At 46.7% G+C, this 288,358-nt stretch overlaps 1 protein-coding gene, 1 long non-coding RNA gene and 2 pseudogenes across 4 annotated transcripts; 1 reads left to right on the forward strand and 3 right to left on the reverse strand.

The window, feature by feature from the left end:
- Positions 1-2,227: 2,227 nt before the first annotated feature.
- LOC120844834 lies at positions 2,228-9,377 on the reverse strand. The gene is made up of 2 exons (XR_005716491.3): positions 9,288-9,377; positions 2,228-5,769 (listed from the first exon to the last, which is right to left on the reverse strand). It is a non-coding gene; the product is annotated as an uncharacterized LOC120844834 (long non-coding RNA).
- Positions 9,378-11,485: 2,108 nt separating this feature from the next.
- LOC8053054 (protein vein) lies at positions 11,486-166,763 on the reverse strand. Of its 3 annotated transcripts, none has more exons than XM_029981785.4 (8): positions 166,140-166,763; positions 23,678-23,846; positions 22,973-23,160; positions 19,865-19,946; positions 15,527-15,585; positions 13,959-14,123; positions 13,009-13,047; positions 11,486-11,581 (listed from the first exon to the last, which is right to left on the reverse strand). In XM_029981785.4, exons 1-6 carry the CDS (start codon positions 166,699-166,701, stop codon positions 14,065-14,067), a joined length of 1,119 nt encoding a protein of 372 aa, XP_029837645.2. In that variant the 5' UTR covers positions 166,702-166,763; the 3' UTR covers positions 11,486-11,581; positions 13,009-13,047; positions 13,959-14,064. The 3 variants fall into 3 exon arrangements, with proteins under 3 accessions (XP_029837645.2, XP_029837642.2, XP_029837644.2); XM_029981782.4 differs by having other exon boundaries at positions 19,865-19,970; positions 166,140-166,760; XM_029981784.4 differs by having other exon boundaries at positions 13,959-14,120; positions 19,865-19,970; positions 166,140-166,759.
- A 19,581-nt stretch (positions 166,764-186,344) lies between these two features.
- On the forward strand, positions 186,345-190,674 carry LOC120844819 (annotated as a pseudogene).
- A 1,364-nt stretch (positions 190,675-192,038) lies between these two features.
- LOC120844829 lies at positions 192,039-193,528 on the reverse strand (annotated as a pseudogene).
- Between the last annotated feature and the right edge of the window lie 94,830 nt (positions 193,529-288,358).

The following is a 288,358-nucleotide window of genomic DNA, read 5'->3' on the forward strand; positions in this document are numbered from 1 at the left end:
GTCTTTTTTCAATACATCTGCTGTATGGTGTTTTGTTCAGCGGTTGTGAACATCTTGGCAATTCTGTTTGTTTGTTCTTTTTTTTCATTTCCCCCCTACTTAACAGCGGCACGAGCCGCCAGTCTGTGCCACCAGATGACGCATGGTTTCTCCAGGTGCACTTCTATTTAATACTAGTTGAACGCACTGTTCATTGTAACTAGAGCCACCAAATAAGGAACGTTAGTAATGTCGCAAATTCCATATTGTTGTGCAGGACCAGTGTTGCCTGCAGGCATTGGCTTTCCTTGACCACAGCGGGACTGGATAAGCGCTCGCTGTCTTACGGCCTATTCAGTGAGGCTTTATAACACCTATGTTTCTAGAGCAGCACTGGCACATAATAGGCTCTAAGCGCCACTGGGCAGCCGGGAGCGTCGCCCAGGCACGTAGCCAGGATTTTGATTCGGGGAGGAGGGGGGGGGGGTGCCCGCTAATGACAAAATGCTGTATGAGGGGAGGGGGAGAGGTGGCCCCAGCAAAATGGAAGATTTTTTGGGGGTAAAGGGCGAGCCCCATGCCCCCCTCCCCCCTCCCTTGCTACCTGCCTGACTGTGCCACAGTGCGACTGCAATTTAAGGTACTACGGGAGTGCGCTTTGAGTGCTGATCAAAGCTGTGGATGTGTGCTCTCTTCCCCTCTTTGGAAGTGCCACAGAAAAATATCCACGAGTATAAGCTCAGGTCAAAGCAAACTGGAGAAGCCGACAAAGAAGAAGCAAACACATAGATTGTTTGGAAACTATCGCGGAGCCTGCTATGCCCTATTTCTTACATTGTGCTGGAAATGCGACATGCACATAAGGTACTGCTAGATTCTCGGTGACTGGCGAAGAACTCTAATTTTGAGTGTGAACTCCGAGGATCGCTGGAAAAAGGATAATTACAGCGCTGCTCAAAGACCCGAATGCTGACTGTCCTTGAATTAATGCCCCGGCTCAAAAATCGTAGTGTATGAGCATTCTCTCGTTTATTCGTTTGATTGCCAATTAAAGCAGTCATCTGCTAAATGCTCTCCTACGGGAATGGAGGACCTTATGCACACACCATAGATGGGTACTTGTTGACAACAAGGTTCTTCCTTGGTATCTTCTTTTTTCACGTTGTGCTTAGGGATTCATCGCTGGGCAGCTGGTGGAAAGACTTTCCAGAAGTCTTCCCCGATGTTGACGTGCAATTTGGGACACAGCAATACACCATTGGGCCACGAGAAACAGGCACCTCTGAGCAGCAGGGTTAGCAGGGTGGAGCTGCAAGAATAGTAGGGTACCTGCACCCCCATGCAGAGATATGCACATGCTTTCTCTTGTGACAGAAAAGGCTGTATTTAAAAAAAAAAAAAAAAAAAGTGTGCGAATCCAGTTTAGCTGTGCCTTGATTTGCTGCAAAGTATATGAGGCACTTTCTGTCCCGCTTGGTAGAACAGCCTGCAGCAAACATGCAACATCACCAGGAAGGTCGAAAACCCTAAGCGTTATTTCAGAACTAAGCTTAGTAGTAAGAATAAATTGACTTCCCCCTGAAATGGAGTGCAACTCACGCACTCTAGGCGACTGGCGGCTGCTGAAAAAATCCACCTAGTCCAGGATTTGATCCCGGCACCTCTTCAAGACTGGCAGAACACTCTACTGACCGAGCCAACCAGGAGCTTGCAGCCAGTATTGCAAACGGATGTTAACAATTGCCATCAGCCTTGATCACAACCACCGCAAGGGTGATGTCAGCATCAGTTAGTGATTTGATTACAGATTTTTTCAGGCTAAGTCCCCAAGGCGGAAAATATTTACGTAGCAAGCGTTCTCTCCTGAGCATTTCACCTTACAATCATTATATCAAAGTTTAATAGTGCCAGTGAAAGTAGAACGTAATAGACCGATCTCACTAAGCATTCCACGCACATGTGACGCCGCCATACCTTTAGTCCACACAAGGCAGGCGGCAGTGCACAAAACAGCTTGTGCCGTCTCGTGCTGCTCACATAGACCCGAAGCGAGGTTGCCATGTGTGCACAAAGTGTAAAGTTCTCTCGGTGCGTTGCGCCAACGGTGGCATAACAGAACTGGCTGGCAAGTTCGGTCTATTAGCAAATGGGCACCTTGGCATTATGAGGCAATGGTTAAAGGTGTAAATAATTCAAGCACAGTTCTTGGGCGACTTCAGATGTGATCATCCAGACTGAAGAAAGTGGGTCTTCTCGACGTAACCGGCTTTTATTTAATAAATAAAATGCATCAGAATGTGCTATGAAACATATGGCACACAGTTCAAGTGAATGAGACTTTGTTTCATCGTAACAAGTGCACAAATGAACAACAGGCAACTTCAATGTAAAAAGAAAAAAAAAACCACTGCGGAGCCACTTTTTAGGCAAATTATTAATGTTTTACTTTCTGTGTGTAAGACTGAGTTTGCGACACAAGCACATCGAAGCATCACAAACTGCGCTCGCATCAAACATGTCATGCGATCTTGTACATCGTGGATTAGATCACTACATGAGAGGTTGGAACCAATAGAAAAATGTTGTAGCACCAGCGATGCAGTCTAAACTTAAGACTGCACTGTGCCATATTTTAGTGATCTTGTGGCATTCTAAACATTTTGGCATGCCTCTCACCTAGAATAGGCAGTGTGTGGTTCGCATCTGCTCCCTGAGTGCACAAGTACAGCCTTAAATGTCGCCGCTGCCCACCAGAAAAATTTTTTTTTTTTAATTTGTCGCGCACTAAACATGCAACTTTAGTTCAAATAGAAAAACGGATATACTGTCACACTCGCTTGGCGATCTTCAGTGCATCGTTTATAAATCGTGGCAAGACGTGGGATATTTGGGGTGAGGATACCCATTCTCACGTATCAAAGCCACCCTGGCAGAATTGCAACATACTTTAGATTGTCGTTAAAACCTTACAAAAGTGTGTAGATCAAAGCACAAAACCTGTTTCTGAAGGCAGTGAAATGCTTAGCTGGCAAGTTGACAATTGCTCAGATTTGTGCCCAGCATGTGTTAACTATACTGTAGTAATTTAAAGGCCTGTTGTTAACAGTACTCAAGCTTTGTAAATGTTTGTCCACAATGGTTGTGTGGGCTGCCCTAACAGGTATAGTACAATTAAAAAAGCAAGTTCTAGGGTTTAAAAGAAAAAAATGGCATGCAGCACAGATTGATGTGTGCAACCGGCTGCCTGGCACCTTGTCATGCTTTGCAGCCCTCCTGAAAATACTCCTGGTAGCTATCTTTGTCCCTGACAGTGCACACGTTTCTCAGTCACCTTTTTCACTTCTAGCGCGACAACAACACAAATCTGATGGGAAAAAGAAATATATATATACACAGAAACAAATTGTTGTCAACCTATATATACATCCTCTTGAAATTCGCACTGGCAGCGGCCTGTTGTTAATTACAAGAAAAATGTGCTTTCTGAATTTTGTTTTCACCCTTCATTACAGATCCACACAGATGCAATGAATCACACAAAAATTGAAAGGGAAAAAAACATTGAAGGCAGTAGAAGAACCTAGTATATTAAACACGACTCTCATGAAAACTCCCATGTTAAGTGTGGCTTTTTCCACGCACATTATTAGTGCGAGACATGGAAAGAAATACTGCCTGCCTGAACGCACGTCTTGAGAAGGTGAAGCGGCTGCGATGCAGTTACGAAGACTCGCAAGGCAGGACTGTGAAGCGTGACTTTAACACAAACACCGCAAGCTCTGCACATGAAAGGCTGGCCAGCTGTGGAGCTTTTTGCAGAAGTATGCGGACATAGACATCGAGAGGAACGTGAGATCAAGGTCGAGTTGCGATTATGCTATGAATTGCGACTACCTGTTGTGTTACTTGGGCACTTATTTCCTTGGCCCATTTCCAGTTATATCTGTTGTTTTTCAGCATTAACTGCACATAGCTTTTTCCTCTCGATGATTTTAGGCTTTTCTGAAAGAAACGAAGCCTGTTATGGGCCTTAGTACATCCACGCTAACGTATCAGAAGGTGAACATGCTGTCTATCTGATTTGGTTGGAGGAATAGCTTACTGCTTGATATATGTCCAATGATCTTCATATAGTGCCTTTTATAAAACTTGTCCAAATAGCTGTGATTTAGCCCAGTTCTCAAAATGTTTGCCAGGATTTATACTTTCCATTGAACATTTTATAGGCAAAAACTATGTAAGATTCCAAGAAATTGTTTTGGGGTAATCCTCTGCCAATAACCAACTTGAGATGATATTACACGTCACTACCAGAAGACCGCAAACATCTTGTAGCCAGTTTGGCAGAAGCTCTCGGCACACACCCTTTCGAGTACCAGCTATGAATGTGCCATTTTCCAATAATTGTGATTTTTCCTCATGCCTTGAGTACAATCATGGTTGCTAAGACATCACTGCAAAGCTGCTCCATGCAACTATTGGTACTCTTAAACGTTCAGATGAAATTGGGAGTTTTAATATTTTGTTACAATTACTACGCGAAGATGCCGATGTGCTGGCCGATTGCCAGAGTGTGAAACTGCCAAGAGCTTGTCACAGTACTTGGTTGAATATCAGCTAACCTCTAAGACAAAACAGAAGGTTGATGCATGGTGGTCGTCAGTGGGTGCTACAAGGCCACCTAGTAATAAATAAGACTCGTAACAGCGTTCACATGGCAGGCGGGTAGTACTTGCAGCACTGTTGTGCATGCCGCACTCATAAATTAACGAGAAAAATCACAACACAGCTGGAGCAGACAACATGTGGTATGGCACAGGTCTGCGCCCACCATAGCAGAAGCTAAAATATGTGACTCGTTGTTCCACTTTTCCAGACGTCGCACCTGATCGTATGGTCGCTGAGGTAAAGACTATGCAGAATAGAATGTGGCATGGTTCCAAATCGTTTGACATTCTACGTCGTCTACGTCGTCTCCTTCGTTTTCCCGGACACGTTTTATCTAAAATAAATTACCCTCGCCGTCATCCACATCACCTAACAGTTTGTGGGGCGACGCAGTGTCGGCACCGTCCCAGAATAAACTACAACTCCTGCACGATGTGCAGAAAAGCACCACCAGGGCCAATCTCGTTCGCAGCTTCCAAACCTTCGAGTTGCCCATCGTCACATGCATGCACGCACAAAAACACATACAAACACGCACGATCAACAATAATAAATGCAGGAATGGCATGAATCGACAAAAAAATCCACTGAAGCACTTTTTGTTTTTGTCTAGAGTTGTTATTGTGGTGTGGCCATCTCTGGGGTCTCCCTGGAAACTATGCACATTTCGAAGAGCAGGACTCGGGGTTTCGTCAACGATGTCTGGTCGGGAAACAACACGACGACGAGACGTAGTGACGTGCGAGACGCACTGCACAGTTATTTCTTTGGTACCGGGCGACGAAAGGCGTCCCAAACGTCGGCGACGACGTCACGCACGCGCCGTTCTAGCTCCCTGTCGAAAGTGCCATCTGCGTCGCTGTCACCGAAGAGGTTGGGGTCCCGTTTTCTGGATTGCCGCAACGTTGCTGCACTGGAATGCTCTGCTGATGGCCGTGTTGATTTTAGCAGCGACTGCGTGAGTGCCTCTTGGCCCTTGCAGGCTTCCTCTGCACTTCCTCTGCTCAATCTCACATCACGTTTGTTGCTCGAGCGAGGACACACTTTGTCGAGCTGCACGAGAGCGCTCAGATTTTCTCCCTGATGGGCTCCGTTACTCCCTGCAGCTGATGCAGGTCCAGTCTGTAATGGGGAAGATGTGAATGTCACTGTCATTATTAAAATAGTAAAATATTTTTTCCAGTGAGTTGCGAATGGTAATGGTGCAACAAAGAGGTTTTGGACTTCCTTTTATTAGGGCTCTAGAGGCTGGTTCACACATTTGCGAGCGAGCATGCCTGAGTGCATTGCATTACCCGGTAGCCGCTTACGATGAGGGAAGACACTTGCAAGCTGGCTTTACCTACCAGGCAGCTCTGGAATTATTCTCATCCTCCAGGGTGGCCAGGTGCGGCCGAGCGAATAAGCAAATAGTCGTCCCCAACCAAGCCCAAAAAAAAAAAGCAACGTGACCTTCGTGAAGAAGCCCAAAACAAGCGGAAGTTCAATAAATGTACACACTCTTGAAAAAAGTTTATTAATAATAAAATGATAACGAGAACTGGCTCAAATAGGAAGGCGAACTCATTTAAACACGAAGTCGCACGAAGTCAGCGTGCCATGTTCGTTTCCGCCGTATAGTGCCATGGCACGCTGAGTAACATGCTTTTGAGCCTCCATATAACATGCCAGCTGGAGCTCCAGTTCTGGTATCGTTCTTGGAGGCAACGACTTGGTGAAGCCCATGGTACTCAAACGTGCACTGTAAAGTAGCCAAGAGTTCCTCGTGTTTTTTTGTTTTTTTTTTTGCCAAGTGCTGAACGAAATTGGCATGATGAGCGCTGATCTCGCACGTTCACGCTGCTTCTTTATCGTCTCCGGTGACTGGTCGCAGCCAGTCCTCAAGCAGTGTTTTCTTTTACCACTCTTTAAAATATCTTTTGCCATACTTCGACAACTTCGAAGCCATTTTGCGCAAAATACAATGGCAAATAGGCACGACGACCGCGACTGCCGACTGGCAAGATGGGCAAGGCGCCAAAACATTTGTGAATAGATAGTAAATGTTTTGTCCTTTGTGACGGACAGTAGTTTGCGCCACCTAACCGCGGCACCAAACGGTCATGCGGTTTATCGCGTTTTTACGACAAACGCGCTGTCAATGAGCGTGAAGAGCAATAAAATACCAAAATTTTCGGGAAAAACGCGAATAAGCCCAAAAAACGCGACAAGCGACTGGAAAACTCTACCAGCGACTTGGTGAAAAAAGAAGCCCAAATCCTCTTATAATGAGCAGAACTGGCCACCCTGTCATCCTCATATATATTTTTATAGTTTTCTATGTATCATTTTTTTTACCCTGGGCTTGAATCAATTCTGACAATGTTATAAGTGATTTTTTCCTCATTGACAAGGCATATATTTGATTTCGCAAATACTACAACTCCTTCAGTGAAGCAATACACAAAACAGAAGTGTGCCAGCTTGCAAGATGGCGTCAGTGTCCCAGTGTGTTCTCTCGTAAGTTGTTACAAGGAAACCCAACACTCCTGGGCAAACTCGAATGCAAATGTTTGAATCAGCCAGCCTTAACTAATATGTATTCTTCACAGATTCTGGTAGTACTCCACAAATTATTTGCTTGAGTACTCCACTTCTACATAAGAAGGGCAGTGACCCTTACTCCCTCCCACTTGAAGTAAAGGTGTGTTTCCTCCACAAAAGAGGCTGAGAAGGACAGAAAAACAAGGGCACTGGTCCATGCTAAGCAGCCATAAACCAATCGTGAAGGCGCTTGACGTGCTGGAGCGAATGCTCGGCATGGCCTTCACTGATTTTGCCTTTCCTTTGGAGCCAAATGATTCACCGGTGGCTGGACGAATGTTGTGTCAAGCAAAGGGTTTGCATTGAGTCAGACACTAATCCCTTTCTTTCCAGCCTCTTCCACTCCTCTTTTGCAGGGAAATGGTTCTTTTATAGGAATTGTTGAATCCCAGCTCCATCATTCACTTTTCTTTTAACCGTGACCATTCACATTCTGAATCCTGGATAACATGTCCTTGTTTGTCAATAGACTACTTTCATAAATCCCTGCATGCAACACGGCGCGCGTTGCACTCTGGGAACTAGTTGGCCAGGGAGGAGAGTGGCATGGTTTCGGTTTTGATCGACACGTCGACAAGAGATTATACACAGAGCGTGGACTATAAACGGCCGTTATCTCATGTTTTCTGTCCCCAAAGGCGTCATTTGTGGTCTCTAAACTAACCTAAATGGCCAGACCTCGAAGCTTTAGCACAAGCCCGAGACGTATAGCTTGTCTTAACGCATGCTTGTTGTCATTTTGTACTTGAGCATTTCTGTTGGCGTTTCGAGGTATGCGGATGAGCCAGTGCTGGGAATCTCGACGCTGCGAAGCTCGGGGATCTTGCTTGTGTACGAATCAACAAGCTGTAGCAAGCAATAAGTATGCATACATCGAGCTCCCGTCTTTACATTAGTGTTGTTGATCAGGAAGTTTGTTTGATTTGTGCGTCCATAGACAAAATATAACTTTTTGCAATTACTTTTTTTTTAATACGCCTGAGTACGCGAGGTAAAACTCGGAGTACACTTCTCATCTCTTATCCGTACTGCCCTGCAGCACTGCACGAACTGAAGTCCCCACCCGCTTGCATTCCACTACTATTCAACACCGCGTATGCGCATAAAGTTATCCTGCAGTCACATAGGCACATTTGCACATACAAACCGTTTAAAGAGAGCAAAAGTCGAGCACTTGTGTGAAGAATGCCGCACCGTTTGGCGGAAGTGCGCCGGACGGGTGCGCCAAACGAACAAATTCAAAGCGCGTTTGACGGTTGCTAATGGCCATCATATGTATTATGTGTTTGTTTTCTTCCTGACTGAGTATGCCGAGATAATTTCAGACACACCGTTCAGGCACAGATCTTGGGCGTCAGTAAAAGCTCGTCCAAAAAGGCGAGGAGTAGGGGTCGCTTGTTAGGGCCTCCGTCGTAGCTAGCTGATCTCAGCGTTTGCGAAAACTTAATCTTCTATCAGCATAAAATTTGAGTGGGAGATATATGATGACATGAGGAAGACATCACAGTAACTTTTGTGCAGTAGTGAAGTCGAATTTATTGCGTTCCTGTAAAAGTTCATGCGCCAACGCTGGGCTCAGCTTTGAGACCCCTGTGAGAATGTGGCTTGCTTTTCTCCCAATGAAGTAACAAGTAGCGGACGTTTGGCAAACAAAATACGTGTAGGCCTCAAGGTGACTAAATTTCAGTTGTAGTTGACTGGTACTAGATGGGATTACTGACATTCAGCTCAAAGATGCACTCGTGGGGTGAGGTGACTAAGCCACGTCTTACTACATTTGCATACGCATGCAGAATAGCCGGAGTTTCGGGAACCAAGGAAAGTGACCCGGTCTTCGTTTTGTATTGCTCGAGAATGAGTGTAGTGTACATTCACCAAAAGTCAGATAATTGAAAACGCAAGCAGCGCGTTCGGTCGCGGCGTGATAGCATGATATGAAGCTGCTCAGTCGAAACCGAAACTGAGTGGCCAACTAGTTCCCAGAGTGCACTGCGTGGTATTTCGCCGCGATGGGGCGCGTCGGTTTTGGAACAGGTCTATTGTTCTATCCACCTTACCAATGCTAAATCCACACCAGTCTTGTGTGCGCGGCCAGAATTCTGCGCAGACGTTGCCCGCTGTCTGGCATTTTTCGGTTCCCTATTGATGCGCCTGCAAAAAACAAACATAAATGGGAAAATAAGCTTTTAGCCATTTTTAACAGCTCATGTAACAGAAGTGGGAATGTGAATCGAATTGTCAATTGCAGCATTCTGCAAGTTATCAAGATTCCATGAAGTGTTACTAACTAAAGGCCTCTATCAGAGGTCTGCAGGCAGCAGATGAATAGAAACAAGATTCAGGTATACTGAAGCTCTGCTGTCTTGTACCGCAACACAACGGAAGTATTGAATTTAAAGTGACAAGCTAGGCAGGCTATATAGGTTCACTGTACAAAACCAAAGACTGAGGAAAAGATAGGAAACAGACAATATAAATGCCTCACGAGATTTTCATTTTGTACATCTATTTCATTTTTCTCAATCAAAGGACGCTGTCAAGAACAACCAAGCTTGAATAATTATTTAAAAGCTACAGTGATGGAAGTGCTGCACCACTTGTGCCACGAACACAAGTTTGCTACATCTTTTACCGAAGTGCCATTTTTTCTAAGAATTGCGCCAAACTTGCGTTAAAATGTGCTTGAACAAAGCAAAAAAATAAAAATATTTTATTATTGATAGATTCTAATATTCAGAGAATTGGGAGGAAAGGAAAATGGTTCAAATATCTATTTCGCAGCATCTACTCCTCGTATAGTTTGTTTCATTTTAGGTCACAGTCGAAAGCTTGAACACATCTACCACAAACATACTAAAAGCACAAGTCACAAGATATCATATTCGCCGCCCTTGACTGGTTCTGCCGATGAAAGAACATGTACAGGCAAGTGGCGAACGCCATGGTGTCGGGATTTGATGCTGTTCATTGGTCCCATTAAGGTGAAACGAAGTACAGAGATTGCTCATTAACTGTGCTGACCGATTAATTCCCAACACCATCTAAATTTCTGGACGATGTTGGCAATGTCAGGAGCTTAAAGTTGCATGCAAACTTTGCAAAATAGTAGGATGACGGCTAGGCCTTTGCAATATGACAGAACCTGCAGGGTCTTGCAGTTCTGGCGAGATCCCTTGATTACCATGTCTGCCTCATGCCTCTGTGCTGCGGTTGCAGTGTATTGGCATAACATTTACGCCGCTCACGTCAACCTTTTCCGCCTCTCACCAGCGCATGCGCGTTGAGCGTCACCGCTTTGCACCGGAGTGCTAAGAGCAGCAGCTGACATTGGGGAACTTTTTGGTTAGCATGATAAGCAAGGAAATGATGCCTAGTATTATTACAGGTCGACCTTCTTTGATCTTGATTGTAACTTAATCTCCCATTTGAAAAAAAAAAAAAAAAGCTGCACCGAAAAATACATGGGTCTATATTCTAATAAATACGGTAGTCAATGCAGTTTGCATGCAGCTGTCGATTGTGAGAGCAGCAAACTTTGACTAAACTCTAGCATTGCTAAGGAGCCTTTAAACCTTTAAACTTGTGATTTAAACACCTTTAAAGCAAAAGTGTCGGCTTTTATAATATTTGTAGGTGGTTGTTTATATGGTTTATGATCTAAGGGTTGAGTTTGGTAGGTTCATAAAACTTAGGAGCTTTGTTGAAAAGATGCATGCTAGCAGACATGCTGTTTTTGCTGGCATTTAACAGAAATTATATTCACAAGCTAAATGAACTACCGAGTGTAAAGTAGAGGGGAGAGGCTTCCTTCCAACTGAAGTGTTGTGCTATGATTCATTTTCAATCGTATTTTTTCATTCCCATTGTAAATAGAACCTACTCTGACCAGAGCCTTACTTCAAGAAAGAAGGCTCTCTGTTTCTTTTGTGCCTTATATATTCTTATTACAAAAGATTATGAGTAATATGCTCTAGTACCAAAGAGAAAACCTCAATCACTATCATAGATGAACTGATTTAGCAATGCAATTGCTTCTTTATATTAAAGTGATATTCGATCAGATGTCAGCATCTTCTCCAAAAGCGACAGTGGCTGCTCCAAATCAATATTTTGTCTGCTACAGAACCTGCTGCAAAATGTCAAATGCCGCTTCCATCACTGAAGCTATTTAATTACAATGCAAACCAATTGAAAAACCAGACATGTCCTGGAAACTATCTGATTAGGGCACCAGAAAGGATGTCTACTTGCCTTTTGGCAATCCAGGAAACTAGGAGGCAGTTTTCCAGGAGGAACAGCATCCCCAGGATGGCCACAAATACTATGTAAGCATGACTCTCCATCCTCGAAGCTGCAAAGAGAGTGCCAAATGGAAGGTCCAAAGACAGTCCCTTGGGAAACACTTTAAACCGATGCAGTGTTCAACTTCACAACCTTTGTGAGAAGGATGATTTCTTGGATTGCTTTTTACAACAAGGCTGTTAGCAGGGCAAGTTGTCAGGGTCTCCAAGAGAAACCATTGTCAAGATTGGCAGTGTTGACTCGTGTGCTGCTTGTTTCCAAAACTACACTGGCACGCATGGAACATTATTCCTTCAAATTCCAGCATTCATATCTTCCATCTTTTTATGCTGGGACATGGGAAGAGGTGGGTAGTGGGTGTCATATTGCCTCTTCAAATTTGTTAATACATTGTTTGCATTCTACTGCTAGCTGCTGCAGGGAGTTTCTTGAAATGTGAGCCAAATCTTTCCATCATAAAATATGCACTGTACAAAATAAAAGGTTGATGCCTTTAGTGGTTTCTGCCGAAGGGCCTATCAACAAATATTATTAGCGTTCAGTATAGGTTCCTTGCACTGACGTCGCATCGCATACTTTTGACCACCATGTAAAAGGAGGAGAGGGAAGCTGCTTTTGTAAGAATTTTGAGTGACGAGTTAATCTTCTATAATCTTCTGGGAGGAGAACAGTGACGTCTGTGCGAATCCGGGAGGCACAAAGAAGGATCCTGATAAGAGTGGAGCTCCTTCTTCCCCTTTTCTTTGGAGGTCATGTGCAAGCCACGTATAACTAAGGTAATTAATTACTTTGCAGTAATTAAAATTTTAATTATTGATCTTAAAGGTGTGGTTTCAATTAGAAATTTGATGTGAATCATAGAAAACTACTAAATCCACCCACATTACAATCTAGTCACGTAGAAGAGGCTACTTAAGAAGGCCTTTGGATTGCCACATGAGGTTTGACTTTTTGTCGTCGGTGCCAGTGTGAAGACCCATCTCCACATGCGATGCGTGGCGTTGCATGCATGTTGTGCATTTTGGTCACAGGGAGCGTGATTGCTGCCAGGAGATGTGCTCCAATAAGAAATCAAAATCTAGAAACGCATTGAAATTGACCATTTCTTCAGAATGGCGTAAAATGCTGCGCATGCTTTACATCTTTCTAATGCAAGGGAATTTAGTATTTTTTGAATATTCGTGTCAATTTTTAGCTGAAACCATACCCTTAAAATTAATAATTAAAACTTGAATTACTGAAAAGTAATTAATGACCTGATAATACCAAACACTAATTTTTTTTAATGTGTCCTTTGGCAGAAACTGTAATCGCATCAACCCATTTTCGTTCCGATTCTTATTTTTCGCACGACAATTAGATTCAAGTTTAGAGAAACACCGTGCACAAGGCAACCAGGCAACGCCCAGACTAAATTCTGGAACATGTACTGAGGCATTGTAACTCATGCAGCTGTGAATCCAATTTGAGACTTACACGGCATTCACAGTTCAATCAGCGCTTCCGTGTCTGTTCCTTTGCAGAGCGACAGAGTGGGGGACAGAACAAGAAAGCACAATTAGCGTTGTACGCTCACAAACAAAGCCACAATCACATGTTTACTCAAGCTCACTTCTAGACATACGACACATCAACACGACATTGCATAAGGGGCAGTGCTCTGCTGGTTGAAGTGACAATTCTTGTAGGCTCAAGAGGTATGTTTGAAACTGCTGGACAGGATTTATTTTCGGCACAAACAATTACTAATTCCCTGGAAGCTGTAGACTCAAGCCTGCTAAGCCATTAATAGAATAAGTACAAAATTCAGAGAAACGTGGCCATCTTTAGTTTAATGGTCATTTTTTCTAGACTCAAGTCAACTATTATAACATCAACAGTAGCGGTTCCATAAAGTGCTGCTAAGGCATTGACCAGTTCTTTTGGGTATGTCTGGATCTCTAATCTTGTTTATGCCCTGCTTAATGTACCTTGAAATTCTAGATAATTCAAGGTATGGGCGCAAGGTGGGTATATCCCCAAAGTCCTAAAATTTAGGTTTATATATATCAATTTGAAATTATCATTAACAATGTGCACCCCTGCCTATGATATCAAACACACCCGGAAATGAATATAAACTCAGTTTTTAACTGGTGCATATACTAGTTTATCTTGCCAACTAATGCAAAGTGGTCTCTGCTCGAAATTGTTTTTTTCTTTTAAGGGAGATGCCCACCTTGTATTTAGTCCTTCAGATATGCAGCTTTATTAAACCCTGAATTTCATCATCAGTGCTGCAGTTGCATTTGGTCAGAAGGAGCGTAGCGCAAGTGGAAAAATTTTAAACAAAATAGTAAAGTAAGAGATCTAAGCAAAGAAAAAGGAACATAGCAAAAGAAGAAAAGCAAGGCAAAGGCAATGCAACAAAACAAAAAGCAACATACGTTTCGAAGCGTTTTGATTTTTCGTTGGCTGTCGTTCTCCAGTGTCTTTTAAATAGGCTATGTACACATATCGTCTCCTATAAATAGTCTCTAGAGCTGTTGACGCCTATCGGATCCAGTAGGACTGCATCATTTGGATCGTCGTATCGAATTCAGGGGGCGCTGCTGGGGAAAAGGTGACCACAGTCAGGCACACAGGGAACTCTGACACACTACAACGGCAAAGTCTATCCTTAACAGAGTACCCAAATAACAGAAGCAAGGCACCAGCTACTGCAGTGGTCCTGACTTGCAGGGCATCTTTAATGCCAATCTGGTCTTGAAGCAATTTGCATAAATCAGCTGCATAAATCAGAGGAAAGGACAGTCTTGCCTGAAGGCATCTTCCAGATTTGCTAGTTCTTCTAAAATCTTGTGAGTTTTTGTGGCCCAAATATAAGTTTTACCAGAAGGTAGTTTTATCCCTTGTGGTGTATGCCCTTCATAAATTGCACTGTTGACAACAGAACTCATAAAGGGTATTGCAAGTTTTCCTTAATTGTTGTTTTGACAGTTTTTTCTTAATATTTTTTATTTTGACTACAACTGGTGAAATTCTACGAGTCGCTTAAAGGGACCTTTGCGTTTTTTAATCCTCCTTTGATGGGTTTGCTGATTTAAGCACTTTATTTTATTTTTATATAATCTATAGATGCCCTACAGAAATTTAGATGTTCAAGAAAACATCTCTGCATTATTTGTTTTGATTGCAACCTTGATCAAGAGATTTTGTTCTCATGAATATTAAAGGTTCTGATAAGCTAAAGGGTTTAGTAATGTTAAACTCAGTGTGTTTCAAGTTGCCCACAAATGAGACAACACAATCCCCGCTATTTCATCATCTAAAAACTAACAAGGTTCTTAAAATTTTCTTTATTAATATATGTTACATTTTATAGTCACTGGTAGCCTTGCTTCTGCCCATCGTCTTTAAGATGGAGCGTCTATGCTAGATCCAAATGAAGAATGCAAATGAAGTAATAAGCAACACAAAATGACTACAGCATTTAAAGCCTAGATGTGTTTCTGGGTCATTCTACATCAGCCATCACCAAAACAATTGCTCACCTTCAGAGCCTGCTTTTTTGTTTTTGTTTTCGTGAAGCGATGGAAAAGACAACAACAAGAAAAAGGCGGCAGTTACTCAACGCTGTTCGGATTTCATAACCTTACATCCTCAGCTGCACTCGCTTAATGTATTGTTAGCAAATTTTTATCACTGCTATCATAAAACTCTGCCAGGTAACTCGGACAGTGTAATGTTTTCTCATCTTTTCAAACTTTGTGAATGTGAAAACCTCAAGGGGCAGCAGAAATAATAGCTACGGTCAATGATGCTTCAAAGAGTGTTATAGGGTAAGACAAAGCTTGGGGGCTGCCTTGACCTGTCTGCTTACACTTTTGCAGTGTCTTGCTTTTTATTGTTTACATACTGATCAAGTAACAACATGAACTGTCATCAACAATTATAAATGTGAGCATTTGTGCACTACTGCAAGTCGTAGAAGCCAAGAGGAATATGAACTCACTTTTCAATGACGCCGTATCCTTGTTTTCACAACGCTGCCCAATAAACCCTTCTGCACATCTGGAAAGGAAAGGCATGGCAGGACAATAATCAGTCTTTTTTTCATGAATATCAACAAAATAATGCTTGCAAAGGGCAGCATTGTACAAAGTTCTGCTTTTTACCAGAACTATTAAGTGTCAGATAACAATATAATAATACTTTGATATGACAGTACCAGAACAGAACAGTGCAAATTTTTTTTTTGTTACAACGGTTAAGTATTTGTGTGCGTTATATCAATGTTTAGTGCTGCAAATGCAGAAAAGGTTTTGTTCATTACTGTTTTCCCCCTGCAATCATGCCATAGAGGTACACCAAATTGCCAGATACTGGCAATGGTCATGACAATGTTATACAATATGTTTAGAATATGTGCTTTGTCTTTTATGCTTTCATATAATGTATGAACTGAAACAGCCTGAAGTTGACTCAGACAGAAATAATCGAGAATATATTTTTTTCCTTGGGGTCGTTTCTCTGATTCACGGGAAGCTTTAAACCCGTAAGTTGCATGAGACGCGTGTGCTCCACAGCTTAAAGTAATTTTCTAATGTTATGTAGGGAATGTGAGGACTGCAATATTTAATTTGTAATTGTATAAGGGCAGGTTAGTTCCTACAAAAATTGTTTTGATTGTGGTTTTGACATCTACTACATTGCAGCCAAAGCATTACTTTAATATCAATATTCTTTAGACACCCGAGACTGGTTGAAGAACGCGAAGAATCCAAAGTGGAAGGAAGAGGAAAAGGGCATTAGAAGGCATCCTTCTGTCATCCTTATCCTGTTTCTTCCACTTTGGTTTCTTCATGTTCGTAACCCAGGCTGAGGAGTTTAAAGCAACTTGTGAAGTTACGCCAGCTCACCTCCACCTGCTCTAACTTTAATATTGTGGGAGACCGTGTAGGCATATAAGTTCGCCAAATGGCTAGCAAAATGCCGTTAGAAGGACAGTTAGCCCGAATGATCAATTGCCTGCAGAGGAGTGAAAACGAGCAACATTATTTAGGCTGCCAACGTTTGGGGTTTAGTGGTAGCTTGATCAAACAAAAAACAAGCAAACCATGCATTTGAGCCAAATGTGCCATACACAACCCTTCAAGATACTATGAAAAAGTAAGGGTGCATATATTTTTTTTAACTTGAAACACAGCTAAACATAAAACTTCTGCTTTGGTTGAGATAAAACATGTCCTTTAGTCGATAAAAACACCAGTGTAGAAGGAATTTCTTTGTACAAGCAGCAGATACCAACCTTGAATGAAAACTATCTGAAGGTTCCTCTTTACAAAATCATTCACAATTTAATCTGTCCACATACCTGAATTAGGGCTTTTTGGGATAAAATATTATATACATTGAATAGCCATTAGAGCTGGAGAAACTTTTAACGCAATTAATTTTTCTTCCAAGGTTTAGTGGTCTCAAGCTCATTTGAGCGTGGGGGCCAGATAGCCCTCTCTGAAAAGGACGAGGGCCAACGTAAGATGTGTTTGGGGGGGACGGAGGGAGGGAGGGAGGGAGTGAGGATAAGGAGGGCTTTTCGAAAGGTTTTAAAGAGAGGAGATCTCGTTTTCTATGCTTTTTGTAAGCTCACAGTTTTTCTAGCGACGTCTTTAGATTTAAATGGTTTATATGACTACTTTATGCCCTGCCCTGATGTGATGACAAGAAATAAAATGACACCGCCCCGCCAAGGTGCTGGCATTTTTAATGGAATAAGGGAGCAAGTACGCTGTCGTTCCCGTTGCTCAATTCGCTCAGGAGTTACCCAAACTCAACATGTCCCATAAAACAATAAGTTAATTTGACAGTTCTTGCTTTCCTGACTATTTTTATTACGACACACCGAATCAATATTTATTTTTAATGGTGATACATTTTTTAAAAGCGAGAATCTTGAGCTACTAGCTTTATCTTTGGCAGCTGTTCTTGCTGATCGAGATTTCGCGCTGCCGAGATGCATCCTTCAAGAAAGAGCTCGCGCTTGCAGCCTATAGTTGGTGACAGGTCTCGAACGAAGTGGAAGCTCCTCCCACCTCTTTCCACTTTAGCAGAGCGAACGTGGAGAAGAGGCGACCTCTCCAGCGTTCGCTCTGCTGAAATGGAGAGAGGTGGGAGGAGCTCCCACTTCGTCCTTGACCTGTCACCAATTATAGTAGCGGAATCGTTGTACATGACAAAAACTGGGAAGCAGAAAAAAGAAAAATAATAATGCGAAACAAAGGGCAAATTAACACAGATAAATAAAAACTACGTGAATACGTTAAATTGAGCAGAGCTTTTCCAGCAAAATGCATTGGCGAGATTAGATCACTAGCGCTCGTGACATGGGAACCGGGACTCGTAGCCGGTAGCCTGCGGGCCGCGTCCCAGTGAGTGGCGGGCCGCACGTTTGAGACCCTTGGTTTAAGTCGTCACTCCTAATTAAATTCAAAAACGTTTTCCTCGCTTAAAGGTAAGTGTCAAATGTATTATGCACGTAGGCAATCTTGTAAGTTGCTACATGAAGCAGCTAGTATAAGGGGCAACATGGGAAACAAAAACAGGACTAAAGGACTATTTAGTTTACTTTTCCAAGTAATGAATGCAGTGATATCATTAATGAAGAAAATCATCCTTTAATAAACGGCAAATTCTAGATGTTAATACCTAAAGCTAGTCAATTAGTTCTAAGCCTCTATAATTTATTACAGCTATTTAAGAGTTAGTCACCAAATGAGAAGCCATTGCACAGTTATTAAGAAAGCCTTCATGAATCAAACTTCGACATAACCAAATTTGGTTTGAATAACTGCTGTGAAAAAAAAAAGTTGTCGAGCAAGGTAATTTGCACCCGTTACATTTTTAGAATAGCTGCTGTGTCAGGTTTTATTAATTTCCATGCATGCAAATGAGTCCAGAAGAAATTTTTGTTTCATTTTTCTTGTTACAGATGAGGCTGCGCTAGGGTTCCGTCATATGCGCTTTGCTTGGGGTGATGGCATCAAGCCACTTTGTTCCTTTTTTTTTTTTTGTGAAGAACGTTTAAGAGCGTTTTCCTGCACACGCTCTAAGCGTTGACTGTTCTATGGCGGCATTTTGTTTTTGGCGATTTCTTTGTATTTCCTCTGTGATTGCGTGCTGTCGGCATCGGGTAGTATATTCCGTTCATCACTAAGCTCAGACTAGAAGCTCCTCCGCCTTCAGCGCGAGTTTTCTGTCCTTCCTAACACGTGTGAACCCGCAGGCACGTACAACCAAAGCACTGCGGAAGACAGCGAGCTTGCGCTGAAAGCGAAGCTTCTAGTCTCAGTTTAAGGGTGAACGGAGTATACAAACGATGTAATCACCGTAAACAGAAATGTATTGAGGCACCTTAGGCTGTACCACAGGCACCACAAACCCGGGAAACCGATGCCACAGCTAGGTCTGGCTTTGCCACGGTACTTTCAAGCAGCGTGGGAAGTGCACTTGACTGGCAAACATTGCATATGGTTGAGCAAATACCCTCAATCAGTTCTTCCCAAACTTTAAGGTTTCGCGCTCCACCAGAAACCATTTAAGAAAGTTCTGGGCAAAACCTATCTTGCTAGCTCCCTCCATCGGAGTGTAGATATCACTTGATAATTTGTGTTAGTTATGATGCCCAATGCCGTGCGAGTGTCACATGATCTTCGGAGGCAATCCAATGACGTGTGAGTGTCACGTAAGTCACAACGTTGGATATGGCCGAGATGGCTCGTAGTGCCCGTTACGCTTCATCGTAAGGTGAAACTTACAGTTAAATTCTTCCAGGGCTAGTACGGTGCCTGAAAGCGACTGGTGTGTCTACCGCATCTAAAAAAGTGGTCCCTCGATTTCCGCCTGATGATGTCATAAGAAGTGCCATGTTCTCGCCGGTTGCGATCCTGACGGTGTAACAACAGCGCTGGTAGATATACTGTGGGATGTGGCAGGCACCTAATTTGCTGCAGGTCGCTCTCCGGTTTTACAGTCCACGCAACCTTAGGCAGCCAGGAGTTGAGATGCCGGGACGGCAGCTACACTCGCGTTCTCTGGTAATATTTTTTCTTATTTTTTTCCAGAACTTTTACGATTTAGCTCAAGGATTGCCACATCCGACAGTTTGACACTCCAAAATTTGTGACGTCGTTTGTTGCAACTTCGGGACCACTTTCGATGCAGGGGTAGAAAAGGACGCTAAACACACCAGTCGGAAACGTGTTCCAGGGACCATGCATGGTAGAAGGTACTGTCATAATTCTCCACACGCGAACCACTCCGGGAATTCCAAATAAGGCGTGCATCAACTCACTGGCAGACGGGTTCCTTGACGGCCTCGTAAAAGATGCAGGTCCCTCCGTTGAGGCAGTAGGAGACCAGCGGACAGGGCCGTCCTTTCAAGGGCCATAGTGTAGAGTCTATTACGTCACGAACAACAGCAAAAGGGGGCGCACTTTTGAATCAACGTCAGTGGTCACACGCGCTGCGTCGCCACAGACAAAGGACGCCCTTGCTCTCTCGATGCAGTGTTTCCTCGTCGCAAGCAAGACCGTACGTGCACGCAGGCAAGGGCTGCAACGCAGCCTCTCCATGCTTTGGTGGATTGCGATCGTGCGTGGCTTCACAGAAAACCTTCGTGTACCACTTCCCTCGTTAAGACTAATGTCCTACCATCGCCTGGCCAATTTACTCATTCCTACGCGTCTGACCCTTACATTGCAAGTTGTGACTCTTTTTTAAGTAAGCGCAACATTGCTTCATATCCTCACTTTTATTTTTGGTCACGCAAACTTTCATAATTGCCGATTTATGAAAGTTTAGTTGGCTAACGTGGTAGAGTTGTTTATATAAGCTCCACTCCTTTTGTAAGGCAGATGAGTGTACAAGTTGTTGAGGTAGTCAAATTCTAGTGCACTTTGGAGAATCTGCATGGCATAATGGCAATTGAGCATTTGTTTACAAGTTGCACAATCCAATACTTCTTAGGAAACTGCCTGTTAATAGTTTCCCGTGGCATATGACTTTGTGGAGGACATTTAACTAGATACTGCCTAGAATTCAGTCCAGAGCAGCCTTATTGACTATGATATTCTACAACATCTGCATATGTGTGACAATATTTCTTAATGCTTCAATTATGTGAATATTTTGATTCAACACAAAAATTACGGCTTTAGGTGACTCTAGCGATGTTTTGGCAATATGTTCGAGCTACTTAGAGATCTTCACACAAATTTTTATTTAGGCGTAACAATTTCAATGTCATGTTTCATGATGGGAAAGCTGAAAGAAGAAGCTCGACCTCTTGCAACTCTTTTATTAAACTACCCATCGTGCTAGGGCGGGACGTGGTAATGATAAAACCCTTGTGTACACTTATGATACACAGTAAGTGCTTAGGTATTGTAGCCATTTCTGTGTGTATTACTAACTTTGCAAGGGTGCACTGTTTATTTATAAGCTTGTTGGTGCAGATTGAATATTCAGGTTTACAATCTATGACAACATGACAAGGAAGGTTGTTTAGATGATATTCCTTTCCAATAAATACTCTGTCATTTCTTTCTCATTCTTGGTTTGTTTGTGTTCTAGATCATCAAATTTATTTTACACAATCCACCAGGCTCTAAATTCTTCCGCTTTTCTTGTTTTTTCAGGCAAGCTATTTCTACACTGTATTCTTGATGATTATAGAAACATGCTTCATAGTGTTCAATGTCTAATACATTCCACTCTTTCAGGCTACCATGCTATTTGGAAATATTCATGCAATATGCGCACATATCACAGGGTGTAGCAAAAGACTATGGCATGGTTTTTGGCTTTTTATAAAAACCACTGAATGTTGGTAATCAAGAATTTGAAAACTGAATATTCATTAAGTTTATACACCTCATTCTGCAAATTAGTTTAGAATAGTTTTCAACCCAACATAGAATTACTGTTGTGATACTTTTTATAAAGTGGATCTTGTGGCAATGTTCATAAAGGGTGCATTTTTTTTTTCATTTAAACAAAAATTGGGCCGTGAAATAAAGAACTGCTTTCTTTGGGATAGCATTATCGGCTTTGCGAGATCTCTGGGATGCTCTCTAGCAACAAAGGTCTTTCGCAACTACGTACGTCACACACTGTTGTCTTTTTGGTGATGGGGCTTTTGCCACACTTTACAAAGAGTTTTGTTATTGCGTGTCATGACAGCCTAAACTCCACACTACTAGCGCAAAACACTGGACCTTGTTTGTTAAAATCTAAGAACTTCGATGAGTTATTCTGAAAACAGGCTACACGTATCTAATTGGGATGTTCTGACTAAAATTAATATTTTAGAAAGTAATGGGTCAATTTTAGGTCATTAGTCGGTCAATTATCACATTACAAATGTTTCCTTATCTGTCCCCAGCTGTGGCCGACAACATTAATTCGAAAAGTAGTTCTTTATCTCAAGAGCCTTTTTTTATGATGCTTCCAGTCTAAAAATACAAACAATTTGTAACGAGGAAATAAAATATGCTCTTTTTGTAATTCACCTAAAGAAGAAACTTTTTATAATGCTTTCTTTTGCTCTACCCTGTAACATTTTTTAAATAAAAATAGTGTACGTAAAAATCAGATGCAACAATAGACATGCACAACTTATTTAGAGACTAGAATATGATCTTGATAGGATCAATTAATATCCTAAAAATAAATTGAAAGTATACATACAATGGCCTTTGTAAAATGAATTCATACAATGAATTCAGTGCATAATAGGTACATAAACTAAGATATATGACTATATCCTTCAAAATAAAACAAACTAAAGAGGTGCATCTTTATATTTTGAGTCCGAACGAGCAACAATCAAACAACTTTGCATTGGTCATTTAACTTAAATGATATTTATAAAAAGTGACAAAATTGAACGAAATACCAAGTCAATGTTCAGATTTACCACATTTAATCTATTATAGGACTTCTTTCAAACCTATTGCATTTTTTAAATCTTAAGTATTGTCTGGAATTTTCTAGCGTTCTAGGTACATTTGAATAAAGTTTAGGAAGTCTCTAAGCGAGTCTCGATACACTAAGAAACATACTGATCACAGAACGCCTTTGGACATTCACTACGACAAGCAGATAAGTATTCTTTGGGGGTATGTTGAAGTGACCACAGATAAACGACAAATGAAGATTTCTACAGATAGTCCTGTAGATGGACGAGTCTCAAGAAAAGAACTTTACAAGACAGGAGTCCTCATAGGTTTCAAAAAGGAGTTTGATGACAAATGGTATATAAAATCTTCAAAATCCGTGATGTGCCGTCACTGTCTATCTTTACGCTGCCCTACTGTTAGTACCGTTATCCTCAGTCGGTCACCCTTCACGTCACTCAGAGGGCATTCGAAGAGCATGCCTCGAAGCATGTGACACGTACCATTGGTGGTTGTGGAAGCCGTCGACCTCGTGGGCTCCGGCGGCGTCGGGGGCGGCGGGATTCGGTCCCGCACCGTGACGTTGACGGCGACTACGGAGGGCTCCTTGCGAAGCACATTCCAGGCCCGGCACTCGTACAGGCCGGAGTCCTGCCTTCGCGCGCTCTTGATCTCCAGCCGAGACCGCCGCCTGGGGACCCAGATTGGTCAAGGAGCGAGAAAGTCACTCACTGCGTGCCCTTGAAGCTGTTTGTTGAGTCCTCGTAAAGATCGAGGTATACTTTATTCCAGGCGTGTCACATATAAGGAATTTAAGTCTCCAGACCTTGCATTCAAACGGAACATTAGACGTTTTAGGTTTCCGGCAATAGAAAGCCGTTAGATGGGAGAAAATAAAACTTTACTAAAGTAGCTGCAGAGGTTTTCTAATAGAATGGATTCTGGTTCCAACAAAAAGAGAACGAATCCAAAATTTCAAAGTGTAGCAAATACGACGATATTGGTGTAGTATTCCTGCACAACTTTAGCAATTGAAAAATTATTTCTAATTGCTTTCTTCGCTACTTAGCTACTTAGTTCGCATTATTCGCAATCACACTCCTCCTGGGAGGAACCAGGCTAAAACTACCATTATTTGCAATCCAGATCAGGTTTTTTTTTTTTTTTTTTTTTTTGTGAAAGGTAAGAAAAAAGAACAAAGCACTGACCATTTGGTGATGATGTGCACCCTGGCATTAGATGCGATGGGCTTGCCCATGAAGTACCACTGGACCCAGGGAATCGGATTCCCGTTGAGCTTGCAGCGTAGCTGGAGTCGTCGGTACGCGTCCGCGCGGGACGTGGACCGCAACCACTTGGCCTGCGCAGGCTTCAACACTGCGGGCAAAGACAGAGGAAAATTCTCAACACACTGCTGTAAAAGCAGCATCTTCGCAGATGATTGGGATTCGGTATATCTTATATAACACGTAAAAGCAAACAAGACTTTTCATTTCAAAAATGCAAGTTGAGACAAAAAGGACTGCCATAACTCTGGCTTGTAGTCGAAACAAGCAGAAGCGGTGGAAGTCATAGAGTGAAAATGCGACCATACTGACAAAGTGAAAACGGAAAGGTAGGTCTTTTGGACTCTCGACCGCCAGCACGCGCTCCATGCCTTCTCTGGGGCCATAGCCATATATATATTAACAAAGCCTGGCAGATCGCCACGAGAAGCGGCCGCCGAAATGGAAAAGGTGAAGCGGCTGACAACTGATCAGAGGAGAGCCACGTGACTGGCGCCCCACTGCGTTGAGACGCCGAAACACACTTCTCCCGAGCGAACAATTGTGTTTTGGGTCCTCGCCGCTGCAAAAGTTGCGCGCTGATGTCCAGGTTCCCCGAGAAATGGCTCTTTGATGCTCTGTGCTACCAGATCCTCGCGCTCCAAATCTGCGACCGGGAACTCTATGGCTCCGTCGTCGAACTGCCAGGCTTTGTGATTATAAAGGAGGCTATGGTTGGGCTTTGGCTGCACGAGACGCCAAAGCTTTGCCGAAGGTCGAAAGCTCTCGCTAGGGGCGGGACAACTGAAGCGTCTTCCTGCCGTTCTCACCTTGCAGGGACTACGGAGATGATTTGTGTTAAGCTCGAGCCATTGCATACAGGTGTAATGATGGTCACTCCTTTGGGTAAAACACTACACACGAAAAAAGAAAAAAGTTAAGAATACGAAGGGTTTAGTTTAAAGGATTCCGTGTTTTCGGTTAAATTAGAAGAAAAATATGCGATAAACACTCGCCGGGAAATGTTTTGTCAATTTGGATTTATTCGAAAAAGTCAAAATTTCGAAATCACAACGAAAAAGAAAAAAAAGAAGAAAAAAAAGAAGGCCCTTTATAATCAAACTTTACAAGAGCACAGGCTCAGTGGTCCTGAAGAGATGCCACTTCAGTTTCTTTTGAAATCTAGAGCTACTGACAAAAGAGACATTCCGTTGTCCAGAAGGAACCTTGACGAGCTTTTTAGCTCGTCAAGGTTCCTTCAGGTCAACAGGCCATGGCATCCGGACTTTTTTTTTTTGTTATGTTTAAAAATAGGGAACACATTAAATTATGCTCGGAATTTCAGAAAATTTGGGATAACAAGAATAAACTCCAATAAACCCTTAATTTTTAGCGAAAAATAGAGTCCGATAAACGCTCTGCTGATTTCGAGAAAAACAAACTCTGAAAACAAAAAACCCTACTTATGTTGAATATGAGAGAGAACACTAGCAGTTCGCAAAGCTGGAATAATAATAAAAGAAGAAACAACGAAATATATAAAGAAAACGGTCTTTGTATGCAGGGTGTTCGGCGTAATTTTAGCCAAGCTTTAAAAATATTTTGTTGTAATTTGGGAAGACGAAACCAAAGGAGTAAGCTTGTTCATTGCTTGGATCAAGTCAGGCTATTTTTCCCGAATGAACTAATTGTTTAAGATGAATTAACTTTTGAAATATTCAATTTAGAGCAAACGTTCCAATGGCAAAGTTATAGAGCGTCTTCAGAAACATCCAATTCTCTGGTTTTTATCAACAAACTTAACAGTTCTTTTTTTTTTTTGAGTTAAAACAAGAAAAAGAAAACGCGCTACATATTAAAAAAAGCACCCAAAAACGAGAATCTGTCAGCAGCGCCCAGTCAACAGTGCTCTATTCAGCATGCGGGCCTAGTCTATTCAAGCCACGGCTAAAAGCACTGCAATACAAGGCGCGCGCGCGCAAAGTCGTTTTTTTTTGCCTTTTTTTTTAATTCGCGTTTTTTTTTTTAGGTCTAGAAAAAAGAACCGTGTTAAGGTATCTTGTTAAAAACCACTGAATTGGATAATTCTGAGGACGCTTTACAACTTTGTCGTTTAAACATTTGCTCTAGATTGAATATGTCAAAAGTTCATTAATTGATCCTAACTTGTTGATTGGACAAAATACAAGAAAAAACAGTCCGACTTGCCCCAAACAATGAATGCACTTATTCCTTTGGTTCCGTCTTCCTAAGATACATCAAAATAGTTTTAAATCTTGGCTGAAGTTACGTGGAACTTCAGCCAGGGTACATTCTTTGAAATTGATTTTGTCTATGAGTTAAACAATACCACGAGCAAAAAAATGCCGGAAGTTCGGGGTATGTAGCTACGCCGTAGAATACTCGACAGGCGGGGAAAAAAAGCATGGCGGAGCTTGGGGAAATTAAACAGCGGAGTTCTTTTCGTTGCTATCAAAAACCGCCCCCCTACCTCCCGGGAGCTTAACGCAAACAGATTTAGCAAGAAATTAGCTACGGTTTAAATTTAAGTGGGCCTCCTCGAAGGAAAGAACGGAGGACTTGAGTAGCGAATCGCCTTCCGGGACGGTGCTGCGGCTCGTTTTGGTCTAAGCGAGAATAACGAGAATAAAAAACAACAAAAACAGCGGGGGGTATATGTACACCAACACAAGCAAAAACAAAAAAAATCAGTCTGAGTGCTTCAAGTTCGACCGAGTCGCGGCGTTTCCCGAATTGGCGCATTTTTTTTTCCTCTGTGTTTTTCTTTTCCGCAAGCGCCGTCACTCTGACTCGCAGTGATCTGTCATGGTCGCGAGAGCCAGACGTAAAAATGACTACGAGCTACGCAGACGACAGGAAGGGCTGGAAAGGGAATGGGGGAGGTTCGTGCGTTTATGACATTAAGACACACCAGCGGACCGAATAGATGAAACTTTCTAGGTAAGAGATACAAGATTAGCTAAAAGTGCCTAGTTGATTTGTTCTGTAGTTTCTCTTTCCTATCTTTTTCTAAAGGACTAACTTCCTGAACTTAGCGGCGTCGGCTAATAGGCTAGAAAAATCAAGAGCTTCACAGGATTAGTTGTGCGTGAAGGAAACAAAAGACAAGATGATGAACAGAGAAGATAGAGGGAGAAAGCCAGGGGGAGGACGGGGGCGGGGGTACCTTTTTTGCGGCATCGAATATGGTATTTTCTTTTACATATTCCATATATCAACGATGAATGAATCACAAGCATCGGGTAGCATGCACACTTGCTTCTTTTTTGGCACTAAGTTTTACTGTTTAGTGTACTACATCTACAAAGTGGAATTGGCGAGTTTTTCTTTTCCTTCGAAAATTCAGGAAAGGCTCGTGTTAATTAGAAAAAAAAAATTGGGTTGTGTGTGTTTTTATACAGCCTAGAACTTGGTCTGCCTCACAGGGGCGACGAGTCTCCCAGCTGTAGATGAGAAATTTAGCCAGTGCGGTACAGCCGCTAGCCTGGGGTCTTTAACGTGCATCACGCAGTAGTGACACACGACCGCACGCCGGTACGATGCTCATCCAGATCGAAACGGGCAGGGGTGGGGCTCGAACCCAGGATCCCTGGGTTCTGCAGCGCGAGCTTTCGCTCCACGTGCTCCGAGCTGGTGTGCGCTAGACCACTCGGCCACCGATCCCCCCGTGTTAATTAGAAAGTACTACGAAGACCATCTTATCCGCTCCTCACAAAAGGTTTAACAAATAAAGTATGTCTGGATTAATCCGAACACGAATTTGTGGAGTCTTTCCAACACTTCCTGAAATACGACACTAAATTTTTCGCTACAAAAAGAAAAAAAAAAAAAAAAAAACAAGAAAAAGAAAAAAAAAAAAAAAAAAAAAAAACCGCAGCCTCGCTCGAAGGTGTGTTTGGACATTAATTTTCCTAAGTAGCATTTCAACACACTTTCTTCGCACATTTTCCTGGTTGTTAAGTGTAGACAACGTTGTGTAACAATAAATTCTTTGACGGTAAAGTTTTTTTAGCACGCCTGTCGCAACGTTCATGTTCCTGGTTCCATTTTTTTTTATTTGTTCTTGGTTACGCGTCTCTTCAAAATAGGAGCAGCAACCTCCTTTGCGCGCTTTGGCTTTTTTTTTTTTTTACACTTTTTGTATTGCGTTTAGTTTTTGAGCTGGTATTTTTTAGGTCCCAATCGCGAAGTATTTCCGTCTCGGCGTTAGCACGAACGAGGAGGATAAAAGTAGCAAGTTATGCGCATCGGCGAAAAGAAAATATAGTTTGGAGGAAAAGAGCGGTGATTAATGAAACACCACGAAAAACGTCGCCTCTCCGTGAACATTAAGAGTCGCGAAACATAGCCACGTGCATCCAGAGAACCTGCAGGCTGCTCTGCAAAGCGTGCTTCTCCTTGCGCAGCCGCGTATTGCGGCGAAGTTGCACTCATTTTGCACGGGGAGGAAAACTGGACACTGAGTTTGTCAGTCCTACAGCAAGAACACCAAAAGAAAATAATAAAGGCGCTGTGAAACTTCGTTTACACATTTTACACGTTGCATGCCGTGTTTTCTGTGCCATGTACCTCGAACAACTTGCACTGTAGGACTTTAATAGTTTTGGTGTAAGATGACATGGTTGCCGAAGGGCGCCCAGAATGATTCTTGTCTTTCACCTCCAAAACGCAAATGAAGGAATGATGGTTTCAGTGTGGTTTGCGTCTAGGGTCTATTAACACCAGCTGTAGATTAGTAAGAACGCTTAATACCGCAGTCCCCAATACGTCACTGTAGTTGACCGAATGTCCGAATCATGGTTTGGTATTTGATTGGGCTCTATTATTAATATCGGGTTATAGTCAGTGGCCTGGTATTGATATTTGTAGCATAATATAAGAAGTGTACATGGGCCCCCGCATCCTTAAAAATTTGTAGTTTGTTTTGATCTCTTTTGAAAGAAGCTTGTAGTTTTCGTCGATTTACTCTTTTAAGCAAATGCTGGTAGCTTCACCTGAAACAAGGCAGTTGAACGTTGTTTACCCGATTTCTGAGGCGTGCGCTTATGTTAGGACATGACATAAATAAGGCGTTAAATTTATCGCCAACATTAGTTTCTATAGTTTAGCAACATCCAGATTTCGTGGAAACGGCCACACAGTGGAAATACCCGCTACTGCTGTTGTTTTATAGCTTACAGAAATCCAGGTTCTTCGGGAGCATTCGTTTTCGAGACAAAGAATATTTCAGTCGCGTTACTCACGAGCTACGATGGTTACCAAACAGCGCAAGACTGACATCATTCTGAACAAACATTCAGTGCGAATCATTCTTACAACTGTCCGAAGAAACTCGTTGGTAAGGAAGAAAGATAAACGTCTAAGAAAACAGAAGAAAAAAAGAAAACTACGTGGGGGGAGGGGAGGGAGGATTTTGAAAGAGGGAGAGGGAAGGCGGAAGAAGCTGAGCAGACGTTGGGCGAAGAGACGCTCTGAGGGGCCTGGCCTCCCGCGGAAGCCCTTGGTCGAGCGCCAAGTGGAAAGAGACGGGACGCTGGCAACACGCGTGCGCGCTCATTGCGAAATGGGCATTCTTTTTACTCGCCAACAAAAATAAAATAAATAAGGAAAAAAAAAAACACACACACACGGAGGGTTAACAGTACGTCGTGAAGTAACAAACGATTAGAGCTCTCGCTCTCTTTCTCTTTCTCTCTCTGTCGAGAGAGAGAGAACAACCCAGTTTGTACGTATAATGACTTTTTTTTAAATTTTTTAGAAAAATGGCACGCGAATTACGCCAAGAAATAAGTAGTGCCGGTCATCGCGTTCTGAATGGTCCTTGCCATATGTCCGCCGTCACGACACTGTTTATACGTCATAGATGACACGCGGTGTTTGTTGCAGACCCAATGAGAGAATTATCCTAGGACAGGCCTCAATCAGATAATTCATACACACGTATGCTTCCAAGATGTCTGCATACATAATTTTATTTCGAATGTGCGAGGACCGTCATACAAGGAAGCAGTACGCCCCAGACAGTCTCTACAGACTTCCATTTGTATCATGGAGGAGCAGCAAGACCGCGGCGTTAGGTCTGACCCAAGTTGGGGCCATAGGCACGGCACTCTTTAGTCTCAAGAGTTCTTCTTGGGTGAAAGGATTATTAGTACTCTCCGAAACGGTTGTTTAAACATCGTCCCTTTTGAGCACTTATAGTCGCCGAAACCCTAACCAACGTAGAGAGCGGCCAGTTCGTCTAGTTTTTTTGTGTTTTTTTTTTAATGTTAGCTAAGTTTTACTCGTAAATGGAGTCAACACCTGATTAAAATCAGCGCTCTGTGTTGTTCGTTTCTTTTACTTGTCCGTTGTTTTAACGCTTTGTCTTTGGAAATATGGATCACCAACTAGCCCAAGTGCATACCCTAGTACGGTAAAGACTGCATTGTCCTTTCTGTCTGTCGTGCCAGAGCGATACTTTGTGTCAGTTTTAGCGCCAGTATAAGTGGCGAAAGGACAGAAGAAAACAGACTTCTGATAAAAAGAAGTTTGGCGGACCCAACTTTGCCAGTTTGACAGTAGCGACAAACAAAGTTAAGGGTTCCTTCCTAAAAACACAAATTAATCTATTTGCCTTCTACACCCCCCCCCCCCCCCAAAAAAAAAAAGAAAAAGAGCTTGTTTTGTTAACGTAGACGTATAGTGCATTGACCGGCAACAAACTAGTGGTCAGTCGAGCGAGATAAAGACAAGCACTGTTGAAAAAAGAAAAAAAAAAAAAAAAGGGCTGGACTGCGGAGGCAGACGCGACGGCCGTCTCGAGTGATTGCCCCGTCTCGGGGACTAGACGTCTTGAACCGTGGCTTAAAGGCCCGCGTCTCCGTCTGACCTTCCGTCTTGACCCGAGTCTGAGGCCCAAGGGCGACAACCTCGGCTGACCCTGCGTCTCTCCTTGTCAAGAGGAACGCCTCGTTGACCGATCGCCGGACACTGGGGCTCAACCAGCGCAGTCTCGGAGAAAGCCGAAACGCGTTTTTGTCTGCAAGGTTTGTCTTCTGTTTTCAGACATGACGTCCTGCATCTCAATTTAAGGGGGGTGCGCAATAGCTTATACTTAGGACTTCGTATTTTCGGAGTCAATTTCTCGTGAAATTCGGAGGGTGTTTTTTCGGAGTTAATTTTTTGGCCAAAAATGTCGGAGTTTATCGGAGTTTATTTTTGTTAGATTCCCAACTTTTTTAATATTAAAAATAAATCTATATGTTAGCCGGTGGGTATAACCCTAACCTAGATTTATAAGAACTCACGTGCGCCACGTTTATCGGAGTTCGTTTTTGTTAGATTCCCAACTTTTTCAATATTGAAAATAAATGCATATGTTAACCGGTGGGTATAACCCTGCCCTAGAACTCACGTGCACTACATTACATTGGTGCCATTGCCATTGGTAACACTAACTGTCCCACGACAAAACTTGACAGACACGTTAAGATCACTGAACTCGTTGAAGTAATCGGTGGAATGAAAGCTTGTTTTCTTTTCATCCTATGATATACCGCTTCTTTCTGCGGCTGCGCTGGGTAGAGTGGTGATAAAGAAGCGTCAGCTGTCCCCCTCCCTCCTATAAAATCTAAGAGTACATAGCTTTCACAGTTATCAAATCACACCCTAGCTTCCTCTAAGAAGTTCAATTTGAAAATCAAAACAGTGACGTTTGTTGTGACGCAGAATTACAAATCCCCGTTTTCCTGTACGAACGTTGACGGGACAAAGAGTAAACCTTTTTGTCTCAATACTGCGAGACTTTGAAGGAATCTAAAAAAGCTTCTCCGCCTGTTGACCGCTGAACCTGTTGCTCTGAGTACACTTGCTTGTAGAAAACTGTCTTTTTCTTTGTTCTTGTTTTGCTATCGTAACCTTTAAATTTAGCCTCTAGTTACACGGCACCAACTCGCCCAACCATCGGCATTGATCAGTATTGTCCATCATATGTTCGACCGCAGTCAAAGGCACGAACACGTTCAACCACGAACATGCACGCTGAGAGCGCCAGCTTCTTCTGGGCCTTCCCTCCCCATGACTGCATTGATTGGTTTAGCGATGATAGACAACGTATGGAAAGATGACCATGAAGTAGCGCTTTTGATGCTGTTTGATTGGTCCCATCGGCGCGTAGCGTCGGCTGCGCCCCGGTCCTGAGGTGCAACCAGACTCTGGGGAAACGAAGCGCAGTGTAGTACGACTGTTCCACGGCGGTCTTTAACGCGCACTGTATTGTAGCGATCAGGAAACGTACAGGCCGGTACAACCGAAACCGAAAGAACCCGGAGCTAAGTCTCGAGTATGCGGACGGATGTTTTGCACCACGTGTTGTGGAGCTGCGCTGCGTCATGTCAACACCCGTGGACACGGGTTCTAACTCGTGCGGCGCCTGACCTGCCGCGGGGATTTTAATCTATAGAGGAAAAAGGTTCTTACTTCTACAAACCAACCACCACGTTTAAGACAAACCCTAGAGTTACCTGACGGCGACGCATGGGCGGTTTAGGGTACTGTACAAACTCCAATCGAAAACGCGTTTTAAGCGCGGGAGTAAAAGTACGTAGCTTCAGCGAGAACTGTAAAGCCTATGCTTGATATTCGAGTAGTGAACAATTTAGAAGAACGTACAATTCGGAATCAACTGTTTTGTATTACGTTGCCGAGGCCAGAGTACGTTCTATCACGCACTGCTGCGAGAGCGGTAGCTTCGTGTGAGTCTTATACGCATGCGCAGCTACCTTTGTCAGAGTTGATGCCCTGAGCACGCTGCGCTAGTCATGCCAACGTGGGACATAAGAGTTGACGCGGAGCGTGGGTAACTTACCGCCCAGAAAATGCATTTCTCCTGAGGGTATAATTTGTATGGCGAGGTGATGCAGCGGTCTTGTCAGTCCATCAGCGCCATCGTACAACTTAGAGTATAAACTAGCAGCATGGCGGCGTAAACGCTGGTGACGCGTGTAGCTCATATTAGAAATGCATTTTATTTTGTTTTTACGAACAAAAATAATAATAAACACGACAAAAATACACAAAGAAATTGGCATCTTGAAATTGACAGTCGTCATAACCGCGAGGGTTAATGCCCTTTCTCTCTCTCTCTCTCACATACACACGCACAGCTCAACTCATTCCGACCACGTACAAACAGGATGAAAAAAAAAAAAGAATAGAACAAACACCGAGTCCCAGCACAGCACAGAGATTCAGGTTCAAACTCCTCGGGTTGCCGGTCGCCGTCCCAACGGACGATGTTCCGGTCGTAAATACACCCCCCGCTAGTCGTGCTCGCATCGTGGTACGCTCTTTCAATCCATCCAAGCGTTCAGGAGATGTCGCTGCGATGACGACCGCACATTTGCTTCGTCTACGAGCCAAACGGATTGGAGGGATGGAACGGGACACAGTTGGGATACGAGCGACAGAGACGCCACAACTGTATTACGAAGCAATAACAGTACGGGAGAGAGGAGAAGGAAAGAGAGCGAGAGAAAGAAAAGAAAGGACGAAAGCCGAAAGAAGCATCGCGCGGCAACGCCATTTAGACAAATGGATTATACGCAAACAGTGTCGGGCCAAGTTTGTTGACTCGGGAGAAAGTGCGGCACGTTTCTTTTTCTTCTTTTTTTTTTTTCTCTTTTTCTTCTTTTTTTTTCTTTTTTATTTTTTTTTTCATGTAACTGTTCTTCCCTGCTCTCCCGCCCCCCCCCCCCCTTTCCTTCATCCCCCTTCTCCCCCTTTTTTTTTCTGGTTTTCGGTTTTGCGTCGCGTGAAGGAGGATTGCTAGAGGCTGGAGATTGAACACGTCGTCATGTTTATATCGTCTTCGTGACTTTTTATTTTCTTTTTACGTAACCGATCACATTGAGGATGCATTATTCGTGTGCACAGAAAAATAACCGACTCTGTTTAAGCTGCTGCTGTGGAGTGCGAGTAATTTATTTGGCGCTAGAACTGTCTTTACTCTTACGCTATAGAGCAGTAACATGTAATGTCATATTCAGTCTGACGCACGACTGGTTGAAGTACGAACACCCATATAGCAATGTTGGCCTTTTTTTGTGTGTTAGCGAGTGACATACAGTGACGTTTAACCTGAATATTTAAGGTGGGATATTCCAGTGCTATCGCGATTGTAGAAAGGGTTTAAAGGAGGCGCTATGTACCGGGTAACAGCGCTCACGACAACGTTCGTTGATTGCTAGAACAAGCCCTCCTCAAACCAGAAGTTGTTTCCTCGCAATTAGTACTTAATTACCGCATTAGGTGGAGACGTGTATTAGCGAGAACCAATATTTATTATCCGCTCTATATTTTTACAAACAGGCTTTTTGCCATGCGGCGTACCGAATGACTGATGCCACGCCAACACACACACCATGGGCGAACGTTGAAATATTTGAACGGAAAGAATTGAATATATATATATATTCCGGAACAAAGGCTGGTTCACAGACTTACGGTTGAATGTGATCACCTGCCTTTCAAACAGCCTGTGACTGCTCACGACGAAATAAGACACTGGCACCATCTATTTGGTTGCCCCGAAACAGTCGCGACCTGCAGTATATTTTACGGATTATACTTTCACCACTTGCTCGAAATAGTTCTGACAATGTTATAACTTATAAGCGACCATTTCTCATAGATAGCGGCGAATTTCATCTCCCACATTGAAAAAAAAAAAAACACTCTGGTTATACGCAGATCGGAGGTGTGCCCGGTGCCACCTGGCAGATGGCGCCAGTGTGTTCATCCGGTCGCAAGCGGTTACGAGCGCATGCAACGCAATCAACCACACTCGCTAAAATGAAAAAAAAAAAAAAAAAATCTGTAAACCGGTTTTAAACGATTTGTTTTTTGTTTGTTTACGCGTAGATGAAGAAGCCAGCCTTATTTTGGCTGGCAAGTTTGCGGGCTATGCGGAACGCAAGTTCGTCTGCTTCTGGCGCAGGGGTTGCAGTGACTTCAAAACGGCGAGCTCTGATTGGCTCCGATCGGAAAGATAGTGGGTAGACCTCAGTGCTAGCTGCGTGGCTAGCAGCCTTGGGGCCTACCCACTATCCTCCCGATCGGAGCCAATCAGAGCTCGCCGTTTTGACGTCACCGCAACTCCTGCGCAAAAAGCAGACGAACTTGCGTTCCGCATAGAAATGCCGTTGGGTGTAGTCGTCTACCCAACGGCATTTCTATCAAGGCAGCCCAATGTTCGGCCGCTGCAGACGATAGGCGTCTCTGCGTAGCCGTTTGGCAACGGTCAGAGCATATTTCGAAAGATAAATAGCGCGCATACACTAACAACGCATGGTCTTTCTCCCAATCCGGAAGCGCCCGTGTACCCCCCCTTAGTGTTCGAGAAATTTCGCTAAGCCTAGTGAGCGTTAACCGAAGAAATGGGTGCTAACTATACTCAATCTACTCTACACCTAAGCCGAGAGTAGGATGTAAGCCCCGCGCTCTGTGGATCATTCGTATACGTCTGTTTTTGACCGCGTGATCAACAATCGTACGTCTATCTTTTCGCCACGTGTAAATATAGGGGGCCGAGGACCCGCCCAGCTGTAATACAGCTTTTTATTTATTTATTTTTGGTACCCCTCAATGCTTAATGCACCCCCAACAACGTTGCCCCCCACTCTATGTTGTCCTTATTACCACGCTCGGTAATTCGATTGCAGAGTTGGCCGTGCGAGGAGCGCGAGCTGCGGGAAAGCGGGCAAAAAGGCCTCGTACGATCTGGAAGATCAGCGGCGCCCAGAGACGTTTAGCGAACAGTTGCGTCATGCCATGGGAGAGGGGGATCGAGGTCTTGACCCAGGTCTCGGAGACCCCCGGCGGCGACCTTGGGCGTCGCCTGTAGCACGAGCAGCGTGGTCTGCGACGGCGGCTTGATCAAGCATCGGCCTCGGCTGTAAACGGGCGCCCTTCATAAACAAGCTTTGCCCAGCCACTGGCGCCGCAACCTCAGAGAGAACCCAGAAAAGGCAACACTCATCGTTGACTCCTCTTCTCTTTTCCTGGCTTTTTTTCGCTGTGTTCGTATTTGACGCTCCTTTCTTACTTTGCAGGGATGTGTTTTCTTCTTTTTTTTTTCACCTCCGAGTATTTTCTATTTTGCTTTTCTTTTATATCCCGCGCACATGTTGCCTCGGCATACATGTGGGGAAGAGCGCAGCGTCACCGATTGTTTTCCGCGCTTTCTAAAGCAAGGAAAAAAAGAAAGAAAGAAAAAAGAACAATTTGGGTAATTGTTGGATTCCAGGGCGTACGTGTTTACGAATCGCTTTCTGCACGTCACAGCGGTTTTAACCGGCACTCTGCGTAAATATTTGCGGCAATGGCATTAAAGAGGCGATTGAACCTTCAGTCTTGCTGTGCCCCAACCAACGCGTGTGCTTCATCTCGCAAATCGCTAGCAGCACTATCAAGGGCGCGATATAAATGTCGTTGCCTCGAAAGGAACACCCAATCGGCACGCACTCACATTGGCCACACACACCATCCAAGAGACAATCTGAGGAGGGATTGGAAGCATACGCATGTACATGAATCAAACATGTTCGAACATGCACGAGGCATGTCCGCAGATAATTATGGCGTCATGTTTACAGAAAACATCGTGTTTTTTTGTGTCATGTATTGAGCACTTTGACTGCGGCTTTCTACTCCAACGACGTTTCTCGTATGCGTATCTGCTTAAAAAACCGTTGCAGTACCGCGTTTTTTGTTGTTTTTTTCTTTTGCAGGCACCCGTATTTTTTTTAGAAGCTCAACTCAATTCTAGGATTTTTTGTTTGTTTTCTGTTTTGCTTACACGGCGCGGTAACTGACCAAATCCATCCCTTGTTTGTCAGTAGCCTGCATACGAATAATAACGCGCAAAGAATGAACCAAGGGAAAAAATATTAACCGCGCTGCGTAACCCCGTGATTGTCATCACGGGATAGCCCCGTGATGGCGATATTCAAATGCAGGTCATAAATTGAATACGAGCAGTGCGTGGAAGCTCACCTTGGGTTCGTGACAATCGAGGACTCGACGAGCATTCGAGTAATGTGTTTCGAGTGAAATCGCCGCAGAAACGGGTACGACCGAACCCGAACAATGTTTCTCGCTCAGATGGGTGGGCGTAGTGGCATGGGCTTAGACAAAACTACGAAAGTTCAGAGAACCACAGAAAAAAAAAAAAAAGGGGGGGGGGGGGGGGTTTCGCTGTTTGTAGCTCAGCACGTGCCATGAGCTTTGCAAACTTCAGCACGTGGGTACGTTCAACATTGGCGGGATATAATCGTCACCAGTTCATGCGGCCGCTTATCCTGGCAGCGAGGCGGGGGGGGGGGGGGGGGGGGGGGGGGCTGAACTCTGCTTGTTTTTTGAGCATTTTGTTTGTTCTTGTTCTGCGACTGCCAACGCACGGAGAAACAACTAACGCGTGTTTCGTAGGTTACGAACGTAAAGGATTTGTTCTATCCGGTATTTGGTGAAAGTGCAAACATGTCTGCACCACGCCTTTAAAGGAGCCATGAAACGATTCTTCTACTTTCGTTAAATACTACTTAGAATCCCGAATAAACTTGCCTTAGTTTTTCTTTCTAAGCAATGGCAGTCTGCAAATAACTTCGAGAAATATGAGCCTCGTTCACCCCTTCAACTGGTAGGCAGAACAAGCTGCCACGTGGCCTGGTAAGTAGAAAACGCGTGCTGAGCTCTAGGTATTTTGGAGTTCGGTTATTCCAATCACCGCGGTGGATGGACACGAGCCACTACCCGAGTGTCCGCCGAGGCATTGACTGTTACGAGCCTAAGTCGAAAGCTCACGCAGGTCTTGTATCCATGAGCCGCGCTCGACTGTCTTCAGGTGAGTTGTTTCGATCCCCCAATGACGTCATCAGGCATTGCGAAGGCGAGACTGAAAGAAATCGTCCTCTTTAATCCTCGCAATTTCATCGCGACAAAAAAGCTTTTCAATCAGTGTCGATCTGTGCAAGTACACTCGGGCCAGACTAAGACCAGTACGCCTCTGCAAAATCATGAACGTTCCAACCCGAAATCGTTTCATGGCCCCTTTAAAGACCGAGCGTTTCTTCAATTCAAGCGTTTCGCGACGTGTGATGGTCACCCTTAACGCAGCAGTGGTATATGAACCCTGGACACACGCTATCGTGCATTGTTTTACATATTTCTTACGTTAATTAAAGGCGTCATGAAACGATATCAGGATGGAATGTTCATGACTTTGCAGAGGCGTACTAGTCCTAGTCTGGTCCTAGAAGGGTATGGACGATGCTCATACTTCTAGATTTTTTGGCGACTGGCACTGCATAGAAAGAAAACCTAAGGCAAGTTTATTCAGTTATTAACGTTAGGGAGTGATTCTACAGAGTATTTGGCGAAAGTGGCAAAATCCTTTCATGGCTCTAAGTTTGTTTTTGTAAACCTTCAGGATTTCTCCCTGCCGAGAGGTACTCTTTTTCAGGTTTCCCGTTCACTATTTTAAGGTTTGTGAAACAGCTAAAAGCAACAGCAATAAAAACAATGGCACGTTTACAACGCCCTGTAACGCCGAATTAGAGCGCAACTCTTGAGGAGGAGGAGGAGGAGGAGGAGGGAAGGGTACTGAGGGGAGAGTATACCCCTCCTCCCTCCTCATCTTCCCTGCTACTCCTCCCCTTCTCCCTTCTCCTCCTCCTCCTCCTCCCCTCCTCCTCCTCCTCCTCCTCCTCCTCCTCCTGCCCTCTCCTCCTCCTCCTCCTTCTGCCCCCCCCTCCCACCTCCGTACGCGGTGCATTATGGGACGTTTCCCACGATGTACCGCGCGGTTACGCGGACGGCGACGCCGACGCGTTGTCGTCACGCCGGCGGCGACGGCGACGCCGACGCGTTACGACAACGCGCTACGGTTACGCCGATGGCGAAGGTGACGCCGACGCCGCTCAAGCAGGAAACGGGCGCCTAAAAGCTGCGCTCTAAGACTAAATTACGCGAGAAATTTCTAATTCAAAGAGTGTCTTGTGCGGACTTAAAATAGATAACAGTTTGTATACGAACAATTCTATCTCGCGAAAATAATGAGAAAAAAAAATAAAGAGCTCTAGGGACAGGGAATAAAAAACAAATATAGAAATGACGTCACACGGGTTCAAAAGTCTCGTCAAATTTGAACCATCCAAGCCTTCATTCGAGTTAGTTCTGACTGCCGGAAAGTTGTCGAGCATCCGTGAACCGATAACTTTACCCGGAACTCCGAAGCCAATTGCAGGAACGAGCAGAAGGGCCCATACCCTTCCCAACTCTATATAGCTTCCGTAAAGCGTATCAAACTGGCTTGCACTCTGTTTTGTGACTCGATACAGACAACATTGAAACTCACACGAGTGCACACCCGACTGCACGAACAACCACATGCGCGCCCACACACAGACAATGTTTCAAAAGCAGACGCGCAAGTGTTCTCCACTGCGCGACGTAAACAACATTCTATCCCCTTTCCCCACGACCATTTTATCAAACTCACGCGCCGCCGCCCGTCCTTCCCCATGCGAACAAAACAGGAAGAGGTCGTCTCCAGCCGTAAATCTATACAGGCGCTCCTTTTGCGAGAAAGTTTCTGTCCACGGATGTCGTTTTGGCCGGCCGGGTCTCCCTTGCCTCGGCCTTCTCGGTGGTCGTCTTCGTCGTCGTCCACTTGGGGAGATCACTTCCCCAAACTCGTCAAGAAGGGACGGAGGGGGAAGGGGTTTCCGCTGAGGGCGTCGACCCCAGCGTCTGACGGACGGACGGTCAACCTACAGGGTCCAGACTCCAGACCGGCGGGGAATATGCAGAGAAAAGGGGCTCCGGTTTGAGATCGATACCGACTCGAGGACAGTTGTGCACTGGCTGCGCTGCATGGTATGTACACAAAGCACGTCCGCGGGACAGCGCGTTTGCATACTCCGTTCTTCCCTAAGCTGACAGTGCAGTGGAAGCACCGGGCTCCTTTGGAACGGGCGTACGTCTCTCTTTCGCCAGGTTACCACGCTTCCTACCGCATTCCCACGCGCGGAGAGCAGAGGCGGGTGATGAAAGGCAGGCGGTTAATTAGTACGGAGAACGCGTAGCTCCGGCCACACTGTCGGTGTAAGGCTAAAAGGAGTAGAGCCGTCTTGAGGTTCGGCGACGCGGTACAGCACCGCCCCGTCGATTGTGACACTTTGAAGATGAGTAAGAGAGACCGAAACAGTTTTGCAGCTTAACACGTCCGTCATCTCAAATAGTCACGGCATGGCGTATAAGCTGTAGCGTGCGGGCGGTTTATTCTCGTTTCGCCCGCGATTCTGAGTAGGATAACTGATTTCGTTATTCTGCTAGATTAACCAGTACCAAAACGGTTTCTTTTTTTATCGCAAAATCTGTTTTATCAACCGATTTCTACGGAGTTCTATGACGTTTTACTGTAATGGCAGACTAGCAGCCGACTGTAACGAAAAACCTACCGAAAAACGTTACGCCCACAGAGAACCAGATAAAAGAACTTCAGTCCCCAGGAGGATTTGAACTCACCAGCTTCAAATTGCGAGACAATAGACCCTTTTTGGAAATTCCGAAATGATGCATAGACCATGTGCGGCAGCCATTAGTTGGTTGCTTAATATTCGCTGCATAAGGTGTCATGTAACACCTGAGACTGTGGTGGAAGAAATCGGAAACTCCATAGTAGAACGCACAGACACAGAAAGGGACGTCTCAAAGTTGAGATGTCCCTTTCTGTGTATGTTCCTTCTATTAAGGAGTTTTCGATTTCTTCCACCACAGTCTCAGGTGTTATATGACATAATTAGCCGTCACCAGCTCGCCTCCACACTCACTGTCTTTTCACTTATTGCATAAGGCACACGCCTAGTGGATTGAAGCACCTAAGGCTGCTTTGAAATATAAAGTTACCAGGGATATTCACGAACCCAAACGTCGCACTTCCCAGTTAATCAAACAAAAACTCTCAACAAGTACTAAAAAAAAGCTTTCGGGCAAATTTTTTTTTTTGCACAATAGTTTTTAACACAAACTCATTATCAGCCTTGTGGACAACCTTCCGTGGCTAGCTATGCAGTCAAGGCTATGGGCACACGGTCGCTCAAGCACATTGAACGCCAAGCAAAGCTATGCACACGATCCTTCTTCACTTCTGAAATGCCATCGAAAGTTGTAGATGTTTCGGTGGCTCCATCTTATGGTTCCCATCCGTGATGTCATGGCCAGGATTATCGATCGCCGCAGCGATGATTCCGATGGTGCTTGTAGAAAGCACGGCGGAAGCTCGTAGTCGTCGCGTCCTTAAACCAACACCGTCAAATTTAACAGTCTGGCGTTTATCTTATTTCAATTAATGAAAAATGACTTTATCAAGAGATCGTGATGTACCCCTTCCTTCAATATATGTTTTCTCACTCACTCACTCAGAATTCATCATACTCAAGACGTCATAGTGAATGGTTGGATGAATCGCGGAACACCGACGTTAAATGTGCATGATCGAGTGGGCACCTTACAGTTTCGACTCTGCTTTGAACTGACAGGCAGATCAGGCCGGCCACGCCCAACCTTACGACAAGCACTGACTCGGAAAAACCACAAACGGTAGTTTCGAGTAATGATTCTCATGCTGTTGCCGTTTTGTTGTGCTTCCTGTATGAAGCGCTAAAAAAGCACAAGACGGGAAAGAGCATCATTCTCTGTCAAGCGTTTGTGAGCGAGTACCCCAAGACCCGTTCGCTCGTTTAAAAAAAGGACTCCTGTCCCTGAAGCGGATATGTCAGAGCTTGTAACACTCATTGGAGGCGACATTCATTGCGGCTTTTTGGCGGGAAAAAAAATCGTCTCAGCCGCCAACTTTTTTAGTTTCGTCTGCTACAGAAGTAAACAAAAGATACGTAGGAAGTGTTGCAGACGACGCACAAGCAGCAACAAAGGTTTTTTGACTGATGCAACTAAGCGAAAGTCCAATTTTTCCCGTAAAACTTCCTGCTTTTGTTAATTCTATTTTTTTCATAAGTTACAGACTGTGGAGGAATCGCATAAGCCAAGATGGTGTTCAGTATCAGGCAACAAATCTGATGAAACTGTTCAATCGGGAAAATGGAACTCGGTATTTTGGCCCGCATAAATACACTACGCATTGCAGAAAGGTGAAGCTCCGTCAGAATATATGACCCTAGCAGTGTAAGTTGTAGATAGGATGCGGAAGTCCAAACAAGAAATAACATTGTCGAGTTCTGTGAAACTTATTCCAGTAAAAACAAATTTGTCAGTAGGGAAGCAAACAATATGGTCTTCCTTGCTCACAAGTTTGTTTTACTGAAATAAATGCCACAGGAGCTCGCAATGTTATTTCTTGTTCTTGGCGAAGTTAGGCATAGGCGGATATCGTCTCAAAGAAATTTCGACTCTCTCTTTTATCCTTTGATCTAGGTAACGTCATGTTCTCACACAATTGCATTCTATATCTCACCGCTAGTGTCATATATTGACAGAGTTTCCACTTTCTGCAATTCGTATTTTTATTATGCGAACCGAAAAACAGGGCTTACTTTTCTCGGTCGAACCCTGTACATCGTCCGGAACATCTCGGCGGTTGTATATTTATTCATTAATTTTATTTATTTAAAAAAAGAGACAAGTAAATAATAAATAGACAGCTTGGATTCAAGTATTTTTCTCATCTCGGGAAGCACAACATCAATAAAAGTATTTATTTTTTTCATTTTTACGAGAAATGTAAACGTAAAGCAAACTGTTTGTATTCGTCTAAAGGGTGCGTGGATAAAGCCGCAAGCAGGAACTGACCATTGGTTTCCTGCCCATTCAGATGTGGCTTGCCCGGCGGGCTTTCTTTTGTACCGTGCCCCCCAGACCCTTTGAAAATATCGATGAAAAGAGTTAGAATTTCCGAAGAGACGAATCCACGCGTGCGGCTCGTGGATAGGCGGGCTACATTGTAAAGTAGTGGACAGCTTAGAGACACACATACACGAACACACAAAAAAACAAATAAAGGCCGCACAAACACGCACTTTCCCTCTTCCAAAACGGAGGCGCATAAAAAAGGATAAAAAGATAGTGGACGCCTGACGCGTGCCTCCATTCGCGAGCAGATGACACGCCGTCGTCGCCGTCGTCTGCTGCTGCTATACGGTCCAGTAGCAGACGACGGAAACACCAGGTGCAGGCATCAAACTGGCGGCTCGCAAAGAGAGAGAGAGAAAAAAAGACACTTTTCTGAATTGACAAGATCGTTTCTCGGGGAAAAAAGTAGAAATAATTACAAAAACGCAAAAAGAAGCGTTCGCGTGTGCCCTGGCTGCCATCTTGAAAAGCTGAAAAGCGACCAGTGCCCCTTTTATGGGGGCCATTACTTATTTTGGAGAAAAGAAGTCAGAAACCCTCGTGATGCTACTATCTCCACTCTCTGACGTCACGGCACTGCGGTGGCGCTGCTGGCGGCATTGCGCATGCGCAGCCACTTCAGCTCACGCGAGTCTGATTTCTGCGCACGCGTTTGCCCTCACCTGGCGTAAGCGACTTCGGGCTTGTTTAGTAAGCAGCGTGTTGGTGAATAGAAGAATTTAAGAGGAGCGTATACAGAACGCTCCAGAATGTATCGGACGTTTGGGATTCGAGCGTGTGTTGCCCTGTGTGATGAACTATACAGGCTGTCCCCCCAAAAAATTTAGTGCTTTTTTTTATTGAAAAAAAAAAAAAAATATGCATCGCCGAACGCTCATTTTCCACCCAAATGTAACACCGAACCAGACGTGAACGTTTCAGCACAAACCGATCTTTCATTCAAAACTTATAAGTGATTTTCTGAAAATTTAAATGGGTCAGACTTTTGCCCGCTTTCGGTTTCTGGCGCCATAGAGCTCCGTGATTTCGACAGCTCCGTCGGTCGCCATTTTTAAATATAAATTTTCAGAAAATCACTTCTAGCTTTTGAATAACATAACGGTTAGTGCTGAAACTTTGGCATCTAGTTCTAACCTCTTGCACTGCATTTGCGTGGTGAAGAATGAGCTTTCGGCGATGAGTAAAAAAAAAAAAAAAACATAATTTGTTAAAGTTGTTTTTTTAAATAACAAAAAAAAAAAAAAAAAAAAAAAAAAAGTCACGAACATTTTTGGTACACCCGGTGTCACCATTCATAAAATAACCGAGATACCAAACTTCATGCTCGCGATTCGAAATCATAGCTAAGCAATGATTAATATCGAAAATAAAATATTCCTGACACTTTTTTTTTTCTTGTTCAGGTTTGGTCATAGTAAGGTAGGTGTCAGGCTCGCTATGTTTCTACAAACATTTGAGAATAGCAGAATCGCGTCAAGCGAACAACCTCCACGTGTACGCGGGCCATCGGGTAATGTCGAAACGAATACAATTTTGTAACGCTCATTATTTGCGAAATTACGCAACGCATTAACTTTCTTATATTAACACTACTCTGGTTACTAAGCAAAACACTGGACAAAAAGAAGAAAAAAAATACAAATAATGTTCGTGTTTTCTGCCATTGCCTTCGTTACGTAAATGAACAATATTTCCCTCCAGTTATTTTAATTCGTCTTGCTTACATGATTCGTCAAAGGGGACGCACACCTCGAACTACTTGCCAGACTTCAGATAGCACAAATCAAATATTATAAATTGAAAACTCTAGCGATCGTGTTTTTTTTTTCAAGCGCTTCATATAGAAATTGAAGGCCTCACTGATGAATTTGTATATATTTTTTTAACAAGTAGGAGCAGATGCAATGACAAACAAATCTACTTCCTCTCAGAAAAAGAAAAAAAAAGAATGCAATGATTAGTTTTACAAACATCTAAATTATGCATGTTTGGTCAAAATTTTCGTGACTCCGCACTCCTGACGTCCCTATAGTTGCTGAAAAGGAATTCATAAGGAAAACTAGAAACGGTTTATGAGGTATTCTCAAAGTTCGAACCCCATGTTTGGCGCCATTTTCCCGTGAGTCGAGAAACGAACCGATGTTGGGGCCCACTGGTCTTCCTTTTTTTTTTTGTGTGTGTGTGTAGCGTTTTTTTGACACAGTACCCAAACGCGGAAATCGCCACAATATCCCGTTTCTCTTACGAAATGTCCAGCGCTGCCTCGAGTAGAATCCTGGTTCCCTCGACCTTCGCTTCGCATCCTGCTTGTCCAAGAAGCAGGCGCGCTAAAAGCCACTTGTCCGTGCCTCGGCGTTCGAGGAGGCGGCGATGAGCGGGGTTTCTAGCCCCATTATTTTTAAACCGGCTGGCTTTTTCGTAATGAGCGGAGGGCGAGAGGGGTTCTGGCGTGGCGGTGCAAGGAGGAAGATCAGTTGCCCGCCACCCAAGACAGATGGCGCAAGTGACAGGTCGCGGGGGCCTTCCCCGCTACGTGATGCATTCTTCGCAGTCGCAGACGGCGCAGCTTGGCTCGCTTTTTGGAAGGTCGTCAACGATTTGTCAAAGCCCGTGGCTCCCGAAAGAAAGCAGGCAACATCCCAAGGGCGTGTTAAGCCTTTTCGCAGCCTCCTCTTCTTTTTTCTCCAGGTGCAATGACCTGCCCGAGACCGACGTGTTGGAGGAGACCGCGTGTTGAGACTGCCGCTAGCGTTTTTTGGGCACTTCGCTTTCCTTCGAGACTTCCCCCCTTCCTTTTTATTTTTTTTAACCTTTTCTCTCTAAACTTCGAGCTACCGCTAGTTGCTTCGTTATGGGTTTTCGGTGGTTCGTGCACTTTTCATTCTCTCCTTCTCCAGAAATGCAGACAGCTAACAAAAAAAGCCAAATCTTCATCCCACTTGGCCTATGACGAGTGCTCGTGTGGCGTCTTCTCCTAGTTAGAACTTTCCACATGTCTTCTTTTTTTTTAATATAGCGATTGTTAAAAGCGGCTAGAGATTAAACGAGTTCAATATTATCTTTCTTTCTTATTTCTTTCTGAAACCATACCGTCTGGAAAAACTGCTAAAATGCACCGCTAAATCTCGCAAAAAAAAAAAAAAAGAAACGTTAGCAAGTTTAACGGCCCGTTTTTCGTTGTGAAATAGAGCTAACTCTACACTAACGGTTTTAGCCGCCCTTCCGCCGTTGTTGGGAAAGAGAACTAAGTCTGCTGCAGTTGCTTAATGAAGTTTACTCAGTTTCTCTCTCTCTCTCTCTCTCTCTCGTTTTCTCTCGCCGAGTTTGCGCTAACTCAAGATATACCCGAATTTAGAACAAACAGATCGTGTAGTAAAGCTCCGACGAATTATCGTAGTAAACGTATACGACTCGAAAGGGGAGGTTGCAAGCTAGAGTATAAACAAGTAGATGACGAAGCACGAGAAGCGTGCTTCGCCACATCAAAGCAGTGTGTTCGGGCAAAGCAAACCTCGCGAAAATCGACGCGGGATTGGCAGTGTCGAATGGGCCGGCGGTCGATTAAACACTTCCGTCTAAAGAAATATAGTCTTCGGCTTGTAACAATCGTTTAAGAAAGTTGCATATTTTTAAATTATGGTCAGTAAATAATAAAAAAAAAAAACTATTTCCGACATGCTTGAAATAAAGATGCAGCATATTCATGTTTATACTCTCGTATTCGTTTCGTTATTTAATTGAAAAAAAAACCTGAGATGTCAAAACATTTAATGAGCCGTAGATATAACCTCTGTATATACTTGGTTTTATCTTCGCGTCATAGCAAAGCTGGCGCTACGAGCCGAGCAGGCAAATGGAGCAGCGCGGAGATCGCATTGTCGCGGCGTACGTCGTCCTTCGGTGCCTGTATTACCACCGGCGTATCCAACCAAGCGCCGAGAGCGCGCCGTGACCCTACGCTTTAGGTATGTAAGCCGCCTTTAATTGCCACGTCGAATGGCATTTTTATATCGCCAGAGAGGGTACGCGAATAAGCGCCAAAGACAGATGCCGGGCAAATGCGTCTTAAACCGCTTCTCGAGAGACGGCTTCTACGGTCTGGCAGGGCATATGGTTTCTTCTCACGAGGGTCTCCCGCGATCGCAACCCAACAAAGTTTGACGACGAGCTCCGAAAGAACGGCGCAAAGAGGTGCCAAGCACCCGGGGCGCGCCCCAGATTCTCCATAGGGCCGCTGCAGTGTTTTGCGCCGAGCGAAGCGGCTGCCTCGCGAGGAGCTACAGTATGTCGCCGAATCAACGGAGGCCTTCTGAAGAGTGGCGCGAAACGCGGCCTGCTCTACTGTCTCGAATAAGTTCCAACACTGATGATCTCCAAAAACTAGGCTAGATAGCGGACGCCAAAAACAACGAGAACTAGAATAAAAAGAAAACTGTGAAACCTCAAGTCGTCACGTTCGTCCCGTCACGGAATTAGCAACGCTATCACATCGCAGAGTTGAGTCTGCAGACACTATAGGGAGTTTTAGGGAACCGCATTTGCCCATCCGATACGGTACCACGGGCGAACTGCGCTACCGCAAAAGACTTGCGCATGCGCAGTTCGTACCGGAAGGCCCATCGTACTCTATTGGATGGGCAAAAACGGTTCCCTAAAACTCTCTATTGTCTGAGGCGTGTTTGCTGCTTGTATGGTGATCACATTTAATCGTACAAAAACTGTCTGCCGACACGTTTGAAGCATGTAGTATGAAGCAAACACGTTTCGAGTACGCTTGCGGCGTGTCCGCACATAACTCTGTCTCTTGTGTGATGTAGAAGAGGTGTGAAGGCGGCTTTACGTTAATCGTTACAAACTGCTTGTTCCGCGACGACGGAATTTTTGAAACGGAGTACGAAAAGGTGACACCATTTGCATTTCTAGTATATGTTTTTCCATTTGGTTTCCATTTCACAGTTTGAATTAACGTGGTGACCAAAAACATGAATCATGCACAAATGATAGTTTGTGCGGCTGTGTAGCCGAATCTGAATTTGGCCTCCGGGAACTTAGAAATGTCTTGGAACTCGTTCTGCATACTTCGGTCTGATTAATACTTCCCGAAACGTGCATCTTAAAAGTCTTATACAGTACCGAAAGGAATATGCAGTCTGTCAGTGACAATATCCGCTGTCTCTGTTTTAATACTGAGTGGGGAAAAGTCCCGCAAAGTTCTCCTCTCCTCTGGCATGTTGAGCTCTGAAGTCGACTGCCGTTGCGACGTTGCGAGAATAGAAAATGTTTCAGTTCATTACAGTCTTTTTATTTTTTTTATTATTCTTCTGTTTGACAGCTTTATTCACTCGGGGCTCTTCGCATTGCTTGTGAGCCTCCCCGGCCTGAACGCCTCTGGGGCCGCATATATTGCCTCAGCCTGTACATTACGCGACACTTTTAGCGCAAACAAGGCATCGCCTTTTTTTTTTTTTTCAGGATTTAACAATTGTTTTTAAAACTACTACAGTGGTGGAAAGTGCTCAATGAGGATACTAAGCTAAGTGATAAATGCTTATGCTCACTACTACCCTTCCGAAGTAAAATGCGAAAAAACAAAACGTTCAGCCTTTTCACTCTGGTGAAGAAGGAAGAGCAGCGGAGCTGTGTACTATGTGCCACCATCTATAAGCGACGGCGAAAACCAGACAACCGGCAAGTCGATTGTATGGTTGCCGCCGTCGCTCATATATCGCGGTAGCAGTCCAGAGTTCTGTGTCATCAGGTCATTTGAGGACGGACACTATCCTGGAGAAACTAGCCCTTAACAGCTCTGCTGCAAAAGCCCAAGTCGTGTGCGCGCTAACAGTGTCACGTCGTGTACATAGCAGAACAAGGAATGATGAACATTTCTTTCGTCGAATTTTGACGTTCTGTAGATTGAGTCAAAACACAGTTTTAGGTGTACGGTGGGATCACAACAGGGAGATCTCGTCCAGTGGCGAACCAGCGAGCACAGCATCTCCTGGCCTACTTACCCCCTCGACGCTCTCTGCCGCGCCGGTCTCTTTCCCCGAGCGCCCTTTCCCGTGAGAACTCGAGCGCATGAACTTGGTCACGTTCGCTCAACGTCACCGTGACAGCCGGTGACGGCACAACTGCGCGCCCTGTGCCGTTATCGCGCGCAGGGCGCCAAAGGGGGAAGCCCCGACCCCATTTCTAAACGCGACACGCGACAAACTTGTCGTCAGCGTCTCGCCGCGGTATAACAGCAGGAGGGAAAGTGGGGAACGATAAGAGAGGCAGCACTGGCGGTTGGTTCACTCTAGCGGAGCCTGTCTCTAACCACTACCGCGCCTTCAAGAGTTGAGCAGGGTGCATTCGCACGAAACATTTCTTTACAAACTTCGACGAGCAATCAGAAATACGTTTGTGCTGACATACTGCGCCGTGTGACTTTCGAAATAGAGCGGACATTTATTTCGCTTATGCATTGGACTCGGGATTAAAGTCTACAATGCACAGTGAGCTCGTGAGAGCACGCCGGAGCAACGCGCTTCTTAGCCGGCGCCGCGTTTTACTGTTTGTAACAGAAATGATAATGTTCTGCCCGCAAACCAACGGTAGGTGAGCGGAAACCGAGAGCTCTTACTCTTCAGCAAGTGCTCACCATTGACACACTTCGAACATTGCCCTCTTGTGATAGCGGCTACTGGGATACCAAGACGCAGTACGAACTCGTACATTTACTCGATAATTAACCCCACTTATAATTTATTAATTTCTACACTCTTCTCTTCATCCTTTAGTCTTTATGGTCTATCTGCGACTCACTCACTCATGTACCGACTCGATCGGTCATGCATGTTCACTAATCTACACGCTAACTTTCTCCATGTCACATACAGTCACTTTAAAATCCACTAGTTCATAAAACACGCTCTCTTAGTCACAATAATTACGACACTTACTCGCACATAACCCCGTGCACAAATTCGCGCACCCGCACGTACATTTACAGACAAGTACTGGAACTAGGGTGCCTTCATGTGCGCTTTGCTTCGGGTGATGGCATCTGGCCATTTTGTTTCGAGCGCTTTTTTGCGTGCTGTCGGCATCGGGTACTACAAACGATGGCATCACCCTAAACAGAAGGACATTGAGGCACTCTAACTGGAACTATAAGCGCGCTCGCACGGCCAGACGCACATACTGACAAGCAAAAAAACACACGCACATGCGCAAGCAGACGCAAAGAAAAAACACACCACCACGCACGCGCACACACAAAACACACCAGTGGCACTATTTTTATCTCCGGTAAAATTAAGATTTGTGGGGACATCGAGATTGCCCTAGGGTGATAGACCTCTCGCAAAATCGAAGCGTTACTAGTACCGTTTTGTCGTGCAAACCATCTCTCTTTGGAACCAATCGGGCACCAAGTCTCGATTTCGATTTGACAACCTCACTGCACGACATCCCGTCACGACCGATACAGGGCTTGCATTTTCGAGTATATGACTTTCCTTACATTTATAATACTGTAGGTGTTGCATACCAATGCGTAAAAAAAATGGTCATAGCTTTTTTTTCCTTTTTTTTTGGAGGGAGGGGGGGAGGAGGGGGGCCTTTTGACGTACCAGAATTTGTGCGCAGGTTAACAGGACTACGATGCACCTGAAATAAAAAAAAAAAATAGACTGGGCCGGTCATTCTATTCTATTCTCTCGTCAATGTCGTAAGTTTCTTAAATTATTCGTCAGCCGGAAGGGTCATCCAGCACACTGGAGTGCTGCCAGGGTGCTAGAAAAATATGGGACGCGGCCGGCCATACTCCTACTCCTCGCCAAGACTAGGCAGGCCCTTACGCCCGTTAGAGGACCGTGTTTTAACGGGGGCTCTCACGAATATGAATGGGTGCGATATAAGCGAGCGCGGACGTCATTTTCATGCAGTGCTGAGGTGCACTACGTCGTCAACGGGCAATTGAAATCGAAACCATGCCACTCCTCTTCATGGCCAAACGGGTCCCATAATGCAAAGCGCGCAGTGTTTCATGCAGGGATTTTTGGAACGGCTATATTCTAAACTTCTAGGGTGTCTTCATGTGCGCTTTGCTTAGAGTGATGACATCTGACTATTTTGTTCCGAACGCTTTTGTTTCTTTTTTGTTCGGTAGCGCACGGAAGCGCATCACCTGCGCTTGGCATTGACATCGCAGCGGCGGCATTTCGGCACATGCTATTTCGTACTATTTCTTTGTTCCCCGAGTGCACGTGCTGTGTGCATCACGTACTACACGGGATGGCATCGCCCTAAACAGAAGGACATATAGGCACCATATACTTCGTTCACTCTTAAGGCCGATTCTCACATGCAGCGAAGCGCTGATGTAGCGCTGCTCACGTGTCGTCAGCTGCTTACCGTCTGCCATGAGAAACAGTTTCGACGTTGTGATACAAAGCTGGTGAACGCTCCCATTAGCACGCACTTAGCGCGAGGTCAGCGCTATGCTTGTAGCGCTCTGCTGCATGTGTGAACAGGCCGTTTAGCTGAGACTGAAGCCAAAGCTACAAAAACGGGAACCCGTGCTTCTATACTTCGAGACGTGCATTTGAGTCGCTTTGTGGAAGAACTTTTTAGAGTAGCGATCTCGTACTCTGGCGCCCCTGGCATCGGCAGCAGTCTCAGCTTAAGGGTGAACGGAGTACAGACGCTTTACACACGCGCCAGATCACAGCCCCCATTGCCGACCCTCTTTTCTCTTACAGAGGTGCCGAGCGACGGAATCGAGCGATGACGAGCCTTCCAAAGGCCTATGCTGGGGAGATGTACGCAGTAAAATCTACAATGACAATAACCCGTCCTGCTGTGGTGATGCGTAAGTAAATGGAATGAGAGGAAACAAAAACTGAAGGTCGGTTACGGCGGTGCCTACGCACAGCTGTATACAAAGCGTCCATAGACAGTTGCAAGCAGGGAAAGCATCTGGCCGCCGCCATGTCTCTGCTCGTGCTGGCAAGTGCGTGGATTTACAAGCTTGCCGGTGCTTCGTTCACGCATACAGTGCACATGCTTGCACGAATGAGGCATCAGTGAAGCATCATGCTTACGGACCGATCTCACCAGCCCTTTTTGTTGCGACACCGCTGCCGCAATGCATCGAGGGAACTTTTGTCTAAGAGCACGTGGGGCAACCTCACCGAAGCTCTGCGTGAGCGGAGTACGAGAGGGCACGAACCGCCTCGTACACTGCCGCCTGCCTCGTCTGAACTAAAGTTATGGTGGCGTGACGCATGCGGTGGAACGCTCAATGAAATCGGTCTATAGACGCTTTGCAGCAGCTGTGCATGGGCGCCGCCATAACTGACCTTCAGTTTTTGTTCCCTCTTATTCCGTTCGCTTCACTTCATCATTACTACAGCAGGACAGGTTATTGCCATTTTAGATGCTACTGTGTTCTTGTGCCCAGCATAGGCCCTTGTGAAGACCCGTGAACGCCCGCTTCAGTGGCTCGGCATCTCGGTAAGACAAGAGAAGGGCGGCTATGGCGGCTCAATCTGGCGCGTGTGTAAAGCGTCTATTGTCTATAGCCCATTCGCTTGGTGGATTTGAAGAGATCTAAAAGCGTCCTATGCTCGCGCCTTTAGTGCGGTAAATGCGAAAGCGTGCTTTTGCACGCGCAAGTAGATGCCATAGAAGAACAAAAGCGCTCCAAGACAAAGAAATGTTCTCATTACTCTACTCCATTAGAAGCTACGCAACATACTTTAGAAGCACTAAAGTTGTACATATACACGCGCAGTGCATACGCGTAGAATAAGATATAAAAAAAAAATCCGATAATTTTCCTAGAGGAACGTTTTTGAGATCCATAATTTACAACCCACTTAGAGACCCTTAAACCATGCAAGCATACCCGGAAGGAAAAAAACAAAACTTGGAATTCTGCGTCCAAGACACGACGTGGAGTCCCACCGACCGTAAACAATGTAACCCTACACCGGCGACTCGCGCTCCGCCTTTCATCATCGCTAGACGTAAGTAAAACAAGCCTACGCGCTCCGAAAGCCTCGAACGTCACCGTCGTCCACGTCGAACCTCATAAAAACTTAAATAACGAAATACATAGAGCAGATTCGATGTCCCCGATCACCAAGGGCAGAGGGATCACTCGTCGTGCGGCGGCGGCGGCGTCAGAGCTGCGCCAAGGAAACATACAGATGCGGCAGCGCGGTACGGCTCACTCGCGATGCTCCGTGCGGATCGAGACCCCGAGCAATACCACCTAGAGGACAAGGCCTGCGAATGACGTCATCACTAGTGGACCCACGCAGCGCCACCTAGCGGGTGCTTCAGGATCGCCGCCAGGGCGTCTTGCAGCGCCTCACAACGGGCGCGGCGACGCCAAGACGGGTGCGTCCGCCGTGTTTGCAGCGTCCCTCGTCGAGCCTGAAGGTGCTTGCCGCTTTGGTCGGAAAGCCACGACCGATGACGTCATGCGCGGGCCTTGTCTTTTAGGAGGTACGACCTCGAGCCCAGCGTCCACGCCCGGGGACCGCGTGTAGTAGACGAGCGAGTGGCGGAACGGCGGCGGCCCTTTTGTGCCTCGGAAAAGAAGAGCAGAAAGGAAAAACGCGTGCCGCGATAAACGCACTCAGCGGGCGGCATATAAAACGAAGTCCAAGGTGTCGGCATCGCCGCACAGCCTCCGGCACGTACGAGGAGCCCTCGATGCCTTCCTCCTCCTACCCTCGAAGATGCACGCCGATGCGGCCCCGAGAGCAGATCTGGCTGTCGTCTGTCGCCACCTCGGGGGAGGCCGGAGAGGTATCCACGTCGACGGAAAGAGCGCACGGGAGGAGAGATAGGGGGGACGATAGAAGCGCGGACACCAACAGAGGGGGCCACGGCACGCCTATATCGCCCGTGTTCGATTCGCTGTGCGGCGAGATGCGTTTCTCAGTCATCAGTGGAACCGACCGCGGTGTCCTTCCGACCAGTACTCGTGGGGGTGTTCACTGGACGCCATACTTGAGGACGCCGTGTAGAGGGCATGCTCGGAACGAGCTCCGATTAATAGACTGCTAAGACCGGCAATCTTAGTGGTGCGGAATGCAGGTTGCAAAGGAACTGGGGAATCTCACCGTCAGTATACGCGCTCAGCCGTCGCGCACAGAGCTATGGCCGCGTGGATCCAAAAAGAAGCACTGGCTGGGTGGCACAAGTCGCCGCCCGATTCAAAGGGTATCAGCCGCATCCATCCAGTGGCGACGTTTGTGGGGTGAACGGCGCAGTCAGCAAAAAGGTTTGCTAAAACTCAGTTCACGACAGGAGTCGCAGCATTTAAACCGCGCGTAGCGATCGAGTCACGTATTGCGTGTATACCCCTGCTCGGATTGATGCACGGGCGAGAGACGACGCACTAAAGGTGTTCGACGAGAGTACGAGACGTGCCAAGAGGCAGCTGGAGTTTGGCGTACTACAGAAGCCAGTAATCGAGGCAACGCGATGTGGTACAGCGACGGCCGTGACACACACGGCACCTCTTTTCTAGGTCGCGTGTATCGTACTGAAAGTTCATTTTTACTGACTCGATTTCGCCTGCTTTCTAGGGCTTTGTGGCCAAGCTCCGTATTGTATCCTTCCGTGCCAGCTGTCTTTCCCACAATACCGCCGCAGACTCCCTTTTTTGTTCGCTCTTCCGTCTTCTCCCTTTTTGTCCTCGTCAATAGATCGAACTGTGCCCGTCCCACCTTGGAGACCGGTAGCCTCCGACTCTACATTCGTCCCGAAGTTTTCGCCCTCCTTTTAGAATCAGCAAATAATAAATAACGTGTTTGTTGTCAGACGACACAGTAGACTGCGTGACACCGTTGGCGCGAACAAGACATCCGCGCTTCCCCGCGTTTTACTTCGAAAGGATATTGACGGACACCCAACTTTACCGTTAAGGTCAGTGCGCCAAAGGGGCCCTTTCCATCACACTACTCCGCTCACTCCTAAGCTCACAGTGCGTTGGAAGCTAAGTGCTCGTTGGACTAATCGTACGTCTATCTTTCGCCACGTGACCACGCTTCCACTCACCCACGCATAGAGAAAGAGAGAGAGAGCGGGGTCAGGTGATGAAAGCGAGGCTCTTCATTTGTCCGGCGAGAACGTAGCTCTCACCACACTGTCAGCTTAGAGGCGGATTGTAGTCCTGATAACAGGCTTTAGATCATATAACCCAAGTAGTAATAACAGGCGACTGTTTGTTTGCGCTAATACCGTCGAGCAGAGTATCAGACGCCCGAAGAAAAAGAAAATTGCGGCATTCCCGCAGAGTTCGCGCCGATTGCCTCATCCGCACGAAGAGATGGTCGTCTGAAGGAGTGCGCGAGCCGCCACTTTGCTTTGTTTCCAAAGCCTGCGCCCACCGTGCACCACCGTCGCGGCCACGCGTCTCGTGGCTTCGACTGGAGGCCAAGCTCGCCGGAAAACAAGAAGGCAACCAAAGCGAGACAAAACAAAGGAGGGAGGGAGATGCTCGGCGGCTGCGTGGCGCGATGCAAAAGCAAAAACAAAAGGAGAAAAGGAACAGTTTAAGAAGAACCTTGTTTAGTCTTGGCCGTGCCGAGGTTTTTAAATATAGCCCCAGTGCCCCTGGCTCGTGGTAGTTGCCGTTCCCGCCGCCATCGGCGCTAGCACCACGGGAGGAGCAGGAGACAGCGGGCATTTCGCCCCCCCCCCCCCCCCCCCCCCCCAATCGCATCTCGAGCTACCTTGCTCTGCCACGCGCATTGCATGTATGCTCGCTGGTTTTGCCGAAGACGACCCCGCTCCTTGTACAACTCCGTTGCTCGTCCTCAGCTGATCGAAAGCTCGAGCGCGAAATCAAATTTGTTTCAGGTGCTCGTTTACGCCAGCACATGTGCGGTGCAGAGTTCAACAGGCGGCATGGGGGTCTTCCACTAAAGCGACAAACAAAAAACAACCGACACTGTCGAGCTCCAAGCACGTGCAGCACGCGCACGAAGGTACCTTTGGCAGGCATGCAGCCTCTCGGTGATCGGGAAGTAAGCACGAATGATCGCAACCCAGCCAAAGTTACCTTCGCGTGCATGGCTGCACGTGCTCGGGGCTTGTCGGTTGTTTTTGTTTGTTGGGCACGCGGTGGCATGTTCAGCATCATATCTTAATTTTTGTATAATAGATATCAAAATATTTTTTTTTTGTTTTAGGAACACGTAAGGGGTAAATATACCGTATTTATCAACATATCTTTATTTGCGGATAAAATAGTTTTAAGAAACAGCTCAAAGAGAATCGATGGAAGGCGATCTGGTTGATCGGAGCCGGCTCAATAATATTAGCTTAAGACAAAAGAAAAATACTGATACAAATGCGTGTTTTTGTCAATCTCGCCTGTGTTTCTCGTGTTTCGAGGTAATATAGTTTCCGACACAGGTTTTGTTTAGCGACGTTTCACCTTTAGATCATTAAATCTTTATTTCCCTCGTTTGGTTTATAAGCGGCAGTATAGTAAAAGCTGTGGGCGCCAGATCACTCAAGCACCGAGAGCACCGATCGAAACTGCGTACTCTTTTCCTTAGAAACCGAAAACAGTCGCCTTTACTTCATTTCATGCAGCGCCGACATCTTTTGGGGGCACCCGGCCTCCCATCCGTGATGTCACAACCAGGATTTACGTAAGAATAAATTGGCTTCCACCCGTAAACGGAGCGCAGCTCGCGTCATCTAGTCGAGCTGGTAACCACTACAAACTCCGCCTGGTCTGGGACCTCCCTGGGATAATGAGGATTTTTTCAGTGGCCACCAGTCACGTTGCGAGCTGAGCTCCATTTTAGGTTGAAGCCATTTTATTCTTACGAAAAGCTTCTCCGCTTTGGGGACTTCCCGATGATCTCATTATATCAAATCATTAATGACTGACCTCGCTTTGCGGTGGCTATATTCAAAACTGGTAGCTTGCCCTACTCACTTCCAGCTCCCGGTTAGCGTCGAGAAATACCGCGATCGAATCCCGGAGCAGGCGCTCCATTTTCAGGTTGTAGGGGACTTCTAAATCCGATTATCTAAAAACACAAGTTAACTCGCCGTGAAGTCGCGAGTTGTGATCCTGGCTATGTGTCATCACTATCGCGTCGACAAGTTTGATGGTACGTGTAAAAAGCACGACGGAAGCTAGAAGCCATCGCGTTCTGAAGGCAACACCGTCGAAGTTGGCAGTCTAATAATGCTCTTATGCCCGTCGTTTGGCCAGTCATGGAATTTCTACCACAGCGACGTTTTTGGTCGAGCATATCTTCAATAGCCGATAACCTGTTACTAATGCAGGTGTCACGCCTCCAGCGAGACCTTCCTACCATCGAGAGCGTTTCGGCGTCTCGTGCTCCTCGGAAGCGTGCGCGCAGCCAAAGCACTACTGAAGGCATTGTGCGCGTGCTGAAGGCCGGGCGTTCGAAAAGACACGTCCTGCTGCACGCATTCTATCCGTGATCTAGAAAATGAGGGAAAGAAGGAAATGAGAACCCGCGGGGACGTCGGAGCGCCCAGCTCTGATTGGAAGGATGGGCGGAGACAAAGGCAGCTAGCCTCCGCGTCTACCCACTATTGTCGTTCCAACAAGAGCTCGGCGCTCCGACCTCTCCGCCCGCTCTCTTCTCCTCCTCTTCCTCAGTTCGCCCGATATTCATCGCGTGTTTTTGAACTGCTTCTTTAGACCGCCAGGCGCCGTGAAAACCCAATTCGCTCAAAAAAGCTGATAGCTTTCTAATGTAGCCGCTAGGTGCCGTCGGTTTTGTAGAAATCGCCAATACCCGTGAAAGATGTTCGTTGATATTCTCTGGCAAGAGCGGCCTCCTTTGATTGTTCATAGTATAGTCTCTGGTGCGCTAAACGGACACTGAAATGGTGTTTAAGTGATCGGGACACGTGTAACCTTCTGCCATTGTCTGGAGTTACACACTTCGCCCCTACAGTTTACTTCAGGCTAAATTTCGCCTCAAGTTTTCTCTTCGTACAGCTGTACTCGTCCACGTCTATGTGGTGAAAGCATTGATTTTTTTTTCGTTTGTCTCGTCAAAATCCTATGGACTAACCGGTTTAAACATTAATCGCCATTAAAGCATTTATCGATACGTTAATGGATCAACTGCCCAGCCCTAGCTATTTTTGATGAGAGGAGGAGTTTGTGCATCCGGGACTGCCCATCAGAAAGTTGTCCACAAGTGCAAATGAAGTCATGCGCTCGCGCCAGTATCGCTTCGACAGCGTTGTACACTAAGTACCGAACGGAAAGGGGACTCCCTTTCGCCGTCACCTAGTTAACGCGATCCCACATCAGCCATTGCGGCGCACGTAAGTTGCGACAATGGAGGGGCCGTCTACCGGGGACTTTTCATCATTCCCCGAACCGGATCCGCGTCTCGGCGGCCCGTAACGGCGCTCGGCAGGAGCCCTGGGAGCCCTCGGCCGCATGGCCCACGGCAGACCGCTTAGTCATCCTCGCCGCCGCGCGTACGACCAGGGACCCGGCCAGCGGGGGGCTCTGCGCAGAAGACGGCAGGCCCGGTGTGCAAAAGGGGTCTTCGCGCCGCCTAATTTAAGGCCTAGTTTGCCGCTCGACATCTGTCTGTGCGGCCGACCCCGTAGCGATGTAGACCGGTCTGTTTATGCTCTGCCGCCGCAACCTCGCAACCAGAGGTCTCTCGGCTGACGGACGTGGTTGCCGGTCCCTTTGGCGAACAACCGTCAATCGCAAGCACGCCCCCGCTCGCCGCCACATCCATGTGCTACTGCCGCAGCAACCCCCTCTCCCTGGCGTACTGACCTCCGTCTGGATCTTTGACCCCCGGTTACACTGCACTTTGCGCGTCATTTTTGCATAACGCAATTCTGCGAGAGTCCCTTGGAGATAAGCATTTTAGAATTTAACCCTCCACAAACGTGCAAATCAATAAAGTGAAAAAAAAAGAAAAAAAAAAAAACTTTTATGTTTGGTGAATTTTTGAAGCCTCAGCCGGCCCGAGATCTTTTAAGCAAGAACGGGATGAGTTTGCCGATAAGCTTGTGCGTATTGATTCAAGGAAAACAAGCATTCGAAGAACACACGTTTTGTGAACCTGCAGAAGTGTTGTGTGTTTGTGTGCGTGGAGAGTTAAAGTGACAATGCTTGAACCAACCCGCACGTTTTCTCATGGAAGATATCATTTGCCTAACTTATTTCCAGTCAATAACAGTAGCTGTGATAGTGTAAAACGAAAATAGTAATGGCGTTTCATTAAGCGTTGAGCAGCAGCGCCCAACCGTTTTCAAAAGCTAAAGCTACCTAATAAATGCTGGACAGCGCCGCTGGATGAAACTCTTAAAAATGTTTCTTATTTCATAGGTTTCATAGAGACATAATCTTTAAATAATTTTTAGTTTGTCGTTCTTGCGCATCGCAAAGACACGCTTAAGAGGCCTATCCAGGAGGAGTGTGCCCATAGCGTGGTCGCCTCAAGGTCAAGGGAAAAGAGTTTGTTTGTGCATGCTCCCACCAAGGGCGCTATACTCAATATTGACTGCGTAGACGAAGACATCGTTGAGACAAAAGAACACACAAAGAAACCAAAAGCAGTTAGTCACGGAACGTTGTTAGGGCTTGACTAAATTATTCGGCGACGACGAGCAAAGAAGACGACGAACGCCGCTATGTATGGTGATTTCGCCGTTGATTGTTTGAACTCATCGACTCGTAGCGCCGGCTGCGCTCTGACTTGTGGTCAAACGAGTTGTAAGAACAGCTTTTGCTGAGAACTGGTAAAAGAAAAAAACTGGCATGGCAAATTCTCGAAAGAAACACCAGGTCTGTAAAAAAAAAATGTCCCTGAGGCGGAAAACCAGCAGAGGCCTGCATGGGTCTCAGTTGCAGGGCCACAATTTTAGCGTGGCTACATCTTAGCTCCTGGGCAGTTTGACTTAAAAACCGCCAAGAGCAAACAACCCCCCCCCCCTCCACACACACACACACAAAAAAAAAAGTGTGAGGTTTTTTGCTAAGATGCGCTTCTTATCTCAACCACAATAAATACGAAAAAAGAAGAAAACAAGAGATCGTTTTTGAGAAGTGTATGGGAGTTTGCATACGTCGAACTCGCGTCGTGCTTGTTTAACCGCACATCACAGTCACTGGAAACAAACGTAAGCGACCATTTTCAAGAATAGGTGCCATCTGGCAGCATGCTGCACCAATCATCGGAGGTCACCATTGTTCGGACACGTACTCCGAGCGTGTGATGGAGACGAGGGCTAAGTCAGCGTTCGGCGAGGGCTCGGATCCAGTCAGACTGCTAAAGCGCTGTTTGATATTCATGATTACATATTGCAACACAACCTCGGAAACTTCAAACTCATATTCACGGTTGATTTTAATGCTCCTGACGTAAATTGACAAAACTGTGTGTATAATGCCCTTATTGGCATTGCTATGGCATTTGATTTGGACCAACTAGTTAATCAATGTACTAGACATAATTCAATTCTTGACCTTGTTTTTCTTAGTAACCAGACGAAACATTACCTTGTCTGGCTACCAATGTTCCGTAATAGGGGGTGTACCAGATCACAGAGATGTTCTTACAACGCTGAATATTCGTATTTTACAGGCGAACCCTGAAGTTTTCAGTGCATGTTGGACTTTGATAGAGCTGGTGACGTGTCCATTCTTGATGTGCTTAGTCTTTATTTTGATGATTTTGTTACCCCAAGTTATGACTGTGATGTCTGACGTGCTACTCAACAAATTTTGTGGATTAGTTAGTGACCGCGTTAACAAATTTGCTCCTGTTATTACCAAAAAGAAAAATCCTACTCGCCCATGGATTACTATAGTGGTGTTGCAATTATCAGGTCGTGTTAAGAGGAGTTCGAAAATTGAGACAGAGTGCTAATCTTGTAGACGTAAACCGGTTTGAATATTTGAGGAAAAGTTTAGAACAAAAAATGGCTACTGCAAAGTATAAATATTTTGACGTTACTTTCTCTTGATTTATGACGTCTAATTCTGCGAAGTTTTGGAGATCTAGTCTTTTCAGAAATGACACTCCTTGTAGTTTTATTATTTAGGATAAATGTGTTAGTAAACCTGTGGTTATTTCTACAAGCTTTATATTTAATATTTTTACTCAGTTTTTATTTTCGACCCCGGCAGTGAACCTAGTTTTTTTTTCTTTCAAATGTTGTTCCAGGTTATTGTTTCCCTTGTAAACAATTCGCTCTTAAACCTCCACTGCAAAAAGTGTTCTGGCCCGGATGATATTTTGTATTATTTTTTGCAACGTTATTCAAACTGGACAACAAGATACTTGGCTATTTTTTCCCCCAGAAATCTGCTTCCTCTGGAAAGGTACCTCGACTTTAGAAATCAGCCAAGAATGGTTCATATACACAGACAGGGTAAAAAACAGAGCCTTAATATTCATAGACCAATTTCTCTTACGTCCTCATGCAGTAAACTTCTTGAACATATAGTATATAAAAACATTTTCGAGAATCTTCAAAGTCATTCAGTTATATCTGTCTTCAACACCATGGTTTTCGGCGACACTTTTCAACCGCTTTTCAACCTGTGGAATTCACTGAAGACATCGCTTCATCCTTGGATGGAAAAGGAGAAGTTAACGCCATTTTCATTGATTATATGAAGGCTTTTGATAAAGTATCGCACACCAAGTTACTTAGAAGTTAATAGCCATCCTTAAGAATACCATTTTACTAGGCTGGATTTCTAATTAACTGAAATTCAGGCCGCAGTTCGTTTCATTTGCGGATGCCATCTCTTCGGAGGTTTTGGTTACTTCAGGTGGGCCCGCAAGCATCGGTGTTAGGTCCTCTTTTATTTATTTTGTATATTAGTGATGTTGTCGAAAGCATATCGGTTAAAATTCGCCTATATGATGATTACTGCGTTCTTGTACAATGGCATCACGTCCATTAATGATAATCTGACACTTAACGTATCTTTCGTGCGCTTTTTTAGTTGGAAGAGGGAGTGTCAAATAGACTTAAAATTTTGTTAAGACAGTATTTATGAAATTTACAAATAAAAAATCGCCCTTGTTTTTAGTTATGGCATTGATAATGTACTTTTAAGCGAAGTTAGCGAGTTTAGACACTTAGATGGGATAAACATGTTGACTTTATTTGCTCGCGAACCTGTTGGGATACGTCAAGCGGACTCTCAAATGCTCCAACAGGGGAGTCAAACTAAACGCCTACAGAACCCTTGTTAGGCTTATTATAGGGTATAAATCTGTTGTGTAAAAACCTTACTTAAAAAAAAAAAAGATTCAAATCTACTTGAATCTATCCAGCCCAAGGCTGTAAGATTTACTTTTAAAGGGTATGACCACAGTTTCTCCTTCATTAGCTGTTTGTCATATCTTGGGCTGTTGGAGGCGAAAAATAGATCGATTCAAAATGTTTCACAGAATTGTCCAAGAAGACTACGGCATCGAGCGAACTAAATACTTTGCACTTTCTACTAGCACGCGCACCAGACATTCTCACCCATTAAATGTTGTTCCCTTTCAATGTCATAAATTGTTCTAAAAACTCGTTTTTCCCGATAACTGTCGAGAACTGGAACGAAATTGGCGGGCAGATACGTATTTTTTCTAGTGCTGATTTTATTAGCGCAAATAACAATCTGTCTTTCCCTTAATGCTCGTCGTTTGCAGTAATCATCTTCAAGGGCATCTTGTTTTTCTGTGTTTTGTTCATGTATTTGTATTTTGCACTATGACCTCATATGAGGTAGCAGTATGTATAAATAAATAAATAAATAAATAAATAAATAAATAAATAAATAAATAAATAAAGACGCTTCGTGCTCCATAAATGGCGACAGCCAGCAACAATTATGACTTGTGTGTGCGCACACCGATCTGAGGCCGTGAAAGTAACGCCGAAAGCGTATACAACACGGAGAGAAGTTGATATACGGAAGTTTGGTCGGGACGTTCTGTTTGCAGCCTTCTCCACTTCCGTGAACATTAAGGGGCCCATAACGACGTCGTAAAACAAACGCCACCACGCGCAACGCCAACGCCAAAAATAGTTTCAATAACACATTCATTGAAAAAGTCACTCCAAAGACCGAGTGTTAGACGAATAAACTGAACGCGCGATCATATTGTTTGTTCCAGTACGGCTATGAAGATTTCCGGAGAAACCGCTTGCAAACTTGTGCGGAACCCTGGCCAAAATTATGGTACATTCCGTAGAATAACAAGCTTTAAAGGAAATATCAACATTATAATTGAATTGCGTTTTATGATCTCCGGTGAATTACGGACCTGGGGAAAACTGCGAAATTTTGTCGAGAAAAGCAGAAATTTACAATTTTGTGAATGTGGCCTATAGCATTCAATGCAAAACAATTTGTAGAGTCGTGGAGTAAAAACTATAAGCGGCCAAAAGTTTAAATACTGCTTAGTGATATTTTATGACGCCAAATAAAAGAATTTCGGAGAACATACGGAGGTTTGTTGTTGTTCAGTTGAAATTCTCATCTCACTGCGTGCGCCGAGGCGTTGATGTCCAAAACAGTTAGGGGTCACAGATAGGATAAAGCATACTGCGTGTGAGAAAGTCACAACTGTCATCTCCAAAAACTGTCATCCCCAAATGAATATATACATAAATAATATTTCTAGTCCATTAATTTAGAAGCGTTACGATTGGCGTGTGGGCCAGTCATTAGATATTCAACGATGAATTGTTTTAAATTAGAATTAACCGACGGACTTTTGCTTTTGGGGTTTTGTTTTCTGCGTCATGTAAACGTCACCTGTCAAGCACTATCATGCCCCCTGCAACTTTTTACCGCTATTTTCGTATCTTGGATTGATTGCTGTTTCTGCGTCCTGCACAATGCCTACATAATCCCCTCTTCATGAACCTTATGACGATCGGTCAAATTGTCAATCGAAGTCCAAGAAAGTTCGAGTACGTCCTACATGCTTGTACCTGGAATGATAGTGCAATCAAATATGACCCACTATTCGCCAATAAAAAACAAGGTCGCGTATAGAGTACTTAAATTCTTGCTATCCACATAACTTAATTTTCATATGTATAACGATTCTTATTTTAGTGTAAATCGTTCTGGCCCCCCTATTTGCAGCTTTGCACAATGCCTCTGGCGTCCCGTGTGGCTCAACCTTAGTTGAGGAAAGCAACTTTCGGTCGAAGACCCGCATTAAATCAACAGCCTCGACTGAATAGCGCTAAAAAGGCATATTACGAGAATGTATTCTCAAGTACTCAGAGTGAAGTGGTGTGGCGCGAAATCCACAAACTTTTAAACTGTGGTTCTCACCATAATGAAGTACTACGCTTAACAGTAAATAATAAAACAGTAGTGGGCAATGAGCTTGCAGATGCGTTTAACAAATATTTTACGAATTTAGTCTCAGTGGTGTCTGGAACTGATAGCAGTGGAGTAAAACGATTTCTAGGAACGCCTAACTCAAATACGGCATTTTTTGCGCCGACAACTTGTGAGGAAATCTGCTCTACTTTTATGACACTCAAAAATAGCAAGGCCCGTGACATTGATGATTTAGAAATTAAACCTATAAAGTTTGTATTAGACATCTTAGCGCCTGTGCTTTGTTATATTTTCAACACTTGTTTACTCACGGGGACTTTTCCGGAAAGCATGCAGCGCGCTAGAGTGAGTGTCTTGTTTAAATCTGGCGACAAAAATGACTTTTCGAATTATCGTCCGGTTTCAGTACTGCCTGTTATTTCGAAGGGTTTAGAAAAGATTATATGCAAAAGAGTATCTTCCTTCTGCGACAAGCACTCAATACTTACGGAGCGGCAATTCGGTTTCCGTCGAGGCATGTCGACTGAATTAGCTTTACTGACACAAAAAGAATTCATACTAAACGGATTTGAGAACAATAAATTGACATTAGGTATTTTTATTGATTTCTCAAAAGCATTTGATAGAGTTAATCACGTAATACTATCCACTAAACTAGATCATTACGGTTTCCGAGGAATCCCTGGCGACCTTCTAAAATCATACTTAACCCATAGAAAACAATGTGTTGTAATTAACGAAAAACGCTCTCCTCTTCTAAGTGCCCATTCGGGAGTCCCACAAGGAAGTGTATTGGGACCAGTGTTGTTTAATATTTACATCAACGATATAATAAATTCCATTGAGTGCACAAATTGCTTAATTTACGCAGATGATACCAGTCTTTTTTTCCAGTCAAATAACACTAATGATCTCGTTAGTTTGGCAAATGTTACTCTGAATAAACTGCTTGAGTGGACAAGGGTAAACGTCTTAGAAATTAATGTTTCAAAAACAAAAGCCGTACTATTTGCGCCTGTGCAAAAATTAATAACTCGCGATATTAATATACAGCTTGGATCAGAAATGATAAAAGTTACAAATGAAGCCAAAACACTGGGAATAACTTTTAATCAACATTTAAGCTGGAATGCACACGTGGACCGTGTTGCTGGGACCTTGGCAAAGGCTTGCGGTATACTTTGTAGATTCAGACAAATACTAACAACTAAAAAAGTCAAGCTAATGCTCTACAACTCTCTTTTTGCATCCCATATAAACTACTGCAACCTTGTCTGGGGAGTGACGTCGCAAGCTAACAAAACTAAGTTGCATTTATTACAAAAAAAAGCTATTCGTCATATAGTAAATGCCCCATACGATGCCCACACAAAAGAATTATTTGCTTCACTCAATGTGCTTCCCTTCCAGCACTTACACAATTTTAATCTAATAATGAAATATAAACTTAGCATTAAAAAAAAACAATTCCACTTTTATCAAGTTGTGTAACCTTAAAAGGCCTCATGATGCATCGTATAATATTAGAAAAAAGGATTCCTGGCTGGTACCCTTTTCCCGTACTAATCATGGGTTAGACAGGCTGCAACACCGCATGCCTAGTTGTCTAAACTCTTTAGAGAAAAGGAACCTTGATATACACACCATTTGTAAAAAAACATTGAAAGAACACTTTTTCACACAGTGAATAATTGTGCAAAAATTTTGTTGTATTTGCTTTATATTTTTCCTGTATAGTATGAACCGTCGGCATACATGTTCTAATGTGCACGATGTCAGTATTAGTTTATATTTGATGTAAATTGATTACATGTACATTTTTCATGGTTTGAATTTCTGTGTATATGTCTTGTCAATTTTAAACTGTCGGTTTGGTTGTTTCTTATGCCAAGGTAGGGGCAGGAACCCCGTCAAGCTACTGTATTGTAGCTTTTTGTTCCTGCCCTGGCATTTTTTGTTCGACAAGGAATGTCAAATAAAGGATTTGAATTTGAAAAATCATTTACCAGTGCCGACTTCCCTTCCCTTGGCAGCCTTCTTTATAGCTGCACGTTGTCGAGCTGCAAGTTTTTCATCCGTCTCAAGGTAATTCTTCAACGTTTACGGTCGAGAACTTCGTGAAATTTGCATGAAAACACTCGCATCGTCGCTTCACCATTCCAACGAAGCCAACACGCGAAAGGCAAGCCCTAATTTTAGTTCGACTTTACATTCTCCCTTACAGAGGCCGCGAGGTGCCCACAGTATTCATTTACACTGGATCCTGCTCCGCCACTGAAGGCATTATGGCCGGGAGAGGGGAACATAGAGAGTGGAAAAATGGACACGGTGAATACGACACAGGAAAGAGTGAGGATTGAAGCGTGTTCCAGTCTCCTGCGGTACGATGGTAATGCAGTTAATGCTAAGGTCCAGCTCGCTTGTACCTTTGCATTCATTGCATTATCTTCATAACCCTAAAATGCAGGCAGTTCGCCCTTGTTGGTGTTAGACTGGTGTCAGCGGATGAAACTCGTTAGCTCTATTGATGTCTAACACCTTGTTAGCTCAGTTGGAAATGTCGAGCACTCCAATGATAATGGAGAGGTCCCTGGTTCGATATTAGGACCGGGCGGATTTTTTCGGCCGCGCACCAGTCACCGTAGCTTTTTTTTTTTTAAGATTTGTGTTTGTCCTTTGTTTCCCTTGTTCCTTTCTCCAAGGATTATTATCCTGATAACGCTATTAATGCAAAGGTGCAAGCGAACTGGAGAAGACTAAAGGCCGGTTCTCACATGCAGCGAAGCGCTGATGTAGCGCTCCTCACGTGCCGTCAGCTACTTATCGTCTGCCATGAGCAACAGTTTTGACGGTGCGATACAAAGCTGGTGAACGCTCCCATCAGCACGCGCTTAGCGCGAGGTAAGCGCTATGCTTGTAGCGCTCCGCTGCATGTGGGAACAGGCCTTAACTTTGTCCCTTTTGTTCCCCCTGGGGAAGGGAGCAATGGAACAAAGGACAAACACAAATATCCATACACAGCTAGGTGACTAGTGCGCGACTGAAAAATCTGCCTGGTCTTGGCATCGAACCAGGGACCTTTCAATTTCCAGTGGAGCGCTCTACCAGCTGAGCTAGCCAGGAGTTAGACGTCAGCAGAGCAAACAGGTTTTAACAGCGGCCCCCAGTCTAATACCAACAAGGTGAACGGCCTACATTTTAAGGTTATGATGATAATGCAATTGAAGCAAAAGTGCAGGACCAGGCAGATTTCCTTTAATATTATCCTCATTCATGCGGTGACAACGAACAATGTTGAGTGACAGAATTATACAGTTTCAACTTTGACCGGCTGCTCTAGCCCCAAGCCAAATAGTGCGATGTCCTCGGGTACTTTTCCTTCTAGCTTGTCGTTTGATCGAGGAAAAAAGCACCAACAAAATGTTAGTCTGACTTTTTTTTTTTTTTCGTCGGGTAGCTAGAAGTTTGTCTTTCATCTTCAAAACACTTTGGCGCGGATGATAGTTATTTAAATGGAATCTAGCACTTCGATTTTGTATTGCTTCTACTTTGTCAATAATTTTGTAAGAAGGTCACATAGAATACAAGCATATTCCAGAATTGATCGAAGAAATGTAATATACAGAGTAGCTGCTCTTTAGAGCCAGTATCTTTTTTGACAAATATCGGCGCGCCTTAACAGGGCGTTTTCGAAATTATGGAGACTTTTAGCAAACCGTTACCGTGTGCCGCGTGCCGCACCGCCGAGGCCTTTGAAGCATGCTCTGAAGCGCGCGCCTGAGTGATACCGTGACCGCGGGGCACGCGCTTAAATTAAAAGTATGTTGCTTCAAAGGCCCCGGTAGTGCGGTACGCAAAACACGGGAACGCTTTGCTAAAGTCCGCATTATGTATCCCTTAAACAGGCCCGCACTGCATGCATAGATATTCCTCAGCAAAGCGGAACCGTCGGAGCCTGCCGCACTTCCTCGTTGGATCGCGACTGAAGAAAGCGTTTGGGAGGCGTGTTTCGCCGCGTGACTGACTGCTTCAAGAGAGTGGTGCCCGTCGACAGGCGGTCGGGAGCCTCTTCCAGCGTCCAAAATTGACGTGTGTTTGTAAACAGGCATCGAGTCGGTCTATATATAAAGACCGGTAAGTGGAGCTTCCTCCCGCAGCTATTGCGGCGACTGCCCGGGAAATTGTGCCAAGGATGCCCTCTCCCGTGACCAGGGTCGCGTTTGATGGCCCGCTGCGCCATCGGCGGCCATCTTGGTACGACCACCACCTGCCAGTTGGAAACGTAGGAGGCAACGAAACGAGTAAATGTTCGCAGGAAAGTGTGTGGGCCTATGTTTTAAAGCGGATTGAGAGTCCCTATGTTAATCCACGTCATTATAAATTACCCTATATAATTGAAGAAAAATTTATTTGAAGTGCATAGTGAAATAAAAACAAAATGCAGTAAGCAAATACAAAAAATTACGTCACTATTCGCGATACTATTCGCAACTCCAACGCCTTATTCGCCCCTTTTTTTGATTGGCGACAAACTCAGTGGCGCCATCTATTGGGTAGCCCCAGCACACTTCCGGTTCACGCATATTTTCTCTTTTTTTTTTCTCATATCTTTTCTAAATATAAGAGTAAATTAAAGGGGTCATGAAACGATTTTCTTACTTCTCCCTCCTTAGCTTTAATCCTCAACTCAAATGCGAATTGTGAAATCACGTCGGCGTGAAATTCTTCGGCACCGGTGGGATGACCCCTAGCTTCCACCGTGCTCTTTATGCACACCATAGAACTTGTCATTCCCCAGTGACAATAAGTTCCGTCAGGGCGCTCATTGGCCACGAACGCAAATTCGAATATTCGTCGACGGACTGATTGTTGACGAGCGCATACGTCCTAGTGACGCAGTTCTCGCGTCCAATGCGTGAGCTGGGCTCGGCTGACGTCAGGCTGCACCGCTGACGCGCTTTGGGAACCGCGGATGCATCATAGTGAAAAGGCGGAGAGCTTTCGAAGGAAAGAAGGTACGAAATAGTCCGCTATGTTTTCAATGTTCGTACCGAAAAGCGGGCTTTTGACTTTCTACCCTCTTCCTTTTGGCCAACTAAACGATATGCGATTAGTAAAGTCCCAATTTTAAATCCTTTATCCCAGCCCGAAATTCGTTTCATGGCCCCTTTAAATGTGACAGTGCTATAAGTGGATATTTGCAGAAGATAGCGTGTGTACTTGATTTCGCCAGTGACTGCGAAACCCGACGCGTCTATACTTCGTCTCACCTTAGCATGAACTATTTGTAGCCGCGCATGCTAAAAGCGCGAACTATTAATTTGCTCTGGATGAAGCCTCGGCAGCTTCACGAGTGCTCGTGCAGCGATTGCTCCAGTCAAGGCAGTCAAGGTTAACCGCTCGCGCTTTCACAGCCTGCACGAGTGCTCGTGCAGCGAGTGCTCCAGTCAAGGCAGTCAAGGCTAACCACTCGCACTTGCACAGCCTTCGCATTTAGCCCATGCCAAGGTCAAACGAAGTTAATTCTTATGTGAGACTTCAGAACTGGAAGTGGTTGGGGGCTATTTGCACACTGGTGCCACCACGTTTCAACTCATGCGAGAATGAGCGAATAGATGGCGGTATAGTCGTAAGATGGCGGAGGAGACAGGGATAAATTCTCCAGGATTTCACGTGCGCCTGCTCGCTGACGCTGGTCAGTGTGCTAAAATTAATCTATTTAGCTACAAATATGAGGCGGCCAGGGCAGGAGCATATATCACAAGTTACGGAGATGTTGACGTGTGTCAAGAACATTATGACTTTTAAAAGTCGCGGAGCGGGACAAAACTGCCTATTTTAACGCGCTCGCTCTTTTTTCCTTAAAACTGCATGATGCACGACCAGAACCACGTAACAGCAGCACCAAGGTCGAAAATCCCTGCCACCGTGTCCTTTGCCGTCCCCCTTTTTCTTGTTCTTTGTTTCATGCGCGAGAGGGCCAGCAACGGGCTGGAGTTGAGAACACAAATGCACCTTTTCTCGATGGGCAGCGGAAATGGTTGTTCCAATTTACCCCGTAAGTGACTATGTCACAACATGGCGTCTGTGTCCAAACAAAGCGTCGCTAGGGACGTTGCTATGGACTAATGCATGGCGGCTCCACATGAGGCTAGATGTTTGCTTACAAGTAAGTAAATAATTTTTTGTAAGCAACCTAACTTCTTGGTATCTAATTATGAAGATCTTCTTGTCGTATCAGTGTCGTATTGCAACGATGAAAGTAATTTCTGAAGTATTACACTCCTCTTTGCTTTGGTAGCAGACGACACGATAGATTTGCTTGCCTCTGTTGCAGCGGGCGTCTTCATTGAATTGCGTCGGTAAACTAGCGACGAAAACAAGTGCATTGCCATGGCCGTAGAGGCCTCCGCAATGTGCGTTTTTTTTCTGTGAAGAACCCAACTTAGTTCCAAGGGCTGAAAATGCCGTAAAATCAAACCACGTCATGCAGTTATTATAATGCAATTAAATGCAAAGATGCAAGCGAAGCTGGACAAGATTGATGAAAATAATCCCTAAAGAAGGGGAACAAGGGGGACAAAGGACAAACATAAACAAACATAAACAAAGGGGGACAAAGGACAAACATTGGAGATTTATGTTTGTCCTTTGTCCCCCTTGTTCCCCTTCTCCAGGGATTATTTTCATCACGTCATGCAGGTCAGTTACGACGACGACCCGAAGTGCATTACCGGCGTAGTGCAGGCCAGCATGAGAAACAAATCATACGCCGTCGAGGTAAGTCGTTTGTTATTGTTATCATTGAGGTTGTCAGGTCACTAAAGAATTGCATGTCTCTCGAGATTTCGCAGTATTTTGCTTTTTCTTCTCTCTTGGTATGCATCAAATTCCGTGAATGTGCTCTTTTGGTCCATCGAACTCGCGATGTGAGTACAATTTGTAATGAACTCACGTTATGTTGTTTTTTTTATCCAATTCTTTCGCGCTTTTGGGTTTTTCGGAAATCTGAAGAAACTGCAAGAATCTTTCTCCGCGCTATTGGCACAACCAGGTAGTCTGCAAACAAAATTTTGGATCTCCACCGATCGCCTGAAGTGCTTTTCTCATGGTGCATTGCGATCTTTTAGCAGACGATCATCTCGATCGACGCCCGGACTTTCGATAAACCATAGTTTGCTTCGCAACCCACTATGAATTCTTATAAGTGTCTGAAACTCATAATAGTTCAAACAAATGCAATATCAGAATATCGTCTTTACTCCCAGGATTCAAACGACGGCGCCGGCTTGGCCGGCCGGCCTGTGGCAGACGGCATACTTCTTGAATTCGTCGTCTGCGGCAGGCACATTGACGACCGGATGTCGCAGTCGTAAATATTTCAGGAACAAGCGATTACCGCACACTTCTGTCAAAAGATATATATGGCACTTAAGCTTTCTTTATCTGTGATTTTTAGAAGTTCAAATCCTAATCCTGATTTTTGAATGGTCGGGTTTTCGTAGCGAAACCTAGCCGCATGTATTGCATGCCCATCACAACAATCCTAGCAAAGGTTTGTTTGGACTCATGACGTCACACTTACGGAGTCAATTCAGTTCAGGTTAACTGTAGGCTAAGTATTTATTATTCTCGGTGTATATCATTCCGCGTGTCAGCGTGTCATTCGTCGGGCTCGAGACATCTCGTGCGTGCCGGCGACGCTTAGCTGCCTCCACTCTCTCCGTCGGGCGACGTTGGCGGTGCGGAACCGACGCCATTGTGTGCGCGTACATACATCTCCAACCGAGCGCACAGAGGTGGGACTGTCGTTGGGCGGACGCGCATCCAAAGCCGCAGTCGACACATCGCCTAGTAAGATAGAACGGCTGCATCTACAGGGAACTAAACACGCTCTCGAAGCTTAAACATTCCACTGGTCGGATAGTTATAGTCAGTATATACCTATACACGGTTGGAAACAGGGCATCTGGCCGCCATCGTGGATTTGCTCGTGATGGCAGACCCTTTTCAAAAGTGCACCGAGCAACATTGGCAGTGGCCACTTCTTGAGCTCGAGGCGTGCGTGAATGGTTACGACTAGTACCACTAAATAAGCTACGCAACTCATTTAGTGGCTGTAGTTCCGAGTGCTCGCCGAGTGCTCGCCGAGTGCTCGCGGAACGCTGATGCACCGTTCGTGTCCAATGGCATGCTCAGACTACGTCATCAAACTGTGATGAACTTGGATGACCGCCGCAGCCACTACCGGATGGCAGGCACTTAAAAGGGCCTAATGCAAGCCTGCCAAACTTATCCTTCTACGCTCATACGTGCCCCGACTCGCACGCATGGGCTCACCGAGGGGAACCAGAGCGCACGCCATATGCATTCAATTGTGCGTACACACGCGCCAGATTACAGCCGCCACTACCGACCTTCCCTCGTCTTACCGAAATACCGAGCCACTGAAGCGGGCGTTGACAAGCCTCCACAAAGGCCAATGCTGAGGAGAAGGACGCAATAAAATCCAAAATGGCAATGACCTGGCCCGCAACGGTAATGATGAAGTGAAGTAAACGGAACAACAGGAAACAATACCTGAAGGTCGGCTAGGGCGGTGCCCATGCACAGCCTCTGCAAAGCGTCTATAGCTTTAGAAGAACCCGGGGGCCTTTCGTGCACTAGAATCTTGCATGCACTTTTGAAAAACTCCGTTTTTAGAATATATGTGCGGTACGCGCATATTCCAAAAACGCACGCGTGACACGCATGTAGCATCTTAGGAAGGTGTGCCTTCAAATTTTTTTCCGCGAAACACACCATGCGTGGAGAGATAGTTCCCATAATTTACGAAAGAAGACCATTATTCCGTTATTATTATACGATCCGTCTCGCAATCACTGTGACCGCAGTAACACGTTATTTCCCGCACGTCGTCGATGGAGCAAAAATAGTAGCGCCTGCATGTACTCCGTTTCACAATAAGTCCGACCGCGCAGCTGATAATACCATGATCCGTTGGAGGCAATCCGGCAGTGCCAAAAAGTGCATCGTCACCACGCGTCCCTCGTCGTCTTTCGTGCGCACCGGCTAGACGAATCACGAGCAGATAAAAGCGCAGGACCGTAGGGCATCTATAGACCTATTCAACTCACTGACGTCAGGCTACTCCGGTGGCGCTGCTGTCGGTACTGCGCACGCGCAAACGCATCAGTCCTTCCGAAATTGGTTTCTGCGCACGCGCAATGCCCATACCTGGTGTGGGCAAAGCGGGCTCGTTTCGAAACATTGCGTTGGTGTATACTGCGCGCCATTGGTTTAGCCGGGCATTGCAAACCCACAAAGTCGACAAGTGCCGCGGCGGTACACACACCTCGGGCACTGTTCGACTGGCTTTGTTGGATCGCGGCGCGGTAGCGGACTTGGAAGCGAAACGATATATATAGCGCCTTTTCAAGCTGGCGGTTCGTTCGGTTCCTCGACACTGGACGAGCCGGCCGTGTCGGCGGCGGCCTCATCGGTCTCCACGCGGGCTATACACAGCGCGCTGATCGGGGCCGCGTCGCTGCGCTGCCCTCTAATTATCTCGGGGCTCGAGCAGACGTGTCTTCACCGACTGGCTGAAATATGGAGCCGCCGTCGGTCCGCCGAGCAAGGGCGGCCAACCAATAGCGCCTAGAAGACAAGGCCTAAGGACGACGTCATTATTAGTGGATTCCCGACCCCGCCCCGAGCGGCAGACACACGAACACTGCGCCACAGTACGTAGTAAAAGCGGCAGACGCGTGCGTCTGACGTCGAAGCTCATGCTATAGCGTCGCGCTCTTTTGTGAGACGCTGCAAGATGCGTTGGCGACGCTGCGCGGATCAACTAATGATGACGCTTAAAGGAGGGGGGAAAGGCTGCAGGCCTTGATCTTCGAAGTGGTATTGGGCCAACTGGCTCCGCGGCCGTGGCATGCGACGACCTGCCCCGCCGGTGGTCACCCGGGGACCCGGCCGTTCCCGCAATATCGATGGAGCGCTCGGTCGGTCAGGCCGCCAGACCCGAGACCGGGGGAAGAAAAACGGTGTTACCATTACTCCTTCTGCCTGCCACATATTTCAGGGGCCTTAATTGAGTGCGCGAATTCCGAGCAGCAGCCGCTTTGAGCGTTAACAAGATGGCTCCCCCGACGACGGTCGGTCGACCGTTCCCCGCACCGCCTCACTAACTTGATTTCACTTCTAGGCTCCACGGCCTCGGCGAAGGATAGAAGCGACGCGCGGCGCACGCGCCGAGGCGGACAATTCGTCAACTCCGGTTCACACATTTGCGTTTGTCTGCGACCGACTGCGTTCCGACCGCTTGTGACTGCTTGCGATGAGATAACACACTGGCGCCGCCTATCGCCTCGCCCTGAAACACTTCCAATCTTCGTGTGGCCATGTGCTGGCCGTACGCGGGGACGCCGGAACGCCGAGCTCTGACTGGGATGATTAGGAGCGTTCGAACACCAAACGCCGGCGTCCAGCGTTCGCGTTCAAAGGCGTTCCAAGAGTCAAGTAAAGATAAAGACAGCTAGCTCTGCGTCTCCTACTCTCCCCCTCATTTTGAACACGTATAAAGTCACTTTAGTGTACCCCTTGGGACTTTAGTGCAGCCTAGACAGATTACGAAGGTTGAACCCGTCTCAGCCTTCTAACTTGCACAGCTTTTGAATTACAGGCCCGCCATGCGCATTGGAAGCTATACTCATTGGCTTATTTCTCTCCATGGAATCATCGGGCTTTGCTCCATGAGCCAAGGCCGGGACTTTTAGTTACACACTGAAGGGTCGGGTCGGGGTGCAGGCTTGAAGATGCAATACGGCAGTTGAAACCATTTTGCCCGACTTTGTCATGCTAAATGCTTTCCAGTACAAAATTAACGCACGATTGGCGCCAGCTTTCTCGCTCATGACAGGAACACATGATTTCAAACTAACTGCAGTCACTGGCAGGATGAGAAGGCAGGAAAGTGCGCTTTCACTACCTTCGATAACGATTGTGCGTGCCAAAAGAGACGCCCTGACGTTCTCACCTTGTTAGTGATTAAACCATTCCCAGAATGACAATAAAAGTTCGTCCGTAATGAAGTAAAAAAAATATGAATAGTGGCACAGTTCGGTCCAGAAATTGGGTTGACCTGGATAAGCATAACTGCGAGTAGTAAGGCGAGGGAGACATTCATTTTACGTTTATATAAGTTGGCAGCGGGTTTATTGCCTCGTACTCGATATCTCCTTAAACGCGTAAAAAGTTGCAAAGATTTGATCAAGATTTGTGATAATAAGTGAAAACTGACGAGAGAAAAATAGCTCCGCATACTTTTGGCAGCCGTGAGCTGCCCGAACTGAAGCTTGAAAGAGAAAAGATGGATAGAGAGATTAAACGCGTAATATTAATGATCTTTCTAGTGAGCGATGGCAGTAAGCTGTACAAGCTCACAGCACGTATTAATTACATGTTTGCTTCCATCCCCCCCCCCCCCTTTTTTTTTTCCTCCTCGCGGTGGAGGGAAATTTCGAAAAGAAGATAGCTGCCCCTTCAGCCAGTTTCTGCGTAGATGACGTCGCGAGTCTTTCTCACACTGCGAAAAATTTAAAATTCTCTCGTGGCGAAGACATCTTTATAAATTCGCTTGGCGCACGCTCTTGGTCTTTTTTCGTTTTGCTCGTTCTGCGGAGATTAAGATGTTTTTCACAGCTTGGCGTGTGTGTATATTCGCTTGACGGCGTTTCTGGCGCGAGCTCATATCATGCTTGAAAAGGTTTCTGAAACACTGAAAAATAACTCTCTCTCTCTTTTCTTTTTTTTTTTTTTGCACGGTTCTAGGATATGTTGTCAAAACACCACTCAATTGCTGTGAAACATAAACAGTCATGCAAAAACTAGAGTAAAGCCGAGGCCACACTGCTTATACGTCATACAAAGTACAGTCTGCACACAGATTCGAACGCGAGTCAGTGCGAGATCTGAGCTTCGAATGCCGCATGGCATTGAGTTCAAGTATGAAACTTGGCAGGCAGCATTCGAACCACGGATATTGCGGTGACATATGTCTGTCAGACTGTCTCTTGTATGTAGTACTGGTCACGCGTTCCTTTTCCTTTCCCGCAGCTACATATTAAAGTTTCCTGCGTGTGTGTGTGTGTGTGTGTTTTTCATGAACGCAGTTTGGTGTTGTGACGGTCATAATGAATTTTGTGAATTAAATATTTTTTATTTAGGATATGTTAGCGTCTTTAGGTATTCCTATTGTTATAGATTGTCCAAGTGCATGGTCGACGAAAAGAGAAGGCGAATTCCTTGAGCAGCCGGTTATCAATCGACGGTTTTTCGCGAGAAAAACAGCCAGTTTTTAGGCAGTAGGCACACGTACTTTTTCAGGGGTTCAGTAATGCAACTTTTCGTCAAGAATGCAGACATTCTTAAAGGATAACGCGTGCACCAAACGTCCGTGCACCGAAACGTCCGTGCACCGAAACGTCCGTGCACCGAAGCGTCCGTGCACCGAAGCGTCCGTGCACCGAAGCGTCCGTGCACCGAAGCGTCCGTGCACCGAAGCGTCCGTGCACCGAAACGCACATCCACCGAAACGCACATCCACCGAAACGCACATCCACCGAAACGCACATCCACCGAAACGCACATCCACCGAAACGCACATCCACCGAAACGTCCGTGCACCGAAACGTCCGTGCACCGAAATGTCTGTGCACCGAAATGTCTGTGCACCGAAATGTCTGTGCACCGAAATGTCTGTGCACCGAAATGTCTGTGCACCGAAGCGTCTGTGCACCGAAGCGTCCATCCACCGAAGCGTCCATCCACCGAAGCGTCCATCCACCGAAGCGTCCATCCACCGAAGCGTCCATCCATCGAAGCGTCCATCTACCGAAGCGTCCATCTATCGAAGCGTCCATCTACCGAAACGTCCGTGCACCGAAACGTCCGTGCACCGAAACGTCCGTGCACCGAAACGTCCGTGCACCGAAACGTCTGTGCATCGAAAAATTAGTGCACTAAAATGTATGGTTTCCGCTGCAAATAGCCGCTTCATTTGTGCGAAGCCAATGCAGCAGCTGAACACTCCATGACTAGCTAGGAATCGCAATGATAAAGGCGGCTGTTTCCGCAATGCTGGTCATCTACACAATTAGTTCGTGCACTTCGAGCGGCACTGTTAACCACGAACACATAGCCAGGTATCGAACAGATCCTCCGCCAACAAAAAGGAGAGCCTCCCAATGTCTTGAAAACACGCGGAACGCACACAGCGCACACAGTGCGCAACAAGACAAAAACAAACAGCGCGTCATCCCCAATGGTGGAGGGGGCGAGAGTCAACACTAGGCGGAGAGGGAGGGAGCTCTCCCGAGAGGAAAGGTAGCGGGTTAAAATCCGTGAAACGAGGGGGGCTGGCTCGGGCGGTCGGTCAAGCCAGTCGTCCGATAGAGACGTCTCTTGGTGGCCGAGGAGGTCGTCCGTGCCTGGACGGCGGGGTGGCGGGAAGGGAAGAGGCGGCGGCTGGTTTTTCGGGGGGCCTGTCAGCGGTCCCGTGATTTGTGGCCGACCACCCAAGGGCCCCCGTGAGTCGGCGGCACCCCGGGGCTTCGGCGGCCAGTTCTCGCCGTACCCACGGGGGTTCATGGGAACGCGCCCGCCAACGAAAGCCAGGTCGACCGCTCTGCTCGCCGCCACCGGGGGTGGCTCTTCTCGGCCGTCAGTGCCGCAACGGGCGACGCCGGAGCAGGCTGGCTGACATTGAGGTAGAAGCGACGTGCTGCTTCGGACCAATCGCATGCCGATCTTTCGCCACGTGATCACGCTCTCACTCCATAACCAGGCGCGGAGAGCGGAAATCGGGTGAGGAAGGGGAGGAGGTTGACCGTGCGGCGAGAGGTAGCTCCCACCGCACTGTTAGTTTAGTCTCTCCTTGTGCGAGACCGCGGCCGAAGGGTTCCGATAACTAGCGGCTTTGACGGCTCGTCAGATACGTCACGTCACTCTGCTCGTAATGAACTAGCACCCCGTTGGTCCGATTATTATGTTATCGGGAACAGGGAAGAGAGATCGGCCTCTATTGGCATTGCATATCGAGCGGATCTCGAATTAGTCTCCGCTTCTAGTTACGAACGTCGAACCAGGAAGCGGCTATCGCGCAGTTGAAAGGAGCAAGATTTTTGTGCGTTACACACGCTAAAATAAAGTTTCTGCCGCCTGAGCTGCATAGCAAGGCGCCCCCTTCGCACCTTTCCTACCCAAGTAAATTTCGCGAGGATGCGTAAAAAACATCTCGTCCTTAAAAAGACACTGAACACAGAAAATAATAACAATTAGAAAGAGCCAACACCCAGGGGACGACACAGACTGATGATGATGAGAGCGTTTATACCCAACTAGTGTGCGCTCGAGTGTCCAGCGAACTCATCATCATCCCACAGGGGTACAGTTTCGGTTTCGCCGGGAAATCGAAAAATCCGTTATTATGCAATTAATTCAAAGGTGCAAGTGAGCTGTACAAGAATGACGATCATCCTGGAGAAGAGGAACAAGGGGGACAAAGGACAAGCACAAATCTCTGAAAAGATCGGAGGTCCGTCCCCCCTTTCTATGTATCTTTTTCATGGTTAATTACTCTTACCAACACGCTCGTTTTGTACTTAATGTGTTTGCCCTTTGTCCCCCTTGTTCCCCTTCTCCAGGGAATATTATCGAAAAATTCGGATTGTAATATAAATATTTGGCAAACATTTTTTTTCGACGAACATTTATATTGAAAAATGCCTATCCTAATTAGGTAGAACAAAATTGTTTTCCCCCTATAGGTTTAGTGTTTTTCTTACTCGCATGAACAATAGAAAATAAGAATCATTTCTTCTATACCAGTGTTAAACGCAGTCTCGAGTTTCCAACAAGAAAGGAGTGCTTTCGCTGACGTCTTATTTGTTGAACGAGCTTGCCTCCTTTGATCGAGCCTCGGGACGTCCGAACACATGCTCGTCGTTCCTAAGGTACAAGTTACGGTGGATACGAGTCGTGTTGAATAATTAGTCGGCATGCGCAATCTGACACGTGAATATTCCTTGTCCAGCGCACAGGTACACGTGTGCTTGCGCCTTCGTCTGTCCTCGCCTATGTGTATATTTATTTATTGATTCAAACAACTATAACGCCATGAGTTATTACGGTTGGAGGAAAGAGATTTGGGACTGAGGTAGATATAGTACCTAGAAACATAAAAAAATTACAATAGACTAAATAACAAACTGTTCTAATGCAAAAATAAAAAAAAAATTACGAGGTTAATGGTGAATAATACCTATCGCCACCTACAGTGCTAACCACAGCAACGTGCGCCTTAGCACCCTTCCCGGTGCTACTTGCCGTTTTCTAACACGGGTAATTATTATCCGAACTATAAGTAAACAATAACCCCCCCCCCCCAAAAAAAAAAAAAAAAAATCTTATTCCAAGCATTAAAAAAGAAAATCAGGCGGATATGAAACTTTTTTTAACATCAAAGCTTGCAGGCTTCTACCCACCCACCTATGTAACGTCTCCATTACACCGTAAAACATCTGATAGAAGATTAAACAAAAAAGAACGAAAAAAAAATGATTCGTTCAAGTCCGAGAAGCGTGGACACTAGGCGAGCAATATACCGCCTCGTTCCCCGGCTTCCAGTGCGGAATCGCCAGTAGCGCACGCTGACCATTCGTCCCCCTCGTCCGTCGACCACTTACTCCGGCGCTCGCGTGCCGACTGGTCTCGACGCAGACGAGGCAGGAGCAGATCCTTCTTTCTTTTTCTCCCGAAAGCACCGTAACCGCCAGGGCCCCTCCTCCGGCACTCTCATCTTCTACCACTTTCGATGGAGAACAGACGCCAACAAAGCGAACAAGCCGAGCGCGCTGCTCCTTCTTGCACTCAAACGCAAGTGTATATCCATCCAGACGGACACTGCCTCCGGAAAGCCTCTCAAAAAGCGTGCACGGAGGGAAGCCCCCCATGACGAATCTAAACAAACAAAAAACGAAAAAACAAAACAGTGAGCAGTAAAAAATAAGAAAAGTGGCAAAAGTCTCTGAATTCCGGAATCGGGCCACCGAAAGAGAAGAGAACTTCTACTGTCCGACGCGCAAGTGGTCAGTGATTGATGGAAGAAACGAAAACTGGACGGGCAGTCAGTGTTACATCCCCGGGACGATCGCTCCCTGAGGAGCCGCGCGTCAAGGACGAAGGCGAAAAGAGCCAAGCCAAGCCCGTAAGTTCAAACGAAAACTTGCCCCGAGGGCCCGAAGGAACTATCCAACAAAAAGCAGTCGAGGAGGGAGGAAGAGGACAACGAGGTACGTAGACCATTTTTTCCGGGAACTTGTTCCGTTGGCTGTGATCTTGTGCCGATTTTCCTCGCGAGCCACGTCGCCTTGAGCCGAGCCGCCTCCGGTACGGCCCGCGCGCTGTGCGATCCGGCATAATAAACCAATTCTTAAAATTATCCCCGCCTTTTTAGAGCAAATACTTTGACTCGGGCTGCCTTGTGTGTGGTCCCCTCCAGCGCCGTAAAATCCACACTGCTCTTCGACCACCCGACCCGGCATAGCGTGTGACCCAGAGTGACTATAGTATTTGTACTTTAGGTATCGCGCCTCTCTAACCTGACACTTGGCTCCGAAATTGAGGTGGAAAGAGTCTGAAACTACGTTTTTGTTTTATTACCTTTAGCGTCACGAAACATTTGTAGGCCTGCACTATAGTGTAACGGCACGTTGGAGGGAACTTTTTTTTTTTTCTGTTTGGATTCGCCTAGCTATTATTGACTCTTACGGGCAGATGCGCACGGGTGCCACCATAACCAACCTGCAGTTTTTCGTTCCTCTTATTCCGTAGGCTTCACTTCATCATGGGCACAGCGGGACAGGTTGTTGCCATTTTAGATGTATAGCTGTGTCCTTCTACCCAGCATGGGCCTTTGTGGAGGCTGGTCAACGCCCGCTTCAATGGCCCGGCATCTCGGTAAGACAACAGAAGGTCGGTAGAGGCGGCTCAATCTGGGGCGTGTTTAAAGCGTCGATACCTATAGGCACAGTAGACCGATCTCACCAGTCAGTTTTGGCCACGCCGCCGCTGTCGTGCACGTGCATGGAGAGAACGTTTCTCTTCGTGCACGCGCGAGAACCCCGCTGTCGCACTGCGCTTGCAGAGCATGGCACAAGCAGTCTCGGGCCTGCCGCCGGCCTCTTGCGAATCTAAGCTATGGCGGCGTCAGACAAGCGTCGAACGCTTGGTGCAATCGGGCTATTGTCAAGCACCAAACTTTAGGCGCGCAAACATGCACGGAAACCTTCTACCGTGCGCGTATGTTTGCTCTGTTGAACCGAGTGTTTTTGTCTTCTTTCGTAGATGTCAACGCTCTGAAGTCGACGTCCAAATCAAGCTGTACTTGTTCTTCAAAACCGACCCAATACGTAAACTCAGATGTTCATGTCGACTGACCTGAAATTTTTATAGGGTAATATTTACGTACATGAGAAGTTTGCTTCCAATAGGACATTCGTGAAGATCATATTGAAAGTGCGCGTGCGAAATCATAGGAACTTTTAGGAAACCGTTAGCGTGTTCCGCCTACCGCACTACCGGAGCCTTTGAAGCATGGTTTTAGTCGCGCGCACCGCAGTCATGGTTATCACTCGAGCGCGCACTTGAAAGCAGATGGTTCAAGGGCCCTGGTAGTGCAGTACGCGGAACACGCTAACGGTTTGCTGTATGTCCATAATAAGTCCTTTAATCGTCGCCACGAAAAAAAAAAATCAAGCGCAATGATATTTTTTATTATTTTATCAAATACGCGCCCGGTTTCAATGTGTATGAAGTCACGGCCTTTGCCAAAGATATCGTCTCACGCGCATACTGCATGGGCATTAGCCCATGCAGCATGCGCGCGATAGACCTTTTGCTAAATTACCGAAGCACCTACGAGCACGCTGCGAGTGTAGTTACACGCTCTTCACGTGCTGGCGCCTGCAACAGTAACTGGTCTAAAGCAAATGCCTAAAACAAATGGCATCTTGCACGCGCGTTCGTCAACGCTTTATTTTGAATATTTATTGCGAATATTTTATACAGGGTGCAGGTGAGCGCGTGTACATACATTCCCAGCATTCTCCTTTATGCTTGGCTAATTTAGCAGCACGTCTATCGCAAGCCTGGCCCCCCAGCTGGTGCGCCACACATGAAAGCACGTGCATCATGCGTGTGAAGGTAACCTTGACAGGCTTGAGTTCGCACACGCCTGTCCGCACGAGCGGATAGATATATGGCGGTGGCCAGACGCCCAGTTTGAAATCGTGTACAGTGTGTGTATATCAACATTACTAGATTACCTCAGTTGTGGAAATCCCGCCGGATCGGCGGGACTTCCACCTAGATTTTCGTTTCAAAACTGTGCGTTTTATGGAGTACGGTAAAACGCCATCTATAGACGCATGTGGGGAGAGGGGGGCATTGCTCGTTCAAGCAGCGTCTATGAGGAGTTCCGTAACTGAGCTAATCTAGTTACGTTGGTCTATAGAGACCAATAGGTGGTTGTGACGTCATGTCGCTGCGGCGGCGTTGCTGTAGGCAGGACGCACGGGCAGACGCTTCACCTCACGCGAACCCGGGCTCTGCGCACAGTGCCCACACCTGGTTCTAGGACAAGCGCAGACTTGTTTGGAAACAGTGTGTCGGCCTCTAGCCAGAGAGGACAAAGGATGCGTCTTTTTGGGATGCACAGCCTTGAACTCGCGCTGGTTGCCTTCCGTCGTGCTACTGTGGCTGCGTGAGTGCGCTCCAAATTCGCAAGACGCCGCTATCGAAGGTGGTAAGTTTGCACTGGAGGTGGCACAACTAAAAGACTATACATCACCGCCGTTCTTAGCGCATCAATGACTATTGTTGATGGCAAGTTAATAATGCGGTGGAAGCTAGCTTCCACCGCATTATTCGATAACACTTAGGCGGCTGGTGCGCACACGTAGCCAAAACACGAAGGAAGGCGATAAACGCGCCCTGGTGGCGGGGCTCTTATCCTACGTTCTTACACTGACGTCAAACCAAAGGCTGCACGAATTTCGCATCGTAGCATTTAATTTTTCTAGGTCAGTACAAACGGCAAGGACCACCAGTCTTATGGCGTCACGCGCAACCAAAGTACAGCGCGCTCGCACGAGCGTTTGTGGGAGTCTTCCAAGAGCATGCGCTCCCTCGCCTGTGATAACCACAACACTGCGTGCACAGTCGCCTCTGCGAACACCCCTCGGATCCAGCCCGGTGGCGCACGAAGTGTGCCGCACTGATACGCCTTTACCACGTCTGGTAATCGCTTTGCAACGCGTCTTTCGATTTCTTCTTCAAACATCGCGTCAGGCTTCCTACTCCCTCAATCTCGGCCTTTCCACACCGATGCGAACGCCGGAATTAATAACGGCCACGACGCGGCAGCGCCCCTATTCACCCCTCCTCAGCGCACGCCAAAAGAATCCGCCGAGAAAGCAGCGGCGAGTATACAGACACAAAAAACACACCCACACACGTCGGCACGGCTTATGTTCTGCAGCAGGCTTGGGCGGTCGAGAGAGAGCTTCTCGGCCGGCGCTGTTGCGCGAAGCATTCTCACGCACTTCGTGCGCGGTCTCGAGCCCGTGCGTGCGCGAGGGAGGGAGGGGAGGACTCCCGTCTAACGGAGCCGGCCAAAGCACCGCCACCAGGACCGTCGCCGCCGCCCTCCTCGCCGGCCTCCTTTCCGCCACCCGCCGCCGATGGGCGATAGCCGAGCAATAAAGACATCTTCTCGGATGGCCTCCGCGAGCAGAGAACCAGTTTCCCGAGAGAACGACAGCGGTCCGGGGCCCGACCGGGCAGGCAACGCACGCCCGGAGCGAACCCGAAGCCGGCCCACAAGTGAGGCCGAAGTCGAGGCCTGGAGACGGGCCGCGACGGCCGTCCCGTTTAGACAAACAGAGACACGCACGCCGCCCTAGAGAAGCACGGGAAAGGTACGGGGGAGAAGGAGGCAAGGAACCAACAAACGCAGTGCGAGGAGAGCGAAGACGAGCCGCAGCAAGACGACGAAGAGGATCTCCCGCGGGACGTGCTCGCACGCGAAGTACAAAGCAGCCGAAACCGGGCGCGCATGTCAGCTCGGCCGTCGGATAAAAAGGCCCGATGGGGATGGGGCGGGAGAGGAGGCCAGCGCAGAGAGGGGATCCCCTGCCTGCTGCCCGGTATGCGGCCTATCATAATTTCCTGACCACCAGAGTCGCGCATTTAATGAGCCGAGATCCTGTTGCTCGAACCGACTCGCGTGCTGGAAGCGAGGCAGCAGCGGCGGCGACTCGTCCAAATAAAAGGGCCAGCCCGACCCCCCCTCCTTTTTTTTTCGGGGCGAGGAGGAGGGGATGCTCGTTGTTGTGTTGTTCCTATGAGTGGGGAAAGGGGGACCCAAGAGGCCCGGAATACTTTGTATCCGCCGTCGGCGCGCGGTTTCAAAAAAAGTCCCCATTCCTCGACGACGGCCACCGAAGCTCTCCTCCGCGTGCTCCTAGCTCCGTGCTGAGAGTGTTTTTGAACGAGGGGGAGGACGTCTTGATAGGCAAATGGCCGCTGTATATAACCAGCGGCTCGGCAAGGTTTCTTTTTATTTTTTTCTGACGGGAGGTAGACTTGTCTCATCTTAATTCCCAGGCTGGCCGGTTTTCTCGGAAGTGTGCATATAAGCCTCCGCTGGTGGCGAATCTGTTGCGTGCGTGCGTGCGCCCTGGAATGTGGACTTTATTCGTATTCGCGGGCTCCTCCCTTTGTGTCGGCGGCGGCGGCAGGCTGCGTCGTGACACGTGCTTGCGGGCGAGGGCGCGCTCAGAGTCTGTTCAAGAAAACTTTCGCCGCCAGCTTGTTCTCGTTTCTGCTATATTTTCTCCCGTTGTCTGGATATTTCCTCGCTCCCCTGCATTGCTTTTTGGTGCATCTTCCGCAGGCTTCCTCTTCACTTTTGCCTATTGTCTTTTGGTGTTTTTTTTTTATACCTTCGTGCGTGTGCGTTAGAGTTTTTTTCTTTTTAGTTTTCAGGGGAAGGGTCGTCGTTTGTTTTTCGGTGATGATCACAGCCCCTCCGGTGGGCCTGGGATGGACGCTCCTACATCAAACGTCTCGGAAGGCCCAAAAAGGATTCCTTGAAAGAAAGGGAACGCATGTTCCATGCCACTCAGCTCTGGTCCTGTTATCGCGCTTCCTTTATCAGTCTACTGGCGACCGCACCCAGCTCTCTTCTTTTTCATTTTCTCTACGTAGCTTCGATAGAGAGTTTTTGAATAGGCGTCCCCAAAGCCCCATTCTCAGGGAAAACGCGAATCTCAGGAAAAATGCGCATGACGTTAACTTGCTCGTTGTCTTCGCGACCACTGCATTTTTCAGATTTAATCTACGATAAACACAAATCCCAATCACCTTTTTTTTTTTTTTTTTTTGCCGTGTTTGGGTGTTTTTGCGTTCTGAGGGAAAGTGAAATCACAGAACCTTTCAGAGTGAAGCCACCAAAACGAACGTAGTGAGCCGAAAGGTACCTGAACACTCTGATATACAGCATGTTCTAGATCAAAGAGACACTGTTGCGGCGTACTTAATTATTATTACCGCTTGTTGCATATGAGAGGTGTCGTTGGCAGGACACATAATAGCAGCCGCGCCAAGGCACTGGTCGAGTGATCCATATCACCGCTCCGACACGTCGCCTCGTGTCTAAAGGCATTCACGCCCCCCTCTTCAGCATTGCCTCGAATTCGTCGTCACTTTCCCTTCGTACGCAAACCGAAAATATACTCCTCGCAGGTGCATCAAAATAAATATTACGCAACTTGAGACACGCTCTGCAGCGCGCACTCGAGCATACGAAGATGTGTGCGAGCCGTAGGCACACCGCTCATACATCATGTCAGCCGACACGATGACTGAGGTACCTACGGAAACGCCTCGGGCATCTTCCAAGTATGTCTGCTTCATACAAGTCTATTCTTGCAACTTGTCTGCAGACTGTCTGTTGTACGGTGCACTGGGTGTGAGACCAGCGGCTTTAGAGGCTCGATCAAGAAGCAGGAACTATACGTTGACGAAATTTTCACATAGGATGACGTCCACATCTATAGTAGCTTCGTTCGATTTACTTGCACCTCCTGCACCGGTGCAGAAGATTGTAGGGCAGTCTACTTCCGGTATGTGTATTGAGATAAGACCGGAAGTACACCTCCCCACACTTTTCTGCACCGGTGGAAGAGGTACAGGTAAATCGAACGAAGCTACTGTTGTCATCACAAGGTTAAGAGCCAGATCAACTCCCCAGAACCAGTTCATGGCCTTGAAGATGAGTATTAGCGGTGAGATGTTTTGGTGGCGCCCTCCTATGGTTCCCTCTCGTGACGTCATTACCCCGCTACCAGCAAGTTCGATGGTGTTTGTAAGGAGCATGGCGGAAGCTTGAAATCGTAGCGCTCTAAAACCAACACTGCCAACACCGCTGAAATTGAAGTTATTACATTACTCTTATTTCCGTCAGTGAGATATCCTTTGCTGATGTCATGGTCAGCATTTGGCCAATCGCGGAAGACCGACCACAGCGATGCTTTCGATGTCGCATGACACCAATACCCTGGCAAAATATCACTATCCTTCTTTTCAAAATGCATTACCCAGAAAAAAAAAGAAAAGCGTGAAGAGTCACGGGGCTGTGGGCGAATGCAACACGTTTCATATTCTGCGGATGAGAGCTACTGGGCACGCTCAGAACGTCTCGCACAGCCCAGTATACAAAGATGGCGGCGCGCAGAAAGCAGCGATCATCGGAACGCTCTATTCGTCGCAAAAAACATTGTTGCGAAGGAATACGGCCTTGGGCGCCGGTATCATCAAACTTCGCCGTGGCCCGCGGGGCGAAGCGTCCAGCTTAGCCGACGAGAGAAGTTGATCGGCCAACGCCAGCCGAGCCGAAGCCAGGTCGCATCGAAGCCAGGTCGCGCCGTGATATCGGCACGCAATCTGGATTCTCTCCATAATTGAGCGGCGTCACACTGTCTGCCAGATCCGGAAAAAGCCACCAGCCCGCTCCCTCACCCCTTCTCCACCCCCCGGGTCACTGGATGACCGGCTAAGGGGCAAGGGTGGAGCATTCGGAGGAGAGGATGAAGAAGGAGGGGAGAGGTCAGGGAGGCAAAGACGCTTGTGTACGGAGACCGCCGACGAAGAGCTGCGAGAGGCAGTGGCCACGGAAGCGATGAAATTGCTTTGAGCTATTGGCCTCGAACGCCGCGGTCTGTGTCGGTGATGAAGAGCACGCTGGTGGTTCTTCAGCCGTAGACTTTCGAAATTCTTTGGCCTCTTTAGCCTCTTGTGCTGGGCCCTGTTTCCAGGTGCTTTCAATAGGGAATTTTAGTGAACCGTTACCGTGTTCCGCGTATCACACTACTGGAGCCTATAGAGTTACTGAATGTTCCCAGAGTACCGACACCCCCAAGCTTCGCTTCAGAACCGAGTCGCGGCGCAGCAGTCGCGATCCCCAACATGGCTCTGACCTGCGCGGTCGACCCGAAGCGCATAGTGTAGCGTTCGTTATCGTGTGAGCTCTTCAATTCACGTTCCTGGCCTATGGCGACACTGGTTTGTTTTTATTAGAGTTCTTTTCTACGTTTTGAACGGTGCGTGACTTGCTCCTCACTGTCTCGTCTCTCTCTCTCTTCCTCGAAACACATCGAAGTCGAGTGTTAGGCTTAACATCTGAGGCGCAGAGTTTCAACGAAGAACCAGCGCAACCGGAGCGGGCAAATGAACCGGCAATCTTCTTTAGTGAACTAGATGAGTGGCTACTTGATAGAAAAAAAAAATCTAGAGAAATCAACCCACCTTTCCGTTCGGTCCTAACTCATCGATGCCCAGAGCTCCCAGCCGTGCGTACCCGCCGTAGCCGTGGTAACGCGGAAACATTTTGTATACATGTTTTGCTGTTTTGGGCCAATCTCGAAAACGGCCGACTGATAACTTTTGCCGCGGCCAATCGGAACTGGATTCTGCGGGGATTAACTTCCGGTAAGCGGACTGAATGGAATTCGATACTCTGGGAACATTCAGCGACCCTAGTACGAACTACACGGATAGAAGCTGAGGGAGAGGAGGAGACGAGAGCGCGCGAGGATATCAGAGCAACGTGCACTGGTTGGAAAAATTACTGTCACTGAGAGAATGAGACGGACAGGGCCTGTCTTTCGAACACCCGGCCACCAGCACGCCTTCCGTCGTGCTTTGGCCGCGCGCTCTCGAGGTGCACAAACGCCGAAGCGTTGTCGAAGGTAGAAGGCTCGCATTGGACACAGGACAACTGAAGGCCCTCCCCTCATCCTGCTCGCAGTGGCCGATGTCTCTATCTTACTTTTGAGATTCGCCGGTCGAAGCCATGCTTCGGCAATGGCCACTTGTAATCTGGTGCTTGTGTAGCAGATCACTTCCAAGGTTTCCATGCAGCCATCTCTGCGGTATATTGGTCTCATACAGAAACAATGCGGAGCACGAGTTCGTCTGCTTCTTTTTGCAGGGATTGCGGTGACGTCAGAACGCCGAGCTCTTATTGGCTTCGATTGGAAGGATAGTGGGTAGACCTCGAGGCAGCTTATTTGAGGTCTACCCACTATCCTTCAACCAGAGCCAATCAGAGCTCGACGTTCTGACGTCACCACAAGTGCTGCAAAAGAAGCAGACGAACTTGCGCACCACATAGCGGCACTGAACCCATGTGACACCGACCTCGTGAGGTCGAGTTGCGTAAAAATATTCACAGTCTCACCTCAATCAACAGTTATTTGGCTAATTATGCACCGAGTTCAAACTCGACCTATTTTTTTTTGTTCACTCATTGTGTCGCTCGATCAATCAAGGAGCTCTCCAATAACTAGCTTGTGTTTTTATGCTATTCAAAACTGATTAATACTTAATCTCGATAACGAGCATGGGTTCTCATCCCTGTACAGCTGCGGCAAAATTTATGAACTGTTTCGTACGATTAACTTTCCCAATGGCAATTCGCGTTTTGACGTTTGATATAAAGGCAAATGTTCCTGTAATGATGTTCCTTCAGCAGCGAAGAAAGAAATGAGAAGGGTGAAACGTTTAGGCAAAGTGAGAGAGAAAGAGAACGAAAGAAATTCAGAAACGAATAAAAAATACAAAAGGAAGAATAAGACAACGAGATAAAAAAAAAAACACGATTAAGACAACATGAGGAGGCTATGACAGAAGGAAGCCGGGAGGAGCGATCGAGCGATAAACACCCGCAAAAGCAAAAGAAGAGCAATTGCGATAGACAAGCGCCTCGGCGCGGCCAGAAGGGGAAACGAAGAGATCCCAGCAGACTTTTCCTGGTCGTCCTTTGCGCGCTCACCGCCGCGTTAAATGTCAACACTGTGGCGACCGGCGAATGATTCACGCCCAGGCTCAGAAACATCCAGGGGTTTGTTTTGAAGACCCACTAAGCGGCAGACCGGTTTCCTCGAGGAAGACCAAAGAAGGGCGAAAGTTCCCACGCAGCGAGACCCATCGACGCCGGTCGAGACGCCGTTTGCGAAAGCTCAAGAGTGGTGTGGCCAACTATTGGCAACGTGCGCGACCAAAAGCGTCGCTCTGGTCGCCATTCCTGGATTGGACGAACGCTCACTATGGCGTCATAAAGGGACACTAAACTCTCTGAGATAGTCTGTTTATAGTCATAATTTATTCTATGGGCTCTAATCATCTTTAAAAAGAAAAAGAAGTTACATTAATGCATGGCCGATTTCTCTACTGAAATAGGTAACAAAGACTGATGACCCCGGAATTATCGCTGACGCCAGAGGGCGCCGTCGGACAAAGGGAAGGGCTTCTTATCTACTTCTCTCTGCTTCTCGTCTGACGGCTCCTTCTGCTGTCAGCGATAGCTCTCAAATAATTAATATTTGATACCCATATCGATAGAAAAATCGCCCACGCATATGTGTTATGTTTTTTTGCTTTTTTTTTAAAGGATGCTTGGAGCCCATGATTGAGTTATGACTATCGCAGAAAATGGTTTCGTGTGCGTTTAAATAAAATTAATTCTGCTTTCATCGACGGTGTCTGTTTAAGAACGTGACGACTCCAAGCTTCCCACGTTTGGTTCGCAACTGATGATAGGAAGTAACCAAGACCACAATGCATGACCTCACGGCGAGGCAAATCCTGGTTTTGTCTTCACAAACGGGAACCAAAGATAGTGCTATCGAAACATCTTGGCACTATTAGTACACCACAACCTAGAGCGTTGTTGTGGTCTGCTTTCCCCGATCGGCCCAACCATCACTATGGCATGATTAATTCTGCTTTTATTGACGATAGTAAGGGTGAGTTTAGAATCGCAACTTCTGACGGTGTTGGTTTGCGAACGTGATGACTCCAAGCTTCCACCGTGCTTCTGGCACACAACGTGGAACTATCGCAGCTGACGAGAAGTAGCCAGGGTCCCCATTCGTGACCTCACGGTGACACAACTGCTGCTAGTGACTTCACGGAAAGGAACCGTAAGAGGGAACCACAGAAACAACTCGGCGCAGATAGAAGGATAGTGTGCATCGGAGAAATTCGTGTACAGTGTCGCTCGCATCGAGGGCCGGCTCCATTTAATGAAACTCGATCAACTCCGGTTAGTGTCGATTTTGAGCGCTTGTGGAATTTTCTTGAGCCCTGTTAATGATGGGTGTAAAGTTTACTGAACAGGTCAAACGAAACAGCAATGAGCTAAAGTAGACTAGGAGTAAAAATAGAATAAAGATAAATCATACTCGAGTAGGAGTTAAGACCTCTACATGTTCACCACCAAACGTCGCTCACTTTTGCCAGCGATGGACCACATGCCGGAGGCCATTGTTTTAGAACTCCTCGTTTTGAGTGTTCGGGAATTGCTTCACTTCAGCAATCACTTGGTCGTCGTCCTTGAAATGCTTTCATCTTGTTTGGCCACACTGGAAGCGTCAGCCAATTAACCATAGTTTCATAAACTTGGGCGTTGTGAAAGAACATTGCTCCCAGATTTTAATGATAATCCTTGGCATTATTTCTATTCAAATGGAAAAAAACGGATCACTGCATGTTCTTGGCACCGGCGGATTGGTGCCATTTTGGTTTCGACTCTCTTGCGGCGTTCCGCGCTAAAAAAAAAAATTGGGTTGTGTGTATGTTTATACAGCCCAGAACTTGGTCTGCCTCACAGGGGCGACGAGTCTCCCAGCTGTAGATGAGCAATTTAGCCAGTGCAGTACAACTGCTAGCCTGGAGTCTTTAACGTGCACCACGCAGTAGTGATACACGACCGCACGCCGGTACGATGCTCATCCAGATCGAAACGGGCCGGGGTGGGGATTGAACCCAGGATCCTGGGTTCTGCAGCGCGAGCTTTCGCCCCACGTGCTCCGAGCTGGTGTGCGCTAGCCCACTCGGCCACCGATCCCCCCGTTCCGCGCTACTATAGCACGCAATGTGTACACTGTGCGGAAACGGGACGAGCGCTCATGTTGATGCCGTTTTGTTCCGCTTTTTAAACTTTTTTGTGCCGATAATACGAACTTTATTAACGCCCCTCGTATACGCTCTCGGACATTCTCAACTGAACGGAGCGGTAATTTGGAAGTCCTGATGGCGTTACACGAAACTTAGTGTTATCATACAGCAGCGAGCATTGATTGGTGCTCTTTCCTTTTTTTCTTGTATTTTCTGGAAGCGCCACTGGTTTGCATTTTGATCAGATATCCTCTTCAGCCAAGGCATGGGGCGTATGGAGATTTTGTGTATCGTGGAGTGCTTCTATTTTCTGCACATATTTAGGGGCGATGCGCCAGAGTAGAAGCACCTCTCGGAATAACTCCACGCTGAAGATAAGTCTCACAACTTAATTGTTTTTCCGGCGTCTCCAACTTTAAAGCAGGCTTCTGTTTTGGCTCGACGTGCCGAAAAAGCAAAATCGTTCCCTATTTGAAATATTCCTCGGGACGTAAATATTGCACTAAAACTTTTTTTGGTTAATTTTATAACACGTTTCCTACTAAACAAAATACTCGACAAAAACATTTCTTGGGGGAGAAATTCAGTGTCTTTGTAACCGACCCTTTCTAACAGCGTATTCGTCTTACATTTTATGAACTTTTGACCCCGAAGCTGGAAACCGGGAGGCGGGGATAAGTTTTATTTAGTTCCATAACGAGGCTGAAGCGAATATGTACGCACGCGCATTTCAATATTTACAAGCCCTCAGCACACCGTGCTTAGTCCTCAGCCCAGCACGCGCATGTTTGTCGCTTCGGAAGCGAGCAAATCACGCGCCATACGAACGAAGTTCAACGAACACTGAAAATGGAGCCTGCGAGGAACCCTTTTTACAGCGCAGCTTTAAGGGCTAGTTTTCCCAGCATCGTGTCCGTGGGCAAACAAATCTCGACACAAAACTCTGGACAGCTACCGCCATCTATAAGTGTCGGTGGCAACCAGACAACCAGCTTGCCGGTTGTCTGGTTGCCGTATCGCTCATAGAAGGCGGCAACCTTTCCAGCCTTTCCACTCTGGCTTGCCGACTTGCGGCCGGCCGTTACTTCATTCCCATTATAGTACGGCTTCGCTGGTCTTCCTTCTTCACCAAAGTAGAAAGGCTGAAAGGTTTTTGGGAAGGTCTATACTTCGATTCACCTTACGTCCGAACTCAGTCGACGCTACGATCTGATGGGACCAATCAAACAGTGTCAGAAGCGCAAGTCATTGGGCATGATTGGTTCAGCGAGTGCCAGCAGTAACAGTTTTGTATAGGAAGTAATAAATGTGTGACCCGATAAGCGCGTGCTCAACCACACAAAAAGGGCAAAAAGGATAAAATGAGGGCAATACATATGTTGTTAAATTAAAGAAAGAACGATCGAGGACGAATGGGCCTCTATAGCTTTTCCACACGAAAGAAAACCAACAAACAAACATAAGAGCAAAAAGAACGCCAGCGCTTGCGTGCGAAACAATTGGGTAGGAGTAGGATCAGCCAAAACGAACCGGCAGCCTTGGTAAGACTGGAAACTGGGACACACAATTGTGTCTCGCTGAAGCCTTTTCGACGGCCGGATATTCTTAGTCGTTTTTTTGCTTCGATGGCTCGAAGGAGAAGAGAGAGCAGTGGCACCCATCTTGTCCCACGCCTCATTTCGGCTCTCTCTCCCACTCCCCTCTTTTCTTCCTCCTTCTTCAAGCAAATTAGTCGTCCGCCTTCTTTCAGGGGAACGTCGATACAAGAAACCCGACGCGAGTTTGACGCTTCGTTCAGCGACAACAAAAGGCGGCGCCCGAAGAAACAAAGAAAAATCACAATGCAAAATGGGGATGAGAAGGAAGGAGAGATGTGACGAAAAGGAAGAGGAAAGCATCAGTTAGGACTGTGAGAGAAAGAACAGAGAGAGGGAGAAGGAAAAAGAAAAGATCGAGGGGGGGGGTGCTGCCTAAAAGCTGACAATGCTATAAACGGCATCAAAGACGTTTCTCACGTGAGGCTGGCATGGGGGAGGTAAAATAAAAAAGGAAGGATCGCGCCACCAAGGGTTGTCTGGAAGATGGCCAGTAGTTCGTCCCTGCTTAATAGCCTCCAGTTATAGCTCGAGACCTTATAACCAAAGAGAACGGATACTACGGGCAGCAAGCAGTTACGGGCTGACAAATGATGAAGGTCTGCCATCAACGAATGCCAAGGTGAGACTCGGCGCCTTTCATAGGGAACAAAGCGTTTCAGGTCATGTTCAGAGGGATAATAGAGTGAATTTTGGCGCACGCATAAGGTCGTTGCAAGATACAATGTAATTATTAGTTTATTTTTTAAAGAAAAAACAACAAAAAACAACTTGACCCCTTTGAGAGCGTGCGCCATCTGGTATATGATGCGCCAGCTATCCGAGTCGGCCATTGCTCGTGCACGTGCTCCGAGTAGGACACGAGGACTCCATCAGCGGCCGGCGTAAACTCTTCTCGGCTCGCATCAAGAACGAGTACTGGGTCAGGGCTTGGCGAGGACTCGGGTCGAATAACACGCCTCGTGCGGCAGAAATGGCGACCGCCGATATTGCTTGGGGTTTCGAAAATCGTCCATTGCATGTTACGAAAACTTTTAACTGGAATTCCCAGATGACAGTTGCAGCTTCTCCGAATTGCCTTACATACCGCCGCCTCGTCTTGTGTAAGAAAACACCGTTACTCCAACGAGCACCGAACAGTCTGCAAATATTGTCATGGATGGAAAAGGCTAGACCAGCGTAAAACTGAACACACAGGTTCCTGTTAGCAATATGAAGTCATTAAAGATATATTGGCTCATAAGCGGCAATAATACCATTGGCAGGGCTTGGAAAGTCGAAAGTTTGTTCTTTGAGATAGTCGATGTTTGAACGTGGCATATATCGAACCAAAGTTCCAGTATTACTCTGGCCGCTGGAGTATTTATGCGACAATCGCAAACAAATTATGAAAGGAGTCAAAAACAACCACAACAAAGCAATTTTATCGTGAAAAGAGTAGGCGGTCCTTGCAAGGACGAAGCAGTGTACAGAAGAGGAGGCGGCACGAGAAACCACAGTGGTATGCCCCATCCTTCGAGAAAAGAGAATTGTGCGCGTACCACAATCCCTGAATAGATCGCGAGAGCTCACTGTAGCTCGCAACGGGGAAACGCGAACGAATGGAACGGCCCTCGAAAAGCCTTTCGTCCTTCGTATATTGCTCTTGCCAACAGACCGACCAGGCATCCGACACCTAGGCCCTGTTGTCCACGCCGACTGTCAACAGCGCGAGCACAAAGCCGTAACTGCTTCGGCTCGGAAAGCTCCCGGTGATGCTTCACAAAGAGGCGCACACAAGGCACCGTTGGATGCTCAGACGCCCTGTCTATTAGCGAACAGCCTTATTAGACCCCCGCCGAGCGTATCGGCATCCCCGGCTTCATGGTTCTTCATCTCTTACCCGATTCCGAGAAAAGGTCTCGGGGAGAACTTGGGGAGAAAATAGCCGAACAAAAAGCCGGCGTCCTCTGGCGAAGCGCTTTCACAAAACAGGTCCCTCTCTCGAGCATCGACCACCGGGAGACCTTAGTGCGGCGCATTCCGAAAGGCGAAGGGGGGTCCCTTGGGGGTCCGAGTGTCACGAGGGGGACACACACACTTCGCAAAGAGATTTCGGCGTGTGAAAACCACTTTCAAGTGGGCTCGCGCATATTTAGCAACCTTATATACATACATCCGCTTTACACAGTTCACGAAAACGTTTATAAGGTCGCAATATGCAGACGAAGTCCCGTACTACCATGACCTATAATTAAGGAAGCTCTAGACATAATCATGGTGACAGAGTCTCTTGTATCGGAGAACTGAACCCACTAATCAATTTAATCAGAGCTCGGCGTTCTCACATCCCCGCACGCCTCTCCTATCCTCCTCTCTCTCTCAGTTTCTCGGCATACAGAGTCAGTTCATTACAACTCCATTCACAGGTTTTAATAATTTGTTTCTTTTACAACGTCCCTAGGCGCAGCCATAGTTTTACCCCGGAGAGTGGGGAAACAGAATGAGAGGACGACACGAATCTCCAAAATTGGAGATTCGGGTCGTCTTCTCCTTCTGCTTCTCAAACCTCTGCAGGGTTAAAATATGTCAGTTCTTAACCAGCTTGTTTGCATCCTTGCATTCACTCAGGGACATAATTAAAAAAGGGTGCAGGCGTCGATTACAATGGTGATAGGTGCTTCGCGAACACTGATGGAATCCTCGATGGTTACGATTTCTTCAGGAAGGTCAATCCAGTTCACAATTGCGTCGGGAAAAGGAACACGGTGTTGTGACGCAACCCCCCCCCCCCCCCCCCCCCCCCCAAATGTGTTGCAACGCCAAGACAGAGAAGAAAAGGTGAACGTACGGAGAGACAAGGAACCGATTTAGTAATGGCAAGTGAACACTTTGTGGAAATGTGCAGGCAATGTTCTGTGCGTTGAAAAGTACTTTAAGAGAAACGTTGCATTTCATTAGATAAACACTGGAGAAAGCTAAGCAATTATATATTTAATTCTATGAATAAAGTAAAGTAAGCAACTTAAGACCATACTAAAGTAACTATTTTATTAATAAAGCTTCATTAAAACAATGAGTTCTAGCTCCGAGTCCCCAAAAAGGTATTCGGAATAACTGAAGAAAAACTGCAAGCTCAATTTAACTGATCTGCTTGATCTGTCGAAGATTTAACTTCCACCTACTTTCAAATAAAAACAACAACGACAACGATATGTTCGTTACATGTTTTTTTCGCTCCACATCTCGAGAAACTAGGAAGCTATAGGGTACTGGGGCAAGGTCGAAACCAATAAAGCCTCTCGCGGTCCGACTTCATCCTTCGTTTAATGGGCAATTTACAGGGCGGAACGAGACACGCATTAAGAACTCGTTAACGCCTCAAGTCGTATCCAATTGCACAAAGCGGCGCGCGTCCAAATCAACTGTTCGCCGCGTCGCCAACAAAGTCGAGGCATCAACAAGAAGCGGCTCTAGTCGTCGACAGCCTAAAAAACCTCGGGGCGTGCAAATATTATGTTAACGTTTCTTGCTCAAGGATTTGCTTATTGGCGTTCTTATCGACTGATGCCGCAATGTGGCCAACCGCGGCGCGTTATTGAGATGCCCAAAAGTCGCCCCCGCCCCGCGTTTTTTTAAGTTGTTTGAAAGCGTGGTTTGTCGCGTTCCTTTGAACAGCGAGTTCGTCGGTGTTCTTTTCAGGTCGACATTCGATTTAGAAAGCCATAAAACGCTGGCGAAGCGCTTTTAAAGCTGTAGTGTCGCTATGGAGCAGAAGCGTGCGCCTTACGTAAGCCATCTCTTTTCTCCCGATAACGAGGTGGAAGATGGGCACGGGAATGGGAGCCGCAATGCAAAACTGCTTCTTAGCTAAGAGAGAGCTCGAAGCTAGGGGTTTAAAAGTGAAGGAGAGAAAAGAAAACGGTTAGAGACCTTTGCCGCCCGACTATTCTTTAGGGCTACCTGCCTCGAGAAGGACCCCTTCCGAGACCCATTCTTCGGCGGGACTTGGCATCGGCGGACGCTATTCAGCTCTTCGCGCACGGGCGGCCTCTTTACGCTCTTATTCCCAAATAGCCCCGTTTCGCGTCTTTACCTCCCCCCTTTCTCTTCTTCTTCCTCCTCATCTTCGTGACCAAGTAAAGCTCCCGAAAAGAGCGCTCCGCGCAGAGGGCCCCCAAGTGACAGCGAAAGATCCCCCGCAAACCCACCCCCAACCGAAGACACTTTCTCTTCCATTCAGAGCCAGGGGACAGAGCCCGACGATTTGGACGACAGCAGTGGCAGAAGCAACACAACATCAACAACCGGGAGGACACACTCTGAACTCTTTCTTTCCTTCTTCTAAACCCCTTCCCCTCTTCCTCATCTCTTCCTCTTCCCCAACATGCGTGGTCCCCTTTTTCGCACCTCGTCGAGGAGGACGACGGCACGCACGTCCACAGTTTCGCCGTCGGCGTGCGTTGCGAAAAAGAAGGCGGCCACAATGACAAAGCGAAATCGCCGCTGGTGGGCGTCTATTGTCGCCTCGCCCGAGGCTCCTCCGGGGAGTTTGGAGCCTTGATGGATGCCGCACCGCAGCACAACTGCGGCGCAGCACGCCACCCAGGGCACCGCTCGCTCCTGGAGCACGGTCCTTCTCGGAACTACCGAAAAATCGTCCGTCTTTCTTCCTTTTTTGCGAGTTTATTTCATTTACAGTTTCTTTTTTCCTGGCCTTTTCCAAAATATATTATTTTATTTCAGCGTTTGGGTCGGCTCTACGTTTGTGTCGTGGTCCTGCAGGTTGACATACCTGTGGCATTCCAGGTCCGTGGCAGAACCAGACTGGGCACGTCTTTGATGGTGGCGGCGTTTCGCCACGGATGACCGTGGGGAACTCGGCGTGTAAACAGGGCCATGGTGCGCGAACAATGACGCGCCGGCCATTTACGGACAACCGTTCGAGGAAAAAGAAAAATGTCGAACGAAGGTGAGCTACGGGCCGGCGCTGTGAGGCGGCGACCACAGAGAAGAACATCGTGGGGTTTCGGGTAGCACTAGCGAGACCTGAATTGGGAAAACCATGCTTTCATTCGTGAATGTACGAAAAAAATGTCTTTCTTTATTATTTTTAGATTCCAGCGACTAAATGCAATCGTTTGACTTAACTAGTTTACGCGGTACGCTTGACAGCAGCATTAGACTCCCAAAACTCGTAACGAACATAATGTGTAAGTTCGCTAGCAGAACGAAGATAACAGTCACAGGATACTGAAAATGCAAATACTCTGGAAAAGTTTTTCAGATTCAAAGGCAAGCAGACTATTAAAGACAAATCCCAACTGTTTAGTTCTGCGAAGTTAATAAACCAGTCATCGGCCTTAAACATCACATGAATATAAAATGGTAAGACCTATGGTGGCATTAAGCCGAGACTGGAGCATAAAAAAAGCATACAGTAAGGGAAGCAGAAAATCGGGAACAGATGAAGTCTCAAGCTATTGTCTGTACCCTAGATTATTTTTCTACCATAGCAAACTTTTCTATTCTTCACGCTCCAGACTCATGTTCATATTACGATGCCTAATTGCCTCCAGCTCGCCTGCGCACCGACTGTATTTTGGACCTACTGGGCAAGGCTCATGTACAACGTACTTTAATTTCATACTGAAATTGCTACACAATTTAGACAACTTTTTTTTTCTGTTTTACATCCACCCAAGACTTTCGTGATCGCATCGAAGGCTGGTGAAAACCCCTTCGTGAATTTCACAAGGATTCTGAAGCGAAACAAAATTCATGAGGTCATGTCTGGACGAGCAGGTGTCGTTGAGGCCACGAACGGCTTTTTCTGTTCGCATCCCCACTCCTCTTCCGGGGAATGACGTCACAGTTGTGTGACGCCGCAGGAGGTCTCCAGTTTCGAAGGCGCCAACCGGGAACAATGCCAGCAGCGAGCAACCAAGATCACTGAGCAGTTTCCGTCAGAACAAACAACACCGCCTCGTAACGCGACCGTTTGTTTGCTTTGGAAACAAACGCGGTCGTCTTCATCCACGGCGATGGCGTCAGCGGGCGAGAAATCTCCGAAGCTCGCGTCAATTTGCTCGCGGTGGTGTACGAGCAATGGCAAGTCGCGGAGCTTGCGGAACGCGTCATCGCGCTTTGCAGTGGGCGGCGTCTACTTCGGGCTACAAAACGCCGAGGGAATTTTCTAAGGTTGCCAGCGCTTCCGGAAACACGCGAAGGCACTAAAGGGGGCCGAGCAACTGAGCCGGGGAAGTCGCTGAGCAACGAAGCAGACACCGGATACAACCGTCTGGATGCATGACGAATCTTTCCGAATCGGTCGCGAAGATGAGAGGAGACGGAGAGCGCGTTGGGACGTGAGAGCGCGAGCTCTGATTGGAACGATTAGAGGGTAGACGGAAAGGCTAGCCGCCTTTGTCTCTATCCTCCGCCTTCCTCCAATCAGAGCGAACAAGAGCGTCGTCTGCTCGTCGCGCAGTGTCTCGGGTTCGAACGTCGGACGCCGGCGTTTGAACGCGTCTTAACAGTGAGCAGACACATAGGGAGCTGGTCTTTGCGTCCCCACGGACCAAACCGCGGTCTCTTCTTTCGTCACCAGACCCCGTCTCCTCGGCGCTGGGGTGTGGGAGAGAGAGTTTGGACGTGGCGAAAGTTAAGACGTGTCACGTATGACTGTTCCAACGAGCTCCTAGCGGCACTGTCAGCTTAGGGTCGAATGCGGAGTAGGTTTTACTTTGTTCGAGTCCAGCAAGGTTGCATTCGCTTGCTTGCTGTTTGTGTCCGTGACTCTTAAGACAAACAAGTGAGCATCGCCCGTGCCACTAAAATAGCCGTTTCTGCCAGCTTGCATACTATAAATTCGGCAGTGACGTCACTGCCGAGTTCAGAACAACTCCCCGAAAAGTTACGAAGGTTGCTTTTGTTGGCTATAGCCGAGAACGAGCCGCCGTGAAGCCTAAGCGTGGGAGCTGCCATTCTGAGACGCTGCTGTACAACTTGTTTGCTCGGCGCTTCATGCTCATATTCCGGCCCTTTGCTCAGCTTCCGCGCCTTGTTTTGGGCTAGCCAGGACTTGATCGAGAGGGAAGGAATGCTTTCGAGACATTTGAATGGGCACTCACTGCGCATGTGACACTATTCTTCGGTGTTTTGTTGGCGTAAAGTAACTAGACAAATATTTTTGTCACTTCGAAATCCTTAGACGTAGACTCAGCTCTCGCAAATCTACGACATGTTGTTTTTTACCGTTTTTTTTATAGTGGGAGCTATTGTTTTAACTCACGCATTTTTTTCTGAATGTATCTATTGTTTTAACAAAACACGTGATAACTTCCTAGGTTTGGCGAAAGGGGCTGAGCGTATATGTCTCGACGTTTTTTTCCACGATCCTGATATTCTTTTTAATTTAAGACGTCTGTTCGTCAATTTGGTGTCGTTATGTGATTGCATAGAGTTCGATTTGAAGTCCGGGCTTGGCTGTGAGTTACGTATCGTCACATATAGAAGAAGCGTTTATGGAAAAGTAGCAAAGTACGCAGCCTCAAGCCGGTGTTTTGTTTTCATGGGTAAAGTTGAGAGAGAGTCCCGGCGGATGGATGGATTATAACGGCTGTACCCTTTATCACGGGCGTTAGCTTGCGCCACTTAACCTAAAACCAGAAAAAACAAAAAAACGTATTCTCGGCTTCCCTTTCTCCCCTTTTAAGCCTATGCATATCTGTAACTATCACCAGGCCTTTAGAAGGGGGAGGGGGGGGGGGGGGACCGCCAAGAAGAACATTTTCGGGGGATGGACAAAAAAAACTAAAATGGACACTTTCCGCCTTCTCCCCCCGTCCAGGGAGTTGCCAATTTTCCTCTGGTCGAACCTTGTCGGCGTCACCTCAACACAAGACCCACGGGAGACAGGGTTGAGACTTTGGGTCGGAGCCACGGGTTAGGGAGTCCCAATTTTCCTCCGTCCCGCCTGATCACCAGCAGTGTACTTCGTCCAATTTTCCCTAAATAATTTTCACCAGCACATTATAACCTCCTCTTTGTTTTCTCCACTTTCCTTCTCCCCTTCCATTCTCTCCAGCGGAACCGTGTTTGGCGCTGCTCCTGGTTACCAACTGACGGAGACACTCAATATTGTTACTTTTTCCCCAATGAGATAGATGTCTGCTAAGAGGCGGATTCAATGCGCCGCCAAACACGAGCCCTGGCGTACCTACTTCGTTAAAATTCAAACATTTCTCCAACTGGCCTATCGAAATATTCAAAACTCAGCAGTTGATGCTACAAACAAAAATAAAATGTGTATATATAAAAAAGATAACACCAACAGCGTGAGGGGGCACTAATCTATTACGGCGCAAATGTCGGCAGAAGTGCTCATCGATCAGAGCAAGCGACACTAGACACTTTTTGTATTCCCATCAGTGACGTCATGTGGCTCAATTCCAAACTTCATCGCAAAGACTATATAGACACGCGTCTTATCGTACCCACAATAAAAAAGACAAAAAGAAAACGGAGCTTATAGCGTTATTGAGTGTCCTTTCCAAGTGACACAACAAGCGGTCGTTTCAAACACCCGCAAGGTTCCCGCAATCCCAAACCGGCATCGCAAACAAAAGTGCCCGATCATATCTGTCGACGTTCGCCCTTGAAGCGACCACCCGACGCGGCGCATGCCACGGGCGGCGCGGGTAGGCTTCTCGACATTGATCTCTAAACACCCCGAGCTCACATCCCTTATGTCAGATCAGAATCTCGGGCTCGATGACAGACGGGCAGACGTTAATCCGCCCGAAAGATAGATCTGCTCTTATAGTCAATTAGCATTTCAGATGAGCGTTGCGTGCGCTTTAAAAAAGATAAGATCAGCCGAGGGATAGCGAACACGGTTTCTCGCGCAGCTATAAACGCGGCTACTCCACTTCACGAGTTAGCATGAATACAAAATTATGTGGTCGTGCTAGCAGTGGTGCAACACAAAAACTGAACTAGAGCCTATGCTATTGATAGCCACGTATACACTGCGCAAAACGGTTAGCTCAAACAAGCAATCGCCCCCCCCCCCCCCCCCCCCCGTTTTTCTACTTTTTGTTTTGTCTTGCTTTCTTAGAATTAAAAAAAACTCATCAAAAGTACTACAGTGGTGGAAAGTGCTCACTCTGAGCACTACCCACAGTGGGAATGTTTGGTACCCGACAGTAATATTTCGAAGCGCGAAAAAGCGATGATGTCGTGTTCGTGAAAAATTGTGTCGCGCGGTTTACTTGCATTCGTGCGTTTTCAAAGGAGCCCCTGCCTATAAGGCACATAAAGCGAGTATTGGGGCTTCACATTCGTGCGACGAAATTAAACTTGCCGGTATTTTAAAATGAAGTATTCGTATCGTCAGCTGTGCATGAGAGCAATTAAAGGGGTCATGAAACGATTTTCCTACTTCTTCCTCCTTAGCTTTAATCCTCAACTCAAATGCGAATTGTGAAATCACGTGGTCGTGACATTCCTTCGGCACCGGTGCGATGACTCCTAGCTTCCACCGTGCTTTTTATGCACACCATAGAACTTGTCATTCCCCAGTGACGATAAGTTCCGTCTGGGCACTCATTGGCCACGAACACGAATCCAAATATTCGTTCACGGATTGATTGTTGACGAGCGGATACGTCCGAGTGACGCAGTTCTCGTGTCCAATGCGTGAGCTGGGCTCTGCTGACGTCAGTTTGGCGCCGGTGACGCGCTTTTGGAACAGCGGATGCATCATAGTGAAAAGGCAGAGAGATTTCGAAGGCAAGAAGGTACAAAATAGTCCGCTATATTTTCAAATGTTCGTACCGAAAAACTGGCTTTTGACTTTCTAGCCTCTTTCTTTTGGCCAACTAAACGATATGAAATTAATAAAGTCCCAATTTAAAATCATTCATCCCAACCCAAAATTCTTTTCATTGGCCTTTTAAGGTGGTGCTGCGCTTCGTGTTTTGTCCTTGAATAATCTGTGACGCCATATTTCGAAGCAGAACGACTGCATAAAAAATGAGCGAGATAAACAATTTTAATTCATGTAGCGAATCGCATGTTGAAGACACACGCAATGCCGAAAGGGAAGCAGATAACGAAGGTTGTTCGACGTTCCAGCCATCAGCAAAACAACACACGACCTCGGTGATGTGGTGCTGTCGGAAGATAACGGTGGCATTTCGGCAGCAGAAAGGGTCCGCGAATTGAGATGTGCAAAGTTAACTTTGGTTAAGAGGAAACACAAAACAAAACAAATTACAGTTTTAACAATATAATGAACTAAAAAAATTAGATCGTGTGATTTTTCTATTCAAACTGGTTGCACGCACGCGAGACAATTAACGCATATGTTACGAAGAATGCCAAAACACTGAATCGTTGAGTTGCAAAAAAATACAATATAAGATGTACTGAAATGATCTTAAAATATGCACGAATATTTCCGAGTGAGTCTAGCGAATTTTGATTGTGGAAAAAACTGCAAGAATTTCTGAGTTTGTCCAAATAAAATCGGCTGAAATTCGTGCTCTAAACGCGAAAAAAAAAAAAAAAGAAAAACGGTTACGCTCAACAGCCCTCTACATGAAAAAAAAAAAAAAAAAAATAGCGATAAATTTATCTTCATGTGACAGATAGGGCGAGTCGTGATCTTTGAACACGTTTTAACAGGAAAATAAGTCGCACATAGTCGTAATTCTGGGGATTTTAGGAGATTGAGTTACCGCTTGACGACGAACTCAAAAGACTCCTTTAAGAAAACGTTGATATCGGTATATCTCCTTAAACTATTGGTGAGGATATTAAACTAGTAGAGGCGCTTCGTCCAACTTGTTCCCCGCAGAGCTCGGTGTTTACCCGACACAAGGCCTGCCACATGACTCACAAGTGCCGTGACAGCGTTCGGCTGCGACTCGTGCCACAGTGTGCTTCTCCAATTGAACACGATCGAGTGACAAGCCGAGAGCTCACGCAGCGTTCGGCTCGTCAGCCGAGCTCTGCGTCAGAAACACGCGCGAATAATTTGTCGTTGTTGTCCCCGTGGGTTCAGTTCTTGTGGTTAGCGCCGGGGGCGCGACAGTTGAATATCGCGTATCCAACCGTTGCTCGATTAAAAACGATTAAAAGGTGCAGACGTAAATATACCGTTGAATTGCAGAATATTACTGTCTCTTTTTAACGGGATATTGGTAAATTTTTGAAAGTAAAACCTTTGGCCAGATGGCGCAAGTCGTCGTCCGATTAAAGGGTTCAGCCATATCTATCCATCCCCATAATACTTCATCACCAAACCATGATTTCAGTGTACATGTGTTTCCTTTGTTGATAAAATGCATCGACGTAATCACGTTTCGTTATTCTGTTAGATGAGTGTATTCACAGATATTTATAGAACGAGGGGCGAGACGCTAGGCCAAACGATTAAGGGGCAGTCTGCGTATCAGAAGTAAAACGCAGACTCCTGGATCGGAGCTGAGGTGTCCGGAGCCCGTGGCCCCGACTCCGGAAGAGGATCCGCGGACGGCGTGCAGGCGGCGGCCGAGCCGTCGCCGCGTCGTCCTTCGCTTCGCTGCCAACGGAGTCAGGCACGCGTGCCGGAGACGTCCGCTGCAACACGTTGCGTCAGTGCCAAGGCTGGCTTCTCAAGAGTTCTCCAACTTCCCTCGGGCGCGCAGAGCCTTCGCCCGGTTCGGAAGACGACCTTCGCAGTGCACTCTGGGGCCTCTTTCCTTTCATATATCAGACAACACGGCAAGAAACTGAGGGAAAGGAGGAGCACCTATCTCCCTAGTCTCCCCCCTCTCCTCTTCCAATCGTAGCACCCAGCTCCGATTGGAAGGATAGTGGGTAAACGCAAAGGCTAGCGTTTTTTGTCTCTATATTCTCACAGTTCGAGCGCCGAATCTTCGCGTCCGGCGTTCCAACGCGTGACACTGCGCGTGGAGCAGACGACGCTCTTGGTCGCTCTTACTGAATTGGAGGTAGACAGTGGGTAGAGAACAACTCGCAGCCAAAACAAGCGGCCACTTGATTTGGAGACGACTATATGCCGCCAGTGTTGATCATAGCCACCTGCTGGGGTCGGCAAAGCACAGAGCACGCGCTGAGTTCCAAACATTAAAAAGGCAGCTAGCCTCCGTGTCTACCCCCTAATCTTTCCAGTCTGAGCTCGGCACTCACACGTCCCCCACGCGCTTTCATCTCCTCCTCTACCTCAATTTCCTTCCGTATACACTGGTCTGCATTGACTTCGTATTAGCTGTCATTTGTGGTGGCCTTGCAACTGAGCGTGTACCTATCCGACTGCATCATAAATTTCGCATCACCGAGTTTTTTTTTTTTTGTTCTCGGCAAGAACAATTGCCAATGAGCAGCAGCATTGTGTAATGACGTCACGTGCAAGCCCTATATCTAACCGTCGCATCATGCTCTCGTCATTGTTGCTGCCCGGGCAGATGAACGTCTTGTGTTTCTTTGTGTAACCCCTTTCTACCAACTAGTGCTAATGATGATTTGCATTATTATGATAGATTAAGATTCTCTACTCTAACGCGTAGTTTTCGGCTAATCTCGTGTTCCCGACTAAACGTGTCTCCGGCCTTTCCATCCGCAAGTTACTTGCATACCCTCGGTGGAGGTAGACGTCTGTCTCGACTCTTCTTTTGTCTCCACTTCATTGCAAAAAAAGACTGGGTTCCGACATTTCGTCGAACGCCGTTTCATCGAACGCCGTTTCATCGAAGCCGTTTCATCGAACACCGTTTCATCGAAGACCGTTTCATCGAACACCGTTTCATCGAAGCCGTTTCATCGAAGCCGTTTCATCGAAGCCGTTTCATCGAAGCCGTTTCATCGAACGCCTTTTCATCGAACGCCTTTTCATCGAACGCCTTTTCATCGAACGCCGTTACAGCCTGTAATATTTTTGTAATTTATTTCAATTTTTATACACAACGTCATCTAATTCTCCTTTTTTCAAATCATAGGGTGCAGTGACGAGATAAGTTCCATCGTGAACATATTCAGCTTCGAGAAGAAAGCCTCCATGAAAAAATGACCCCTCTCCATGTCACATGAAACAACAAAAAATGAAAAAAAAAAAAAAAAAAAAAACAGAAAGCACTTTGTGCTTTCTGGGAAGCGAGTAGTGTTTTTATTGTCTGACAGGCGTGTACGTGTAACCTTGGGGTATGTGAGGATCCGAAAGGGTTCTGCCTTCTTGGGTGACAGAGTACACCCAACACTTTACTATTGTCTGGTGCGGGTTGGCCTTCCTAAGAAAGCGTCCTGAAGATCATTCATAGGCAAGAGGGTGGGTGATAAAGTTGACAGTGAAAGGGAGGTGGTTCCAGTCCAGGTGTAGCCCGAAACCATGTTGGCTGACACTTTGTGCAGCTTTTGTCTCTGTAGAGTTTGAAAACTAAAATAATAAAATAAAGCAGAAACGTTTAATCTGAGCATAAAGCTGATAATCAGATATCGTTATATTTTATTTCGTGTGCTCTCCTGGCAGTGTATCGTTATATTATAAGCGTGCTGCCCTGGCAGTTGAATGCTTTTTCGTGAATAAATCTTTAACTAAGCGTAAGTGTGCGAACGAGCTGGTGTGAATTACACATTACTGAAACCCCCTGACAGCCGGTAGAAAAACGACAAAGACATTCAAAAGTGTTTTAGGTGTCGATCCTTTATCTCCAGTGTCATGTTTTTTGTCATGTATATGAGTAAAACTTTTCAGTAAGTCGTATACCCGTTTGTTTTTATACCAACGGTTTTATTTCTAGTAATTTGGCTCCACCCTAAGAACACTTTTACAAGTGTCTACCTTAGTCTCAACAGATGTAACGTAAAACATCTATAAAGTACTGTTATGCCCCAAAACTCGATACAGAGAAATTCGATGAAACGGCGTTCGATGAAACGGCGTTCGATGAAATGGCGTTCGATGAAATGGCGTTCGATGAAATGTCCATTCATTCGATGAAACGGCGTTCGATGAAATGTCCGCTACCCGGGACGAAAAAGACATCGACGACGACACAAAGGAGCGGACCCCGCACGTGGGCCAGTCGTGGTAGTCGCACCATGATTAATAAATTCCCACACTTTCACGATCGCGAGGGTAGTTCTTAGGCCGCAAACGGTCAGGCGCAGTTTACAATCCAACAAGTGATGAACCAATTATCACCGCGGCAGTCCCAGTCAACCTTACTCCAGTCCGGGGAACTCGTGTCAGGGCCACTCGTGCTCGTGTGCACGCGATTATCGCCGTTTAACATCAGTCAAAATTCACTCGAGCGCGTTTTTATCTCTCCCACACAACCCTTTACTCTAAACGATTTTCCAAGAAACAATCGAAGCGACAAATTACAATCAATAGCAAACAACCCCCCCCCCCCCCCCCCCCGAACGTTTCGTGGAAAAGACAATTGCGCGAGAAGCCTATAAGCACACGTGCCTTCCGTAGTCCGCGTTGACATCCGTGAAAAATGATTAGTCACGCGTATTATTTTCATTCAAATACGTACAAACAGTTATCACCACCGAACGTCACGGAGAGCCACTCTCACCGGCAAACTTTAAGCCGCCACTAAAACCCGTCGTTTTCGTGCTCCCCCTTTCAAACCAAACAACGAGCTAAACACCATACAGATCGCGATACGAACTCCTTTGAGAACACCCCGTCCAATGCGCGTTCGCCCCAACTCCGTCTATTCAAACTCGCAACGGAACCTCTCTCATAAAGCGTGGAGATGAGACACCTACTAGACTCCGTTCACCTTTAAGTTGACAGTGCTGTGGGAGCTACGCGCTCTCCCAACCAATGAACTGCCTTCCCCTTATCAGGTGAACCCGCTCTTTCCACGTAGGTATGGGCGAGAGCGTGATCACGTGGCGAAAGACGGCTGGTACAACAAGCACGTAGCATCCGCCGGCACCGTGAGCTTGTAGGATGAACGTAGTATAAGTAGACGTGTGCGACACGGATGAAATTGGTGGTCGAGACCAGAGTGGGATTATCCCCAATTTACCCCTTTTTCCTCCAGAATGAAAGGGCAAACTAGCACTTTCGGGGAGGAGGATAAAGGAGGGAAAAAAGGGGGGAGGGGGGCTTCAGCTTATACAGCGGCGATAATATGGGTGTATCGTTTCTTTTTTTTTTTTTTTTTTAGCGTGTTTTTGGGGAAGCTAGCAAGATACGACACAAAAAGACCCCCCAAAGTGCCGATTTTCGGAAAACGGGATTACAAAGAGGGCATTATGCGGCTGCGGATTTGCCAGCTCTACTTTTCACGGTGGGCGTCGACGAAGCGACGATTACGGACAGATGGGGGTGGAAGGCTGAACCGGACAATGGCCGAGTCGCGAGTCAGGGCCGAATGGACCTTTTAGTGCTTAGAGAAATCTTTGGGGATACTCTTTTTTTATCTTTCTTTTTTTAATATCTTTTACATAGCCAATAACGGTTATAGATTAAGCTACGTGAAGCTAAAATAAAATTGTTTAGAGTTCCTTTTGACCCATGTTACTTGCCTATGTTCAGCCTAATTAACTTGTTAGTAGACATAGGGAAAGAGATGTGCTAGAGGAAAGGAGGTTAACGACGTTTGGTCAGACTGGAGTTGCGTTAGATCGGCTCCGATGGTGAATTCTTTTAGTATTCCGATGGCGTGGGCGTCGTAAAAGTGACGAGGGTCTTCGCTCCGCCCAGAAAGACGAACTAAAGTCGGTGACAGGTCAAGAATGCAGTGGAAACTCCTCCCACCCCTTTCCACTTTTAGCAAAGTGAACGCTAGAGAGGAGGTCGCCTCCTCTCCAACGTTTTTTCTGCTAAAGTGGGAAAGGGTAAGAGGAGCTTGCCATAATATCTTCACCTGTCACCGACTATATATATGTAGGTGCGATATCATTGCAGTTTCCCCCAGTCAGGAATGCACTGCGTATTTTGAAGTCAGCCTTCGCAAGTATAGGCGAGTTCATTCTCCTCGTGCAGCCTAGGTGGCAGATTTAGGTAATAAAATTTACATCGACAAAGAAACCTGAAAAGTAAAGTCGTGTCGATAAACTTTGTTCCATAAATTGCCAAGAGTGAAAAAAAAAAAAAAAACAACAACGATGGAAAATAGCTTTATATATCACCTCTGGTCAGTCGACTAATCACAACATTGATTGATACTTCAATGCAAATGTACCCACTGCATCTTCCTCAGTGGAGAGTTTTTGCGTACTGTTTTGGAGTTTGCTGTAGGGAATTTTAATCAAGATCGGGCTAAAAGACAGCAATGACCGGCATATGCGCCATATATCGCTTTGGCTGAAACTCTGCGTTACTGTGAACGTGACACCAGCCATCGAATTCCGGTTCAAACACCATATGTTGCAGGTTTAGAGTAGTAGGACATGGCGGTTCGCCCCCCGACTCTCTCTCTCTCTCCCTCCCCCCCCCCCCCCCCTTCCCCGAGCATCCGCCAGAAGACTTTCGCGCCATGTTGTTCATGGCGCAGAACTGTTGCGTTCATCCGAACTGTTGTTCAAGTTGCCGGCTGTCGCATGCGAATCTCATCTCGCGCGTATGTATGCCGACGGCGTGTGTATATCCTGGACGCCCGCAGTGGGTTCGCAGAGTGCCTCCGACAGCAGACGCGGTTCGAACGTGGTCGGAAGATGGACGCCCGCCGCCACCCCGTCTCAGCTGCCGTCTCGGCGGGATATATCCGCCGCGACACAGGGAGCGTCCCAGGGCCCGGGCGGGGACTCGGGCTCCAAATTGGACGGGGGAGAGCTCGGGGTTGAGGTCGGTCCGAAATACACGGCGCGTCGGGCGACGACGACGGTCGTCTCGGCGGCGCCGAGCGTCCCGCCTCGGGAAGCACCTAACGACGGACACGGGCTCCCTCCCTCCGATCTGCCGCCCCCACGCTCTCTCGCCCTTTGTCGAAGATGTGGAGCGTGGGGAGAGTGGCAGCGCCTTTTCCATCACAGTTTGGCGAGGCAGCGAAGCGAGCGAATCAAGGTCCGAGAGCAGGAGCTTGGTGGCCCCATAAAGACAGACCCTAAAGCCGCGCTCAGATCACAAAAGAGAAAAGGACAGTCTGCAGATACTGTCTGAGGCATGTTTTCTCCTCGTATGACGTTATGCATTGGTAATACAAATAGCCTCTGCAGACACGTTCCACGCTTCGAAATGTGTGACGCAAACATGATTCGGATAAGCCTTAAGGCCTGTCCGTATATAATTCTTTCGTGTCTGTAGCAAACACCACGCGTCTTTTGTACTTTCGCACTACAGTCTCCAGAAAGGGGGGGGGGGGGGGGGTTAGTCAGACGAGGTGTTGGTCGGACTCAACCTGGCGATGTGTATAGAGATGTGTCGAAGGAGGGGCGGGGGGACATAAACTACTGCATATGGCACACACGCGGAGCCACGGGCCTAGCCTTAGATTCCTTGTCGACATTTCTTTAGTAATTAATTGTTTGATGAACAAAAGACGGCCGAAGTCAGATTGGAAAAAAGGGAAAAAAAACAACAAAGATTAAACATAATCTTGGCCTCTTCAAATTTTTTTTATCAGTTTGCTTAGTATTTTGGCAACACAAAATAACCACTGCGTCACCTGTCACTATTGTTTCAGTGTTAGGCCAGATATTATAAAAAACAAATAGTAAAAAAAAAAAAAAACAACAACTGACTTTTGGGTGTTTACCAGGTTCGATTCCTGGCTATCTCACGCGTTATCTCTCGAGGGAACCCAATATAGAAAGTAATCCGCAGAAGATTCATGGGGAGTGCCAGAAGTCCTTCCCTCGTTCGGTCGCGAGATTATATTAGGGTTATAAACCATGGCAGTCACTTCAATAATACAAGGTTGAGGAGCGCAGAGTTCACAATATTTGCAGGAAAAAAAAATAAATGCAGGAAGCAGGATAAAAATATGACATAACCAAATACCATAGCTGATGATGCAAATAAACAATGCAGTGGAACAATAAAAAAGTGTCTGAACGACAGCTGCTAATAAACGACAACTAAACAATAAATAAACAAAACACGGTGGATCGATGGCAGCGAACACGTCACAGCTGGTGCTTACGCCGACACTGTCAATGACATAACAGCCACGAAGGCTTCCGTCATCCTCGGCGTGTTCATTCACAACACCGACACGCACTTCAAACGACCCAGATAAAAATAAATAAAAAAAAAAAAAGCGAGAAAGCGAACGCCATCAGGAAGGAAAGGAGCAACAAGGCGGAACGAAAGCAAGGCACGTGACCCCAATGCCGGTCCGCGATTGGCTGACCCCATTTGGCGGCTGCCAAGCGCAAAGCACAGCCGCCCCTAGGCCTGGACCGCGTTCCGAGCTCTTCGCTGGGTCAAGCAGCCCCGAAATGTCTTCCCTGGAAATCTCCCGCCTCGCGCGAGGCGCCCACGCGACGTTCGGTCACCAACACACGACCTCGGCGCTGATCGCCGGCCCAGAAACGTTCCGCCTCATTTACAAACTAGAGAGTTTTATGGTCGCTCACTACTTACAGGGGCCACCAAACGATTTTTTTTTTAAGCTTCTTTAACCTGAGCTTTCCTCCTCAACTCAAAAGCAAAATGAAAAATCACGTGGTCGTGACGCAGTATTTCACCAAATTCGAGAGCTCCAGGCTTCCACCATGTTTTTCTTGAGCACACCATGGAACTTGTCAACTGCAAGCGACAGTAAGTGCCGTCACGCGGGAGCGGATTGATGGGTCCGGCTTAAGAAGAGGGGAAGGGGGGGGGGGGGGGAGGGAGTCGGTCTGCACGGACATGATGCCACCGGAGAACGTTGTCCATATCTATTTTACTGACCAAATAACTGCTATGCCACAAAAAAAAAAAAAGAAAGAAAAACACATTTCTTTCTGAAAGAAGGTGATGTAGGAAATATATTTTGTTAAAAAATATTAATGACCTTGGGGGCATTCACGCTCCTTGCTTCGCGGTTCGTTTTTCGGCGTCCCTATCGGGTAGTGCAGCGGTCTCAAATGTCCGAATAAGAATTTTAGGGAAAAATGGGGAGGACATTTGCGCGGGCCAACCTATAGAGCAGCATTTATTCTCTTACATCAGACACCACTTCACGTTAAATAAAGGCTCGCAACATTGTAAAAAGAAACGCAGTTGGGTAGAGAGTTAGCACGGGGCTCTTTCTTTTTTTCGCAGAATTATGACATCGCTAGAAATTAAGATATCAAAAGAAAATAAATAAAAAAAGCAAAAACGGTAGAGGTGAAGCAAGGAACAGGGTCGGGGGGTGTCGAGGTATTTGCGGAAATATATGCCGATGGCTGAGATACCTCGTGCGAAGTAGTCCGCGGTCCCACCCGCCTGCTCTTCTTTCTTGTTGTTGGCCCGGAAATCTCGGCCGCCCCTGCCAACCTTTCCACCCCCCTCGGGCTGTCATCCATCATGCTCTCGTCACCGGTTTCATGTCTCCTTCACCCAGCGCTCGTTTACATCTGGGCATTTTCTTCCTTTCTTTCGGAGTGGCGTAGTGGCGATATTTACGCGTCCACGCCGCTTACCCAACTTATTGGGACCCTTGTCCTCTTAGTTGAGGACCGGCATCAAGAATGGCTTCTTTTCTGATTATGGAGCTACGCTTCATACAGTCTATGTTTATCTTGGGATGTCCACCAACAACATCATGCCTTTCCGGTGGTGCATCGCAACACAGACGAAGAACACACACACACACACAAAGATCTAACATTGTGCACGCAGAAATAACGAACCTAAAAAAAAAGCAAACAAACCGCATATTTTATTATGCTTCTGAGCCTACTAAGATTATATATTCTTTTAATAGCTTAACGCCATGAGCGTGTTAATTCAAGGTGACAAAGTATTAAACAAGGCTTCCCTTCGGCTGACATGCGAACGCTGAGAGCCCGCCCACCAACATAAAACCGTTCTATTCGTACCCAACTCTTTGGACATCAACGCCGCAGCGCATGCGCTAAAATGAGAATTTCAATTGAACAAAACCACCGTAATTTTCCCCGAAAATATTTTAAAAGGACCAGGAAATAAATTTTCGGTTGGGATAAATTGGGATTTTACTATTTGCATATTGTTTAGTGCACCAAAATAAAACTAGTGCACTAGCGTAGAAAGCTTAAAGCCTGCTTTTCTGTACGAAACTTTGAAAACATGGCGGACTATTTCGTACCCACTTTCCTTCGAAAGCTCTCCGCCTTTTCACCGTGATGCATCCGCGGTGTAGCTCACACACTGGACACGAGCCCTGCGTAACTCGGACGTATACGCTAGTCAACAATTAATTCATCGACGAATATTTAAATTCGCGTTCGTGGCTAATAAATAACGTGATGCCACTTATCGTTACTTGAGGACGAGAAGTTCCCTGGTGTGCTTCAAAAAGCACGGTGGAAGCTTGGAGTCGTCGCCACCGGTGCATAAGCACGTCACCGACCACGTGATTTCTCATTTAAATTTTGTGTTGAAGAATACAGCTAAGAAAGAAGAAGTATAAAAATAATTTCATGGTCCCTTTAGATGAGTAGCAATATATCAATAAGCAGTAATCAAACTTTTGGACACGTATGGTTTTTAATACCTGGCTCTAAATTTTTTGTTTGCATTGACTTTTATTTGTTACATTCGCAAAATTACCAAATACTGCTTTTCTTGGCGAAGGATCGTAATGTAATTAATGGCGAGGGTTGGGCTAGTTGGTATTCGTTGGTCATAATGTAAAAACAGCGCCAACAAACACGGACGAAGCAGAAGAAACACGCAGGCGGGACAAGCGCTTGTCCCGTCTGCGTGTTTCTTCTCCTTCGTCCGTGTTTGTTTGCGCTGTTTTTACATTATGATCGTAATGTACCCAAGGACTGTAATTACCTGTGTATGATACAACGCGGAATGTCCCAAAAATTGACCAGTAACAAAAATAAAGAAAAAAATTTACGGTGGATAATAAACTTACGCATGACATTTTGTCGTCTAAAAGTTTGAGCAAAAAATGAAAGACGTTCACAACACCCTGTAACGCCGAATTAGAGCGCAGCTCTTGAGGAGGAGGAGCGAAGGGCGCTGAGGGAACGGTATACCTTTCCTCCCTCCTCCTTCACCTCCTCCTCCCCTAACTCCTTCAATCTTCTCCCCTCTTCTCCTTCTCCTCCCTCCTCCCTCTATAGGGTAAAGGCCGGGAAGTCAGAAAATATAGTTAATTGAGGTAGCTCAAAAAAACCTGTGGAGTACCCCATTAAGTGAACACTCGTGCTTAGTTCGCGAGCAGCGAAGGACTGGAAGCCTGCCAAAGGTACCATCGCGTGCAGGCTGCGCGTGTTTGAGGCTTTTTGGTGTCGGTCGTTTTTGCTCCACAGTCGGACTCGGGCGTTACGCTGTATCTCACAAACATTTACGGTGCAGACAAAGGCGTGGGTACGACGCGTGGCTTTGAAAAGTGCTCCTATGCGCGAGTTCTCATACGAAGCACTGCTGAGCTAGACTCAGGCGCCTGTGCATTTGTCTCTGCTGCAGACGTTTGTGAGACTGACTATAGACGTTTTCTGTTTCCTGTCGTTCTCAGTCACATGGGTTCCGTGTCTGGTATGCGGGACGAAAAAATAATAAAACATTTCAACCTGGAATATCCGAGAAAACATAGGTGAGGCAAACAGAGAATGTGCGGCAATCACACATTTCTCGTAAGCACCTTACAGTGGCGTGGAGAAATCAAAACGATGTTTTACCGCATACCTGAAGTGACGACATTCAAGATGGCTGCGCCCTTGTAAAAAACGTGTATAGAGAAAACGCACTCGGGGGCATTCAGCGCCGATCAGAGCTGCGGACGCGCACCCTTCACTTCTCAAATACCACACAAACTTGTCCCCGAGTATGGGGGCTTATGGTGCAGGATTTTACATCTGAGAGGGGGTTATAACTTGTACATGATTGTTTGTGTACTTTTGTGTACAAAATTTTTGGGAGTGTTGAACTCAGCCCGGGTGTGTGTTACGGGGTGCTTGGGTGAGGTCTTTGTTTTTATAAACCACCCCACGAGTCTAGATCTTCGCACAAACATCCAATTCTCACATCAACTATGGATTCACCATAAAGCGCATTCTACCATAAAAAATCGGGTTTCCATCGTGACAACGACGCGGGCCCAAACACAACAAGAGGTTGGGGCGCCCTCCGCGAGGCGCAGATGCAGGCCCCAGGCCAGGCTCGACACGGCAACAGCAGCGAGCCTCCTCAGCGAACTGCGACTGTCCCGTTCCGACTCGCGTGCCGTTCTCGCGTGGCTCGTGCAGGCTTGCCTTCGCCCTTCTTCCTCTCCAGCCCCTTCAGGAGAGAGAAGGCAACGTTTACAAACGCCCTCCCCCTCCCGCACCCACAACAATGGCGGCGGCGTGGGGGGGAGTGTTGCGTGCCCCGATGGCCTCTTCTCCCGTCGGCCGAGGCGGCCTGGAAAAGCCCGCGAGCGCGGTAACCCGATCCCAGACTCCGGCCCGAGTGTTGGGCTCCGTCCTGCCGCCGGGGGAGAACGCCGAGACGACGCTATTTCGGAGCCGCCGCCGGAGTTCCCTTCCCCTCCTCTTCGCTCCTAGGCCGCATCCTCCCCCTCCTCCCCCCCCCCCCCTCCTCTCGGCGGCCTCCCTCGTTGGGAACGGGAGGGGGGGGGGGGGGGGGGAGCCCGGCTAGAGTCGCGAGGGAGTGTGCGGCGCGTGGCGCGGGTGGCGCGTGCACCCCGCGCGCGACACGCGAGGTGCGAAGGGAACGGAACCAACGCCACCTGGAATAATTAGAGCCCGTGCACTAGCATTTCGACGTCGTCCCAGTGAGATCGAGCTCAGATTGGCCACGAGCGATGTGTCAGCGACCAATTAGACCGTCCGAGGACGCTCGGCGTCGTTCTCGGGGCCAATCGCGAAGCTGGTGCCAGCCGAGTATGATGATGTTACTAGGGGCAAAGAAGGCAGTTTACAGCTTCAATTATTCTAGGGGTTCGTCGAGCCCGACCCCCGGTTCTTTCAAACTCAATGTGCCAAAGGGACGTGTAAACTTTCTCGCGCAAAAAAAAAAAAAAAAAGACTTTTATTTGGATTGTTGCCTCGGACAATATCGAAAACTGGCGTGCACGAGGCGGTCATAGCTTATCGCACCGAACGTGCTCCGTGTGATCACCTGGCTTCCTGGTAATTCCTGGTTATTCTTGACGAGACCAACAAATGCGGTGGTGCAAAATGGATGCCCGCACGAGGACACCGCTCGGCAGCAAAAGGGTCTATTCGCAGTTGTCACTGCAGCACGTGACCCGGAATATCGAAGGTGTTCACATATACGTTACTAGGGGGAATACATCCCACTCCGCTCATTTGCATTAGACAGAACGCCTACAGCGCCAAATCCAGCCCTGACGAAGTGGAGGTCCGCGTCAGTCCACGCGCAAGTGCACGTGGATGTTCGCGGCGGCCGCGGCGGTGTCGTCTCCGATTACACCTAAAGCCCCTTCATGTTTCAAAAGTAACGCAAGGTGCGTGGAGGCACCAGGCACGTGCAACGTGGAGTCCTTGGGAAGATCATGGCAGCACAGCGCAGCAAAGTATTTGGCGTAGCACTGATATAGATTTTAGACGCCGCGTTCTTCTATAGAAGTGGCGCGTGGCACGTGTCTCGCGCATTTCCACAACAATGAATTTGGTATGTAGAACCACCACCATCATTATCATCATTTACCGCCCGATAGCCGAGATCTCCCCGACGATAGATGGCTCTCGCCAAGCCCAGAAAACCTGTCCGCGCCGAGGCTATTAGCGCCGAGATGTTTCGGTGGCGCCCTCTTATGGTTTCCCTCCGTGACGTCACGACTGGGATTTGCCTTGCCGTGACGTCACTAGTTGTTATTCTGGCTACTTACCATCGGGAGCGATAACGAGTTCGATGGTGTGTTTAGAAAGCACAGTAGAAGCTAGGAGCCATCGCAATCCGAAACTAACACCGTCAAAGTTGACAATCTGACAGTGCTCATATGCCCATGGTTTGGCCAATCATGGGAAGCTGACCACAGCGACGCTTTTGGCCGCGCACATTGCTAATTGTATTTGAGAGGAGTGAAATGTATTCCCCCTAGTAAAGTATTTGGTGTTAACGCGCGACCTGGAATGCTCACCGGCGCCCGCGGCGGCTTTCACATTGTGTTTGTAGCAGTGTTTGTGCTCAAAGTAATGACAGAGTATGGATCCACTTTTACGCGCAGCACACCGGATGGTCGAAATACAAGGCCCGTTCAGACTGCCACATTTTCTTACGTTAAGTTACGTTACGAAATATTACGCTGAAATCACCGGGACCTCTGTGCTTCATATTATGCGAGGCTACCAAGGAGAAAGCATGACACGCGACATTCGAGACACGAATGCTTCGGTGACTTATACGTAACGTAACTTAACGTAAGAAAATGGGGCAGTGTGAACCAGCCTTGCTCATACAAGCGCTCGCGCTCAACTCATACACACACATCAATGCCAAGCTGGCGGTAATCCGTGATGCACGTTGCATCACGCATCCCCCTTTCCTATGTACCGCTGTTGCTGTAGGGGAGGGGGGGGGGGGGGCTTTGCCAAGCAGTTTTTGTACTGCTTTTATCCTCTCTTCCCTCTCTTCTTGTACAAAGGGAAACAAATTAACTTGTAACGTTAAAGCGCGCCCCTTGATAGCAGTGCTCCTGCACTGGCTAACATTTCTGATCTACAACACAGAAACCATTATTCCCATTGGGGCTCACTTTCCGCTGTCTAACCGGACAGAATAGAGTTTTAGAAGGGTGCCCCAACGCGTTGGATTTCCCAACCTGTTTGAGACACCCAAAGCGTTTGGCCAGTCTATTCTGATCTTCTGTTTTCTTAAGTTGGTGAAGGTAATGGCGCGCGAATCCACAGTTTGCGAAAGAGTCCCTATTGGTCGTTTAAACAATACGCACCTTAGGCACTATGCTGGCGTGTCTGCACCTTCGATAGTACTGCACCCAACCCGGAGCCATGAGCTGGACACGGGGCAAGAAAGTCGGCGAGATTTCCGACCGCCGCAATTGGCCAGCGCCCCGCGTAACCTTGGCGCTGGCCAATGGACCTTTTCCGAGAAGCGTTCTGCGCACGCGCGAGCGCCCGATGCCAAGCGGTGGAAGTCGGCACGAAAAAAATCGAGGAAATTCGGAATGAGGCTGTAAATCGACGAGTAGAACACGTAATTGCAGCATATATATAATTGTGTTACACAAAAAAAGAACGCCGACGGAAAGGAAAACACGACGTTTGGGTGGACGCTACGGATTTCCTTCTTTAAAGTCGCGCTAGGCCTACCTCGTTGCGTTGGGCACGCGACGCTGCTCAGAGAGCGAAGCAACTGGTAACGTAGCTCCCATTATCGATGGTAGCGCAGGTAGGTCACTTCCTCGATTTTTAGTTCGTGCAGCCACCGCCTGGTGCCGTCGGTATTTGGAAAAGGTCCATTGATCGCGGCGGTCTGAAATCTCGTCGACTTCATGTATAGCGTCGCTCCGGTAAAGCGACGACGTCAGCCGTTCTTTATAGATGACACAACGGGCATTGTGTCTCCCTCCGGTCCGCGCTGCCCTAACGCTACCGGCCCATCTTCCGTCTGCCTCGGTCGCAGTTGGTATTTTCTTCGTCACCGAAGCGCTTCAAAGGGAACCGCGCCGCGTCACCGCGCTCCACCGCGAGACGACCTCGCCTCCCAAACTGGCAGGGACGTCCGACCCGCGCGACGGTCACGCGAACAACCAGGCATGGGGGTGCGCGCGGTGAGGTCTTCACTGGCTGCGTTTACTGACTCATCCCGGTGCTTGGGTAGTTGCTCGTATGATCTGGCTCGTTTTCCTGCACGTCTTGTGCGAATGGGAGGGGTTTATTTCTCTTCGTTTACCATCCCGCGAGGTCGGATCTCTGAATTTTGGGGATTTTACGCGCCAAACCAAACGAAGTCGTCTCCGCGTTTGGCTCAACCTGGAGAAGAAAAGACATCTAGAAAAACCTAATATTTCTTTCTTTATAACCTGCAGTTCATATCTGAAGTTATCATGTTTTAGTTGAAGAAAAAAAATATTGTGTTTATACGGTGTCGCAGGAACAGTTGTATTATACCGGGCTAAAATGCAGAGTAGACAAAGGCAGATAGCTTTAGGTCTACAGACTAAGCATTCCAACCAGAGACCGACGTTCCGACGTCCTCTCCCTCAGTTTCTGGGGGAGAGGTCTCCTTCTCCCTCAGTTTCTCGGTGCATTAAAAAATGATATAATTGAAAGCGTTTTTACGTGTGTCCAGTGCCTTTACTCAGAAGCGTACAGCTTTCTTGGTATACTGCAGTATATTATCAATAGGGAGTTCTAGATTACGGGGCCTCCAAGGCTTTTGAGTTCCCCAAGCAGCTTCGAGTTGCACAGAGCATGCGCAAAACTTCTGGGCATGAGGAGTGCGACACCCCAAGCTGTGCAGGGAACCCAAATTGTTGGGCCTCTCTATTCGGAAACTCCCTAATATCGAGCATTTCAAATGTTTACGGAAACTTTAACGCGAGGAAACTCGCCGAATCCGCGACTGGAAAAACCCCAACGGAAGCGCAAGAAGCAACAACAAGGCTCAAACCTTGAAAATGTTCAAGGACGAGCAAATCGCATAGGCTCCAACCTATAAATAATAATCATAAAAAAAAAAAAAGAAAATCAAGCAACGAAAGTGTGGAATGTCACTTAATTTATTCAAGGAATTGGTCATCCATAGGCGTGCGAGTGGTCATGCATGGATCATCTGAAGAGTCATCCGCATGCCTGGGTGACCAGACGCTGCCCGATGACGCCCTGTTCACGTAGCATCCTGCCAGCGGGCGGTCGAGGGAAACATGGCCAACGAGGTCGACCTTTCTTTCCGCGTTCGGTGGAAGGTCGAGGCTAGCACCCGAGGTATGCGCTCCAGCATTCCTCCGGAGACGCAAGAGCGCCTCTACGGCGACACGAGAATCCGACATGGTGTCGTACGGGCACGATTATAGAAAGCGTCGCACGTGCGCCGCAAACAACGGAAGGCTTGACAGGCTTACTACACATACCCTCATTGCGCTCAATGTCAAACGTTCCCGGCGCTGCGTGGAGGACTAAGGGCTTCGGATAACCTTCTTGGCCAGATATGATGAGGCATCGTCTCGCGCTTCTCCCGACAGCGTGAGTGCTGTGGAATGCGCCAAAGAATAAAGGAGCGTAGGATTAAGAAACATTCCCTCCGCCGTGCGTCACCCCGCTCCCCCATTATGGAAACATAGCGCGCATGTGTGTTCGGTAATTATGTTTGGAGTGTTCGAAGTCAACTCTGACAAGTCATCCCAATCGTAACATGAACTAATCCGGCCCAACGCAAACGAGCCTAAGCTGGCCGAGATCAGGGTGTAAACCAGACTTCGCCCATTCATAACCCAGATCAATATGACCTTTCTGCAAAAATCCTATAAGGCTGCGCACGGAACGCGTGACGAATTATGGGAAAGTCCTGTACGCTCTTCTGCGCACCCGCGTCATCGATCACGTTACGCTGAGGAGAGATATATGGTACACGGCAGCGCAGTTGCCCGGCCCCGCTCGCAAGCGTTTCCTGCGCCGCCTTGAAGTTCACCTCCATCGTCTGCCACAGTATACAGAAGGCGTTCCCAGCAACCCTTTCCGGCACCGAAAACGGCGTTTAACAGTTTTGCAAAAAAAAAAAAAAAAGGGTATATTTCGAGCATATCGCGGCCTTCCCCTCCTCCTTGGCATTTGGACACCACACACACGTGCATGAATAGATCCGGTAATAACGAAGTCGCGTTAATACGATTCAATGCTCACACTTCACTTAAATTTGTATATATCCTCCTGAAATGTTTATAGTATGTAACGCGAACGCTTTTATGAAACACTCCACAGAATAATCGTTCGAATGTTTGAACACAGAACGCAACCTACCGGACCACCCACCATCAACCGGTGAATTAACTCCAATCTTTCCAAATTCAGTAATTAAAAAAAAAGCTTTTGAGCGTTGGAGGAACAAGAGCTTTTTTTCCGACACTTCCACGACGCCACTGTTGGCGGTCTGTCGGCGCAGCAGCTCCTTTCAACGCTGCATCCACGCCGCCAACGTCTATGGTCGGAGCCCCTGACGGAAGAGATCTTAATCCTGAACACGGCGGGGGTACCTTTTGCCTCTAATCCTCCCCAGTTCGGCTTTCACGCCCCATCGACGCACGTTACGTTGGTTGTTGACTTGGGGGCCGCGCTGAACAATAGCTCGAATATGGGTGAGAGGCGCCAATCTGCAGACTGCAGGAACTTACCCCCGCCGTAGAGGCATACAAGGCAGAAAAGAGTGAGCAGCTTTCGTCGGCGCGATTCGTTGTTGTTTGACCTTCTGCTTCGCGTGGCTTTCAGATGAAGTCGACGAATGCACAGGGAACTAAGGGGAGGGGAAAAACGGCGTGAGCTAGGCTTGAGGGAGGAGAGAGGACGTTGGCCGGTCTCTGTCTAGACATCAAAGAGGCTTTAACATATTCATTAGGTCCCTCCGGCGTCGCCACTAAGCTTTCTAACGGACCGTTGTCTGTGCAGGCACGTGTAAGCGGTGGATGAATAGCTTGAAGACAAACAAATAGCGAGAGCCTTGGATGTCACCAGTCGGACCCTCAACGAACTATGCTCGAAGCCTTAAGTGAGGGTCAAAAGGGCTCTTTGATAAGCTTGGGAGCACCATAAATGCCCTTACTTCTTTGCTACATAATGTTTAGGACAAACTCTCTACGCGATAAAAACATTAAATTTGTATCAGCTTTTGTTTGCACAAACTGTTAAAAAAAATATATATATATATTCGCGAGACAATTTTTTTTTAAATCTGCTGACGATTGCGGTAATGGTATCAGACAATGAGCCAATCGGAGTGTCGAATAGAAGTACGTGAAACTGTGGCCTTGGAGTTCCCTCCTCCCGTGGACAGCTGTCACGCGTTTTGCTTCGTCGCTCTAAATGGTATACGGCAGAACTTGCCCAGTTATGCTTGAAACGGGCGGAGGGCCGGAAGTATAACCTGTACCCATTTATTTTTTTGAAATATTACAGACCCTTTTGAGGACCCGGCAGGATGCACAACAAAACACAAAATGTAACGCAACACTGCGCAAAAAACAACAGCTTGTTCCACGTTATCTCATGAATAAGTGTACATCATACAGCTATACAAAAACAGAAAGCACTAATAGAGGGTATTCACTGGAAGCCATATGTGACGGCGCTGTTCAGAGCGCATGCTCGGAACCAGCTCACATTAATAGGCTGTTAAGACCGGCAATCTTGATTATGTGGAATGCACGTTGCAAAAGAACTGTGGAAGCTCGCCATGTGCGCGCGCTTAGCAGACGGTGGGACGCCCCTTTTGAATGCACGGTCTCTCCAGCACAAGCTCTATGCTTTCCATCGTGCTTTGGTTGCACGTGCGCGCTCGAAGTGTACGAGACGTTGAAGCGTTGTCCAAGGAAGCAAGCTCACGTTGGAGAGAAGCTTCCTACCTAACTCCTCTCTGTCGTTCTCACCTCGTGAGTTGAGTATAGCAACCTATAGCGTAGAACTTACACGCGTGGAAACTATACATAACAGTGATTATAGACAATGCTACTGTCAATTATATTAGCAACATAAAAGCAACACAATTTATGAAAGGTGTGCCGGCATTTTTTGGAATCCATGACCGTGCGCCATCGATGCCTATCGATTCCAGTTGCTTGACAATCCTGGTTCAGACAGTTACGTTGCTTGCGTTCAGAGCAACCAAAACAACAGCAACGACATAAAAAAAAAAAAAAAAAAAAAAAATTGGGGTGTGTATATATTTAAACAGCCTAAAACTTAGTCTGCCTCAACGGGCGACTTGTCTCCCAGCTGCAGATGAGAAATTTAGCTGGTGTAGTACAAACCAGTAGCCTGGGGTCTTTAACGCGCACCACGCAGTGGTGATGCACGACCGCACGCCGGTACGATACTCATCGAGATCGAAACGGGCAGGGGTGAGGATTGAACCCAGGATCCCAGGGGTTCTGCAGCGCGAGCTTTCGCTCCACGTTTTCCGAGCTATACGTCTCGGCCACCGATTCCCCCTGACAGCAACGACAAAGTCATCGGTAGAAATGTTCACCGCACACAACGTGCCTAGCAATGCTGCGAAACGTATATAACTTTGGCTATTATGAGTCGCGGTTGTCTTGGTGTTCCGGTCGTTGTTGTCGTTTTGGTCGCTGTGAAGGCAACCGATACAAACCTGCGATCCAACCTTTAAACTTCGTGGGCGTGTGCAGAAGTATAGAGCCCGGTGGCGCTGTGGCGCGAAGGTTGACTTCGGCCGCTGGTGAGTGACCCCTAGGCGTCTCGGCGCGCTTCCCTGCCAGCCCACACCTGACTGACTGCCAAAAAGTTTATTGCCAGCAAATAACGAAGAAAAAGCTTCGTTTCTCCGAGCCCCTTTCTTTTTTTTTTTTTTGCTGACGTCGGTCGGGTACGCGCCAGAGAGACAACGTCCGCGAAAAAAATAATAATAATAATAAAGCAGGCGTGTGGAGCCTTGTTTACATTGATGCGACGAAAATCGGAAACTTTGAATGGCAACCCATCCTTGAAAGAGAGAGAGAAAAAAAAAAGAGTTGCCTAGAGTCTCATCGAACTGAAATACCTCAAATAGCTGGCCATTGTTCTCATTCGTGCAACTTGAATGTTTGATAGGTGAATTTTACTTCTTGAAACCTAAAGGTCCGATAGAAAACATCAATGTCGAGCAACTTACTTAATCAAACTTCGGTGATAGTTCTTCGCTGCTTGAATTTTACGTCGTACGTCAGGGAACAAGCACTACGCTACAAGAAGACCACGATGATGCTCAGTGTCCCGTGTCCAAAAAGCAACCATCGATGTTTTTTTGCTCTTTTGTTTTGCGTTCAGCTTGTGTAATAATTTACTCGCAAAGAGTATTTCTCAAGAAAAACGTGCACCACTTGGGTCCGTGACTTTCCTATAGTACTTATCCAAAGGAGTACTAAGCCGTTGTGACACTGATACTATGTACATCATTCAAAAGACTGTCTCCAAGCGCTCTCCCATGTTTTTTGTTTTTCTCTTGCAGGATGGTCGTCTCACATTGGCCATAAAAAAGCTTTCGGCATGCATGTTGGAAGCATACTTATTTATAAATTATGAATGAATGAACTTATGCTAGGTGGCGCAAGCTACCGCCCGTTACAAAGGGTATAACCATTGAGGTCCATCCATCCGAAGCAAACCATGTTTCGAATATATACCTGAGGCGTGTCCTCATATAGTTCTGCCACCATGTCTGCACCGAACACCGTGTGTTTTGATTGCTGTGCGAGGCGTGCCACAGCGGCTTTCGTCTTGACTGGCGGTACCATATCCTATCTGCTCATTGGCAATTGCGTCGCGGTCATATAAGGATTGCGTAAAAGTTTGCCTCTTGGACGTAGGGCTCTCGGCACTCTACAGGCGATCTCCTGGCGATTGTGCGGCCATTATACGATCATGTTTCTGGTGGGAAGCATTAAGGGTCGTAGTAGCTGTAGTAACCCGGAGCTTAATCGAACAGATATGTATTTGTGCACCGCGTGTCGCGTTGGCGGCGCGGACACGACATCGGCGATTTTTAAAATATTATTTCATAAAAGTCCTGGGAGGCACAAACTTTAGGGTCAGTGCACCGAGCGAGCACCTTCCACCACCATTTTGACGACGCGGCCACTCAATTTTCGAAATGAAAAACGGAAAACCGGTGATCGCTCGTTCGAGCTAACAGTGTCGCACAGTGTGCAGTAACATCTACAATATACCTATTTAAACAAAATACGTATCAGTCAAACTTTTCTGAAACATGGTATTTCTCCTACTGCTGGAAACTCATCTCTATATATTGTCTGCCTGTGTTGTACCGCGCCATGCTGGTGGTCGATTCCTCCTTGTTTTAGTCGCGAACAAACAATCAAGTTTGTTGGTACAAAGCCGCTACGAGGTGGTTCCTTTTGCCACGTTTTGTGCTATTCCCGTGCGTACTGCTCAAACTACTTGGTGGTAAAGCTTGGCCTCCCATATCACTCCCACAACCCAGCCCGAGGAAAATGTTCCAGCTGTTGCAGGGACTAATTTAGCTTCGAGTGGACCGCAGTAGATCCAATATTTGGTTAACCGAGTAACGGCGTTAAGTATGAGGAACTATGCACTCTGCAAAAGCATCAAGGCCAACATACTGACAGCCCAATGGGGCATCAATCAACGCTTCATCAATGCAAGCCATGTAGCAGGGTCACGTGACAGTGACGTTGCAGATCTAGCAATGCCCAGAGCTAGCGCATCCGAAGAGGGAAAAAGAAAGTAAATCCCTATCGACCCTTTCCATAAAGCACCGGCTAGAGGCCCTCAGCGGTGGCGCAACAAAGCGCCAGGGTCGTTACCGCTTTCAAGTTCGCGCGAACGACGCCGTCCCTTGCACAGTCGCCCTCCCTCCGTCCCTCGCCTCGACCCGGCGAAAAAAGACCGACCGGAGCAGAGCTGATTTAGCCGTTACTCTCGGCAAGGGAAACCGGATTCGCGGGTGAATTAGTAGCTGCAGAACGCCGACACGTTCCCCGCTCGCTCGCCCTGTTTGCTTTATGGCCACCCACCTTTCGCTGACAGGCCTAACTAGACCATCACCGCCAGCGCGGACCACGGTAATTAATTTCGCCTCTTTCCAATACGCTTCGTGTCACTGGCTGCGCAGGAGCAGCCACGAAGGTGCCCTGGGAAAGAAGAGAAAAAACATCAAAGGGCGAGTGAGAGGGGGCACCTTAGCAGGAACAACGAACCGAGCGCCACCCCCCCGCCCCGGCCAGGAGGCAACCTCAGCGCCCTGGTGAAAATCACAGAGCGCTACGCGCGTTTGAAGAGGCACGACTTCACACGACGATTTCGCCGGCTATGTTTTGTTTGTTTTTGCACCTTCTCTCTCCACCTCTTATATCTCGTCTTGTTCCAGCCTACAGTCCTCCTCACCCTCTTTCTCGCCGCCCAGTTTTCCTCACTCCATCACTCTTGTATTGAGCAAATAAAACCGAAACCCCCGTCGGTCGCTCGTACGTTCCTCGCCGAAGCCCAAAGTGCGCAATTCAACGAGAGGGGGGAAAGCCCCGATGGCGGCGCTTTCTCAACCAACCTCCCAGAAAATCATACGTCCAAAAACGACCAAAAAAACACACAACTGCGAAATAAAAAAAAAAGGAGTCAGAAAACGAGGAGTCCCCGCCGCCAAGAAAAGTTAATTAACCTCGCCTGCGCCGTTACCACCGCTATTAAAGAAAACGTGCCGACATTTCAACCCCTCCAATCAAACAAACAAACAAACGTGGGCCCCTCCTCTCTCGAGCCACCTCCTTTCAGCGAGACAAAGAAGCCCAAAGACCAAGAAAAGCAACGACGGATCCGTCTGCACTGGTCCCGCTGCCGGCCGGACGGCGTGGTCGCGGTGCTGCCCGCGAGCGAGTCGGCCGAACCGCGATACGCATCATCTTCATCAGTAGCAGCCAGCGGCCCAAGCGGCAGCGGCGGCAACTAGTGGCGGCCGGTGGTCTCCTCCGGACGAGAAGAAGAGAGCGCCCGAGAGCAGCGCATCTCGGACCTACCGCATCGCCGACTCGGCTCATCTGCCGGGAGGAGGCGGCATCGCCTCTTTGCTGGCTGCGTCTCTCCTCTCGCCCCAGGTCCGTGATTGCCGCCGCGCCGAGTCACTCTCATAACTCACCCCATAATAATACGTGCGAGTTGTCGTTAGGCTTCAAAATGCTAAGTACCCGCTGACGCTTGTGTTTGGCTGTGCCGGGCCGCTGCGTGCGCGGTATTTTCCGTTCTCTCCTCCTCCGCTTTGCCGGCTCTAGCAGCGTGATGTGTGCCCCGACTTGGGAGCAATAAAGCCGTTCGCAAACAGGAATGGCGGGACCCAGGGGTGTGCGTGCGTGCGTGGTCGACACGCCCCCCAGTCTTTCGCCGCCGCCGCCCGCCGTCCAAATCGGCAAAAAAAGGAAGCGGTCGCCCACTGCAGAAACAAAGAGAAAGCCGCCGCGACGCACGGGAGGAGGAGAGCAGATAGAGCCACGATAATAGAAATAAAAAGGTCCCAAGTGTTTTCGCGCTTGGTTTTCTCCTATGGCCGTAAATAAAGATGTCTTTTGGGCCCGGGAACGAGCGACTGTGAGCAGCGAGAAAATCTTCCGGGTCTATGTTTCCTCCTCTCCTCGTTTGGGCTCCCACCTCGATTTTATCAGCCCCCTCCCATCTCGGCACCGAAACGGGCTGTTCGATGGCTCGGCTACAGTGTTGCCAACGGTGTGTTCTCGATTCATCTAACGGCACAGTTTGATCGAGCTCTGACCCGAAGGAAAAATGCACTTGCGTATGTTCCTTTCGATCGACTTGTCCCAGGCTTTCGAAAGTTCGAGAGAGACAAATATTGCCAGAACGGAATGTGTCTAAGACATCGTCACATTTTGGTGGGGGTCAGTATGGCCCTCCGCCGAAATGTGTTTTAGGCAGCGCGGTGAAGAGGCAAACCAAGTCGGTTACCTCGTCGACGGGAGACCTTATCAATCCTACTACTGTTGGAATGATTTATTATTGACGTTTATATTCCAAGCAAAACTCGTCGCACCAGTAGCGTTTCTCGAGCTCACGGTGCGCCTACGTTGGTTTGGACCAGACTGCGCACTTGGCTAACACGCGGCCGTCCTGGGTTCGAATTCTGTTCAAGGTTGATGTTTATTATTTTTAGTTTTCATAAATCCTCTATCATGTACTCGTCTAATCGTCGTAATTACGGTAGGTTCTTGTACAGAAACATCCAGAAGACTTCGTGACTCCAAAAGCAGCCTTGCGTGGCTGCAGCAAGTTAAGTCTATCGCCAGTGTTCGATTGTACCCCTACGCCGACATCGACGCCTGCGAAGTTTCTTCGTACCTTTGTTCTGGTTGGAAGAAGTTCGTCACATTGAACTTTCAGTTTCTCCAGTTTTTCCGTGTTTGTCACTCCTTATTTGTGGCAATATTTACGAACGGAATTGATTATCCCAATGAACTCATTTTTACGCACATTAGGTGTTTGTTACATAATTATGTGTGCGCAGGTTCTAGCTTGGTTTGTGTTTTGCTTGTGGTTGGTGCAGACAATTCCTCGTGCGTCCTCTCCCCTACTGAAACCCTAGTTAAACTTTCTTTTTGTATGAGAAAATTCTTGGTCCGAAAAGCGCATATGATCAACTAAGATCATATTATAAGAACATATAAAAACCTTACAAGAACATAAAAGAAGATATAAGAAATATAAAAGAAGTTATTTTATAATCGTTTAATATAATCTTATATTCTTATATGTTCTTATACGAGTGTTAAGTGTTCCTATATGATGTTATTTGATCATATACGCTTCCTGGATCAAGAAATTTCTTATACAAGTAAAGATTTTTTACTAGGTAACGCCCTGTTAGGCGTTGTGTTGTCTCTAATCCAGAAACGTCAACCTTATTTTTTATCTTGAATTCTGCGGTATTGTGGTAACGGCTTTTAGATTATTTGTAACATTTTATGACCCATTCAATCAGCAGGTGATGATTATTAGGAGTTTATTGACGCAGCAACAACGAGCGCTATGGTGCGGCCAAAATTAAGCGCAATTGGAGCGTACTTTAACAAGGACTACTCCGGGGCTACAAAGTAATAAGTTATATAAATAACCCAATTTGTTTCAAAAAGTCCAAAAAACAGGGCTGAGCGGAACTAGAAGTTTATCGCCAAGCAAAAACGAGGGCTGAAAGGGAAGATGATACTTTAAAAGTTCCGGGAAACATGCCCGACGTAGTGGATGATGAGACGAACAGTGCCATAATATGCGTGAAATGGTCAAAAGCTCTCCATTATGGTCGCATAGTGTAACATCTTCACCACGAAGCAGATGCCGATGTGTCAATCGGGAGTGACCTGTTCTTAGACGGCACAGAAGAACCTTTAAGCGAATTTCCCTGTTTTAAGTTGTTAAAAAAAGAAAAGAAAGCCGAGCGCACCGTCTCTTTTAAGGTTCGCCAGAAAGACATCGTGCGCAGGCGGGATGGTTGAGAAACGTCACACAGTCTCGAAACCTCATATATCATGAACGCAGAATTGCATTCTTACGGAAGCTAACTCTACTTTAGTAGTCTTGACGAGTTCTACGGCCGAAGAGAGTTCGCCGGCTGCCAACAACCTGCGGAGCTCCACCGGCCACGCAACGTAACAGTGAAAGAAAAACAACGACGAAGAAAAAAGGAAACATAAGGTGCAGGAGGGAGGACCCCGAGACGCTTCGAGAAGTCTTCGCCAAATGCAAAAACTTCGATAACAAAAAAAAAAAAAAAAAAAAAAAAATAAAGGCATTAAAAAAGAACGTGGCGACGCTAGAAGACTGTCTGGAAAGCTGAGATGGGAGTAAAACGCAATCGACTACTTCCAAAAATTCCTGCTTGCGTTGCATAATGCGTTGCATAATGGGATATCTTCGGCCATGGAGAGGAGCAGCATGGTCTCGATTGCACCGTTGACGAAGTAGTGTAGCTCAGTCAACACTGCAGGAAAATAAAGCTAGCGCTCATTTGCAATGCACCCAGGCACGCAGTCAAGGGGAGGGCATGGGGCCCGGGCCATATGCAACGGAGTAGGGCACACATATGCAACCGACTAAGACCGAGAGAGACCAGACCGGTTTTTAAGCCTCTTGCGACGTCTTAGGACCGGATGCGCTGCAGCCCATCCGGTCCTAAGACGTCGCAAAAGGTTTAAAAACCGGTCTGGTCTCTCTCGGTCGTACTCGGTCGCAAGAGTGTGAACGGGCCTTAACGCGTTCGAACAATGAGTGGAGAAAACGGCATTAGCCTTTGCGTGTACCCACTATTCTTCCAATGAGAACTCAAGCTGTGACGTCCCAGCGCGCTTTAATCCCCTCCTCCCTCTCGGTTTCTCTCCCCTCTTCTCCGTATGGGTTAGTGCGATAAACCAAAGTTAGCAATCCGAATACTAGAAAGAAAATCTACCGGACGGCGACCCCGTCTTGTAGCCCACACATCTGTGCGAATGTGTACATATCGTGCATCTATCCAAAGTTCGTTCCTCTTCATTTCTAGAAACTGCAACGCCGAGTCTGCGCGTTACCCGCGACATTAGCGGCGGCGAACCAATGAAGACGTCGGCCCGGTGGGCGGGGGTGGGTGAGAGGCAGGCCGTTTCCGTGCACGAAGAGAGAAGGACCCCGGCGCTCCCAAGGCAGGCCTCGCGCGCGTGGTTTCCACGGGAGCGGGCAAAACAATTACCAGCACGCGGCGGTACGCCTCCCACGGAACAGACGGAACCAAAGGCAGATAACTAGGTTCCAGCGAGCTGGTGGGCAACGGGGACCCCCAAGGTAGCGCGGTCCATTCGACTCGCTCTCTGGGCAGGAACGAAACGCCGCTGATGCGTGCGTATCTCCTGGCCGCCGCACCCTTTCTTGACCAGTAGGGTTGGGACCAAACTAGACTGGGTTCCCCCGGACGAGCTCTTGATTTGGTCAAATCGCTCTACAGGATGGTTGTATAGACCACTTTCGCATGCCTGCCGGCCTGCTGCAAGTGCCATCTTCAGCGTTTGCGCAGGGCGGCGTCTGCTTTGCTCGCTTTTTCAAGACTCAAGGCTGGGTCAGGGTGTGCGGTGCTCATATCTCTCGTGTTTTAAGCAGTGTGCTAATCTAGACAGTGGAAAAAAAAAACAATCTCGGCCTGTTGTTCTGTTGTGCAAATGGACTGCGTCCACAGTCGAGCAGCTGAAGCACCATTACACACAGAGTGACAATCACACTGCACACTACCATTACGTCACGCGACGTCACTGTCTCACGTAATGTCATGCCATCAGGGCGTCACGTGTCCAACGTAGCCGGACATCACAATGTCAGGTGACACCGGGACATCCAGCGAAGAAATCTTCTCGCTAAGCTCGAGGGGGGAAGTTTTGCCACCTATATTAGCGGATAAATTTACTAGCCACGACTATCCTAGATGAAATGCGCCAGGCAATCGCAAAACCTAGAAGTAAAATTAAAACAACAACAAGGTAATTGACGCAAAACAAAACGCTGCGACGCAGTAACAGGTACACGCAAAACTCTGCTTCGAGGCGAGCTAGTCCCCGGGAGACAAGCGAAAGACAAAGGTGATTTGCTTTCGAACGGAACAAACAGCCAAGCGCCGGGGCAGAGCGTCGCCGGCATACGACGTCGTCCAGCGCAGCTCAGCGCTCGGCCGAAAGAAGACGTGCACGCGTGATGGATGGCGTCCCCGCCCGGTCAATCGGCGAACAAACCAAACGTCCCCTCCCCCCTTTCCATTGCCGCCAATACTGCACGCGCACGGGGGCTGTATCGGCGTCATTCATCAGCGTCACTTTGGCACTTACGTCTGTTTTCCCAACGTCATCATTGAGGGCGCCCCCCGCGACAGTTATAACGTTGCTCTGACCCGACTGTTGTTATCGTCCAGGTACTCGGGGCTGGGGGCTCGCGACGCCCAACACGAACTGCGTTGTCGACAATGGAGCCTCTCGGTGGTATGACGGTGACATTTTCTCAGATGATGCAACTGGGTGGACGGCGCGCTGCGGCGAACTTTGTGCTCCGTAAAGGCTGATTCGCACGCACGCACGCGTTTTAGTGTGGCTGAGTGCTTTGCAGCCTTCAATCACTTGTCGGCGTTGACGACGAGAGAACACACTAGCGCCATCTGTCAGGTATAGTTCTATAGCCTTTCCGACAGTTAATAGCTAGGCTAAAGGATTGGCAGAATTTTTGAAGTCAAATTATTCATAAGAACTGATCGCCTAACATTTGTAAAATTATTTCGAGCCCTCGTAATAAAAAAAAAAAAAGCGCGTAATAAAAAAAAAAGGAAACACGAACTTGATCATGCTGACAAAGACTGGTAAGCGTAGAATGTGTGACAGGCCTTACACTTATCGGCGTTCGTCTGCGGCGCCCCTGGTAAAGCCTCTTCCTCCTGTTTCTGTTGCTTCTCACATTCCCGATAATAGCTCGCGTTGGAACAAGAAACTATTGAACGACAATGCCACACCACGGAGCAAGCGTGTCGAAGATTCGATCCCGTTTCTAACAAATGCCGTCGAATGGCACAGCATGGCAGGAATCGAGGAACCGTCCTTACTTGCCCACACATTTTGAAGCAGTGAGGCGTCACCGTTTTAGGGGGAAGGCCGCTATGGTGGCAGCAGTGTTTTCTATGGAATAGGAATGTTTCGAAGCTCAGCGGCTTGATGACGTTTCGCCGTATGCAATAAAACAGCTTTGAAACTAAAATCTAGATAACGCTTCAAGCGACTCCTTACGCGGGATTTCCGCAGCTGCGGTAATCTAATAACGTTGCTAACAGCTCAGTCAGTGGAGCACTTCGCTCACAATCCCACGGTAGTGGGTTTAAGTCCTGCCGGATACTTTCCTCTTCCAAGTCCCTGATATAGGGTGTGTAATTAAAATTAAAACAGATTAAAAAAAAAGAAAAGGGGGGGGGGGTGAGAATTAGACAAGTGCCGTCTTCACTGTGTATTTATCAGATACGGCGGACATTAGATGAGAGAATAATCATTTTGACAAATTGACTAATTGACTAAATTCCGTTACCTTTATAGTTAGGATTTAGGTGCCACGTTGCAATTGGAGTAGTGACGACCATTCATTTTTTTAAAGGCCAAACCAATTAAGATAAATTGAGAAAATGTAATAGCTTTAATATATTAATTTAGGCAATTTACGTTTTTCTTCGCACAATTAAAAAAAAAAAAAGCACGCCGCAACTCTTGCTTACAATGACGCTTGAAAGATTTACGTCGCGGTTTCAATCATGTCGTCATTACCTCGGCATCGTTTTCTTCGTGGATGTGCCGACGTCACAGAGGACGACGTGACTGGAACGACTCCGTCACTCTCCTAAGCGTCACTGTGGGCAGGGATTGGGGCGCTCTTTTAATGCGAAAGCATTAACTGTCCCATGGAGCGAGCCGACGTCATCAGTTTGAAGCGCGAAAACGGCACCTAGTTTCCCTGATTTCAAAGGTCCCAATGGCTGTTTGATGGCAATCTTGAAATTGGACAAAAAACAAACAAAAAAAAAAACGTGAAAATTAATCGATTAATATCTAAAATTAATTGTTTTCGTAAATTCTTTTCATTGGTCTGGACTCAAATAGTAATTGCCGTCAAAACTGCAATTCCAAGATGACCCCATAAAAGAAATAATTAAAAAGTTAACAAACATATTTTAGTTAATTAGGCAATTTAGCATGACGATTATCCCTTCACCGAATGCCCGCCGAGATTGAATAGTGTATTCGTCTTGTCCCTTTTCTTTAAATATGTTTGTCTCGTTATTATGAACTCACATTACGGACACTTTTGGAAGGAACAGTGTTGTCAGTATTAACCCGAGCGATCACTGTACTCTCCAACTATTCGAAGTGTAATTCCCAGTATATATTGCAAGCTTCCTGAACATAGACACTCAAACGCCATAAATTATTTAGAGACAATAGTTTGTTATATCCGAATCAACTTTATTCAAGTAAAACATTTTTTTTTTTTGTGAAACACGGCTGTTGAATTTTACCTAAGATATTATTTTTGATCTTGATAAAAATCGTCGAACAAACAATTGACAGGGTCCCTCTTCAGCGCCTCATTGAAAAACAAACGCATCTTGGAATTCATTCACCTATAAGCAATTGCAACACGAAGTTTCCCAGGAATCGTTCCCACTATATCCTAATGAAAATTAATATGTCGTGTAGATCATCTGCAATCACAGGCGTCCCACGGGGAACTGTACTCGATCCATTATTTTTAACATACATAAATAACTTAACAAACAATTAGTATCATCCCGTGGGCGTCTCTTTGATTAGTGGTAGGTATACGCTGAAAGTGCTTTCTGATTTCTTAGTGGACCCATACTCTCACAACGTTGAACAGTTCTATTTGTTACTTTCACGTACTTATCAAAATCGTCGAGGCGCGAGCATAAAAATGGGGGGGGGGGGGGGAGGGGGGGGGGGGGAACAAATACTGATTATACGCGTTAGATGGTTACGGTGGAAACAAGTTCTAAAACTAGCAGCTTTTTGCATTTGCTGGATCGTTTGCGAGAAAAACTGGACAGAAATGCCTCCCGAAACCATGTGAAAGCATTGCCAAAGTAGTGAAGGCTAGCGTAAGTGAAGAATGTGACGTGCGCCAGCCTTATCTTTTCCGAGGAGCACTTCCTTTTGCACAATGGTAAAAGGTTCATTTGCCATAGTCGCGGGTAATATTATTGTTCAGTTATTTTCAAGGAAGTTGACCCTGGCTTTCGGAACTTATAGGATGAAATATCCGTGCGTGGAGCGTTTGAGCGAGCGCTGGCAGCGAAGCGAGCTCTCAACGCCCCCTCTCCAGCCATTTTGGCTATTGAGAACGGTCTACTGCAACACCACCGCAGTGCATCGCGTCTAGAACCGATATCACTAGGTCGGTCTATCTATAACGTGGCCCCGATGCATCGAGTCTTTCTGCATTCGCGACAACCCCGCTGGAGGTCTGCGAGTGAGTGCAGAACATGAGATGCTACGATGCTCATCCAGATTGAAACGGGCAAGGACGGGGGTTAAAAGGGATCCATTGCTTGGAGATGTACGGACACCCATAAAAAGAAAGAAGACACGAAACAAACTTTGTAAAAACAAAAGATAAACCCTGCAGAACAAACATGGCAAAAAAAAGATTTTTTTTTTTTTTCGAACAACCTGAACAAGTTGGACCTCAAAAATAACTCCCGATGTCCAAATTCGGAATAGGTGAACGTAAGTAAGACAAGCACAATAAAAAAAGAAAAAAGAAAACGAACTAGGACGGCATATAGAGTAGACGACAAAGACGTTGAACTGCAAGGTAGCAAAGCAGAGCGCGCAGCGGCCGGGTTACAGCTTGCCGCTGCCAAGACGAGAGCGCAGGGCACAGCGCGGCCCGGGCAGCAGCAGCGACGGCGGCGAGACCACCGAGGAAGATCCAATCGACCGATTATCGTAATTTCGAGTGATTAATGGATTTCGCGGCGGCGTCATCTTCTTCGTGTTCGCCGCGAGAGAACAACTTTTTCTTCTCCCCCATGCCTTGGAAGCCGGCCGCGCCTCGATTTTTCTTCCGATTCCCCTTCCCCCTGAACTGCCGACGCCGTCCCCTCCCGCTTTGCTCGCTGGTTCGCTGCACTGCGAGGGGGAAGGACGAGGCCGGCCGGCTCGCCGAGGAAAAAACAAAGAAAGAAGGCGGACGACTCTATTTTCAAGCTCTAACCTCTCTATTGACATAACCTCACGTATCTTTTTTTCCCCCTCCCGTGCGGTGAGACAGATGCCACAGGTATGCCCGTTTCTTTGAACACACCTTTTCGGTAGCTTTTGGTTTGTTTTGTTTCGGGGCCGCGGTGTTTGATTTTTTTTATTTGCTCCGTAGGTTTTATTTGCCGCTGCTTGCTGTCCCGTACCGTGTGTGTTTGTGCGTGGTTTGCCGTAGAGGTGTCATGGTTTTCTGAAGAGGGTCGCTGTTTGAGAAGGCTTTTCGTTTTCGCGCGACATAAGCCCGATATAAACGACTCTAGCAAACGTGCACTCAACTCCGAATTTTTTTTTTGTAACCAGAATTATTCAAAGATGAACGGAAGACGTCAGCACGAGGGGATACGGTGCATGCTGAAATATTCCCACCACAGCCATCTAATAATACGTATTCGTCGACGATTTCTTTATCATCAGCATAATTCTTTTGCCGATTCCTGCACGATTTTGCGCATATGTGCTTCGGGTGCGAAGTTTTGCCTTCTTGCTTCAACCTCGCTGTATAGACCCATCCAAGAAAGCTCTCCTGGCCGGTTTCTCTTTCAGTCTTCGTGCGTACCTCAGCACGTTTAAAAATTTAAACTCACTTAAGAATTAAAAAAAAGAAGAAATCCATAAGTAATTTTTGACGTAAGCACCCGATTATTACAAGTTTCTTTTCAGCGACAAAAATGATTAAATTACGCAACGTCGTAGGGCTAATGTCCCAATTTTGTAATAATGCATGTTTAATTATTTGATCTACAAATTTTATGCTTAACTCCAGCTAAAGAAGTTTGAAGCGTATTCCATACAAGACTAACGGTTCTTTCTTAATGTTTGCATATAAAACAACCAACATAACAATGGCTCATCCGCACAAAACATAGTAAAACATAGGGCTGGGCGTGGATTAAAAACTTGAACCCGATTAATCCCCACCCTTTAATCGATTAATTAATCGATTAATCGTTTTTGTACATTCTCCTGAAAGTAGCAAAAGTTATGTTGTTTGAATTTGCTGAATATGTTATAAACAGCACAGTGAAGCATTTCGCATTTTAAATCACCCTTGAAGTGTACTTGAGAAAAATAAAAAAACACCCCACAGGTCCCATACTCAAAAATCATTACTTCAGCCGCAGAAGCAAAGAGGTTCGTTGATACTCTCCGGCATTTAAAACTCCCTAGATTGTTCAAAATAATCTTTGCTTCGGTAAACGGACACTCGCACGGCATCAAAGTGTCGTGGACACGTATAACTTTCACCACTTGTTTGGAGTTACAAATCTCTCTTCTACAGATTACATTAGGTCAAAATTTCACGTAAAGTTTGTCTTCATACAGGTCTACTCATCTACATCTGCGTGGTAAAAACGTAAAAAGCTAGCTTCTTTTTTTTTTTTTTTTTGTTAGCCAAATTTTAACCGATTAAGTTGTTGAAGAAAGTAACCGCGATTAAAACATCAAAGGGGCGATGCAACAATTTTTGTACTTTGCGCAAATACCGCTTAGAACGGATCCCTGACATTAATGACCTATGTAACACGCGTTCGTTTTTCACCCTACGCAAAAGAAGCCCCAGAAAAAAATTAAAGGAAAACGAGCAGCGTTCACTTCCTCAACTCGCAACCAGAACAAGCGGCCACGTGATCTGGAGCCGATTATATATGTCGCCAATGTTGATCATAGCCACGCGCTGGGGTTGGAAAAGCACAGGACACGCGCTGAGTTCCAGACATTGTTATGGCTCGGCTACTGTCGTCGCTGCAGCGATTGGACACGGGCCACTACTCGATTGCTTCTCGAGCTAGTAATTATCACGAGCCTAAATCGAGTGCTCACGCAATGCTCGGGTCCAATTTATGAATCGCATTCAAATATCGTCATATGGGTGTGCTGCGATCCCCGCGTTACGTCATAAAATTTCGCAAAGAAGAGATTCAATGAAAATGATCGCTTTTGTCCTTGAAATTACACCGCAACAAAGGAGTTTCTTGGCCAGCGGAGTTGCGTGCGAGTATCCTTGACTCCCACTAGCGCGAGTAAGCTCGTGTATAGTGAAAAACATTCCAACTGAATATCGTTGCACAGCTCCTTTAATCAATTAATTGGCAGGCGAATCAATTGAGTACCCAGCCCTAGTAAATATTCGAGCCCACATCGCAACGTGGCTCCATATGGAATACTTTTGCCTGTGGGGGGGGGGGGGGGGGGGGGGGGGGGGGACTACTCCTTAATCAGGATTCCTCGCAGCAGACAAGCGCCCAAACCTATTCTTGTCTGTTTTGCATCGTCCATATACTATACCGGGGTCCACCGGCCTTCTTCCGACGTCCATCAGCTCCGCACACCGTCCGTGGGAACCGAACACAGAGAGAACACATTGTTCAATGTGGCGAACACACACGTACACGGGCACCTATGTTTCCTCGTCCGCGTGCGCCCTCAAGTAAACAAAATACGCCGCGAATTATTTATTCCAACGCAGAGTCTGCGTCTCGCGTTTGCACCTCGCCGCCTTACTGTTTCGGCGAAAAAAGAAAGAGAGGAGAAAAAAAAAAAAAAAGGATCTGCCGCAGGTTTCGTATTTTGAATCTGCAGGGCTACCGTCAGACTTCGCCGCTTTGTTTGCAGACGGCGGAGGAAGATGTTTTCGTCTGGCCACACGCGCACTGGCCGATGCATTGGCGGCGCTGCGGTTGCGAGCTTGCGAGAACAAAACAGCGCAGGGCAGACCTAGTGCCGGCCTTCTGGCAGCCCCTATTAAATTACCTGCACCCTTTGGCGTTCGCCGCGTCGATGCCATGAATCCCGGTGCTTTGTTTTTCGCGTGTCTGCTGCTGCCTATCGTCGGAGGCAGCTTGTCTCGCACTGCCGTGCTTCCCTCCTCTTCAAACAAAAAAACAACAACAACAAAAAAAAAAAAAAACAGCGCTAACAACGCTGCTGACTGCTGAGCACGATCGCGGCAAAGCGGGAGGGCTACCATCTATAACCAGCGGGGGTGGCATCTGAAACGGGCGCAGGAAGGCGAAAAAAAGTTTGTACTTAAGAATTCTGTACATATAAGACAATTAGATACGGCACGGTGCAAGTTCTCTTCAATGCGTTTCAATATCCTGTTGTTTTTTTTTTTTTTTGCGTAAGGACGTACACCGCGCGGCGCTTTTAACGTAAAGATCACATTGGAGTTTTTCTTTTTTTTTTTTTACATTTTACTTGAAGTTTTTACGAACACAAAATTTTCTAGGTAATGTTGACCAGTAATGTTGATCGCGTTACTGTACAAGAAACAAATTATTGGCCCGTTGAAATTTTTAGAAATTTTATATTTTTCATAAAAAAAGTGTTTTTTTTTTTGGTTACGCGAAAACTAGTGAGAGGTCTTTTGTATTGAACTGGATAAACGTTTTCCTTTCATTTACGAAGCAGGTTTTCTAATCACAAGCATGTGTAGAAAGGGAACCCGTCAAAAGAGAATACGGCTCATTTTGTAGTCTTTCTGGGTGAATTCAAGGGATGATGGACTTTACCTGCCTACTGAACTCCATTGACCTCTCTCTCCGCGTGAAATAATGCAAATTTAATAATTAAGACATTAAAAAACTTGAGAAGGTATACTTTGGTAATGCATTTAATGCAAAGGCGCAAGCGAGAAGGACAAGAATGACGATAATCCCTAGAGAAGGTGAAAAGGGGGACAAAGGAAAACCACAAATCTTCAAACACAGCTAGGTGACTGGTGCGTGACCGAAAAAATCCCCTGGTCCTGGTGTCAAACCAAAGACCCATGTTTTTTTTTGTTCTGTTTATTTGGGCGTTTGGTTTATTAAGTTAGTTTTGAAAACCCCAACATTTCTGCAAATAGTAGTAAAAGGATAAGCAATATTCACGAGAAGAAATATATAAAATACCAAATATAATATTTCACTGTTCATAATAAATACACTTTATACCTCACGACCTTTTCGCATTTGCCTCAGTATTAGCCCCTGTAAAGCTGGCATTTTTGTGTGCACGGGCGCATTGAGGGCAAGCAACCTTTACGCACACCCATGGTGGCAGGGTCGATGTTCGGGTGCGTTTATGACACTGACTAGCCACCCCGTGAAGCTTCGCGACGAAGCTGAAACAAAATGTTTTGCAATGTTGGCCATAACGTGAAGAGATCACGTATTTTCAATGAATCTTTATGATCAACCCCAAGTATACTATCGCTCACCCGGTGGTTCAGACACTACACTCTCTTTCACCATAAGTAAGAAAGAGGCTAAGAGCGCACACAAAGTAGAAAAGACGCACAAACGCGTACACACGGGCCCAAAACACTAAGATTGTTTGATTGGCCGCCGAGTTTGGCTGGCTTAGCTCGGGGAAATTTCCGCCACAAAAAGACGATACATATTGTGACACACCGATCTCATGGGGTCGTAGCGTCGACTGCGGTTTCGACTGAAGCTGAAACAAAGTACGGTACAATGCTCCTCCGCATCGAAATACAGGAAACGGGGAGGGGGATGAAACTCAAGAACAATTCCTCCGGTCCTGCAGCGTAGGCTTTCCCCCCACGTCGCATTTATCTCCCAGCCGAGTGTTCGGAAACTTGTGGAGTAGGTGAGCAGGTCAATTTCGGCACTCCGATTGGTGCGTTTTTATGGAAGTTACATCGCCAGGTTTGCGGGGAAGAGAGGCGATAAAAAGAGGGGGGGGGGGGGGGGGGGGCTTAGGTAAACACAGCTCAGTGATTCACGCACTAGCCTTTCACCGACTCCCAGATTTACTTCCCGAGGCTGTTGACTTGCCCCACGAGCCTTTTCCAAATATGCCTCCGGGTGACTTCAGTTTCAGCCGCTCACGAGCACCGAGCGCAGAAGTTGATTCAAAATCCGGTCTACTTAAAAAAAGAAATTGCTCGATCTTGAGTCAGACGTCCGGCGTGACTCCTCGTAAAGCTCCCTTTGAACCCTCGCTCTACGCCGACGTCGCCCACTCGTCCAGTTTGGCGCCCCCGTGGACGCAGGCTACACCGCGAACGACCGCCGGCGTGACTAAGAGAACAAACAATTTTTTTTTCGCTGAGGACAGCATTGGCAAAAAATAAAAAAAAAGGGGGGGGGGGGGGCGTGGGCGCTGACAGCTAGACCACACAGACAACTTTCTCATCGCCAGGTGGATGAGACGGGAAAGAATCATAATAATAAACGCCACGGCGTCGTCGGTGTTGTCTTCATCCGGAAATGCCGCGATGCCCTCTCACGCAGAAACGGAACCGGCTAAACAAAATAATAATAACATAGAAAGCCGAGTGAAAACAAGCGACCACTCCCAGATCCGACGACGCCGCTCGGGGAAATTGCGCCACCCGCAACGCTCGCCTTTTTTTGTTTCGCCGGTCGCCCCTGCGTGCACCGGCGAGAAAGTGGCGATCCGGTTGACTCCTCGGTCGGGATGATGACGCGTTCCGGTTTTCGGGAGACCGGTGCTCTGGTCTCCCGGCTTCCGTTTAGCGTCCGCTGGTGAGGCCCTCGTTCCGCTACACCGGCACAGTCTTCGCCCACACGTCAAAACGCCTTTAACCATTTTTTTTTTCTCACAGTTATACCTTTTGTTATGGGCCCTCCCCCACACTCTAAATGGTTCTAGGCGCCCGTCGTCCAAATCGTAAAATGCTTAAAAAAAGAAAGAAAGAAAGCCTATAGTTGTCATCGATACAAACATAGACACCGACTTGCTCAGATATAGGTGTCGCACGAAAAGAAAGTAACCCAACTACACAAGTTTTCGCTGGAATACAAGCTAACGCAATCGCTCCAAAAAGTAACCAAAACCACCCCTCTCCTAACCACCGCACGTGTAAGAATTAATCGAGCAGTCCCCGGAACAGCGTTAAAGCAATTAATTACGACTTATCCGATTACTCGTTCGAGCGTGCGTGCAATATAATTCCGAGAGTCTCTATTAACCGAACTCGCTTTAAGGGGTGTCCGTTTTTTCTTTCCTTTCATTGCGGCCGAGACCGAGCGCGTTGGATCCTGCGCCAGAAGGACGCCTCGGCTTTAGCGTTTTCTCGCGTGCATCGGAAGCGCCGATGAGTGGGGCGAGGAGCTAAGCAAACATTCTCGGGAAGGGCCACTCGACACGCGATTGGGAAATCCCCTCCTCCCCGTGTCCGCCCACCTGAACGGAGCGTCGCTCTCGGAACGGGACCATCCGTTTTGTCTGAGTGACGAGACGACCCGCCGCAAACCTTCCACGCGCGCGCTCGCGGGGTGGTCGGCGGCGGCTGCGCCAGCACAACTTCGCTTTCAGCCTAATCCAAAGGGGAAGCAAAAAACAAACAAACAAACGAAGTAGTCAAAGAGAAGAAGAAAGAAGCCGACGGGAACCATTAGAAGTTTTGTTCTTCTTTGTTTTGGTTTACGTGTTTTCGCACGTTCCTTTTCTCGGTCCACCGTTCTGGGTTAGCAGTGTATTGGATGAAAGGTACCCGCGGGGTCTGGACGAAACTTGTTTTCTTTGTGCGTGCAAGTGTGCGCGCGTGTGGGCATGTGTTCCAGACTGCGCGCATACTGGTGACCGTAGAATTAAGACATTGTATATCATGTAGGCATTGTACCAACCTACGTTTAATTTTTTTTTTTTTTAATCAAACGCTCACACGGTTCAAACGGAGAAAACTTCGTCTCCTCTGACAACCAGATCTTGCAAAATCTTTACTCTCTCGCAGTGTACGAAATGGGTGGATCGGTGGCCGAGTGGGTTAGCACACACCAGCTCGGAGCACGTGGAGCGAAACCTCGCGCAATCCTTACCCCTACTCGTTTCGATCTGGATGAGCATCGTATCGGCGTGCGGTCGTATATCACTCCTGCGTAATGCACGTTAAAGGTCCCCCGGGCTTGCAGTCTGAGGCATCAGACGACTACTGATTCCGACCGGCTTCCGGCTGTCTGAACGTATACGCACAAAACAGTTAATATGTAAGAACTGTGCGCAAAACAGTTTTTTCTTGGGGTGTAAACAAGTATTACACTGACTAACATCCTTTTATGGGAATGAAATTTAGTGAGGTCAGCCATTCGAAGAACAGGTGTCGGTGAGACGAGAGCTCGCGTCGGTAGCTATCGCTCCAATCCTATCAAAGGCGGAGAACTGAATAAGCGATGTCTTCCGCGTGACCGTCGTCGTTTTTAGCGCTGACGTGGGCAGAGTGTACGAGAACAATTATTTTTCTTATTGCGACGGCTCATGTTGTTGCCTCGACTATTTCCGACATCATAAAAATAAAAATGGGTCATCAAATAAAGATTAAAGATAGAAGCCGATGTAAACTTTGGGACTTAGTTTTTTTAACCAAAAAAGGCAGAAGATAGGGCTCTCAACACGGAAAAAAAGGCGATAATTGTGAACGGATTAAAAAATGCGCAGTCCCTTTTTGAATACACAGTAGAGTCAAAGTAATAGCTGCTAACGGACCTATAGTGTTCCTTACACATCTTGGACTTATATGTACCGTTACCAATATGAAATACCCATTCGCTGAGACAGTTTAAACGGCGGTGATAAAGACGTTTTGGCCAGAGACATTTTACGTTTAGAAGCGGGATGGAACAAAGCTTGGCATTATTACCTCACCCCAAGGAATATGGGCCTGGCCAAAGGGAATCCAGCACAGCTACCTAAAACCTTCTCTTCGAACGGGTCTTTTATATTGCTGGAGACTGTACCTTGCACTTATGTACCTTCGGCTTATGTATTTACTTTCGACTTACTTATGTACTGTCGATTTTTGTACCTTCGACTTACTTTTGTACCTTCGACTGACTCTTGTACCTTCGACTGACTCTTGTACCTTCGACTGACTCTTGTACCTTCGACTGACTCTTGTACCTTCGACTGACTCTTGTACCTTCGACTGACTCTTGTACCTTCGACTGACTCTTGCACTTTCGACTGACTCTTGTACCTTCGACTGACTCTTGTACCTTCGACTGACTCTTGTACTTTCGACTGACCCCCTTACCTTCGACTGACCCTTGTACCTTCGACTGACTCTAGTACCTTCGACTGACTCTAGTACCTTCGACTGACTCTTGTACCTTCGACTGACTCTTGTACCTTCGACTGACTCTAGTACCTTCGACTGACTCTTGTACCTTCGACTGACTCTTGTACCTTCGACTGACTCTTGTACCTTCGACTGACTCTTGTACCTTCGACTGACTCTTGTACTTTCGACTGACTCTTGTACTTTCGACTGACTCTTGTACTTTCGACTGACTCTTGTACTTTCGACTGACTCTTGTACTTTCGACTGACTCTTGTACTTTCGACTGACTCTTGTACCTTCGACTGACTCTTGTACCTTCGACTGACTCTAGTACCTTCGAGTGACTCTTGTACCTTCGACTGACTAGTACCTTCGACTGACTCTAGTACCTTCGACTGACTCTAGTACCTTCGACTGACTCTTGTACCTTCGACTGACTCTTGTACCTTCGACTGACTCTAGTACCTTCGACTGACTCTAGTACCTTCGACTGACTCTAGTACCTTCGACTGACTCTAGTACCTTCGACTGACTCTAGTACCTTCGACTGACTCTAGTACATTCGACTGACTCTTGTACCTTCGACTGACTCTTGTACCTTCGACTTACTTATGTACCTTCGACTTACTTATGTACCTTCGACTTACTTATGTACAGTCGGCACGGAATGAAACTCGAACAAGGAGCGCATGGTTTTCGACCCACGCTGAGTCACCTAGAGACGGAACACCGAAGGTTTGGATGCACTGAGCAAGAGTCTAACACATCAAAGGAGGAGCCATCTTTTCGCAGCTCTCATCTGGTTCAGGTGGTGCAGCATCTAGCGAAAACCATGCACCCACTGTTCGCGTTTCATTCCGTGCCGACTGTACCTTCGACTTATGGTGAATTCCGCTCGTAGATCTGGAGCGCTTTCCAAAATCCGCGAGAGAGGCAATATTCCGCTCCGTGGGACCCGCTCCGTGGGACCCGCTCCGAATCGACGAGGGGAAGATAAACTTGCATTTTTAGAGCGAACTCCCCCACACCCCTTCCCACCCCTTCTCCCTCCGCCGTACAAAATGGCCGCTGCTCGAACTTGACCAGCCCCACCAACGCCTCAGCCGGCTGATCTTTCCGACGACCAGTGACGACTGTCACTGCTTAGCTGCAGAAGTAACACGCGACGCAGACCGGGCGAAATTATACGTACCACGACGCCCATGTCACAAATAACGAAGACGTCCGCGTTCGGCACCGTCACATACCTTTGGCCCGCCTCGAAGCGGCGGGGCACGGACAGCGATTGCAAGCGGTGGAGTTCAGATTTGTAGTACGATTTTAATAAACACAGAGGTAACAAACCATCACTTGCGCGGTCGTTGCCTAACCACTTCTTGCTCTATTTCACGGGAAAACGCCGACGGAATGCAGTGCAAAAGGGTAAACAATCACTGGCTGCAGAATGAATAGGCCTAACCTTGCGTCTGCCTCCGGCTTTTCTGTCGTTCCTTTTCTCGTTCTTCCTCTCGCGATCACAGAGTCAGTGCTTACGATTTGCCACGCTCCACAATCCCGGCTTTTTATTCCTGGTCTACGCGAAGTAGAAGCGTTGGAGCCGTCACAATCCAGAGTAAACAACCGACGCACCCGAACAGACCCAACTCCACGACCCGACCGGCCCGCCGATCTCTCCAACCTCGCCGCGCATGCGCACCGCCGATTTAGACGGAAATCACGTGGGCCGCTCTGTCAACTTCCGGAGAGATCTGTGAAACACCGCAGAGCAAGTTCGGCGGAGTTTGGGGCGCTCCGTGGAGCGGGCGCTGCCAGAGATCTACGAGCGGAAGATGACCAACTCGAGCCAGATCTGCGAGCGGAATATGCGCGCTTCAAATGGAGCGCTTTTGGAGCGCTCGAGATCTGCGAGCGGAATTCACCATTACTTATGTATCTTCGGCTGACCTGCACATCTTGGACTCACGTATCTTGGACTTACGTAGCTTGAACTTAAGTAGCTTGGACTTAAGTAGCTTGGACTTAAGTAGCTTGGACTTAAGTAGCTTGGACTTAAGTAGCTTGGACTTAAGTAGTTTGGACTTAAGTAGTTTGGACTTAAGTAGCTTGGACTTAAGTAGTTTGGACTTAAGTAGCTTGGACTTAAGTAGCTTGGACTTAAGTAGCTTGGACTTAAGTAGCTTGGACTTAAGTATTTTGGAATTAGGTATTTAGGACTTATGTACCCAAGACCTTACGTAGAGGAACCATCGCCAATGTCTGATCGGAGGGTGACAAATTCATCTGTTACCATAAGGTAGATGATGACATCACGCGACGTAATGATGACACGAAGAAAACAGTAAGTATAAATAAAAAATGAAGGCCGTAGAGAATTGGGAGTATAGCACATAGAGCTGCTTACTTGACGGAAAACGGCTATTTCGACGTTATTCGCGTTCAGTAATAGTTCATTGTTTGTATTTAGGCCGCTTTGCATTGTGCTCTCATCGGCATTTTATCTGAATTATTTTTGAGCACGACAAAGCGTTATAAATAAACAATTATTCGCAACTTTTCAAAAATAAAGAATCGAGGGTCGGATAGTAAAGTTATTGACGACAATCTACAAAGATTTGTACACTCTGTAATCCCATCAAATATTTCATTCGCAATAATAGACCGATCTTACTAAGCGTTTGGCGCATGCGTGATGCCGCCATAACTTTAGTTCACAGGAGTCAGACGGCAGTGCATGCGAAGGCTCGTGCCGTCTCGTGCTCTACACGCGCAGACCTCCAGCAGGGTCGTCGCACGTGCAGAAAGACTCTGGATGCATTGCGGCAGCGATGACGTAGTCAAACTGGCTGGTGAGACTGGTTTATTGTCTCGCGTGGAAATAATTACCATTGCATCAGTCGCACCAAAAAAATTTAGAACCGTGCAAATATATTTTTCAGGAAATGTATGACTCAGGAGGTATCCCACTCTTGACAGACACCTACGAGCACCCAAGTACTGCACAAGTCGAACTCTGTCCATCTCAAGAATGCGAGTCGGCGGACATTTTTGGCATGCCCCATCTACATGCAAACTCATCGGGGGAAAAAAAGTAATCTTCTCATCCTCGTCGTGTCATGCATACGCCACCACAAACGCTCCTCCGACAATAGGCGCTCTGTGTTCCGCGCATCGCGCGCAGCAAAGCAAAATGGCGCACACACTCACTAGACGGACGAGGGGCCACTTCCAAACGTATGCAGCTATGCGCGGACGAGAGAGCACTAAGCCGTGTTGGGGACACACAACGAAACGGGGGGGAAGACGAAACAACTACGCACAAAACAACAGGAGGTCCTCTCTCGCCTTAGAGAAAATAAACGAGTCAAAGAGAAAAGGCCCGCCTCGGTGGACGAACTCGAGCGGCTGGAACATTACATGCTTCTACAACTCGGTCTCACCGCAACTTGGCAAACGGCGAAGGCTACGGTCCCAGGGAGCCAATCAGTGCGTCGGAGGGAGACACGTGACTGCAATCTACTCACTAGTGGCGCGCAGTGCTGTCAAAGCTACGGGCGGGAGAAAAAGCAAAGGCGCTTCTGTACGAATTTCTACTGACGTGCTCATCTGCCAGGGGAAGAAGTGTGACATCTGGGAAACGTAAAAAGTGAGGGAAGAAGGAATTTCCTCCTTGCCCTCCTGTCGAACTGCTTGGATTACGCTCTCGCACCTCTACCTTTGGTTAGGGCTGGCACATGCTTCGTCTCCGTCACTCCGATTGGCTCAAAGGGGTCGTAGCTTTCGCTCTTTGCCGAGTGACGTACAGCGGCACCGGTGGCGGGGTCGTCGGCGCTTCGTCTACGCTGCAGGGTCGGCGGCAGGGTTCTTCCACATTATTGATTCTGGGGACAACAACACATGGTACCAGATTTACAACGCTCGCGCTTCGCCTCTATCCCGGCTATGTATCCGGAGGCCGAGGCATACAGCCTTAATGTCTCAACGTGGCAAACTCCCCCTCGTACGATAAATAACATGCACCAACCAGCAAGAGCGCCGCCGCTGGCGGCGGCGGAATGCGGCCGCGCGAGAGACATCCAGACCCAATGACGGACGGCCGAAATCGTAACCGAAACTATACGGCAGAGAAACCTTCCGCGTTTTTGCTTTGCGCCCCTCACCAACCTAAAAGTAGAGAAGTAAAAAAAAAAAAAAAAGTAGACGCCAAAGAAAACAAAAAAGAAAAGAGAGCGGCGATCCAGAGGGGCGCGAAAAAGAAAGGCCGCAATTAATATATCACTCGTCGTCTGGTATCTCCAAAAAGACCGCCACACCTTGTTTTGGTTTCGTTTTCGTCCACGGCGGGGTTTGTTTCTGATCCCGTTTCCCCCCTCGGAGGAGGTCGTCTGCTTTGGACGAGAGCAGGCTGCTTCTCGTTCGTCAAGACATCAGCGGCCATTGTTCAGCTGCCCCGGCCGGCCTCGTTATCGACGAACCAATAAAAATGGCGTCGGCGAAATTAAAAAGGAAGAGGAGGAGTCGTTACCTTACCGAACGATAAATAATCGAGTAAGGAGGCGGTAAAGAGGAACGCAACATAGCGACCGCTGGTGGACATGGAAGGGCTCAAAGAGACGCCGCGAAACAAGCGTGCATCAAATCATGTGAACTGCAACGTTCAGAGTTAAGCCTGGTTCACAAATTTACATTTGAGCGTGCTCGAGTGCGTAACCTTACTTTGTAACTGCTTACGACACATGCCTTACTATGCAAGTTCCCACACGGAACTCACATGGAACTCACCATGGAACTCACCATGGAACTCACCATGGAACTCACCATGGAACTCACCATGGAACTCACCATGGGACCCACCATGGGACCCACCATGGGACCCACCATGGGACCCACCATGGGACCCACCATGGGATCCGACACGGGATCCGACACGGGACACATGGGCTAACCTCACATGGGACTCACGTGTTCAGCATGCCATTTCGAACACCAACCGCCTGATTGGCTACTTAAAACGTAGCTTTTTTTCCTGGCACCTTGAACTTTGAAACTTTTTATTAAAAGTCCTACTCAGGCCAAAACTTGAGTGCGTTTCTGCTTTCTGGAACCCAACGCTGAGAATCTTGGCAGCGCCTTGCAATACGACCCAAACAGATCAGTGCACTTTACTCTTTCTAATTCTATCTACCCAAATCTAAAAATAACCTCTTCGTGTAATCGCTGTTCACGCCGTAACAAAATTTCGTTTATTTTTATTTAAAAGAACTATGTTTTCACAACACAATCTGTTGTGTTGTGAACGCAAATTGTGTTCTGGGTGGTTGTGCTTTCCTATGTCGTGTACAAATGAAAACCTTGGCGAGCATAAATAACCTGTCAGTGTCCCTTCAGGGTGAAGCGAACTATAGGACCTGTTGCACAATTCCCTTGTTTTGTCGACTTCTTGTACGTTGTAATCTTACCCTTCTCCGTAATGCCTCCGGACCTTGAGGTCACAAATGAATACATAAATAAACACGCTGGCACTGTGGTGCCATCTATCGGACACTCGTAGAACACTTTCCATCTGCGTACAAATAAACTGAAGGTTTTACAGTATCTGCGAGATCAAATATACGACCTGTAATACATAGTCGCTTATGACCTTGTTCCACTTATTTCAGGCCACAGGGAATAGAATAATGAGTAACAAATTATGAAACTATACTTGCAGAGGGGGAAGTGTTTCAGAGCTTATCGAAAGATGGCGCCACACTGCGCGAGCGGGTTCTCTTTTCGTAAGGGGCTACAAGGGAACGGAACGCCCTCGAGTGGTCTCAAGGGAACATTTGTGAACCAGCCTTTAGAGAGCACGTGTGCATCTTGAAGGTGGTTGGTTCAAGGTTGAGATCACGCACCCCGGTTGAAGTATGGTTAGCCATAGAGCAGACAGACTGAGAGTGTGATGGCTGTATAGATATATAAACTATAAATAATCCAGCCATTTTTACAGGTACGTGATCGTAACTAACAATTAATATAAAAACAATCTCTCTTTTTTTTTTTTTTAGTACAGAAAGATTAGTCATAGACCCTTCTCAAAATTCCACCAGGCAACATTGGCCGTGGCCATTGCTTGGACACGAAGCGCCTGAATGGATCCGAGTCCTCGGCCAACGCTGACGAAGCGCCCGTGGCCAATACAAACTCAGTGTATATGATCTAGCAATGGCGGAGAGGTGTTAGCGTGGAGTTCTCGCGAAAAAGAACGTGTTTGTATATAGTAGGAGTAAGAGGTACAGCTGAGGATAGATCTGAAAGAAAAAAAAAATACTTGTCTTGTTATGCCGGCGAGGGGTGTAAGTTGCATCTTAGCTCAGTGGTAACAGCCCAAAGGACTGCAGTGTGAAATATCCAGACGGCACTGTCCCTGCCAAGGAAAGGACGGCAGGGGGTAGCTAGTTGTCCCGCTTCCAGCGCGAGCTCCTCACCTTCGACGAGGCTTCAGCGTTACGTGCACCTTAAGTTCACGCGCGCAGCCAGCTCTTACAAAACATTGTTGATGAGTTTCAATTGAAACTCATTGATAATTTTTGTAAGGGAAGGCACGGCAGAAAGCGTGAAGCGCGTTCTGGTAACTGGACGTTCGAAGGTAACACCCTGCCGTTCTCATAGGGATTTTTACCAAACCGTTACCGCATTCCGCGTAAAGCTCTACCGGAGCCTTTGAACAGCTGCATTGAAACCGCGCGCCCAGGTGATACCGTGGCCGAGGGGTGCGCGGTTAAAAGAGTGCTTCCAAGGCTCCGGTAGTGCGGTGCGCGACAGCGGTTTGCTAAAGATCTCCATTGACTATAGTAAATCACGTTACCTGCGGTACCGTTCATGCATGCGCCGCTCGTACTTTTAAAGGTTGGTTCCGATAAATGCCTAAATGAGGAGAAAGCAACAAAAACAAAACATAAACGAGACGCCCCGTTCGTCGTTTTAAGGCGACGTCTCGAGGCAGGAGATCTTAAACGCGTGTCCAAGTAGGGTCGCGCCCAACCTGTACCCTGGCTCGAGACTCCCAAAAGGCGCTCGCACTTCTTCGCTTCCATCTTCGGCGAGACGCATTTCATTTTCAGTTTTTATATATACACATACACACCTCTCGCGTTTTTTTTTTTCGCTTACCCTGGAGACAAAAAATAGCTCCCAGGGATGGAAAAGACGCAAGAGCAAGATTAAAAAAAGAAAAAAAAAAAAAGAAAGAAAGAAGAAAAAGGCGAGAGACTTGAAGCAGCAGGACTGAATCGGCGCTACCGGTCTCTCTCTGCTTGTTGCGCGCTATTCCGTACTTTTCGAGAGTTTTCTTCGCCTAAACTTCTTCAATGCTTTTTTTTTTTTTTTTTTCGCGTGTTCTCGCCGTGCGTCTATTCCTTCCCAAAAATGGGATGAGGCCATTCTGCTGAACGGCGGCAGTCATCCCCAATTTCCGAAGTGCCACATCAGAGGGTCTCTCTCTCGACTGCGTCTGTAGCGATGCAGACGCAGTCCTGGCGGAAACAGACAGACGCACACGCTCGCGTGCGTGCGCGTACGCGAGGGGAGGTGCGGGCAGGCAGAAACACAAACAGAGCGAGCGACACAGCAAAAAGCGAAGACGGGTCGTTCCCGCCTGGTGCGCTTTCTCCTCCGGAGGGGACCTTGCGGAATTTACGACCGCGAATGCGTGGCCACCCGAAGCAGCGGACGCCCCCGCCCGCCACCCGAAACCGTTTAGCCTTGCCAAAGATATGATAATAATAGAAATGAAAAGGGCGCGGCGCTCGGGCTCGCTCCAGTCGGGAGCTCCTGATAAGAACGAATTGAAAATTCCGGTGTGGCGCGTGACTCGCATCTCTTTGGGCTATACGACGACTTTCACAAGATCGACTTCGAGTAGGAACAACCTTCACATTGAGAACCGCCTTTAATATGCACCGACTTGCCTGCACACTGGGATAAATTGATTTCTCTCTGCGCAGTCACGAGTTTAAATAATAATTATGGTACGTCTAGTTGTCTGAGCTGAGCGGCTCTTGTCTTTTTCCCTAGCTATTGGGGATGTTGCCACTGATTTGAAGCACCACACCGGACTAATTGTAAACCTGCATCTTTAAAAAAACAAAAACAATACGAGACTTCTGTCGCCGGCGATTGAAGTTAGCTCGTTGAAACATTTAAGATACTCGGCTTGTAACTTAACAAACGCACGTACTGGGACGATTATGTCGACTCTGCCACCTCATAGCTCAATAAAATGATTGTGTTGCGTGTATATTTTAAACAGCGGGAAATTGTGCAGCTTCAACTAACGTTTGATGTTTCCTCTGCAGGTGAGAAATTTAGTCGGTGCAGTGCGACACTTAGCCTGGGCCCTGCAAGTGCATCACGCAGCAGTGATTAAACGGACACGCGACGGTATACAATGCTCATCCAGATTGAAAAGGGGAGGGCTGAAAATATACCTGTTTTAAAATGGAAGCGATCGTAGCGGCGTAGTGCCACGCAAAGCATCGTGGTATTTCATTGGCGACAGTTTCGGTTTATAATTTTCTATATCACTTCAGGAGCTCCCGTCACAACCAAATACAGTGCTCGCTTTTTCCAACATGTGATTTTCTTTAAACTTAATACTGTTTCTGTTACTGCCTACCAATACGAATATAATTCCGGTGTACGTTTTTGTTTGGGCTCCCAACGTGCCACAGTTTATGCGCAGGTAAACTCTGAACCACAATAGAAGATGGAAGAAGTAGCACACTGGACCGATCATCCTGTTCCATACTCAATGTCCTGGACTTCGTAAATTATCTGTGAGCCGGGAAGGTCATTCTTCTTTCTGCACCGGTAGCCAGGCTTCCAGAAAGGTATGGGACGCGGTAGGCCTTACTCCTACTCCTCGCTATGTCTAGGCAGGCCCTTACAGCTGCTGGACGTCCGTGTTTCAACGGGGGCTCTCACCAAGATGAATGCGTGCAATGCAAGCGGGCACCGACTTTGTTTTCATGCAGTCCTGAGACACACTACTTCGTGAACGGAACAAACGAAACCGAATCCACGCCCATTCCTCTGGAGGGCCAAAGAGGTCCCATAATGCAAGGTGCGCAGTGTTGCGCGCAAGGATTTTTGGAAGTAGCCTATTGGTCCCAAGATGCATTGGTTCAGCAGTGCGAGCTTTCACTCTACGTATTCCCGAGCAGCGGTGCCCTGACACACTCGGCCACCGATCCCCCATCATGGTTTCAGTTATTACAATTTGGTGCGGGTGATAACACAGACCAACTGACCACACACGCAAGCACACACGCACACTCGCGCTCACAGGGAGCTTTTGAGATACGAGAACGGTGTTTTTCGGCCGGGGTAAATAAAACGCTGCGTTGCAGAAAGCTCAAACTCAGTGAGAATGTGACCCTTGTGGTCGGGATGGAACGCGGAAGTTTAAGAACATTATGTTACCTCGATCAAAAGATAATTGAGAAGTAAGAAATTTCTTTATGAGCCGACGTCCACCTAAGACTAATATCGTTAAAACAAGAAATGACTCTGTGGGAGCGGCAACATCTATTTCTGTAGAAAAAAGAAAGGAACGTCTTAGCAAGAGAGGATATTTTCTTTCTTCCCGACAAGCGTTTATGACTGAAATAGATACTCTAGGCGCCTACAGTGTCATTTTTGTTTTAACGATATTACACTTAGCTGGACGTCGGCAAAGAGACATTTCTTTTTTTCAGTTAACTTTCAACCCAAGTGACGTAATCTTCTCAAACATTGGCGTTCTATCCGAACCACTAGCGTTAGAATCTCACAAAATTTGAGCTTTCTGGGATACTTAGTTTATTTACCCAAACCGAAAAACACGGTGCCCATTTCTCGGGCACTGGCTGCACATATATACCTATACCGCAAAATGTACTACATTCGAGGATAATCTGATATATTTCTCTTAATATGTCTGCACACTTACGATACTGCAAGGAAGAACAGAAAACAAAAGCGGAGGAAACTATTTTGGCTCGACAACCGCCGCAATCATCCGCAACACAGTCTGGAAAGTTGGAACTTTGTAGAGTACATTTAGTGCGAAGTATTCCCCGTACATTTAGTGCTGCGCTTGTGTTACGTTTCTTCTATTTATCTTCGTGTGTGCACCAAAGTGAAGACCCGCGTGGTTGTTTCGAGCCCAGAAAATAAACAATATTAATACTAATAATATTAACACTGTAAAAATGGCATTGAACGACCTGGCACGTGGTCGAGGTGCAGGGTAAAGAGACGCGCAAAGGTAGGGTGGAGTACATACTGACCTCCACCGAATTGTGTTAACGCGAGCGGCGAAATGCGTTCGCGCGTTCCAGGTTATTTTGTCTGCGACTGCACTTATCGAGAGTGTTAACTCTCGATGAACGGTGCCCCGTGCCGTGCAGGATTTCTGCCGACCGGCTGGCGCGCCGCTGCGGTGTTTGGCCGCGTGCCGCGTGGCCCGAGACTTCTTTCCGCGGCAGTAACTATTTCCGGAAAGCGAAGCGTCTTCCCCCTTTCCCTCTGTTTTTGCCTCCTCCTCCCCCTCGGCGGACGACCTCCCCAAAAAAAGGATCGTACCGTTCTGCTTGCTTTGTCAGAAAGACGGTCCTTTTCCTATGCGGCGTCAGCGGCCACTTAGCAAAGTAACTCCCAAACAACGTGGCGTAGTGTTCCTTACATAAATACATATATTATATATATATATACATATATTATATATATATATACATATATTATATATATATACATTATTTTATTTTATTTTTTTTACTTTGCGACACTAAACTTTTTTGAACAACGGATTGCGATTGCAATATGTTTTCTTTTTCCGACGCGATTTGCCAAACTTATTTTTTATGCTTCTAAAGTCATGTTGTTGCACGGTTTGTTTCTTTTTGTATTCTGTATTCCCCATATTTTATAATCAATTCACACACACAAAGATATATTAGGTGCTTGATGCGGAAAGTTTACTGCAGTTCCGAATTATTTCCCTCTATCTCTTTTATTTATTTCCGCTTGGCGACAAATGAACTCAACAAGTTCCTCAGATGCAAGATCCTAGAAATTTGTCAGAAGTTCATTTGTCGCCAAGCAGAAGTACGTAAATGACACGCGGGCTCGTAGGCTTGATCTTTGTATTCTTTCTTTATTTCAACACGACCAACGGTGTTTATAGTATTTTTTTATAAACCGCATAAATAACTTCAATCCACCTGAATTGCTCTCCAGTGCTAATTGCCCGATAATAAAATGGATTATACCTGAAAATGGTGATTCACAACGAACCTTAAACTGAATGCCTGCTTTTGGTGCATCTCTATTGAGAGTCCACGGGCATGAAGCTGCAATATTTTGGGAGCGGAATAAGCACGCAGGAAATTTGAAGTGTACATTCGATATCAATTTAACACAAACACTTAATTCCTTTACAAAAATTAATCGCTTATCGGAATCATATTTTCAGTTACCGTACAAGACGTCTGGTTTGTCCTGACGGAATTCAAATTATTGCTGGTGTGATCGGTAAATAATTGCACTCGATTCCAATAATGAGAGGACACTGAACTTGGTTCACCAGTCAACGCGATAAACCGTCAACAAGACCTTGAACTCCACTCCACAACGTAACTATGCCTCTTTAATAAACAAAAAAACAAACAACATTAAACATAATATCACACACACAATTAAATCAATATGCTGTCAATTAAAGCGTCATTTGTATAGGTGTCATTAAAAGCACATGCAAGGTAAGCTCATAAATTACAACTTAAAAACTTAAAACGAAAAAAGATTTAAAAGAAGTCTCAGGGTTTTGGGGTTAACTTCTTATCACTCCAACTCACCCGCAAAATTTGTTCGCTTGAAAATGAAAACACGCTCCTTGGTTCGAGGAGATGTCTTGAGCATGCCTACAAGGAACTCCTATTGCAACGCACTCACAAGCGGGTCTGTAAAGGTAACACGAACCTGTAGCAGACAGACAGGAAATGTAACGTGTAACAAACGTATTAGGAACAAACGAGTAACCATGATTCAGCTGTGGGGGCGTAGCTTGTGACGAGGACGCCTGCTAGGGAAGCGTGGCGTGCTAAGGCAGCTACGACCAAGAAAACAATCAACCCAAGCATCGTTCCAACTGTCACCACCCTTCCCCGAGAAGATAGAGACCACGCAGTAGTCCCTCTACGTCGCTCCTCGCAGACAGCGTCGGGTCCAAGACAACACCGACATGTCACGTCAGACGCTGAGGACCCTGACAATGACTGCGCAGAATGGCGCGCGCTCGTCTACGTCCCCTTCGACGAGTCAACGAGTCAAACCAAGGAGCGCAAGTTCGTCTGCTTCTTGCGCAGGGGCTGCGTTGACGTCAGAACAATGCCGAGCTCTGATTGGCTCCGATTGGAAGGATAGTCGGCAGACCTCAGGCAAGCGGCCTTGATGTCGACCCACTACCCTTCAATCAGAGCCAATCAGAGCTTTGCCTCGCTCTGACGTCACTGCAACCCCTGCGCACGAAGCATACGACTTACTCTCTGAATACCACCTTGAAGACAAGGCTTGCGCACCTTTTTCCCTAAACGTCACAACCTGTGGAGTCATTGCAGCGCCGCCCAGCTTGCGTCAGCGTCGCTGACAGCGCGTTTCTCAGCGCCTCACAACGAGCGTGGCACCAACAGGAGGCGGCGACGCCAAGAAGTACGCGTCTGCCACATTGCGGCGATCCTCGTTGAGCTTTTGGACGCTTGGGGCGGGTCGTGGATCCATTACTAATGACGTCATTCGCCGGCCTTGTACTTTAGCCAAAATGGGACAAACCAAGAAAGGAGGCGATTTAACCGAATGCTTATACCGCCACGGTTACCATGGTGCGGGGGCGCAGCGAAAACAGTTTGCGTTTCAGGGCCTTTCATAAACTGTCGACCGCGTGACGTGAGACTCTGGATGCAGTTACGTTCCTAACCCCGTGAGGCCGTACTCCAACTACGGCACACGTACAGGGACGGTCCGCGACACCATCGCCCGGCAGAGACCCTCTCAAAGATTCGGAACCAAGGCTTTGGTACATCTGGCGAAGTAACTAGCGTCAAGGTGCCTTCGTCTCACTCTTCCTCTAACATAGAGAAGAGCTCCTGCTGCGAAGCTATAAACCCCCGGACCAATGACATGGGCTGTTGGACTTTACTTTCATGGATGCGGACAGCCATCTCCAGTTACACCAGGATCCCGTCGGTGACGCAGTATCATCACTTCACCGCTGGCATATAAGGGGGACTCGCGGAAACACGCACAGCGGAGACAGAATGGGACTTGCCATCCGACACTGCCATCGAATCATGTCCCATTGAACATCGTCAACTGATAGCCCAAAACTCGTTCTCCAGCCTGTTCGTCCCCCAGTCCTTAACAAGGTTCGCCGGGATGTTGGCGTTTAAAAAGAACCGACTGCGTTACGATTTGTTTTTTTGCGTTCCACTACGATGAGTTGCAGAAACATCGAATGCCATAGCAACTACCAAGTCTTAAAGGGGTACTCCACCGATTTTTTGAGCTCCCCGGCCTTTACTCTCTCCGGTATGCTATTTAGAATCGCGAAATTCATAATAGGTATTGTGAAATCGGCAAATGAAAATGATGCAAAAACTAACATTCAAATATACGCGCACTTTTCAGTGCCGTGACGTCAGTGGCAGGCAGGCTTGCCAGTCGAGCAAGCAGCCAAAAAATAGAATATGCCAATCATTTGTTCCGTGCTGGAGCGCGGGTACTGCAGCGAGCTTCCAGAGCATTCATTTGACACCATGAAACTGCTTCGAATCAGTTTAAAACTCAAATCTACAGCCCAAAGAGTGAACCCCTTCCTTCTACTGACGTCACTTTTTCATTGTTGCCAGTAGAGACTTAGGGCTTGAAAAACACGGTGAGGACTAAAACTGTAAATTCAATAACTTCGCGAAAAAACAATATTTTGACCTAATATTTGGGATACTATTTTCGCGATGTTTGTTGGTTAGTTTAGCTCAATTTCAAGCAAATCGGAGACAGCGAAGAAAACCTCTGGAACACCCCTTTAAGTAGTCAGAAGTGGTTGCGACGAAATTGGTTACACTGAAGCGCAAATGTCCGAACTAAGCTTTAAGCCGGGGTTGCACTGCTCGTACATCATACCAAAGACAGTCTGGAAACAAGTCACTGCAATATTGACGGTTCGAATGCCGCGTGCCAAGTTTCCTCCTTGAACTCATCGTCATGCGGAATTCGAAGCACGGATCTCGCGATGAGTCTTTAGAAAGGAAGTCTTGGGGTACGCAAACAATAAAGTTTTTTTTTTTCTTTTTTTTTTTAGAAATAAATATGAGCAGAAAAGGTCCCAGGCAGCAGGTGAGAGTATTGAGCTTTCGAAGCGGTTCACGGAGACTAGGAATGTGCAGCGTAACTCCCCCCCTCCCGAATTTCTAAAAAGAATCATAACTAAAAATACAATGTTGTTGTACCGCAAACATTCACGACTCATCGCAGAACGCTCGATCTCCACCGAAATGCAGGGCTAGCAGTCCGTACCAGGTACCAAAGTTTCAAGACTAGCCGTTATCTTAATCAAAGTTTACAAATGATTGTCTGAAAATTTCAATGGGGAAACAGGGCCCATTTTTTCTGTTTTGGATAACGGGCGCCATAGCATTCGATAACTCTTCCGCCATTTTCTTTATTGAAAATTTCGGAAAATAACTTATATCTTTTGAATAAAAAGGCTTAGTGCTGAAAATTTGGCCACTAGAGCTACATTTGAGCAGAGAATGAGCATTCGGCGATGCGTAGTTTATTTTTTCATTAAAAAAAAAAAAAAAAAAAAAAAAAACAACCTGCAAATTGTTTTGGGAGACACCTCGTACATATAATTCAGTAGAAAAAAAAATTAAAAGGTTATGTTTTTACAGATTGATTTCGAATAACGAATCATATGCGTTGTGATTCGCTGCAGCCCAATTTCTTTTTTTGTAACTTATTATTATATTATAGCAACACCATGTTCTAACTTTTGCTGAGAAATACAAAAAGTATGTATTTTGTGCCTATCTTTATTTATATACTTACAAGAAAGAAACGTTAATCGCAATATAAGATTGTATGGAGTGGTTCCAAAACGAGAGAAACATATCTACCAGATCATAAGACCAATTGAAAAGCAGACGGAATACATAAATATAAAAACGTACCATATTAAAAACAGAGAAAAAAAAAAGCTGTTTGGGAAACCACCGCAAAAGAACCTAGCCGCCGGTAACAATGAAAGGAAAAGTATGAAGGCTGTTATCTCGAGGAAAAGAAGACAAACGCAAGCTAGAGAGGTCGCCGGTGCGCGTCGCTCGCCCGAGCAAGTCCAGACACGCGCCCGTCTTTAGAGTGCCAACAGCCGCCCTCTTCTTAAACAATGGCCCAATGTATATATATATAAAGAAAAATTGGCATCAGCAAGACAGACGTGTGATTACCGAGAGACGGCTGTTCTCTTTCTTTTGGGAGAAATGGGTAAAGTGGTTTGCTCCTTTCGCTCGTCGATTTGGCTCGCCGGTTTCGATAAACATTAAAAAAACAAAAAAACAACAACAACAACAACAAGGTTTGAATACATGCCTTAATGCTTCCTTTCGAACACTGCTTGACGGAAACCGCTGAATTTAAAAGCCACCTACTTTAAACCGATAGCAGCGACCAGTCGAGCCTGCTTCGACGGTGGTAGCGCTTTTCCGCACAGCGGTCAAGCACTGCCGCAAAGGCAAATCCATTCTTGACGGGGCGAAAGAACGCGTATACACTCATGTTTTTTGTTCTTTTTTTAATTTACACAGGCACACTAGAGTCACCGACAGAGTTAGAACGGAAGGGCATGTCTTTCGAACACCCGGTCTCCGGCGCGCGTTTCGTGCCTTCCGCTGGTTTCTGGCTCTGCGCGCACGCGGGCTCAAAGTGTACGAAGCGGCGATGCATTGTCCTAGGTAGGTATGCAGGTAGCGCTGGAGGGTACCTGCATACCTACCTAGGACCCCCCCCCCCCCCCCCCCCCCCCCCACCGCCGTTCTCACCTCATCGGTGACTAACTCCCTACGCAGACTCCATGACTGCTGGAATGAAGTCCCCACTGCAGAAACGTTTCCGCCTCGGTGAAATTTAGGGTGATTTAGTAATTCGACTTTAACACGTAATTCATTATTTTGAGCGTCGACATGGCTGATTGATTCCATGAAAGGTTTTTATAGAATTACATTATCATTTATGATACTCGAAATTAGTTACAAATTAAGTTCGTTCAAAAAGCTTGAATAGAAGGGCCGCCCAAATCATGCACGCGGTTGGAAAAAACAAACAAAAACAACTGTGTTACAGAAGGCGGATGAGTCTAATAGAATTAGTCATAAAACGTGTATTTTTGTATTTAGCGTATGAGTTCAACAACCTCCCGTAACATTTAAAACTTAAAGAAATAGGAAATAAAAATTTAATTTCGCGCTTGCAGCTAATCAAATACGCACTTTACCTGACACAGTTGATAAGACGTGGCCTCTGTAGGCCTTGCTCATTTGGTTCAATAGATCACTTGGATTGCCTACATTGAGCCAACATTTTTATTTTTAAACGAAAACCGTTTTGTTTAAATACTGTTTGCAGTCAAATATCAGCTAAACAAAAATAGATCAAAGGTTGATAAAACTGAAAAGAAAAGGTTTGATAAAGAAATAATAATAATAATAATAATAGTAATAATAATAATTTTCTTTTTTGCACACATATGTATTTTACATTACGCGGACCGCGAAAGCATGTGCGTTCTTGTACGCGGGGCCTCACGGCGTCTGACGGGCTGCATTTCCATAACTTCAAAGTCCAAATCATGACTGGTAGCATGGAACCAGTAAAACATACACGGAAGCTGACAAAACTTCCGCCTCTTAATTCCTTTCAGTCACGGATGCCGGCTGTCGTCCATTTGAAACCTCATTCATTGCACGAGGTATATCTTTTCATCTTACAAATGAATGCACGCTGAAGGCCACATGAGCGATCTATGTAGCTTTTACGCGTATTCCTATTGCGCAAGCGCTACGGGGGCACGCTTTGAGTTCTATGCTCGTGTGTGTGCTGCGTTATTTCTGTGCACAACTGATGAAAAAAAAAAGTTTTTTTTAAAATTGAATTTGTTTTTGGATTGCTATGCACGCTTCAAGGCAGGCTTATAAGTGGCAGCACAGACCTAGTTATCCAGTAATGCTGTACAGCAATACAATTTACTCAAGCTACATGCCAAACAGTCTTGATATAAATAAGCCACCTTATTTCTGTCCTTCTCATTCCCTTCATGCCTCCTGTATGTTTGTTTTTTTCGCCTCCGGCAAAGACTCGCTGCGTCAACTCCATTTAAAACGCATCATTTTCCAGTCAGGGGGACTTAAATAATTCGTCAACATGTATAGATAACAGAAAAAAAAAAAAAGTTTGATCATTTCGTTTTTTTTTTTTTTAATTTTGTGCCCTCCTATTAATGCCCGATGGGATAGCGTGTGTTGCTTGGGGGAGAAGTAAGGATATTGTGTTAGATAAAAACATATTGACACAGAGGAACGACTATGGCGAATAGGGCTATATGAAGCGGTAATGGTTCAGGTACTACCGCTCTATGTGGAGGAAAGCATAGCCAAGATTATCGAGAAGGAAATGTACGCAGGGAAGCAGATTGGGAAGCGTACTTTAAACGCTTGTATTAGTGTTTTAAGTAAGTTCGGCAAGACCTCGACATGGCACAAAAGCATGAAGTGTCAAAAAGGGTACTGCGCCTTTTGGTCCGCCGAAACAGTAACTAGAAATACGTTAGTCGCTAAACAAACTTATTAAAAAATAAAACAGGTTTGTTTCTCAGTGGACGTCAGTTTCAAAAGTTTGACACTTCATACTCCCAATTGAGTTTTATGTTTATCTGAAGACGTTAAGAATTCAGTCCCCATAACCTGTGACCGGCTATTGCAGCTCAAGAAATGAAGATGGCATACGCTGTATAATTATGAACACTATGTATGAGCAGTGCATTGAACTAACTTGTATAGCGTATAGTTACTATTATTACTCCTAAATTAAGTTAAACTATTGGAATCTAAATAAGAGTTGGGACGACGCGACAAAGGCAGATGCACAATAATTTTGTTTAGCCTCAATTGAATGTATCATAAACCAGACACTTCCTCGAAAACCCTTGTTTCCTTTAAGTTTTAATATTATTGCGCGCAAAAGATTTTCCCGCGAAAATACATTACGCATAAGAATATTGTTGTATCCACTACCGGAGAGGTAACGGCAGTCTACTCTTACCAGAGGATGGCGGTTTTGCGCCAGCAACTCTCTATTAGCCAGGTAGAAACTCAATAGACCTTTCCGCTAAATTACCCAGTCACAGAGGTGCGTGCTGCGAGCAGTTACACGCGCTGCACGTGCTGGCGTCTGCAGCACAGCAACTGTTTTATAATGAAAACATCTAAAGCAAGTGGCGCTTTGTGCCCGCGTTTATTTTTGATCGTTTACACTTCGAATCTTTCACACAGACGAGGCAAACGCGTGCATCACGCGCACTTACATTCCAATGACATCATCCTTCGTATCTGGGTAATTCAACGAAAGATATTTTCGAAACCGGACAATCGAAACGAAACAGACACACCATCACCAGTTTGCCAACACGGAGTTTGTCGCCCCAAAGCCGCACACTGCTCCTACATCCGACAAAAGACACGCGGTGTTCAGACATGATAACAGAAGTATCTGCGGACACACGCCCCAAACATGTTTGAAACATGTCTGCTTCACACAGATGTACACTTGGAACATGCGTGCGGACAGTGAACAACCAATGCTGCAGAACAGTCATACGGAAAAAAAGCACGTCTCAGGCGGTGTCCACAGATTTGTACGTAATAGCAGTGGTGACTCTTCACTTGGCGAGGCTACACTCAATTTTATGTTACGCGTGTTACCGGCACCACGTTACCCGTAACATTTCACGAGCAACTGATGACGTCACAAGTACGATGCGCGTTACCCATATATAGATGTCCGGTGCCGACGGAAAGCACGACGAGCGCGCCTCATTCAGAAGGACTCGCGCACGCGTTAAGAAGAACAGAGCCGCTGTTTCGCGGTGAATGCAATCTTGGGGCGGTTCAGCCGAGGCGTTGCACCACGTACTACACAGGTCCGCAAGCGTGCACGTGGAAGTTGCTCGTGCTTCTCGCTTCCTTGCCGCCGGGGCCGTCAATATTTCGGTTCTCCCTCTCGGGGCGAGGAATGTTAACAATGCTCGCGTTTATTTTCGGAGCCGCACCAGATGACGGGAGAGAAATGGTGGGCGCCCCCCGGGTCCGTCGTGCGGGATCCCCCAAGGCAAGTAACGGAATCGGCGGGAGTCAGCGTCGCGGCTAAACTTAGCCGCGGCATACACCTTGCGTAACCTTCTAGGACCAAGACCCGGTGGTCATCGGCACCTTGATATACGCACGCGCGCGCGGAAGTGTACAAGCTGGGAATAACACGAGACGTCTCGTGAAGGATTTCATCGCACCTCACGCTTTGGAGCCTTTAAAGGGAGTAATCTCTGGCGGCCATAGCTGCATGGTATGCGCGACTGCTTAGCGCCTGCTGACGGCGAGCTTCCAGTTTTTTTGCAACATGCATTCTGTACCATCAAGATTACTGGTCTTAGCAGCCTATAGTAATGTGAGCTCGCTTTGAGCATGCTCTCTAAACAGGGCCCTCAAATATGGCGTCCAGTGAACACCCTTTTCAGTGAACACCCTTCAATGTTCAAATTAACATCTTTTACAAATCTCCCCCTACTTATAATAACAATAAGAAGAAAACGCGAAAGATCCATAAAGCCAAACGAAGTTACTGGACAAGCGTCGTTCTCACTTGTGAAAGCACAATTCAATTCAGAACGTATAAAGTTTAATTGTTTCTTTTCTTATTTTAAGGCAGTATTTGCGTGGGGGAAAGGCAAGGTCGCGAAAGCACGTCAACCGCGTGCGGCTGATGGAAGACGTCTGTCAGAAAACACACAAATGGACACATGAGTGTTAACATGCGCGCATGTACATGTACACACAAAGTGTGAAAGTGTATTGGAAACAATCGTAAAGTGCTTCATGTGGGTAGCCCCCCCCCCCCCCCCCTTTGTTTTCGTAATCTCAAGGGAGACAAAAAAAAAAAGAAGAGAAAGTGAGGTGTAACTGTTCCTCTTGTAAGGCACGCATTTTAGAGTGGTGCAGAGCTACGCTATATTTGAAGCCACCACTTGTACACTTTCACAACTGTCCGAAAAATACGTTTGATGCAATGCGATATGTTCCAGCTGGCGCCTAGCAGTCGCGAAATAAATTATATATATCTGTACACTGGCAAGGTCCCTATCGTACATTCCTACACAAAATATGAAATTACGAAAGAAACGGAAAACTCTCTAAAATAAAAAAAAAAACAAAAAAACACAAAAAACAGGCCTATATATTTTTTTTCGAGTTTTACGTTAAAACAAACGCACGTCTGCCTTTTCGTTAATTGGCCGACGGCCGTTTAAAGAACTCGCTACGAATTCCTAAATTCAATCTCAATGACGGTGAAGCTGATTTCAGAAAGATAGCCTGGACACAACAACAATGCAATGTCATCAGATTTTGTTTCAAACTTTCTTTCATAATCCGAAAGGAAGTTTCTGCTAATACAGTAAAAACAAAAATAAAGGAGGTCTCAGAATCTGATAAAAAGACAGATTATTTATTGCAATATGCTATCATTGAACAGTTAGTAGCAACGTTTTATTCAGAAACTCAAAACTTCTTGCATCGAGCTGATTATTACGACGCGCAACATTCGCAACCGTGACCAGCTCAAAATATGACGAGTATCACATTTGTTCAGTCGACCCCATTTAAGAAGTCTTGGTAGAAATCCAGAAAAACCGAAATCACGCCACTTCAATAAACACGTTCTGTATTTAAGGTCGTGAAGCCGACGCTATCGCTAACCTCGGAACACCAAAGAGCAAGCGTTTGAGACGCTTGTTTCGAGTAGGTGTACTGTTTGAGTGTCAGTGTCGAGTTTAAGGCGTCGGACGCCCCTCATCTCACGTGCGCGCTGACCAGTATCTCTTATTTCCATATTCGAATATACATATAGTGCATGCGATCATTAAGAAGAGGCAAAACAAATATCGCGTGAAAAAATGGCCGCGGAGCACTGGGAAAGTATAAAAAAGGTTTGCACTGGGAGACGGTTTGTAACGTGCTCCAGAACAAAGAAGGAAGCACGCATGGTGCAGTAAAAAGAATCGGTAGTCATGTTAGGTTCTTATCTAAGACATGCAGGTTTAATTACCATGAACCGGTATCACGTGCATTTTTAGAAGCACCGGTAGGTGAAATACCATGGAGTACGCTAAGGAATGCGGCAGAGATGTACGGATGCACAAGTCGCCGTAGTGCGAGGCAGATTGGCAGTTCGTATTGTGCAAACATTCACGCGAAAAAATTTGACTTATGACTCCGCTCAGACGACTGACGCCTACACATAAGGCAACACTAGGTTTGGCCGTGAGCGCGAAATTGTTTTGCTGATATCGTTCCCCACTCTCTCTCGTGGAAGCACGCCGCGACAGGAACGGCGCTAAGATTATCTTCAGCGGTGCGACACTCACGCAACCGGCAAGCGCGCCGATGCGTAAATCGGCATGTCTGCATGCCCGTTTCATTTGTCTGCGGGCTCATGTTAACCTACAAACGTAAAAAGCAAAAGAAAAAAAAAAGAAAAAAGGTTAACGTGTTTAAAATAAAAACAGAACAAAAAATAAACAGATCGAGACTGACACACACGAAGATTGAACACGAAAGTTACTTATCGTTTCATCATTTGGAGGCAACGTGTCGAACGCGATAGCTGATAGCAGGTATCGCGCCCCTCCCAATGAATCGAACACAGCGGGTTTCCAAATTTCCCCTCATCAAACATTGGAGAAGCCGGTACTGTCGCGTCGGTTGCTTGAAACAAATGAGGCGTACACACAAAAGCTACCCGTTTCAAAGCGACGCTACACAAATCAATCGGAGCCGTGGATGCTCGCCGGAGGATTCCCAAACGGGACGGTCGACGCGCGTACTTCCAAGTGGAAGGTAACACGCGCTCGCAAGATGGCAGCGTGGAAGCTTAGCACGGCTCACGTGCTAATGGGAGGACAATGCCTGGAAAGCGCAAAAGAAGTGCGATGCACACTATGGAAGCCATCACTCACCGCAGCCTTCGCAGACAACCTTCTTGACGGCGCGCCCGGCCCGGCGAGTGTAGTGGTCGGGCGTTGCGGCGGCCGAAAAGTTTGCCGCCGCCGGCAGGAGCAACCTGCGGGCGGCGCGTCCGGCGACCGGGTTCGCGTACACCAAGTAGCGCGCGTTGAACACGAATCCTTGGGGCACCGACACGGGACACAAAGTCCGTCTCCGGGGGCCCAGGCCCGACCCCTGCGTCCGGGCGCGGCGCGCCGCCGCCGCCGACCTGTTCACGTGCGCCGACGGGTCCCTGGGGGGCCTGCTCTTCACCAGCGCGACCACAACCTCCTGGCGACGGCGGAGAGGCAGCGCCCCGGGCTTGAGCACCTTCTGCACCCGGAACCGCGCGAGCAGGTTCCCGGCCGCGTCGACGGACTTGGCCAGGAGACGTCCCTGGAAGACGACGGCGGCGGTGAGGGCCTTGTTGCTGGCGTCCCAGCGGTCCTGGTCGACGGGGCAGCGGGAGGCGGCTGCCCGCGCCACGGAGGCGGCCAGGAGCAGCGGAAGGAGTACGCTCCGGAGCCGGGTCATGGCAGCCTGGCATCGGGAGGCATCGCGGCGCCGAATGGGACGCGGCCCGTCGGGAGAGCTGCCGCCGCCGGGACGCTCGAAGCGCCGCCGCTCTCGGCCAGCTCGCGGGAGCCGCATCTTCTCGGATGGAGCTCTTCCCGGCCTCTCTCGCTGATGCTGCTCTGGGGCGCCTTTCTCCAGGGAGGCCGGGAGTCGATACGGACGAGTGGCGTTGATTCGCCGGAACCTTTGAGCTGCCTCGCTCCTTGAACAAGTGGAAAATCGTCCGGAAGGAATTGTTATTATAATGCCTAGCAGTTTTCGCGTATGCTCGGGATTTGGAAGAAATTGTGTCTAAAATAGTTATTAAGAAAAACGTTCGGGACTTTTTCGGACACAGTTCAACTGGAGCCGATGAATAATTTGCCGACCGTTATCGCAGCCGGACGTTCTGGGCCGAATTAAATTCGTCGGACGTTATGAAGTCTTGACAAAGCATCGGGATAGTTGGATATTCGACCGAAACGAAACGGCAAGCGTGGAACAAACCTGTTGATTCACGCGGGTGGGAAGGGGGGGGGGGGGGGGGGGGAGCCGTTTATTTCTGGCGACGGGTGCACGAAGCGACTATCAATGCGCTAAAGGCGATAAGTTGGTATGACCTCTAATAGTTTGATAGAGTTCAATGTTCGAATTATTATCGGGGAACCTTTCCGCGACGAGCGTCAAAACATAAAAATGAGAGTTTGCGATCTTGACCTGTAAGGGGTTGACGTAACACATCTTATAGCCTACGACATTGGATGTTGGGACAATTAGGCTTTATATTGTTTCACCCCAAGACCGAGAGCAGCCGGCGGCACGAGCGAATGAGGCCAATCAAGCTTCTCGCATAACGCTTGGTCACGGTATTTTCCCCGTTTCTATGCGTGCGCTACCGCTAACTGATCCAATCGAGCGTGAAGAATGCGTCGCGACATCGCGGCATCGTGTTTTTTTCTGTGTATTTACGTTGCAAGTAACTTTTGGCCCCACTTGAATTTAAGATGAAACGAAGTACACCAAATTGCACGTGCTCGATAACTAATTTCTCGAGTAAATGTAAGGTATGACGCAAAACTGAGTGAAAGTAAATTAAGAAAAAAAAAAATGATACGCCAGGTTTAGAGTCGGGCAAAGGCATCATGTCGGGATTGCAAAATAAAAAAAAAAAAAAAGAGTCAATCAGGAATAAATGTTTCATTGAACTGAGGTCGCAAAACAATGTTCACAAGAGCAAGCGACCATAATACGAAATAAACAAAAACAACAATGGCAAGTAATGTTTTGTAATGTTTTACGAACACCATCTAGAATAATGGAGACCTCTGAACGCCCCAGTCTTCCTCCATGGAACGTCATCATAGTCTGAGGGGCGCCAACTCAGCCATTAGACCCGAGCCGGATGCTGAGCGTCCTTCGAAGCGCTGATTAGACACGAGGACCATCGGAGCACTAACGCACCACTCGTATCCAATCGGTGTCTTTGCTCGATATCAATGCGGTGACGTCAAAATTCTAGTGTACTACAGGCTTTGATTATTCAAGGTGGTGTTGGTTTTACCCGCCGAGGTCGAGTATGGTATTGCCAGCCGGCAACAGCCAGGCGGCGCCAGGAGAGTGAGTCCCTACTTTTATACCCTGTCTCGTTGTAACTTGGCAAAGGGTGAACTGTGAACTAAAGCCCCTCATTGCGTGCCGACGGCTTCGATAGGCGCTACGTATACGAGCGCAACGCGCACATAATGAAGCATGACGCCGCGAAAAGCCTGATACTTCTTCGCAGAAAAAACGCACTCCGGTGATACGTAGTCCCGCTCCTTTGGCCGTAGCTTCCGCCGCACTGGCACGTTACTTGATCGCGGTTTCCTAGCCTGCAAAGTATTTCTTGCTTCAGACACTAGGCTATAGCGGCGCCACCAGAGTAATAGCTCACGCTTGAACAATGCATCTGCCACTCCGAGGCATACCCAATGTTTCTTGCTTCAGCCCTTCTATAGATAGCGCCAATCCAAACATCACTGCAGGTTGCCTGTGACCGAAGCTGCTGAGGCTTAGCTGAAAGTCGGTTCTGAACTCTTATCAACAGCGAGACGACGAATAAAGCCCCTGTCAAGCACGGGCTGATTTTGCAAAAATATAGACATTGAAAAAAAAAAAATGAAAAAAGCTGATTTTTAAAAAACGTTTGAGTACATATACGTGAGACTAATCTCAATCTTCATGCGTCAAACTTTTTTTCGAGAACCTTGACACAACTGGCCTTGATCTTCTTCTAACAAAGAAGCCCTGTCCTCCAGGATTCCAAAGCCAAGTGACCCTTCACCAAGAGTCAAGGCCAAAACCCAGAGAACGAATTCGCGTCGGAAATGAGAAACAGTAAATGCTACTCACACAAAAAAAAAAAAAAAAAAAAAAAAAACGAAACGGAAAGACGGCACAGGGTGACTGTTACGCAAAAGGTTCCTTCCATGAAAACTTGTTACGCCATGTTTTCCTTTTTAAAATTAACTCTGATTGAAGGACAGTGGGTAGACCTGAAAGCAGGCTGGTTTGAGGTTTACCCTCTTTTCTTCAATCAGAGTCAATCAGAGCTCGCGTTGTTCTGACGTTACCACAAACCCTGCGAAGGAAGCAGACGAACTTGCGCTCCGTATAGTTTTGGCCGTTTGTAGCTTCTTCTTAGGAATTCTCTGTCGTGCATCGTAGCCTGTGCTTGAAGATCCCTCCAACTTTGTCGCATGCACCTTTTTATGCTTAGTTATGAAGAGTACCCACTAAGCTTGAGTAAAGCTAGCAACGATTCTTCAAATGATTGGCGGTAGCGGCACTTGTATACAGTGTTGACGGTAACAAGTTACAATTAATGTCGTTACCAGTAACGCGCTACTTTTTTCGGTAACACGTAAAGTACTCGTTAATTTTTTTTAAAGCAGTAAAGGTTAACAAACTTACGTCACTTATTTTGAGTAAAGGAGTAACGTTACTGGTTACTTCTTCCCAGGAATTAAAAAGAAAAATACACTTACATTTTTTTTTGTTTCTAGGTGCCAAGCCATGTGATTTTGTTATTTTTTTGCGAGTTTTTGTTTGCGTTTTTTTCTCGTGAGCATTTAGGTGACGTCGCAAAAAGTTAAAGTAATTATGTCCAGTTTCGGCATGGACATATGGTTTTTTGAAATATGGCACTTATGCATACATGTAACGTCAAAGCAGTAAAACGTGTTCATTCATAATTCAAAAAGTACCGCCAAAGTAACATAATTTACTTTTTATCGGTAGCGGTAACGCGTTCCATTTATTTTGAAGTAACGTAGTACAGTATCGCGTTACTTATAGTTTCGAGTAAGGAGTAACGTATTTCATTACTTTTTTTTTGTAACGCCTACAACACTGATTGTATATGGCGAGTGGAAGCACACCACAACGTTATTTTCAACCCACCTTTACATTTTTCCCAGAGCTAAGCAGTTGTCAGAACAATGTCAAGAATTGTTGATAGCTTTTTTCACCGTCATTACAGATGCAAATGTTATGGACTTTCAGCAAACCGTTACCATGTTCAGCGTAGCGCGCTACAGGAGCCTTTGAAGCATTTAAGCGCGCGTCCCGCAGTCACAGTAATTGTGGGGCGCTAGCTTAAAAGGGCACTGATAGGTCAAAATAATTTTTTTTTCTTACACGATTGAAAACAGTGCCTTGACATTACCCTCAAAATTCGGAACTTGGAAACTCAGCATTTGTAAAGTTAAGAAACAATTTGCAAAATGTGATTTTGAATTTTCCGCGCAATCTGCGCCAGTGCAATGACGTCAAATATTGAGTCGTCCTGCAACTCGAGTTTCTCTCACGCCTCCGTGTCGTGTTCGCCCGTGTCTCGCACTTAACCGCTGTGTGCGTGCCGCCTATCGCTGTTAGCAGACGACGCTTAACTTTCAAGTTTTAAGTTTTTTTAGGGCTCTTTCAGCGATCTCAATATTTTTGAGACGGTGTGAGGTTGAAGAGAGCGCGTAGTGGACTTTTGTGAGCGACGTGATGGGCCACATCACACCGGTTCTGCGTGGAAGGCCGCGCCGGCGGAGTCGCCACCCAAACTAGGTACACAGACCCAGTTGTTTTGACCGTTTGACGATTTCCTTTTCGAAGTCTGAGGGGTTGTCAGCACTTGAAAAAAGAGAACTACGACCGATTCCCCGACTCACCGATCGTTCCCAGTGCTACATGCGTCGAGCGCCGGCACGTTTTCCGAGGGAGGATAAAAAGTCAGGAGGCGACATCTGAACTCCGATTTTCGGTATTTCAAAAAGAAATTCCGGAGTGCGTTCGCAATTGCGTTAAAAATCATGTTTTACGAGTACCTTTATTAAATATTATAGGAATGTTGCTTACAAATCTTATCAATCTCAAAATCGTTACGTCAAAAATAAAATTTACAGGGTCTTGTATGTCATCTCTAAGACGACTTGAAGTCGAAATCCCAAGCGCCGATCCGGGTGATAGCGAACTTCTGAAGACAGCGCGCTCTCTGACGACGCCCTTTTGGCGCCGTTAATCTCAAGGCATGTCGCACGCCCGCTCTCACCGTTGCCCGAGCGAGAGTGTCCTCTTCTCCCGTTGGGTTTGCGCCACGCACGCGCCTCCGCCGATGGATGGATGGATGGATGGATGAATCCGGCTGACCCCTTTGGATCGGGCGGTAGCTTATGCCACCTAAAGATTTTGTTTCACCATTTAAGCTTAGAATATTTAAATGTGAAATCTATATTCACTCCGCAATGCAAAGAAAGTGGGGCTATGAAACCCCCTTGCCATCATTTAATAAGAAAATACTTATTTTTATCTCGCTTTCTGCCACCATTGACTTAAGCTCTGCTTGGTAATCTCTACAGTCTTGAAATCCACTCTCCCTTCGCTGTCTCTAAAACCCCATGACTTTATTAAATTCATGTTGTCTTCGGTAGGCATAGGGTGAAGCCCTTTACAGTAGTGTATCAAGTGCTCAGCCGTCTCGTCCTCCTCTCCACAAGCAGTGCACACTGTATCCATTTCCTGGTACCTCGCTCTGTATGTTCTGGTTCGCAGAACACCCGTCCTTGCCTCAAACAACAATGAGCTTCCCCTAGAATTGTCATAAATGCTTTCTTTGGCAATAACTGTTTTGCTTAATCTATAGCTTTCCAGAGCCGTCTTTCTCTGCATTCTGTCTAGCCACCGATCTCGTTCTGTGGCCTTAACTTTCTTCTTAACTGAGACCTGCTCTTCCGTATCTCCACTATAGCCTAAAAACTTTCCTCTTAATTTCCTAGTGCGCTGTCTCCACTTTGTGTCTATGCTCCTCATGTATAATTAGCTGAAAACCTTTCGTGCCCATTGATCCCCATCCATTTGCCTCAGCCGATCCTCAAATTCTATTTTGCTCACCGCTTCCCTACTCTCAAAAGACGCCCATCCCATGTCTCCTTGTACTCTCTGGATTGGCGTTTTGCGAAGTGCCCCCAAAGCCAGCCTACCTACTCAGCGCTGTTTTATTTCTAGTCATGCATGCACTTCGGATTTCATGCATAGCACTGCGTTTCCAAAAGTCAAGCCAGGCACCACGATCCCTTTCCAAATCTCTCTCACCACCTCATACCTGTTGTAATTCCAAAGTTCTCTATTTTTCATTACAGCTGCATTTCTGTTGTCCTTACCTATTATAAACTTTTCATGCTCACTGAGATTCTGGCACAAGTAACGCCATCTCGTGGTCCAGTGGAGAATTGTGGGTTTTGGTACCTTTCGTGTCGCTGAATCGCTCAAGGACTTTGAAGGTCGTCTGAACGATGGGACATATAAGACTTTTGCCCTAATAAAAAGGAGCGAGCATGTGAGGAGCGAGAAGGAAAAACGCAAAAAATGAAAAAAAAAAGCGCGCGCGCGAGGGAAGAGCTTTTTCCTTTTTTTTCTTTCGCTTTCTGTTATTTTTTTGGGTGTCTATGACTACAATTTACATCATTTTTGACAACAAAAACAAATGCGACCTTTGGCGTGTCAGTGCTCCTTTAAAATCATGCTTCTCAGGCTCCTGTCCTCCCCCCACCCCCGAACAGTGTTGCCGAATCGTGGGAAATGCCCCATATTGTGGGAAAAAGCATGACAGCTAGGAAAAAAAGGAAAACAGAAATTAAGCACATGTAAAACGTGCGAAATATTTTTAAATGAAAAACTAAACTCAAATTTTGACATTTTCTTATCTCCATGGAACAAGAGAAAGGAAGGGGCACTATAGCTACTGAGACATTTCGCTCTTTCGAAAAGCCAATCTAGTTTACCAAAACTTATATCATCATGCGCGTGCTGCCAGCCTGCCGGTACAATACTGCCGGTTCGCACGTTTTCCCCTCCGCGAGATATGCCTACACGTCCTCTGTCAGTGCGATAGGTCATGGATTGCACATGGGTGGCGTTCCTTTCACATGATGAAAATGAGAACGCGATTTTAGTTTAGTTAAGTTAATGGCCAGCTTGTCTTCATTTACTTCCCCTGGTCTTTTCAACAAATGTAGAGTGCGGAAAAGAGGGGGAGGGGGAACCAGTTTGCCAAATGTCAACGTCTACACTTCGTAACTTATGCGATGCAAATTTCTACCAAACAGAGACATATGTGAGGTGTTGCTGTGCCTAAAGGAACTTGGCGTCATGCATGTCTTAAAAACGACTTCTGTTACTAAAATGATGGTGTGGGAAAAAAAGGGAATTTTCGTCGCTCGACGCGGGAAAAACCGAAGTGGCAGTGCGACAACACTGCCCCCGAATGGTGACTATCTGGAATATGGCTATGGCATACACGATAGTATTTCCTGTTCTGCAAACCTTTTCTCTCTCGCTCTCTTCGGTAGTGCGGTATGCGGAACACGGTAACGGTTTGGTAAAGGTCCCTAATGGCACAAGTTTGTTTTCCAACCAGTGGTACGCTTTGTGCGCTTAAACCTGGCCAGGATTCACGGTATCCAATTCTCAGTAAAGTCAAAATTAAAAAAAAAAAATCCTTCAACGTTTTGCGCACTGCGTTTCTGTAGTAAATCGCTTTACCTAGCGTTTGTCTCTTATAACGGTGAAAAACCTGCCTCTCCATTGGTAGTCGGCTTCCAGGAAAATTGCATAATACTTTGTTGTTGTTTTTTTCTTACAAAATTGTCTCATCTTAATGTTTCAAACACCATTTCTTCACTATCGAGGATAGAGTGTTCCTCGAGTTTTCGAGACTGACCTTGGCAACAGCGATACCATTCCGTTAAAAAAAGACACTGGCCTGATAGTGGGTGGCAAATAAAGGTTGAGTTTAATTCAGCATCGTCTATACGTGGCCCAGTAGTGCTCCCTAGAGCGCCAAAGTACAGGACCTAGTTGACACAGTGTACACAAACGCGCACCTCTAGTTCCGGAATACATTTGACCCATCGTGGTCGTAAAAAATAAAATGTACGATTACCACACTGGATTTGGGATTATCGCATTTATATTTACGAAATGCTGCGTTGATAGACTGTTTCATGAATTAATTTGACACGAAAGTTCTCTTGTCATCGAGTGTAACGGAGATGACTTCGCCTAGAACTTTATAATTCGTTCGAAACAGTACATAGAGGTCGACGATTGCCTGTTGACCTTGAAATAGATCGCGATTGTATGTTTTTGTTAGCAACTGCCTGCTTACCTTTGGCTTTGGTAGTCCTGTCCCGACATCGTCCAACGCATGGCGGTCTTAATGGCGACATACCCCTAGGAAGCATGCTTTGTTGGAGATCTTGAATCGCTTGTTCAGCGAGCGTAAAGATATAACCGCCCAGCTCTGAACTTCGCAAGGAGACGTCCTTGGTGAAATTTTCATAAAGCGAGCGTGGCAGAGGTAGTCGGTTGCGCTCACTTATACGGAGAAGACACACGATATAATGCGCTCTAAAAAGACAGTCTAGTTTTCTAACGCTATAGGAAAAATCAGCTGCCCTTTTTGGTGCTGGTGAGAGTAATTTGTACAAAACACTCGCTCCAAGTTATAGATCCCTGCATAACGTCAACATAAAGAGACTCAGCGTGTAGATGCAACGTCAGAAGAAAAAAAGAAAGAAAACGAATTCGTTTTAATGTAATTTAGGATAGGCTTCCCAGATGATGCAGCAGCGACAAAATCAAGAAATGGAAAAAAAAAAGTTGAAAGAAAATTGAGTTGCCAAATATGGAAACATTTAAGGCAGAACAGCTCTTGGCTTAAGGGTAATTTGTTTTGGCGACTCAGTGGTTCATTTGCGCGACTGGCTTTTGGGGCTGGGACGTGGCTCAAAGCATGTACTGGTGGGCTTTAAGAACATTGAAATTGGACGCATAATTATCTAAACCCTGTCCTAGACTCCGGATATAGATTATAATGTTTTCTAACCAGCTCGCCCAGGTACTTTCGCGCGTTGGAAGTGGAAAATAAACGTTGCAATTGAGGTTAAGAATTTTGTGCGTGCCATTAATTTTCTTGTTTTTATTTTTATTTTTGGTTTCAGATATTTCGCAAGAACGAACGCTTGCTCGTTCCTTCCTTTTTATTTTATTAAGTAAACGGCATTTCCTTTTTTTTAATTTTTATTTCGTCTAAACGCTACCATACCAAGGGAGAGTTTTTGACTGAACATTCTAAGTGAAAGAACGCCCGATTGACGCTATTTAGGTAGACACACTCCTACGCAAATTGAAGATGTCGACAAGCTAGTTTTGTTTCCATGTTATCGGAAATCTCTCCCCCCCCCCCCCCCCCCTTTCCAATGACTTCCGGTTTCTCTCATTTCACAAGTTCCTCCGCCTTTTTCTTTTTAAATTGGTGTATTTGAATAAGTTCTAAAGAGATTCGGTTTATTTGCTCTTGAGTACCTTAAGTCGTGGTCACTCTGCTCTTACACCATACGAAAGACGGTCTGCAAACATGTTCGAAGCACGCACGTGCATGAAGCAGACATGCTTCATGCATATGCAAACCAGGATCACTGTCAGCCAATAGCAAGAGAATGATTTTCGCTCCTCCGACCGGTGGAACTGCGGAGTGATATCTTGAGTACGCGCAGCACTTTGTTGCCCATTCAACCCAGCGAGCACGCGCTCGAGAGCTGACGACCTCCCCACAAAACCTGACAAAACACGACTTCATGCCGCTCGACTTACACGAAAAACGGTGTAATGATAGAAGGTAGTAGCTGAAACCTTACAGACGAAAATTATTTAATGTCATAAAATAAATGATTATGTGTTCAGTTCGAACAGATAGGCTGACGAAGTGACGATGCCATAATCGTTGTAGCTCGGCTCTTTCTACACAATCAAAAGCGTTTTTCTTCTTCTTTTCGTCAAAATCATTGCCTGTGTCACTTTGTGTTAACGTTTGACGAGGCTGAACATTGTCAAATTGCCCCCCCCCCCTCCACACACACACACGCACACACTCAAAAAAAAAAAAAACTCTACTTTTTGAAAAGGGCTTTGCAAACGAGGCTTGTGCACAACATACAAGATGGCGGATCTACTTTGGTAGTACGTAATCCCGAACCCAGAAGCGTCGAGCATTGCGCGCATGCGCACTAAACATTTCGCAAGAAAACGTCCACAGGTGGTCAATAATGACAGCCATTTGAAAATTTTAGTAGATCGTACCTGTAACTCCGATAAGAGTAGCCGAGACTCCGCCGACGCCTTTGCGCATGCATCGCATCGGTCTCAAGTATCGTGAGAGAGTTTTAGAGAACCGTTTTTGCACGTCCGATACGATGCGGTACAACGATGGACATTCCGGTACGAACTGCGCATGTGGGAGTGTCCCCCCCCCCCACAGACACTACGTTGGCGTCCCCAAATTCAGGTATACACGATCGGAATTCGAATTCTGTAAGGCGTGTCAAAGGTGTTGTTCCTTATGGCCGCATACACCACTAAACCTCCCTACTAACGTAAGTTTGAGGACTGACGTGAAGTTTTTTTTAATCCTCGGAAGAAACTACGACGACCTTATGTGCAGTACAGCCAAAGCCACAGGGGAGAGAGCGAGTCCCAATTTTTTTATGATGAGGGAAAGGCTGGGACTGGGATTCCCAGCCTTTCTCTTTTGCTCCTCCTTTCCCTCTTCTTGAACAGGTTGGATACGCTCTCTCCCCCGTGGCTTTGGCTGTACCGCACGGTTTTAGTGAGGCGGTGTATAGTGAGCCGCCAGAGGTGGGAAGCACTCGGCACCGAGACGCCGAGCCGCTGAAGCGCGGCCATTTCAGGAAGGATCCCGTGCCGACGGAGCACGGGTGGCTTCTCCGCTTCTCCCCCGACACCTCAGCCCTCCCCCGACCGTCGGATGACGCGAGCGACGCGACGCATACAAAGGCCACCGGTTTTTCGCGGTCGGTGGCTGCGCCGTTCCTTTCGCAACACCGTTACGCCTTTCCGCACCTGAACCGGCGGCGGTGTGGCGCACGGACTGGGCCCCCTTTCACCCCACGACGCACCGCACTGGACGCTATCGAGCCATCCCCAGCCAATCAAACACTACGAACCTCCCGTCACTACGAGCGCCGCTTCTCCCGTAGGGTCGCGTGACCCTCACGCGGCATTGTGATTGGCTCCCACGGCTCTTAGGGTCCACTGCGGTCCATCGCGAGGGTGGAACGGAGCGCGCCACACGGTCGCGCCCGCCGACACGTACAAACTTGTCTTCGGCCGCCGCGAAGCGCCCCGCGTCGTCTCCGTGAGTTACGAAAGGTCACTTGGCACCACCGCGCGTGCGCTCACCAGCGTGCCGAACATCGCGACTCCGCTTCACACCTTACGATGAATCCCAGTGCGAGTCTATACGAGCTATCGGAGCCAGTCCAAATTCGGTGAGGTTGTCACGTGACCTTTTGGGAAGTACGCGGGGTCGCTTAGTCACGTGACGCATCTACACGGCGCTGTTTGGCTGGGATTGCTCGCAGCGTGCACTGCAGTCCACGGAGTGGTGAAAGCTCGGGGTGGGCCGACCTTGCCGCGCGTCTGCAAAAAAGCTCGCCTTTCTTTACGGCGCTCGGTACCCGCGGCCTTCGCGGTGGCGGGACTTTCAGTGCACTCTCGTTGCACCGGCCGCCACTGGACATGTTTATGTTGTTTGGCGGACCCTTTCCGAGTTGAGAAGAAAAGTCGGGTAGGGAGCCTTATTCTCGCGCTCTTTTTTTAATGTGGGTGGCCCGCGCGATGATGCCGGGTTGTTGTCTCTGTTGCCCGTGACCTCGCATCCGAAAGCGTGCGCCGGTGGAGGTCTCTATCAGGGACCCCCGTAGACGTTACAAAAGGAGGAAAGAGTGAAAGTGTAATCAGTCGGTCGCGCGACCACCGAGGTGCGTTCCCCGTGTAAAGCCTCGATAGAGTACGATATTAGTAGATTTCAATATTTAGTGACGAATTACTGAAGCAGGACACCCCTTTTCCCGAGGCTGTTCTTTGGTTTTGCGAGCTGGGTACTCGCAAGTCAAAATCCTGTTTTGTATATTCATATAAAAGAATTTTGAAGTTTAAAACCTTAAGTACCAACTTGTTCCTCCACAATTAATGCTTTTCTAATGATGGTCTACTTGTAAAAAATGCACTGAATACCGCTTGACGCCTCAAACCTAAGTGTCACATCAGAGCAGTGTTCAGGCTGAGAATGGCCTGTGCCATTTTTTTTTTAAGTGACACAGGTTATTTTGAAAGTGACCTTTACTATTTTATTTTCAAACTAAAAATTATTTGTTAGGTACAAAAATTAATTTGGTACATTTTTGAAATTATCCAGAGCCTTATTCGTTAGGTGAAAAAATTAATTTGGTACATTTTTGAAATTATCCAAAATCAATCATACGCAAATACTTGCGTATGATTGATTTTATCATTCATGCGCCCCGCGCACAGTACCTAGGAAGCAGCGTTCTTCCGAGCGAGAAAGCGGGATTGATCGCTTTTGTGAACCCTGCCGGCTGTACTTAATCTCACAAAATCTGTTTAGCCTATTAAAATAAAGCATAAGAGTGTTGCTCTAAAACTGTTCTGACTGCGACGGTACTTTCTAAATAAGAAATCTATGATCTAGCTTTCTCTCCCGGGCCTTCCACAGTGCTGTGCAGAGCTCTTGAGAGAAAATCTGAATTCGAAAACGAACCGTGTAGAACATCTTACTTATATAATAGCGTGACTAAAAACATTGCCAAGACCAGCGCACGAGCGCGCTGAGTATTCCCTCCTTCATTAGCCGTTGAAAAATGCCCGATTGAAAACTGTACCATGCAAGATTCTTGCTCCGTTATATTTACGCAAGCTGGCCACTGTCCAATTCATTTGCGTGCCCAGCGTCGGTTCTCAACCCGGGGATACGGTTCACTCTACGAGCAATGTTGGCTCGAACCTCGCTATGCCTCTATTTCGTACCAATTTATTTGATTTATGTGGTAATAATACCAATTCCTTTTAAGCTTTTGTAGGGTGGCTACGACGTTTTGAAACTCGTAAGTTCGATGGTGGTGCACTGTAGGAACAACCAGCAAGATGGAGCAAGTTGTACAGATTACAGGGTTTACACGATTGGACTACATACTGATAAATGTTAAAACAACACGAACATGGAATGCACAACTTACAGTTTATTTGTGGGAGGCTCGCCTCTTTAGTGCTATATGCACGCGGGCGAGCTGGCATATGAGCACAAGAAGCTCTCCCCGTGGGAGCTGTCTCTCATTGCGTCCCAGTCTTAGGGGCCGATATGTCAAGTCAGATACAATAGTTTGGACTAGTGCGTGATGACGTATACATGTATACGGGAGGCACTCACTTGATCGAATGACGTTTTAGCGAACGTACACGTTTCATCGAACGACACTTTAGCGAATAGTCGGACGCCGCGAAGCGGCGTTTTCGGGTGGGCCAAGTGAGTTCATATTTTTGTAATGAGTTGCCGCAGACTGTCGCCGCGAAGCGGCGTAAAGCGCAGCGCGACGGATGGGTTAACGCGCGCCCCCGTTATTCGCTAAAATGACCATTCGCTCAAATGTCGCCGTTCGCTAAAATGTCATTCGCTCTTGTGATATGGACCCCATGTATACAGTGAGCCGCAGCTGTTTAACCTCCTAATTTCTAAAACTTCAGTTTTCCGTATTTTAATTTTAACCTAGCTTCAAAAGGGAAACGGACAACCAATATTGCGAGCCGACGATACAAGAGCGGTGTTTTGGCAACCTGTAAAAGTCTCCCGCAGCATCTTTTGTTAATAAGCAAGTTCTATTGCGGACAATAAATAACTTCCAGTTGCCATGTTTTTTTATCAGACGATCTGCCTTTCACGTGTCTGCGAGGGCTGACTGTAGTTTGTTCGCCTACGAACTACAAACACCGAGTTCCTTTCCCCGCAACGTGCGTCAGAGTCTTCGAGATTGCACGGACACGCAGGTGAGCAGGATCGCGTCTCGACCGTTTATCTCGCCGCTTCCGCCCACAGCTTCGGGGTTGAACGAGGCGCCTCGGAATAGACGCGAGTACACGACGTAGGCGGCGGGACATATACCTGGCTTCTCGCGCCGCGCGTGTCACGAAGAGGTGCGCCGAGTGTGTTTCGCTCACCTTTACGCTGAAAGTGCGGTAAACGTTACGTGCCCCTTGGGCACAGTCGTCCGTCTATCTTTCGCCACACGATCACGCTTCCGCCCCACACCAACATCACCTGAAACGATCGAAGTCTCGACGCCACAATTTCGACGTCATGCGGTGAGATCGAGCGAAGAAGCTGATTGAACGCTAATATCGCGTCAGTTTTCGTCTAGACCTCGTGTTTAATGAACGCGTCGAAGGACGCCCGCCATTGGACTCGGGTCCAATCGCCGAGTTGGCGCCATCTCGACCGCGATGACGTTCTATAGAGGGAACAAGAGCGCGCTCGCGGGTCTCGGTTATTCTTTACTCTGTTTCATACTTAGCGTGCAACGCTGTCAAAGCTACTGGCGCGAGCGCGTGGCTTCATCTAAGGTTTTGTTTGCGCGAGAATGCGTGCTAATGATCAACGAGATCGAGCCCCACGCTCGCGCCAGTAGCTTTGACAGCGTTGCACGCTAAGTATGAAACAGAGTATAGGTGATGTTGGCCCATACAAAGGCGCAGAGAGCGAGATCAGGCGACGAAAGGGAGGCGACTGATTGGTCTTGCGAAGGCGTAGCTCCCACCGCGCTGTCACAGATATACGAGTGAGCGGAGTATATGTTGTCACGCCGCCGATAGCGTCGATTGCCCCGTTAACGTCAAAGCTCGCTCGACGGTGTTGAGAGGGAGGGTGTAGTGGGCCTCGAAAGAACGGCCCCATCCCTCCTCTTCTATTTCGTCCCGACGCCGGCCCGCCTTATCGCTCGCCTCTTTTACGCCGGCGAGGTCTAAGAATGCGCACGTTCCAACATGCCCACGCAGTCTCGGCTCGCGCGGCCGTTAGCGTCGTCGAGATTGACTCTCTCCACTGCTGCTCGGGATTCTTGGCCGGTACGTCACAGCGGGAGACGCGTGGGAAAAAGCTCGCCGAGAATATAGGCGATTTACACACGGACCAGATTACAGCCGCCATTGCTGACCTTCTCTTGTCTTAGCGAGATACCGAGCCACTGGAACGGGCATTGACGAGCCTCCACAAAGGCCAATGCTGGGGAGAAGGACACAGTGAAATCTAAAATGGCAACAACCTGGCCTGCTATGGTAATAATCAAGTGAGGTGAACGGAATAAGAGGAAAAGAAAAGTGAGAATCGGTTATGGCGGCGCTCAAGCACGCCTGCTGCAAAGCGCGTCTATTGCCGGTTTGGTCTAAACTTTGTCTGATCCTGATATCAGAGATAAATGTTTTGGGACTTTGCATGTTGTATGGAGTAGTGAAAAAAGGGCTGTGTAGCTGTTTATGGCTGCTTCGCGATTTCATCACTTAAAAAAAGATTACACGATACAGAGTCGCAATTCTGCTAAATACAGTTTCGACGCGATTCCTGACGTGCATATTATACGAGATGGGAATTCATGTTTCAGCTCCAGGCGCTAACTGTTACGAAGAACAGCGAAGAAAATCGCTCTCAACTCGTGACCAGAACAAGCTGTCAGTCTCGGGTGTGCTTTCGCCGGCTCGCGCCGCCGACCTTCATCACAGTCACGTGGCTGGCTATAAAATGCTCCGGGCACGACCATAGCTCTCGTTAACGCTAGAGGTTGGCAATTTTGTCGCCGCCCCAATGGGTTACCAACGTGAACTCGCATATTCGCTGACAGATCTATCGTTAATTTGTTACCAAGCGCAAGTCGACTAATGACGCAGTGCTCACGTGAAATGATTCAGCCCGGTTAGGTCGTGACGGACTGGGCAGCGCTTGGAAATGTGGAGGATGTTTTCTCGGATGTGTCATGAATATCCACTATTTTCGAACATTTTATCAAAACTAAAGACAAAAAAAACTTTCTGAACAGCTGAATAAAAATGAAAGCCGTTTACAACTCTCTGTAATGCCGAATTAGAGCGCAGCTCTTGAGGGGGAGGAGCCAAGGCCACGAAGGTCACGTGACCCCCCCTGAGGTCACGTGACCTTGGTGGGGCCACGTGACCCTCTCCCCAAAATCACGTGGGGGTCACGTGACCTGGGGGTGTCACGGGACCTCGGGGGTCACGTGTCCTGGGTATGTCACGTGATCTCGGGGGTCACGTGACCCCCAGGTCACGTGACCCCCCGGAGAAATTTTTCCGTTAGATTTAGCGGGGAAATTTCTCCGCTAAATTTATCGGGGAAAATTTTTCCGCTAGACTTAGCGGGGAAATATTTCCGTTAAATTTAGCGGGGAAATTTTTCCGCTAGATTAAGGGGGAAAGTATTTCCGCTAGATTTTGCAGGGAAATTTTTCTACCAGATTTAGCGGGGAAATTTTTTCCGCTAGATATAGCGGGAAAATTTTTCCACTAGATTTAGCGGGAAAATATTTACGCTAGATTTAGCGGGGAAATTTTCCCGCCAGATTTAGCGGGGAAATTTTTCCGCTAGATTTAGCGGGGAATTTTATTCCGCTAGATTTAGTGGAGAAATGTTTTCGCTAGATTTAGCGGGCAAATTTCTCCGCTAGATTTAGCGGGGAAATTTACGCATAATGCACCACGCGGTTACGCCGACGGCGACGGCGACGGCGACGCCGCTCAAGCCGGAAACGGGCGCCGAAGAGCTGCGCTCTAAAAAGAAATATAGTCGCTTTTATTTCCAGGCTTTCGCAGGGACTTTGCCCGTTTCAATCTAGGTGGACCTCGTAATTACGACCGTTGGCTGCGCAGTGCTCGTTAAAGACCTCACGCTAGAAGTTGTTCTGCAACGAACACATTTTCCATCTACAGCAGTGACATCAGAAGGCACTGTACCTAACTTCACGCTCTTGAAATATTTATACCGCAAATCAGACTTGTGCAGCTTTTATGTTTCCGGCCCGGTTCCGCTGCGTGCTTTTCTTTTTTACCATACTAAGCAATATGGTCTTATTTGATTACAGCCATCCAAGGTATGGTTACGTGCCGACTACTTCCATACACCTCGCAACTTTGCTAAATAACATAGAAATCGTGTGCCACCCCTCGCGTTTCTTTTTTTTTTTTTTTTTAGAGCGCAGTTTTTAAGAGCGCAGCTTTTAAGAGCTTGTTTCCGGCTCGAGCGGCGTCGCCGTCCCGTTGCCGTCGGCATAATTGCGCGGTGCATAATGCACCGCGCGGAACCCTCGTAACGTCACTTGTGACGTTACACGTAACGTCACGAGATTCCCGCGCGGTGCATTATGGGACATTTCCCACAATGCAACGCGCGGGGAGGAGGACGAGGGGGAGGGGGGAGAGGAAAGGGGGAGGAAGAGGACGACGAGGGGGAGGGGAGGAGGAGAAGCGGGAGGGGACGAGGGAGGAGGGAAGAGGAGGGGGAAGAGAAGGGAAGAGGAGAGGAGAGGAGGGAGGAGGAGGAGTAGCAGCGAGGATGAGGGGGAGGAGGTGTACACCCTCCCCTCAGCACCCTTCCCTCCTCCTCCTCAAGAGCTGTGCTCTAATTCGGCGTTACAGGGTGTTATAAACGCCTTTCACTTTTTTTTTTCTTTTATCCATTGACGCTGTGTTACTGAAGCCACACCGAGAGGCCGTTTTACCGATTCACACCTAACGAAGCTGACTATCAAGAGGCGCCTACTCCGACGCAACTGGAGAACAAAAAACTCCTTCGGGCTCCACGCTCCGGAGTCTGCACCTGTTCGCCACAAATTATCGTTCCACACCCCTAACGTAGCGGTTCCGACGCGGCTTCTCTAAGCGCGTTCCCCCGTTCTTCTTCTTGTTCCCCGTAATAGTCGAAGGCTAAATGAATATTTCGTCGCCTCCCCAGCGAGAGCGGAGCCGAACGCTTTGGCTCGACTCCTTACTTCATTCCTAAACGCCGGCTCCGAAACTCCGGTTCGAAGTTGATGCGGTGCGCTCTTCCGGACAGAAAGAAATAAACACTCTCGATCTTCGCGGAGGGGCCCACTCCGGACTTCCCTTCCTTTCTGTTCTACTCCGCTCGCCCCTAAGCTGACAGTGCGGTGGAAGGTACGTGCTCCTGTAAACCAGCCATACGCCTATCCCTCACCACGTGATCAGGCTGCCGCCCCCATCTCCACGCGCAGAGAAAGCGCGACCTGGTGATGAAAGGGAGGTGATTGGTTGGTCTTGCGCACGCGCAGCTCCCAACGCATTGTCAGCTTAAGGTCGCGCGGAGTTGTATTCCTCGCTTTCTCCTCGCTCCTTCGAAATCATTTTGAGGGCCCGTCTTCAAAGCCGCCCTCCGAAGCCAAGCAGGGTGGCGGCCGGAGCCACGGGCAGCGCGCTCTGGACAGCAGTGGCGAGGGCAAGCATTGGGTGCTTGTAAACAGAGCTGACGATGTGCAGAAATTGAGGTGGCCCTGCGGGTCACGTGACACCCTTCCAGCCCGAAATTTGGGCGGCCTAACTGCGCAGTTCGAACCGCGAGTTAGCGGCCCGGTTTTTTCCGGGATAGCCCTTTTCCTTTCTTTCTCTGCGCTCCCTCTTTTTTTCCCCTTTCTTTTTCTCTTTGGTCGCTCTGGGAGGTCTACGACGGCTTTTCCACCCGCTGAAACAACATTCGGACTCGAATATGTTGTTTCGTCGGATGATTTAAAAGGATGCGGTAACTTTCGGACTTTTTCTGGGTTGTTTATGCTTGTTCGATAATCCAGCGCGTGTTTCATGGAAACTAGTTTTCACCAGCCTGGTAATGGTCACAAATCATCACCTTGGCGAATGACTGCCACTAAATTTCCGCCTGCGTCCGTCACTAATGCTTCTTCTAATTTTTTTTAGTGATATATCTGTGTGTTTACCTGTCGTTCTTTTTCACAGGCCATAAAGTAGCGCGCATGCGTAAAAAACAACAAGAAAAAAACACGCCTGTTACTTTTGGTTTAAGATATCTCATTAAAAATTCGCGGACATCCATGAATTGTTATGCAACCTAAGTTGGATTCAGTTTGTGCTTACATCAACAGTCTCTCACCTATCGATTGTACACCGTTGGTGTTCTATCCCGAGTGCATTTACGAAGAAGCTGCAGTCTAAGTGCGGCGGTTTTTTGAGCTACAAAAAACTAACTACGTTTTCGGAGTACCAGGAATTTACTCTATTAAGGATGTTATTCAAAGTTTTTTGGAGCAAAGGCTAGAAGATCAACGCGTTTCCAGAAACAGTATTTGTACTTCCGAAAGCTGCACTCGAACTGTTCCTCCTTTCCAATGAAAATTCCAGGTACGTGGCGTTTCCTGACACAAGGCCTCTTTTCCCTCTAAAGCGAATCTTTGCGAGTAAAAACCGAGGGAAAGGTGAAGGCGAGAGCGGCCGAGGGCGCAATGGAGTCGAGCTCTGACTGGAAGGATTCGCTAGCCTCCTTTGTCTCTACTTGCTGTTCGAACGCGTTTGAACGCTCAACACTAGCGCCCGGCTTTCGGCGTTCGCGTTCGAATATGTTCGAACTGTGAGCAGAGACATAGCCTCCTCCATACTGACAAAGCCTGGCAGATCGGCACTGGAAGTGGCCGCCGAATTAAAAAAAGGTGGAGCGGCAGACAACGGAATGAGAGGAGAGCCACGTGACTGGCGCGCCGCTGCGGCGAGACGCCGAAACATACTGTCAAGCTAAAAAAAAACAAAAAAAAAACAAGTTGGTGAGTTCAACGGCTTTTAACCATGTAGATTGATTTTTCTGTCTTCAGGCGACCGTACAAGTTTCCTTCTGTGTGATCCAACTAAGCCTCGGATAGCTAAAATATTTATGGTGAATTCACCTGGCAGATCTGGCGCGCTCAAAACCCGCTCCTTTTGGGGCGCACATCTTCACCTCGCGGATTCGGATCAAGTTGGCCATCTTCAGCTCGCAGATTTGTGGCAGCGCGAGCTCCGTGGAGCGCGTCAAAGAGCGGCGAAACCGCTCCGTGGAATACGGGCGAGCTCTCCGGAAATCGGCTGGTGCTCGGTTGCAGCGCGCTACGTCACTTCCTTTCTCGGCGCCTGCTCGGCAGGAGTGGATCGCGCTGTTGTGCGAAATGGCGCCGACGGTGGGACCGGACTTGCGCGCGTCGCTGCTCCTGCTATGTGAAAGCGATGATTCAGAGAGCTCAGACAGTTCAAGTTCGAGCTCAAGCAGCAGTTCAAGTTCGAACTCGGGCAGTAGCTCCGGCGAATCGCGTTCGCGGCTACTTTGCGAACGAAAGTTCACGGAGCTCTTTAGACCTCGTAACAAGAGACCCAAGATCGAGGATTACATCGAGCGAACGGTTCACGTCTACTGGGACAAGGAGGTAAGCGATACGTCTCGTACTTCGTCTTATATATGTTCGGTTCAGCATGCGTAAGCAAAGAAAACCTTTGCTTCCAGTTCCGTCGGAACTTTCGCATCTCGAGGCGAACAGCCTACAAGCTGATCGACGAGTTTGCGGCGTCTCGTATGTACCCCGCTGCCGATCGCGGAGGATCGCCAGCGAAGAGCGCAGAGGAGCACCTGCTGTCATTTCTCTGGTGAGTATACTTGACTGTGGTTCTCCGTGTTCATTCCCATCGATTTTTGTTTTCATTCTATGTACACAACTCAGGTACGCGGCTAACAAAGCATGCATCAGAGACGTTGCCGGACGTTTCAACCTGGGTGAGAGCACGCTTCACGGCATGATGGATCGAGTTCTGGATTTCATCCTGAGCATCTGACCGCGCCTCATCAAGTTCCCCGAGGATTTGGAGCGCCTGTCAAGAAACTTTGAAGAGGTTTGTACCATGATTCAATTATTCTAGCTGTATCTCCTGAAAAAGGCTGTGCAGTGTGCACTACCGCACGAATTTCGTGAGGAGGCTGATATATGATATATTTGTAGCCTTGTGCTACAGATATATCAAATATGAGTTAGGGGTGGGTGGCGCAAGGTGCCGCCCATTACAAAGGGTTTAGTCATTACCATCCATCCATCCATGAAATGTCTTGAAAGGTCCAACAGTATGTAACCACACCGTGTAAATCGGAGAGCGACCTTCATCGGTTGCAGCAGTCGAAGTGGCGCTGCAGATGACATCTTCATACATTGGCGAATATCGCAATGCATGGCAATGTTCTTTGCGTTCGGCCAAAAGTACTTTGTGCAAGTCTCGTCAGAAAGAGCACAGTTAACCATAGGCATAGCAATAGACGGATAAAACAACACTTCATAAACAGAGGCCAAACAGGTAATGCTGGTGATCATCGCACCTGAACAGTAGGGAGCTTACAGGAACGTTTAATTGGGTATACTAGCCCTGAAAACGAGCATGTGTCTCTGCGGTCGCCAATCACTGAATGGTCTCTGCACCTAAATGTGGCACTAAAAACAGCAAAAATATTAGCAACCATTTGCAAAGTAACTAGGAAAAACTTCTTTCCGTGGCATCACTCCAACAGGCTCCCAGAAGGCCGCCTGCGAGACATATTGTTGCTAATAGGAGTCTTATAGGCAGCCGGCAATGGCCAGGCGGCGCCACGATAGTACTGCATTCAGCGCCACAAGCGGAGGCGCCTCTGTTAATGGGGCGGCCTATCTGCCCGCCGGGCCGTTGCGAGCGGCAGCGACCCCGATTTCAGCAGTCCCCGTGTGCACCTGCGTGCGTCCCTGGTTTTTTTTCATGCGGTTTTTTAAGACCATCGGGAGTCTTGATAGGTTCAAGTGTTTAGAGAATATTCTACAGTCGTCATCTGGACACCAGTTCGAGTTGTCTTCACTACCTGTGGCCGCCCGATCGGTCTGTGCTTCGGTCGTCTCCCAGGAAGTGACACAATACAACGAGAAGGCAGCGAATAGGTTTATTGTACATCCCGGTTGCCCGTCTTCGAGAGCCGGCAGTCCGGACCCGCCGACCCTAGTTGTCGCCCGTCGTTCAGAACTCACAGTCGGAGCCCATGTCCAGGCCTGCGGATCGTCCTTCCCACGCCAGTGCTGCGTAGGCTAGCTGTTCCGCGCTATCACAGTCAGAGTCTCGCTGCGGAACCACTACGGGATCGTCATAGCCCAGGCCGGTATGGCCAGGGCTCGCCGCTTTCGCCAGTCCTGACCCGCACTTCGCTGGTGGAATGCCCCCGGGAATCGCCATGGGCCAGACCAGCCAGAACGGCTCTATCGTTCCTGCCCGGTCCCAGCCTCGTGCAGCACGCTCTTCCTCTTTCCTCGCCGGCTGGCCCCGCTCGCGCCTCGCTGGGCCGTCCTCTCCTCCCGACGGCCACACACACTATAATAAAATTTGGAACTCAGCATGCTACATAACCGTACGCACATCGCAAAGCCTGGTGTAAAAAGGCGACAGGCAACAAAGTACGTGGAAGGATATTTACGCTTCGCACGAGCTTTTTCCAAACAAAAACATTACCAGCCTGCTTTCTGCACGCCGTCATATTTGTTATTAGACTCAGCATTAAATTTGGTTGCTGAAAGAAACAAAACTTTGTGCTACGAAAATCCACTCTCGCAGGTTTGGAAGGTTTTGGTTGCGACCATGGTTGCGACCACGCGTGCCGAACGGCATTAGGGGTGCCGGAAAGGGCCGACGGGCCTTTCGCTTGAAGACCTGATCGCCCGACTCTCGACGTCACAGCAAAGCAACAATCAGCCCGATTGTTCCTATCGTATTTCCCTATGTGGCTGTCAAAGCAACTTGTAATACAACTTGTAATATGTTATTTTGCCGAGTAGTCTGCAAAACGAGTTCGTCCGACCATTTTCCGAGCCTGCACATATATTTTCGTTCACGTCCCCCCCAAGAGTTTCTGTAAAATTCACTTACTTGATGCGTCGCACTGCAGTAATCCACTTCTGTCGCCGTGTCGCTTTAGCTTCCCAAGATCTCGAAGGGAAGCGGTGAAGTTTGACGCTTGAGTCACCTTCGCGATGTGGCCGTCTTTCACGCAGCAGTAGCAACGTTTATTTTTTGGGGGAACTCTAAGAGTAGGCGAGATGTTACAGGAACCCGATGAGGTCGTAGAGACGTGAAGTTGGGACTTACTTTTACCAAAAAAGGTTTCAAAAAAAAGCTCACGCCGACCCGGAATGCAACGTTCACACGTGGTTTCTGGATGCGCCCGCCCGCTGCACCCGCGACCCGCGCAGGCCTGGCCTACCCAGTTTCTTTATTTTGCAGCCGCAAGATAAAGCGTGTAGCGCCAAACTGCATTGCAGGTTGCCTATACCCGAGATATGAGCACAGTGAATTTTGGGAAGGCGAGAGAGCAGATGGGCAAGGAAATCATGGAATTATTCACCATGAGAGCAATTGACAATAATGTATCCGCACCATCGCTGTTCCTGTCTAAAGATGGGACTCCAAAGCTTGCATGGTTGCAAATCAGCTTCCAGCTGATTAAATAGCCTTTTCTGGCTCAATTCTTTCTTTCTGATTTTGATTTTTGTAGTTCGCACCTTCCTCGTCCCTTTCACGCGTTGTTTATTTTTTTTGTTCAGTTTGACCACAAAGAATGTTTGAGAATTCACTCATGCAGCTGCTAGTTAAAATATGTGTTCGTCATCCCACGTGCCGAGTTTGTTTTAATTATTTTGTTGTCAGTAACTTACTAGACACCGAGGATATAACAGTGGAACAATTTAAACCAAATGTGACGCTAACCGTCATTCTGTTTTGTTTGACAAAACATCTCAGAACACCGAGAGAAACTTTTGTCTACCTTTCTTGCTGCAGGTATCCGGTGTCCCTGGCACAATTGGGTGCATCGATGGATCATACATCGCCATTGAGTGCCCAGCCAAAAAGATCCGGTCAACTTACGTCAACCGGCATGGTTACCCGTCGTTGACACTGCAGGCAATCTGTGACCGCCACAAGCGGTTTCTGGATGTAACTACTGGACACCCAAGCAAGGTCCATGATGCCAGGGTGTATCGAACATCAAGCATTGCAGACAAGCTACCAGAGATCTGCCGCAGGAGCCAGTACCACATCCTCGGCGATGCGACGTATCCTTTGAGAGAGTATATGCTAACTCCCTTTCGGGATTATGGTCGTCTGACCACAAAGCAGAGGAATTTCAATCTGAAATTCTCGGGCACTCGTGTGCTGATAGAGAACTTTTTCGCTGACCTAAAAAAGCGTTTTAGGCAGCTAAAGCTCCTCGAATTCATTACTGTGGACCACTCAGCAAAGTTCATTATTGCTTGTTGCGTCCTCCACAACCTCTGCGTTGAGGCCGGAGAGCATAGCGTTGTGGAGGACCCCGAAGACGGGGAGGCTAGATGCCCAGACACTGACTCCCTGGAGGAGTGTGGGCCCATGACGGCCACATATTCCATCTTCCGCAGACTTAGAGAGGAGAAGAGGGACAGGGTCATTGCCCAAATGGGGCTGAGATGAGTCGCCATCCGGAGACGGAAACTCGCAAGCTTATTTTTACAACCTCATTGGAGGCCTGTAGAATGTAGGTCTTGGGGACAAGGGGCGTCTGCCCGAGTTTTTGCTTTTTCCCTCCCCATCAATCTGGCATGACATTCCTTTCAATTCTTTTTTTTTTTTTTGTGATAGTTTTTTTTTGCGCTGGCAAGGCCCCATTTCGTAGACAGGCAGTGGCCTTGGTAACAGGTAGTGGAGCTTGTAGCATGACCCCTTCCCCCCCAACGTTAGCAACACTACAGTACGAGAGCGAGCCTGCGCCGACCAGCGAGCCATGGGATTTGGGCTTTTGATAATGACTGTCGATAGATAGGTTAAGGATTGCATATTCAGATTCAACCATAGAGTACCGGTTCACTGTACCATGACAATGCGAAAAGTGATCCACAATCTTCATTCACAATGTGACTGTGGTGTGTATAAATTTAACATTACTTCACCATGTCACCATTCCCGTGCGGACCTGGGATGAGTCTTCTGCTTGTTCTCGTTTCTTCTGATGACCAGTTTGGTTTTGCGTGAAATATTTTATTTTTTATTTGTCCAAATTTTGTCTCGTCTTGCCGTTCAGACTATTATTTTCATAGCAACAAAGGGCTGGGAAAAGCGTTGATGTTGCTTGTGCTTCCGATTTTATCGGAGTTCTCCCCTGCAGATCTGAAATGAGTCTTCTACTGTGCTTTAGACCATGTTCTTGTTTCGTTTTCATGACAATTTTGTTTTGCGTGAAATATATTCATCCTTGACTGTCGATATTTTTATGTCTCTTCTTGCCGTTTAAACTGTAACTTTTTAAAAAGCTACTGAGAGCTGACAAGTGTTACTGTTGTTTCTGCGTCTAATTTTATCGCAATTTTATTTTAACCGTATTGCTATTTTTAGGTTGCTCTGCGTTTTAGTCATGGAACATGTTTGCTGCCGTATTTTTTTAGCTTGGCAAATGTACTCTGCGTGATGCTCTGAACTTTACAGGGGATGGGGGCCCGTCAGGCAGAAATGCCTTTTGCCCTGCCTCCCCCTACCCGGCATTGCCGGTGAAAATCCAAATAAAAATGAAATGAAATTTCAATGGACATTTCTGCTTCCAGTAAATATATTCCTTTATTTGTGTGTTATGTTTGCAAATGCTCTCTTTTCGTTGTGTTTTATTTGCAGTATTTAAGCTGCTCTTGCCATGATCATAGAATTTGTATGCTTGAATACTTTTTAAGGTAATTTTACCTAACCTTTTTTTGAAGTATCCACTTCAGATTAGAAGGAAGGCCCACTTGCAAATTATGAATTTATTTCACTCATGTCAAGAATACAGCTATTGTAAAAAAATTCTTTCAATCCTGTTTCGTCTCAGTCTGGGTCACAAGCATGGCGAGAAGCCGCATTTTCTCTCAGTGCATTTCTTGTCGTTCCAGCCGCATCTCTTCCCTTAGCTTCCTTTTGGCTGCACCCTTCTCTTCCTTTATCTTCCTTTTGGCTGCATGCCTTTCTTCCTTCAACTCGTCCTGTCGTGCTTTTCGTACTGCTCTTGCTTCCTCAAGCTTCGCCATCTCAGTGAAGAACTCCTTCATATGCTCCATGCGTGCAGAGTTCACCCTTCCTGAACGATGAGGGGTGCCTGCACTGCTGGCTGGTTGGGACGACTCCTCTGAGCTTGTGGAAGATGTGCTGGCTACGGCACTGTCGGCTGGTGTTGGTATTGCTTCTGCTGCAGCTGCTTCTGCGGCAGCTGCTGCTGCTGCTGCGGCCGCCCTTGCTTGACTGCTTGGCATAGCCTTCTTGTGCGTTGCCCCATGCACGTCCCTGATGACCTCCGGCTCGATAATGTCATCCATCATGCTGATTCTATCCAGTTCATCCTCGTAAGGAACGTCGACAGGTCCCACACCAGAACGGCCGTTGTAGCTGACTGCTTGTCGCTTCCGCTTTTGTATCGTTTTCAGCCTTGTATTACACTGCTCTGGCGTTTTTCGTGATTTAAGTATGGTCTGTAGGTCTTCAGAGATTCTAATAAATACACATTTTTCGTTTTTAAATTTTTTTAGTGGTCCAATTTGGGGAAAGTAACGTTCGTAGTAATCAAGCAGCAGCTTTGCTTCACCAGGTGTCCACTCAGCATCTGAAAGAGGGACATTGAGTCATTTACTGCAATACTTAGGGCTTGTCGTTGATGTTAGTTTTCAACGAAGCGAAACGCTTTTAGGCACTACTTACTCAATGATCAGGCTCGAATATAGAACGCTTGGTGCCGTTTGATTATTTGAATGTGTGAATATGTACAGACGCCGGGCAACATGAGCCGACAGCCAAGTGCCACCAGCCTAACGCAACTCAAGATATCCCCATGCCATGTTTATTGGTCCTGCCTGAACTCTTTTGTGCCAGCTCATATTGCCACCCCTCCACATTCCTCGTTCACGCAACATGCAAGCCCTGAATAAAACGTTGAAATGAGGACATCATAGTGAGGCATGCCTTTCTTAGGGAAAAGTAGATTTTTGAATTAGAATCTGGACATAGCTTTTTATGCCAACATGGCCCCAAAGAATCAATCTCCCCAATGTTCTGCCCCCTTTCTCTAGCCAAGCGGGGAAAAAAAGAAGTAGATTGACATCACTTACAGCCAGCGTTCTTTGTTTTCTTGGGGGCTATCTGGACTTCCTCCGTTGAAGGCGCTTCCACGGGAGGAGGCATTTGGCCTGTAAGGTTATTCACAGCATTGTCAAATCACCATTTTAACACAGGCTCCCAAGAACAAATTTCCACTGAATATTTTGAGCAAGCACTGCTTGTCACGAGCAACACCAGCCCGGCTTAAAAGATCGCCAAGGTTTGTCATGGTATTTTCATTGAGTGCAGAAGGTGTGGCAGCATCTGAATGAGGGAGATGCATCGGCTTATAAATTTGATCAAAGATTTTACCACCTAGTAACCGAAGCAGGGACCATAATAGCGAGTACCAGAGAGGAACACCCAGGGCATTTCCTTGAATCATATGCATCAACTGGATGCAGGTTGGAGAGTGATCACGCTCAATTATGTTTTGATATTCGCAGATCGATAATGCTGAATGGTTTCGGTTCCGTTGACCGAGTCACTCTGGACCACAAGTTAGTGTAGCTGTGCATGTAGGAATGTATACATCTATGCGACCGGCCTTAGGATGTTATTGCAGCAAGGCTCATATGGGTTCTAATGAGCAGTGAAGTTTTTCAAGGTGTCTTGAAGTGATACATTTACTATGTGCCAATTTCATGGATGTACAGTATGGGAATAAAATGTAATAACGGGGAAAGGAAAGTGGTTTACACGGCTACTCTAAGAGGCCGGGTGCAACCGTTTCAATCACATGCTTGGCTAAGCTTTCAGGTCTTTTGTGTTTCTAATCCCAATTGGTATGTTATTGGAAGTATAGAAAAGTAAAATAGTAATAACTAAAAACAATGGTGTCCTCAAGAACACGCAGTGCAGGAGTCGTTGCTGACAACAATGTCTTGTATGGTCTGCTTTTTGAGCCCAAAACACACACTCTAAACTTTCACTGCTTTCATTTTATTTGGCCTATTTACGCGGTCCATTTTACGACAGGAAGACCCGCGGTCATCCTATATACGCGCGAGCTCCTTGCTCAAGCAGTAGAGCCAAACACAGCACCATCCTGCATGTGAACAAGTATCAAAATTAAGCATGCACCATGGTTGGCCGCACGTGCTGAAAGCCCGAGCTCATGAAGCGTTCGTTCGCGCAGAGAGGGCGCCGGTCAAGGCTACCGCCTCGCGCTAGTACGGCGTCTACGGTTAGTCCGCACTAAGGTAACACGAAGTAGAGCTTCTGCTGCAGTACATCCTAAGGTGAACCCGAGCATAATAACGTGAGCATGTCGTTTAGTGGTCGCGAAACGCGCGCTCTTGCGCAGAAAGCACTTTGTGTTTCGCCCGAAAGTCATCCACCGACCTCGGAGCACGGACCTCTGCCAACTCACCATTGCCGGCCGTATCCAGCTGCCTTACGTCCTCCGAGGAGGGACAGCAGCAGTTGGCGCACGGCCGGATCTGACAGCTGAGCGGGATCAGCCATGCTGTCGCTTGCAGTAGGGAGTAGCGCGGGAATCGGGGAATCGTGCACGGGAGACGGGAGGGCCGGGAGGGAGACTGCTAGAGGCTCACGGGAAGAGCGTCCTTCCGTTTCCGTTCACGTCGGTTGGGCGTTGGGCCGCTCCAAATCCGCGCCCGCATCTTCACCTGGTAGATCCAGAGCGTGGCGAAAGGAGCGGGTTTTCTCCTCCCTCGCAGATTTTAGAAATCAATCCAGATCTACCAGCTGAATTCACCATTAAACATTACAACTTCCAGTCATATGAATCGGATGAACCGAAAGGTATATACTATTTCACGTTCCTCGACATTCATTCTCTAGTTTGTATAGTACAAATAACGTGAATATAAAGTCCCAAATTTTATTCTTAATATCTCAAATAGCAGAAAAAAAGGCTACGAATAAGTTTTTTAAAATTTGTTTATGGATTTTCCGTTCCTGTGAAGAGCAAGAACAAATGAAACTCATTTATTAATGTACTAGTTAGCGCCCGCCAAATACCATAGGGCAAATTCGCTGTAAGTTCTGACGAAACAGACATTGGTGCGGAAACTACGGAAGCGAGAAATGCAGAAACAAGGACTCATCGATATGTATGTCGAATGGCTTGCAGCGATGCGCTGCGTACGGCAACGCTTACAGCTACGAAGCGTCGCATATAATTGTCCAAGGTAGTGGTGCGCGAACGCCGGTTTGAATCGAAGACCAGTGCGTCATTCACAACCTTCACAGTGAAAGAGAAAGCCACGGCAACCGGTTCTCTCAATTGTGTTAAAGCTAGGGGTGACGCTGCGCAATTCGGTTAGATCCGGTATTCGCACACCCCTAGGCAAAAAGAAAAATAATAATATAAACCAAACGACAATTCGTCTACTCACAGAGAACGCGTGAAGTTACTTCGTGAAATTCAGTGATTGAGGAAGCTTAGGAAGCATCTCGACCTGAAAATACATAGAACTCCCTGGGAACCCGAACACGACGATTCACTCACTTTGTCTTTCTGCGCAAGTGGAGTTGTCGGGTCACAAACACTATCCTTAGAAAAATATGTATCCACTTTCTACGTAAGTTTTGTAGGAAATAGTGCATACTGGCTATAGATCTCCTAAAGAAAATATATCCACTTTTCTACCTACATCTATAGCTTTCTGGTCACTTTCTTTGTTGACTTTCTATAAGACATAGTGTATAGGATTGCATAAAACTTGCATAGAAAACAAACTGAAATTCTTACAACGTTCCTATCCCCTTTCTACTAACGATAAAGCAGTTTTTCGCGAAAAAAAATCTTGAACAATAATTCAGGTTTGTTACAATGCTTTCATAGACGCATACACTCGCTACTTACCTTGTGAACATACGCAAACATAAAAAATACACACGCCACGGAGCACTCGTAACACTAGTAATTCAGTAGTTATTGACTGCTCCACGGCTATATATACCCTTCACATAAAATACAATAATTTTAGCAAGGACCACCTAAGAGGTAAAGATTACAAGTATGTTGTTTTTTTCTCGTCATTAATGTAAACAAAATGTGATTTTACAGCGGAGCTGTTAAGGACTAGGTTCCCCAGGATAGTGTCCGTGTATGTCGACACAAACCTACCTGGACAGCTACCGCCATCTATAAGCGACGGCGGAAAGCACACAACCAGTATGGTTTCCGCCGTCGCTCGTAGATGGCGGCAACCTTACCAGCTATATTAGAAGAATGGATAGTAGGGCGCATTGGTTGGAATTCATCGTGGGAAACCGCGCGAAAAACAGACGATGACGAAGAAGAAGCACACAGTGTATCGAGTACAGCTACGCTGGTCTTTTTTCTTCACGAGAGTGGAAAGGCTGAACGATTTCATGGGCCGGTGATCTCTATCTCCAACTGTAAAGCATTACAAGGGGCTCTATGCGGAGCGCAAGTTAGTCTGCTTGTTTTGCAGGGGTTGTGGTGACGTCAGAACGCCGGGCTCTGATTGGCTCTGAATAAAGAATAGCGAGTAGACCTCAAGGCAGATGGCTTTGAGGTCTACCCACTATCCTTCAATCAGAGCCAATCAAGGCTCGGCGTCGTTCTGAAGTCATCGCAACTCCTGCACAAGGAGCAGACGACTTGCTCCCCGTATACCGTGGTCACCGAGAGTTCAAAAAACGAAGGGACGTGGCCTATTGTGTGGACGACTTTGCTCTGTGATTGGTTATTTGGTGTTCTTATCGGCTAATTGCACAATCTCATTGGCTGTGGGGCAATAATGAGATGCCCGGGACATGCCATACCCTGAATTTCTTACGCTGTGTTGTGCCCGTCACCGAAAGCAAGTTACGAAATAGCACCACTCGTTAGTTCGTTAAGAATTAACGCCTTACTTAGATTCGTTACAGTCCTGGAAAGTAACGAAATGCCGTTACCGTTACTTTCAAATACTAACGAACGTTACTTTGGGTATCAGTGTAATTTGACAGCCGCGGATACAAACCGTCGAAAACAATTTCATTTTTTTTTACAGAGGGGTTTTATCGTGTTTTTAGGTTTTGTGAAATTTATAGAATATATATATATATATATATATATATATATATATATATATATATATATATATAAATATTGTTGAATCGAGTTCGCTCGTCTTTTTGCGAAAGATCCCGCGAGCCTGATGCGCTTACGTAGGCCAAATGCGATCGACTTAGTTTTCAACAAAATGCTGGTTTCAACGAGATATTTCACGGCCACAGATTAGGGAGTTTTTTTTTTTGTCGTTTTGGAAGCACGCGTTCCGAAATTGTCAGCGGTTCAACTGTATTCTTCCGTGAAACCTGGGATGCAGTTTCACATGTTTTCGGGAATCGGAATACCGGCGTACCTGGCTAAAGGCAGGCTTCGACTGGAACTAAGCGTCGTGCAGGGCGCGTCACCTTTCCAGGGTTGGCTACCCTTTTATGGCTTCAAAAAGGTTGTTTCGAATAAAGTGATGTATGGACAAATTTTGCTACTCTAATTTTTAGCTCACCTGTTGACCAGGAGGGCATTTACGTCAGGCACAAGACCGCGCTGGCAAAACATTATATACGTTGGCATATGTAAATGTCTAAATAATGGATTGATTGATTACTTGAAAGCGTTTTTTTGTTGTGCTTCTGCCCATGGATATGTTACGAATCTAAAAAACAACAACAGCAACAAAAACATTGCAATATTTTTAATATTTTTGTAAGAGCATTCGTGCAGAGGAAACAGGGCAACAGAGTGCCAACCAGATTCAGTAAAGCCTGGTGAGGGTGAACCTTGCAACCGTCCGCCAATGGAGCTCGTAAACCCATCCGCTCCTCCAACCTTGGCTGCCCAAGACACGCAGTTGCCACGAAGGGGAAGCTGCGAAGACGTCGACATGTAAACTGTCGGGCTTCGAAACATTGTTCTGAATTCCAGTAAAAATACAGTTCCTCGAGCGCCACCCGCCTTGAAAGAAGCCGCTGCCAGAAATATCTGGCTTCTTAAAGGGTCACTGACTCATTAATATTCGGCATTGCTGCAAACGACCTGAAAATAACCTTATAGGCATCGTCCTAAGACGTTTAGGCTTGAGAACGGCCTGTCTGCCAAGAAATTATGATTTCAGAAAGCCGGATTTGGAACTCCCGCCCGAGTCAATGACGCAGATGGCCGAAAAGGTGCACTCCATATCTTCTCAGATGACTTGAAATCGAAAGTGTCGTTTATCTTTAGCTCTTCCTCTCTCACGGAAAGTGTAGTTTAACTTTCTCACAACTAGTTCGATTATGTAACATTATATGGTTGCATAATCGACAATCGTGAAAACTACTATCAATAAAGTCTTGCCTTAATTGCTTATCTCTAATCATGTAACCATATATAAGGTGTCACCCCCGGAAAAAATTACAGTATCTGTTTAACCGAAAAAATAAAACACGCAACGCCGAACGTCCATTCTCCGCTCAAGCGTAGCCACTAATGGGTCCGAACCACATGCCAGTTTCAGCACGTAACGATATCTCATCCAAACGAACTGATAAGTGATTTTCTGAAAATTTCAATGGAAAAAGGAGACCAATTTTCGCTCGTTTTTGGTTCCTGACGTCACAGAGCTCCATGTATTCGAGAACTCCGTCGGGCGTCATTTTTCCCCCCATTGACATTTTCAGAAATTCACTTACAACTTTTGAATAAGATAACGGGTAGTGGTGAAACTTTGGTGTCTGGATTGGACCTCTAGGGCTACATTTGAATGGAAAATAAGCGTTCGGCGATGCGGAGTTAATTTTTACGGTGAAAAAAAAAAAATGTTTTTTTTTGTGTGACTTTTTGTTTTATAGAGTTGTTATAACGTACGCTAGAGGTTGAACTGGCGCGTGCGATTTATCTCTTTCCCGAAAAAAAAAAAAACAACAACACAAAAACAACAACAACACGGAACACTTTTGTTATTTGGGTCGTACCGAATGGTATACCTTTACTAACATTCTAAAGGTGCAACTGCTTTAGTTAGCGCTTGTTTTTTTATCAGTACAAGAGGTTTAACTTTGCTTTATTTCAAGCCTAAATTTCTGTTCCGCAGCAGTTGTGCAAAACAGGCAACGATTCCAAACAAATAGCAATCGAAAGGAATATAAAGCGTGTTCAAGGTTCGCCAGGATTGCGGAGACGCTTATATAATGCGAATCAGCCAGTCCTGTCTTTATATGAAAATGACCCCGTCTTGCATCTTTGCGAGCGATTAAAAAGTTCAAAACGTAAGGACGTCAGCTATGAAAAGTGTCTATATTTATTAATTCTTTTGGCGGACAACTTTTAACAGGCACTTGTTCTCAAAGATTTCGAGCGTGCGTGTGACGTTTTGAGCGTAGATTAAGCACCTTCGTCCAGAGCAGAAAGAATAAAGGAGTAGTTACTTATTAAAAATCGGACTACATTACCTGGCTTTCAAACATTTTTTATCGTACATGCACTGGGAGTTATTAATCTAGTATTACCGCATATTTTTTGCTGTCTCTCTTAGTTTTTGCAAATGTCCTTCGTTCATCATGTCATTCGTTCGTTTGGCACGTATATCCTCCATGCTGAAAGGCGTCAACGTCGTATTCGTGCTAACAGTATCTGATAGTGCACATATATAGATATACGAAGCCGTTTTTAGCACCGTGTTTAATGCAATGAATTTGAAAAAAAGAAAACGCCGTAACTGATCAATTATTTCGCCTAGCTGATTGATAAATGTTCCAAGCTACCTAGCTATTATATACAAATTATTCGAGATATTGGATTTTATAATCGAGCGCAAGGAGGAGATGCACTGACTTTTTTCCATAGAAATACATTACGGGAAGTAAATTTTTGACTGGTTGCTGTCTGCTTCAATTTGCGACACCACACTGGCTGTGGAGTGCGGCACCACCCCGCATCTGGCTGTGGTTTATGTGGGATAGGAATGTCTAAATAGTCGATACCATCAAATAGCACAGCGTCATGATGAACCTTCACAGTGCAAGGAAAGCCACGACAACTGGATTTATGAAATGTCTGAAACAGATGACACTGCGTGTTTTTTGAACCCCTATTTTTCATGTTTTACTTGGTGGACCTTCTAGGCGCTTGCTTTGTTGACGGGCAGCCTGAAATGACGACCGAACACCTTATAAGTTCTTGACTGACACTGATTGCAAGTTCGTACAATGGACTGTGATTAACGGTGATACTTCTATGAACATTATAAAAATAAGAACTCAAAAGCAGACGGTGACTAAAAGTGCATGATAGCTTTTGAATTGTGGAAAATACTATTAAACTCCGGTTGAAAACGAAACCAAAATAAATGACCGGTATCACTTTAGTTGCACGAAATACGAGCACAGTCCAAATATTACGCCTAAGTGAAGCCGCGTACTCCACTAAAACCAATTTTAAAGATGCGATCAGCTGCTCTTTAGCGGGCGACAAGCGGGATCGCTCTTAGTCAGGCAACACTGGGCGACACGTACCGCAGCATTCCCGTGACGTCACGGCGTGGTGGTGCTATAGTTGTTTCCGCACGTTGTACCACGTGCCGGAGTACCACGGTGACGTCACGTCGTGGCCGTACCGCTGATGATCAGTGTTGCCATCCTTCTCAAGCTGATTGTTTTGGTTTTGCCGTAGACGCCCGAAATCAAGCTTTGAGCCCTGATATTTATAAAACGAAACAGAATATATTAAAAAAAAAATATATACCTTGCCATCTATGGTCAATGACTGAGCTGAAAACAGTCGTAATCCTAAATTCAAAAACATTGACCGGACTTGCCCTTTGACATTACGAACCGCACATGATATAATCTCTGTCAATTATCGCGACCCAAGTGGCGGTTTGGTCCTTTTTTAAGGAGTGTGCTCTTTTTGAATTTGCATGTAATTATAAGCTAAATATAACAAACTGTAGCGATTTTAAAATCAATGTGATAAGCTATTCTGTTTCAAAGACAAAACTGTAGAATTTAAAAGCCTCATACGCGGTTGTCGTATCAATCAGGATAAATTTACTGACAACTGTAAATATTCTTTCCGAAGTCTTGATTGATTTGTTCATTACTAATTACGATGAAAGCCGTGTAGGATCAGGAGAGCTAAGTGATTACCTTATGATCATCTTTCTCTTTTTTGTGCGCGTTAAAAGAACTATTGCACATAGAACGAAGAAATGTTTAGTTTTCTCTGTGGCAATTGAATATACTACGCCGGGCGGTTTAGGGAGGTCTGCACAAAATGTAGACAACCCGAATTGTGACAATAGTTTTGGAAAGGAAAACCCGAATGAACCATAAAATTTAAGTTTAGAGCTATTTAAGAAGCTTTACAAGTGTAATCCTCCCTACAAATTAATTAAAGTTAAGAAACGTATTCGAAAGCCGTGGATAACGAATCCGATAGTTTTTCTCGAAAGAATAAACTTCAAATACGCAGATGATAATCTGATTATCTGTGTTTTTGCACCGCCCGCCTTGCGGCTGTTGCACGATTGATTACCCTAGCGATTTTACTATCTAGTGGAGTACGATGACTCTCAGCAAGCTTAAAATTGGAACCATATGTTTACTTTCACTAACTAAGCAGTTAATTGGCAATTTTTAGTTAATTATCTGACTTATTGTAACGCACTAGACCTCCCTATATCTCACTTGCATAAACCGCATTAGTGTAGCTTTCGCGGCCTTTTTAAATATATGAATAACAAAAACACACCATGTATTTGTTTTATCTAAACAAAACCTAGTTAAACCAGTCACCATTTGGAATGGGTTTTGAATTAATTATTCGAGGTTATATTCTAATAACTAAAATATAAAAAAATTAAACAAAAATTCTAATACCAACTTGCGATAATTCTAAAAATAAACCCGTTAGTTTTACAGTGAACATCATGCTTCAAAATTCGATTATCGAGGATATGCTAGCTAACATAAATTTCTTTGTTTATAAAATTTTATAAAATTATGACTTTAGGGTTTTCTACGTTGAACAGCTTCGTTCAAAGATTTGCCGAACCACTTTCTTTGCATAAGCGTAGCTGCAACATAAACTTTTTTATATGTAAAAAAAAGAAAAGTTGTTAAATGCGTTGACAACTTTCATATTTGTGCTAAAATCTTCACAATCCACCAAAATTATAACTTGAGAGTAGTTATAATTAGTTACCCGGGGATGAAAAAGAGCTAGCTGTTGATTCTAGAAATGTTCCCGTAGAAAACGCCATCAAACACAATCTTTATCATTCTTATTCTACGAACTTCCATGATGATATCCAGACATTGTTTTAACGGTTGTCTTACTAAACAGCGTTTAAGTGTTCTTGTGTATGTGTGTGTACGTGCACATACGTATTTGTCCCCTTGTTGTCCGTTCGTCTACGGTTTAGAATCATCTACAACGTTAACCGGCACGCCTGTTTAATAACTTTGCCTTTATCTTTAATTTTTACGTTGTCTATGATGAGAGTGCGGTGCTAGTATTTGATTTACCGATATTGGTCTGTGTTGGTATGTTTTTGTTATTGCACGGTTTATTCCACTTTCTGTTAAGCCACACAGCGTGGCATTGGCCTCTGTACAGTTGGCCGACAAGACAATAAAAAATATAAATATAAATGAACTAGATAAGATATGAAAGACGTTTACAAACCTCTGGAATGCAAAATTAGAGCGCAGCTTTTGAGGAAGAGGGGAGGGTATGCTCATCCTCCTCCTCGTCTCCTACTATTCTCCCGTCCTCCTTCCCTACTTCTTACCTTCTCCCCTCCCCATCTCCTCCTCCCCTCCTGCTCCTCCTCCCTCTCTCCTCATGCTTCGCTCCCCTCCTTCACTCCCCTCCTCCTCCTTTATACCCTCCCCTTCTCCTCCTGCGTACTCTCCCCTCCTCCTCCTTCGTACCCTCCCCTCCCGCAGTTTCCCCGCTAAATTTAGCTGGGAAATTGACGCCACGTGACCTCGACATCAATCCAGTTTCCTCGCTAAATTTAGCGGAGAAAATTACGCCACATGACTTCGTGTCATGTGTCACTCAAGAACAAATTCAGTTTCTCCTCTAGATTTAGCGGGAAAATTTACGTCACGTGACCTCAACACCAATTCAGTTTCCTGTTAAATATAGCTAGGCGGTTACGGCCACGACGGCGTCGACGGCGACGCCGTTATACGCGGAAACGAAGGCCTTAGAGCTGCGCTCCAAAAAAAAAAAAAGAAAAAAAAAGAAAAAAACATAAAAAACGGGAATTGACTTTGCACGAGTTACTGGTCACAAGAATGAAGGTAATCGATGCCGAAATCTTTAAAATTGGCTTCTGAAAACGCTAGACATCGTTAATGTCTGCCTTTCTTTCCAGGGTTATAAAAAAAAAAAACAAAAAAAAACAAAAAAAAAACAGCGGAGTTTAGCGCCCCTGTATAAACTTTCCAAGTAAATGTTATACGTCTCCTATCCTTTTCGATGATAACTAGTTCGTGCGACTGTTGTGTCATCCCATCCCACTTTATGTCCGATTTGCTCTAACTTTCTTACGAAGATCCCAGCGTAAGCTTACACTGACTGCTTGTTTATTAGTGCTTCCAATAGCACAGAAAGAACAAGAATCACATTCACGGGTGCTTTTTATATCGATGGCAGCTACGCTATTGTTAAGTCACAGTTCACACGGCGCTCCTGCTGACGCACACTGACAGAATACAATAAATGTTCGACTTCTCGTTTGGTTTGACTGTTGAGAACATAGAAGGAATATATTCACGTGAACCACCCACTAATAAAATATGCCTCGACTGCTGTGGGTCTGGAAAGAGGAATAGAACCTCGTCCGGTGGCTTAGGCCACCTCCTGCTCCATCTTTTCAAACATCTCAGTCTAAATAAATAAACGTCAGTCAACGAACACGATACTTCAGAAAAAAACCAGTCCTTCTTCAGGAGATGGTAGAGTTCGGTACGATCTTTAATAGACCAACTATGTCTATACCACATCAGGGCCCCCCCCATCCCCCTCCCGTTCCAACCTCTCGGACCTCTTACTCTCGAGTGCTGCAGCCACTTTCATCATCAAAACATTCTGCAAAATCGTCTCCCCGAACCCTTTAAAGATTTTCCTCGCACCGCTTCCCAGCCGTGCTCGAAAGGCAGCCTACAGGATTGCCGATGCGTGCATGCTCCTCGGCCTAAAAACATCTTTAAAGTTCGCGCCAAAAGGTGCTTAAGTCTGCAGAGCTTTCACCGCTTACGTGAGGGAGACTTAGCAAAAAGAGGCTGCTTGGCGGGCGAACTTCATTTTGAAGCGGTGCAGCTTGAAGCCGCAAGATTTACATCTTCAGCAGAAAGCCAGCGACGCAGCAACAAAGATTCGGCCGTCTTCTGGCCGCCTTCGTATCGGCTAGACACAACAAACGCGGGCGCAAGGCGCCGGGAACGGCGTCTTTGCGGGAGCGTGAAAGTGCCAGGATAGGGAGCAAGAAGGCGCTCGGCGCGCTCAAGCTCCCGGATTAAATAAAGCCTAGCTCTATACCGTAGAGCGTTTACGATCTTCTGTAGAGGCACATACGATGGTCTTGTCCGTGTAATACGTCGTTTATGTCCTCGAAATAGGTTGCACCCCTCTAGTTTGCCGGCGACGCCAACGGCTAACTCAGCGGCACCTGATAACAGATCCCGCTTATACAAGGGAAGCGTGTTTATTAAATTGATCACTTTTTGCGAGAGACCTTTAATACCACTTGCTTTTCGAAGTTTGTTCGGTTTAGTTCTGGACGTGCACGTTTAAGTTTATTGGTGCTCGTGAACAGAATCCCTTCAAGCCATAGCCAACTCCGCGAGAAAGGAGTGTGTAAGTTGCTTGTCGAATACGGTTTAGTAGTAGTTTTAGTCGCTTCGGAGCGCGAGGAGGAGAAACCTCGCCGCATAAAATATAGGTTCAATTTTATGCTGTAACTTCTCGCGTCTTTAATAATAAATAAACGTTAGATTATAATGCTAGTCCCTTGATTCCCACGTCGATCTGGAAGGTGAATGGCGGGCCATAGTTTGGGCAGCGTTAGTGGCGCCAACAATGGCCTGAGCCAAAACTATTATGTAACTCGAACGCTGAGCCCGTGTAGCGAAAACTCGCGTTGCAGGACCCAAGAATCCTGAGTTCAACTGAAGTCATTAGATCTTTATAAATTAGCGCCATTGCCTTCTCTGTCTGGAAGCAAGACACAAACATATACTAACGTGCAGACGACCAATACCTCGAAAAGTGATTGTCTAATTAGTTTTTGTTGCCATGACAATCGTCACCTCGGTCCTTTCAGATCTCAGAAGCTTCGAAAGTGTAGTTCTGAAACAGCCTCGCCAAGATCGGTATGAAGCGCCGTCCGAAAGCATCTCTCACCAATATAAGCGCCTTTGGCACTGTGTATGTAATCAAGTTATCAATAATGCTTATCTCTAATGATTTCTTACAACGATATATTTTTGGTTTTGTATTTCGAGACAGGAAATTGATTTTCTTTTTCAATGCCGCCAAGCACCGACGCCACATGCGGTGGCTGTGTGAAGATGTGCGTTTGTGTGGTCGGTGAGACGATAACAAACTTTCGGTATACTAGAAATGTCTTTATAAAGCAACCTGTCACCGCGAATTTAGGTCGGTCCACCAGGAATGGAAAGGTCATGGTTATATAGCTCACGCCATGGACCAAAATGGCGACCATGCGGTTTGACGAAAATCTAATTACAATTATCATGTCCAAGACACAATTTGTCTGCTTTGAAAATCCACTAAAGAAATTGAATCTGGGCTCGTCGGTTGTCCTGCACAAATCAAACTGTCGTAACTGTAAATGTCTTCAATTGAAACGTGTTAATAATGTGAAGTATTTAGGCATACATTTCGACTCGGATATGTCCTGGAACACGCATCTCTCACACATATGTAACGAACTTCGGAGTGTCAGTTGTTTACTCATTAATCAAAAAGTGTTTATGCCATTTCCTATCAGAAAGTCAATCGCGCATGCTCTAGGCTGCAGCATACTTAGGTACGGCACCACATTGCTCGCTCATTGCTCAGGACTATGGCAGGACAAGATCAATCGTATTCTAAAAGGCTTATTGATAAGCGTTGGATACCAAATTAATTTCACATCCGACATAGAACTCTTTGAAACTCTGCAACTACCAACTTTTTATTCTCTATTTGTACAAAGTGTTGTGCTTCGCCACTTCTGCAGCGATGACTTTAATCGTGCCTTCATTTCTCAAAGGACTTTTATCGAAAATAGCTCGTTTTGAAGCCTCTCGATGCTTCACGCGTTACAATAAGAGAGTTCGCTCATATTACGTTCCTCTAATTTTCAATCAGCTTCCACAGATTATTCTCAAGGCTACAACGACAAGAAATTCGAAGAAAATGTTAACTAATTTCAACATTGCATAATTTAGTATACTTCTCATTGTGATTAATATTTTTTTTTGCAATTTATTTTACGGAAATGTGAGTGCTCCTTCTCAAGAAGAGTTATATACTCTACGAAATTTCTTTCGGTCTACTTCAACCCATTTGTGTCTGCGCGCGCGCGTAAGTGTGTGTGTGTGTGTTTGTGTTGTGTGCGTGTGTGCGTGTGTATGTGTGTGCGTGTGTGCGTGTGTGTGTGTGTGTTTGTGTGTGTGTGTGTGTGTGTGTGTGTGTGTCTTCCGGCCTGTCTTCAAACTGCAATCACTCCCGAGGCAACGACTTGGCACTGATTCACTCTGATTTAACGGTACAAGAAGAATGACATTTGTGCGTGTATATGCGTGTATGGATACTTTTGTGCAAGCAATAAGGTATTGTAAGCAAAGGATAATGTAGACATTTTAATAGACAACTTAGCGGACTGGTTCTGGGCCCATAAGCCCATGCAGGCTTTGTCCAGTCCCGCAAATTGAACTTCCTTAGTCCGCGTCCCACTAGAGCGACAGACAGCGACAAAAGACAGCGGCAAGCCTCAAGCCCATGCAGCATGCTCGTGATGGCACCTTTGGCAGGCGTTTAGTCAGTCGGTGCTGGCAAAGTAAGCACGAGCGATTGCAAGCCTGCCAAAGATAACCTCGCGTGCATGATGAACGTATTTGGGCGTAGACTCCGTTACTCTACAAAGCGTCTCAAATCGCGAAGGACTCTGGTTTGAGGCTTGTCTTTGTCTTTTGTTTCTGTATGTCGCTCTAGTGGGACACAGGTATTAACCTTCTCCCCGTCACCAATAAATTTATATTATTATGATTATCATCATCATCATCATCATCATCATCATCATCATCATCATCATCATCATCATCATCATCATCATCATCATCATCATCTGCGTATATGTGTTTGCACTTTTCAGTTTTTTTCAGTTTGCACTCGTGCTTCCTTCATTCGTCAGCCGGGTAGCCGGTTTGTCCTCTTTAAAGAAAGGGGAATGTTACGAAGAAGACGACAACGGTGGGGCAGAGGCGCACCTTATCATCGCGCGCCAGGCTCCGCGCGCAAGGCTCCGCGCGCAAGGCCTGGCTTCCATAAAAGTATTCGGCTTTATCGTGTGATCGTGTCTCTCTTTATTTCTGCCACCCGCTCAACCCTGTAACTACATAATGATTCAATTAAAATGGCATCATGACAGTTCCGAATTTTCGAGGGTAAATGGGGCTATATGGTGTGGTCGTCTTGGTACTCTGGAGCAGTGATGATCAAATGGGGGTCCGTGGACCCTTTTGTGGTCCGCGAAGGCCTACCTTATCACTCAAGCCCGGCAATAAAAGTTGTCTTTCTTCAGATTGTGAAGACAATTTCCACTTTTCCAGTGAGTTTTCTCGTCTGTATGTCAACGAAAGTGGTATATACTTCATGCAGTCCTTGGTTAGGTCCATATTTTAAATCGTTAACATAAATAACATTTCCCTTTCTCTTTTTTTCGCCACGAACGGGGTCCTCCATCATCTCCGCCGATCCAAAAGGGGTCCGAGAAACATCAATGACTGAGAACCACTGCTTTGGAGCATACAAGTAATCGTGCTCTGTGTATACGTCTAGAAAGCAGAAACTTAGGCTCAATGGGCGTCTTGTGTTTCCGCTGTAGATGAGAAAGTTAGGCAGTGCTGTACACTGCTAGCCTGGGCTCTTCAACGTGCACCACGCAGTAGTGATACACGACCGTAGACCGGTACGATGCTTATCCAGATCGCAACGGGCAGGGGTGGCGGTTGAACCTAAAATGGGAGTTCTTCTCTCAACAAAGACTTTTTTCTTTAAGCAGAAATCATCCACTTTACCTGTTAAAACTTACCTCCAATAAATAGGAATATTTGCACCTTAGGCAGTAAATTGTAGATTATGTGATAAGCCAGAGATAATAGGGCCTTGTTTTCTATACAGCAACGACTCATTTTTAAGCAGTGTGCTTTGATGGGCTAGTTGGTTCATGACTAAATGGAACAGCGCGGAACATAGGACAGAAAGAACAGGACAACACGAGCGCTGACTTACAACTGACTGTTTAATGAGAAGCGAAGAAAGAAGAAGAAATAAGAGGCGAAGGAAGAAGAAGAAATAAACTGAAAATAAGGATTAAAACAAAATACTAGCAATGAAAATAACTAAAAGCAAAACAAAAACAAAAGTGAAGAAAAGAAAATAACTTTTTAGAAAAAGCAAGGTTCATTAAGTGCTCTCGAGATATGCGATTTCCTTCCTCAACAGGGTCACGGAAGGCATGCTGACTGCGCTTGTGTCTTTCTTAATGATGGAGAACGCTTCGATGATCTCGCGCGTGCGACAGTCTCTATGGTGTTTGATAATCTCGCATCTGTCAAATGCTGGGACGCAGGCACACGCTGCACAATGCCTGGCTAGGTTGCTGCCAGTGGTCGTTCCCAAAGAGGCGCGGTGTTCTCTCAGACGATCGTTGATGCACCGCCCGGTCTGGCCAACGTACGACCGACCGCACGATAGCGGAACGTCGTACACGACGCCTTCGACACACTCGACGAAAGGATTTGCATGGATCTTCTGGCATTGCCTGATGGAGGTGGCAGAGGGGTTGGTGGAGTTTACTTTTTTGCACAGACGACCCAGTTTGTTAGGTGCAGAGAAAAGTACCTGAACGCCTGCCTTGGCTCCAACCTTTTTCAGGTTGTGGGACAGGCCATGGATGTAGGGTACGACTGTCCAAGGAGATCTCTTGCGTGTATCTTGAGGCTTGCTAGTGGAGCGACGCGACTCAAGAAGGAGCTTTTCTGCCAGGCTACTCAGCAGAGGTTGCGGGAAGCCTGCGGACAGCAGTCTGACCACTTGGGCGTTGAAGCCTCTCTCAACCTGGTGATGGCAAGATCTTTGCGTGGCATTTTTCATAGCGGCTAGCGCTATTCCTCGCTTCACAAGCTTGGAGTGAGCGGACGAGAACGGCAAGAGCGCCTTTTGCGAACGAGGGGAATACCTCCAACATACGTGCTCCGCTCCAAACACCAGGATCAGGTCTAGGAACCGCAACTGATTGTCTTCGGTCAGTTCCTTGGTGAGAGTGAAAACACGGAGGTTCGACTTGAAAATTTCAAAGATGTTTTCAACTTGCCGGTGGGTGTCAGCTCCAGAGGTTTGGAACAGCACCAAGAAATCATCGACATACCGGAACACTCTAGCTACCTTGAAGTCCCGCAGAGATATTTCGAGCAGTCTGTCATAGTAGGCCAACAGCAGATCGCTGAGGACTGGCGCAAGGCACGATCCTATGCAAACACCCTTGCGTTGGATATAAAACTGGTCGCAGTACACCACTGATGTAGAGCGCAGATAAAAAAGGAGGAGATCTAGAAAGTCGGCGACACTGACGCCGCATGAGTTCTGAAACTTTATAGTTCCAAACCTGTCGATGCAGTCACTCACGACCTCGCAGAGAAGGTCGTGGGGCAAAGAGTAATAAAGGTCTTTGACGTCAACTGAAAAGCCCTGCAGGTTCCCATCGTGCAGTTGTTCAAGGTAATCGGAAACTGCAGACGGCCTCCTGACCAAGAAGGGATCATCTAATTCTAATACAGAAAGCGACTTTTGGAGGAAAGATCCTACTGAGTGCTGCCACGTGCCTCGTTCAGAAACGATAACTCTGAAGGGACATTCGGTCTTGTGGGTCTTGGCCGTGAAAAAGCATTCCAGACTAAGACCTCGGCTGTTCCGTACCGACGTCGCCAGTGTGGTGAGGCCTAATTGCTGGCACTTCCTGATCGCTTCTGCCTTCACCTTTTTTGGGCGATGGTCTTTCAGTGGGCGAAAGTTCCCAGTGATTGCTTCTAGGGATTTCTGACTGTAGATCTTGTCCGGTATGACGACAAGGCCTCCTTCTTTGTCGGAAAGGAGTAGTTTCAAATTTGCCTCGCGGAGCAGGGCAACCGCTTCACCTGTGCGAGCCGGGCAAGGGCTCCTGGGCGAAACTTGCAAGTGCTCTACGCCTTCGAGAATGCATCTGTGCGCTTCCTCACCTTCTGCTTTGGCGGCCGTTCTTCTCACCAAAGACAATAGTTCGGGCTTGTCTAATTTGATAGGGTTGCAATACTTGGGACCCAGTTGCAGTACGCTGAGCGCCTTGTCAGGAATCTGGGTGTTGCCAAGGGCACGAACATCTTGTGCTGGAGGAAGGCGGGGTCTCTTCTTGGGGAGTGAGGCGAGGATAGTGGACCAGAGGAAGTCGGTTGCCTGTGAGGCAGTTCGGAGTTCGAACTGCAGGCGCCTGGAAGCTTGATCTGGTGGTCCGTCTTGAAAACACCATAGAGACTGTCGCACGCGCGAGATCATCGAAGCGTTCTCCATCATTAAGAAAGACACAAGCGCAGTCAGCATGCCTTCCGTGACCCTGTTGAGGAAGGAAATCGCATATCTCGAGAGCACTTAATGAACCTTGCTTTTTCTAAAAAGTTATTTTCTTTTCTTCACTTTTGTTTTTGTTTTGCTTTTAGTTATTTTCATTGCTAGTATTTTGTTTTAATCCTTATTTTCAGTTTATTTCTTCTTCTTCCTTCGCCTCTTATTTCTTCTTCTTTCTTCGCTTCTCATTAAACAGTCAGTTGTAAGTCAGCGCTCGTGTTGTCCTGTTCTTTCTGTCCTATGTTCCGCGCTGTTCCATTTAGACTCATTTTTATTTTGGAATGTGTTGCAACGAACGCTATAAAATGATCGAATTCTTAACGAGTACAGTCTTCGCTTCCTCCCTTTTTCAGAAAATGAGGACATCCCGTATGACGTGTTTGCACTGCTAGTGTTGCATAGTCTGCGGAAGTGTCGCATGATCGAAAGACATGCGGAGAAACCACGCACGACGAAATCGATTTTTCTAGAACAAGGGGCGCAAGCGAGAAGTGTATACGGCTCACTATTTAGTCAACCTGACTGGTTCTTCCCATGCCTAGGTCTTCCAGACTTCTGATAAATATGAACTTTGCGCGTAAGTGACTTTCACTCAAACCTTTGAACTACAAGTTTGGCACTTTCTCCATAAAACGTCTAATGGCGACATGTGCAAGATGCCAAATGTAAAAAGTGTGTGATAGGTGTTTGTAAATAGGCTTTAGGATTGAATGTCCGACTGTATATAGAAGTGCCACTGAACGTGTGTTTCGGCATTTGCAAAATATCATGTAATAAAGAAGTAAAAAACAAGTCCGCGTGGCTGGATTCAAGATTATATATATATAAGAAAAAGTGTCTACGTGGCCTAATTGGTATCATGTCTGGCTCGCGCCCAAAGAGTCATGGGTTGGATCCCGCTTCGCCGAAAAGGTTTGGATTTTTTTTTTCTCCGGCAAGTGAATTACTTATCAACATATCCGGGGATTTCGCCGTCCCAACAACGCCGACACCGCCTTTTTCTGCGACACGAACTCCTTAGAGCTATTGCTTTATAATAATAATATTATTAAACTTATTGACCAGTCATAATATAGGCGTTTCACGGCTTGTCAAAGCCTGCGATGGCTTGTGCGACAGGAACCTGGAAAGGCCGAAGCAATGTAACAATCTAGCAGCCCGGCTGATTCAACTGACACTGCCACGCACACACAAACACATATTCGGAACTATAATTGAGTAAATACACATAAACATGTATTATAAATATACCAGGGATGGGCAGTATTTCAAATACAAGTATTTGAAATACGTATTTTAAATAATTTGTGTATTTTGCATTTGTATTTAATTACCAATTGGGTATTGTATTTGACGTGTGTATTTAAATACTAAAACGTGGGTATTTCAAATACAATTGTAATTAAATACAATTTTGTGGGCGAAAATACATCCCTCAAATTTATTGTCACTGTCCAGAGCAGGAAGAAAACCACGTTCTGCACCGAATGCAGTGTCTCTCAATCAAGCACAAGCGTTTAGTGACTTTGTGATTACGACCGTGCTAGTCCAGGGCAAGAATAGTGACGAAATCGACGTTCACAGGCAGACTGGCTAAATAAGTGCCTGTGACAACTTGTGATGCTTTCCAGCCTGATTTCCATCCATATTTTTGCCTGGAACATTCTAAACGCGCGAGTCGTCCAGATTTTCGTAACTGGTGCGAGTTGCAACAAGAAAAAATTCTTTAGCTAGTGCTGCGCGTTTTGGTCGTCTCGGTTCTTTGTTGGCCTATACCAAAATGTAATCGACAAAAGAAGCTGCTTAAAGCTCTGTACTTTTTGACCTATTTATTTATTTATTTATTTATTTATTTATTTATTTGCTTTACCCTCAGGCCCCGAAGGCATTACAGAGGGGGAGAGCAAAGTTGGGATCAAAACACTGTGATGTATGGATATTCACACTCAATAAAAAAAATGACTGGTTAGAGCAGACCTAAAAAGCACTCTCGGTTATGGATGCAATAGGTCCGGGAAGGTGGTTCCAGTCGAGGGATGTCCGAGGAAGGAAAGAAGATTGGAATGTAGATGTGATAGCGACTGGTACCTCAACTTTGTGCTGATGATCGTGACGTGCAGAAATATAAAAAGGACGAGTGATTAATTTGTCGCGAAGCACAGAGTTATGAAAATAAATTTTGCGAAATAAGGAGAGGCGTGAAAGCTTACGTCGCAGGAAGAGGGGCGGAAGTGACAAAGTAGTTTTCATAGAAGTTACGCTAGATGTATAATGATAATTAGAAAGAATAAAACGAGCGGATCTATTTTGAATGCCTTCCAACACGGTGATGAGAATGGCCTGCCCGGGATCCCAGACAGAGGCTGCATATTCTAACTTCGGTCGAACTAAAGTTTTTTTTAAAGAATTAGCATGAGGGAAACAGGTGCCAATGAAAAGTTACGCCTGAGGTAGCCTAACATGCGGTTAGCATTAGATGTGATATACTGTACATGTGTTTTCCATTGGAGATTAGAAGTTATATGTACACCTAAATATTTGTAAGAAGATACCGTGTCAAGCTGAGCCTGATTGAGAAAGTAGTTCCGAGTTTCACGTGACTGCCGAGATACACGCATGAACTTACATTTGTTAGTATTAAGCGTCATAGACCATACGTCACACCACTGGTAGATAGCGTTAATGTCAGACTGAAGTATGATGTTATCGTGATCATTATGTATCTCACGGTAAATCACACAGTCGTCAGCAAATAAACAAATAGACGAGGAACATTAAGAGGGAGGTCGTTAATATATATTAAAAAAAGTAAAGGTCCTAAGACAGATCCTTGGGGAACCTCAGAGGCCACAGACGAAAATGAAGAATTACTATTATTTACTGTAACGAAGTGTGACCGAAATGATAGAAAAGTTTGGACAGTTTCAGAAGAAGTAGTTAATGAGATGCTTTATCGAACGCTTTGGAGAAATCTAGGAAAATGCAGTCTGCCTGGCATCCTCGGTCCAGGCAGACGTCCAAGCTGATTACATTTTTTTTTGTGATTATATTTCTATTACGTTACTAGAGCCTCGCACACTAACTCCCGAATGTGTAATGAAAAATTAAAATGAGATACCCAGAAACCCGTTGCAGGTGTCCTGAAGTCGCTGACGCAAATGTTAAAGGATGTATTTGGAAAAGTATTTGGAGGAGACCAAATACATTTGGTTGTATTTGTATCTTGTATTTAAATGCTTTTTTAAAAATGTAATTAGATTTGTAATTAAATACATTTTTGACGAAGTATTTTGTATTTGTATTTCGATACATATTTGCTTGTATTTTGCCCATCCCTGAAATATACATTAGTGAAACATTGTCAAACACTATCGAAACACACTATCAAATCTTTGATGTTAAGAGGGTATTCACACGGGGAAGAAATTCCTTCCTTCGCTCCCCGCGATGCGCATCACATCCTAACAACGTCATGCGTTTGCGCGGAGGCGCCCTAATGTAATCTAAGGAAATGGGGGAGGTTTTGCCCGGGCTGCACGAAGGCACCCCGCCTTGGCTTCGGATCCGTTTGCAATGAGTGGTATTTTGTTCACGTGTCTGGTAACTTTCTCGATGCCGGCGGTGGCATCGGGATTGCCAAACGTGTTGTGGTTTGCGCTGTTGCGCATGTCGTCCGAGGCACCAGAAGGAGTCTTTGATATTCATCAATGCAGTCCTCAAGTTGCTCCTCCTACAATTAATTTTTGATTTCATATCCTTTGTGTTGCATCCACCCATGAAGCATCTTGCTTTTAGCGGGAAACAGTTCGCCGTCTTCTGCACCTAACAGCTCTGCTGCCTTAATCGCGCATCACCGTTCTATGTTCTATGTACGCCTCCGTCTTTCTGCTCTCGTCAGCGCACCGAGCCCTATTGTCGAGAGTGCGACCGCTAAATTCGTCTGACAACACTGACGTCCCTCTCGGCTCTACTCTCTTTGTGCGAATGCTTGAGTCGGTAAGGGAGTTCCGTTGGTTCCGCCGATCACCGACGTAACGGAGATCCCTCCTCGATAAGAATCCCCCGTGTGAATACCCCTGGCAAACCACAGAAATGACGCCGAAATCGTTGCTGCCGCTACGCAGATTCGCGACAAAATGCGTGAGCATTTAGCGCAGGGGTTCGCTTCCCTCGATCGCCGCCGACAGCCCGTATACCGTTGTCTTTGAGGATCTAATTTTTCCTCCCGGGTCTCTGCGGTTTCGCGCAAACTACGTCGTCGCTGCGCCTCGTTTTCGCATTGTCCCGTAGGTTGTGAATAGTGAGCAGGGTTGGGCAGAATCGCGATACAAATGTATCGCGATGGTATTTTAGAAATACATTTGGTGTCTGTATTTCTGTATCGCCATACATTTTTTTCACCAGTATCTGTATTCCTGTATCGAAATACATTTTGGATGTATCTTTGTATCACGATACAATCATGGTAAAATGTATTTCGTTACATTTCTTGAGAACCCTCCCCCCCCCCCTCGCCCCACGAAAAAAAAAAAAATACGAGCGCAATTATTATTATTATTATTATTTTTTTTTTTTACTTTTGAGGGCATTAGGGCCAAGGAGATGCTGGGGCATTGTTACCATGCTGACCAAGGTTCCTTCCGATTCTCCAAACTAGTTTTCTATGCGTCCTCTTCTCTCTTCTGAGAAGTGTTGCGAAGTCGGGGAGTCGAACCAGGTGGCGTGCCAGGAGTGGAGTCAGAGCATCTCCTGCCGCAGGTCCTTAGGTTGGGATTTCTTGAGTCATTGTTTGCTGGCGTCCAGTGCCCGCTGCTAACCGACTCTCTTGCCTTAGCGTGCACAATACACCCAGCCGGCAAAGCTGAGTCACAGTCCGTTGCAGCACGAGCCTGGCGGTGGTTGACTTGAAATAGTAGGATGACTCACGCAGTGAAGTTCAACACATATTCGATTGCGCCTGCGGCTGCGCCCGCAATATTGCACGGATCAAGGGTACGTCATCAGCCGACGTGAACGTGACCCACTACTCTGGTGATCCGAAGTCCCGGAAGGAGGCCGGACGAGTCCTCGCTGTGCCGACCCAGACTTCGTACGCCTGCGACTCATCTCGAGCGCGCTTTTTCTCGGAGAGCTCTCACCTGTGCCGGCAATGTCAGGTCTCAATCCACGAGGTCTCTGTTTTGATGATGCTAGGCGAAACTTGAGGACTGCAATCCATGCGTCGGTCGCAAAAGGTCGGCAGGAAGGTCCTTCACAACAGGGATGCCACCGTATTGTTCTTTCAACCGTAACAGAAGATTTGACATGTGTTTCAGGATGCTTCAGGTTGTCTACCATTCTCGAAAATTCTAAAAGAAACTGCCTGCACGATCTTCAACGAGGTAACCTACAACGAAAGTACGGATTGTCCTTTCATACGGCAGCGTGGTAAAGTTTTATGTTAAAGGCCAGACCTACAGATCAAGAATACCAGTTAATTCTACCGTGACGTCATGCGATCAATGTTGACAAGGGCGCCCTTACTGGATAGGGCATGGTGACGTTTTGATGGGATTTAGGATGACATAATTTATTTAGAGGTCGAAGTCTTTTCACATTCCTCGTCAGACAGACCGGATGTCAGGGAAGGGACCGCGGTCAGTCCTTGATGGAACGTTTTTTTCAGCCCATTGAAGGCTTCTCGTAGTCCGAAACCACTACCTTCAAGGCAAAGTGCCAAGCCCACGGGAAAGTAATTTTGGGATCAAAAACTTCCACTTCCAACTCTAAGCTTAAGTTGGCGCCTCAAACATATGTGAAAATGTATTGCAGTATCAGTATTTCTTTATCTGTATTTCTCCTCTCCCTAAAATGTATTCCTGCATTTGTATTTCCAAACACTTTTTGCCTCTATTTAAAATGTATTTCCAAATACATTTTAAAATGTATCGCGATACGTATCGTATCGCGATACACTTTTACAGACATATTTTAGTATCAGTATTTTAGCTACTATTTTAGCTAAATTTTGACATGTTAAGGGGAATTAGCCCTTTGTCACACCAACCATGAATGATGCCAAGGTCGCGCTGAAGATGTAGATGGTTATCTTGTTGGTCAAATTCACGGTAAATGACACGATCGTCTGCACACAAGCGTATATTAGCGGACAATGAAGTTGGAAGGCCGGTAATGCAGATAAGAAACAGAAGACGGCCGAGGACGGTACCTTGAGGGACGCCAGAAGTTGCATTGGAAATTTTTATACTGGAAGTCCTCATTCACATTAAATTCAAAACGAGGCGAGCGAAATTTTCGGATTCATGACAGAGTTAGTAGGTCAAGATTTAGTGAGGGCAGTTTCGATATTACACGACGACGAGATATCCAATCGAAGGCGTTAGAGGAATTAAGAAACATGGCATCAGTTTGTGAGTTAGTATTCAGGTTAAAGTGAAGGTCATACGCGAATATTCAAGCAACTGCCTATCACATGGAATTTTTTTTTTCTAAAGTCGTACTGATACTAATAAAATGAATGGCTATATTCAGGATGCCACGTAACATGCGGGAGTATTATATGTTCTAATAACTTGCACACAACACTATTTAATTATATGGGACGGTGGATAACCGCTGTGTGACGGTCGGCGCTTTCGTGGATTGGAACAATCTTCCCAACATTCCCCTCACGTGGAATGCATCCGGTGGATAATGACTGTGAATTGTAAACATCATATAATGCAGCGAAGCTGGGCGTTTTCATATCAGGTCGAACAACCATGTCCGGTAACCATTTTAAATTTTGATAAAAAAATATTTTGCTGGCTCTATGCCAAGAAGAATAAAAATAATCCTTCTTTTGATAAAAAAAAATTGTCTTTGCGTAAAAAAATTGTAAGCACCATCCCAGTGCCGTGCGCGTTTTGCGTATCGCGCGATGCTGGCATTTCGAGCGGCTTCCCGCAAAAAACCTTACCGCCCGTTTGCCGAACGCTTGCCGAAGCTTGCCGAACAGAGGATGTCGTCTCTTCTGTTTTCGAACAACAGAGAGTAAGAGCTCAGCTTCGCTATGCGAAATGCCAACTTCACCGGTGTCAAATTAGGCTCACAAAGATGACAGTGCGAGCAAAACAATCAAGCAACATGGAGCGAAACCACCGAAAGCTGTCAGATCGTGAAAAGTTGACTTTCGACCAGCGTGTCATGAAAGCCAGCGCAAAGTTTGCAAAAGCTATGGGGTAAGTTTAAAGTATGCAATCTGAGCGTTTGATTTCTATTAATAAACCCGGCTTCTTCTACATACGAGGGGGGACCCAAAAGAAACCGAACTAATTCTTTTTTAAGCAGAGCTTTTGCAGTACCGCGTTTTGCCGCCAGGAGTTGATAGAGCGAACATTGCTGAGTCATTAGGCCTAATTCCGTCCTCGAACAAGGTTAGGACTAGTTGCGGCTGGGTTTATAGTGACAAGTGTTTCGTGTGGGCGTCGTTTTTGCAATGTCTGATTTCTGTGAACAGCGTGCGGCGGTTAAATTCTGTTTTTTGCTCGGAAAAAGTGGAACAGAAACTATTGAAGTGTTAAAAACGGCGTACAAGGACGATTCCATGGGGAAAACTCAAGTGTTTGAGTGGTTTTCCCGTTTCAAGAATGGCGACATGTCAATTGATGACAAACCTCGTTCCGGTCGTCCTTCCACGGCACGAACACATGAAAACGTTGAAAAAATTCGTGCAATCATCAACGAAGATCGACGACGGACCATTGACGAAATTGTGGAGCTGTCGGGAGTGAGTTGGAGTTCATTGCAGCGAATTCTGACAGAAGATTTGGGAATGAAAAGGGTGGCTGCCAAATTCGTGCCACGACTGCTGACTGCTGAACAAAAGCAAGGTCGCGTGGAAGCATGCTGTGCTTTGAAAGAAGAGTCCCGAAGTGACCCAAACTTTTTTTCAAAAGTTATTACAGGTGACGAAACTTGGTGCTATGGTTACGATCCTGAATCAAAGCAACAATCAAGCCAGTGGAAGGCTTCAGGTTCGCCTCGCCCCAAGAAAGCTCGTCAGGTGAAATCAAACATCAAAACAATGCTGATTAGTTTTTTCGATGTGAAAGGAGTCGTCCATTCAGAGTTTGTTCCACAGGGTCAGACAGTTAACCAGGCTTTCTACTTGGAGGTTTTGAAAAGATTGCGCAACAGTGTGCGGCGGAAGCGGCCCTATTTGTGCAAGTCGGGTGACTAATTTTTCCATCATGACAATGCCCCGGCTCACACTGCCTTGTCTGTACGACAATTCTTGACCAAAAATGGTATGACCCCTGTTCCTCAACCCCCATACTCACCCGACCTTGCCCCGTGCGACTTTTTTTTGTTTCCTAGAATGAAAAGAGAAATGAAAGGAAAGCGTTTTGCTGACGTTGCTGAGGTGAAGAAAAAAACGACGGAGGCGCTGTCAAGCATCACAAAAGATGAATTTAAACAATGTTTCGACACATGGATTAAAAGATTAGACAAGTGTATTAGTGCAAGTGGACAGTATTTTGAAGGAGATTGAACGTTTGTACTTGAAATGGGAATAAATAAGTGCAAAAAAATTTAGTTCGGTTTCTTTTGGGTCCCCCCTCGTATATGTGGGGCCACTGTAGTAACATGATCAGTGCATGCCAGAATCGAGATATTTTTTAAAGGCACTGGATGACTTATATTATGTCAAAGCATTGAATGACATGTTCTTACAGTGTTTGTTATGTTAAATCAGTGGTCGGCAACCTTTCGGCGCAGCGGGCCGAGTCGCCGTGAAGCTAAGGTGGAACGGGCCGGACGGCAAGCAGCGGGAAAGGGGGGGGGGGGGTTTAAGATAAAAAAAAAAAAAGAACACTTGCACGAACTCACACTGACGTACATAAATCGGAAATGAACAGTTTCTTCATTTAACGACAAACAACATGAGGTACGACATTTCCACGAACACCTAGAGACTCCTCTCAGTGAGACTTCTGGTGCTGAACTGCGCTCGACAAACTACGGTCATCCACATTCAAGCTGCTAACTGCGAGTCGCAAAACATTCTGGAGGTTCTCGTCAGTCATTCGCGAAGGCAGGCAACGGGCAGCGAATTAGACAACTTTATATTTTTTTCCTTCTTTTTTAGCTGACCGCGCTGGGGGAGGGGGGGGGGGGCGTTGGGGGTTCAGGGGCCGCATGATACTGTCTCGCGGGCCAGATGCGGCTCGCGGGCCGCTGGTTGCCGACCACTGTGTTAGGTTATTCTCCACAAACACCTAACTTAACCAGCATGCTCCATTTCCACGAATGCTCTTACAATTTTCTGAGCCCCTTGCGTGTTTTCTAAAAGCAGAATTGTGGTTACATTATTTTACCGAAATAACCCGCGTGCTTTCAGGGACGATTAAATGGGCTGTACTAGCATTTGGCCCCTGAGGTATTTGCTTTCCATGATATATTTGCATCATGCTTGCTCATGTGCCAGCATGTTTATGCTATACGATAAAACTCTGCCATGATTTTTAAACAGGTACAAAAAGGAATGGATTTACGACCGCTTGCTCCTGAGGATTAAGTATACTGCGGTTTACAAATTTCTGCATGAGAATGACTTCCTCCCTTTGCCGCATTCTCAAACGCTCTACGCTTACCTGCAAAACCTGAAGGCTGATTTTGGGCTTAACGAGTATTGTAAAGTGAGAGAAATTATGCTTCCTTTTTTATCTGTTCAATGAGAGTACTGCTTCACCAAAGTAATTCTACAGAAAAAAAAGAGTGCAGAAAGCTGCATGGGTCCGCAGCAACCTCAAATTTCACAATGTGCATGAACAAATTGAGTGCCTGAACGCAAGAAGGCTGCAAGGGGTGCAATATAGTGAAGCAGAACATATTGCAGTGAGTGACTCAACTTCGTCGTCTTACAAGGGGACTTTATTTATTTCACGCCTAAGTCAAAGCATGGTTGCCTTCTAGACATTGAAGGAGAGCATCACATGGCTTGCCAAATGGTACACCTACATGTAAACTTTGCCAAAGCAGAGGCAGGTCTGCTTTCTTAACAAGCCCACATGTGCTGCCCTTAGAATAACTTTTCACAGCACAGTGACACTGATTGAGAGCCTTCTGAAGTCTGGCTTCCGCTAAGTCCTAGCGGTAAATTCGAGTGCCTTGATTATTTATGCATTCAAAATTTATGTTCTAGTTTTCTTCCAGCGATATTTCGGCATAGCAAGGCACGTCGCAGGGGATGGAGGGCAGCCAACTGCTCAACCGTTATTGTTTATCTAGCGGTCCCTAGTGAAAAAGCCATTTGTATGAGAGCTTTCTTGTTCCCAATAAACACATATGAACCATACAAGAGATATAAGAACATAAAGAACAATATAAGAACCATATAAGATATATAAGATCATATAAGTACCATATAAAATTTTAAAGAAACTTCTCACAAGTTCTTTTTGTATGATCCTTATATGTTCTTATATATCTTATATAGTTATATAAGATATATGCACGCACTTGCACTGCAAACACAAGTACGAAAAATTTTCTAAGGAAGCTAGTCGTCAAACCCGCAGGCGGTGCCACACGTAGCTTTCCCCGAGCTACACAGAGCTCGGACGGAAGTTCTAGGAACTTGGCGTGGCTCACCCCCTACGTGGCGGAAGTTATCAAGCCGCTCGCACAGACTTGTCGTGTGCGAGTTCCAAACGTCAGTACTTAATATGTACCGCTTTTAACTGTCCGGTTCTCAAAAAAAAAAAAGAATATCCCTGACTTTAAGCACATTTACGAGGGATGACCGTCGTGCTGGAGAGTCGAATACTTCGTGCAAAGGTAAGCGCGATGTTACGGAGTCGCGCACCGCATGACCATACGTTAGGCATTTTCTCATAGCTGGTACCGACTGTGCCGGTAAGTTCGGATTAAAGTAGCAGTCCGGAGCAAGAGTGAGGAGACACGAGAGCAGCGTGCGCGTGGCACGGGCCGGCCTTGACATCGACTTTCCGCGCGGTCCCTGCCACTTCGAGTCCAGCGATAAAGTTGTAATTTTGCTGTAGGGTGGTGGTGGGCTCGCTGCTTTTTTCAGGCAACTACGCATGCTGCAAGCTCAGAAAGAACGGTCCCTTTTCGCTTTATTTTTCTTCGATCTCGAATTTTGTAGATGTAAACAAACGTCGCGTCCATACCTTCGAAGGGGCATTCGTTCGTCGACACCGCTGGTTCCTCTCTCGAAATCTAGCCTTATAATGAAGGCATGTTTTGGTTATTGTCGTGCGGAAGTAATTAATATGCAAGTGAACAGTAGAAAAAGCATGTTAGCACCCCATAAACTGACGGCAACCGGCAGTGCCTTGTTGCGTTCCATGTCCCACGATCGACGGTGGCGCCCCTGGCGGCAGCTTCTGTCCCTGTATCAAACCTCGCCGGGAATTTCGTGACTGGTAAGTACCGGTCACGAAATTCGCGTTTAACGTTTCGTAGTAGCGTTTAACCTTGGTGGACTTAGCGCGATGTGCCCCGCTTTACTAACTCCGATATGTACAACATGGTTCTGTTCCGGAAGGCTCCGTGTAGAAGTGCCGTGGCTCGCATTAGCACGCGCAGGTCTGTTGGCCCATGCTCACGCGCCGCGCTCTCTCACGATATCTTCAATACACACCTTCCCCCTAAACGTAATCCTGCAAGTACCGTCGACGACGCTGTTCACGCTGTGGGCGTTCTAACGAAGAAACACCTGGGCCCGTTTTCTCGAACGCGAACCGTGGGTGAAAGTTAACTATTGTCCCTAGAAGGGGGAATTCTAGGTCACGTGACTGGGAGAGCAGGGGCGCCGAGGGAGGAGCAGTACCTACAACCAAAATGGGCGCGACGTCGCATAATGAGGGCTAATGGTTCAGCTTGGTTCTGCTGAACATTCATTTCGATCCGGCTGTTATATTAATGACGCACCATCAACCTATTAGCACGTCAAGCAAAGCGGTAGTTCAGAGGAACTACTAAACTAACCGACGGCAGCATTCCGCGAACGCATCACTCTTCAGCAGTCCGGGATCCAAGATATATGACGGTACATAAGCCTTGCAAGTGTTTTTATGGTGAGTAAAAAAATGTTTTGCGAACGAGTGTGTGTATATATTTATACTAACACGTTTAATTTGTTACACTATGCACGCCAACTCGTGAGCAGCGATTACTTTGCGGAGAAAGGGGGTTATCCTCAATAAAGTCTTCGTTCCGGGTGAACAGCTGGGACATTGTACTGTTTTTTTGTTCGCAGTGCGCCGACAGTATGCCGACAGCATCGAGATTTCTACATATCCCCGTTGGCCAGCAATTCAACGGTGACGAGAAGCTTAGCTTCTCGTCACGGGTGGATCGGTTGGGCAAACGGAAGAGAGGGCAAACAGTTGAGATCAGCAGGAATTGCAGAAACGTGTGTCGCATGGAACAAAAACGAGACTACAGGACCGGCGTTGCCAGACTGGAAGGCGCACAGGAAAGTTATGCGTTGTTTATGGCGAAACATATCGAAGGAAATGTTTCTTACATTTTTGAATATTTGTCGACAAACGCTAGCATAATAGCTAAAATTTCTTCGTACCATCTGAAGCAAATAAATTGGTCTTCAAGTACAACATTACTATATTTTGAATTAAAATACCATGCTAGATCGATAACAACCAGCGAAGAAAGAGGAAAAACAAAATGACTGGCTTGTTTCACCGATAGACGGCACATCTTACTGCCCAATAAAAAATAATTATTGTTCTACATCCAGCCGTTTATTACAGTTACCTAGGTACTTTTTCCTTCCTAGGCACCGTGGTTTACCAAAATGGGTTTACCATCGCTACGAGAAAACCGGCCCTGGAGTTAGATTTGGAGACTGCGGATGCGGTGTTGATAGGTTATCCTGGACGGGCTCTTCCGTACTCGACGTGACGTCCGGCCCAACGCCATGGCCAGTAGTTCCGAAGTCTGGCACGTCGCAGCTGCCCCTCAGAGTAGGGTTTGGCATATCGCATATATTTTCTACTTCCAATGTGATTGATGTTTCGCCGCCACACACGTCCGTCTTCAAGCTGTATCTGGTTAGAGACAGGTCCCAACAGGCATAAAATCTCCCCTTGCAACCAGCGGTAAACGCTTGCGCTGAAATTCATTGCAAACACGGGGCTTACCTGCGCGAACGGTAGAACAGCCTTCCGACCGTTGATCTCAAAAGATGCCTCCTGGCGCTGGGTCATGACTGACTGTTGATCAGGATGTAGCTGATAAAAGGCTGATCGGAGTTGTCGACCGAACAGAAGCTCTGCAGGGCTCTTTCCTGTTGAGGTGCATGGAAGAATGCGCTGCTCGAACAAGAACCTGGCCAGAAGAGCGGACCAGTCCCCCCGAATTATTTTCCTTATTGACTTCTTCGTCTCCTGCACCATCCTTTCGGCTTGGCCATTCGCAGATGGGTGATACGGTGCCACCAGGACTTGACGGATGCCGTTTCGACGGAGAAAATCTTTAAAATCGCCTGAACTGAAGGCAACATCATTGTCCGAAACCACCACATCCGGCAGTCCGTGCGTAGCGAATAAGGTACGGAGTACAGTGATCACAGCCGAGGCGGACGTAGATTTGACTCTCAGGACTTCCAGCCATTTAGAGTGGGAATCTACAACGATGAAAAAAATATTCGCCCTGGAAGGGACCCGCAAAGTCAACGTGCAGTCTCGACCACGGTCTTGTCGTAAATTTCCACAGGTGGACGGGAGCACGGGCTGGGGCGTTTCGGGATTCCTGACACGGAACACAGCATTGCACTCGGCGTTCTATATCTTGGTCAAGGCCCGGCCACCAGACATAACCCTTTGCAAATCCCATCATCCTCACAAACCCCGGGTGACCGCTATGGAATAGGTGCAACACGGTTTCTCGAAGAGGTGGGGGTGTGATGACACGGCTGCCCCAGACAATACAATCATTATAGGCAGACAGTTCGTCGCGGCGAGAGTAGTAAGGCCTGAAAACGTCTGGAGGTTTCTCTGACGGCCAGCCGTGCAGGGTCCAACGCAGTACTCCGGAAAGAACACGATCTTTCTTCGTCAGAAAAGCCACTTGTTTTGCGCAAATGTGCACCTCCCGCGTTGATTCGATGAGAGGAACATCACGAAGAGGAGGTACCTCAAAACCCTGAATCTTCTGAGGAAGACGGCTGAAAAGGTCAGCGTTACCCATCTGTTTCCCAGGTTTGTAAATGAGCTCATAATTGTACTGGGCTAACGTCAGGCTCCAGCGCAACAGACGCGGTGATAGAATTTGAGGAATTGGCTTGCTGTGGTGCAGTAACCCCAGAAGAGGCTTGTGGTCTGTAAAAATCTTGAAATGTCGTCCATACAAGAACTGACGAAACTTATTCACACCAGCTACGACAGCCAACGCCGCACGATTCGTCTGCGAGTAGTTTCTTTCGGCTTTTGTGATTGCTCTTGATCCAAAAGCCACGGGGAATTCTTCACCGGACGGTGACACATGGCTCATGACGAAACCTAGGCCATACGAAGAAGTGTCGCAGGCCAATATCAAAGGACGCTCGACGTCGTAATGTGCCAACACGGTCGAAGACTGTAGAAGATCTTTGGCGCGACGGAAAGCTACAACTTCCTCCTCTCCCCACTTCCATGATGCACCTTTGTCCAGCAACCGATGCAGGGGCTCCAAAACGTGAGCAGCCTCCCTTAAGAAGCGGCCGTAGAAGTTCAGAAGTCCTAGGAAGGATTGCAACTGTTGTTTATCTTGTGGTTCTGGAGCGGTCTGAATAGCCTGAACCTTGTCTTCAGTGGGATGGATGCCTTCCTTGTCAATTTTGCATCCCAGAAAAGACACTTGAGTCACTCTGAAACTGCACTTGTCCTTGTTCAGGCGGAGCCCGTCGTCACTGATTCTTTTCAGTACGGCCCGGAGACGAGACTCATGATCTTCATCGTTCTGACCGCCGATCACAATATCGTCGAGAAACACTAAGACACCTTCGAGTCCAGCGAAAAGCTCTTCCATATAGCGTTGGAAGATTGCTACAGCCGTAGCGACGCCGAACTGTAGACAGGTGACTCTGAAGAGACCCCGATGAGTGTTGACTGTTTGAAGGTCCGCTGTAGCTTGATCCACTACCTTCCGGTGGTAAGCCTGTTCTAGATTCAACTGTGAAACTTCTCACACCCAGCCAGTTTGGCTAACAGTTGATCGGCACTGGTATTACGGAACACCAGGATACGTAACTTGGAAGGTTCTCAACAATTTATGTGTGCACCAAACAGTGGCGAAATTATTTGTACTCTTACTCGCCCCAAGAGCTGTAGTAAAAAAATAAGACGTTTACAACACCCTGTAATGCCGACCTAGAGCGCAGTTTTTGAGGAGGAGAGAAGGGTAGTGAGGGGGAGGGTATACCCCTTTTTCCTCCTCTTCACCTCCTCATCCTCCCTGTTACTCCTCCTCCCCTCCTCCCTCCTCTTCGGCCTCCTCCCCTCCCCCTCCTCCTTCGCGTTCTCCTCATCCTTCAACCTCCTCTCCTCCTCCCTCCTCTCCTCCTCCCCCATCCTCCCCTCTTTCCCCTCCTCCTCTGTCCTACCGTCCCCCGCTCCTCCGCCTCCTGCTTCTGCTCCTCCCTCCTCCTCCCCCTCCCGTCCCCTTCGTTCTCCTCCCCTCTCTGTGCGTTACATCATGGGAAATCTCCCATAATGCACAGCGCGGGACCTTCGTGACGCCATGTGTGACGTCACGAGTCCCGCGCGTTGAATTATGGGACATTTCTCATAATGCACCGCGCGGTTACGCCGAAGGCGACGGCGGCGGCGGCGCCGCTCAAGCCAAAAACGGGCGCCTAAGAGCTGCGCTCTAAGAAAGTCCGGCTTCTCGCGGAACTTTGTCAGTTTTCCCCTTCCTTTGTGAATTAAGATATATGTAGGCGACTCTGAGGTCAGCCTTATGTTATTTTACCAGGACATATAACTTTGAAAGGGCAGTATCATCGCTTCTTTATTTCACAACCAAATCTTATGAGAACTGCCTCGCACAGCGCATGAAAAATGCGCAAAACGTTCTTTTTTATGTGGCAACAAATATAATGAAAAAAATTGCGGTGGCTTAGCTCGGCCATGCCAGGATATACGTAGCGTGAGCTTATGCGCACAAAATGAGAGGCACTATCAAGCGGCTCCGGTGCAGCGTCAGACTTGGCTAGTGCGCAACGGAGGCACACAGCTGGGCACGCGGCGGCGCCAGTGAGTCTGCCGCGGCTATGACGTCACTCCTCTGGAATGCGCAGACCGGCGAGGCGGGCGCGGCGGCGGCGGAGCGCGCGGTGGCGGCGGCCCCGGCTGCTCCGGCGAGCTAGCTGTGCTCCGCGTGACGTCACTGCTCCTCGCGCGTGCGCAGCATAGAGCACAGCTCATTATGCGAACCACGCGAAACTGTTCAACCTCGGCCAGTGTAGCTGCCGCTACAAAAAAGCCCCATATTGGCAGTAACCTGACGCCTCAGTGTCATATTCGCTTGTGACAAACGCGAACGAATAGGTGACTTTACAGAGGCTCTTCTTGGTCGCATACCACTACTTTATTTAGAAGTATGTGAGGAAGGCCGGTGTCATACTTCTACATCTCTTGTGTGATTTGACTTCAGATCGCTCTGATGGAAACAAAATCTGTAAAATCTCGCCGAATCAGCTTGCGATCTTGTATTTCTATCCCATGCAATTATCTAAACAGGCATTGTTTGATGTTGTTCAAAACTTCTAAGTAGCGGAAATATTTACAAAATTTCGAATTTTTATGCCACCAAACATGCGCAGTCCGTGGGCCCCTGTGAATGCGTACGTGTACGTGAGATGTACGTGAAACCATACATACGCACACTCACGCAAATGCACAGGCACAGAAGCACACGCACACACAACCACGCTCGCGCACACATACACAGAGAGACACACGCTCGCGCGCGTGCGCTCACGCACGCACGTTTTACACACGCACGCAGACAGCCACACACATAACGCGCGCGTGCACGCCCTCGGAGAAAGATGCATACATATACGAGGATCTGAAAGAATTTTTATATCCTAAAATATCTCCCTCAAACATTTAAGACGGCTGAGCAGGCTTAAATTCCACCCACAATGAAGTCTATTAGGAAGGAGGCACGTGACCGGACACGTGGGACACAAGCTTTCTCGCACAAAGCTGGTTGGTGCCCCACTGATATTTCTTTGCTGGTGCAATTTCTTCAATTTTTTATTTACTACATTTTTTTCTAGGGTGATTTAAAGGGGTATCTTAGAGTGAACCAAAATCATTGGCTTACTAGTCACTTTTTACAATGATTTCAGGCAGAAAAGTGAAAGGTAATAATTTAAATGCTACCGCCTTGAAATAACAAGAACCTGTCAAGTGACTTAATTCCGGCGGCCTTCAGTAAAAACAGTTTTTAAGGACAATTGAAAAAGTTTTTCCAAAAATCTTGGACGCTAGAAAGCGTTCTTAAGTTACCGAAAGCGGTTAAAAAGACTTCCTACGGCATAAAATGCGTGCACGTGGAAAAGCGTAACCGCGCTTGCCTGGGAAAGCAGGCCATTAGCGAAGTCTCAACTTCCAACTGTTAATACCGTTGGATGCCAGAATAACCGAGCGCAAAATGTGAAGCCACGGTTGTCACATAGAGACACCCTCGCGGCACATTTTATACTGAGCATCGAGTTGCAGTAAGGGAGGATCCCGGGGCAACCCAGGGTGCCGTTGAAGACAACGTCTGATTGTTTTCTACTTTGAGATCAAATCTGCGCAACCGCGACCACAGAAGATTCCCAGCCAAGCCTACAGACGACAGCCAAGGTCAAGCTCCGAGCATTGAAGAAGGAAAAGGTAGACCGTTATTTTTAAGCGCACGCTGGGAGTGCTTAGACCACCACAGCGATCAGTCCTATGCCCCATGCTGGGCGCCCAATGTTGGGGTAACCTGTTCAGTAAAAGGGAGGCAGCGCCATCTCTCCGACTCACGTTGAAGTGAATGAACGCAGGTTTGCGGATACGCCTTTAGATGGCGCAAACACAGGAAACGTACTAGAGTGCCTCAAGGCCGCCAGCCCAGCAACATAGATGCTCTCTAAAAAGGACAGGACGGAGAAAAGCGACTCGTTACATGTGCCTAACTGATTCATATCTAAACGAAGTTTCTGATTTACAGGCCATCTCTCCGCTGTGGTAGTTAGTGAAATAATTCAATCACAATCTTCGCTCAACAGGAAAGCTCGTTAAATCTTTGCTCAAAATATAAACAATACGACAGTGGCGTGGGAAAGGAGGAGAGGGAAGAGGGGAGGGAGAATCGCCCACCAACATTTTAGATATTTCTAGTAAACAGTTGAGGGGCAGGGGAGGAAAATCACTCTCCTATGAGCCCCAATCTCCGAAACACTTCAGACGCAACTGAAATACTATAATGAGAATACGATGAGTAATTTTTCAACAAAAATTAACGATTAGGTTTCCGGGGCAGTAACAGCGACATCATTTAGCTGCAATTACATTATCCTAATAAGTTAACGATTTAATATTTGCTGAAAATATCAACGATGGGGTAAATACAATACGATGACAAGCCTTTCCAACAGCTATTGACAAGTTATGTTGAAGTGGTGATAATTAGTGAAGTAATTTAATTATAAACACTTGAGTAAAAAGAGAACTCATTACACTTGTAAGTAGACGACCATGAAAATACAAATTCCGAAAGTTATTTCGGCGAAAAAAAATTTGTATATATAAGCAAATGAACGAAGTACAATGATACGAGTGCAATGAAACTTTTGGCCAAAGGTTTCTTTAGGTGGTACATTTATAGTACTTAAATTTCAGGAGTGTAGGATGGTTTTTAAAAAAGACAACAAAAACAACTCATGAAAAAGAAATTTCCGGATTCCTATGCACAAGGAGGAAAACGGCACCCAGTGTTGTAGGCGTTACGAAAAGAAGTAACGAAATACGTTACTTACAAACAACAGGAACGCGTTACATTCCTACGTTTCATCAAAAAAAAAAAACTCGTTAGCCTTACCGTTACCATTAAAAAGTAACGCACGTTTCTTTTGCGTTACTTTTAAAATTACGAATTAACACGTTTTACTGCTCTGACGTTACACGTAGAGATCTGCATATTCGAGGACCATCCGCGGATATCCGCCATAAACTGGCGGATGCAGATGAAAACGAATCAGAATTAGTGGATTATGAATCGGATGCGGACGCCGGGGGCTGCGAATGCGGATTCGGAAGCAGGATATCCGTGGGTCCGGATATACATTTTTACCGAGGCGGCCCATAAACGTGTGCGACCGCAAAGTGTAGAGTGAATGAGGAAGTGATATTGTGAAAGGGGTGCATCATCCAATGTATTCCGAGAGCAAACTACTCTCTTAGGTAAAAAGGTGCCGCCAATCGGGGAGAAAATTGTTCTTTGCGTCAAGAAAGATTTAATTTTCATCAATGATCGCTATAGAACGTTCTCTCTCGCCAAAAATGTCTCGAGAAAGCGTCTTCTTCCTTGACAAAAAATAGAGAAAAACGTTCTTTGGGCAAAGAAAATTGAAAACGTACAAGCCACAAAAAAGTAGAAGCCTTCAAGTGGCGTCGTCGCCTACACGGAGATTCGAGGAGACTAAATTCCATCATGTAGAGTAGGGGAACTTGAGCCAGCACGAGTTTCCGCACCTCATTCTTGTAGCGCAGTTTGTGCATGCCACCGCAGCACCAAGTGCACCAGCGATGAGACACTTCTGATTAGCGGGTATAAATTTAAGAAAGGCAAACCTGTCTGCATCCGTCCGTGTTGATGATATTCTGTTTTTTTTTTACACAGTAACCTCGACAAATAAAACGTTGCGTGTGTGTGTGTGTGTGTGTTTTTTCTTGACAGTTGGCACTGAGTTGCTTTTTAAGAATATGGTTTCGAGCATTCAGTTCAGGGTTCGCGTTTAAAACTCTAACCGGAAGGAGGAGCAGCCATTATTGAAAATTATGATACCTTCTCAGTGGTGAACTCGCGCCTTACCAGATCGTATACGCGAGTACTTTGCTGCTGTGAGTGAGCGGCTTTCCTCTCCCACTTTTTTATTGTTTGGCCTAAATAAAATGACACAATGTCATTTGACATTGTGTCATGACACAATGCCTGGCTTTTGTTAATTTTCATGTTTGTAAAATATGCGTCTGCTTGTAGTGTGTTTTAGAAAGCAAAAAGGATAATAAATATTGAAATTTCCTTCCTTTTGGGCACATATTCCGTGCAGAATATCAGACGATCTCGTAACTGCTATCATATTTTCCGCGAAACGAAGCGACTCTGGAAGGGTGGTAGCTTCTTTTATAAAAACGATAAAAGAGAATACGATAAAATGACTTTCACCGTATTCTAATACGAATAGTTCTTTGTTCAAACGTTAGCAGATGGCTTACAAGGTACCATCGAGATGCTTTTTTTTTTAATTATTCATGCTTCATTTTACGATGTAAAATGAATGCGCGGATTGAGGGTCGGATGCGGTTTCGAATTTAGCGGATGTGATTCGGATGCGGATGCAAAGTCTCCGTATGCGGGTCGGATGCTCGAACAGTTATCCGCGGAGGGCTCTAGTTACAGGTATGCATAACCACCATATTTCGAGAAACATTATGCGCACGCAAAAACTGAACATAATTACCTGATCTTCTTTACCGTTTCACCTCAGTGCTCACAACAAAAAGCAAAGGAATACGCAGAAATGTTTTTTATTGAACAAGTTTTGCTTAGAAACACTCAAAAAATTTAAGTGTAATTTTTCAAGTGTTGGGAAGAATATGTAACAGGTGACGTAATTCCGTTAACCGTTACTCGAAATAAGTCACTTAAATACGTTACCCATATCTGTTTAAAAAAAAAGGTAACGAGTACGTTCCGCATTACCGAAAAAAGTAACGCGTTATCAGTAGCGCCGTTACCCGTAACACGTTACCTGCAACAGCAAGGTACCAGACCGTCTGGTTAATGCGGCTACTCACAGACGACACAATATGAAACCAGAAACGTGAAAGCTTCTTTGAGGTGAACAGCCGAAAGCACATCCAGAAGATGTGGCAGATCAGAGCGTGTGTATTGCCCTCTGTGCGTATCAGCGTCAACCAGAGGCTTTGTTTCCGTCTTTCTCCCTGTGCGTGGGAATAATAGTATTTGTATGTGTATTTTGCTTGAGTCTTTTTTTTTAGAAACCTACAATGGGACAGTTGCATTACCTAAAAATGTGTTTCTTGAAAAAATGTTCAATGCACTTTTTTAATGGCTTTTTTTTACACGAATTTGTTTACGCCCAAACAGCACTCGGGAACACCCTGCATCTAACAACGCAGAAAAAAGTACCCAGCGCATCAATAAAAACATTCAAAAGGAAAACTACGACGCTTAATAAAAAGCATTAAAGTCTTTTTTTATTTTTATTTTAGCGTTTCTTTAGGGAAAACACTAAAATTCCAACACGATTTGATCACGCGGAGGAATGTCTAATTTTGTCTCCCAGAGTTTCTTTTGATCTCAGAGCGGACAATTGTATATCTATTTGAAACGTCCGTGTGCGAGTCCAAGTAACGTACTGTCGCGACGTGGAAGATTGCATTTTTTCTTTTCAGAGGATATCGCAGTAGAATTTCATCTATGATAGGAACTTTTCCAGAATCCATGGATTCCCCAGTGCCATCTGCAGATGGCACTGGGGATGAAGCCTAACGTGATATAGTGCTTCTTCTAAATAAAAACTAAAGAAAAAGCTCGTGTGCGAGCTGCGAGGAGGGCTCTCTTTTGTTCTGTAGTGAAACGTTTAAACACAAAATGGACAAACTGAACACGAAAGCTCACATTTAAATACCTACACACTGGTGGTGAGGCTGAGCAGACTACTTCAGTGGAGAAGAGGGTGAAAGAGACAGAGAGAAAAATGTGAGAGGGAAGATGCAGGAGAAATCAGCTCTATCAGTGTTCAGGTCAGGAAAGCAGGACATAAGAAAGGAAAATGTGTTTGACAATTCACTGGGAAGTTCTTCGCTGTTCGAGGTGAGAACAGGAGTTTTGAGGACGAGGACTTTAGGGCTAAATTTCAGGAGACAAGCACATTATGTGCCGCCTTCCATGATGATAGCGAGACACTAGAGCACTTGGTTTGGAAGTGCTCGGGGCTTCGCCCTCCCCTCTCTGAAGGGGTAACAGATGTGGCGGGGCCCTGTGTTTTACTGGCGGTACGATGGAGGGACGGAAGAGAAAAGGATTACGCTCACAAAGAGGCAATTAGAAGACTGGTGCAAATTATTCAGGGAAAACTGAATGATGCACAACTAACTAGCACAGCTGGGGACAGGCAGGACAGAGGAAAATTGGGTCTCCCTCTCGCGTGGCTCCGGCCCAAAGTCTCAACCCTGTCTCCCAGTGGGTCCGATGCTGGGGTAATGCCGACAGGGTTTGACCAGAGGAAGATTGGCGACTCCCCCGTCGAGAAAAAAAGGCGGGAGGTGATTTTTTTTTTTTTTTTCTTGCGCGATCCCCCGAAGGTTATTCTCTTGATATCCCACACAGCCTTGTGATCGTTAGGGGGATAAACTTATATGTTTGTCTTTTTAGTCTTAGGCTAGGTGGCGCAAGATACCGCCCGATACAAATGATATAGCCATTAACATCCATCCATACATTCATCCGGGTCAAAAAGAGAAGAACTGGAAGAGGTGTTGACGTCCAAGGCCAACGCAAAAGGGGTCCTTTGTCCCATTCTTACCGAATTAGGAAGAGGAAAACGCGGTTAGGGACGCCTCATTTCGCTGTCCGGTTTTACTTCGGAAAACATTTTGCTCGATTCTTCGGTCATTTCGTGTTCCAAAACTTTTTCGTACAATGCGATTTCCAAATAGCATATAGATTGTTGATATCGTCATTACAAAAACGAAATATGCCACACATTTATTTCTTGGTGTTGTGTCATAATGTTGCAAATAAGTCGGAATGCAGTAGTGTCCTAAATAGCGGCCCCTCAGAGCTCACATTTCATTCCCGCGAAGTAGTGCCTTGAAAAATGAAGATACTCACTCCAAAAAGTGTCTGATCTCCTTGTGCGAAAAAAGAAACGAGATTAACCAGTTCGCAATACAATCAGCAGCCATTAGATTCGCATCTTTTTTTTTTCCAGAGCACCGGATTTTGTTTTATTTCAACGGTCACCCGGATATCTAAATAGGTATGCGATTTCTAAATTGCAGTGAAGCAGTGAAGCAGAAATGTGGTACTGCAGTGAAGCAGTGAAGCAGAAATGTGGTACTGCCGAAATGCCAAAAATCGAATACCACAAGCTTAGATAGTGCTGCCTCTTATATACGTACTGATCAAAGCGTAGTTATATTGTCACAAAACTATGTAAAACAAAAACAAAAACCTCTAACAATGTCTTTTATAATTACGTGTTCCGATTAATCACTTCGCAAAAATGAATTGCCAGTAAAGCCCCGGCATCTTTCACCGAGCACCGCATTTGTTGTTGATTTTTTTTTATTCACCTGGACGATACGCCAACACCGTCAATCACTCACATAAGTAAACACAGTGGCACCAAGTAAAAAACGTCATGAAGCGCTCGGCGCTTTTCGGGTCATGCGATTATCTTTTTTACAAGATAGTAGGTAAAGATTTTTTTTCTTTTTTTTTTTTTGAAATGAGCCAATTTTATGTCAAGTGAAACTGAGATAAAGTGGAATGTTTGAGAATCAGTAAAGCTTTGAGCCATGTACCGCGGCCAACTCCGCAGTGTTTTTTTCTCGCAGAACATGACCGATTCCAGTTGAAAAGCATGAGACCGATGCGCGGACGGATATAGTCCAGATTTGAGCAAGACTTGGCTGAGTTTCGGTTTTTGGCTCGTTTTGGACCGGGGATAACCCTACTCTCAAGGAGAATTAGAGGGCGTCCACTGGCTTGTGGCTCGGGTAGGCGTCACTGTAGAGCATTCCGAGGAGCGTGGACTTTCTTTGTGTTTTGCCGGTGTGACGGTGTCGCGTGAACGCTAGGAGAAAAGAAAAGGAAGAAAAAGATCGAGCATAAAAAAAGAAAAGAAAAATAATGCTACCACGCCTAACGGAGCCGGACATTAAAAGAGATATTTCGACCACCAATCAAGCTTCGTCGCACTTGGCGCCCAACGTGGGGCTCCGTAATGAGGTAAATTTATGTGGGGACGGCGGTCATTATCAAATCGCCCATTGAGCTCTTCGCATCAGAGAGAAGGCTTAACTACAACGTCAGCAACGATGGATGAAGACGGCGCAAAAAGCGGCAGTGACGCGTCGTTGCGAGCTTAAGTTGAGGCGGCAGTTGCACGGAGCGAAGAACTTCAGCGGATCCTTTCGAAGAAGGACGAAGAAATCGCTGAATTGAGGCAACGCATCGCAGAGCTTCTTAGCCGACAACCGACTGTACCCGCATCGACGCCTGCTTACTTCGCAAGTGCTGCTGGGGATAGCGCTTCTCTGAAAGCCTTGGAGACTCTGAGTCCGTTTGCTCGAAGCGCTAACCGCGGCTAAAGTTAGCCGCAGTACCTAGGAGAGAGATTTTTGAAATCACGTGACTGGCTCGTTAGGGAGGCGGGGAAACATGGCGGTGCCCCGGTGAGTGAGCGCCGCTCGCTTTGGAACTAATATGTCGTTGTAGCTGCAATATCGGGCGCGTTAGTCAGCAGCGATTGCTGGAGGAGGCTTTCGCTTTGCCTTACCTCACTTATATCGCAAAGCATGAGCAATGACCTCGCCGCATTTTTTAGATAGTCCATCGATTCTGGCCATTCCTAAGCCTAAATAAACGCGATAATTGTCGGCATGGCAACGTCTTTGGAAAGTGGATTGCCTTGACTCAATCGGCCGGGTATTGATAGCACACAAAAGCAGACAGCGTCCCAATCGACCTTTTTCTAAATTTCCCAAGCACCGAGGTGCATGCTACGAGTGTAGTTACACGCGTTGCGCGTGCTGGCGTCTGCAGTAGTAATTGTTCTAAAGCAAAAAGTCTAAAACAAATTTTGCTTTGCACGCTCGTTCGTCAAAGCCATATAATGATTATTTACTTCGAATCTTTAATAAGAGGAAGGCCAGCCCGCGCGGACCATAGACTTACACTTCCGGCGTTCTCCTGGATGCTTGGGTAATTTAGAAAAGGCCTTTTGGGACGCTGTCTGCTATTATGTGCTATTAATACCCGGCCAATTGAGTCAAGGCAATCCGCTCTCGAAAGACGTTTCCATGCCGACAATTATCGCTTTCATTTAGGCTTAGGAATGGCCAGAATCAAAAAAACTATCTAAGAAATGCGGCGAGGTCATTGCTCATGTTTTTGCGATTTAAGTGAGGTAAGGCAAGGCGAAAGCCTCCTCCACTATTCGTTGCTGCCTGATATTGCAGCTACAACGACGTATTAGTTGCAAAGCGAGAGGCGCTCACTCATCGGGGCGCGTCCCGCCATGTTTCCCCGCATCCCTACCGACCCTCCCAGTCACGTGATTTAAAAATCCCTCTCCTAGGTGCTGTGGCTAAATTTAGCCGCTGTTAGCGCTTCGAGCAAACAGGCCCTGGTGTGCGGATTACTGTCCCCAGTAATCGAGAGACTGAACTGCTTGGAGGTCGTGAGCTCGAGGAGCAACTCCGAAAGCAGCGACGAGGGCTCCAAGCACCAGGGGCAACAGAAAAAAATATCTCAGAGAAAGAAAAGGCAGCAGCGGCCGCTGCTTACCGAACTATATACCAGAGAGCGTCGCAAACTCATGCAGCACATCTGAAAGCAGAGACAAGGGGTCGAACCAGCAAAGCCAGGGGAGAGGACTGGGAGATGCCATCGACCACCGAGTTCAGCCATCCACCGCGGCCGTAAGTATAGCTCCCCTCCTCTCCACTGACGTAATTGGTTGGTTCCATCAGGTCGAATTTTGGCTGAAAATTTACGGGGTGCCGGAAGATATCGCACTGCAGCTACTCATATCAAAGCTACCTTTCAAAGATTTTTCTTGGATGCGCTTCGAGCTTAACTCCAAGAAGATAAGCACTTGGAATGACGTGAAGTCCGCGTTTCGGCGGCACTACAATTTAGAAAGCGCTGTGGAAAATCAAAGAGCAATGTTCGCTCGAAGACAGACCTTCACAGAAACGTGCACGGAGTACGCTATTCAGAAGCTGCAACTGACAGAAGAATGTGCCTTCACAGGAAGCGAAGCCGAGAAGTGCGAATTGCTTCTCGAATTGCTGAACGACAAGGCAAAGCGGACGTATTTCGATAGAAGCTTCACATCGCTTGACGACTTGCTCGACTCTTTTATGAAGTTTGATCGGGCAAGCGGAAAAGCCAAGAAGAACGAAGAAAAGTCATTAAAAGTTTTGAACTTCCACGAAGGAGGGGCCGATGAGCTGTGCACCTTCGTCAAAACTGATCGGCAACAGCAGCCTGCGGAAAAACGTCAGGAATACGCTGCAGATATCAGTGTGAATTACAAACCGCGACCAAGCCTGACGTACCAAAGGGAACCCCGTCGCCAGAACAATGCAGCCCAGACCAAGGCTCAAGGATTCCGTCGGAAAGTACTCAAGCTTTGCCTAAATTGCAAACAGGAAGGTCACTTTGTTACATGGTGGCCCCAGCCTTTCACACAAAAATTTCTTGAATGGCAGCGCGCATTTCAAGCGGAGCCTTACGTTCCGACTGACCTGGAAAACTCCGACCTGTTGTCTTCGGGGCCTGCGGGGAGACACCAGTAGTGCAGCGCGTTAGCTGTGAATCTTCTGCGGGCGTCAACCGGGTCCCATTCTTTACGGGATCCCTTGAACTCAGTGCAGTTTTGGATTATGGTTCCACCAGAAGCATTGTGAATGAAGCTATTTGCCAGAGACTTTAGATAACACCTTCAAAATCTTCCCTTAAACATGTGGGAGCAAATGGGCTGCCACTTGAAAATAATGGAGAAGTGAGTATCGAAATTACGGTGGACGGAAGGTCATTCCGACAGACTTTTGTGGTTGTCCCACACTTAAAGGAAGACTTAGTCTTGCTTGAAGATGACTTTTTACGCTCATCAAAAGCATTTATCGACTGGGATACAAACACGTTTTTAATCCAAGCCGAAAAAACACTCAAGGTTTATGCAACGACCACCCAAGTAGTACCGCCTCTTTCCCGAAAAGTCATGAAAGTCATGTTGGAAGTCTCAGCCAGCGAGACAAGTCGCGATATTTTACACATAACAGGCTCTCAATTAGCTATTGAACGGTACCTGTTGGAGCTGCAACCGACAGTCATGGATGCAGGACAAAAGACTTTCAAACTTTTGACTACAAACGTTTCCTTGAGGCCATCCAATATACCTGCAAGGGCATCTTAAGGGTTAGCAGAAAAAGTAGAAGCTGTTGAAGTGGTTGACTTGTCTCCTATCGAATGGGAATCAGTCCTGCAATGTTCCAGTTTTTCTGATCTTGAGAACCAGGAAGATGTGCCGAAAGTCCGCAACGAAACGCAGCAGATAATAATTGATAAGTTGTGCTTCAACGTGGGAGCTTCACTGAACTCCGAAGGGCTGGAGGCAGTAAAACAACTGTTGATGAAATATCGTTCTAGTTTTGCAACCGACACTGCACACCTGGGATCTTGTAGGATAAAGAAACATTCCATTTCTACTGGTGATTTCAAAACCAATTGCACAATACCCAAGGCGAATTTCACCGGCTCCAAGAGATTTGGTCAAGGCGATGATAAAAGACCTTATGGATGTAAAAACTATCCAGCCCTCCAAAAGCTCCTGGGCATCACCACTGGTTCTAGTTAAAAAAAAGGTCAAGCCGACAAGGATGTGTGTATACTACAGGAAGCTAAATGCTGTAACTGAAAACGTGATCTACCCACTACCACGAATCGATGATGCTCTGGTGGCCTTGAGTGGGAGCCAGTATTTCTCAACATTGGACCTCCTTTAAGGATTCTACCATATAGAGGTGGAACCTGGCGATACCGCTAAGACAGCTTTCGTTACGCAGTGGGGCTGTATGAATTTCTGAGAATGCCGTTCGGGTATACCGGCAACGTGTCAGCGAACTGTAGATGCCATTATCGGTGATCTAAAGTATTGCAACGCACTCGTCTACATGGACGACTGCTTTGTTTACAGCACAACGTTTCAAGAGCACTTTCGACAACTGGGAAATATTTTCGCGCATTTTGAGGCAGCACATCTCATTCAAACCGCAGAAGTGCCATTTTTTTTTGCACCAGAGTGATTTACTTTGGACATATTGTATCCCAGGAAGATATTGCTCCTGATCCAGAGAAAGTCGCTGCCGTAACGCGATTCTCCGTTCCTAGAACTGCGGCTGCAGTTCAATCGTTCTTGGGACTGACGTCCTATTTCCGAAAGTTCATTTGGAACCACAGTGCCATCGCAGCCCCCTTGGGAAAGCTCCTGAAAAAAGAAGCCTACACATGGGGTGCTCCACAAGAACATGCCTTCCATGAACTGAAATCTGCTTTATGTGGACCTCCCGTCTTGAAGCGCTTCTCCGAAGACTCTAAATACGGCCTCCAGGTCCACGGTGATGCTTCCAGAACCGGCCTCGGGGCCATCCTCCTCCAGGAAGATGAAACTGGAGATTACAGGCCTGTCGTATACCTCAGCCGTTCTCTTCACGGAGCTGAAGATAACTACACATCCACTGATGTGTAGTTTTCACGTACAGAGCGCGACACTGTTAGCGCGAACAAGCGACCGGCGGTTTTTCCAGTTTTTCTTTTTGAAACCAAGGGATGTCATCCAAGTTATTTTTTTTTGTACAAAAAGAGCTAATTTAGTTTTGTAATGTAAGCGATAAAATTTCGTGCTCGCTAATACTATTCAGAAGTAAAATGCGAAAATACGCCGATGTTGTGTTCGCGCTAACAGTGTCGCGATGCGCACTTCTACACGGACCGCAACGAAGCAGTTAAGGTGTGCAGAGGTCAGACTGTATGAGTCAAGTCGTCAAGGATATCAAGCGTACAGCAAGGACCCTTCGCCGAAATGGAGGCAGTTTGCACATAGCATGGATCCCGGGACACCAGGGAATCCCGGAAAGCGAGGAGGCCCACGAGACAACGCGGAATGAGCTACAAGCATCCCACGCCGCATCAGGTCTCGAGGGAAAGCCCATCCCAATACAACCAGAGGATTTGTATTTCGATAAACTGAAAGAAACAAGTCGGACAGCTCGAACGCATCGACTGGCATCGCTGCTGCCAGAAGAGGCTTACCCTTTTCCATCCAATTGCTCGAAATGGGGGAGGGTATGCACTCGACGCATCGTCACCAAAACAGCCCTAACACCTGTGCTGAGAAGGAAATATTACAGATAGCAGGAAAATGACGACCCTGATCCCGACCTTAAAGGGGCGGTGCAACGATATTGGGCAGGAACGTTTCTCACTTTACAATAGCTTACTGGCACAAGTGGGGCCCAAGAATACTCGAACGCAACGTTATTTACTAAAAAGCGTCTTCGTCGCGTGGAATTCCAATGATACAAATGAACCTCTTCTTACAGTCTCTCCCTCGCAAAAATGGATGACGGAGCTGTGGGGACAACGCCAACAAGTCGATCCTCAGGGGTGCGTCATCAAGCTTTGCGATCCCTGCTGTGACGATATTTAAATGCTGCTCATACAGTGCACACGAAGTCCGCGTAGGCATTCAATTTTGGACCGTGAAATCAATTCCTCACAGTACATTCGGCTAGTGGCTCATGCTTAATTGCATGGATGACGGCAATAGCCGAACCTTAACAATGCTTGGAACTCAGTGGGCGCCCTATGCTCTGCCAACCCCAACGAGGGGCTATGTTAAAAACATTGGCGGCATGTAATCGGCTCCAGATCACGTGGCGGCGTTTTCTGACTGCGAGTTGAGGAGGTAAACGATGTTGGTTTCTCCTGGATTTTTTTCTGTTACTTCAATGGCGTAGAGAAGAAACTTAACGTGTGTTTTATGGGTCACGAATAAATCTTAACTGTAATTATTCAAATCAGAAAAATTGTTTCATCGCCGTTTTAACTGTAACACTTGAAAACACCGGTTACCTGTAAATATCTAGTCTGGCAAAGAAAACAAACCACAAAGACAAGACTCACTCCTCAGCATTCCGGAAGACGCACGACCAGACATATACAAAAAGAAATAAACTTCCAGCAAAAAAAAAAAAAAAAAAAGAATTGAGCAGATTCAAGATCTGGACTATGTACTCACTTACCTTAAAGGGGCTGTGCAACGATATTGGGTACGAACGTTCCTCACTTTACACCAGCTTACTGCCACTGGTGGGACCAGAGAATATTCGAACGAAACTCCACTAACCAAGTAGCGTCTACGTCGCAGTGGAGTTCCGGTGATACCCAAGCGGACATTTTCTTTCAAACTCACCTTCACAAAACTTTATGACGGAGCTGTTGGGACAATGCCAACAATGCGATCTCCAGGAGTGCGTCATCAAACTTTGCAATCCCCGCGGTGACGATATGTAAATATTGTTCGCACAGAGGACACGAAGACTGTGGGGTAATCCGATTTTTGCTCGGGACAGTAAACGCCTCGACTAGCATTCGGCTAGTGGCTCGTGCCCAATCGCTGGGATGACGGGAATAGCCGAACCTTAACAATGTGTGGAACTCAGCGAACACCCTGTGGTCTGCCAACCCCAACGCGTGGCTGTGTTAAAAACAAAAGCGGCATATAAACGGCTCCAGATCACGTGACCGCTTTTTCTGGCTGCAAGCTGAAGGCAGGGTTCGGATTAACGTACAGGATATGGGGTCTGCAGCCAAGGGGCCTCGGCCCTCGAAAGGCCCAATCCTGTAGGTCGTAAAACAAATTCATCCCAAAAAATAAATATTTGGGAGGGAAGAACAGAACATAAAAAATATATATTTCCATAAAACAAAACAAAATATCTTGGAAAATATTTTCACAGCATTCGAGACAAGAGGCGTGGCAAAGTGGTACTGCAAGCGAAACCAAACGAAACCCTGCGTGGCAAGCTTGCTGTAGAGGATTGCCCGATAAATTTGATGCCCGATAAATTTGACAAGTGACAGACACCTCAAGTCTACTTCCCCGGGTTCTTTTTAAAGCGGCTTCGAGCAAAAGAAGACGCGGAGGAGCCCCCAACCTTTAAGGTTTTTCATCCTTTTTTAGAACAATAAAAGGGAAATACTGTAAATACCTTCTCCCTCTGTTCTACTTAAGCTTGTGCCTATTGTTATGGGCAGCGTTTACATCGATGCGACTGTAACACATCAAATAGAAATTTGTCTATTTCGATTGGTAGCAGATGGGTAGAAGAGCAAGAAGTATGAAGACAGGCGGCACGCGATTGTTCTCTTCTCGATTCAATGCGCTACTATAACATTCCTGTAAACGTAGTCATAGTGCGTGCAAGCACGTTTTTCTTTTTGAAGCGCGGCCTTTGAAGCTGCCTAGAGATGGAGACAGAGCTGTTGTCTCCGAGGCGGTCTCATTGAAGTTTGTCTTATAATTAAAGTCAGAAGGAAGACCTTAACCTTTCTTTTTTTCTACTGGCTTTTTTCTAGCCTCCGTTTGGAACCAATAGTGGCCATTAGTCTATCTGTGTTTACGCTGAAAGCTTCAAATGTCATTTTATTTCTCGATATATTCACGGTCTATATGTTGAGCACTTGGGCAACGTGGAAAACGCTTTTTTATAATATTTTGTTTGGACTATGTTTGCCTTTTACAAACCAGAACAATTGACTTGCATTCCAGAACAAAGTTATATATTAAAAGTTAAAACATTCCTTGGAATTCACAATAAAAGAGCAGGGAGAGGAGACTGCGCAACAACCAAGAAAAAATACGACAATTTTATTTACAAGGCTTCGTGTTTCTGCCTTTAAGTGAATGATTTTCTTGGACTGGAAAGTGAAAGTAGAAGGTAGCTAAAAGTATCACATCATTCGTCCGCACCAGCGATATTTTAGTGCCTTAGTTTGAGCCACGAAAAGAAGCAATATGGCAAGGCCTTGTTTTTTCGGTTGCGCAGTTCTTTTTAGTTTGCAGTTCGAATGTCAGGTCATATGCACCTAGTTTGGGTGGGTGTAAGGGTAAAGCAGAGTCCAAAAAATGAGGGGGTGAGAAAAGCTATCAAAGCTGAATAAACATTCAATGAAGACTCTGCCACCTGGATCATCACAAATCCAGACAATGACTACCGAGTGCAATCCATCATGTCAGAGAGACTGGTAAAGAAGCATGGTTGGTCTGCTCTGTCCTTCCCGCTCACTAATACACGTGAGCGCCTTCCACGGGCACGGAGGTAAGAAGGAGAGGGGGTGGCACACCGGCTCAAGCCATGGCCAAATGAGGAAATCCCCAGTGAAGCCGGAAGTAGAGATCTGGGACCGTGGGAACGCCCCCAAGGGTGATCAAAAAAGCCGTTGGCGCCAAATCACCTGTCCTTTTCGTCCTATGGCGTTTGTTTTTGTTGTTAATCTTGATAGTTCTTTTTTTTGTAGCGTGTTTTTTAAAATCGGAAGTTTTACCCGGCTTCCCCTGTCGTGGATTCATGTCATCTCCAGAAGCTTGCTACCTCCATGGCCACGGACATAGCCTCCTCCATACTCACAAAGCCTGGCAGTTCGTTGACGGGGTCGTAGAGTGCCATGTCACGAATTTGGAGCGCGAGCATCTGGTAGCAGCGAGCATTTCTGGTATTCTGCGCACAGCTTCTGCAGTGGCGAGGTCCCGGAACATGGTTTTCAAACCCGACGAGAAAAGAAGCGGTGGTACGAAGAACGCGAGGAGCACGAGCGGACATTCCATCGCTTGGGAGAAGTGTGTTTCAGCGTCTTGCCGCAGCGGGGCGCCCGTTACCTGCCTCTCCTCTCATCCGTTGTCTGCCGCTCTACCTTTTCACTTTCAGCGGGCGCGTCTCGTGGCGATCTGCCAGGCTTTGCCAGTATAGAGGAGACTATGCCACGGGCGTGCATTTTTAAATCTGCCATCATATATCCACGAAGACTTGAGTACTTTTAAGCACGCTAGTGGCAAAAGCTACCAAAGCTCGTTCGGGCTTCTAACCCAGAACTCTTCCTGGAAAGCCAGTCGTGGCAGATATTTGATTACCGTGTTCCGTTCGCCTCATAATAGTAATTTGTTTAAAGTTATCACAAAATGTGACCCTTTTTGAGTGATGTCATTGCTCAAGGCACAACTGTAAAAAAAAAAACAACATAAAAATAACTTAGGCTCTCCAAAAAGTACTGTGTTAACCAGTCATACATTGAGTATCGTTGTTGTCATCATCATCATCATCCCGAGGTGCCTCAGAAGAGACCTATGCCCAGGGCTCTAATATTTCTTAATTCGGCTCTGGTTGACAGGGTAAAAGTTGTTTGTTGGAGCCACTAATTTGTTGGAGCCACTAAAAGGCTACGCTTAAGAGTAACGGCACTTCAGCCATCTGGGTGCTTAAAATCGCGGTTGCCAGTTATCCGAAGCTTTATCTGAGATTGAAGGAAACGCATTTTGGTCCTCCAGAAATGTTAAAACAGTTCGCGACAAAGCAAAACAATATCCCCTGAGCTACCTAACACCGTGTCTAAAGCTGAGAAAGTTACATTTCTGAATTGTCGCGATCGACAGTTACATCTTCTCTGCACTAAGCACCAAGATGGCGGCACCCACTAGCAGATCCCGGAACGCAGTACCGATATTCTAAGCGTACCTCATTTAGTGGCTCTAGTGTTTGTATTTCCCTGATTTTTTTCTGCAACTGCCATTGTGTAGAGGAAAAAAAAAGCAGCGTGTGTTTCATAGGTCAGCAATCTCAAGGAATAATTCTAAGCTGCGTTTAATGAAAGTAGAAAAATTGTTGCAGAACTACAAACACCTTATGTAACCCCCCCCCCCCCCCCCCCCCCCCGGTTCTTTCTCCTTAATCATCCCTTCACACCAGATGACTCCAGTCAAGGGGTGTGGGGGAACCCAACATTTTTAAATAAACACTCCCTGATCTGATCGAATCGAAGGTACTGCTGGGTCAGCTGGACACACATACAGCTTCTCGTGTCGTCATGAGAAAACCTTATTTAACTTAATTTACACATTTCAGCTTGAATATTACAAATACCAGCAATCTCTTTCGCCATGGAACGGCAAAAGAGTGATATCGAGGTGAACGCAAGGCGAACTGGCAATCTAAAATCTGCAATAGAGGTGTGCTGCTTGAGACCAGCTCTAAGCTTATTTTTTTTCGCTATGCTCCTAAGAGTTTGCTTAGGCTAACATTTCATAAAAGGACCCCAGTCTATATTAGATTTCATAGTTCGATGTTCCCCAGTTCAAATTTTGATGCTGCACTGGTTGCAGACAAAGCATCGTGCCGCTCTAAAAAAATTTCCTTAAAAAAAAAAAGAAGCTTTGTATGCTTTACATTTTTTAGACTTTAATAACTCTGCGCGTGGCGCAAGGCCACTTATTTTTTTATTCTCTCCCGGCGAATGGAACGGCCAGAATAGAGTCACCCGCGCCAAAAATCTCGGAGGCAATGATTCCGTCCACAGAGCTAGTATAATGTACGCTAGAGGTTCAACTGGCGCTAGGGTTCATAGGACTTCCGGTTTCCAATTAAAGCAGACAGCAAGAAGTCCACTTTTGCCGTGCTCCTGTGCATTCCTAGGGGGAAACACGCGTGCATTTTGTCTCTTCGCCGGAGGATAACAGGAATTATACGTTAATTGGGTCGTAACAAATGGCAAGTAACTTCATTAAAATTAAAAAAAAAATTGCTTTAGTGACAGTATTTCTCCGATCAGTGAGTGAAGTTTAACTACCCAACCCAGTGTTCGGGGCCCAGCCGTACGTCTCACAGCAAGTGTGTAAAAAGAAGTGGCGAATTTAAGCAAAAATAACATTTAGAAAAAAAAACAAAACAAAAACAAAAACGTGAGGCATCCAGATGAAGCTAATATTCATAACTTGCTAGATTTTTATGCTAGGAGAATGACTCCCACTTACATGAAATTAAAATGCGTGAAACAGTAAAATTACGCGCACTATAAAATAATATTTATTTTAATTATTGTGCTTAATTCATCGTGCGCCTGGCTTCTAGCACGCTTCCATCTTCCAGCACGCAGCTAAGGTTTTGAACGCTAGAACAAACTTACCTTTGCACGCATTGAGCGGCGGAGTGAATCGTTATTTCTTGCAAATCGCACTCATTCCTTTGTGATTCATTTTATTTTGATCGTTTCCTTCCACAGATAGGTAGAAGTCCAGTGTTAGTAGGAAATTCTTGGCGTCTCTCTCGATTTTATAGACGTTCTTTATTGCTTTTGCGTATGTATACCCCTGGCCAGAAAAGTGTCCATGCCGTGTTCGCGCTAACAGTGTCGGACAGTGTACGTAAATACTCGTACGAAGCCATTTCATCGCCGTTGTAATTCCCCCAATTTGAAAGAAAAACGCCAAACTGACCAATATGTTTTTCTGCATGACTGAGAATGTGTTCCAAGCTATCTAAACGCGTACGAATTATTCGTTACACTAGCTGTTATAATCGAGCGCAGAAAAAAAAAATGCACTCACTTCTTTCCCATAGAAATGCATAACCGGAAGTCAGTTTCAGACTGGTTTCCATCTGCTTCAGTTTGAAACCGCACACTGGCGCCAGTTGGACCTCTAGCGTACTACAATATCATAACCCTACGGTTCTTTCCAGCCTTTTATATTGAGGATTTTAAGTGGAAGAAACGGAAAGGCCATGTATATACAGGGTGTTTCAGAGAACGCAGGCCAAATTGCTCCTGCGAAAACTACTCATCGCAACTAAAAAAGGCTTGTGGCGCTTTGGTCCTGGGGCAGGGGCTCATTTAGGAAAATTATTAAAGTCCGGGAGAATTAAGTTGCTAATTATTTTTGCGTAATTAACATTTTTAATATTGTGTTTAAGGGCATGGCTTAAATTAGAAAAGTGCTCAGCATCACCTATATTACTAAATCAACAAATTGCAGAACGATAGAAGACACGCGAAGCATTTTATGGCTTTCGGAAAAACCGCACAAAATCGACCGGTTTTCAAGTTTCGGTTTGCTATCAGAGCGCATCTCAGCCCCGGCGGCACCGCGCCCCGTGGAGAGATATTGACACCAGCCTTTGCTGCGTCGCGCGATGACAGCGCTGGTAATGCATTATACAAAAGACAGTGTGCAGATATATCTGAGGCGTGTTTCTTCCTTGTATGGCGGTCTTGTCGCATCGGGGTCATTCCATGCCAAACGTCCCAGGCGTGACGCTTGACCATGGCCGATTATTTTGAAAAAAATTACAGGGGTTTCTTATGTGTTGAATAGTCACTTGCCTAAATATTTTCGTACAGAAAACTTTTCTGACGGCGCTAGCGCTGCTTGAAATTCCCGAAGAGGCGCGAAACTAGGCACAAGTAAAGAAATAGCCAAAAGTACAAATCTTTAGTTATCAACGCACAACATTTTCTGTCTAATTCTACTTGCATTATTGCTTCATATGAAGCAGATTTTAAATAATTTAGTTGTTTTTTTGTTTGTTTTTAATTGAAGACAAAATGCTGAATTCCTGCCGTTTTTTAGATTTTTTTGTTTAAATTTGAACGTGCTAGGAGTTTGTACCGCATCTACTGTAGATATACTTTTTGCATGAAATAGCTTGCTACCGTTAAAAGAAAGATTTTTGTTATTTTAAAGCTGAAAGTTACGTAAAACGGCATTTTGGTTTAAATTGAACCGCAAATTTCGCAGTGTGGTGTTCCAAGTAAAACTATGCCAGACCACTCAAGCGATAGAGCGCCATATGAACTTGTGATTTATAAAATTTAAACAAAGTAGTATTTTTTTTAAGCAAGAAAATATTTTTTGAAGTTGAGCTCCCGCGACACCGCGCGGAGTGGTTTCATGCGGCAGCTTCTCCACACAGCACGACGGCAAGGGACCTTATCTGAGCACAGGCACGTTCTGGTGTTCTAAATGGGGCATGCAGCTTAGTTTGCGCAGCAATAAGTTGTCACGAAGTAGGGAGCAAGAAAACACAGGTCTTTATTTCTAATTTTTCAAGGCAGTGGCTTGTGCCTGATGAGTGTTACGTTATAAAGCTGGGAGCTCTCGGTGCCATCTGTGAAGTTTTTTAACCGGAGTCTTCAGGTTGCTGTTTTAGCCGTTTTCAAAACTGGACGGGAACGTAACTACACCGTTACTGAGTACACAAGCTCTATTTGCAGAAAAGTACATCTTGTAACCTAAAATGGAGGGCGTGAGGTAAACAAGATGAATAGTTTATTTACAAGCACATAGATGGCCCTAGACGGTAGCTAGCAACAGAGAATGCGCCACGGCTCAGATAAGGTCCATTCCGTCGTGCTGTGTGGAGAAGCTGCCGCATGAAACCACTCCGCGCGGTGTCTCTGGAGCCTCAAAAAATATTTTCTCGCTTAAAAAAATATTACTTCGTTTAACTTTTATAAATCACAAGTTCATATGGCGCTCTATCGCGTGAATTGCCTGGCATGTTTTTACTTGGACCACCTCACCCCGAAATTTCTGGTTTAATTTAAACCAACATGCCGTTTTACGCAACTTTATAACCTTTAATATGACAGAAACCTTTTTCTTAACAGTAGCAAGCTATCTCATACAAAACATATATCTACAATAGAAGCGAAAAACAATCCTAGTACGGGTATACAGACTCAAAAATTTAAACAAAAAAATCCCGAAAACGGCACAAATTCAGCATTTTGTCTTCAATTAAAAACAAACAAAAAAGTGAAAGCCGTTTACAACTCCCTGTAACGCCGAATTGGAGCACAGCTCTTGAGGAGGAGGAGGGAAGGGTACTGAGGGGAGGGTAGACACCTCCTCCTCCTCCCCTCGTTCTTTATTATGCTCCGGGGGTCACCTGACCTCGGGGGAAGGGGAGCCACGTGATCTCGGGGGTCACCTGACCTCGGGGGGGGGGGGGATTGGGGCCACGTGATCTCCGGGGGGTCACGTGACCTCGGGGGGTCACGAGACCTTGGGGTCACGTGACCTTGGGAGGGATAACGTGACGTTGGGAGGGATAACGTGACCTGGGGGTCACGTGACTTGGGAGGTCACGTGACCTTGGGGTGACCTTGAGAGGGGTCACGTGACCTTGGGGTGACCTTGGTTACGCCGACGGCGACGGCAACGCCGACGCCGCTCAAGCCGGAAACGGACGCCTAAGAGCCGCGCTCTAAAAACAACTATATTATTTAAAATTGGCCTCACATCAGGCAATAATGCCAGTAAAATCGGACCGAAAAAATTGTGGCTTTATAAGTAAATATCTGTACTTTTGGCATTTTTTTTACTTGTGCCTAGTTTCCCGCCTTTTTGGGAATTTCAAGCAGCGCTAGCGCGGCCGGAATATTTTAGAGCGCAGCTCTTAGGGGCCCGTTCCCGGCTTGAGCGGCGTCGCCGTCGCCGTCGCCGTCGCCGTCGGCGTCGCCGTCGGCGTAACCAAGATCATCCCAAGGTCACTTGACCCCCAAGGTCATCCCAAGGTCACGCGACCCCAAGGTCACGTGACCCCTCTTAAAGGGTCACCGGGGGTCACGTGACTCCCCAAGGTCACCCCAAGGTCACGTGACCCCTTCCCCAAGGTCACGTGACACCCAAAGTCACGTGGCTCCCCAAGTCACGTGACCCCCGGGGTCACGTGACCCCCGATGACGTCCTCAGTGACGTCACTGATAACGTCACCGGCATCCGCATCGTTATCGTCATCATCACTGATGACGTCACCGGCATCCGCATCGTCATTGCCATCATCCCTGATGACGTCATCAGTGACGTCACTGATGACGTCACCGGCATCCGCATCGTCATCGTCATCATCACTGATGACGTCACCGGCATTCGCATCGTCATCATCGCTTATGACGTCATCAGTGACGTCACTGATGACGTCACCGGCATCCGCATCGTCATCGTCATCATCACTGATGACGTCACCGGCATTCCAATCGTCATCGTCATCATCGCTGATGACGTCACTGATGACGTCACCGGCATCCGCATCGTCATCATCGCTGATGACATCATCAGTGACGTCACCGGCATCCGAATCGTCATCGTCATCATCACTGATGACGTCACCGGCATCCGCATCGTCGTTGGCATCATCACTGATGACATCATCAGCGACGTCACTGATGACGTCACCGGCATCCGCATCGTCATCGTCACTGATGACGTCACCGGCATTCGCATCGTCATCGTCATCATCGCTGATGACGTCATCAGTGACGTCACTGATGACGTCACCGGCATCCGCATCGTCATCATCGCTGATGACGTCATCAGTGACGTCACTGATGACGTCACCGGCATCCGCATCGTCATCATCACTGATGACGTCACCGGCATCCGCATCGTCATTGTCATCATCACTGATGACGTCATCGGTATCCGCATCGTCATCGTTACTGATGACGTCATCAGCATCGTCAACGTCACGTGACCCCCCTCGGTCACGTGACCCCCACCCAAGGTCACTTGATCCCCCCCAGTACCCTTCCCTACTCCTCCTCAAGAGCTGCGCTCTAATTCGGCGTTACAGGGAGTTGTAAACGGCTTTCACTTTTTCTGTACGAAAATATTTATTCAAGTGACTATTCAACACATAAAGAACCCCTGTGAGTTTTTTCAGAAGAATCGGCAATGGTCGAGCGTCACGCCTGGGACGTTTGGCATGGAGTGACCCATTGGTCATACGAAACCTGTATTCAGGAGGCATGTTGCAAGCACACAATGTATGAAGTACGCACGCGTCGAACATGCGTGAAGCGTGTCCTCAGATGCTTCTGACATCATACCTGCAGCGAACACGGTGTCTTTTATGTGACGCATGAGCGGTGCGATTTAGGGCCCGGTAGGTTCACTGCCCCGGGCGGAACTTTGCAGCCTTCGGTAACACTTCGTCGCACGCCTGTAGTCAGAGTCCGAGGGGAGCCAAAGCGGCTTAGGACGACTTACGCCGAAATGGAAAATTCCTCAGAGTCTTTGGGAATAACTCGCTTTGCTCACTTGAACCTTCCAAAGCCGGGACGAGAGAAAATATACGTATGCGATCCATTTTATTCTGGTTGCGAGGTATCTATAGCCAGACGGTTGTTGGCCAAACGCTCCTCCGAGCTTACCACTAACAGCCTTAAGAGGATAACGCAGCTCTAAAGCCCTATGCAATTCCAATGGAAAAGTTTTGGTATTGTTTCTCAGCAACCACCGAACGGATTGAATTGGGAATGGTTTTATTAGAAAGATAACAAAACACTGAGTAATATTGTTGTGCTACATTTCCCGATCTAACTATTTAAATATTTGTACGAGAACATAAATTTGTTTTAAAAAACCCTTTTTTCTGTTCTGTTCTTCGTGAACATTCAAAAATAAACCAGGGCCTAAATACAAATTCAGGCGCCACAATATTAAACACCAAGACTTCTTGAATATATTTCTTACAAGATCATTTTCCAGAGATTCTCATTGTGATACATTTTAACCAGTTTTGGGGCCCATAAAAATGTCACAAATCCAGCTGTCAGATGGCGCCATCCATGAATGTGTCGGCAATACTTCCTCTAGAAACTACGCAATGTCTTATCGCGCCCCAGACAACTTGCATCTTCAAGGTAGTCGGGTTGACGGTCGGGATTTTCTTAAAAATGTGCCTCTCAAAGCAAGTTTTTGTTTTCTTTTTTTTGGCCGGCGAAGATATTTTGCGGGTTATCTCGATAGTAGGTTGTCCATCTCCCGAGCGCGTGCTTTGGAGGGTGTTCCGTTTTTTCTTGGTGTTTGTAGGTCACACTAATGCAAGTAAAAAGTTTCTTTTTTTTTTGGCAACCAAGATAGTTTGCAGGTGAGTGTGAGTCATTAGTTTTCAATCGCCAGAACACGCCATTGGGAGGATGTTCCGTTCTTTGTTGGCGTTTTGGGGCACGAAAATGGAGGTGAAAGATATCAAGCTTCAAGCGGTCCTTGCGTGAGGCCTGAAGTTACCAAATGCAGGCAGACAAAAGCTACCAAAGCGTCAAAGGGTCGATTCTATCTTACAACTTCTTTCTGTTCGAAGAGGGAGAGATGATTTGATCTGGGGATTTCAAATATTCTGCAGAGAGGCATTTAAAACGATCTTATTTTATATGCGGAAGAAACACGTGAGTTAGTCGATTTTGTTTTTAATTTCGACATTTGGTCGCTTTGCCTATTAACTTGTAAAGGCTGATTTCTACCATAATAAAACAAATATTGCGAAAAATCTTTTAGTGAAGCTAAAAACAGAACAAACATTTTGGTAGCGTCACACGTTGCTCTTTTGAAGTTGTGAAAGTCTCGCGCTGAATATTATTTGCTTGACCCAAACCAACACACCCTTGATTCAGTATTTTAGATAATACAGGCGAATGTATAACACAAGAACTCGCCCACTTTTTATTATGGTGTTCACACTGTCTTGGCTGCGATGAGCCCTTGGTCGGCTGTCAGTGTTGGGCGGCGAAGAAACTCTCGCCGGACAACGGGCGGTGGAGAAAAGCTCACCGGAGAGAAGCCCTCCAGTGAAATGTGAAGACCGACCGATGCGGAGGAAAGCTCATTTACAAAATATTTTATTCAATATTTAACATTCAACATACTTTCCATTGTTTGCACTGCGGTGTTTATATTTAAAGCTCATGTCCGCACTTTGCTCACCGCTCATGCTGCGCTTTTTGCTTGTTCGTATATTTGCAAAACCAAGTGTTCTCGTACAGTCCCAGAAGAATAGCTTACTTTCTAAGAAAGATGGAGAAAAGGCAGACGAATCCACAGTTTTGCAAAATGCGAACAACTAAAAGAGTGGGGAACGCGTTTTTTTTTTTTTCTGTTAACTTTTTCATGAAGGCAGGACTCTGCCTCGAGGTTGAGCACAACGAACAACAAGAATGGGACCTCCGGTTCTGCACCCGATGATATCAGCTCTATGCTCCCACTGCGACATACGTGTCAAGGCGGACACCCAACACTTGATATCTGAATGTCCGGAATATCAACAGATAAGTGTAAAATATAGACCCCAAGACGGTGGCCTCATCTGGACGCTGGACTCACCCTCCTGGGAATGAAGACAACGAAAGATTACACGAAGCCTGCTGAACTTTATCCATGAGGCCAAAGTAGACTCTTTCATCTAACTTGATTTTTATTAATATGTCAGCACCCAACCCTCGAATTCCGTCACCTGGCGCCTTCCCAAAAGCCACTTCCTGTTTTTTTATTATTTTTTTGCTAATAAATCACGTTTCAATCTAATGATCTGACCACCATCGCCCATTCGGAGACTGTTTGCTCTGACTTGCACTGCCGGGTCGATTCAATTCAATTCAATTTTTATTTCAAATCAAGTCATACAAAATAAAGAGCTTTTCCACAAAAGCAGCATTCTGCTTGTATGTGGGGCCATGCGACTTAGGAAATACATGTTGTTAACAAAAAACACTCCGCGGCAATAAAAAAAAAGGAAAACTTTTAGCGTTTTCATTTTGGTGAAGAAGGAAGAGCAGCGGAGCTGTAGCTTCTATTCTCGGCGGTGGCTTTACAGGCGTGCGATCTGCTCTTCTTTCGCAAGGGAATCTGAAGCGCTCGATGCTGTGTAACTTTAGGCGATAGCGGCCTCGCGGCGGTTGTGAAACCATTCGTGCTGCTGCGCACATAGCCGCTCGTTCTGTTCCTGCTCTTCTTCTCCGAAGAAATGTTGCCGCGATCTATGAGCGACGGCGGCAAACAGACAACCGGCAAACACAACACTCTGGACAGCTACTGCCATCACTGAGCGACGGCGGCAACCCGAGTGTTGTGTCGGCCACGGGTGTCGACATTTGTTTGGTACCAGGCAGGATCCTGGGGAAACTAGCCCTTAACAGCTCTGCTGTAAAAAAAGAAAAGTAATACTACGTAACAATGAAAGGAGCACACAATTAGCAACCAACTAAATAAATAAAGGAGCACATTAGGGCATGAAACATAGGCACTATAACCAAGTCTCCTCATGCAACATTGAAAGAAAAGTACGAAATGTTTACAACGGTCAGGCTGCGATATTTACAACTCAGATGTTTAACACCAATTATTTAGTTTTCCAGTGGATGTTACATTCATAAGGGACACTGGAAGTTCGTTAAATAGAAAAGGCATGTAATAATTTCTGTTTCTTTCCATACATTGTGTATATTTTCGGAATGACGTACCTTTCAATCCGTCTCAAATTTCAATTTTCATTTACGGCAGTCTTGTAGGAATTACGGAAATAGTCATTTGTTATTGCTACATATATAAAGAAGCTTTTAAAAAACAAAGTGCCCAACTCTTTAGCTTTCTCTTGAGTTTCCAATACTTGATATGAAGTTCCATATGATATGTTTTTTACCATGTGTTTTAGTATCCTATCTGTCACTCTTGGCTTATATTCTGAACAATGACCCTATAGTGTAATACCGTACCATAATGCATCTTCTATTAAAGATTAAAACACAAGTAATTTAATGTTCGAGCTGCACATAATTTTTTGTTTATGCAAATACGCAAACATTACTCGTAGTTTTTTTACAACAGATTCCACCTGCAGATTCCACAACATGTGTTAGTCAACCAGACGCCTAAATATTAAACTGAACTATCGCATGCTAAAGGTTTGCTGCTACAGTCAAGATACTGCACCGAGTGCAAGCAAATATTTGCAGGTATTACAATTTGTTTGTGCGGATTTCGAAAGCACATCGGTTTTGCTTTTCCAACATTCACAGAAATAACATTCGGAGCAAACCATCTAATTATCATATCAATGTCTCTGTAAAAAACAGAAATTGCTTCATCATGCTTCTCATGTGGTAAAATAAGAAGTTGTAACCCGCATATTGAAACATTTTTGACTGAAGCAGAGAAACTCCTATCCCATTCGTATAAATGTTAAATAACATAGGGCCCAAAGTACTGCGTTGTGGCGCCGCGAATTGGACTTGAGCCGGGCTACTAAGGGTATTTACTATCGTAACCATTTGGAATCTATCCTTGAAATAATTCTAAAAAAATTGATAAAAAGGACCCCGAAACCCCATACAGTATAATTTTGTCAACAATGAAGGATGATCGATGATATTGATTGTCTTTGACAGGTAAGTGAAAAGCGCTAGGGCTATTGTGTTTTCATGGAGTGTTTCATTAATGTAATCAGCGAAATCCCCCAGCAGAGCATATATATATATATATATATATATATATATATATATATATATATATATATATATATATATATATATATATATATATATATATATATATATATATATATATATATATATATATATATATGGGCGGTTTCATTTGAATTCAGGCAACGAGGGCAACGTGTTGTCGTATTTTTTTATTTTCTTTCAAATTTTTAAATTTTGTGGCGCATGTTCCAAAAAGTGTATTCCTTTTTATTTCAATGTCCCGACATGTTTAGTTTCTGAGAAAAGAAAATCTCAAAGAAGCGGGAAAGAACAACGAGGTTTTGACGATTGTCGTGTGTGGCGTTCTAGAATCACTCTCAATCTCAAAGTGTTCAAAAGAGGGCGTCTATATTTTTAGTGTGATATATATTCAAGTAGGTAAAATAACATTATGACTTCTTTTTAATATTCGTCGAGCCTATCTTTGTAAAAAAAACCAAACATGCCTCCGCGAACAACTGTGACCTAAATTGCGGATTTTGTTTAGAGTCGACTAAGTTTAGTATCGCTTTTAAAATATTACCACCTGTATAGCCTTTCATTGCCTTCCAAATTAAGCAAAGTCTGTGCCTTTATCAAGTACGAGTACTGAGAAATAAATTATGAAACAGAGAAGGTTTTCACTTTTCGTTCAATTTCAGCACGCTGTATAAAAAGAACCCTATTTTTAATTTTTTTTCTTTTTCTCGCGTGGCGTTCTCTTCACATCCTTTTTTTACCCATAATACCTTTCCGTTAGAGCTACATGCACTGGTTTTGAGTTTTAAGCCTTTAATTACGCTAAAAAAGAGCAAATGCCGTAGGTGGGTTTCGGCGATTGTCGTGCGTGGAGTTTTTGAACCACTGTCAATCTCAACGTACTAAAAAGAGAGCTTCTATATATTTTTATTGTTATATATTTGCAAGTTGGTAAAACGACATTCCAACTTGTATCGATTATTTGTCAAGCATAGCTTTGTAAAAATCGCCAAACATGCCTTCGCGAACAAATGTGACCTAAATTGCGGATTTTTGTTTTTGTGTACTAAGCTTATTATTGCTTTTAAAAATAATACCACGTTTAGAAACTTTCATTGCCTTCCGATTTAATCAGAGTTTGTGCCTCTATCATGTAAGAGTACTGAGAAATAAATTAGGAAACAGAGAATTTTCACTTTTCGTTCAATTTCAGCACGCTGTATAAAACAACAACAGCAACAAAAAAGACTTTTTTTTTTGCGTTGCGTTTTCTGTACATATTTCTTTTACTCAGAATACATCCCGTTAGATATATATGCACTGGTTTTAAGTTTTAAGCTTCGTTAGCAGGTTTCAATGACTATATATCTATAGAGTCTTTGCACAGGAATGCGCCAGATTACAGCCACCATTGCTGACCTTCTTTTGTCTTACCCAAATGCCGAGCCAGTGAAGCGGGCGTTGACGAGCCTTCACAGAGGACAATGCTGGGGGAGGACACAGAATAATCTAAAATGGGGATAACCCTGCCCCGCTGCGGTAATGATGAAGTGAAGTAAACGTATTAAGGAGCAAACAAAAACTGAAGGTCAGTTATGGCGAGGCTCATGCACAGCTGCTGCAAATCGTCTCATAAACGCTTTACAGGAGGACACTGCATTACTTCGGGATTGTTTACGTATCGTCTGAAGCACAATTGACATGGTGCGATTTTGCTTGGGAAGTTGCAGTTGCTACGTCGGGCACCACAGTCTCCCCTATGATGTTTTTCCCGCAGGAGCGATGTCGCAACGCAGAAAGAAAGAAGGCGGTCAGTGAGGCTGAGCAAAGTCTGCCGACGCTTGGAAATGATCGACGCTTTCTCCCCCTCGATGCTCATGTGGCAAAAGCGGCCCATAAACTACGCGATCCAGATCAAGCAGTTAGAACACTGAAATCTAGCCACTGCTCTTTTTAATCGGCTGGGCGCAAAAATAGAAGACGAAGATTATATTATATGTATACATATATATAAATTTATTTTAGCTCAGGATATCTACGGCATCGATGAAAGGCAAATTGCTCATGCCTTCAAGGCCCACGCTAACGATGATGAAACGGTATTGTATAAATTCATTCGGTGGATGATGAAGATGATCATTGGATGGGGAAGAGGGTAAAGAGCGTCAGGCGTAGCAGCGGCCTTCGTGACGGTGGTCTTCGCTGGGCCGCCATGGGCTGCTGACTTCCAGCAGGCCAGTCTCAAGCGCCTGGCGAGGGCTCCTTGCGTGCCCACTCGCAGAAAAGCCGGCCGAAGTTCCGGTGACGCAGGGAGTCCAGCACCCCCGTGGTGGAGTTCCAAGGGTTGGCGCCGCTGTTGGCCGGGCGACGGTCTTCATGAAAACGGGCCTTGACACATCCCAGCTTAAGGTCTAACTTGTAACCGAGCAGCTTGAGCAGTGGCACTACCCTGTCGATCGTAGACATGGTAGTGCCACTGCTCCGTCTGACTCTGACGATAAAAAATACACGTCTTACGCTCAGCTGGCTTTCTCTTCTGCGCGGTTCTTTTCCCCGTGCCGATTTGGACAATTACCTCTTTAATTAATTAATTTATTTATTTATTTATCTACCCTAAAAACCCTTTCGGGAATTACATAGGGGGGGAGGGCAATCATAGACAAGGTAGTGCACTTTGTTGACAAAAATATGACGTTGGCGCAACATATAATAACAGAAAAGACAAAATAATGCTTAGTGAAAATTAGGGAAGCAAAAACTACATACATCGTTATACATTGGTTAGGGCGTTGGAAAACATCTGGGCTGAGGTGATCGACGCAATGTCGCTGTGTAGGCTGTTCCAATCGGAGACAGCGAGGAGGAGAGGGGAGTTTTTGAATAGGTTGGTGCGAGCAGAAACGGGGCGTACTTTGAAGGGGTGATCTACGCGGGAAGAGACATGATGAGGAGGCTGGATGTATGAATCTCTAAAAGCAGATGAACCATGGCATAGCTTGTGGAAGAAGGACATGCGGGAAATATATCTACGACAATGAAGTGGCGAAAGGTTGAGGGAGTGTTTTATGTTAGTCACACTTGAGTATCGGGAATAATCCTTAGCTATGAACCTGGCGGCTTTATTTTGAAGTGACTTAATATTATTGGTTAGACACATCTGATGAGGGTGCCCAATAATGGACGCGTACTCCAACTGCGATCTTACGAGTGAGGTATACGCAAGAAGTTTAGTTGCTTTATTAGCCTGGAATAATGAACGTTTAAGAAATCCTAGAGTTTTAGACGCTTTGCTGATGATATGCTCAGTATAAAGGTTCCATGATAGGTTAGCTGAAAGGTTGACGCCGAGATATTTGATTAATGGGACATTTTCAATCTGGTTCTCTCAATTGCGTACGCGTGGCGATCAAGATTTAATTTGGTGCTGAAAGTTACACACTTTGTTTTTGTAATGTTGATTTGCATCAACCAGGTGGTGCACCATTGGCTGATTATTTCAAGGTCGCGCTGGAGTACGCACACATCTAAAGGAGTGGATATGGGGCGATAAATGACGCAATCATCCGCGAAAAGGCGTATGGTGGACTCATTGTTAGCGGGAAGGTAATTTATATAGAGAAGGAACAATACCGGACCAAGAACCGAACCTTGTGGGACGCCAGACTTTACGGGTGTGGGAGAGGAGACATGTTTATTAATCACAACAGATTGAGACCGATTTGATAAAAAGTTCGCGATCCATTCAATAACTAATTCGTTTATATTAATAGTACCCAATTTATATATCAATCTGTTGTGGGGGACCCGGTCAAAAGCTTCCGCGAAATCAATAAACACAGCATCAACGGGACGTGAGGAATGAACAGAAACATGAAGGTCATGAATTAATTCGAACAGCTGTGTTTCACAAGAATGCTCGCGTTGGAAGCCATGCTGGTTCGGAAAGATAAGGTTGTTACTGGATAGATGAGCCATAATCTGGGATGAAAGTATATGTTCCATGAGTTTGCATGCCACGCAGGTTAGCGAAATACGCCTGTAGTTATTGAAAGAATTCTTATCACCAGACTTGAAAATGGGGATGACGTGGGCAAGTGTCCAGTCGTCAGGTATTTCGCCAGAGGAGAGGGATTGTTGAAACAGCCTACCCAGCAGAACCGCAGATACGTGTTTGGTTAATTTTAAGAGTTTGGTTGATATTCCATCAGGGCCCGGGCTGGAGTTAGCGTTCAAACGATCAATGGCACACTCGACCCCGCGACTGGTGATAACAATGTCCTGCATAATACATTCAGCATGAGATGGCAAAGCGACTGGCTGAGAGAAGTCATCCTCTTCAGTGAAAACACTGCTAAAAAAGGTGTTAAACCCAGCGGCCAGTTGGCGTGGGCCCAAAAAAAGATCCGTCATCACGAGAAACGCTTGGCAATACTGGAGAAGGTTTAGGATTAATTACTTTCCAAAATTTTTTTTTGCATCAGTTCGAAGCATGTTCGAGACATCCTCGTCATAAAATATTTGTATAGCTTTTTTTTATTTCTTTTTTACATATGATTGAGTGAGTATGATAAACGGTCCAGGCATGTTCCGAGTCTAAGTAAAGGGCACGCCTGTACAGACGTTTTTTTTTTTTTTTAATAGATCTTTTAATAGTAGTTGTAAACCAGGGCTTGTGCAAGCTTGGAGCTATTTTTAAAGTGGGAACACATATGGATTAAATCTCCAATAGTTTTTCCCGAAAAAGGACCCAATTTTCATTCACAGACCGTTCATCAAATTCACTAAGAAATGTATTGGAAAATTCGCGTAGCATAGAATCTAAAGTTTCCGAATCAACTCTCTTGTAGTAAATATTTCTTTCCTTATTGAGTCCCGCTTATTGACAACCAGAGAGAAGTCACAATGTATAGCATGATGATCGCCAATTTGGTCGATAATTAACCTTGCTCTTGTCATGAGCGATCCGTCGTGTCCTCATGGTTTCTGAAATTGCGATAAAAGAGTAAAGTGACGACGATCCCGACGATATTGCTTCAAAGATCCTCACGATACGGAATTACGCACACCCTATCCAACTATAGCCACTGCAACAGCCACCTCCAAAACAGTGGCGCTTCAAACGACGGGAGGCCAGACTTGTGCTTTCACTTGAAAAATGTAATGGATTACTATTACGAATTACCGAGCCTCCAATGAAATGGATTACCGTTACAAATTAGTTTAGCTGAAAAGTAACGTATTACTTTACTCGTTACGCTACAAATTACTTTCACGTTACTTTTTCCGTACACTTATCCAGAAAACAATGAAAACGATTTTGATGTTTTTCAAAAATGTTCTGCAACACTACTTTTAATCTCATACTTCCCTATTACGGTAGTCATTGTAAAATAAAATATTGTATTTAAAGAAAAGAGTGTATGTGCACTCCGTTTACCTGTAAGCTAACAAGGCACCGAAAGCTGCAACCACACCCGCTACGATCCCTGGAATTGTGCAGACAAAGCTAGCTGTGCGCATGCTCAGTAGCAGCATCTACCTCCGCTATAAGGTTCAGAGCTAAAGATGCAAGCCACGAAAGCTCTATCTTGACTTGGGTTTCGCCTTTTATTCAAAAGAAAAGAAAATCTTGGTTTTAACGTTACAATGCAGAAGGCAGGTGCCCCAACCTACCTTGATGTGTTTCCGTAGATTAGAGGTTTTTTTTTTTTTTTTTTTTTTTTTTTGCTGATGAAATTTTTGTTTTTATGGCAAGCAAAGTATGCACTGAAACTCTAGGTTTCCGTTCTCCTTAATGCCCTAAATTTTGAACATTTCATTAAGAGATGGCCATGGAGACGCCAGTCACTTCATAACCGAAAACTCGACCAGAGAAAAAGTGGAGGTTACGGGTTATCAGAGATACAATAGTAAGGGTGCAGGCGAGCTGGTGGATGTTAACCATGTTGAATATACCTGAGACTGGGGTAGAAAAAACATAAAAGTCGAAGAAACAGAACGGGACAGGACGACGTCTCAATACAGTAGCGCACATCAAAGACAAAGAGACGTCGTCCTGTCCCGTTCTGTTTCTTCGACTTTTATGTTTTTCTACCCCAGTCTCAGGTATATTCAACATGGTTACGGGTTATCGATCGTTCATCGGTTCTCCCTTTCATACCAATATTCGTGGAGGCCAGGGGAGGGGAGGGCATAGAAAGCGGGAGCAGCTGTAGCTTTCGGTCTCACAGAACAATAGAGGATCACACCACTTTTACGGGTTTTCTTTCAAGCCAAGCCCCCCCCCCCCCCCCCCCCCCCCCCCCCCCCCTTTATGTTGACGGTTGACCGTAAAGTGAAGAGTGGACTCGAACACCATGCCCAGACAAGTAAACCACAAAAGTATCGTCCGTACTCTCGAAGAAGATGCTCTTAACCTCGCGCCAGACGCTTTTCAGCCGTGCCTCAAGAGCGCGCTAGAATACAGTAGCGCACATCAAAGACAAAGAGAATTCGACCCCCTCGCGCGAGGCTACATTGTCTGTTATGCCAGTCGTGAACCCGCGAATCGATGGGGTACGGACCCGCGTTTGATGTCTGTGCAGGTGGCAAGAGACGTCGAAGAAGCTGGGAAGGGTGAAACGGTGTAGAAGACAAAAACAAATAAACACGAAGACATTTCTCCTGCCCGGTGGAAGAAGAAAAACACGACGGAAGGCGACAAAAAGCCTACTCGGCGTTATCTCACTTGATCTTTATCTTTCGTATGTTTGTGTCTCCCAAGCCCATTTTTATAGTGGTTCTAGTGACCGGTCATACAAAATATCATGGTTTCTTTTCGGCTATTCTTCCATTCCTGGTGTTTTCTATCTTGTTGAACTTGCTCTGTTTATGCTGCTGAATGTTCTGCTGGTGTTGCTCCAGTTACTGGATTACGCTCATATTTTTAAAAAAAAAAGTAACGAGTAATTAAAGTAATCCGTTACCAACATTTTGTTACGAAATCACATTACAAATTACTTCTGAACAAAAGTAACGTGGCAATTACGAAATTACTTGAAAAAGTAACGGATTACTTTCCAAGTCTGCGGGAGGCGAACCACGGTGAGTGAGAGGGGGGGGGGGTGACTGGCCTCCATAATCAGCGTGTATGGGCAGTTCCGTGACTGAGCTAATCTAATAACCTTGGCAGAGGCTAGCGCTTCAATGGTCTTTGTCTCCCCTCAATCAGAGCAAAGAGCGTCGACTGTTCCTCGCACGAAGTCTTGCATTCGAACGGCAGACGCCGGTGTTTGCACACCAGACCCGCTCGAGGAGCAGACGACTCTCTCGTTTGCTTTGATTGCAAGAAAACTGTGCGTAGAGACAAAAGGCGCTAGACTTTGGGTCTATCCACTATCCTTACAATGAGATCTATCTGCGCTCTCCGACTTCACCACACGTTTTCTTCTCCTCCTCTCTTTCAGTTTCCCTTTGTACTGCGTTTTACGCTAATGTGTCTGAGGCAGCTTTCAAATTTCAAAAACACTATACCATGAAACTTTCGGAAACCATTAAACAATACTCTTCCGAATTAAAGCCATTCGATGTGTTTGTTTAGTCCGAATGGGTGGAGGGTGAGAGCCTTTACCCGATGAACCGGTTACAGAGCATTTTCTTGCGGCCCGTGTACAGTTTATGCCGAAAACTCTGAAGCGGTGCTTCAAGCTTTTAGGGGAGTTGTTCTTTCAAAATGCATTTCAGCAGTTGTGGAGGAAGTTTTAGGAAGATATGTGGGTATTTCTTTTCAGCTTGTTGTAGTTTCAGAGAAAGCTGTCTCTATATTCAATTCAATTCAATTCGCTTATTTACTCCCATCATACGTACGGGTGACGGAGACAAGGAAAATATATACGGGTATTTCTTTTAAGCCTGTTGTAGTTTCGGAGAAAGCTGTCTCCATATTCAATTAAATTCATTTCGTTTATTTATTCAAATCAAACGTACGGGTGACGGAGACAGGGAAAAGATATGCGGGTATTTTTTTTCAACTTGTTTCTGCTGCAACATTAAGAAACGAGTTGCTCGCCATAACGCATGGACTCCGGAGCAGTGCCTTCAGAACGTCTACTTCGCTCTGGATGGCACGGCACGCACCTGGTTCGAGAACCACGAAGCGTCGATTTCGTCCTGGCAAGACTTCCAGGTGGACCTTCGACGCACTTTTGCAAGCCAGCAGCGACATCAGCGGGCCGAAGAGCTTCTTCAAGCAAGAAGCCAAGGGCCAAACAAGAGTGTCACAAGTTTCGTCGAGGACGTTCTCCGCCTCATGAACCGCGCCGACCCAAACGCTCGTGAAGAGAAGAAGCTGCGGTTCCTGCTGCGAGGAGTGAAAGAGACCATCTCTGGAGCCCTTGTGCGGAACCCGCCTATCACCGTCCGAGACTTTATCACCGAGGCAACTAACATCGAACGTGCCCTTCAAGCACGCGCCTCCCACTATCAGAGACTTCCTGGCTTCGCTGCCCCCTCGCCGTACAGCAGCAACACCCCGGACACACGCGAGATCATCCGGGACGTCGTCCGGGAGGAAATCAAGAAGCTCCTGCCTGCTACCCACCAGCCTGCTTCGGTGTCAATAGCCGAAGTTGTCCGCGAGGAGGTCCAGCGGGCATTCCAACCTGAGGCTCCTGCCAGCGTACCAGCACCCGAGGAGCCCTCTTTGACCTACGCCGCGGTAGCTCGGAGACCGGCGCCAGCTGCCCAGCAGTATTCGACGCAACCTCGACGTGTACTACAAGAGCCACAAACCTTCCGACGTGTGGAAGGGCAACCCCAGTTCTGCCGCACTGAACAACCGGCTCCAAGGAAGACGGATGTGTGGCGCACGGCCGATCGACGACCGCTGTGTTATCACCGCGGCGAGGCCGATCATGTGTAAAGCCGATGCCCATACCGATGACTCGGGCTGCGCGGATTCCACCCAAACGACCCGCGCCCCCGGTATGCTGAACGCCCTCGGGAGATCGACGAGTACCTGCGACGACCTCAGTCCCCCGAGCCTGCGTCCCGCCGAGAGTTCCGATCGCCTTCGCCACGACGTCCAGCTTCGCCGATGCACCGACCCCGACGTGAAAGCCTTTCGCCCCTCCATCCTCGCCGGGGAAACCAGGCGCGGCAACCCCTAGAGGTGGAGTTGTCGAAGACGACCGACGTAAGGAGCCTCCAAGAACGACGGAGCGCTCCCACTCTCCCGACGCTACGCATCACAACGACGCTCCTGCTTCGGTGTCCAACAACCTAAACGTTGTTATCGACGGCCTCGACTCATCGGCACTCGTGAGCACCGGAGCAGACTGCTCAGTCTTGAGTGGGAGGCTCTCGCGCCGCCTTCGAAAAGTCATGACGCCATGGGATGGACCACAAATAAGAACCGCCGGAGGACACCTGATTACACCACTCGGGAGATGCACCGCTCGCGTTGAGATTCACGGCGAAACATGCCCTGTGAAGTTCGTCGTTCTGCAAGACTGTTCGAGGGACGTCATTCTCGGAATGGACTTCCTGTGTGAATACGGCGCCATCATTGACCTTGCGGAAAACAAGCTGACGCTTCGGAAGCCTGCCCCATTGGTGGAAAATCCCAAACCGACGTTAGCTGCAGTGCGAGTCCTCGCCAGTCACGTAAACCTGCCGCCGCTGTCGAGTGTCTTTGTGCCCGTCGGGACCGAAGGAGCCACCTGCGGTGTAGCACTGCTGGAAGGAAGCGTCCAACTTCTCCTCGGACGAGGGATTGGCATTGCAAGAGGCGTAACCGAGCTCCAGGACGGGCGTACCGTAGCCCTTGTCACCAACTTCCGGCAAGAGTCGCAGCACCTTATGAAGGGTACAGCTGTAGGCTACGTCGAGGAAATTCAAGACTAAGCCGCGATCGCCGCGATCTCAGAAGACGCCTCTCCGACGCAGAACAAGAGAATCACGTCCTCAGAGCTCGACATCGACCCGTCCCTCCCAGCCCCACAACGACGACAACTTCGTGACCTTCTCGCCGAGTTCAGTGAGTGCTTCTCCGCGTCGTCGAAGGTGCGCCAAATGACGGTTCCGAAACATCGGATAATTACTGATGACGAAGCACTCCCTGTGCATCGGCCGCCGTACAGGGTCTCCGTGAAAGAAAGGGAAGCCATCCAGCAGCAGGTACAAGAAATGCTCGACGACGACATTGTCCAGCCCTCAAGCAGTCCGTGGGCTTCACCGGTAGTCCTGGTGAAAGAGAAACACGGGACTCTTCGGTTCTGCGTGGACTATCGCCGACTGAACGCCGTAACAAAGAAGGACGTCTACCCGCTGCCACGCATCGACGACACCCTGGACCGGCTGTGCCACGCCCGATACTTTTCGTCGATGGACTTGAAGAGCGAGTACTGGCAGATTGAGGTCGACGAACGAGATCGTGAGAAGACAGCCTTCGTCACGCCGGATGGACTGTATGAGTTCAAAGTAATGCCATTCGGGCTGTGCACAGCGCCGGCAACCTTCCAGCGCGCTATGGACACCGTCCTTGCCGGCTTGAAATGGCAAAGCTGTCTCGTCTACCTCGACGATGTTGTGGTGTTCGCAAGCGAATTCGACGAGCACCTGAGATGACTGCGAGCCGTGCTTCAGGCCTTCAAGGCTGCTGGGCTGACCCTCAAGCCTTCCAAGTGTCGGTTCGCGTATGGTGAGCTGAAATTCTTGGGCCACGTCGTGAGTGCTCAGGGTGTAAGCCCTGATCCCGCAAAGACGTCCGCTGTCGCCGAGTTCCCGAAGCCATCAGACAAGAAGACCGTTAGAAGATTCCTCGGGCTGTGCGCCTATTACAGACGTTTCGTTCGTGACTTGGCGCAAATTTCTGCACCGCTGACGCATCTGACGAAAGACGACGTGCAGTTTCAGTGGGGAGAGGAGCAAGAGCAAGCGTTCGGCGAACTCAAGCGAAAGCTCCAGTCGCCCCCTATCCTTGGACAATTGGACCAGTCGGCGGAGACGGAAATCCAGATGGACGCCAGCAATACCGGTCTTGGTGCGGTACTCGTTCAGCGACAAGAAAGGGCAGAGAGAGTAATCGCTTACGCAAGCCGGGCGCTGTCTAAGGCAGAACAAAATTATTCAACGACCGACAAAGAAGGTCTTGCTGTCGTCTGGGCGATAACCAAGTTCCGCCCGTACTTGTATGGGATCCCGTTTCGCGTGGTCACAGACCACCACGCCCTCTGCTGGCTCGCAAACTTCAAGGATCCGTCCGGACGCCTTGCCCGCTGGAGCCTTCGACTGCAGGAATTTGACGTAACCATTGCGTATAAGTCCGGCCGCAAGCATTATGACGCTGACTGTTTGTCTAGGGCTCCAGTCGAACCTCCAATCTCCGGCGCCGACGACGATGACGACTCCCGTTTTCTAGGCGCAGTTAACGCTACCGACATGAGGGAACTGCAACGCGACGACGCGGAACTTAGCTCCGTGATCGACCACCTCGAAGGTCGAGGAGGCCCTGTCCCATGAGTCTTTTCTCGGTACCTACCGAGCTTTGTCCTGCGGGGAGGCGTGCTCTTCAGAAAGAATTTCGGAACCAGCGAAACTCCCTGGCTACTGGTTGTCCCCGCCAGCCTCCGAGAAGAAATTTTTCAAGCGTGCCACGACGACCCAACGGCGGGACATCTCGGCTACAGCAGGACCCTTCCCCGGATTCGTGACAAGTACTATTGGCCAAAGCTTCCGAAGACCGTCCATCTCTACACACGATCGTGCCATGAGTGCCAGAGACGCAAGAAACCGCTGTCAAAGCCAGCAGGTCTCCTCCAGCCGATTACCCCGCCAACCAAGCCCTTCCAGCAAATTGGAGTGGATTTGCTGGGTCCTTTTCCACCGTCGACGATGGGGAACCGCTGGATAATCGTCGCCACCGATCTTACTTGTTACGCCGAGACGAAAGCCCTTCCGTCGGGGACTGCGGTCGAAGTCGCCAAATTCTTCATTGAGTCCATCGTCTTCCGGTATGGCGCCCCCGAAGTACTGATCACAGACCGAGGGTCATCGTTCATGGCACAGTTGACCCAAGATATACTTCGTCTAAGCCACACGGAACACCGTCGAACAACGGCATACCCTCCGCAGACCAACGGGTTGACGGAGCGGCTCAACAAAACAATCGCCGACATGGTCTCTATGTACGTCGACGTGGAGCACAAGACCTGGGACGAAGTGCTGCCTTACGTCACGTTCGCCTACAACACAGCAGTGCAAGAGACCACAGGAGTGACGCCCTTCCAGCTGGTGTATGGCCGGGCGGTGACGACTATGCTAGACTCTATGTTGCCGCACGAGTCAGTCGACGACGGGAGCGATGACGCCCAGGTGGTTGCTCAACGGGCAGAAGAGGTCCGCCAGCTAGCCAGACTACGAATTCAAGACCAGCAACATGTCGACGCCAGCCGCTACAATCTTCGCCGGCGTGACGCCCACTTTCAACCCGGAGACCGGGTATGGGTCTGGACACCAATACGGCGCCGCGGTCTCAGGGAGAAGCTTCTCAAGCGCTACTTTGGACCCTACAAGGTTCTTCGCCGTCTCGGGGACTTAAACTACGAGGTGATGCCCGACGGAACACGGACTTCGTCACGCCGCCCTCCACGACCGGAAGTCGTCCACGTCGTGCGACTGGAGCCGTACTACGCTCGATAGGACTGTGGACCTTGTGTGTTCCAAATGACTCTTTAGTTTACCGTTCTTTGTTTTGTTTTGTTTTTGGGTTGCATCGGGATCATGCACTTTTTAAAGCAGGGAGTAATGCCGCGCGCGCAGCTGGCCAAGTAGGCAGCGCGCGCGTGGCCTCATTCCACTTCTGGCTTTCACCGAGTGCGGACGTGGGATGGCAGGCTCCGCCGGAGTAGCGATAGCGGCCCAGTCGGGCCGCGGTGACAGGAATGACTCTGCGTCTTCGGAGTATCAGATAAGTTTGCCGCCTCTGCCAACTGGACCTACGGTGCTCAACACCGTGTTTCTTCACGCCGATGTCCGGGGACGCCCGTACCGTGTGGAGGACTTCCGCGACACCCTGAGTCGTCTGGCACTGCTCCCCGAGGTTCTTACCTTAGGGGCATACCAGATGAACCACGTCTGGGCTGCGACCTTCAAGTCACCCGAGGGTAAACGGAAAATCATCGCTGCGGGCGACCTCGTTGTCAAGGGACGGCGATGCGTCGTCATGGACCCGGCGAATAGGGACGTCCGAATCAAGATTCATTGGCTGCTTCATTACGTTCCCGACGACGAGGTGAGGGTGGCACTTGCACCGTATGGCCAGGTGTCTGACGTAGGAACTGAGAAGTGGCGGGTTGAAGGAGTCATGGGCTGCGGGTCGATGACACGCACGGCTGTTATCCGGCTCAAGCCAGGGATAGGGTTGGAAGACCTGCCCCACCAGCTGCGTATAGCCGGAGGACCGGCTCTCGTCGTGGTGCCGGGCAGACCCCCGCTCTGCCTGCGCTGTCAGCGGACCGGGCACATCCGCCGGGACTGCCGTGTGCCGAAGTGCGCAACCTGCCACCGGTTCGGCCATGACGCGGATCACTGCATCAAGACCTACGCAACGGCCACATGTTCGAGTGGACAAGACGCCAACGCCGAGCATGTCATGGATGAAGCAGATGCGCAGGAAGCACTGGAAGGGACGGGCCCCGCCACCAAGTCACCGGGAAGCACAGACACGCAGGTCGACCGGGCCGCGTCTGAGCATTCGCTGAAGGTGGTCGCTGCTTCATCGGTCGACGCACCCACGGGAAACCGGGAAGAGGCGCCGACCAATAAAGACGAGACAGCGACAGGAAATAAACCATCGACGTCGAAGAATGAAGGGCCTGAGTTAAACACTGCGGTCCCACCGGATAACGAGGTTCACATGGTCGACGCCAGCGGACTGGCTACGAAACGCCCGCATCCCGAAGACTTCGACTCTAAGCAAGTTGACGGCAGACCGACCCTGGCGGAGGCACCGGCGAAGGCGGCACCGCCTAAAAGGAAGCCGCTTCGACCCTCTCCGAAACCTGCACCCGAACCCAGGAAACCGGACAAACAGGCCGTTTGAAGCGTCCCCGGGCCAGCTCCTGGTGAGGATACGCAAGTCACTGACACGCGGGGACGTCTAGCCTTAGCGACAGTCTGAAAGTAGCGACGTTAAATGTTCGCGGGTTTGCCTCGCGTCGTAAACAGTACCAGGTTAGAAGGCTGCGAATCGATAACGGCATAGACGTCCTAGCGATTCAGGAGACAAAGGTTGAAAGCGATGAGGCAACCGCTTCCCTGCTGGCCCCTTTTTTACATTACTTTGAGGTTTGCGTCTCTCGTGCCAACGGACTGTCCGGAGGATGTATGTTGTTTTTAAAGAAGTCTTTAAACGCGCGTGACCTCTCCCTCACTGTTGATAGCGAGGGCAGATTTGTTATTTGTGATTGCAGCTTGAGCAATGTCGAATACAGAATAATAAATTTGTACGCGCCAAACGATGTTAATTCCAGGAAAATATTTTTTGAAAGGATTTATACGTATCTAGACTGCCAAAGGAAAATCATTATGTTGGGTGATTTTAATTGCGTTTGTGACGTAAGAGATCGCTCTTGTAAAACACGGCAACGTGATATTAGCACGGGTATTTTAAATGAAATGATTTCCGAATTAACTTTATATGATGTTGCGAATTACCAAAGAAATGACCTGGCGTTGCGGTACACGCATTTTCAAGGCACAAGTCATGCCCGTCTCGACAGAGCGTACGTGTCGATTGAACTTTTAACTGGTTTCGATGACTACAGCGTGTCACCCGTTTATTTCTTCGACCATGCGCTGGTTTCTTTCTTTGTCGGGGGAAAACAGAAAAACACCGGCTTCCAATGGGAATTGTGGAAACTTAATAATAGCCTGCTCAAGGATGACGTGTTTAATGAGTCTATAGATGCATTACTAGTGAGGTTGCGAGACCGTACAGAGAGCCCCAGTACGAAGTGGGAATGGTTTAAACGGGAGGTCAAGCTAACTGCTATAGAACGCGCTAGTACGCTCGCGTACTGGAAGAAAGCAGAGGAAAAGCTGCTGCTAGATGATCTTCACCGCATTTCTAAACTAGAATGTGAATATCCCGGACAATTTACAGATCAGCTGAGTTATGTGAAACAAAAAATAGCTGAATTTGAAACAGAAAAGTACAAAGGAGCACTCGTAAGAGCTCGAGCGGAGAAATACACTCTGGGTGAACAGCCAACCAAACGGGCACTAAGTGCAGAAGCCAAATATGCAAAAACAAAAAATATCACAATGATAGAATACAATGGCCTATCGACTAGTCGCCCTGCAGTTATTGAAAAGTCTTTTATCGAATATTATAGCAGTCTGTTTCGGCGACGGCAGCACGGCAGTGATTCGCAGCTTAAAGATTATCTAGCGGCGATGCCCCGTCTAAGCGATGAGATAAAGGAATGGCTGGAAGCTCCGATAAGTGTGGAAGAAATCGTGCGTGCAATCGATGACCTTCCGTCGAAAAAGTCTCCTGGGCCCGACGGTCTGACGGCGGCTTTTTATAAAAAGTACAAAGACGTAATTTCAGGCCCCCTTCATGCTGTAATAATTGAAGCTTGTGACACAAATACGATACCACCGTCTTTCTTAAACACACACACTGTTCTCATACCCAAAGTTGATGATGAAGAGAAATTAAAAAAATATAAAAAATTACAGGCCAATAGCCCTTGGTAATGTTGATTACAAGGTTCTAATGAAAGTTTTAGCCCGGCGGTTGCAGAACGTTATTTGTAAGATTGTGGGTGAGCATCAGACTTGTGGTATCAAAGGTCGTTCAATTCTGACAAATGTTCCCATTGCGCGAAGTATATTAGAGGTATGTGACGAGGAATTAGATCAAGTTGCCATGATTCAGATCGATCTAGAGAAGGCCTTCGATCGTGTACAGCACAGTGTATTGTATAAAATATTACATCACGTTAGAGTAGGCAAAATAATATTGAACTTCGTTCGCTTGGCATATACAGGATGTACTACCCAGCTAATAATTAACGGGAAGCTTACAACGCGTATTAGTGTAGAGTCATCCGTCAAGCAAGGTTGCCCATTGTCCCCGTTGCTATTCAGTTTATTTCTCGAGCCCTTTTGTAGAAACATAATTAAAAATAGACTTATAAATGGTTTTTCTCTCCAAGATATAGAAGTAAAACTTCTAGCTTATGCCGATGATGTTGCTGTTTTTTGCAAAAATAAGAAAAGTATTGTCGAAGCGGTGCGCGAAGTAAAGTCCTACTGCGAGTTAACCGGCGCTGCCGTTAATTGGCAGAAATGCTGCGGCCTCTGGCATGGGACATGGGCCACGAAGCCCGAAGTCTTTGAAGATATCTGTTTTATGTCGACGCCAACTGAGTATCTTGGTGTTCCATTGCAACATTATAAACGATCAAATGAATACTGGTCAACGGTGATTCAAGAGACGCGAGAGAAAGCGGGTAAATGGGGTGGGTGGGATATGTCAATTTTTACGCGTGCCACTGTCTGCAACATTTTCTTAATTGCAACATTTTGGTATGTACTTCAAGTTTTGGCTTGCGCTAGAGTAAATGTACAAAAATTACACCGTGTTTTTGCTGTATTCATTTGGCGGTCTGGGTGGGAAAGAGTATGTCGCGATAATCTGTTTCGCTGCGTCAAGAAAGGCGGGCTGTCCCTATCACATATATTTGTTAAGCAAGTTGTATCGCGGTTTTTGTTTTTTAGAGAGCAAACTAATCCTTTTCTTCGTGCTGTCATTCAGACTAGACTCGCGGAGGAAATTCCTTCGTTCGTTGTTTCTACGTGTTACAAAAGGCAAAGGCGAATTGGTAGTTTTCTTCGCGAGGTGATTGATGCTTGCCGGTTTTTGACTGTACGGTTCTCTTTTGAATACTTGTCAGCTGTCACCCGAAAACGCCTTACGCGAGATATTATAGAGGCTGTCTTTCCTGTTCCTGTCTACCGTTCTATGTTTCATGCTGGCCCAGGGCAGGACGTGTTATCTAGAGTTAAGAAAATGTCTATCCCACCTTCTGTTAAAACCTTCTTCTTTAAGTTACACACAAACACTCTCCCAGTAAAAACTTGGCTTCATGAGAAAAAACTGTTCGTCCCTTGGGGCGTTGACTGTCTGCTGTGCAAAAAGCCCGAAACTACAGAACATGTATTTTTAGACTGCTGGGACGCCTTTCTTTTTTGGGATGTTCTCCAGAGAACTATTAAAAAAGATCTTACTTTAACACCGCATGGTATCAGGTTCCTTCCTGTTCACAAAGACAGCGAAATTCCGGTCGACCTTCTTATGCTTCTGGGCCTGCATGCAATATGGTGCAGTAGAATGGCTGTAAGGCATGCTGATGTGGACGCGCGTCCCGTCCGATTGTATTTTACGGAATCTGTTAGCCGCCTGAAATCTGTGTACGCCACGTTAGAGTGTCCGCCCGACTGGGTACCAATATTGGACGCTCTAGAGAACCTGAAAGAATTTTAACATTCATGTTCGAGTCCTATGTGTTGTGAACGCGTTTTTATCATTGTAATTATCATTGATTGTTGAGTTTGTGTTCATTGTCAAAATCGGCAATAAAAAAAAAAAAAAAAGCGCGCGCGTGGTTTAACGGTTATCGCGCTTTCTTTCCACGCTGAAAGCCAGGGTTCAATTCCTGGCCGTGGAGGCGCATTTTTGTTCACTCTGTAAAGTAATGTTCTAGTAAATTCGAGAACCATGTTGGGCTTGTTCGAGGTCAGAATGTTCTACACGCCGAACCTTCTACGCCGATTATTCCAGAAGCCCACACGTGTACATAAGGGGCTCTGCGAGGCGATCTGCAGTCAGTCTCGCCCCAACGTTCGACTCTGCTGTTACGCCAACCTCGACGCCCGCGACGCTCTGTTATTATCTTTTGTACCCTTTTATTTTTGGCACAAGTTCGCCACATTAAACGTTTATTTATTCCTGTTTATTTCTTGTTTATTGGTCACCACCCGTGACAATATACAGCACAGCATTCGTTCTGACATAGAACAAGCACGGCCGTACCCACGCGCGGAGAGCCGGAACAGTTTAGTTCAGGGGGAGGACGCTGGTTGGTCCGACGGGCATGTTGCTCGCACCGTAGTCTCAGCTTAAAGGGGCCCTCAACGACATTTTAACCGGTTTTTAATTTGCACCAAACCTGGGCGCACTGAACGTGGCTACTTAGTGAAACTTTCCTCGAAATTCGCTTTATTTTAAAAGTTATAGACAAATTAAAGTTACAGAAACTAAAACAAATGACCTCCTTCATGACGTCCCTGGTCCTGGCTTGGGTGGCCAATAGGCAACCTGTAATGCGTTTTGGTTTGGCGCCATCTAGCGACTGAAACAATAAATATTGGGTAACCCTGGGAGTGGCGGCTGTATTGTTCAAACGTGAGCTTTTACTCTGGTGGCGCCTCTTAGCCTAGTGTCGGAAGCAAGAAATACTGGGTATCCCAGGAAGCCGTGATCGCGTAACGTGCCAGTAGAGCGGAAGCTACGGCCCTGGCGGGCCAATCGGAACAAGACTGCGTATCACCGGAGCGCGCCTAAACTCCGGAGAAGTATCAGGCTTTTCTCTGCGTCATGCTCAAATAAGTGTGCGTTGCGCTCGTATACGTCGCGCATTTCGAAGCCTTCGGCAAGCAATGTGGGGCTTATCGTTCACCCTTTGCCTAGTTACAACGAGACAGGGTATAACTGTGCGCTCTCACGCTGCTGGCGCCGCCTGGCCATTGCCGGTCGGCTCTAGTAGAAGCGAAGCGACAGGCCAGTCGGCTGCGGCTTACGTTGATGGTCGCTTCCCCTGCAGCCGAATGCACGCCAACGGCTCGTTGCTTGCCCCAGCTCTCCATCACGCTTGCCGGCACGAATTTACCGGGTTTTTCGGAGTTGGATTTCCGAATCCTCGATAGAAGTGCGGAGCTCAGAGTAGTACCGTACAAGAACACTCCTCGTAAGCGTCCGGGTCGCTCTGGCGAAGCCTCTCGGCCCCAACTCGACGACGCTCAAGTCCCGGGCAAGTTCGGGCGGCTCTCCTCTGGCCTCGCGAGGAGAAAAACTCGCACTTTCGCTTCTTGCAAAATGTGCGGCCGGCGTCGTGCGTTGTTTGCTAATGATCCGCGGGGCATGGCCTCCGAGATTGCGAAGCGAGCGCGCTTCGGAATCATACGCGAGGGTGCCTGCGCCGCCTCTTCCACCGCTTGGTGGTGTGTATGTCGACGGGTCATCGCGCGTTGTTTCTTGTTCCCGTACATTCTAAACTGCATTTGTTTCTTTTATTATCTAAAATACTGAAGAAAAACTACTTTCATGAATAACTCAAACGGTTTGTGCCATTTATATATTGTATTTCGATTAAAAAGAGAAGCTTTTAGCGGCTCTGACGAGTCGTAAAGCCAACCAGGTAGGTAGAGGGCCTTGGAGCGATAAACTGACAGTTGAAAGTGATTCCCAGTTAGACACTCGTAACCATGATGCGAGCGGCCATGCGGTGTCGTCACAGGATTGCCCCGCTTCACACCGGTTGATCAGCTCGAGCGTAGCGCACAAATGAACACTATCAGGGAGATTGCGGATGAGATGCGGATCAGCCAGGCTTGTGGACTGTCTCGCACTCCTCACGGTCGAATTATTCTTACATCGAGTGGTACCCCATCTTATCGAAGCCCCACTAATACCTACTCCGGCTCCCCCTTGGGGTGCGCAGGTAGTAACACCCGTAAAGCCCCTCCAGAGTCATCAAGGACTTGACCACCTTGGACAACGATCCACGCAAGCAGCTATTCACCACAGTGAAATCAGCAAGCTTACCGCTCACGTAGACGTCTTCTACATGGACGCGGCGAGAGACGATATCGGTGGGACTGCGATTGCATGGCATTCTCCTACTCGCAACGAGACGAACAATCAACTCCCATCACGCACAAAAAGCACTTACACGGCAGAACTCTTGGCTAATATGTTGGCCGTTGAGACTGCCATGACCACTCTAAGACCCGAAATAAGAGAAACACGTTGTACGCTTTCAAGCAGCTGTGCATGAGCGCCGCCGTAATCGATCTTCAGTTTGTGTTTCCTCTTATTCCGCTCGCTTCACTTCATAATTGCCAAGCAGGGCAGGTAATAGCCACTTTACGTCCTTCTGTGTCCTTCTCCCCAGCACAGGCCTTTATGGAGGCACGTCAACTCTCGCTTCAGTGGCTCGACATATGGGTAAGACAAGAGAAGGTCGACAATGGCGGCTCGATCTGGAGCATGTTCAAGCGTCTCTCAAGAACCACACCGACTCTCAAGAAGTACCGGCTCTCAAGAAGCGGTGCGTGCACTTCGGTGCTCGAGCGTGTGCAAAGCTACTGTTCCGCAAATCCGAAAACTTGTCCGTCAAGCCGGGGCCCGACAGATGATCATCATCGCGTGGATTCCTAGCAACGCAGACATCCCGGGAGCGAGAGGGCAGACGAGGCCGCGAGGGCACTGCTACAGGCAAGTATTGAGCCTTCACAAGGCCCAGTTCCCTCGCCCGTTCAACGGGATATTCCACCCGACGAAGACTATACCCCAACCAAGTCGAAGGAGGAAAAAAGAGCCCGAAAAGAACATATCTCGGTGCTCCTACCCTCCCTACCCTCCAACCCCCACCCAATCCCCACGAGGACTTCCACCGCGACCGGCTTTATTATGGCGAATTCACGTGGTTCTCTCTGCGCGCTCTCGAGCGCTCTTTCCAGAGCGCGCGAAATCGGGTGGTTGAAAGAGAGTGCTGTGGCTTGATCGGGTGGTTCATTCCGAGGACGCCTCTCCCTCTCAGAGCGCTCTCTGGCACTCCGTCTGTACCCGTCGGAGTGCGGAGCGGCGCAGGCGTCACGTGGTAGCTGGACGGTGATCACGTGGTTTTGTTGACGATGGCCGGCAGTGGTCTGTGGTGGTGTGCGGGTCCGGCGTGACGGTGATTGATGCGTGGTTCTACAAAGTGCTTGTGCATTCGACGGTGCGAGGATTACAACGGACGGGACGACATTCGTTTGCGTCCGTAACAGGAAAAGCCGACGTGTGAACTGTTCCCATTGCCTTCACAAGATCGTTGATCTCACGGCGGTGAGTCGGCTAAGCCTAACCGACGACGAAACAGCTCGCAGAGCTGGCCGTTATTTTACCGGATTTTGTTGTCGCTTCAAGAAATTTTTGAGGTTTGATAAAAGTGCGTTCAAAGGTTTGTGCTGTAAAATAAAGGGAGGGCCGAATATAATGTACTGTGATTTGTGTCATATTGCGATGCTTGCACGATATTTCGCCGTGAGAAAAATGCAGTTTATTAACCATTTTATATTCGCCTGCTCAGTCGTACGCATGACCGCTATCGCAGCGCGTTCACTGTCGAAAACGCGATGAGTTGACAACTGTTTCTAAGCGCTGGCTTTCGTTCCGTTCTGCAAAAATCAATTCGCATACTGTTGTTTTCTTTTTTTTTTTTACATTCCGATGAGTAAAACTATTTACGTCAAAGCCGTTATTTTATCACGTTGCGAGCGTAAATTTTGCTCAATCGTCCACCGTACGCTGTAAGATGGTGTTGTTTTTAATGCATTACCAATGTCCACAAATTTTAATTCCATGACTGGTCTGAGACTCTCGGAGCGCTCTGAAGCCAGCAGTTGTGATCGGCTGAAAAGGATCCCGAGCAGCTCTGGCGGCGAGGAGGGGGCGCTCTGCTGAATCGAGGTCAGAGGAGAGAGGCGATCACCCGAATTCACCATTAGGGGCGACCAGGTCACTCCGCGGTTTACTATGGGAGCGCGCAGGCCAAGAAATATCACGTGAATGGCTTGGAGGGACCGAGTGTTCCGCTAGGCGCCGCCCTAGCTCAACACCAAATTAACACCAAAGCGCGGCGGCCGCTATGGAAGTGTGGGAATAGCGTTGGTCGCGGCTTCAAGAAAGCGCTGTCAAAGGTGGCGCTCAATCATGAGCTCAATCTTAAATCGCGTCTCACGAGCGCGTTCCAACCTTGAGAGTGCTTTCTGAAGTCGGTCTCAGCTGAGGCGCTGTTTCGAGAAAGCCGGACCAGGAAATGCAAAATCAATAGCAGTACAACAAAAAGACAAAAGCGTTGTATAAAAAATGCTGAGTTATTTTTATTTGTTTCTGCCATCTCGCTATATCACAAGCTATTATTGATCTTAAATGTTTTAGAGCGCAGCTCTTAGGCGCCCGTTTCCGGCTTGAGCGGCGTCGCCGTCGCCGCTCAAGCCGCTCAATTTCCCCGCTAAATCTAGCAAAAAAAATCTCCCCGCTAAATCTAGCTGAAAATTTTCCCCGCTAAATCTAGCGGAAACATTTCCCCGCTAAATCTAGCGGAAAAATTTCCCCGCTAAACCTAGCGGAAAAATTTCCCGGCTAAATCTAGCGGAAAAATTTCCCCGCTAAATCTAGCGGAAAAAATTTCCCCGCTAAATTTAGCGGAAAAATTTCCCCGCTGAATCTAGCGGAAAAATTTCCCCGCGACATCTAGCGGAAAAACTTACCCCGCTAAATCTAGCTGAAAAATTTACCCGCTAAATCTAGAGGAAAAATTTCCGCGCTAAATCTAGCGGGAAAATTTCCCCGCTAAATCTAGCGGGAAATTTTCCCTGCTAAATATAGCGGAAAAAATTTCTCCGCTAAATCTAGCGGAAAAAATTCCCCGCTAAATCTAGCGGGGAAATTTTGGTCACGTGACCTGGAGGGTCACGTGACCCCTCCCGAGGTCACGTGACCTCGTAAGGGGGCACGTGACTCCCCCACGTCACCCCACCAAGGTCACGTGCCCTCGGGGGGGTCACGTGACCCCCCCCCCCCCCCCCCCCCCCCCCGAGAACACGTGGCCCTCAGTACCCTTCCCTCCTCCCCCTCAAGAGCTGCGCTCCAATTCGGCATTACAGGGAGTTGTAAACGGCTTTCACTTTTTTCGGAATTCCCTCCTCTCAATGAGACCACTGTGGCAAACACACAGATGATGACGGCGGTTTCTTTCCGTTGATGGGCGCCCGCCTGTCTACTTCGTGGACGACGTCAGCATTGATTCAAACCTAAGCCACCGGTCAAACGTTCCACAAAAAAAAAAAAAAAAACGCTCGCTCGCGTGCAGCTATTTAATACCTGCATGATTGTACACTTTCAACCGTGAGGTGAGCGTTCAGGAAAAGTGATTATCTACATCATAGTTGGTGTGTTTGCTTGTTTGTTTATTGGTTCAACCCAGGAGGGTAATGCAACTGTGAGCGGGCATTAGCCCATACCAAGGGGTCCACACCACAGTGCCTCTTCGTCAGAAAAAAAAATAGTAAATAACTAATGCCGGTACATAAATGAAGAGTGTTCGTAAATTGTGAGAGAACACAAATCGAGTTTGATGTACCGCAGGTGGGCCCTCCAAAGGTGCACTGCACGGGGTGCAAAGGAGCTCTAGTGACGAAGCGTACGGGTTAGAAGGGGCTGCAGTCCACCAGTGCAAGTACACCACGGGGAGGAGGCAAAAGGGAGCGAGGAGTCCGGTTGCAGAAACGTGGCTAGGAGCCGCGTCCCTGCCGCGGGTCCCTGCCGACTGAACGGAGGAGGTGCAGTGTTTTCGATAGGTTAGTGTTCGGGGGCCAAGCTGGCGCCTTATAATAAGGTAGGATACGCGACTTTGCACCGACTCGAGGGAGGCAATAAGTTGCCTGGTTGCCGAATCCCACACCAAGAAGCATAACTCCAGGATGGGCAACACCATTGCTGTGAACAGCAATCTGGGCACATCGGGACTGGCTCTTCTTGTGGACCGAATGACGAAGCCGAAGAGTTGCCTTTCCCGACGTTTTAGACATAGCGATGGAAATCGAAATACTGGTCGATGATGACACCTAGGAGCTGGATATCTGTTCTTTTGATCTCCACTCGGTTCAAGAAAAGTCTTCGAGGGGTCGAAGATTGGCGCGTGGCAGTGATGTGAATTGTAGCGCATTTCGTTTAAGTTTAAAGAAGTTTGTTATCTTTTGACCAGAGGAGAATGCGATCTAGATAAACGTGTAGCTCTTTATCGAACGTACAATCGCAATAACGATGAGAAAAACCCTTATGATATAGCCAATTATCCTCAATACGTCGCCGGTCGTGGAGCTGACACACACAGATACACACTGGAAAGCGTCTGCTATTGTGTTAAGCTACAGCGCCAGAAAACGCGGTGGCGATTTGGCGAACTCGAGAAAATACTGAATAAGCAAAAGCAAATGCGGCGCGCTCGCGCTGCCTTGGGTGACCTCGTCGCCCCTATAAAGCCGGTCGTGGCTTCAACGATGGGAACAACCCTGCACAGACTACAGAGTCGCAGCATGGTGACCTCCGCTTGGCGTGCCAGGTTCCACAGACCAACAGACCAGCTGGACACAGGCCCTGACCCGAATTGCATGCACTAAAAAGTACCCGCGACTTCACATCACCTGGTATGCTCCTATCCGGGGACATCTCGTGAACGCGTGGCGGCGATCAACAGTCTACCGCCACCCCTCCGACGGACGACCCTACGGGAATGCATTCACCCGAGGACGTCAGTACCTGCTGACCGAACACAAGTCTTTTCATCAAACATCTCCTACCTCGGGTCCTCCGGAACTGTACGGTACATCTAACCCATCGTCAGGGCTAAACACCCCTTTCCCCTTCCCCATGCCACATGAGGCTCAATAGGCCAGAGTATGGTTCACTTAATGAACGTTTCAATCAATCAATCCGAAATAGTAATCGGGTTAGCTTACAGTTGTATTGATGTTTTTATGTGTCGTGTATGTGTATGGGCTCGTTGTTTATGTTCAGTTGATGCTAATGGTACGCGTTATGTATCTAGATGTGTGATAATAGCTGCGTTTGATTTACCTAAACCTCCTTTACCAGTGCAGAAAAGTATGTACCTATGGTATGTGTATTCAGATACGACCGGAAGTACACCGCCTTACACTTTTCTGCACCGGTGAAGGAGGTGCTGGTAAATCGAACGCAGCTAATGAAGGCAATAAAGGTGCTTGAAGCGCAATGGTGGCGTGAGCATTACAACTAGTATGGTAGCAAATGACTCGGGCGGTATTAAGCTCCACCTAGCCCAGCTACTTGCAACTACTCTGCTTGACCCTGCCATGTCATCACGAGCGATTTAACCACCTTTCTCGCTTCGCAGTACCATGCAGCACGACCAACTCTATACTTGTGGCAACTTTAACGACCACGCCGTCTGAGCGCTTCCTGTGGAAAAGCCTGCTCCCGGCTGAGGGCTGAGTTTTAATGCCGCCTAGTGAGAGGCGTTCTCACTAGGCGGCACCAAAACTCGGTCCTCCTACCTCTTCGGGTTCTTCTGCTATCCATGGGTGCATGCCAGCTGATCGCGCTTTCTGGTTTCAAGGGCGTTCACGCTGTAAAATGTTTTTCTCTATGTAAAGGATACTGAAGGAGTTCAATTCGTTATTTAGTTTGCTTTTATTTTAGTTTGCGTAGCCAACACCACATGGTAATAGGGAGTTTTCGTAGATCGTTTTCGCCGTCCCGCAAGGCCCTCCGCAACCCGATAGCGGGAACTTCACAGTCAAGGCTATCGGCGCGCAGGCGCAGTAGCAACTTCTTCGTTGCGGAACGCTTAGCGGAGGGGGCAACGCGGTCTACGAAAACTCCCTAATGACTGCGATCGCGCGCCGCCAACACCATAGGGGCCAACACAACCTGGTGCAGCGCGGAAAAGACGAAAACAAAAATACCGAGTTCAAGGCCCTGCAACGAGGAGCCACTGTAACTCGGCCCTCCCAAAGCCCCTCTATTCCGGTAAAAGTGGCGCCATTCATTGTTGTGGAAATGCTCGAGACAGGTGCCGCGCGCCACTACTGGAAAGAACATGGCGTCTGGAATCCAGCTCAGTGCTGCGCTGTGCCGCCATGATCTTCCCAAGGGTTGCACGTTGCACGTGCCTCGTGCATCGACGCAGCTTGCGATGCTTTTAAAACATCAAGGGGCTTTAGGTCCTCCGGGAGGTGCGTGCTGGAGTGTTTCCAGATGGAGTGGTCGTGAGAATAGAGTTGGTCGTGCCATACAGCACTGATGAGCGAAGTAAGGGGGATCGGTGGCCGAGTGGGCTAAAAAGCGCACACCCAGCTCGACGCGCGTGGAGTGAAAGCTCGCGCTGTAGAACCCAGAGATCCTGGGTACGAGCCCCATTCCTGCCTGTTTCGATCTCGATGGGCATCGTAACGGCGTGCGGCCGTCTATCACTACTGCGTGGTGCAAGGCTAGCGGTTTTTCTGCACTGGCTAAATTGCTCATCTACAGCAAGTGACTCGTCACAATTTTAAAATGCCTGACCAAATACACCCTGTATAAATATCCACACAACCTTAACTATATATTAAAGGGGCCGTGCAACACTTTTAATGTTGAAAAAATTGCCCGTTTGCATTTTTTATTCATACAAGCCCAAGTGACCAAAAGCGCGTCACCTTTCCCCCCAAAACGGCTATTCTGCTGCGTAATCGCAAGGCAAAAAACAAATTATTTGCCGGTCTGCAGCCACCGGTGGCGGCTACGGGAATTAAAATGACCGCGTCTCTGGGGGATACGCGGAAGTCAACAAACCCTGTCCCCCTCCGCTGCTACACTCGCTGTCAGCCCCATAGAGAACCGTCCTTTGCGTCCATCGCTCGCCGCGACCTTCGACGAGGCTAATCCTTTGGAAGTCGACAATCTCAGAGGAAGCGGCTGGGGTCTCTGAAGAGAGGGCCCAAGGGGAAACCACGTGAACCCCCAGAGACGTCACTCGAAAGTCGGCGTGGAGAGTTGAGAGGCACTTCGACCTTCGATTTGTTTCATTTTTTTTAAATAAGAACTAGCGCTCGCAAGAAAATGCGGCTTTCGGTTTTTCGTTCCATAGGTGACGCAGATTAACTTCCGCACTTAACTGGCCAAAGTCTGAAAATCGTTGCACTGCCCCTTTAAGCACTGTACTTTTCTTTGGCTTTTCTCTGGTTCATCACGCAGATGCCGAAGTGCCGTACTGCCACGAATCAACCGAACAACCAGCAGTGAAGACTACTAATTCTGGCACTTGCTAGGCAATCTTGGCACAAAGTTGCCAGATAACAGCCAACCTACCTGGCAGTGGAGCCTAACTTTGGCACTCGTTTGGTGAGCTAGGGCACAAAGTTGCCAGACGACGGCGAACCTACCTGGCAGTGAAGCCTAACTTTGCCACTTGTTTGGCGACTCGCCGTCAGCCCCGTGGCGAACCGTCCTTTGTGTCAATCGCTCGCCGCGACCTTTGACGAGGCTAATCCTTTGAAAGTCTAAAGTCGCTGTACCGTATGTAAGTCTGGACACCATGGGCACCGGCTATATATATAGTGACGTGGACCAATTAAAGTCAGTCCTGCTGCTGGAGCCAGACTGAGCGGTCATGTCTTGTCTCGTCTGATACATGGCGCAGCCGACATCGAACGCCGAGGGTTCGCGCAGACCAGACTCCAGCGAAACCGGCTCTTGCTCTGCGTGGAAGATGAACAGCCTCAAGCCGCCAGCGGAGCTGCGTCTCACTGGGAATCTCGAAGAGAATTGGCGCAGATTCAAGCAAAGGCTGGACATTTACTTGAAGGCCACGGGATACGCACTGAAGCCCGATGACAAAAAGGCAGCTCTGTTTCTGCACGTCGCGGGAGAGGAAGCGCTGGAGATCTACAACACCTTTGAATTTGCTGAAGACGAAGAAAGGGAAGCGTACGACACGCTGGTGCAGAAATTTGAACAATACTGCATCCCAAGAAAGAACGAGACGTTCGAAAGGTATGTCTTCCGGACGCGACAACAAACCGAAGGTGAGTCGTTTGAGCAATTTCTGCGCGACGTGAAAACTAAAGCTCAATCCTGCAATTTCGGAGCGGTCATGGACTCAATGATCAGAGACCAGATTATATATGGAATCCTTGACAAGAAACTTCGTGCAAGACTGCTACGGGAAGTCGACTTGACGCTAGAGAAGGCAGGTCAGATCTGCAAGGCAGCAGAAGTGGCTCAGCAACAAAACAGGACCTGGGAAGGGAATCAAAAAAGCGCAACCGTGGACGCAATGGAAAAAACGAAGTTGCGCGAGTCGACATCATCGTCAAAATGCGCGCGCTGCAATCTGAAGCACGCGACCCGATCGTGTCCTGCATATGGTAAGGTATGCCTGAGATGTGGAAGAAAGAACCACTTTGCCGTCCGCTGCCCTTTGAAAGCCACTTCGCAGGATCAGCGCAATTGTTGCGTTCACCAGCAACAAGAACGAAGTAAAGAACAAGATACAAATTCCACTCACCAGGGCAGGAAGCAGTCTGCAGCCGCGTTGCGAGCTCTTCGAAACGATGAACAGCAAAACGTCGCCCCACTGAACCTTGGCAGCGACTCCTCCGACGACTTCGACATCCTGGATATAAGCGTCTGTTCAGCAGACACCCGCCGAGACTGGATAATCACCGCATCCGTGGTTCAAGGCACTGGACCTCGCACCACGGTCGAGCTCAAGGTGGACACCGGCTCGCAAGCAAACCTGATCCCGTTCTCGGTCTTCCGAAAGGTGGGCCAAACATCTAGCCTTCGCCCCAGTGGCTCAACACTCAGGAACTACGATGGAGGTCTGATAAAGCACTTGGGCATTGCGACGTTGCGACTGAGGCTTCATGGCATGGAAAGATCAGAAATTTTCTTTGTTGTAAAGAATGGACGCCAAGCAATCCTAGGGCTACAAGCATCGGAGATGTTCGGTCTTGTCACGCGCGTTGGATCTGTAGGCATTGAGAGGAGCGCGCCTCAGGAGTTTGCAAGCGTCTTTTCGGGAACGGGTTGCGTCAGTCGTCGTTACCACATGGTTCTCCAAGAACACGCCCAGCCAAGTGTTCAGCCGGCCCGGCGCGTGCCTCTAGCTCTACGCGAACCTCTGAAAAACGAGCTGCAACGAATGGTAAAGCATGGCATCATCGAGAAAGTCGACGCACCCACAGACTGGGTAAGTCCGTTGGTAATTGTAAAAAAGAAAGACGGGACTCTAAGGGTGTGCCTAGACCCTAGACGCATTAATTCTCAATTGAAAAGAGAGCATTACCAGTTGCCTCGGCGGGAGGATATTGAAGCCGAGCTGTCAGGAGCTCAATTTTTTACAACGCTGGATGCAAAAGCTGGTTTTCACCAGATTCCGTTGGATGAGGATACATAAAAAATATGTACGTTTGGAACGCCCTTTGGAAGATACAAATTTCTTAGACTTCCCTTTGGCATTTCTTCTGCGCCAGAGGTTTTTCAGAAGACTCTAAATGAAATTTTTGAAGGAGTACCGGGTGTGCGAATCTACATAGACGATATTCTCATTTGGGGACGTACTAGACAGGAGCACGATGAGCGTTTGCGAATAACCTTGCAGAAAGCTGCAAGTGCGGGTTTAACATTCAACGCGGAGAAGTGCAAATTTGCCTTGCGAGAAATTACATTTCTAGGAGACATTATTAGCAGCAATGGTATCAAGCCCAATCCCAGTTTGATCAGCGGTCTGTCATCGATGACTGTGCCAGAAAACAAAAAAGCATTACAACGTTTGCTGGGAGCAATCAACTACTTCGGAAAATACCTTCCTCACCTAGCGCACAAGACAATGTGTCTCAGAAGCCTACTAAGGAAAGATGTAATTTTCGAATGGTTACCATCCCATCAAAAAGAGTTCGATGATTTGAAGACGCTGCTTGCAAAACCACCACTCTTGGCAATCTTTGACCCGCAGAAACCCACAAAAATCTCGTCAGACGCATCCTCTACAGGACTGGGAGCAGTACTCTTGCAGCAGAATCAGAATAATTGGCGACCCGTGGCCTATGTGTCAAGGGTATTAACAGATGTTGAATCGCGCTATTCTCAAATAGAGAAGGAGGCACTAGGGATAGTAATGGGCTGTGAAAAATTTCACCAGTTTGTCTACGGAATGCACATAACAATTGAAACTGATCATCAGCCACTTATCTCCATTTGCAAGAAATCCATAGGTGACATGCCCCCGCGTCTTCAGAGATTCTTTATTCGTTTGCTCAAGTACGATTACACGATGCAGTTCGTTCTCGGAAAGAACCTGCTAGTGGCTGACATGCTCTCAAGAGCACCAGTCAATGACGGCTCCCAAGAGTCAACTGCCGACGTTGAGATTCACGCAACCGGTGTCCTGTGGGACTTGGTGTCTGCAGCTACCCTGACATGGTTGACAGCAGAAACTGCAAAAGATCTAGTACTACAACAGGTAATCAACGCAATTACCTCTAGCACACCTCTCGAAGGGGTCTTCAAGTCTTTTGAGTCGGACTTAACGGTAATAGAAGGAATTCTATTCAAAGGAAGCAGAGTTGTAGTGCCTCAAAGTATGCGTAAAGAAATGTTATTGCGTCTGCATGACGGACATCAAGGAATGAACAAATGTAAGGCTAAAGCACGCAGGCTTATTTTTTGGCCCGGTTTAAACGAACAAATAACATCGATGATAAACAGCTGCTCCGTCTGCAAGCGCTATGCCTACGCACTGCCATCTGAACCTTTTTTAATGCTTGAAACACCGAAACTTCCATGGAGTCGGGTAGGAACGGATATATTTGAGTTTGCCGGGAAATCGTATTTAGTTGTCTTCGATGCATTCTCTAATTACCCTGAGGTTGAAAAGCTAGACGACCTGACAACCACGACAGTGATCGAGAAACTGAAAGCCATATTCGCAAGGCACGGTGTACCGATGGTTGTCACTTCGGACAATGGCCCACAGTTTTCGTCTCACGAATTCAAAGCGTTTGCTATGTCGTATGACTTCGAACATCTAACGTCCAGCCCCAGGTTCCCACGCTCGAACGGCCTAGCGGAAAAAGGAGTTCAGATTGTAAAACGAATTTTTAAGAAAACCAATGCGGTTGGTGAAGACAAATGGTTGGGACTCCTAAATTATAGATCGACTCCGCTTGAAGGGGGCCTTTCGCCGAGCGAGTTGCTCATGAAAAGAATTTTAAGGTGTAGGTTGCCCAACTTTACAAGCAGAGAAAAAAACAGCGTAAAGAAATACCAGCAGCAACACAAAGGAACTAATCTCGACGAACTTCACCCTGGCGATGGTGTAAGAATCAGGAATGCTGGGTCATGGGAACCAAAAGCGAAAGTAATTCGCAAGGTTGCACCGCGGTCTTTCGAGGTGTTAACAGAGGACCATCGTTCATTTCGCAGGAATAGGCAGCACCTACAAAAGACACAAGAACAGTTCCATCTGGAGGAGGCTGACGGTACTGGCAGTGAATCGGAAGAATCTCTGTACTCGAACGACAATGAAGAACCACCAACAGTGTGCCAGCCCGCCGTAGCCACAGCTCCAAGTACGCCTGAAAACCGCCTCGACGCAACTAGAGCTGCGAGCACAACAGCTGGGGGTAGCTCCCTTCAACAAGGGACCCAGCCTCGAAGATCAACCAGGCAGCGCAAGCCTCGGGCTGCACTAACATATGACGAAAACTTTCATCAAATAGTCTGATTCGTTTTCTTTCTTGCTTTTTTTTTTTTTAGTGTGTCATGAAGTTTTTTTTTTGTTCATATTTTACTTCGTTCATTTTTATATATAACTTCTTCTTAGTGTTTATATTGTTTGTTTGTTTTTTTTAAAGAAAGGAAGATGTACCGTATGTAAGTCTGGACACCATGGGCACCGGCTATATATATAGTGACGTGGACCAATTAGAGTCAGTCCTGCTGCTGGAGCCAGACTGAGCGGTCATGTCTTGTCTCGTCTGATACAGTCGCGGAAGAAGCGGCTGGGGTCTCTGAAGAGAGGGCCCAAGGGGAAACCACGTGAACTTACGGAGACGTCGCTCGAAAGTCGGCGTGGAGAGTTGAGAGGCACTTCGACCTTCGATTTGTTTCATTTTTTTTTAAGAAGAATTAGCGCTCGCAAGACAATTCGGCTTTCGGTTTTTCGTTCCATAGGTGACGCAGATTAATTTCCGCAGTTAATTGGCCAAACTATAAAAATCGTTGCACTGCTCCTTTAAGCTGATTCGAATTTGCTCTTTTCTGAGCGGCTTTTGGTTTCACGAATGGTTTACTACACCTGCGTGATGTGCTGTGCTGACGAAGGAATTGTGGCTCGAGGAATAGCAAAGGTAAGATGTAAAGTGCGCGAAGTACATTGGTATTGGTTTTCTCCGTTTAACATTGCAGTTCCGGCGACGAGAAGATGGAGCGACTGCTTTCAAGAGCCAAGTGTCTTATCCTGCGGGGGAAGCTGGTTTCGAAAATAAATACAGTTCGCAGAAAGCTTATGTTACGCGCTTATGTGCTGCTCCTCTCGTCCCGTACAAGAGACATAGCGTCGTCGTTAAGCCTTATTGAGCTCGATTTGCTCGATTCGGGGCCGCCGTAATTAGATGCAGACGACGGAGGAACTTTGCTCCCCTGCTTTCAGAGACTAAAGTTTCTCCCTTTCTGAATGAACATAGGTTATAAGAGCGTTCCTCCCTTAATAGCAGTAGTTAGTGGTGAGGGTAGCGGAAAGCCGGAACATGTTGGCCACTTTTTTAGTGGGGGCGAGTTAGTTCCGGGGAAGGGAAGGGGATGAAAGGGGAGATCAGAAAAAGTTTAAGAAAGAAGAGAAGTAAAGAAAAGAACGGATTGAAGAAACAGGAGAGGAAAAATGGGATGAAAAGGGATCAGAAAGAAAAAGGAAGAAA

Source organism: Ixodes scapularis, unplaced genomic scaffold, assembly GCF_016920785.2.
Source record: "Ixodes scapularis isolate PalLabHiFi unplaced genomic scaffold, ASM1692078v2 PGA_scaffold3__209_contigs__length_174095766, whole genome shotgun sequence".
Classification (NCBI taxonomy): Eukaryota; Metazoa; Arthropoda; class Arachnida; order Ixodida; family Ixodidae; genus Ixodes; species Ixodes scapularis.

Excerpts from the sequence above, each read along its gene's own strand:
- LOC8053054 (XM_029981782.4), bottom strand. The coding sequence starts at position 166,701 with ATGACCCGGCTCCGGAGCGTACTCCTTCCGCTGCTCCTGGCCGCCTCC. Across the intron at positions 15,586-19,864 it reads GTCAAGGAACCCGTCTGCCA|ATGTGCAGAAGGGTTTATTG; the intron begins GTGAGTTGATGC and ends TTTCCTTTCCAG. Across the intron at positions 14,124-15,526 it reads GGATACGGCGTCATTGAAAA|CAGCGCCCCCTGAATTCGAT; the intron begins GTGAGTTCATAT and ends CCTTTTCCCCAG.